A 224,930-nucleotide genomic window follows, 5' to 3' on the forward strand; every position below is an offset into this window, starting at 1 on the left:
ACTTTAATGCATCCTATGCAGTAAGGTGAAAGAACATGCGATGCTTAATGGCTCCCCAGCCCCCCCCTCCCCCGTTTACTTACCTGAGCCCTCGAAAGTCCTGGCTTCGAACGTGCCATTGGCTTGCGCTGCTGTCAATCACATCCAATGACGCATATGGTATTCTGAGCCTGAATCTGACAGCTGGTTGACTTCCTCTTCACTCTTATCTGTCATGCGCAGAAACCTGAAGGCCTCTTCACTAGTGTACCTTCAATTGGACATTGTAGCCTCTAATTTTACTGGTACAACTAGTGCAACTCACAGGCAAAAAGAGCACCTGATTTTCAGAGCCTGCTTCAGTTGCTACCAAAAAAAACCCCACTGTTAGCATTCGCAGGGATCAGGCCTTACTCTGCGAACGCTGCAGCTATGTTTTTGTGTTTTAGAAGTGACAGTGATCGATTTGATACTGCACTTGGCTGGGCAGAGGGGCTAAATGCAGGTGCTAGGAGATAGTTGGGCTGATCCCACTACCGCTGCATTTTCTTTATCGTACATCATGGGACACCGAGCCTTAAGTAATTACTAATGGGTTATGGGCCACCTTCAGGTGTTGACACTGGTATACCCAATCAAGGAAGTTCACTCCCTATATAACCCCTCCTCCTTCCAGGAGCACATCAGTTTTTTCGCCAGTGTCTAAGTTGGTCACGCGTGAAGATATGCTTTAAGGAGCTCCAGGAGGGATCCATGCTGGATTTAATAAAACCTCCACAACTGGATCCATCCATGCCACTGCGGCCACAGGATGGTACCCGGGCCTCCCATAGAAGAACAAGGTTTTGCCTGTAATGCTTCTTTGAGGGCTGGACCCTAGGAACCAAGACTCTTTTTGGTCTTGCTACATTGCCTAAAGTTGTCCTGAGGGGTGCTTTACAGGTCCAAAGGAGTGGAACCCATATTAAAAGGCACCCTGTCTTTGAATGTTTAACTAGACTGCCCACCGTGATGGGTGAAGTTTGGATCTGTCTGTTTTTCAGCAGCATCCTGCAACGAGGACAAGGTAAGGGGAGAAGCCTAGGGACTGTAAAAAGTCCACCTATGCTTTTTCTCCTATATGTGTATATCTATATGTGTGTATATATATATATATATATATATATATATATATATATATATATAATAAAAATAATATATAATATAATACTCTGCCTTTTAAAAATGTCTCCCCTAGAGGGAGTATATTACACTTACCTTGTATGATGCCTTTTTCAGTAGCTATGTGTTCGGCTATAGCAACGGGTGTAGTCCCAGCAGCCAGAGGGAGTTCTTAATTGAACAGATGGTGTTCTTCTTCTGAGGGATCTAAGGGGGGGGGGGCGGTACAGCGGTAGTTTATGAACATACAAAAACAGCCATTTGCTTTTTTTTTTTGTATAAAGAGTCTTCCTTTAAAACTGCCAGCCTAACAAACACTGCTGACATAAATCCCCCCCCCCCTCCAGAGGTGTGGTAACAGCTTCCACTATTTGTATTATTAGACTTGCCCTTGTTGAGCCTGAACAGTCATTCAGCCCCTGTATAGCATTGCGGACTCTAAAATTCTGGCCTCCATCACAGCCGATGCCACCTCCTCCCCTTCATCTGCAGACCCAAATGCCGTCCTCATGCGCGGACTAGTGTTATTGAAAAAAAAAAAGAGGGGGCGGGTATTGCAGAGGGGCATGGCTCACACACTAGGACAGAAGACGCCTAATCAGGTTCTCACCTGAGGCTTAACACACATGCTCAGTTCATATGCTGAAGACAGAGAAGTCTGTCAGACTAAGGGACACAGGAGTGCTGGGCATGTAAAGGTGTGTAAGCAGGCATTTCCAGCACAGGAAATATTATGGTTACTTAGCATCAAAGGCTGATCCTTATGGTGTCATTGTTTTTTGCTAAAACTATTGTTCAGCAAATACCATCATTTTTTTCTTAAAGTGCCTCTGCCTTTGCGCTTATATGGTCTGGTCATTATGACTTCCAGAGCTACCACAAAGGTACCAAGGATTCCACCCCTAGGCACTGGGAACTTCAGTCATGCCTCCACACTGTCATCCTCTCCAGAGATACCTGACATGACAAGCCAGGGTGAGTCATTGGAAGCAATTGGTGGTGCAACTGCTTCTCGCACTTCAGCCCCTGTATATGTGAATGAAGATGCATTTTCCTCTGCCCTGCAGGGCTTAAAAGGAAGATTAGCGGCTTTAATCGCATCCTCCATCCAAGAGGATAGGAAGCATGCTAGGTCCCCTCCCTCACCTCATATCCTTTTTTACAAGGGAACAATGAGCACAGGATGAGGTATTACCCTCAGGTGATCATGGGGAAAAACAAGCCAAATTTTCCTCTGTGGAGGAAACAACAGTTGATGAACCTTATGCAACCTTGCAATCTGACAGATTGATTGTACAAACTCTTACAGAGATGGTTCATTCCACTTTATATGCTACTCCTAACAGAGTGAGCTGAAGGTTCGGTCCCTTCCTTGGTCCCTTCCTTGGTTTCCTTGGAGTTGAACCTATTTTCAGCCTCGCAATCTAAGAAATTGATGTTACAAATCTCTTACAGAGATGATTCGTGCATCTTTCAAGCTACCTCTAGTAGAGTCAGCTGATAGTTCTGTTTTTTCTTAGGTTCCTTAAAACCTTCACTGCCTTTTTCATTTGTTTCCTGTACATGTACAGATCCATGCAGAAATTCAACAGATCCATTCTAGATCTAAAAGAATCTAAATCGGTTCCTGAAGATCTGCTCCATTCTATGGAGTCGATCAAGTCAGTAGTTTCTATCCTACAAGGAGGAAAACTTCTGGCACCTATCGGCATCAGGGATGTATATCTGCATGTCCATATATTTCCTGCTCACCAAAGGTTTCTGTGGTTTGAAGTAGAACAGCAGCATTTCAGTTTATAGCCTTGCCCTTCGGGCCAGCTCCAGCACCCCGAGTGTTCACAAAAGTGTTAGCCCCACCTCTAGCCAGGTCAAGAGCACAGGGCTTAAACAGTCTTGGCATACCTAGACGATCTATTGCTAATAGACCAATCGGTGTTCGGAGTAAGGTGTACACATTACAACCAGTTACCTGAAAAAGTCTGGGTTGCGTTCTCAACCTAGTGAAGTCTCCCTTAAAACCGCTAAAAAAGCTGGAGTAGTTTGGTCTGATCATAGATACAGCCCAGAAAAAGGGTGTTCTTGCCCAGGCAAAAAAACAACTTCTTAAGAGAGTTGGTGCGGATAGTCAGGTTATATTCACCTTTGCATGAGGTTGTTTAGAAAGGATGTTGGCTTCATTTCCCTATGCCCAGTTCAATTCAAGACTGTTGCAAAACAGTATTCTGCTAACAAGACGATCCAAGCTTTGAACTTGCCAATGTGGCTGTCCCCAAGGATGTCCCAAAGCCTCAATTGGTGGTTACTAACAAGAATCTGCTGAAAGGAAAATCCTTCAGACCTGTTATCTGGAAAGTGATAACAACAGATGCCAGCCTTTCAGGCTGGGGAGCAGTCCTAAGGAAAACAACTGTACAAGGACAGTGGTCAGGAACTGGAAGAGCCTTGCCCTTCAACATTCTAGAGATTCTGGCAATGCGTCTGGCTCTAAAGACCTGGACTTTAATGCCACGGTTGTAACCTGTATCAATCGCCAAGGGGGCACCAAGAGTCTTTCAGTGCAGAGAGTGGTGAACCATATTCTAACTTGGGCAGAAAGAAATATTCAGTCTTCATTCTGGGAATAGAGAATTGGCAGGTGAACTACTATGCTCGGCTGTTTGTCAAAGATGGGGACACCGGACGTAGATCTTCTAGCATCCAGTTCAACATAAAGTTACTCAACTGTGTCCACAACAAAGGATCAATTTGCATGCAGAACAGATGCATTGGTGATATCCTGGGATCAGCTTTCACTGATCTATGCATTTCCCCTATTCAATTGCTGCCTCAAATTCTTTGCGGGATCAAGCTGGAAAGAAAAAGAGTAATTCTGGCAGCACCAGCATGGCCCAGAAGGTCATGGTATGCAAAAATCGTAAACATGGCAGTGAAGGATCCATGGTCCCTTTCACTAAGACCATACCTGCTCTCAAAGGGGCCGATATTCCATCCTACTTTACGAATGCTTAATTTAATGGCCTGGCTATTGAAACCCACATTCTGGGGAAATGTGGGCTTTCCGGGTCAGTTATCTCTATTTTGATTAATACAAGGAAACCAACTTCCAGAACTATACATTATAGAGTCTGGAAAGCTTATGTTTCCTGGTGTGAATCCAAGGGTTGACACCCTCGGAGATATATCATAGGCAGAATTCTTGTCTTTCTACAATTAGGCGTAGAGATGACTTTGGCCTTGAGTACTATTAAGGGCCAAGTCTCGGCCTTATCGATTTTATTTCAAAAAACGCATTCTTAGTCCAGGGTTTTATACAAGGTGTGATGTGGATTTCTCCGCCAGTTATATCACCTTTAAGCCCTTGGGACTTGAATTTAGTTTTGTCAGTGTTACAAAAACAGCCATTTGAACCGATACAGCATATTCCCTTAGTCCTTCTGACAAGGAAGCTGGTATTTTTGGTTGCTATATCCTCAGCAAGGAGGTTTTCAGAATTGGCTGCTCTTTCTTGTAAAGAGCCATATTTGATTATTATTAGTGGTGTTACGCCCTCGTCTGGGTTTTTGCCAAAAGTAGTTTCGGGTTTTCACCTGAACTGAGATATTGTCTTAACATTGTTTTTTCCAAAACCATGTTCCAGGGAAGAAAAGTCACTACATTGTCTTGATGTGGTGAAAGCAGTGAGAATCTGTTTAAAGGCAACTGCTCAGATTCTTAAGACTGATGTCTTACGTATTCTGCCACAGCGTCCTAAGAAGGGACAGGCAACGTTGAAATCCAGCGTCGCTAAGAGGATTTGGCAAGTTATGATTCAAACTTAAAGAAAAAATGGTGGTGCTGCGCTTCCAAAAAAATGGGACCTTACACGAAAATGTTATAGAGCTAATTATTCAGATGGAGATACAGTGGTGTGAAAAAGTGTTTGCCCCCTTCCTCATTTCCTGTTCCTTTGCATGTTTGTCACACTTAAGTGTTTCGGAACATCAAACCAATTTAAACAATAGTCAAGGACAACACAAGTAAACACAAAATGCAATTTGTAAATGAAGGTGTTTATTATTAAAGGTGAAAAAAAATCCAAACCATCATGGCCCTGTGTGAAAAAGTGATTGCCCCCTAAACCTAATAACTGGTTGGGCCACTCTTAGCAGCATCAACTGCAACCAAGCGTTTGCGATAACATGCAATGAGGCTTTTACAGCGTCCTGGAGGAATTTTGGCCCACTCATCTTTGCAGAATTGTCCTAATTCAGTTACATTAGAGGGTTTTCGAGCATGAACGGCCTTTTTAAGGTCATACCACAACATCTCAATAGGATTCAGGTCAGGACTTTGGCTAGGCCACTCCAAAGTCTTCATTTTGTTTTTCTTCAGCCATTCGGTGGTGGACTTGCTGGTGTGTTTAGGATCATTGTCCTGCTGCAGAACCCAAGTTCGTTTCAGCTTGAGTACACGAACAGATGGTCGGACATTCTCCTTCAGGATCTCTTGGTAGACAGCAGAATTCATAGTTCCTTTTATCACGGCAAGTCTTCCAGGTCCTGAAGCAGCAAAACAGCCCCAGACCATCACACTACCACCACCATATTTTACTGTTGGTATAATGTTCTTTTTATGAAATGCAGTGTTCCTTCTACGCCAGATATACTTGGACACACACCTTCCAAAGAGTTCCACTTTTGTCTCATCGGTCCACAGAATGTTGTCCCAAAAGTCTTGGGGATCATCAAGATGTGTTGTGGAGAAGTTGAGATGAGCTTTGATGTTCTTTTTGCTCAGCAGTGGTTTTCTCCTTGGAACTCTGCCATGCAGGCCATTTTTGCCCAGTCTTTTCCTGATGGTGGAGGCATGAACGCTGACCTTAACTGAGGCAAGTGAGGCCTGCAGTTCCTTGGACGTTGTTGTGGGGTCTTTTGTGACCTCTTGGATGAGTCGTCGCTGCGCTCTTGGGGTAATTTTGGGCGGCCGGCCACTCCTGGGAAGGTTCACCACTGTTCCATGTCTTCGCCATTTGTGGATAATGGCTCTCACTGTGGTTCGCTGGATTCCCAAAGCTTTGGAAATGGCTTTATAACCCTTTCCAGACTGATAGATCTCAATTACTTTCTTTCTCAATTGTTCCTGAATTTCTTTGGGTCTCGGCATGATGTGTAGCTTTTAAGGATCTTCTGGTGGACCTTACTGTGTCAAGCAGCTCCTATTTAAGTGATGCCTTGATTGTGAACAGGTGTGGCAATAATCAGGCCTGGGTGTGGCTAGAGAAATTGAACTCAGGTGTGGACAACCACAGTTATAGTATGTTTTAACAAGGGGGGGCAATCACTTTTTCACACAGGGCCATGATGGTTTGGATTTTTTTTCACCTTTAATAATAAACACCTTCATTTACAAATTGCATTTTGTGTTTACTTGTGTTGTCCTTGACTATTGTTTAAATTGGTTTGATGTTCCGAAACACTTAAGTGTGACAAACATGCAAAGGAACAGGAAATGAGGAAGGGGGCAAACACTTTTTCACACCACTGTATGTCAGATGGTATATATTCAAACTAGTATGGTAAAGTAGTAAGGGAGAACTCTTATCCTAATGCAGAAATTCTTCTATCAATAGTGCCTGCAACAGTGTGTACACAATAATAACTGTCACAATCCCAAGTGCAACTTATATCTCTATGATATAAAAATAGTGCTAAGTGCAAAACCACATACAGTGGTCTAACTATAAATCAGACTTCTATGACAGAAAGTGCTGAGTGCATCATAGCAAAAACCAAAGTGAATGAAATATAAACAGTTACTGGCTACGTAAGCGCAAACTAGTAACAATAATAAAGTGCAAAAAATGCAAAACTACAGTGCAAAAAATGCAAGCAAGCAAAAAATAAAGTGCAAAAAATGCAAACAAAGTGCTTAGTGTAACACAAAATATTAATAAAAAACATATAATAATCGAACTATAGAACAAAACCATAAACAGAAAGTGCTGAGTGCAAAAAATTGGACTATATCCAGCTGTTATTGACGTGAACACAGTCCCGTGATGATGTCACATAAACATCTAAAGTGATTCTGTGCTGGGAAATATCTCAGAGGTTCTTCCTCCACATAAGTGATTCTACGCGTTACATCACTTCCAGTGACTTCAACTGGGATACCTATACCTATCCCAGTTGAAGTCACTGGAAGTGATGTAACGCGTAGGATACGGAGACCGGAAGTGACGCTCGTACCAGAGCGGTCGATCTGAACTGTTTTGCTGCTAATGCTGCCTATTTAGCCCATTTCGTTTGTGAGTAATTTTAACCTTTTAATAAAGTAGTGATTTTTAAAACATACTACACTATGGTTGCTCTTATACTTATTCTCTGAGCTATATTGGAACATCTTGCTGGAGTATACGGTGACGGAGATCTGAGAGTGACCCCCTGAGGCCCTCCCTTCCACCCCCTTTCCTGGGACTCCTGGTATATCCAAGAGGAGGCTGCTTATACGCTATATTTTATATAGCGGGAAGGTAATTACCCAGTGTGCACACTTATGCGTGGAATCACTTATGTGGAGGAAGAACCTCTGAGATATTTCCCAGCACAGAATCACTTTAGATGTTTATGTGACATCATCATGGGACTGTGTTCACGTCATTAACAGCTGGATATAGTCCAATTTTTTTCACTCAGCGCTTTCTGTTTATGGAGTTTTGTTCTATAGTTCGATTATTATGTTTTTTATTAATATTTTGTGTTACACTAAGCACTTTGTTTGCATTTTTTTCCACTTTATTTTTTGCTTGCTTGCATTTTTTGCACTGTAGTTTTGTCACTAGTTTGCGCTTACGTAGCCAGTAACTGTTTATATTTCAGTCACTTTGGTTTTGCTATGATGCCCTCAGCACTTTCTGTCATAGAAGTCTGATTTATAGTTAGACCACTGTATGTGGTTTTGCACTTAGCACTATTTTTTATCATAGAGATATAAATTGCACTTGGGATTGTGACAGTTATTATTGTGTACACACTGTTGCAGGCACTATTGATAGAAGAATTTCTACATTAGGATAAGAGTTCTCCCTTACTACTTTACCATACTAGTTTGAATATATACCATCTGACATATCTCCATCTGAATAATTAGCTCTATAACATTTTCGTGTAAGGTCCCATTTTTTTTGGAAGCGCAGCACCACCATTTTTTCTTTTAGTCTATATACATGAGCTGGTGTCTCATGAAAGTGCTTGCGGCATCCACTAAATAAGAGCATTCCTCACAAATCCCATTTAAGCGCAGGAGTCCATTGAATAGTTATGATTCAAACGTATAATTAAGGGGTAAGATCCCCCTTTTCAAGTCAAAGCACACTCTACCGGGGAGGTTAGTGCTTCTTGGGCAGTGCATCACCAGGCCTTCATGGCTCAGATCTGTAAGGCCACAACTTGGTCTTCAGTGCATACATTCACAAAGATTTTATCAGGTGGATGTAAGGAGGTAAAAGGATATCGCCTTCAGGCGCAGTATGCTGCAGGTAGCAGTATAAGTCCTCAAGTCTGGGGGTACCCTGCAGGCTGTCTCTCCCTCCCCTCAAGCAGCATTGCTATGGGACGTCCCATTAAGTAATTACTTAAGGCTCTGTGTCCCTGTCAGGAACCATGAAACAAACAGAGACAGAAGTACAATCAAAACACACTTGTTTATTAATAAAAATAAAAAGGTAAATATAAAAAAGCGTGGTCAAGCATAGCCAGAGTCCAGTAGCCAGATCGGGTAGTCAGCCAGTCCAAAGTTCATAAACCAGATCGGGTAATCAGCCAGTCCAGACGTCAGGGATCCAAGGAGAGCAATTGCAAGCAGGATAGAAGCCAGGAGGGATGTCAGCAAGCCAGTTTTGAAACAAACAGCAGGAGATGGTTCCTAGTGATGTGACCAACACGAAGGCAAAGGAAAGAGTGAGCTGGAAGGCTTTAAATAGGCAGTTCAGACGAGCATCATCGGGAACAGCTGGTAACTGTGGAAAGAGAAGAGAGCTGGCAATTAGCCGACAGCTGAGCGGCCAGCCCAGAGGAGGAAGGGCTAAGCCAGCCCTGACAGTCCCATAATGTACGATAAAGAAAATAGGATTTTTATTACAGCTTACCTGTAAAAGCCTTTTCTTGGAGTACATCATGGGACACAGAGGTCCCTCCCCTTTTTTGGGATTGAAGTATATTGCTTTGCTACAAAAACTGATGTGCTCCTGGAAGGAGGAGGGATTATATAGGGAGTAAACTTCCTTGATTGGGTATTCCAGTGTCAACACCTGAAAGTGGCCCATAACCCATTAAGTAATTACTTAAGGCTCTGTGTCCAGTGATGTACTCCAAGAAAAAGATTTTTCATGTAAGCTGTAATAAGTGATGTCACCCGCCGGGTGATCAGGAGGCTAAGCCTTTATTAGGTAATGTACGGCGGGTACCCTGACGCTATATAAAACACTGGTGACAGGGGATGATCAAGGGGTTAAACCTCTATTAGGAGGTAGCCTAAATCTACCTGGGCCGACTACTAAGTACCCTATCACTGAATAGTGTCACAAATGACACCGGTACAGTGAGTGAAAAAATCATAAAATTACACTTGGTAACGCTGTGACAGGGAGTGAAAGGTTTAACTGGGGAGGGCAATCAGAGGGTGACAAGTGTACCCACGTGTGTTAGTGTAGTGTTGGTGCAACTCAGTTAGATGTCCTCTCTGGAACCAAAGATATTTCCACAAGGGGAGATGACATCGCTTCCCCTGCCTGTGCTTACACTTACAGGCAGGGGAAGCATTTGTCAGAAACGATCAGCAGGTCCAGGCCAGAAATCATTGGCCTGGACATGAAGAGTGATCAATTCTGTAAGGAATCAGATTGTCACAGGTATGGCAATTCGCGCAGCGGTGCCATTGTGCTACCATATATCAGCGAGAGCTGGTCTGGAACTGGTTAAGGAACATGTTGCTTTCATGAGGCATCAACAATTGTTAGGCGCCTCCATTCATTGCAAATGAGACGTGCTGTACAACTATACAACTATAGCATGGATATTCTTTAACTTTTATTAAAGCTCCACAGTTTGTTTTTATCTACAGAAAACTTGACTTGATTGAACTCTTCACCCCAAGAGCTAAAATTAGATTAGATTAAATGTTTATGCTTCTACAAAAGCTCAGAGATGGGGGGGGGGGGGGGGGCAGTAGTTCCCCTTTAGGGTAGTGGGCCTTTAAACACTTTGTTGTGAATTCATGAAGAAATACATTTAATATTCACTGGCAGAGATGAGAGATTTCAGTAGGCCTAAAAAAAAGTGGATGAACTATAATGTTGATATTATTGAACTGTGACCCCCTTGGAGAACTTCAAAGCAAAATACAGGATCTCACATGTTTTTCCAAAGGTTCAGGGGATCAGTTATTCTTGTAAGTTCTACAAGCCTGTATTGAGGCAAGATGTTGCCTGAACAAAAGGGATGTTTTGTCACAAACACCAGAAAAACTCTTATCTATCTCCTTGAATGGACAAGGAAGGCTGTGCAAATATACAGTGGTGTGAAAAAGTGTTTGCCCCCTTCCTCATTTCCTGTTCCTTTGCATGTTTGTCACACTTAAGTGTTTCGGAACATCAAACCAATTTAAACAATAGTCAAGGACAACACAAGTAAACACAAAATGCAATTTGTAAATGAAGGTGTTTATTATTAAAGGTGAAAAAAAATCCAAACCATCATGGCCCTGTGTGAAAAAGTGATTGCCCCCTAAACCTAATAACTGGTTGGGCCACCCTTAGCAGCATCAACTGCAACCAAGCGTTTGCGATAACATGCAATGAGGCTTTTACAGCGTCCTGGAGGAATTTTGGCCCACTCATCTTTGCAGAATTGTCCTAATTCAGTTACATTAGAGGGTTTTCGAGCATGAACGGCCTTTTTAAGGTCATACCACAACATCTCAATAGGATTCAGGTCAGGACTTTGGCTAGGCCACTCCAAAGTCTTCATTTTGTTTTTCCTCAGCCATTCGGTGGTGGACTTGCTGGTGTGTTTAGGATCATTGTCCTGCTGCAGAACCCAAGTTCGTTTCAGCTTGAGTACACGAACAGATGGTCGGACATTCTCCTTCAGGATCTCTTGGTAGACAGCAGAATTCATAGTTCCTTTTATCACGGCAAGTCTTCCAGGTCCTGAAGCAGCAAAACAGCCCCAGACCATCACACTACCACCACCATATTTTACTGTTGGTATAATGTTCTTTTTATGAAATGCAGTGTTCCTTCTACGCCAGATATACTTGGACACACACCTTCCAAAGAGTTCCACTTTTGTCTCATCGGTCCACAGAATGTTGTCCCAAAAGTCTTGGGGATCATCAAGATGTGTTGTGGAGAAATTGAGACGAGCTTTGATGTTCTTTTTGCTCAGCAGTGGTTTTCTCCTTGGAACTCTGCCATGCAGGCCATTTTTGCCCAGTCTTTTCCTGATGGTGGAGGCATGAACGCTGACCTTAACTGAGGCAAGTGAGGCCTGCAGTTCCTTGGACGTTGTTGTGGGGTCTTTTGTGACCTCTTGGATGAGTCGTCGCTGCGCTCTTGGGGTAATTTTGGGCGGCCGGCCACTCCTGGGAAGGTTCACCACTGTTCCATGTCTTCGCCATTTGTGGATAATGGCTCTCACTGTGGTTCGCTGGATTCCCAAAGCTTTGGAAATGGCTTTATAACCCTTTCCAGACTGATAGATCTCAATTACTTTCTTTCTCAATTGTTCCTGAATTTCTTTGGGTCTCGGCATGATGTGTAGCTTTTAAGGATCTTCTGGTGGACCTTACTGTGTCAAGCAGCTCCTATTTAAGTGATGCCTTGATTGTGAACAGGTGTGGCAATAATCAGGCCTGGGTGTGGCTAGAGAAATTGAACTCAGGTGTGGACAACCACAGTTATAGTATGTTTTAACAAGGGGGGCAATCACTTTTTCACACAGGGCCATGATGGTTTGGATTTTTTTTCACCTTTAATAATAAACACCTTCATTTACAAATTGCATTTTGTGTTTACTTGTGTTGTCCTTGACTATTGTTTAAATTGGTTTGATGTTCCGAAACACTTAAGTGTGACAAACATGCAAAGGAACAGGAAATGAGGAAGGGGGCAAACACTTTTTCACACCACTGTATATGGCAAGGTTTGGGCCATACTTAGGACGTACCTGTGACTAACAGTCATTAAACCTGAATGACCATAACAAATATCCCATTGTCTCAGAAAGTGAGAGATCAACAAAATCGATTGTGTGAATTGTAGAAACTTGAAGGACACAGCCATCTAAACATTTATTGGAAGCTCAAAGTTCATCTCAAAACATGGTGTGAGAGGGATATACAAGTCAGACATATTTCAAAAGTACTTCAAGTAATTCAAACTATATGTGATATGTGTAGGTCACCAAAGAGATATTATAATTTTAGTATCTAATGATCTAAAGAACTTTGTCATAAAGAAATTATATATGAAAGTTTAATTATAAATAGAAGTGTTTTAGCAACGAATTAGCATTATGAAAAACATATAATCGTGATTATAACTGTATAAGAATTTAACCTATGTTTAGATAAACAAATATTGATTGGATACTCTAATTATACATGTATCCATATAGATAATAATTGTATGTGATATTGTTTGATATATATCTAACCCGTGTCCTTTCTAAATGGACTAAAGATTTAATAGATATACATTGATATACATATATAACCATTTTATACAATGGGGATTATTCAAAATTATGTTAAGCGTATTTTATATTATACTATCATTCCTGAACACTCGAGATATATTCGTTAGAACATATATAAAAAACGAACGCATATTATAGAAATAAAAATATTAACTTAAAGAGATAAAACACCAAACACATGTGAGACACCTGGTGGTTGAAGGTGCTATTACCTTAAAATCACGAGGCTCCTGGGAAAGCTAACCATTACATGTTGCCTGCCAATGAGGAGGGAACCCATACCCTCTGGTCAGAACTTAGTATAATTTTATGATCTTTTTGTTTAAGAGGATATTTAAGAAACTAGAAAGAGGTCATAAGAGAGAGAGAGCTCAGGGGGAAGCTTAGGGACCCCCCATGAGAAGGGACACTGGAAGACTCCCAGACAAACTGATACTCATGCACCATGCATGAATACACATTTTTACATTCATGAAGATCCCTGCTCCTTGGAACTCGGAGGTCACACAAAGTAATTCCTCTGTAAGAGAATCCATGTTGAATGCCCTGGCAGCCATCTTAGAAATCCTGGTAACCAACAATCCAAAATAATAGCCATATTGGAAATGGGTAAATATATTTTTATCATCTCTTCTATGTTCTCTTAAATATTGATTTTTTGAATATTCTATTATTAAAAATCTTTCTCCCGAATCAATAACCGCCTTTTAGATTTTTCTTTAAATTCTATTTTTCATTATAAATTTCTCTTTTTGCATAGAGGCCAATTTTATTGACAAACAAATGTCTAATTTATTCCACATTGTTAACCACTTACTTACCTGCAGTATAGTAACGGTTGGACGTGTGAAATACAGACATTTTGTTTAATTGTCAATTATCAATAGGCTATTGATTCTACCGAGAAGTGATAATGGTGATAATTGTGTCCAAGGTACTACTACGCCCAGTTTGAGGGTGTTTCCATTAATTGTCAAAATGATCAAGTAATGCAATCTGTATTTTAATTTCATGTGAATATTTGTCTTTTGTCAACCAATAAATGTAACTATTTTTTTATGATCACTTGTCTTTGTGAATACGTTTCACATGTATAGACTGTGTCATATAGATTGATTTTGTATCTTAAAAATATCTTCGTTACATGGGAATTGTGTGTGTCTAAATGACCCTACACTCTAGCCTTATCTAGTGGTGAAACCTTAATGACAAGTGTTTTGTCTGCATTGGTATAGATATGTTGCCGTTTGTTTTCCTGCAGTTGTACTGTTATCTATACTTCTGATTGTACTGATCCATGTATCCTGGTCTTCTTGTATTAAATAAAAAATTTGAAAAAAAAATAAATATCTTCGTTAAAAATTACTTAATAAATAATGTGCGGGAAACTGTCCTTAAAAAAGCACAACAACTTGAACTCAACATATAAAAATAGGTTGAACTGTTACACCCAGGATCTAAAGATAGATGGAACTCTTGACCCCAAGATCTAAAAATAGATGGAACTCTTGACCCCAGGATCTTAAAATTGAACCCTTGCCCCAGGAGCTAAAAATGTATTGATCCCTTGACCCCAGGAGCTAAAAATAGATTGATCCCTTGTCCCCAGGAGCTAAAAATAGATTGAACCCTTGCCCCCAGGAGCTAAAAATAGATCAGAGGGGGGCGTGGCCTGACGCATGGAGCAGGAAGACATGTAGTGCTTCAGCTCCCGGATCCCGTGGCTCTACAGGGCTTCTCCACACCATAAATCACAGCTGAAACTGACCGAATGGGAAAGGATAAGTACAAAGACCAGTAGGGAGCAGGGGGATCCTGTCTCGGAGGGGATTTAAGGAACTTTTGTACCCAATCATCAGCCTTGGCCCAGCGCCAGCCAACTTCCAAGATGGCGCCGGCGCTTCCAACCCCAGCCCGCTCTGAACCTGCCCTAGATTTACTAGCCGGTTCCCAGGCATCCCACTCCGCTACAGGGACACAGGACTGCCCCCCCAAGACGCTCCAGAAGCCACTCCACCGCATCCCTGGGCTCAGAGGAGGGATGGGACTTAAAATCTCAGATGAGATCCCTGCACAGCTACATGCTCTCCCTCCCCACAAAGGCTCACTTTGAGCAGTGTGTTAAACGCATAGAGAAAACTTACAAGCAAGAGATCTCTGAACTTAAAAGGGACATTGGGGTTAGTTTTGAGGACATAGAAACCACCACAGAAGGCCTCCAGTCCACAGTCCAGACACATGAGGAAATACTCAATTCCCACACGGTCATGCTGCAGCACCTAGCATACCAGCAAGACGACATTGAAAATAGAAACGGGCGTAACAACATCCGCATACGCCGAATTCCTGAAGCTGTGGAACCCAAAGACCTAAAAATGTCGGTGACAGCCATCTTCAGCCAGATTCTGCAACTTCCTAAAGATAACCCAATTGAGCTGGACAGAGTCCACAGGACCTCAGGCCCCAGAAAGCCTGACCCCTCATTTGTCCACGACACTCTATGCAGAGTGAATTTTTACAACATAATGGAAGGCATCATGCGTGCCGCCAGCACCCAGGACTCTATACTCTTCAACACTACCCCCGTCATGCTGCTGTCTGATCTCTCACGCCTAACTTTAACCATGCGGAAAGGCCTTCAACCTCTCATGCAGTTACTTCTATCACGTCAGATGAAATATCAATGGCTCTTCCCCTTCCAGCTGAGGGTGCACCATGACTGTAAAACTGCCACCTTCCGCACATTGGGTGACCTCATGTCTCTAACCTGGACTGGCCCTTCACTCCCACCACAACAGGCCTGCCATACTTGACTCAAAGGCAAAAACAGAGCTGCAAACGACGCCTTGGATCCTTACCCCATGCAGATCCTAACGATTGATGTCCTGCAGACCAGTTGGTCGTCCCTTCTCTTTTCTTCATAGCAGGAACATCTCCTGTGTCGACTCAGGATTTCTGAGAACACTCAATACGAAAATTACTTGTTGATCTCATGTTAACCAAACACTTTCCAACAAACTGCAACAGTTGTGCCTGGATGGGAAACTCTCTACTGCTCTCTCTTCCACAGGCAAGCTGATAGCAGAACCCGGATTCTCCAGTCCGCAGCCAGCATACCTGACACATGGAACCCAGGAATGAACTCAGTCTGTTCAATCAGTCCCGGGTCCCACAAAGTTTCCCTTCCTGCCATGCTCTGATGCCTGGCTCAAAACGCTTACTTTTCCTTGAAGCTTGCTGAGTCAACCATCGCACCCCACAGTCTGTTTTACGGGGACCTCATACCCCTATCTGAACTTCACAATTGCTCTTTGGCGTAAGACCCTTTCTACCATACCTAGTTACCCTATGTGGTGTTTGCATATTATGCCCTGTTTCCTGTAACCATTTTTTCTTCTCCCCATTACAGGTTATTCTGTTTGTACCTACCTCCTGTCCTGTGGAATCCGGGGCCCCTGGAAGCTCCTCCATGTCTACCACTACCCCCTCCCCCCAGGACCACTCGGTGCAAATGTTCTGCACCGTACATTAGTTTAAAGCTGTTACCTACAATATATTCTGATATGTATTGTTTTTATATGATTATGAATAACTGGCGCCACTTAGTGGTACATTTAAGTACATTGATTCTACCATTACTGTCCACTTGTGCTCTTATGCTACTACTTTTCTTTCTTACATGCTTCTAACTAACTGTCCCCCCCTCCCCCCCCCTCTGCTGACAAGGACCGGTCCCCGATGGACTATTATCGCTTTATCTTTACCACTCTTAACCCCCCCTTTTCACTATGGCAGTCACACCACCTCTTAACCTAGCATCCTAAAACTGTAGGGGCTTTAACGCCCCGGAGAAGTGCTGCCAGATCCTCTGCTACTTCCACAAACAAAGAGCCAGCATCCTGCTATTGCAGGAGACGCATTTTCGTACTGGGTCACTTCCCACGTTACGTAATCACCATTACCCTACCTGGTTCAATAGTACTAAGCCTCTAGCCAAATCTAAAGGGGTCTGCATTGCATTCCATAGATCTTTTCACCCTGAGGTACTTGACTCATACATTGATGACAATGGTCGTTTTTTGTTTCTCAAATTAAAACTTCATAATTTTCTCTTCGCAGTGGCCAACATATATGCTCCCAACGTGGACCAGGCACGATTCCTTTCCACCACTCTCACCAGACTGTCCTCCTTCGGGTGCCCCTGCATCATTATTGGAGGTGACTTCAATGTTGCGTTGTCCCCGTCGCGTTCGGGTAAGTCATCCATAGCTACGACTACACTCTCACATATCAAGTCCCTCTTACACTCCCATCACCTAGTAGATGTATGGCGCATACACCATCCCACTGACAGAGATTACACTTACTTCTCCACAGCCCACAACTCCTACAGCAGATTGGACTATTTCCTTATCTCAAAATCCCTCCTGGATACTCCATTACAGACCTCCCTGGGACATGCCCTTTGGTCGACCACTCCCTGGTATACCTATTCTTTGCCCGACCCCCACAGTCACATCGGGGAACATCCTGGCGCTTCAACGACAACTTATTGCGAGACACAGTGTGTATTGCTGAAGTTACTAAAGCGATCCAAAACTTTTATTCAGATCACTCCTCAGACACTACCACTCCTCTTAACCAATGGGTGGCCCTGAAGTGTGCGGTTAGAGGTGTCCTCATACAAAATGGCTCACGCTTAAAAAAAATTAGATCAGATGAAATATGACTCCTCCTTGCCACCATTTCAGATCTAGAATCTCTCCATAAGCGAACCTTAGACCAGTCTACCTTTATCACCCTCTCAAATGCCCGTCGTGACCTTCTCTAATTGTTAGACTCCCACTCCCTGATAGCCAGGGATCGTGCACGCAACTACTACTACTCTATAGCCAATAAATATGGTCAACGCCTAGCTCAGGCCATTCACGCTAGACCCCCCCGTCACCCCATCCGCTTCATCACCAAACCAGATCAGTCCAAGGTCTTTAACACCAAAGGCATCTCTGCCTCTTTCAAAGACTAATTCCCAATTGTACAATCTCCCACATGCATCCCCACACAGCTCTCCCATCTTCCCCCCAAGATCCAATGCAGGCCTATATCGCCGAAACGGCATTACCGACAATTGACTCACAGGAATCCTCTGAGCTGGATAGGCCCTTGACGGAGCTGGAATTTCTGGGTGCCATCAAGGGACTACAACTAGGTAAATGCCCGAGCCCTGATGGCTACACCCCAAGGTTTTACAAAACCTTTGCGCCCCTGCTCATACATCTCCTAACCATGACCCTTAACGCCATCGATGACACTACCCTCCCCTCCAAGGAACTCCTATCAGCCAATGTATCCATTCTCCTGAAACCCGATAAAGATCCCTCCCAATGCAACAGTTATCATCCCATATCCCTATTGAACATAGACCTCAAACTGTTCACGAAGGTCCTCGCCAACCGCCTTTCCCCCCTACTCCCAGGGATTATACATAGAGACCAGGTTGGTTTTGTCCCAGGCAGGGAAGCCCGAGACAACACCACTTAGACCATACACCTCATCTCATATATCCAACGTCATTGTCAACAGGCTTGCCTTTTATCCTTTGATGCCGAGAAGGCATTCGACCGGGTCAACTGGGGCTTCTTAACACTTTCTCTTGAGCAAATAGGTTGAAGATGAAGGCCCAACCTTCATCTCCAAAATTATGTCCCTCTACTCACACCCCTCTGTCTCATTCTTAGTGAATGGTACCCCCTCAGAAGCATTTGACATATCCAATGGGACCCGCCAGGGATGCCCTCTCTCCCCCCTTCTTTTTGTCATCGTAATGGAACACCTGGCATGTCCCATCCGCCAAAATGCTTTCATACATGGTATCCAAACACCATTCGAACACCACAAACTATCGATGTACGTGGATGATTTACTAATCTATGCACGTCAGCCTCACGTAACCCTCCCCTCCTTGTACTCAGAATTCAAACGGTTCGGAATGCTGCGTAATTTTAAGCTCAACATTTCCAAAACAGAGGCCCTAAACATTTCTCTATCTGCATCTACCATGTCCTCACTCCGCTCCAACTACTCCTTTCAATGGCAGATCAAGAGCATCTCTTACCTGGGTGTGACAATCCCCATCACTCTTCCCAACCTATTCACGCTAAACTACATCCCCCTCCTTTCACGTCTTAGAAAGGATCTGGTTGAAATAAGACCCTACCCTGGTTTGGTCGCATCAATACCCTCAAGATGGATACCTTGCCCAAACTATTATACCTGTACCAAACCATACCAATCATTATCCCCAGATCCTTATTTTCTGCCCTGCGCTCCCTTTCCATTCTCTTTATATGGAATAAAGGATTGTCTAGAATTAGATACAAATTACTCACCAGACTGAAATTACAGGGGGGCATAGGTCTACCGGACTATGAATTGTACCCCAAAGCCACACTCATGGTCCGCATACTAGAGTGGTTCCCACGACCACTCCAAAAAGCCTCGGCTATGGTCGAGCAGGACTTATCTCCAGTGGATCTGAGGGCCCTCCTCTGGGGTTACAGGGGTAACCTCCACAGAGCTCTTCACCTCTAAGCACAGCTGCCCTTACACTCTGGTATAGGAGGGGGTTGTGCAAGATCCTATCCTCCTACCCATCTCCCTTATCACCCCTATTTGATAACCCAGCCTTCCCACGAGGCATGGGGACCAAAGCCCTAGGCTAATTCCCAGGGCCGTCTTTAATATGGATTGGACCCTGGGCAAAAATTTTCTTGGCCCCCCCCCCCCCCCATGCAATTCCCCCCTCCACCTGCTCTGAGACATACAATAAATAGCAGCTAGACTTAAAATCAGTTTACTGTATCAGATCAGGCAGCGATTGTGATTGGCATATCATTACTGCTTACTGACTGGTTGCTAGAGGTTACAGCACACATTACGGCTCACTGATTAGTTGCCTGAGGTTACAGCAAATGATTTCTGCTTGTTAACTGGTTGCTAGAGATTACTGTACAGTAATACTGCTCACTGATTGGTTGCTAGAGGTTACAGCACATCATCTCCTCGCTGCAGGGGGAACGTCACCGGCCGCAGCTGTTTACTTATGAATGCTGCCGCTATTTACATACGAATGATCCCGTTATTTACATATGAATTCTGGGTTAACACAGGGTCTGCAGGTGAGTCATCCGTACACAACAATAGGGCAGAGCTGGGCAGCATTAGTGTCAGCAATTCACACTGAGATATCGGGACACAGCGCAGGACTAAAACTTCAAGGGACGAGGGAATTTAAACTGGGATAGTTGGCAAGTATGAGGCAGCTGCTTTGGGGCCCCACAACAATGACAGGGCCCAGGGCAGCTGCCCCTTTTGCCCTGCTTTAAAGACGGCCCAGCTCATTCCACCGCACCACCTGGCCTCAGGCACGCACCTTCATCCATTTGGGGGAACGGAACCCCGATCGTCCCGACTGGATCACTTTCCTACACCTAACAACTTTCACCAAGCACTTATTTAGCTCGTCCCAGATCCATCGCCCACTCACTGAATTCGAACACCTAAGCTCTCTCCAAGAACTGCCTAAACACTTACTTTCACATACTTACAGCCTGATTCAGGCTCTTACACAAACTGACCTACCCACTTACACCAGGATATGGTCGGCAGACCTGGGAAAGACCATCTCTAGAGCGGAAAGGCAGAAAGCATTCCATTTCGCACATAAGTCCTCCATCTACTCGCAAGAGAAGAACTTCAAGGTCATGTCGAGGTGGTACAGAGACCACGCCACACTACAAAGAATATTCCCATCTACCTGCTGGCGATGGAATGCAACCACAGGCACATATCTACATGTCTGGTGGGAGTGTGATCGGATTCGACCCTTTTGGAGACAGATATCCCAGGTATATGAAAAGGTATATGAGGAATCTCTGCAATTGACTACTGAAATAGCTCTCCTCTCCATCCTACCAGGCTCAATAAGCTCTCAAAAACGCTGCTTGCTACGCTTTTTTCTATCCCCAGCCCGCCAACTCACACCCCTTTTCTGGAAAACAACTACTATCCCCCATTATCTCTTTGACCATGAATGATATCATGTGGATGGAGGAGATGCTGGCGCTAGACTATAACACCTATGATAAATACACAGTACTGTGGTTGGTCTAGCGGCGCTTCTCCTCCTCAGACTCTCTGGCTGCATTGCTTCCTGCTCCCTCGAGCTCTATCCCTCTTCCCTCTTTCTTTCCTCTCCTCTCATACCTTCTTATCATTTCACATGAAATAATTATGTGACAATGTGTGTATTGTCAGACATCAGCATTGCCGTTGGTCGCGCTGGTTGTCTCTGCCTTGTAAACAATCTGTCAACCGTGCCTTTTCCTCTTGTTACTTTAACCACTTCAATACCGGGCACTTAAACACCTTCCTGCCCTGACCAATTTTGAGCTTTCAGCGCTGTCGCACTTTGAATGACAATTGCGCGGTCATGCTACACTGTACCCAAATGAAATTTGTATCATTTTTTTCCCACAAATAGAGCTTTCTTTTGGTGGTATTTGATCACCTCTACAGTTTTTATTTTTTGCTAAACAAATAAAAAAATACCGAAAATTTTGAAAAAAAAATGTTTTTTTTTGTTTCAGTTTCAAAACTTTGCAAATAAGTAAGTTTTCTCCTTCACTGATGGGCACTGATGGGGTTACACTGATGGGCAATGATAAGGCGGCACTGATGGGCACCGATGAGGTGGCACCAATGAAGTGGCACTGATGAGGTGGCATTGATGGACACCGATATGTGGCACTGATAGGCGGCACTGATGGGTGGCACTGATGGGCGACACGGATGGGCACTGATAGGTGGCACAAATTGGCATGGATTGGCATGGATGGGCATGGATAAGTGGCACAGGTGGGCATGGGTTAGGCGGCACAGGTGGGCATGGGTAGGCGGCACAGGTGGGCATGGGTAGGTGGCACAGGTGGGCATGGGTAGGCACTGATAGACGGCACAGATGGGAACTGATAGGCGGCATTGTATTATAATATATTGCACTAATGGATGCCAATCAGTGCCAATCAATAATGCATGCCAATCAGTGATGCCCATTGTGGGCACTGATTGGCATCCATTATGGGCACTGATTGGCATCCATTGTGGCACTGACTAGAATCCCTGGTGGTCTAGGGTGGCATACCTTGTCCTTGGCATCCCTGGTGGTCTGGTGGCATCCCTGGTGGTCCAGTGTGGGCATCCTCGGGGGGGCTGTGCTGATAATCGATCAGCACAGACCCCCCCTGTCAGAGGAGCAGCCGATCGGCTCTCCTCTACTCGCGTCTGACAGACGCGAGTGAGGGAAAGCCGATCACCGGCTTTTCCTATTTACACTGTGATCAGCCGTGATTGGACACGGCTGATCACGTGGTAAAGAGTCTCCGTCGGAGACTCTTTACCGAGATCGTAGTTGCCGGGTGTCAGACTGACACCCCGCAACAACGATCGCCGCGATGCGCGCCCCCGGGGGCGCGCAGCGGCTCATAATCCTGATCACGTCATATGACGTCCGGTCAGGATTATGAAACCACTTTGCTGCCGTCCCTTTGCTATAGGGCGGGCGGCAAGTGGTTAAAAAAAAAAACATTTTCAACCCTAAAATTAGATTAGATTAAATGTTTATGCATCTACAAAAGCTCAGCGATGAGGGGGAACAGTAGTTGTTCAATTTTTAGGGTAGTGCCCCATTTAAACATTTGAGCCCAACATATAAAAATGGATTGAACTGTTGCACCCAGGATCTAAACTTAAACTGAACAATGGATCTAAAGATGGATTAAACAGTTGAGCCCAGGATTTGAAAATAGAATAAATGTTCATGCATCTACAAAATGCTCAGAGATTGAGAAACCAATGGGGTCATTAGTTCCCAATAGGGATGCAACAATGCTTACAATGCAATAAGTCATGGAAAAGGGGGTCAAAGGCTATTTCAAGTTTTGGAAGCTACATCTCTGGTTTCATAAATGGCAGTTTCCCAGTTATTGTTTGGCTTTTTAAGCCTGGAATTAATTTATTTGAAATTCCTCTGGTCATTTCATGGTATAATTAAACCAGAAATTAGTTTGGTTACAATGGTCTTTCATCATTAAGCTGGGGAGACAGCAGTCCAATGTGGTATTTTCCCTTTCTCCTGGCATTTGTAAAAGGTTTGTTCTATACCTATGCACCAGTTTTATAGAGCATTGGCTTTAAAAGTAGCCCAAATAACTACTGATCTACATATTGTTTCTATAATCGTTTACTCAAAATGGGCAGACTATTGTAACTGTCTCTTGGCCTCCTGAGCAGAAAATTTATAAATTTTACACTTAGGGCTCATTCAGATGTTCATCAATACCCTTTGTATATAATGTCTTTAAGCATTGTTTTTAAAGCCTCAAAACTGCCCTTCAACACCTGCCATGAATCTTTCAACTGAAATTGTCAGGCAACTCCATTCATTGCCATTGAGATGCTCTGTAACTGATGGCTGCTTTTCCTGTTGAGGGGGAGTGACCTAAGCATGGCAGCGTGAGAGCGATGTAGAGCAGAGCTCAGCTACACCTTTCAGGAGACCGACAGTGTTGGAACGCACATCCCTATCTAACCCATGCCGAGGAGAGGGAAGAGCACAGGAGGGGCACACACTCCAACCCACTCATACATCACCCGATACCTGGCGGTAAAGCGGGAATCCAAACAGCCGGCAGACGCAGATACAAGCATGCTGCGGACACAGGAGCCTATTACGGAGGTATTGACACAGGCTCCGGCGGTTGATATGTTACAGCGTGAAGCGTCGGTGACCTCGCAGTCACGGTCACAGTCGGCTACACTCTCCGAGACGGCTAGTGCGGTACACACGGTGATGACCCCTATGGCCCCAAGAGGAGAGGAGCAGGTATGTACGCATGCCACATATAACACACAGGAGCAGGGGATCGAGCCTGATATTAGACAGCTTATCCAGGCTCTCCCAACGTAGGAGGATATACAAAAACTTTTGGCTGGTATAGTGGGATCACTGAGAGAAGAAATTGAGGAGGTACGGGACAATATTACAGCGGTTGATAGCAGAGTGTGCAGCCTAGAAAAGATAAACAACTTGACTGACACAAGACTGGTGGCTATGGAGGAGAAATTATGTAAACAACATCAGCAAATGGCTATGTTACAATTGCAATCTGAGGAAAAAGAAAATAGAAGTAGAAGGAATAATATCCGGATTAGAGGGGTCCCGGAGGGGAGCGAGGGGGACACCCTAAAAGATATAGTGATGAGTATCTTAAATTAAGTGCTGCAAAATCCCCCGAATACTCAGATTGGGTGCATAGGATTCCCAGGACTCTTGTTCCTGCACGGTTTAAGTCACGAGATGTTCTGTGTCGTGTACACTTTTACAGGGTAAAAGAGGACATTCTAAGAGCAGCATGGCAAGTGGGAACAGTAAAGTTTGAAGGAAGTGAAATACAAATATATCCGGATATATGTGGACAAACCAAAATGAGGAGAAGGATGTTAAAGCCCCTACTGGACTATCTGTTAAGCAAAGGTGCTACATATAAATGGGGTCACCCATTGGCAGTGGTAGTGAAAAAGGGGGGGGCAAAGTTTCAACCTAAGGGAACCGATCCAACTCCCAGACCTCTTCTCTTTTCTGGGCTCAGAGGCTATTGAAGTCCCAAATTGGACAGAATTGTTGGAACGACCCTCTCAACAAAGTTTATGGCAGCGGGAGAGATTAAGACCAAGCCCATCATAGGAACAAGAAATTAGCATGGACTAAATGAGACGAACGAGACAAGATAAAATGAATTTATAAAGAATTTTTTTTTTTTTTTCTTTCTCTTTTTTTTTTTTTTTTTTTTTTAGAATGAATTAATAGATCTAAAATACTACGATTTGTCAAAGTTTAAAAAAAAAATTATGCGTATGGTTATAAATTATATGTATAAGTATCAGGGAGGTTTAAGGAGGAATTACTTTGGACTTTAATATGAATTTTTATTAAGTCTGGGTATTGGATTATGCATTCTTTTTTCCTTTTTTTTTTTGTTTTTGTTTGTTTGGGAGGACCTCTGAGGGGGGAGAAGAAAATGGAAATATATCCCATGAATGGGAATAGTAGCTCGAAGACGGAGGGGGGGGGGATACCGGTATGGGGGAGGAGGGGAGGGAAGGAGGGGTAAAATACAGAGAGACACTAAGAGGTGATATAATTAAATACAGTTTAATAAAGATTAAGGGGTGGGGGGATATTAAAGGATTAAGAATAAATAATATATTGCACTGGGGATAGATTGATAACAATAATATATTATGGGTATATATATATATATAATTTTGCTTATTTATTTATCTATTTATTTTTCTTTGTCTCGGGGAGGTTTGTTTTTGACGATGTAAGATTGGACACTAGAAGAGTACACGAGTGGGTGCTTTTTTGTTTTGTTTTTTCCTCTTTTTTTTTTTTTTTGGTTGAGCTAATCCCTCTCAATCCGAAGGTCACGTAGGGGGAATAAAAGGTTAATAAATATGATATGTTATCACCAGGATAAGGGAATAACACAGAGATGAGGGAATCACTAATTGATATGGATCGAGGGAGTGGGGGAAGTGGGGATTAGGGGAAATAGGGATCTCCTCTGGCGCCCTGCTGGTGGGATTCGTCACCCTATCTGTCGGAGGAGTTGGACATGGATGCTATAGAGAGATATGTGAAAGGGAAGGAAAAAAAAAAGGGAAAAAAGAGAAGAAAAATAATAAAAAGCGGAAGAGAGAATATTAATATTTGAATAATATAATAATATAGGGACCCGCTTAGAGGTGTTGTTTTTTTTTTTAATTATTATTTATTTATTTTTATTTATTTATTTTTTTCTCCCCTTGGAATTTAATAAATGTAAAGCAATGGGTGTAGAAGGAGGAGAGGAAAGAGGAAAGAAGAAAAAGAGAAAAGAGGGGATGGGTTTGGGATAGATAGAGAAGTAAAGGGTGTATAAAAACGCAAAGATAGGATAGTTAAGAAATCCGATATATTAAAAAAAAGGGTTGATGGTGCGATAGGTTAAAAGGTGTATATGGTTTGCTAACAAAGCTCAGATCGCTGTCTTGCTCATTCACTTTCCATAAGTTAGACGCCTCTCCTTCTAGGGGAGGAAAGCTAGAGGCGTCTTCAATTTCTAATTCTTTCTACTAGGCCATTGGCAGGCAGATTCTTAGCTGTATAGAGCCTGCCAACGGCTAGATTTTACATTACCTAGGGCCTTTAGTCTGTCTGGTCCTGGGATACATCTATTGTTGTGTTTTTTTTTTTTTAATTTAATAATTTTTTTTTTTCTTGCTCCTCTCTTCTTCTCTTCTCCTCTTCCTCCCCCCGCCCCTCCTCCCTGCTATCTGGATTTTCGGCGTTGGGATCTGGTTGTAGTCAAGCGATAAAAGATGACTAGGATAAAATTGACTTCCTATAATGTAAAGGGGTTAAATAGCCCAGAGAAACGGACTAGATTGTTAACAGAACTAGGGAGATTGAAGACCCAAATTATTTTCCTACAAGAGACACATTTTAGAAAGGACAAAATCCCCAAATTAGGAAATAAGAGATTTACTACAGTATATCACAGTGCTGCTCAGACTACAAAGGCAAACGGAGTATCAATTATGATTTCAAATCAAATACCATGGAAAGAGTGTAAGATAATCACTGATGAGGCATGACGACTTCTGATTGTCAAAGGTATTTTACAAGAACAAAAAGTAACATTAGTTAATTTGTATTTACCGAACGAGGGTCAGGTCGCGGCGCTTGAGACATATTTGAATCTGATATACCAAAATAAAGAGGGGATTCTGATGATGGGAGGGGATTTGAATATAGCATTAGACCCTGCCCTGGATGTCTCAAAGGGAGTCTCTCATCTATCGGCAGTAAAATTATACAGAGCGAAGAAAATGTTACAGGACTTGCAGTTAATAGATACATGGAGAATTCTCCATGTACAGGAAAGAGTTTATACTTTTTTCTCAGCTAAACATAAGACATATACTAGAATAGACTACATTTTTATATCTCAAAGTGCATTGTCCTGCGTGAAAGAGGCGTCCATAGGCTCTTTTACGCTGTCGGACCATGCGCCAACTAATAGCGTTAAGGAATGGGGAGAGAAAACCCAACGAGAATGGAACTGGAAGATGAATGAGACACTCCTGAGAGAACCAGAATACGAGAATCAGATAGCCCAGGAATTAGAACTCTTCTTTATAGCAAATGAATCAGAGGAAGTAACCCCACTATGTAGATGGGAAGCACATAAATGCTATATTAGGGGAATTCTTATTTCTTTAGGAGCGCAAAGGAAATGGGCTCTGGGCGCTAAACTAGACACTCTGCTGGAAGAGATCCGGACACTTGAATTAGTACATAAGAAATCGCAGATGCAACAGACTGAAGAAAAATTAATGAGGTTACGGGAAGAATTGAATTTGCTATTGATGGATAAAGCGAAAGCAAAATTAACTCGGTGTAGACAAGTATACTATGAATATGGAAATAAACCCAGCAGAGTGCTGGCAAATGTGCTCAGAGAAACGAGAGCACGAAATTATATTGAGAAAATTAAAACTCTAGGAGATGTGTTAGTTAACTCACCACAGGCTATTGCTAAAGCATTTAGAGATTACTATACTACTCTTTATCAAATTGAAGATCGACGGCCCATGTTGGGGATACCTTCTAGAGGGGAAAGGGTAAAAGAATACATAATGGCATCGGGAATGCCTATGCTTCCTGAAGAAGAAGCAGAAAATATAGATGGACCAATTACAATAGAGGAATTGTCAGAAGCCCTCAAAGAAATGAAACCCGGAAAGGCCCCAGGCCCGGATGGGTATACATTACTTTATTACAAGACTTTTTTTGAAAAATTGGCACCAAAATTTATAGAGGCTTTTAACTCTATACGGGAGGGGCAAAGGATGCGACCAGAAACACTAATGGCTCATATAATGGTGATCCCAAAAGAAGGGAAAGACCCAACTCAATGTGCCAGTTACCGCCCAATTTCTTTACTAAATGTAGACCTCAAGATTTTAACAAAAATACTTGCAAATAGACTCTTGCCATTTATTCCAGCTCTAGTACACCCAGATCAAGTGGGATTTACCCCTGGTAGGGAGGGAAGAGAAAATACGCAGAGAGTTATTGATGCTCTATATATTGCACAATACCATCAAAAACCGCTAGTACTTATATCGGCGGACGCAGAGAAGGCATTTGATAGGGTCGACTGGACATTCCTGAGAGCTACGTTACAGCATATAGGATTAAAAAATGGGATGCAGAATTGGATTGATAGTTTATATTCCTGCCCAAAAGCTAGGGTAAAGATAAATGAGATAATGTCTGAACCATTCTGCATAAAGAATGGAACGCGTCAGGGATGTCCACTCTCCCCTATCATATTCATTCTCACATTAGAACCTTTTCTGAGAACAATTCGGGCTAATCCTGATATTCAGGGCATTTCAATAAAAAAAAATGATGAACATAAATTGGCCGCATATGCGGATGATCTGCTGTTTTTTATACCCTCCCCAGGGATCTCCTTACCTTCTTTGCTACTGGAGTTGCACATATATGGAGAGATATCGAACTTTAAAGTAAATTACAGTAAATCGGAAGCGATGGGGGTAGAAATTAATAATGTAATGAAATCCCAGCTAGCGGCGCATTTTGCGTTCAGATGGACGGATTCCCACATATGCTATTTAGGGACTAAAATATCAAATAAGTTGAACAGACTGTTTGAATTCAATTTTATCCCATTAATACGACAGATTAAGCTAGATTTTGAACGTTGGGATAAAACGGTTTTTACATGGTTTGGGAGAATCAATATAATCAAAATGAACGTAATGCCGAGGCTGCTATATTTGTTTCAGACCCTACCAATAAAGCTCCCTGTAAGATTTTTGAGAGATTTGAGATCTAGATTTACGAAATTTATATGGGCAGGTAAAAAAGCAAGAATACGCAGGGATATTTTGATATTGCCAAAAGAGAGAGGAGGGGTAGGATTCCCAGATCCAGAAGGCTATTATGAGGCATCACATTTAGCACGGGTAGTAGACTGGTGTAGACTTAAAAAAGAAAAACCTTGGATAGATATGAAACAAGCAATAATCCTGATACCACTGGAAGGAATAGTGTGGCTCTCAGAGGGAGAAATTCCACAAGAGGTACGTAGACATCCGACAGTGGGGGCAACAATACAGACAGTCCAAAAGTTATTTAAGAAAACCAAGATATCAGAACATCCAAGCCCTATGATACCAATTTTGGGCACTCCGAGTTTTCAGCCAGGTTTGACAGATCAGGGTTTTAGGGATCTAAGACGAAAGGGAATCAGTAGGATTATACATTTCACAATTGATAATCATATAATGTATAAGGAAGAGATCGAACAAGAATTTAGAGAGGACTTGGACCCATTCAGGCGAGCACAGTTAAATGCTTTTCTTAGATCAAGTAGGCAGAGAATACCGGTGATTAGGAAACTATCTGGGTTTGAACAGATATGCTTAAAAGGTGAACCACTGAAACACTCCCTCTCATCGATGTATGCATTGCGGATGGAACAAGAAGCCTCACAAGATCTGGCTTTTTTACGAGCATGGGAGAGTGACCTAGGAGTCACTTTCTCAGACTTACAGAAAAACAAGATCTTCATGTTCACGCATAAGGCGTCAATAGCAACTAGATACCAAGAAGGGGGCTATAAAATTTTGTCTAGATGGTATAGGACCCCAGAAGTATTGCACCGTATATACCCACAAGTATCAAATTTGTGCTGGCGGTGCCAGAGAGCCGAGGGTACTCTGTTACATATATTCTGGGACTGTCCCGGAGTAAAAGATTTTTGGAAGATGGTATCGGAAATAGTGAAGGAAATAACAGATGTGTCTCTTGGGGAAAATCCGGCAGCTTTCTTACTGCATGATGTTCCGCTATCCATAGAGAAATATAAAAAGTCTCTTTTAAGGCATTTGCTTACAGCAGCAAAAGCATGCATTCCAGTTTTATGGAAAACCACGATGGCTCCAACCAAATCACAATGGATGAGCAGGGTATCGGAGATCCAACAAATGGAAAATTTGACTATGATATTGAGAGAGCAAGAGGAGAGGTATCATGAAGTGTGGAAACCCTATATTATATATAGGGAACAAAACCATTAGGAGGGTTCCCTTCTATTTAATTTTTTTACTTTTTTTTTTTCCCTCTCTCCTGTCTGTTATGTCCACATTGTGGTCCGGGGTCATTCTGTCTCTGTAATATCCCTGTTTTACCATTCTGATCCTGGGCTAGAATGTGGACATGAAAATCCTTCCATGTTTTTTTTTCTGGACAGGGTTAAGGGGAGATATATACTAGTTGGGTTATAACACAGAGTTAAAACAAAGATTAATCTCAATGTTTTCTGGTATTTAAATATCTGTGGGAGGGTCGGCAATTTTTTGGGGGGGGGGGGTGGGGGAGGAGGGAGATGGGGGAGGAGGAGGAAGAAACTAAGAACATTTTTTTTTTATTTATTTATTTATTTTTTCCTTTTCCCTCTCTCTCTTTCTATTTTGGTATGTTTTTTTTTTTATTTATTTATTTTTTTTGTTTTTTCTCCTTAAAGACAAATAACCAGGGCTATCCCAGGTTAAGGAAAAAAAATATATATAATAGTGAATATAAGGAAATATAGTAATGTAATAGAAGAAATTGAGCACGATTAAATTATGAATGGCATGGTGTTAAACATAAGATGTAGGTGTGTAAGTGTATAGATATGGAAAACTGTATCACTATATTATGAAAATAAAGAATAAAAAACAAAAAGAGATGCTCTGTAACTGTACCTATAGCATTTATGGCATATTAATGAAGCATTTTTAAATGGCCTATAACTATAGCACGTACATTTGTTAACTTTTATTAACCGCTTGTCGACCAGCCGCCGCAGTTTTACTGCAGCAAAATGGCATGGCTGAGCGAAATTACATTGCCTTACGTCGCTTTGCCTTTTGGCCACTAGGGGCGCATGTGCCAGGTCATGTGTGTTCATTCAACCCGCTGGTTGAACAAGAAGAAACTAAATGTATACCCTGCATAAGGCCTGATTCCCACCCATGCAGGTTGCAGTTTGCATATTCCAGGTGCATTTTTTGCATTTTTCAATACCCATTTTTGATCCATTGAAGTCTATGGAACCAAAAACCAGAAAAAATGTCCCTGACCGTTTCCATAAAATGCACAGATGTGAACATTGAAAAAATGAAAAAGATGGATGTGACGTCAACTACAATATCATACACTATCAAACCTGATGCTGCTCCTAAAATTAGTCATAACTAATAAACAAAATGTGAAACAGTAAAGGGCACAGTAGTGCAATAACAAACAAGCTGAATAATATCAAGTGAATATAAATGAATATGAGTTAAATTAATGTAAAATAAAAGTCCATATTTATATCAAACCTTGCCATAAGCAATAGATTGTGAATCTTCTAAATTTGCTTCAATCACCATGTCATAAAAGTGCAAATGCTTCAAATAAAATACTTTCCCACAAGTGGTATATCAAAGTTTGTATCGGCCACCAAGTGACCTTCAGACATGTAATAAGCAGAAACACTTCTTTCATCCGATGTTTCCTTCATAGATTTTGCAGCATAGGTCTGCTGTCTGTTGATCAACCAGATCTCAATCCAAGCGGGAGTGGTTATTTATATATGTAATTCCTTATTAAAATTGGCTCACATCCAATCCTCCAACACATCTGCAAATGGTGGCTCGACATAAAAAGCCACAGAAAGGCAGGGATAGTGTAATAATAATAATGGCTTAAAAACACTTACAGATCCAGTCTGTTTAGTGTAAGGTACATCAAAAACAAGATACAGCTGAAGAGGGGAGAAGAAGCTGGTCTGGCACCATGGGAGTTTGTGTGATACTCAGCGTGCGTCTCAGCGCTGCGTCTCAACTGTGTATGGAAGCAGAGGACTGAGGTCCTCTGCTTCCATACACAGTCCTCTGCTATTTGAAGCATTTGCACTTTTATGACACGGTGACTGGAGCATATTTAGAAGATTCACAATTTATTGCTTGTGGCAATGTTTGATATAAATATGGACTTTTATTTTACCTTAATTTAATTCATATTAATTTATGAGATTAGAGATGGTTCAACATAACATAGCAAGCACCCACAAAAATAGGCACCAAAACCCAATAAGATTTTTCATGAATAATAAGAGAACAGGAGCGGAGGGATTTTAACGGTGCAACAAATTATTCATATTTTATCACATACTGTAATGGAAATTTGTAGGTTCTGTATATAATTGTATTCTATTTTATATGTATTGCACAATCCCCTCACTGTGCACACGGCACTAATAATGTTTCCAGTACATGTTTTGCATTCTTTTGAGTTCTGATTAGAATAAGCCTGCCTATGCAACGCCCCTTGTTACCATAAACGTACAATTGTAATATTAATGTGATACCTACGTATGTGTATAAAAACCTTCACATGCGTCATAATAAAGGAGAACGGTTATTTGGAAAGATGCTGAGCGTATCTTTTGTGTCTGTTCCCTACTGCAGTAGTTATTAATTTGGAACCACTAATCAATATGAGGATAGGAGTTGCCTATCATCAAAATATCCATTTCAGGTGGCGAGCCAGCCAGGAGGGGTTATCAGGTGACCCTGAGTATCCGAAACGAGGAGCTTGAGACGATCCGGGAATTTCTGATAATCAGCCGGCTGAGGTAAGGCTTTTGCTTACATTTGAGTTATCAGACTTCCTTGATCGGTAAGGCATTTTCGGGACAAAGGGTAACTATTTTACTCCCCTTAATCGAACTGTATTGATTGGTGGTTATATGTCATGTTGTCACTGTCTACTGTCCATCAGAGTGTTATAGAGAAAGGGAAGAATAGTGCTGTTCACAGGTATATGTAGTACATCTGCTAGATAAAGTAGTTTAGAGGCAAGAGGGTATAGGCACACGTAGAGAAGACTGGCCAGTCATTATGGGCATTAAATTAAGTTAGGGAATGACGGGTAAGAGACCCTCAAAAATGCCCAGTGCAAGAGGAGCGCTATATATGAACCGAAGGTGCGGTTCCGCCTATACTGAGCCCCTAGTTTAATGGCTAAGGTGGACAGGGATCCACAGTGGGTAACTGGGTTACCACCAAAGTCCACAGGGACAAAGAATCATGCAGAGTATACAGCTAGAGAAACGGCTATTTATGTGAGCAGGATGGATCAAGAGTGACATTAACACTAGACAGAAAGGGACTTTTTGATGTTAAGTTGTGGGATGAATTTGGGGTCAGGCATTACAACTAGTAAAGTCAAGAAACAGTAATGAGAGTTAAAACAGAATGCTTTATATGTTGTCAGAGAGGGAAGATGGGATGAGCACTATAGCTGCCCGTCTGATCATAGAAGGTACAGTATGTGAAGTATGGAATTACAATACATTGGATGCAAAGGATATCAGAACAAAATAAAGAAAGCAGAAGTTTAAGCAAGGAAGTATTAAAAAAGCGTTAAAAGAAAGTGAGAGAATGATATGCATGTGTTGTGTACAAATGGGAATAATGTAAGCAATTTTAGAGATATATTTGAGTATGTTTGTGAATGCTGGAACCTTTAGTTCGCTCGCTTGTGTCATGTACGCAGATGTGACCCCCTCCTTTGTGCTCTCCTCAAAGAATGTAGCTGGGATGAGAGTTGGTGATAAGCTGGGAGGACACCATGCCAATTTCAGTTTTTTAGACAAAACATTTATAACAAAATGTGCCGGGTTAACAAATCTAATGATAAACAATGTGATCACAATTATTTTTGAATCTGTTTTCCAAACATGGTAAAATCAAGGTTACATTTAATCATGTCTTACACTAATTGAATATCTTTTGATAGTGGAAACAGTGCATTTAAAAAAAAAAGAGAGATAAATTGAGTAAAATTAAGTAATATGTCCCCCTTTTAGGACATTTACCTGTGCATATATATTAGTGTGTGATATTGAAATTATCATATAATTATAATATGATAATTTTATTAATAAATATAGATATATTGAAACTGGTTTAGACAACCTTTGGTTGGAAATTAAATCCAGGTTAATGGGGAAATTGGTAAAAATGGAATTAGTTTAGATTAAGATAACAATTTTGTAATTTTACATGCACCTGCATAAAATAAAATTTAAATATAACAGACCCATCACATCAAGTCCACACACCCTGTTAGGATAGCTGCTGCCTGCAGCCAGTTGGTTTATAGTTTTTGATGGCCAAGTGCTTTCTGGTCCGTCATACATATTGTTGGTCCTTTTGTTTTTATGTATTTTTATTTTTGAAATCCAAAGCAGAATGCGTGGATTGTGAAATGATGTGCCCCTTCTCCTTGTAAGTGCAGTGGGTATAAGTAGAAGAATATTTTGGATTTATGGACATCTCTGCAGCACTGCAGGGTATTCTTATCATTTATTATAATATTGCCAGGAAAAAGTTGTCTTTTTGAAACATGAAACTGGAGTTCTTACACAAACAGCATGATAGAAAACAAGCCATTGTTATATTTATGCAAGCTGGACCCAGTAATGAAGGGTTCACCCCGATAGATCAGAGCTGTAGCTTTATGCAAAGTTGCTATTAGACAAAGTTACAGATATTATTTTGGTTGAATATTTAATTTTTAATAGTCCGACATTCTGCACAGCAAATATATAGCTAAGTGTTTGTCTAATGAAAGGTTCAAAATATGAATTTGTTTTGTGTGTTTATGTACAAATCTAACAATGAAAAATGCGTACATTTGAATCCAGCCACCTTATTACCTCTATTGGAGGAGACTGGAGACAAAGAAAAAGCATATGCGTTAAAATTGATGGCATGGGAATCAGGTGCTGTGAGCCCAGTGCAGAACACACTCCCTGAAGACCCGAGTATTTACTTTTTTGTAGTGTTATTCCTGGTTTTATACCGAGGATGAAGTTTATCACCCAGAAGGATTCCCTGTATTCAGAGTCATTGGATCCTTTTTCCCCAGCTCCAGAAGCAGAGCTCCATGTTTTAGAAAAGCCTGTGAGCTCTAAAAAGAGTATATATTTATATAGATAGTCGAGATATAGAGAGCTTTTGGTTCCATTTGAAGGGCCAGAAGTTTGTTTTTACTTCGGCAGGTAAACCATTCAAGCATGCCAAGTTAATTTGATCGGCTGTTTTCAGCCTTCCAGGTTCTTGCTGAGGTAGCCATACTAACAGTAAAACTCACATATGGAAGCAGACCAGGTGACTCTAAGGATGCTGCATTTACAGCCCCGGACACTTGCTGGGTCTGTGCAACTCACAGATTCCACAACTAGTTCTGGCCCAGTATAGCTGGGATTAATAATTCAACTTTAAGGACCCCAGAACGAGAAGCACAAGTGGTCCACAGAGGGCAACTTCTTACGAAACAAGACTTTGGAAAAGGTGATCATTTATGTTTGCAGACACTCTTTTCCCTCCACTCCCTCCAGCTTGACACATGGACCGTGTCATCAGTCACAAGTAGTTATGGCTGCCTTAGTAAATGAGCGTGGGATAGAGCCAGGGTTCTCCACAGTTGTTTTTATAACATACCACTTCTTGTTTTACCTGTTACCAAAGGTGTTACCAAAAGCTGAACATCCCTTCCAGAGATAACAAAAAGATATATCCAGATGCCCAAGTCAGGAATCTTACGAGTATGTATTTTGTTTGTATGGACATGTTTTATGGATGTCCAGTGGCAAATGCTACTGCAAAGGCCATAGTAAAAAAGTGTTATCAGAAGTAGTTTTTAAGTACAGAGTGCAGAATCTACAGAGAGTAACAGAGGAAATCATTTTTATAGGAGAGTCCTTACTAGAAGTTTTGAGGTTTTATTTTTACACCCACTACTGTCTACAATGTAGCGGACAAAGTAGAGTAAGAAACTAGAAAACTTTTGCCTGAATGTTTTATTATATTTTATCAAGCCCGTAGGGGGATGTTGGACTCTTTCCCTATGGGAATTGGTTTGGGAGTATGTTACTCACTTGCTTATATTTTGTCTCAGCAGCTGAAGTCCTCCATTCGGATCTCACAGAGAATGTTGCTGATCTTTTAAGGTTTTTGACAAACTTATTTATGTGTTTTCTCCCCAATTCCAGATCCTTAAAGTTTGGAAGGATCTAAAACTAAAGCCAGGTGACATGTGGATTGTTAAGAGACATTTATATATAAGGAAATGTTTGGAGACTCAATACAGCATCTATTTCATGTACAGTTTTGCAAAACTTGAAGGAAAAGTCACCCAAATCCACACCAGACACTGTAAAAATGACTAATCTAAGGCCGCATACACACGCGGGGACTGTTCGCCCAACTTTGTCCGTCAAACAGTTTCAGCAAACAGTCCGCTCAAAATTAGCATGGACGGACTTGCCCACACACGACGAACGAACAGTTTGCTGAAACGGCACGTACGACGGGACGGAAAATACAACGTCCTATACACTGCATTATAACTTTCGGCGTGTAAATCCTTTCTGAGCATGCGCGGAACTTAGTTTGACGAACAAGCCTACACACGAGGGGACTGTTCGCTGAAACAAAGTTTCAGCGGACAGTTTTACGGAATTTCCGAAAAACCTTGTTCAGCGGACTGTTCGCTGAAACTGTCCGCTGAAAGCCCACACACGAGCGGACTGTCCGCCGAAACACTGTTCAGCGGACAAAGTTGGGCGAACAGTCCCCGCGTGTGTACGCGGCCTAAAGAAATCTCTGTGTCTGATTTGTTTCCCTCTTGCGATAACAGTTTAATTTGATTCAATTACTTTAATTGTAAGGGATATATATATTTGAAAAGTAGTTTAGCCATGTTGAAGTCATATTTGTCTTTTGTACCTTTTCCATTTTATGTAGAATTGTCTGTGTTTACATATGCTGATAAGTCAGCATACCAACAATTAAGCTAGAAGGCCATTCTGGCCACAGGAGTGTACAGCCAGTACTCTGTAAATATGTCTTATCAATCATTTGTTTTTCACAGTGAAAAGTCATTTTGTAATGAAAAAAGCTGCTCAGCTATTATTTTCTCCACAATGGCCAGGACTACCTCCACCTAAGCGTGTGGAGGTTCCAGGTTAAAGGTGAGAGCAGGTATGGTTAGTGATCAAAATATTGATCAAAAGAGAGGAGACTGTAATGGAAATTTGTAGGTTCTGTATATAATTGTATTCTATTTTATATGTATTGCACAATCCCCTCACTGTGCACACGGCACTAACAATGTTTTCAGTACATGTTTTGCATTCTTTTGAGTTCTGATTAGAATAAGCCTGCCTATGCAACGCCCCTTGTTACCATAAACGTACAATTGTAATATTAATGTGATACCTACGTAATCATGTGTATAAAAACCTTCACATGCGTCATAATAAAGGAGAACGGTTATTTGGAAAGATGCTGAGCGTATCTTTTGTGTCTGTTCCCTACTGCAGTAGTTATTAATTTGGAACCACTAATCAATATGAGGATAGGAGTTGCCTATCATCAAAATATCCATCCAAAATATAAAAAATAGTTTTTATATTAAATATTTATTGAAATCGAAGTTAAAATTAATTTCCATGCATTCCATGAAATGTACAGACAATAAAAACTTTGGTCATAAACAATACTGGACAACGATATTTTTTACACACACTATCCCGACATGTTTCGCACAAATTTGCTTCCTCAGCGGATGTGCGAATATTCCAGCATAAGAAGTTCCCCAAACACTGTACAGAGGATTAAACAGTTATCTACCTGAGGATATGACGCTTAGTGTGTGTAGTCCCACATCATCTCTCTTCGGTATCTGCTCATGGTTTAATGATACGGATTGAGTTTATTGTATGCGATTTATATCCTCATGCAATCTATTTTTCTGATTTTATCTCTTACGTTGGACTTTTTGCCCTCTACTTTTACTATGGCAACAGTCAACTTGTGAGGTGGATCAAATAACTGTTTAATCATCTGTACATTGACAGCATGGCCACATAAACTCACTTTTGATTGAAAAAATTCACAAGAATTTCAGCAAACAAACAGCCCCTAGTTGGGCATTTGTCAATAGGCACAAAATCATTCCTTCATCCCCACAAATCACAGCAAAAAACCTGGCCTTCTCAGGCCAAACAACCCCCCCCCCCCCCCCCCAGTGCAGCCCTTTACATAAGATAGGTTGTATTGTTAACACACTGACACACGCCCTAGAGAAGTACACGCCCACCAGTATCTTTTGATCTATCTGTTCGTGTATGTCTAAAGTGATTGCACCTGATGGGCAGGAACAGACAGAATTTCTACCCACTTAGCCAGCAGGCAGCCTCACCACATGTTCTCTGCATCTCTGTGGTGTGAACCAGCCCTAAGGCTCAGTGTCACAAGCATTATACAATATATTGGCCTAAGTATTGGGACGCCTGCCTTTAAATGCACATGAACTGTAATGGCATCCCAATTTTTGTATGTAGGGTTCAAAATTAATTTGGCCCACCCTTTGCAACTATAACAGCTTCAACTCTTCTGGGAAAGCTGTCCACAAGGTTTAGGAGTCTGTCTATGCAACTGCATTTGTGAGGTTAGGCACTGACTGTTGGATGAGAAGGCATGGCTTACAGTCTCTACTCTAATTCATCCCCAAGGTGTTCTGTTGTGTTGAGGTCAGGACTCTGTCCAGGCCAGTCAAGTTCCACCGCCCCAAACTCACTCATCCATGTCTTTATGAACCTTGCTTTGTGCACTGGTCAAAATCATTTGGTGGAGGGGGGATTATGATGTGGGGTTGTTTTTCAGGGGTTGGGCCTGGCCTCTTAGTTCAAGTGAAGGGAACTCTTAAGGCATCAGCATACCAAGACTTTTTGGAAAATGTCTTGCTCCCAACTTTGTGGGAACAGTTTGGGGATAGCCCCTTCCTGTTCCAACATGACTGCACAAAGCAAGGTCCATAAAGACATGGTTGAGCGAGTTTGGGGTGGAGGAACTTGACTGGCTGCACAGAGTCCTGACCTCAACCAGATAGAACACGCTTTGGCTGAATTAGAGCAGAAACCGTGAGCCAGGCCTTCTCATCCAACATCAGTGCCTGGCCTCACAAATGCACTTCTGGAAGAATGGTCAAACATTTCCATAGACACACTAAACCTTATGGACAGCTTTTCTAGCCTTCCCAGAATCTGTTCTAGCTGCAAAAGGTGGGCCAAATCAATTTTTAAAAAAACAAACAAAAAAAAACGTCCAGCGAACTGAGCTTGTCACTTTGTCAGTACTTGCGATGCAGTTTGCCGTGTGATTTGTGCTCCCTTTCTGGAAGGTAAGTCGGCTCCGCCCACGAATCGCGCCACGCACACACGATGGCCAACCACAGCCATATGAAATCTACAGCCACTCCCCTCCCCCGCCTCTTTATCGGACAGAACCCCCCCCCCCTCCTCCCCCGAGGGATGTGAGATTTAAAACATGCACTTACAACATGTCAGGTTTGTGTGAGAGAGTGAAGATTTGATACAATGTATTTTTTCGTTTTTTTGTTTTGTTGTTTTTTAATTGTTATTTAATACTTTTTTGGGATTCATTAGTGATTCTATATGAATATATACAGATATGCTTCTATTTCTGTAAACGGAATATTTTGTACCAGACGTCACAAGAGAAGTCGCGTTATAAGGAGAAACCAATTTGCCAAAGACGTGTTTGGAGAGTGACTGCGTTTATTTCTTTGTTAATAATCTGTGAATAGAATGTGAACTGAAAAGATCTTTTATAAAGAGAGAAAAAAAAAAAAAATAATAAAAAAAAAACACTATTTAAAGAAAACAAATCAATTTTTAACCCTACGGACTAAGACTGGGGTGGCCATTAAAGTTGATGTGTGTGTAAAAGCAGCGGTCCCAATACTTTTGATTGGATAGTGTATCTGGCTAGAATTACAATGGTGGTGGAACTGTCCTACACATAAATACCCCCTTCCCGCCGAGCGTGCGCAGATGTGCGTACTCGGTTTTCAGGGGTTATACCGGGATGATGCCCGCAGCTGCAAGCATCATCCTGGTACCGTTGTTTAGAGCGGGAGATCGGCTTTCCGGGGATAACAACCGATGCGGCTAAAAGCCGCTTGATTGTTATCCCGGAGGATCGGGAGGGGACGTCCCCCCTCCCGCCACCTCCCGCCACCTCCCGCCACTCTTCTTGGGCCTCCTGGCCCATCGGTCAAAGATCCGCCAATTCCGGGGGCTAGTGACAGACTGAAATTAAGCCGGAAACAGATTTGTTCCAGTCTCCTGGATGTAAACACGGAAGCGACATCACTTCCTGTTTACTCGGCTGCCAATGGCGCCGTTTAAAAAAAAAAATACAGTATTGAGATACATCGTTTTCGGTGATGTGACATGGAGGTGGGCTCTTTATTCCATGTTGTGTGGTTTTGCCCATAGTTGCAGACCTTTTGGAAGGCGTAGTGGAGGCCATAAACTCCATAGGTAAACTGAGGGTCCCCTGTGACCCAATACCTTTATTGCTTGGTATCTGTGATACGTTAGAGGCCCCCCAAAATGATTTATAGTCTATGCAGCCTTTTATGTTAGGAAAGCAATTTTTCTACAGTGGAATAAGGCCCTTCCCCTGACGGTCCATCAATGGCAAACCCTGGTGGCCTTAGCACTGCCCCCTTTACAAGTTGGCATATATGGGATGAAACTGCCCAAAAAAGTTTGATAAGCTTTGGGCGGCCTGGGTGCGTGAACGGCGGCTGCCTCTGGAGTAGGGTTCAGAATGAGGTAATATTGATGCTTTGTGATCTATATGAAAACTGTGCATCTTTCTGGTCGAAGTCACGTCCAACACTGTGGAGGTGGGGCTTCCTCCCACTCCCCTTTCCACGTGTATAATGTGCTGCTCTCCCCTTATTTTCAGCACCCCTGGTCTCGGTTCAGTACATCTTTGACTTCAGGGTTCTTTCATATAACAGTATAATATATTGATATTGATTTGATATGTTCCTCATTGGTGCTCTGTGTATGACTGAAGAAATCGTACCACTGCTTTTACTCTGTAATGTAAACTTGAATAAATTTTATGTTAAAAAAAAAAAAAAAAAAAGATAGTCTTTAATTATTATCCCTATTAGAATGGAGGGTAAAAATGTCCAAGAGAATTGATGATGCCACTCAGTGCACATCCTGCTCCATGTATGCGTTCCTTGATGAACCAATCGAGGGTGAGTACTGCTGTGCGAGATGTCAGCTAGTTTCTCTGGAATCCCAGATCCTGTATCTAGAAAACAAGATGGCAGCACTGCACAGCATTAACAAACTGGAAAGGTGTTTAGACATTACCCAGCAGGTGCATAAACATGGCAAGTTGCATGATGCTGCGGGGGGTCAGTGGCGGCCTGTCCGTTAGGGGCGCACGGGGGGTGTTTTTAATTTTAAGCATGTGATTAGAGACAGAACTCTAATAGGCTTCAAAAAAGGGAGGGCTCTTAGCCCCCCCTGTTGTGTGACAATAGCAAACGAATATTCAATATCATCACACTGATTCTCCTTCCAGCCAATCAGGAAGCGGGTCATGAGACCCATTTCCCGATTGGCTGAAAGGAGAAGCCATCCTATTAGCGGCTGAGGAGACGCATCCCGGGACATGGAGGAGATGCATCCTGGGACGTAAGGGTGTAAGGATGGTAGAGAGGAGCGACATTGTGAATGGGACAAGGAGGGAGGTGAAATCCATGTGGGTAGAACTCCAAAGAGAAGAAGTAAGAGGTAAATTAAAACCTAAAGGAGGAGCTGGACCTCCTATGACAGTTAGAAATGGCAGTGAGGTAGGGAAATGTCATCATAATGGGGGACTTTAATGAATCCGATATCGACTGGGCAGAGAGAACAACTCACTCATTAACCCGTTGCCGACCGCCGGCCATGAAATGACGGCCAGGCGGCGCATCTCTTGTGGCGGGAGGGCGTCATATGACGTCCTCCTGTTTAAACAGGGAATGCATGCGAACGTGCGCGTGCATCCCTGTTCCTTTGGTGGCGGCGTGTCACGGAGACACCGCTTGCCACCGAGGGGAGTGAACAGCCATTGGGTATGGCTGTTTACCACGTGATCGGCCGTGATGAAGTAACGGCCGATCACAGATGGTTACACCCCCACTGTGCACGGCGCGTGCGATCATGAGTGCCCTGCATGTGCACGTCGGTGGCGGCGTGTTCCCGGGAACACTGCTCGTCACAGATGCTGGTAAACAGCCATTGGCCAGCTGTTTACCCACGTGACCGGCTGTGATAGTTTCACAGCCGATCACTAAATGTAAACAAACCGCGGTAACACCGATCGTGTGTGAGGAGGAGATTGCGGTAACATCTCATTACCGCTTACAGTGTACACCAATCGCACTGATTGCCCCCCCCAATAAAGAGGACTTGTACTAGTACCTGTCACTCACAGCCCATCAGAGTACCCGCTTACCTGTCACAGCCCATCAGAGTACCCGACTACCTGCCACAGCCCATCAGAGTACCCGAGTACCTGTCACAGCCCATCCAAGTACCCGCCACAGTCCATCAGAGTACCCGAGTACCTGTCACTGTCCATGAGAGCACCCGAGTACCTGTCACAGTCCATCTGAGTACCCGAGTATCTGTCACAGTCCATCAGAGTACCCGAGTACCTGTCACAGTCCATGAGAGCACCCGAGTACCCGTCACAGTCCATCTGAGTACCCGAGTACCCGCCACAGTCCATCTGAGTACCCGTCACAGCCCATCAGAGTACCCAGGTACCTGTCACAGCCCATCAAAGTACCCGAGTACCTGTCACAGCCCATCAAAGTACCTGAGTACCTGTCACAGCCCATCAGAGTACCCAAGTACCTGTTCCAGTCCATCTGAGTACCCGAGTACCTGTTCCAGTCCATCTGAGTACCCGAGTACCTGTCACAGTTCATCTGAGTACCTGAGTACCTGTCCCAGTCCATCTGAGTACCCGAGTACCTGTCACAGTTCATCTGAGAACCTGAATACCTGTCACAGTCCATCTGAGTACCTGTCACAGTCTATATGAGTACCTGAGTGCCTATTACTGCCCTTCAGAGTACCCAAATACCAGTCACCACGCCATTAGAGAACCTGTCACCAGGCCATCAGAGTACCCGAGTACCTGTCACCAGGCCACCAGAGTACCCGAGTACCTGTCACCAGGCCATCAGAGTTCTCAAGTACTTGTCACCAGGCCATCAGTGTACTCAAGTACCTGTCACCAGCCCATCAGAGTACCAGAGTACCTATCTGCAGCCCATCAGAGTACCCGAGTATCTATTTGCATCCCATGCCTCATAGAATATACGTTGGGGTGTTTGCTTTCCAAAATGGGGTAATTTTGTGGGTAATTCCATTGTCCTGGTGCTCCAGGACCTTCAAAAGTTTGATAGGTAGGAATGAAATGAAATGTGTCATTTATTCTCCTAGAACGCCTGAAGGTACTACTTGAATGTTCGGCCTCTCTATGTAACCAGGCTATGTAAAAGTCCTACACATGTGGCATCGCCATACTCGGGAGGAGTAGCAGAATGTGTTTTGGGGTGTAATTTTTGCTATATACATGCTATGTGTTAGAAATATCTTATAAATTGACAACTTTGTGTAAAAAAAATGCGTTTTAATTTTTTCCCACATTTTCCAAAAACTTCTGGAGAAAAATTAACCGTTCAAAAGACTCATTATGCCTCGCAGATTATGCGTTGGGGTGTTTGCTTTCCAAAATTGGGTAATTTTATGGGCAATTCCACTGTCCTGGTACTCCAGGGCCTTCAAAAGTGTAATAGGTGGCTGTGAAATGAGATGTGTCATTTTTGCTCATAGAACGCCTGAAGGTACTACTTCAATGTTGGTGCCTCTGTATGTGGCCAGGCTGTGTAAAAGTTTCACATGTGGTATCGCCATACTTGGGAAGAGTAGCAGAATGTATTTTGGGGTGTACAGTGATGGGGCAGATGAGAAAGGGGGAACATTGGTGGGGTAGATGAGCAGGGGGTTACAGTGGTGGGGCAGATGTACAGGAGGGTACAGTGGTTAGATTTCCAGGGGGGACAATGATCTGAGTTATGAAGGTGCAGGAATTGGGGCTGATCTGAGGCGTGAGTGCAGGATGTTAATTTCTCACTACTAAAGTAGTTTACAGCATTTGCTTTATTAAAAAAAAAAACATTTTCGGGATTGGGAGTGTGAAGCACACTCAATTTCTTTGAAAACATTTTTTGGCACACTGTGCTAAAAAGGTTGCCTACCCCTGATCTAGTGCAAACTCTAGAGCAGTGGTTATTTTCCGCACTATGGTAAACAGGTATGGCTGCTGCCTATCCCCAAAATTCCACTGGAACTGGTAAGAAGAGTATTTTAATTAATTTTCCCTGTATCTCTTATATACTCAGACACGCATTTTCATTTGTTTATTGATATATATTGAAAAAAAAAATAGGATTTTTAAAACAGCTTACCTGTAAAATCCCTTTCTTTGATGTACATCAGGGGACACAGAGCCGTAGTAATTACTACATGGGTTTTATCGGCATATCAGGTGCTAGACACTGGCACGCCCCTTAAGGCGTGAACTTCCCCCATATAACCTCTCCCACTACTGGGAGTCCTCAGTTTTGTAGCCAAGCAATATAAGTGTATAAGAAGAAGGAAGGGACCTCTGTGTCCCCTGATGTACATCAAAGAAAAGGATTTTACAGGTAAGCTGTTTTAAAAATCCTATTTTATTTTCTTACATCAGGGGACACAGAGCTGTAGTAATTACTACATGGGATGTCCCATAGCAATGGCAACTGAAGGGGGGGGGACACAACAAAAAAGAAAGGAAGTCAGAGGACTTATACTGCAGCCTGCAGTACGCTGCACCCGAAGGCAGAATCCTCCTGACCCTTAACATCTGGTAAATGTATGAACTGAAGACCATTTCGCGGCCTTACAGATCTGAGCCACAGATGTCTGATGATGCACCGCCTAGGAGGTACTAATTGCCCTGGCTGAGTGTGCCTTAATATGAAAAGGAGGAATCTTCCTCTAAACCATAAGCCTGAATAATGACTTGACGAATCCACTTGGAAATAGTGGATCTAGACGCTGCCTGTCCTCTCTTTGGACCATCCCCAGCCTAAAAGACTGGCATCCGTAGTTACTACCTTCCAGGTGGCAGGTGGAGACGACCTTCCTCTTTGAAGGCTGCTGGATATCAGCCACCAATTTAGGCTCTCACGTATGTCGGGAGCCAGCTGAATTGGAAAATCTAAGGGCTGAACCTTTTTGTTCCAGGCTGACAGGATTGCTCTTTGTAGCAATCTTGAATGAAACTGTGTGTAAGGGACGGCCTCAATGGAGGTCACCATCTTTCCCAACAGTCTCATGCACAACCGAATGGAAGGCTTTTTCTTTGCCTTGATGAGATGGATTAGTTCTACAATGGAACTGATTCTCTTTGGAGGTAAAAATACCTTTCCCTACCTGGCATCTATTAGTCCCAGGTACTGTACTCTCCTTGATGGCCTCAAGGAGGATTTTTCTAGGTTGAGAACCCAACCTAGAGATTTCAGGTAATTTACTGTTGTCACCAGACTGTGGTCTAACCCGGAAACCGAATGATCTACTAAGAGTAGATCGTCCAAGTAGGCTAGGACCATTATGCCCTGAGCCCTTAATCTGGCTAAAGCAGGAGCCAGGATCTTTGAGAACACCCGAGGAGCTGTGGCTAGACCGAATGGCAGAGCCACAAACTGAAAATTATGGCTTTCTACTTCGAAGCACAGAAACCTCTGGTGAGCGGGAAATATTGGCACATGAAGATAGGCACCCTTGATATCAATTGAAGCCAAAAATTCTCCTCCTTGGAGGATGGCTACAACCAACCGTATTGACTCCATGAGAAAGGATTGGATGTTCAAGTGCTGATTTAGATCTCTGAGATCTAAAATAGGTCTTACTTCCCCGTTTGGTTTTGGGACCGTGAAGAGGTTTGAATAAAAACCTGTGCCGTGTTCCTCTAAGGGAACTACTGATATGACTGCCTTGGATAGCAGATGACCCAGTGCTAGAAGGAGAGCCTTCTTTTCTGGATCTTTGGAAACACTTGACCTTACAAACCAGGGAGACGGCAAAACTTGGAACTCTAATTTGTAACCTAGAGAAACCGCAGAAGCCACCCACTTGTCCTGACATTGCTCCTGCCAGATCCTTGAAAATTGCAGGAGCCTTCCCCCCCACCCGAGTGAGCGGGGGTGCCCGTTCATAAGGAGGCTTTAGTACTCTGCTTTGTGGGCTTCTTTCCCCAAGATCTCTTTTGACCTTGGTGCTGTCCCTGGGGTTTTCCCCTTGAACCTGATTCCTGATGCCGTCAAGACTGCCTGGAGGCTGATGTCCCTGGTACAGGAGAAGAGGCCCGCTTAAATGAGAAATGTCTAAATTTCTTCTTTACTGGTAACAGAGAGCTTTTGCCATTGGAAATCCTCTAGGCATTTATCCAAATCTTCTCCAAATAGCCATTCACCATGAAAAGGGAAACTGGCTAGGAGCTTCTTGCACGGTGCTTTGGCTGACCAACTCTTAAGCCAAAGAATTCTGCAAGAATGCACCAGTTCCAACATCAGACGTGAGATCTCATTGGACGCATCTCTCATAGCATCTACTGTAAAACACAGTGCGTCTGCTAAATCAGCGTACTGCTGGACCTGTTCAATAGGTAAAAATTTAAGCATCTCCTCAAACTGTTCCCTAATGGCCTGGGATATACTCATTGTGGCAAGAACCGGCAGCACTGCTGAACCTGCTAAAGCCATCTGGTTCTTAGAAAGGTGCTCCATCTTCTTATCTGCTGGATCCCTTAACATGAGCGCATTATCAACCAGACATGTGAGGTTCTTATTTACTGAGGTAATTGCAGCATCAACCGCTGGAAGCCCCCATTTGTTATAGAAATCCTCTTCCATAGGATACAGTTTGGAGAATCTCTTACGGGGATAAAACTGTTGATCCAGATGTTCCCACACTGCATGCATAAGCTTTCTAAGCCACGCATGAATAGGAAAGGCATCCCCAGCCAGAGGAGGTTTTAATGATCCTAACTTAGAGATGGGATCATCAGAAGCCTGCGCTACAGGTAGCAAAAAAGTTGAACAAACCAACTTAGTGAGAGCATGCACAAGCAAGCTCTCTTGCGGTGATACTCCGTGTTGGGATCCTCAGAAGAGGATAAGCCAGTATCTTCCAAATCTCTAGGAAGATCTGCCTGATCCCTGGCATCCCGAACCTCCAGAGGAACATCTTGAGCACTTGATGGGGGATCTGCTGCGTTTATCCCCCCTCTGGAGGGAAGAATAAAGCCGGACTCCTGCGCTAGTAAAAGAGCTAGCAGAAGATAGCGGAGGAGTCCGGAGAGAAGACCCCCCAAGACGGAAGAAGACCCCCGGAGCTGTGCAATAAATTATTTTTAACCCTTGTGTGTTGTGTTTTATTTACACTTTTTTCACAGGTGAATGGGTAGGGGTACATTGTACCCCATACTCATTCACATAGGGTGGGGGGCCGATATCCGGGGGCCCCCTTATTAAAGGGGGCTCCCGGATTCCAATAAGCCCCCCGCCCGCAGACCCCGACAACCAACGGCCAGGGTTGTCGGGAAGAGGCCCTTGTCCTCATCAACATGGGGACAAGGTGCTTTGGGATGGGGGGGGCCGCAAGGCCCCCCCTTCCCCAAAGCACCCCCCCATGTTGAGGGCACGCGGCCTGGTACGCTCGCTTGTCCCCACCCTCTTTCCTGACCGGCTGGACTGCGTGCTCGGATAAGGGTCTTATATGGACCCAGGAGGGGACCCCTACGCCGTTTTTTCAGCGTAGTGCTTCCCCTTTAAGTCCATACCAGGTGACGGGTCCAGCGATGTGTCAATCTCGCCCCCAAAGGCGGCAACATTGACTTCCTTTGCTAGTCCCTGCTACCCGGAGCCGCGTTCAAAATGAACTTACTTTCCTCCGTGTGTGGGCAACTCCATTCATTTCAAAAGTACGGTGGATAGTCCGCCGGGCAGGTCCGCTCGTTCAGAAATTTGGCGGACTTTCCGGCGGTTTGTCCACCAGACTAAGTACGCCAGATAGTCTGATTGGGTGTACGTGGCATTAGAGGAGTTCCTGGCCCCTTTGCCACTCATAGCTTACAGTACAAAGCAGAGGCCCTACCAGCAAAAGAATGTATTACTTGCTAGGCTATAGTACAGTACAATAACTATTAATCCTAGCTATACAGTACAATGTTGTCAAAAGGGGAATGCCTATGTCACTAAACCTGACCAGCAACCACTCTGCTCTGTCCCTCCACCGCCAGGCAGCAGCTTCTCTTGCAGGGCTTTAAAATACTTCCTACACATGTGGCTGGCGTCTGACGCCATTTAGCCATGCCCTCCCACGCGGAATAGGGCCCCCCCTTCCTCTTTCAAACAAGGAAGCCGAGTCTCCCGCCCGAGCGCCGGCATCATGGCGGGGGGTAAATCCTCTGCTCCAGCGAGCAGCCGCATTTCTTTTTTTTCATAAATCTGGGGGCTCAGGAAGTGATCAGACCCCCGTTCTTACCTGAGGGTCTGAGCTGGCTTAGACAGAGAGGAGAGTGTAGCTTCTGCTGTTTCCAGTGTCAGAATGGTGAGTGCTCAATACAGCCCCCAGTGGTGACACATAGACATGACATGACAACACAACACAACACATGGAAGGAGAGATTCCTGAGAAAATCTCCCCTACCTTATCCTCGCAGCAGGGTTTTATTAGAGATAAAAACCCAATCTTCGCCCTTCATGTTAGGCTCCGAGACCTTAAAAGGAAACCTTCAGGAACCAGAGAACACTCAGGTTGACCCACAATCCTGGACCTGCGACAAGACCCTGCCAGTAAACTTTTATTGGCCTTACTACCAAAAAGTACTGGATCCCAGGGCCCAGCTCTCAAAGCATTCGCAAGCAAAACCTTGTGTCTACGGATTACGAGGCCCAGGTACCATTCATTTAGTCCATTACGGAGACATCAGAACGGATCCGGTCAGGATGGCTGGCTCTCATCAAAGGATTACTGCCCATGGAGCTCAGTACAACACATCCTTACTCGTGCCCAACACCTTAGACACTGGCGAAAAAACTGAGGACTCCCAGTAGTGGGAGGTGTTATATGGGGGAAGTTCATGCCTTAAGGGGCATGCCAGTGTCCAGCACCTGATACGCCGATATAACCCATGTAGTAATTACTACGGCTGTGTCCCCTGATGTAAGAAAAGAAAAAAAAAAAAGTCTTCATTTTTATATGATGATTAATCCATTCATTTACTTATTCAGAGCTAATAGTTTAATTAAGGGTGTGTATATCCTTTTTTTTTATTAATGGTGTAGAATTTTTGTTTTATTTGCGAGTTTTACCTTGTAATATCCAGATTGAATTACCCAATTAATTCCAGTCCACATTGCTTATGACTTGTTGTGCGAGTTGCCTGACCATGGACTTTTTTTGGCCACTGGGGGCTTAGTCATGTGAAATACATGCCCTGCTAGCGAGGTCCATATGAACCCCATGGCAATCAAATAAACATGGTCTCAATATGCCCAGTCACGCTTGACTAACAACATTTTTTGCTGATCAATGATGCAGGATATATGTCTGAGTGGTGGACCGCATATGATCCTTACAACAAACTTGACCGTCAGTGTGTCCTGTTGGCACGGCAACCGTACAATATAAAAGTCATGGGCTGCACTAAGATGGCGCCACTTCAGATGACACGCGTATGACGAAACACTTAAAGAGGAGCTCCGCCTATTTTTATTTTTCAAAAGTCAGCAGTTACAAATACTGCAGCTGCTGACTTTTAAAATAAGGACACTTACCTGTCCAGAGTCGCCTGCGATGTTGACACTCGAAGCCGATCTGTCCCTCGGCTGTCGGGTGCTGCTGCTACGATCCTCGGTAAGGGAATCAGGAAGTGATGCCTTGTGGTTTCACTTCCTGGTTCCCTACTGCACATGTAAGACTCGCTCTGCGCTATCCCACTGGTCCCTGCTGTTTTCTGGGATCTGTGTGTCTCCCCGAAAACAGCAGGGCGGATGGGAAGTGTAATAAATACCTGCTGGTGGCTCGAGTATCTATGCCCGGAAGTGGGAGCAAAATACCTGTATTAGACAGGTATCTACCCCCCCTCCCCCTTGAAAGGTGTCAAATGACACCGGAGGGGCGGAGGAACCGGAAAAGCGGAAGTTCCATTTTTGGGTGGAACTCCGCTTTAAGCCAGACCTTGGTAATGCCATCACTTCTGGTTTTGGAGTTTCCGGTCTGTGGAACACAAGGTGTCCCAGATTAATTGCTGCTGACACTTGTATTGATTCTGTAGCATTATTAAAAGTGTGTTTTTAAAGAGTTCTTTGATCTAATAAACTACTTACCTCATGGATTTACGCTATGAGAAGTATTTTTTCCCATCCATCTATATGTGAACGTACCCTGTGACCAGACCCACTTTGGAGGAGGGATCACCAGTTGAGAGGCCAGAGTTGCCGTTTGGATGCACTTTACCCCAGCAGGGGTACTCCTTTCTGGTGAGTGTGGAACCAAGAGAGGAGCACGTGTGGAACTCACTCAACTCTTCACCAAAATATATTGTTGATCCAAGCACAAGTCACTATATACCTCTTGAACTGTGAAATTTTTCACAAATTACTTTCGAAGTCACTATATATCTCGTGAACTGATTGTTTGCGCATACATATATTTTTTATTCTGGTTTATGGACTAATTTGATGGACAATTGTTTTGTACTATAAGCACACACAGCACTTTATCACAGGTTGACATATGTGTAATTCAGCATTTATGGGATTTTCAGTTTGCATATGATGATATTATTATTGTGTGCATGGCTTATCATTTAAAGAGACAGTGCATGTCACTAGATGGTTTACCTTTTAATTTTCCCAACATAATCACTGATTTAGTTATATTTTTCACTCTGGGCAGCGCCAATTTACCCACCTCCCCTATATACTCTTGAGCAGTGGTTGCCAAACTTTTGGACCTCATGAACCACTAAACCGTGGACAACTAATATGAAATTTACATGCCTTATATTCACAATGTTTCGGCTCTCTGCATCACGCTGCTGCCTTACACAGACTCATCATTGGATCTCACCTCCTTATCCAGCAATGTCCTCAAGCTCTGTGCTCCTTCTCACAGTCTGATCAGTGCTGCCATTGGAAGTCCCCTCCTTCACCTCCTGCTCTGAGTGCACATGAGCCGGAACTACAGATGAGGCATTGGATATAAATGCATGCATAGAGGACAACTCTGTAAACAACATTGAGTGGTATATATCCTCCACAAAACTGATTTGCAGCCCAACCCCTGGGGACCACTGGTTGGAGACGGCTGCTCCAGAGTATTGACTGTTAGCTAGAAATTATATGACCTAAGTGGTGTCTGGAGTATGGCTTTAGATGACAACTTCACTGACATCAATTATGATGGAATGGCACTTATTCTTGTAATTATAATTTTTTATTATTGTATAGCATTCACAAACTGAGTCCTTTATCTTTGGCTATAAGATGGACTATTTCTCAAGAGACCAAACAGTGTCAGGATAACATGTTATTTATTAGCATACAGGAGAAGATGTGTAGCGATAATTTCTCCAACCAGTGGAGTTACAAGCAAAGCACAAAACCCACCAAACTAAATTTATTCCAGAAACAATTTATCACTTTTATTAAGCTCCAGCTTAACATTCAATATTCTTCCACACACCAGATTTTTTTCTTGCTTTGGCTGTGGTCATTTATATTACAACAACCGTATAAAAGCTCATTTCAAAATGGAACATTTTAGCTCAGTCTGAAAGCAGTTACACAGCTCCGCTCCTCGCATCCCATAATTTTACTGCCCAGGACCAGACAGGGATTTGTTCATGAACTGCCTCTTCACAAAGCACATCCACCACTAAAACAAAAAGCAGAACAATTATAAGAATTGTCGGACGGAGATATTCAAGACTAGACATGCTGAATCATGTAGTGGATTATTATAACTGGCATATAACTAGAGGTCGACCGATATGGGGTTTTCTCTGGCCGATGCCGATATTTAGAAATCATGGCGGCCGATAGCCGATATATAATGCCGATTTTTTTGGGCCGATATGTTAGGCCGATTTTATTTTATTTCTTTATTTTTTTCCTTTTTTTATATATTATTATTATTTTTTTTAATCCCCCTTGATCTAACACACCTTTCCCACTGGGGCGTTTTTCAGGCGCTTTTGGGCTAAAAATAGCGCCTGCAAAGTGCCTGCAAAACGGCCCCCTGCAGTCTGTGTGAAAGACAGAGTGATTTCACACAGAGGCGATGCGCTGGCAGGATCTTAAAAAAAAAGTCCTGCAAGCAGCACGTTTGGAGTGGTGTATACCGCTCCTCCACCACTCCTGCCCATTGATATGAATGGGCACCACTGCCGAAGCGCATGCAATGCGATTTGGCAGCAGTGCTTCATGGGCGCATTTAACCTCTTCCTTGGCCGCTAGCTGGGTTATATGTGCCCCACTAGCAGCCAAATAGCACTGCTAAAATGATGGTAAAGAGCTGCTAAAACTTGCGTTTTACCATCAAAGCCTGCCCGCTCCAGTGTGAAAGCAGTCTTCATAAGTGATACAGAAAATTTCTTACATTTAAAAACATTTATTAAACAAAACAAACCTCCAATCAGTTTACTTGTATGTATGATTTAGATAAAAAAAAAAAAAAAAAAACCTATGTATTAAATAAAAAACAGGTAGTCAAAACTTTTGGACAAAAAAAAAAAAATAAATGGGCTAACTTTACTGTTTTTATTTTATTTTTATTTTTTAAATAGTGTATTTTTTCCCCCAAAAAATGCATTTGAAAGACCTCTGTGCAAATGCCGTGTGACATAAAATATTGCAACAACCGCTATTTTATTCCCTAGGATCTCTGCTAAAAAAATATATATAATTTTTGGGGGGTCCAAGTGATTTTCTGGCAGAAAATACAGGATTTTTACTTGTAAGCAACAAGTGTCAGAAAAGATTTAGTCTTTAAATGGTTAAACTGAGAACTTCTACACACAGAGATGACTTAATTCATTCATGTGTAAACATTGTATCATTTTGTTCTTTTCTTGGCAGCCTGCCCAGAGTGGAGGAAAGGGTTTCTATGGCAACTTACACTGACTTCTATACAGAAGTCATTTCAAAGTCCCGCAGCGGCTTTTTACCAGCACAATCGGCCGATGCCGATTAATTAAAAAACAGCAAATATCGGCCGGCCGATATATCGGTCGACCTCTACATATAACCCGTGTTAATAAACAAACTTATGGTTTAATGTAGAATCAACCCTAAAAATTTACTTCTGTGGGGGAACTCAGATTCACTAAAAGCAGAACTAAAGTAAAAATAAATAAAAAAATAATTGTGCACAGGCAGGGCCTTTTATAAAATACGCTTACCTGCCCGTTTGCAATCTTATTTAGAATGTAAACAGAACTGCACACGCACAGCTCAGTTTACATTCTAGCACACTGCCTGTGTGCTGAGATGACTACACTCCTGTGCATGCTTAGGAGTGTTGTCAGCCCACGCTGGCCAATCAAGACTGTTGAAGACTCAAACCCAGAAGAAGCCGGGGAGAAGATGCTGGCAAGGAATTTCACGGCCGCCAGACCGTTTGAACTAAGGCGGGTAATTTTACCTTTAGTTCTGCTTTTACAAACACCTGCATTGGTATAAAACTTCAAAATGATTGCAGAATGTAGAACTAGTTGGTTTACCTTGCTGGGCTTGTCTGTCTGAGGGTCAAACACTTTATCACAAAGCCTCAGTCCAGTTTCCTGCCTCAGCTGCTGCAAATAGGCCCGCATAATCTCTGGAGGAACAGCGAACAGAAAGAACACATTGAAATGAACAAGTAGGTATGTGTTGTAGGGACAATAAAAATACTGTAATCTTTTAATACTGTATAATTATATCAGATTTGTATACATGTCTTAATGTCTTAATACTGTGATCACTTCTGTGCAGGTTTAGATCAGTGTTAAATACAAAAATGCCATATGAATTTGTATTTTACAAGTTATTAAACACCCCAACCCTAGGATGTATATTAGGGATATAGCAAAGATCACATTTACATTGAAAACTACATGGACACTTTAATCCATACACGTTTGCAGTGGAACAAAATAAAGAACTAAAATGTTATTTGCGATTTGCACAGTATTTGTTAGCTGGAGCACATAAGAGCCCGGGCAGCAGAAGAAAAGTGGGAACCTGGACAGAAGGGGGTCATACACTGGGACTGATCCCCTGCATTTTCCTCCTGTAGCTGCTGAATGCCAGAGGGAGGAGGGGAGGAGGAGAAGGAGGCTTTTAACATCAGCAGGAGGAAAATACAGGGGATCAGTTAAAGTAAATGGCACCACTGCTCCTGTCCAGGTTCCATGGGTTGGCAAGGAAGGGATACTCTTCACCTACCTGCGATCGACAGCCCTGCATTAAAGCAATCAGCTTCATCTTCAAAGAATATTCACCTCATTGTCTTATTATACAGAGCATGAACATTCTTTTCATTGCACGTGGCCTCGTAGGGGCAGTGCAAATTAATGTTCAGGAGCACTTCCCCAAGCAGTACACATCTGTATGCAGGTACAACATAACTGAGAGATTTCAAACAAGAATAACCTGTCACACTTAAAGTGGAAGTAAACCGTTCTATCGTTTTCAGTCAAGGAAGCTGCCATCTTGGCCTCTAATGATTCTTCAACTGCCATAATGCTGCACATGTGATCAGTTATGAAACCAGCCATTGGATGGTTTGAAAGTTTGGTTGAGAGCACAACCAATGTGAAAGTTAGCATTTCCGGCATGCCGGGAATGTAAGTGTTTTTTTAAACTGGGTTTACTACCGCTTTAAAGTCAAACAAAATTCATTAAACCGCATAATATAGCGATTTTATTTAGGAACAAGCTTCGCCCATGACGTTAAAAAAAATCAAACAAGACTGGCCCATCAGCTGTCATAGCGCAAACCCTCTTTGAAATTGATAGCAGAATGCTACAATACAGATGTGCACCAAACATTCACTGTGAAAACCGTATAGCAAATCCTTTAAAGATTGACCTGATAAAAGATTTGGGGATTTTAGATATGATGATAAATTCCTTACTTATCAAAAATCTACAATAAGAACCGCCTGTGCTGCCCCACAGCAGCCACATTCTCTTATTATTCAGTTGGAGGATGATTTGTTTCAATGGGCATAACTTTTTCTGTGTTCCAACATGCCAATAAATAAGGATCATTCCTTCTAAATACTGATGCTGCCAGATAATCTGCATTGTAATAACTCTTGTTGTACTGCATAATCTGTGTGGCTCACACTGTCGCATTTAAATGCTGAAAAATTCACAAGTTGCCATTGCTGACAAATCTTTAAAAAAAATAAAAAAATAAAATAAAAAAAAGCTCCCTTCCTCTGGCTTGATGACCTCGTCAGTCACTGAACTACGGCAAGCATTGTGCACATGAAGTCAGCATTACTGATGTGCACATTTGTTCCAGATCAGTGGCTCAAAGTATTAAAGCCATTGAATCATAATGTCAGCCAGAAAATGATCATTTTCAGAATAATTGGTATATCCTTCCTTTAAAGCCCCACTTACCTTACTCCTCCCTCCAGACTGTGGGACTGGCCTCTTCTCTTCGGTGCTCCGCCCCCAGTCTGACATCATCAATTGCTTTGCTCATAAAGGACAGCAAGGTTCCCCCCCCCCCCCCCCCCCCCATATTGGAAAGTGTGGTAGAAATTTGGCTGTACACAGAGCACAGCCATATCTCCTGTGCTCATATAAGCACCCATTTCCGTCTTAATGATATAATGCTTCTTACCTAAAAACCCACTCATCCAAGTAATTAGACATTACCACATTCTTACGTCCTCATCTCAGCATGGCCGGTCAGCATCTCTGCCTACCTGTGCCGTGCATCTGCTTTTATTTACATATCAACAGGAAGTCCCAAACTTGAGGGTGTGCCTCCAACAGCCAAACGCCTCCTACAAAGCTTGGGACCTCACAGGAAATGAGCAACACAGGATGCGACTGACCAAATAAGGACATGACCATATGAGGATGTAACACAGGATTAATGATTAAATAACCAATGACTACAGTTCCTTGTGGATGGGAGATTATCTGCAGGTGTACGCCATGGAACCCCAAATATGTTGATCAGGCATACAGGGGTGACAAGAGCGCAAACCCACTAAAACCGATAATGTGTTTGCAGGGCAAACAAATCCCCCCCAGACGATCGTTCCATACATCGCACAGGGGCCCTTCGCTGGCGGAAAGGTCCTCACTCCGCAAACACCTCTCTCTCAACCAGCGTCAGTCTGCCCCAGTCAGCTCTTTAGAGTCGGCTGGGGGAGAACAAACACTGAGGGACTCTTTATGACAATACATATTAAAATACATCTAAAACATCTTCATAACATTTTCCACAATAAAAGTAGAGAAGAGTGCCAGAAGTCTGCCAGAGCTAGGAATAAGATAACTATTATATTTTATTTCTCCACTCCTAAACTTTATTCTTATACTTTATTACTCATCAGTCAGTTTCAGACTACAGGGTCTGATACTAAACATATCACCATCAGCACAGACTTACCATCCTCCTGCTTGTTGGAAGGCTTTATGTACATGGCATTAAGAGGAAACCCTGGTTCTCCTGGGATAGGGAAATTTGTAATTCCCAGGGTGTACATTTCCTTTTCTCCTTGGCCTTTAGAAGTGCACTGATTCCAAAAGAATAAAAAACAAATGGCTAATGAGTTGCAGCCTGTACTCGTTATCAAACTGAATCTTCGAATTAATGTCTTAGGACAGGGCTCAAATTTTCAAGTCCTGAGCTACTAGCCAGGCCTTAAGGGTTACTTGCCACCAGTTGCCCCACTCTACCCCTACCCTGCATGACCAGTGCCCACCAATGCAGCCTCGCTTGTGGCCATCATTGCAGCGTGACTTGTGCCCACCAATGCAGCCTCACCCGTGCCAAACAATGAAGCCTCACCTGTGCCATTCAGTGCAGTCTCACTTGTGCAGAGGAAGCGAGAGGGTGGCCAGATCATCACGGAGCGGGGATTGCCCGCCGTAACAGCTTGCATTAGAATTGCCTCCTGCTCGCAGTCACACACACAGCCTCCTCTCCTGACCCGGCGCCTGTGACAGACAGAAATGCTGGCCCAATACTGGGATGTGTTCTGTCTGTCACAAGCGGCGGATCAGGAGGCGGGGGTGTATGTGACCATGAGCGGACGGCAATTCTAATGAAAGCTGTTGCAGAGGGCAATCCTCGCTCTGTGATCCAGCCAGCTCACCTTTCCTTCACTCTCTCTTCCCCCCGGGGACGATTGCTGGGAGAACAGCTCCCATTCAACCCTGCCTATTAGCGCCCCCCACACCCACCCCACTCAGAGGCAGCCCATTCTTGCCAGAAACCATTTAATTTGCGAGTGGAAAATTTGAGGGCTGTCTTAGGATATATGAATGTATTAGGATGTATGCTAGTTAGTAAGGGTTTTGTGTCTGTATATACTCCTCACCTTTTGTAACTTTTTTAAGCATTCAGAAATGTACAGAGTGATATATATTAATGTTCGGTCGGCTTCATTCTGAAAAATAAAGTCATAACATGGATTTAGAAGACACATCAGTGACTTTGAGATAAACAGATGAGATATTTTGTGAGAACACTGAACACATCATACAAAGTGCTAGATCTGAGTAGACTGGTGTGTGCTGGCCAGTATAAGCAATGCTCTGCAGGCTGTATATGTCATCTGGCTCATACATAATATAACACTGAGAAGCCTAACTCTCAAAGTCCCTCCCATAAGTGAAGACAGAAGCAGGAACTAGTGTCCCAGTATTTTTATTAAAGGATCAGTCCACCAAAAATGTATAATTCGGTGTACTGAAGTGGAGAGCTGAGTCAACTCCCCTTAATCACCTGAGGACCAGCCACGCCAGTTATACTGCGGCACGTTGGCTCCTCTGGGCGAGCTGTCATATCTGTACGTCAGAGGCTTCAAGAGCACTTGGGGGGGGGGGGGGTTGTTTGCGATGCACGTGCCCGGCAGCCGAAATTGCTCCTGAGAGAGAGAGAATGGAGGTCTGTCAATGTAAAACAGACAGATCCCCATTCTATCAGGGGTGAGGAGACATATCTGTTGTTCCTAATGCTTAGAAACAATGATCAGTCTCCTCCCCCAGTCAGTCCCACCCCCCCACAGTTAGAATCCCACCCTAGGACACACATTTATCTCCTCGATTGCCCCCTAGTGTTAACCCCTTCCCTGCCAGTGACATTTATATCCCGTGATCAGTGGCTATTTTTAGCTATGATCGCTGTAGTCAATGGGAGTCAATGGTCCCAAAATAGTGTCAAAAGTGTCCAATCTGTCCGCTGCAATCCCGATAAAAAGCAGATCACTGCCAATACTACTAATAAAAAAAATCATAAATCTATTCCCTATTTTGTAGATGCTATAACTTTTGCGCAAACCAATCAATATATGATTATTGCGATTTTTTTTAACAAAAACATGTAGAAGAATACATATCGGCCTAAACTGAGCAAGTAATTATTTTTTTTTTTAATGCGAGGATATTTATTATAGCAAAAAAATTTTTAAATATTTTTTTTTTTTCTTAAATTGTCGTTCTTTTTTGTTTATAGCGCAAAAAATAAAAACCTGCAGAGGTGATTAAACACCACCAAAACAAAAGCTCTATTTGTGTGTGTGTGTGTGGGGGGGGGGGGGGGGGGGGGGGGGGTTGGGGGCGAGGATGTCAATTTTGTTTGGGTACAGGGTTGCATGACCGCACAATTGTCAGTTAAAGTGATGCAGTCCTGTATTGCAAAAAAATCGCCTGGTCATTAAGGGGGCAAATCTTTCGGTCCTTAATTGGTTAAAGTGATAATAAACCCTTGTTTTTAATCACTTTCAGCAGCTGATTTAATCTGCGTGTGTGCATGTATGAATATGAGTTAGGGAACTTTAGATTGTAGCTCTTTGAGGGAAGGGACTGATGTGAACATAAAGCACTGTATATAGATATGTAAAGTGCTGTGTAAATTGACAGTGCTATATAAAATACCGGTAATAAATAAAATAAATATGCAGCTTTTTTTTTTATCTTTATCCTTTGTCTATGATCCAGTTTTAGCTGATGTCATAACAGATTTCCTGTTTTCGGGTTAGCTTTTTTTTTTTTTTTTTTTTTTTTAAATAGCAGCATCCTATGGAGCCACCCTTGTATGCAGGGACTGGAGTTGTCTCCCTACACTGTGTGCATCAATAGAAACACAGCCCTGTAGCCTAGGATGACAAGGCACTCCACTACCCCTCCTTTCTGCAAACTAATAGGTTAGCTGGAGACTTCACTGTCCACTGTTAACGTTTCCCTGTGAAGACCAGAAGTCCAGGGAAGCAGCACGGAGTGAGCAGGAGCCAGTAGCATTAAAAGTTGTAAGCTGCAAGAGCTAGGGTAAGAATTTTGACAAATAGTTGACGGGGAACGTATACTCAATGTGTTAAGCTAAAAGGAAAAAATTAATAAAAATAAAAAAACGGAGGGTATTACTACTTTATCCCAAATTCTCACGTTTCCAGACCTGCACAAGAGCCATACAAGAACACGTGGATCCCACTGTCTCCTAATAATTATAGAGACTACAAAAGGATTAGAAGAAATAGAAGAGAGCACTCATTTTATAGTGGGAAAAGTGAGTAGCCAAAGAGCCAGGAAGTTAGGTGAACTGACCCTGAATATGTTTCTGCTCACCAAACTCCACAGATAATTAAAAGATAACCCAAGACATTTCTGAAAAGGTTATGTCAAACCTTCAAACACCTTACCTTAATTTCATAATTTTTGAAGAAAACATTTGCCTTGAAATAATAAATAGCTTCATCAATTATATCATTGTCCTTGGCTAAAAACAGAAACAGAGTATTAATAAAATGACCTAAATGTAATCTTTAATTAAAAAAATAAATAAATAAAAAAAAAAAAAAAACATCATGAGATCAAAAAACAGAAGAAAAATAATATATACCCATTTTCACTGATGGGTATTAAAAAAAAAAAAATACAGTTTACGTTGCTAAATCAAATGTTGATACATAGATAACATCCACTATCACAGTTCATACTTATGTGATATAGAACTTGTCATGTAGCTAACAGGGATATATTTATGTTATACAGAATTTTCTATGCCACTAGCAGGATTCAGAAATCTATTGTAAAAGCACTGTCTATAGAGCTAGCAGGAATCAGAGATACACAAAATTGTCAAAAATATTGGGACACCTGCCTTTAAAAGACCGTGTGTTTTAATGGCATCCCAGTCTTAGTCAGTAGGGTTCAATATTGAGTTGGTCCGGTCTTTGCCGCTATAACAGCTTCAACTCTTCTGGGAAAGCTGTCCACAAGGTTTAGGTGTGTGTCTATGGGAATGTTTGTCCATTCTTCCAGAAGCGCATTTGTGAGGTCAGGCACTGATGTGGACGAGAAGGCCTGGCTCGCAGTCTCCGCTTTAATTCATCCCAAAGGTGTTCTATCGGGTTGAGGTCAGGACTCTGTGTAGGCCAATCAAGCTCCTCCACCCGAAACTCGCTCATCTATGTCTTTATGGACCTTGCTTTGTGCACTGGTCCAAATCATTTGCTGGAGGGGGGGTTATGGTGGTGGGGTCGTTTCCAGGGGTTGGGCTTGGCCCCTTAGTTCCAGTGAAGGGAACTCTTAAGGCGTCAGCATAACAAAACATTTTGGACAATTTCATACTCCCAACTTTGTGGGAACGGTTTGGGAATGACCCCTTCGTGTTCCAACGTGACTGCACACCAGTGCACAAGCAAGGTCCATGGATGAGCGAGTTTGGGGTGGAGGGACTTGACTGGCCTGCACAGAGTCCTGACCTCAATCTGATAGAACAACTTTGGGACGAATTAGACCAAAAGCCACGCCTTCTTGTCCAACATCAGTGCCTGGCCCCACAAACGCGCTTATGGAAGAATGGTCAAACATTCCCATAGACACACTCCTAAACCTTGTGGACAGCCTTCCCAGAAGAGTTGAAGCTGTTATAGCTGCAAAGGATGGGGCACCTCAATATTGAACCCTACAGACTAAGACTGGGGTGCCTTAAAAGGGTTGTAAACCCTCACAGTTTTTCGCCTTAATGCATTCTATCCATTAAGGTGAAGAACCTTTTGTGATGCAGCAGGATTAAGCAAAATATTATACAGTATAATCTATATATCTAGTAGGATTCTGAGATATATCATACAGAACTTTCTATGTAGTTAATATCCACACCTTTCTGTGAAATATAATACTAATTATGATATACAAGATTCAATTCATAATGGAACAACATTCTTTATTTGCCATAAAGATCTTTATTTTCTGCAATAAGAGTCAACAGGAGCTGAAATAATAGTCCCACTGCTGATAACAACAATGGCAAGAGCAAACGCATGCATGGAAAGGAACCACCGGCTATTCCTCTTATTGAGAGAAAAAAGAATGTATGTAGTAAGCAAGCTGAGACTTGAAACAGTAGTGGAGCAGGAATGTGAAGGAAATCTCTGAAATGCTTTTGAATACAGTACTTACTTTCTCTAGGGGCAGGTCCTTTAAACTGGCTTCTAATGGGCAGTAATGCCATGTTTCCTGTTAGCTTGATATCAGATTCCATTAATGTGGAATGATAAGCCTGTAACAGAAATGATAAAATTGAAAAGAAGTTTTGCCTTTAGTTCTACTTCAAGCTCTAACAATTAAGTTGCCCGTTCCCCAAAGGCAAAGTATGCCCAACAGTTAATGTTTTCAAGATTCTCCAAAGTGAAAACGGCTGCAGTATTGTAGGTGGTGGCATAAACTAAACCCGGGAAAACATGACCTGTTGGGGGCAATTAGCTTTGTTATCGCAAGCTACAGTGCCGTGCAAAAGTATTCACCCCACATGGTGTTTTTCGGGTTTTGTTAGAACCTGGAATTAAAATGTATGTTTCGGGCTCTGTACCATGTGACTGTACTAAGGCTACTTTCGCACGGAAGCATTTTCAGGCATTTTAGCGCTAGAGATAGCACCTATAAATCGCTAAACACCTCCCCTACAGCCCTAGTGTGAGAGGCTGAGTGCTTTCACACAGGGGCGGCACACTTGCAGGACGTTAGAAAAAGTCCTTCAAGCAGCATCTTTGGGAGCGCTGTATACAGCGATCCTAAACCGCACCTGCCCATTTAAATGAATGGGCAGCACTACTGAAGTGCCTGCAAAGCGCTTCGGCAGAGTTGCAACATGGGTGCTTTTAACCCTTTCTTTGGCCACTAGCACCCAAAAAAAACGCCACATATAGCGGAGGTCCAGCTGAATTTTTTTTTTTTTAAAGTCAGCAGCTACAAACACTGTAGCTGCTGATTTTTTATAAGCACACTTACCTGTCCAGGGTGCCCATGATGTCGGGCGCCCAAGGCCGATCCATCCATCGGATCGGGTCCCGGCGCCGCCATTCAAACTAAGTGAAACCGGCAGTGGAGCCTTGCGGCTTCACTGCCCATTTCCTACTGCGCATGCACGAGACGCTCTGCGCTTTGTGAATGGCCGGCCCCAAACCCCATTCCCCAGAAGACAAGGTGAGGAGGAGAAGATTGAAGATCACCATGGAGTAGGAAATGGCAAATCTGCCTAGCATCAGCCATTTCTGGTCATTTTGTTTTTTCCAGATTTTTTATTTTTATGTAATTTTTTTTTTTTTTTTTTTATAGGGTGGACCTCCGCTTTAAACTAGCGGCATTTTACTTCTAACGCCTGGTGCTTTCATTTCATTTGAATGCCATTGTCAGGAGGCTGATGGCCTTTCTGGGTTTAGGTGAAGCCTCCCGGAGATCTGCTCTCCCCCCCCCCCCTTACCCACAATGTCAATAATTTGTAGAACCACCATTTGCTGCAAGTCTCTCGGGGTATGTCTCCACTAGCTTGGTACATCTAGCCACTGGGATTTTAGGCACTCTTCAAGTCAAAACTGCTCCAGCTCCTTCAATTTAGATGGGTTGTGCTGGTATACATCAGGGGAGTCTCCAAACTTTATAAACAAAGGGATAATTTATTGTCCTTCAGACTTTAGGGGGGCAGACTGTAGTTAGTGAGAGTGGAACTTTTCCTGGCATCAGTGCAACTAAACATCACCTCATTTGGGATCAAGGGGAGGAATAGTGCCCCCCCTCATTGGTATCATTTGTTGGTGTAAGTGTCAAAAATGGTGCCCCATTGTGGGTGTCAGTAGGCAGAATAGTGCCTCAAGGCCCAGATAAAGGCAAATAAGGGCCACTGTTTGGAGACCACTGGTTTACAGCATTCTTCCAAGTCATACCACAGACTGTCAATTGGACTGAGGTCTGAGTATTGACTAGGCCATTATAAGAAAATTAAAAGTTTCCCTTTAAACCCCTCTAGCATAGCTTTAGCAGTATGTTTAGGGTTATTGTCCTGCTGGAAGGTGAGTGTTCCAGTCAATTCCAATCTCAAAAATCTGACAGACTGACACAGGTTTTCTTCAAGAATTGCCATCCATCTTTCCTTCAATCCTGACCAGTCCCTGTTGCTAAAAAGTGTCCCCATAGCATGATACTCCCACCGCCATGCTTCACTGTGGTGCTCCAAGAACAAATGTATTGTATTTAGGCTTACAGCATGTAACAGATCATGTGAACTTTTGATAACGCGCAAGTGGACCTAATCATCTAAGACTTTTGACGTTAGTTTGACCACATCTTATTTGGAGTTTCATAGTAAAGGGGGGTGAAAACCTGTGCACGCTTAATTAAAATGTATGGGTTTTATTCTTTTTTTTGGTCTCAAATATTGTTTGTGTCATTATAAAAAAATAAAAATAAACTTTGTACATTCAAAGCCATAGGCATGTTGTATACGTCACATGGTACAAAGTGTATACTGACAAAGGTTCTGAGACTCCCATGTGAGAGCCGGTCTAATGGGTTCCAGTTGGAACCATCTGGAGGACAAAACAGATTAGTATCCGTGTAAGGCTGCATTCACACCTAAGCGTTTTGTTTTCAGGCAGAAAGTCGCACGTTTTTGCCGTGATTTTTACTACGTTTTTTTGCAGCGTTTTTGTACAGTTACCTGGCCAAAAAGAAGCTCATGTACTTTTTTCAGCTGCAGGCATTTTGCTTCAGGTGACAAAACGCACAGTTGTGAACAGGTACCATTGAAATGAAAGGGATTTTGCTTGATGGGTGTTTTTCGAGCTGAAAATGCTCAGGTGTGAATGCAGCCTTAAAAAGGTTTGCTGAGAAAGGAGTGAATACTATATTTGGAGAAGATGAAGACAAAGCAGAAGGCTGACAGTGAGAATCATTTCCTGCCTGACACATCAGGTTCCCCTTTCTGCCAGCTCTGTGTGAACACTAAAGCCGACCATATACACATTCAATTTTGACAGATTTTTGCTGAATTGGCAAAAAGTTGCTCCATGGGTGGCCCTGTTGGCACCACCCGGGTTCAACAAAAGTTGATTTTCCAATTGGCTTATGAAAGCAGCTGGGTGGAAAATTGTCAACTGAACAGCACCCGCAGCTTGGTAAGAATGAGCTCCGGCATCTTTGCAGAGCCCGCCAGGAAGTCGGCACTGCGCTAATCACAGGCAGTGAGACAATGTCCCAATGCACGGCTGCAGAGATCGGGAAATGTCTCATTGCCTGCGATTAGTGCTGTGCCGACTTCCTGGTGCAACTACTGTTGGGTTCCCGCCGGAGCTCATCCTTACTGTTTGAGTATTCTGACAGCAATACAAGATCCATCACTGCAGATCTCTCCAGCAATGCTGTTCAGTGTGGGTGTGCGATTCCACCGGAGGTTCTGCACCGAACCCTGAACCACCTGCCCCATTCCAAACACTAATATACAGCTGGTCGCGGCTGTACACACACTGCGCCAAAACTTAAGCAGCATCTCACTCTTGGCAGGTGGTGATGCCGCCGTCAAACTTCTATGGAGTCATGTAAGACTCCATAGAAGTCAAAGCGCACTATATAAATCCTGTATAACTCCCTGCCCTGGTATGTCAGATCAGCCCCTACCCTGTCCACCTTTATGAGATCCCTGAAAACTCATTTATTCAGAGAAGCCTATCCCACACCCACCTAACTGTCCCGAGCCACCCCCATCAAATCATTCTCTGCAGCGACTACCTTTTCTACCACCCCCTCCCTTTAGAATGTAAGCTGTATGAACAGGGCCCTCCTGTACCTTTTGTATTGAACTGTACTGTAATTGTGTTGTTCCCCCTATACATTGTAAAGTGCTGCGTAAACTGTTGGCGCGATATAAATCCTGTATAATAATAATGCAAGAACGTCACGGCAAAGCATGTGATTTGCGGAGCAGAATTACGGCAATTCCAGGGTTAAATCAGGTGGTAAGGAGGTGTCCTCACCGCCTATCAAACACCTTTAAAAAGCAATCCGAGTATGGATCGCATTTAAGAGGAGCGGCGGGGCCTGTTGCACTTGTGAATGAGCCCTGAGAGCATTGCAGTGCATCCCTATGGAACAGCGCCCTCTGTAGACAGACACAGGTATTAGTCGTTCTGTCACTGGCCTGAATGCTGCTGTATCTCTATGGGCAGTGATGGGAGTGATAGAAGTGACATGGGATGGAGATTTCATGACACTGCCAACCATCTGACACCAGCCTATGGCTGCTCTGGAAGCAGATCCTCAGAGATCACCTATAGAGGATCCATTAGAGACACATCTATTACATGAGAGAACATGGCCTGTCATATGACACGGAGGGGACTGTCATTGGGGGCCACACACTATCCGATCACACATGGGGTGTGCTTAGTAATACAGACGGGCCTCGCCCGGCACTTCCTGGTCGGACGATCCATCTCCGGGAGTACTGTGCTCCCTGCAGCCAACACTGACATAGGAGAGGGGGGCACCGATCATTGCTTCCCTCCGATCACTTACCGGCATGATGACGGTGTGTGGGTGAGGAGAGGCTCCCAGGTAGACGATGCTCTTCAGATACTTCCGCTGTCCCACCCTGAGCCTCACAAGCAGGAAGTGACCGGACACGTCACAATACCGCCGGCAACCACTAGAGGCAGCGATCGCCGACATGTAAAAGAGACGATGCTGTCCTGTGTCCACTGGGTGGCGCATGGATACACACTACAGTTGTACAGAACTGTGAGAAAGAAGGAAGCATAGGTCTGCTGCCTTCACCCCTGAGCAGAGTCTATTCTGCATGATTTTTGAAGCTTGCTAGCAAAAAAAGGGGGAGAATTTGGGGACTTTAACCGCTTCAGCCAGGGCCGTCTTTAATATTGATTGGACCATAGACAACATTTTTTTTGCCTCCCCTCCATGCAGTTTTGCACTTTAATATATATGCCATGCATTATAATTATTGATTTTTATTCAATATTATATTTATAGAATTACTAGAGAGGAGGTAGAGCTACATATTATTATTTATCATTAGACTCAAAATCAGTTTACTGAATCAGATCAGACAGCAATTGTGATTGGTTGCCAGAGGTTACAGTGCAACATTACAGCTCACTGACTGGTTTCTAGAGGTTGCAGCACATGATTTCTGCTTGTTGATTGGTTGCTAGAGATGACTGTACAGCAATGCTACGCACTGATTTTGGAAAAGGGTTTGGGAGTTTCTTGTAGCGCATACAGCAGCTCATTGAAATAAATAGGCTGCCCTAAACATGACCTACATTTTTATCCACCCTGTCAGCACACCTTTGCATCCTTAACCACCTCAATACCAGGCACTTTCACTCCCTTCCTGCCCAAGCCATTTTTCAATTTTCAGAGCTGTTGCACTTTAAATGACAATTGCGCAGTCATGCATTGCTGTACCCAAATTAAATTTTTATAATTTTTTTATAAGGAATTTTTTTCCTCATAATTTCCCCATCTTTTGGTGGTATTTGATCACTTCTGCAGTTTTTATTTCTTGCGCTATAAACAAAAGAAGAGGGACAAGTTTGAAAAAAACACAATATTTTTTCATTTTTGCTATAATAAATATCCAATTTTATTTATTTTTAAACAAATTTTTTCCTCCGTTTAGGCCGATACGTATTCTTCTGCATATTTTTGGTAAAAAAAAATCGCAATAAGCGCATATTGATTGGTTTGCGCAAAAGTTATAGCATCTACAAAATAGGGGATAGATTTATAGCATTTTTATTATTTTTTTTCTACTAGTAATGGTGGCAATCTGCAATTTTTATCGTGACTGCGATATTGCGGCGGACATATCGGACAATTCTGACAGGTATGCCCATTTGCCCACCGCTGCCATTGTGCCAACGTATATCAGTGTGCAGCAGTTGGCAAGTGGTTAAATAAGGTATGTGCAGCATCAGAAAAACAGTCAATGTGAAAACATAATGTTTATTCTCTTGTAAAAAAAAAAAAAATACATAACATATTTTAATTGTCCTAATATTTCTTTATTTTTCTTTACACTGTGGCCATGCTCCTTTGGATCGTCCTTTCCCCATATCTTTTGCTTCTTTTTGGTCTTGGGTTCTATTCACCCTAAAGCCTCGTACACGCGATCAAATTTTCGGATGACCGTCTGTTTTTTGTGGCATGCTAGTCACATGACGAAAGTGAAAATTTTCGTACAACAGAATACAATGTCAGAAGTGACGTCATGTGTTGAATAGTTTTGTATGTATTCTTTCGTTTCTGAGCATACGTAGTCTTGCTCTTACAATTTTTTCCAGACGAAAACCGTACTGATTAAACGATGATTGGACGTTGTGTTCAAATCCAACAAAAATTTTATAGCCTGCACATCCAGCTTTTGTCATACGAAAAATTGGAATCAGCTGTTGAAAGCACCGTACTAACAATTTGAAAATCGGCAGATCGTTCATCAGACAAAATTTTACTTACGATTTTCGTATCGTGTGTATGGGGCTTTATTCACAATATTGTTAAAGTTAGATACACATTATCTTATTACATTTTTTCAAATCATAGACTTGGAATCCACATGCCACAACCACACCATGTCATATTAAGTTTATATGTAAGTACTCAAAGGGGAGGCAGACTTTCCTCCCTTTGGTTACTATCCTTCTCTTTTGTGTCTGCCATTTCTGCTCGATTATTTTATTTTTATATCTGTGTTTTCCTATAGATATCCAATGCACCTGCCCCTGAAGAGCGAATTAATCCATGAAACGCGTAAGGATTATCCAATGTATTATATGTTAACTAAATGGCCCAAATTGCCTCATTTATACAGATTTTACATTCTGTCTTTGAAGTGGTCCATGTAATCGAGGATAGTTTTCATAATACACAATTACACAATGTAACATTGTTGTTGTTAGTTCTTATTCAGTGTTTTGTCACGTGTTATTAATATATTAATATAATATGAATACAAACACTACGCAGGTTGCAGTTTTCATATTCCAGGTGCATTTTGCGTTTTTCAGTACACATTTTTGATCCATTAGAGTCTATGGAACCAAAAACCAGAAAAAAGTCACTGGCCCTTTCCATAAAATGCACAGATGTGAACTGCATCCATAGAAACTATGTTAAATGGACTGTAGTGTGTTTCTGCAAAACTGAAAACGCACTTAAAAATGCATAGGTGTAAAACAGATCTAAAGGATGGAGCTATATTTACATACGTTTCATTTAACCACTTCAATACAGGGCACTTTCCTCCCTTCCTGCCCAAGCCAATTTTTAGCTTTCAGTGCTGTCGCTTTTTAAATGACAATTGTGTGGTCATACAACACTGTAACTAGGGATGGCCGAACGGTTCGCCCGGCGGTCATTTCGCGGCGAAATTCGGCTGTTCGCGGTCCGGCCGATCGGCGGACTATTGCCGCCATTCGCCCGGCGGACTTCCGTGTTTACTGTGTAAAAGAACTTTGACCTATGATGACACATCCATCATGGGGTACAGGACAGCCAATTGAGACATTACAGCACATGGACACTTGGACATTCCCCCTAACTTATAAATAGACCCGATCCGGCGGCCATTTTACATTCTTTCTTCTGTCACTATAGGGAGAGGTTGCTGTGTGGAGCAGGGAGAGATTGCAGTGACCCAAATCGCTAGCTATTTGGTACACAAAAGTTCTTTTCAGGACTGGTATAGGTGTTAGGTGTAGTTCAGGATATAGGTTTGAGGCAGTGCTGTGCTAGTGATTGTTGCAGCAGCCTGAGTGTCTTTTGTCAGTGTAGAGAAAGGGACAGGACGGTGTGTGCTGCAGGGACAGTCAGTTTAATCATTAGCTGTTACTATCAGGTCCACAAAAGTGCAATTCAAGTTATTGTTCCAGCAGCCTCTGTTTTGTCAGTTTATATAGGGACAGGCAGGAAGCTGTGTGTGAGGCAGTGAGGGTCAGTTTAATCAGTAGCTGTTACTACTATTAGGTCCACAAAGGTTCTTTTCAGGACTGGTATGGTTATAAGCTTGTACACGTATAATATTCTTTCTTCCAAATATAGAAAGAATATTATACTTGACTGCTGCCCTTCTGCTGCAGTCTGCTAATCAGTCACAACCTACTTGTTCCACAAAGGTCCTTATAAGGACTGGTAACTTGGTCTAGGGTGCTACAGTACATAGGGTTGAGTGAGGTACAGTCTGCTATTCTGTAAGGACTGGTATAGGTCCACAATACATAGGGTTGAGGGGCACTACTGCTGACCGCTGCCCTATACTGCAGCAGTCCTCCATCAGTATAGGGACTGACGTACAGTCTGCTAATCAGTCACAACCTACTTGTTCCACAAAGGTCCTTATAAGGACTGGTAACTTGGTCTAGGGTGCTACAGTACATAGGGTTGAGTGAGGTACAGTCTGCTATTCTGTATATATATAGGGGGGATCGTGACCGATAAGCGTACTCGCCTAGCTCACGACAGTGTTAACTACCTCACATTTCTAAAAATGAATGAGGCATGGATCTCGGAGGAATTCAACACATGTGACCAGTAGACCATGTATATGTCTATAAACAATTTTTTTAATCGAGCACACAGACCTTCTTTCTTCATTTGGCTCACTTCCTTGTCCAAAAAAAGCACACCGTACTATATGCCCGTACCCTCCTCTTTAAAGAGTTTGAGCGGTGTCATATTTCTACTGGGGCTGCTTATTATGAGGGGCTCCCACCATCCCTGTGCTGTGCTGACTTCCTCCTGGGGCTGCTTATTATGAGGGGCTCCCACCATCCCTGTGCTGTGCTGACTTCCTCCTGGGGCTGTACCTCTGCTGTGCATATTATGAGGGGCTCCCACCATCCATGTGCTATGCTTATTATGAGGGGCTCCCACCATCCTTGTGCTATGCTGACATCCTCCTGGGGCTGCTTATTATGAGGGGCTCCCACCATCCCTGTGCTATGCTGACATCCTCCTGGGGCTGCTTATTATGAGGGGCTCCCACCATCCCTGTGCTGTGCTGACTTCCTCCTGGGGCTGTACCTCTGCTGTGCATATTATGAGGGGCTCCCACCATCCCTGTGCTATGCTCATTATGAGGGGCTCCCACCATCCCTGTGCTATGCTCATTATGAGGGGCTCCCACCATCCCTGTGCTATGCTCATTATGAGGGGCTCCCACCATCCCTGTGCTATGCTCATTATGAGGGGCTCCCACCATCCCTGTGCTATGCTCATTATGAGGGGCTCCCACCATCCCTGTGCTGTGCTGACTTCCTCCTGGGGCTGCTTATTATGAGGGGCTCCCACCATCCCTGTGCTATGCTGACATCCTCCTGGGGCTGCTTATGGCACGGGCTCCCACCATCCCTGTGCTATGCTCATTATGAGGGGCTCCCACCATCCCTGTGCTATGCTCATTATGAGGGGCTCCCACCATCCCTGTGCTATGCTCATTATGAGGGGCTCCCACCATCCCTGTGCTATGCTGACTTCCTCCTGGGGCTGCTTACGGTGCAGGTGTCAGTACTCTCTATCACGGTGCTGCTGTCAGTGCTGTATATCACGGTGCTGGTGTTAGTGCTTTATGTCACGCTGCTGATGTCAGTGCTCTCTATCATGGTGCTGGTGTCAGATCACTCTATCACGGTGCAGGTGTCATTGCTGTATGTCACGCTGCTGATGTCAGTGCTCTCTGTCACGGTGCTGCTGTCAGTGCTGTATATCACAGTGCTGGTGTGAGTGCTTTATGTCCCGCTGCTGATGTCAGTGCTCTCTATCATGGTGCTGCTGTCAGTGCTGTATATCACGGTGCTGGTTTTAGTGCTTTATGTCACGCTGCTGATGTCAGTGCTCTCTATCACGGTGCTGGTGTCAGTGCTCTCTGTCATGGTGCAGGTCTCATTGCTGTATGTCACTCTGCTGATGTCAGTGCTCTCTATCACGGTGCTGGTGTCAGATGACTCTATCACGGTGCAGGTGTCATTGCTGTATCTCACGGTGCTGGTGATCATCTCCTGCACCCTCTTCTTTGCCTACCCTGACCTTCCCTCTCCTCCATTGCCTTCATGCGCTCCACAGTCCTGAATTGTCACAACAATTTCCCATATAAAAAAAGAATGCTTGTAGTTGTCGATCCCAGATTCACCTCATACATGTGTTATGTCATTGGCCATGTGGTGGGACTATGTTTGCACAGCTATTAATTATTTTGTGGCTGCAAATTTGACCTGTAGGTTTGCAAAGTTCGCCTCCCATTGAAGTCAATGGGGCCCGCCGCAAACGTTACGGTTCGCGAACTATCGGCCGCGTTCGCAGTCCGCGTTCGCGAAACGTCCCGTCGGAAGTTCGTCCATCACTAACTGTAACCAAATAACATTTTTATCATTTTGTTTCCACAAATAGAGCTTTCTTTTGGTGGTATTTGATCACCACTGGGTTTTTTCCTTCACTGATGGGCACTAACATGCAGCACTAATGGGTGGCACTGGCAGGCATTACTGATGGGCACTGATTGGTATCCTTGGTGGTTCTGCACTGACAATCAATCAGCGCAGCCCCCCCCCCTTGTCAGGAGAGAAGCCAATTGGCTCTCTTCTACTCGTGTTTGTCAGACGTGAGTAGAGGGAAAGCTGATACACGGCTTTTCCAGTTTACACTGTGATCAGCTGTGATTGGACACAGCTGACCACGTTGTAAAGAGCCTACGTCACAGGCTCTTTACCTAGATCGGAGTTACGGTGTGTCGGACTGACACACCACAACATGGATCGTGGCTTATCCTGCTGGACGTCATATGACGCCCAGTCAGGATAATGAAATTACTTCCCAGACATCATTTTGTTATATGGCGGGCAGGGAGTGGTTAAAGTCCCAAAAAATAGGATTTTTATAACCGCTTACCTGTAAAATCCTTTTCTTGGAGTACATCATTGGACACAGAGCCTTAACCACTTGCAGACCGGACCATTTTGCTGGTCAAAGACCAGACCACTTTTTGCGATTCGGCACTGCGTCGCTTTAACTGACAATTGTGCGGTCGTGCGACGTGGCTCCCAAACAAAATTGACGTCCTTTTTTTTCCCACAAATAGAGCTTTCTTTTGGTGGTATTTGATCACCTCTGCGGTTTTTATTTTTTGCGTTATAAACAAAAATAGAGCGACAATTTTGAAAAAAACGCATTATTTTTTACTTTTTGTTATAATAAATATCCCCCAAAAATATATAAAAAACCATTTTTTTCCCTCAGTTTAGGCCGATACGTATTCTTCTATATATTTTTGGTAAAAAAAATCGCAACAAGCGATTATTGATTGGTTTGCGCAAAAGTTATAGCGTTTACAAAATAGGGATAGTTTTATAGCATTTTTATTAATAATTTTTTATTATTTTTTTTTTTTTTACTAGTAATGGCGGCGATCAGCGATTTTTATTGTGACTGCGACATTGTGGGGGACCCATCGGACATTTTTGCCACATTTTTGGGACCATTGTCATTTATACAGTAATCACTGCTATATAAATGCAGTGATTCCTGTGTAAATGACACTGGCAGTGAAGGGGTTAACCAGGGGGTGGCAGTGTAGTGGTTAAGTGTTCCTAGGGGCGTGTTACTAACTGTTGGGGGGTTGGGCTTTCATTTAGTGAACACTGATCTCTGCTCCAATCACATTGAGCAGAGATCAGCGTCACTAGTTGCTAGGCAGAATGGAGAAATGCTGTTTACACGGCATTTCCTCCATTCAGCCGTCCCGTGAGACTAGCGCGGGGATGCCCGTGGCGATCGAGTCCGCGGGTCCCGCGACCGGACTCACGGGGGTCCCGACCAGCGCGGGAGCGCGCCGGCGGCGGCGCGCTCCCGATGGCAGGGCGGCATTGAATATTTGACGTACCTGTACGCCAATATGCCTGCCTGTGCCATTCTGTCGACGTACATCGTCGTGCGCTGGTCGGGAAGTGGTTAAGTAATTACTTAATGGGTTATAGGCCACCTTCAGGTGATGGACACTGGTATACCCAATCCAGGAAGTTCACTCCCTACATAACCCCTCCTCCTTCTAGGAGCACATCAGTTTTTGTAGCAAAGCAATATACTTAAATCCCAAAAAAGAGGGGGAGGAACTCTGTGTCCCATGATGTACTCCAAGAAAAGGCTTTTACAGGTAAGCTGTTATAAAAATCCTATTTTCTTTATTGTACATCATGGGACACAGAGCCTTAAGTAATTATTTAATGTGGCGTCCCATAGCAATGCTGCTTGAGGGGAGGGAGACACAATCCGGAGGGTACCCCCAGACTTGAGGACTTATACTGCTTCCTGCAGCACACTGCACCCAAAGGCGATATCCTCATACCTCCTTACATCCAGCTGATAAAACTTGGTGAATGTATGCACTGAAGACCAAGTTGTGGCCTTACAGATCTGAGCCATGGAGGCCTGATGACGCACTGCCCGAGAAGCACTAACCACCCTGGTAGAATGCGCCTTAATTTGAAAAGGCGGAATCTTATCTCTTAAATTCTAAGTTTGAATTATAACTTGCCGAATTCACTTAGCGACAGTGGATTTTGATGCTGCCTGTCCTTTCTTAGGACCCTCTGGCAGAATAAATAAGACATCAGTCTTACGAATCTGAGCAGTTGCCTTTAAATAAATTTTCACTGCTCTAACCACATAAAGACAATGTAGTGACTATTCTTCCTTCGAACATGGTTTTGGACAATACGATGGCAGGACAATATCTTGGTTCAGGTGAAAACCTGAAACCACTTTTGGCAAAAAGTCTGGACTAGGGCGTAACACCACTCTGTCCTCATGAAAAATCAAATATGGCTCTTTGCAAGAAAGAGCAGCCAATTCCGAAACCCTCTTTGCTGAGGATATAGTAACCAAAAATACCAACTTCCTTGTCAGGACTAGGGGAATATGTTGTATTGGTTCAAATGGCTGTTTTTGTAACACATACAAAACTAAGTTCAAGTCCCAAGGGAGGTTTGACGAGCAGATTAAAACTCAGCCCTTGCATAAAACTTCAGACTAAAGAATGTGTAGCAAGCGGCCTTTGAAATAAGACTGATAAAGCTGAGACTTGGCCTTTAATAGTACTCAAGGCCAATTTCATTTCTACCTCTAATTGTAGAAAGGCAATGCTGCCTATGATATATCTCTGAGGGTGCCAACCGTGCAATTCACACCAGGAAACATAAGCCCTCCAGACTGTATAATATATAGTTCTGGAAGCTGGCTTCCTTGCATTAATCAGGGTAGAGATATCTGACCCGGAAAGCCCACGTTTATTCAGGATGTGGGTTTCAATAGCCAAGCCTTTAAATTTAGAGACCGTAAGGTAGGATGGAAAATCGGTCCCTGTGAGAGCAGATGTGGCCATAGTGGGAGGGACCATGGGCCCTCCACTGCCATCTTTACAATTTCTGTATACCCCCGACCTTTTGGGTGGGTCATGCTGGTGCCACCAGAATTACCGGCTTTCTTTCCAGCTTGATCCTACAAAGAAGTCGAGGCAGCAACTGAATAGGGGGGAATGCATAGATCAGTGAGAACTGATCCCACGTGGTCACCAACAGATCCGTTACGCATGCGAGTAGATCCCCTGTTCTGGCCACAAAGTTGACTAACTTCATGCTGAACCTGGATGCTAAAAGATCTGCGTCCGGAGTCCCCCATCTTTGGCAAACAGCTCAAAATATGTCAGGGTGAAGAGACCATTCCCTAACTGCTGGCAACTCAAGTAGTCCGCCTGCCAATTCTCTGCTCCCGGAATGAAGACTGCCGATAGGCACAGAACATTCCTTTCTGCCCAAGTTAGAATATGGTTCACCTCTCTGCACTGAGAGACTCTTGGTGCCCCTTGGTGATTGATATAGGTCAGCTGTGGCATTGTCGGATTGAATCCTGACAGGACAATCCCGTAACCTGAAAGTACAGGCCTTTAGAGCCAGACGTACTGCCCGAATCTCTAAGATAGTGATGGGCAAGGTTCTTTCAGCTCTTAAACCATTGTCCCTGGACAATTGTCTTTTCTAGTACTGCTCCTCAGCCTGAAAGGCTGGCATCTGTCATTGCCACTTTCCAGATAACTGATCTGAAGGATTTTCCTTACAGCAGATTCTGAGTTAGTAACCACCAACTGAGGCTGTGCGACACCCTTGGGGACAGCCACATTGGCAAGTCTAAAGCTGAAATCATTTTGTTCCAAGTGGACAGGATACTGTTTTGCAACAGTCTTGAATGGAACTGGGCATAGGGAACATAGGGAGCCCCCATGGTTCCTAGTAACCTCATGCCAAGGCTAATGGAGGGATCGCTTTTTGACCTGACCATCCACACCAGCTCTCTTATGGAGTTGATCATTGCCTGAGGCAAGAACACCTTTTCCTGGGCTGTGTCTATGACCAGGCCCAAGTACTCCAGTCTTAAGGAAGATTTCTCTAGGTTCAGAATCCAACCCAAACTTTCCAGGTAACTGGTTGTAATGTGTACACATTGCTCCAAACGAGCCACCGACTGGTCTATTAGCAATAGATTGTCTAGGCACGCTATGACTGTTATGCCCTGTGTCCTTAACCTGGCTAGAGGTGGAGCCAGCACTTTTGTGAACACCCGGGGTGCTGTGGCTAGCCCGAAGGGCAGGGCTACAAACTGGAAATGCTACTGTTCTAACTCGAACCGCAGAAACTTTTGGTGAGCGGGAAATATAAGGACATGCAGATATGCATCCTTGATGTCGATTGATGCCAGAAGTTCTCCTAGAGGGATAGAAACTACTGACCTGATCGTCTCCATGCGAAAGGAGCGGATCTTGTTTTTTTTTTTAGGGAGTGAACTTCCTCGATTGGGTATACCAGTGTCCATCACCTGATAGTGGCCTATAACCCATTAAGTAATTACTTAAGGCTCTGTGTCCCATGATGTACGATAAAGAAATCCCTCTCCTTTTTTATATAAAGCCTGCTAGCACCAAGCTTAAAGTGAATGTAAACCCACTCTCATCCTTTATAAACTACTGTCATACTGGTTATCTATAAGGATATACATGTCTCATGCATGTTTACTTACCTGTCAAATGTCTCCTCTCTGTCTGTTATGAGACCCAAAAAAACCTGCAGATTCTGTGGGTGGGTCTGTTGTCCGGAGCTCGGTAGTTGGAGTCGTGATGTCAGTAGACTCCCTGTTCACCTCTACACTCCCCTTATCAACATGAATTTTCTCCTGTGTATTTTGCACATTGAACTTCTGCTATGATCACTAACATCCAGGCAAAACCCAGAAAAGTCACCACATGACTTCAGCATGCCCAATCATGCTGAGGTGTGGAGCAGCCAATCCTGGGAGAGCTGGAGAAGAAAGGAAGTACACAGAATGTCTTTCTCTGGCTTGTGCATGAGATATGTAAATCACCTGTTACTCACAGAAAGGGGAAGAAGGACTCCTATTTCTCTGTCTGGAAAAAAGATACCGTATATACTCGAGTATAAGCCGAGATTTTCAGCCTCTTTTTTGAGGCTGAAAGTGCCCCCCTCGGCTTATACTCGAGTCATCGCTGTCTGCCCGCTCGATCAGCGTGTCGAGCAGACAGACAGCGGCCATTCTATTCAAAAGCCGCGCCTCCGGCTCCGCCTTCGCCTGTGATAGGCGGAACACTGAATTTCCCAGCAGCCTGTGTTCCGCCTATCACGGACATCGTATCATCCTCGTACTACGGACGAGGATGATACGACGTCTGTGATAGGCGGAACACAGGCTGCTGGGAAATTCAGTGTTCCGCCTATCACAGGCGAAGGCGGCGGCGCAGCTTTTGAATTTTAAAATGGCCGCCGACGAAGAGGGCACGGGACGGAGGCAAGGCAAGGCACGGCACGGCACGGGACGGGACGGGGGCAAGGCAAGGCACGACACGGGACGGATGCAAGGAGGCAAGGCACGGCACGGGACGGAGGCAAGGAGGCAAGGCACGGGACGGAGGCTCGGGACAAAGGTAGGCTGGACACACACACACACACACACACACACACACACACATGGATGGAGACACACACAGGGATGGATGGATGGATGGATGGAGACACACACACACAGGGATGGATGGATGGATGGATGGAGACACACACACACAGGGATGGATGGATGGATGGATGGATGGAGACACACACACACAGGGATGGATGGATGGATGGACACACACACACACAGGGATGGATGGACGGACACACAGGGATGGACGGACACACAGGGATGGACGGACACACAGGGATGGACGGACACACAGGGATGGACGGACACACACACAGGGATGGACAGGCATGTCTCACCCTCGGCTTATACACGAGTCAATAAGTTTGCCAGTTTTTTTGGGGGTAAATTGGGGGCCTCGGCTTATATTCGGGTCGGCCTATACTCGAGTATATACGGTAAGAGGATTGCTCAGAGCTGGATTAACTCTTCGTAGCAAGACTGGGCACAGTTGATATGAAATCTTATACTGCAGTGGTCCCCAACCTTTTTGGCACTGGGGACCGGCTGCGTGGAAGAAAATTGTGCCAAGGCCCAGCGAGGGACTGGGGGTGATGTACGCACACGCGTGGGGGGGGTAAGCAAATTTTGCTGGCAATTTATCGGACAATAGCTGGTGTTCGGCTGTTGGTACTTCCATCATCATGGCACCATGGTTGGTATGGTGTCAGAATGATTGAAGCGCATTATTTCTTATATTACATTGTAATATGAATGAAATAGTTCAACTCACCATAATGCAGAATCAGTGGGAGACCTGAGTGTGTCACTTTCCATGTCGCCTGGCACCAGATGAGAAATGCCACTTGTCAGGCTGCCTGTCACCAGTTGAGGAATGCCACTTGCCACATCACCCGCCAGTGCCACCAGATGAGGATTGCCACTGCATTGGTGACACTGGTTCAGTGGTCTCTCTTAAATGAGGGCAGGAGAGCAGAGATGCGGGGTGGGCAGTGAGAGATGTCATCTCTCTGCTCCCCGCCGCACCTCCGACATTCTGTATGCTGCGAGGGCGGAAGAGTGGTGATGCTAGGCGGGCAGGGAGAGATGATGTCATCTCTCTGCTCCCCGCCGACATTCCGCACGTTGTGAGGGCGGAAGAGTGGGGATGCTAGGCGGGCGGAGAGAGATGTCATCTCTGCTCACCAGCCCGCTTCTCTTATTCGCCCGCCCGCTTTCCTCTCTGATCCACTGGTGCCTTACAGCCTGCCGCAGCCCGGCTGCAAAGACGCTACGGCCCGGTAGTGGGCCGCGGACTGGGGGTTGATGACCCCTGCTATACTGTACAAGCCTAAATGAAATTTTTTTTGGGGGTTTACATTCACTTTAAGGCTCCATTTATCTGTAAAGGCTCGTACACACTATGGGAAAAAATAAATAAAAAATAAAACGGCGAATATTTTTGTCTGGAGAAAAATCGTACGATTTCGCCCTTGTTCACATTGATGCGATTTGACATGTCAAATCATATGCCAAAATTGGTGGCTATTGCCTGCAATGGAATCGTCTGAATCTGTGCAACGGCGCGATTCCCAAAAGTAGTTTCTGTACTAATTTTGGCTATTTCAGGTACAATTTCAATAGAAATAGGACAATAGGAAACCGCACAGAGGTCTCTGAAATCATCAGACTGACATGCGGGAATGAAATCAGCGTAACAATTTCAATCCTGCATTAATGTGAACCTTGGCTGATAGTGTGTACTTTCGTCAGCCGATTCCAACCTTCCAAACAAAAATTTCCAAAAAAGGGACAAACCCTAAAAATTTTTGCCTTTAGCAACCAAACAAATGATTTTCGTACAGCAGGGTACTAGTTTAGTAACACTTCAAGCTTCGGCAATTAAAATATGGAAGCAGATTTGTTTCTATGTAGAAGTGAGCCTGATTTTACACTCTCCAGCTTTAGTAAATAAACCCTGTTTATGCCATATATGTGCATCAATACACCACGTTACAACACACTGCATAGAGTCAAATGAAGTGCAGGCATGCATTTTTAAATGTTGCACTGCAATGTATTTTTAACAGGTATTGGTGTGCATCTTTTTTTTTGCTTCTATGCTTTAACCATGCGCTGCACAGCAATGCAGTTTGTTTTTTCAAAGATAATTTGCCTTGTCCTTGCTATGGGCAATGCAGGTCAACAGTTGCCAGTATGAAAATGCACTAATGTCTATTTTAAAGTGGTTGTAAATGAAAGGCATTGTTTACCTTAATACATTCTCTGCATTAAAGTGGTTGTAAAGCTCAGATATGAAATATGAACAAAGCATGTCCCTCTATAGTGTGTACTTGTCTCTAAGAGCACCGAGTCATTTCTGTCTGCTGCTTTGTTCCTCTATCAGCACGAGTCACTTCTGACAATTTTTCCCGACACCAACAAAAAAAATGGGGATGGGGAGGGATTCTTCAGCAGATTGAGAGCCTCAGCTCCATTCCTGTGTGAAGGGGGTGTGTCCCTTCCCTCCAATAAGCTGTCAGAGCTCTCCTCACTGAGCAGCAGAGTGCAACTTCAGCTTTCCACCCCTTTTTCTGAACTCTCAGAAAGCTTAAAGCTGCATTCACACCTGAGTGTTTCAAAGTTGTGTGTTTTTACCCCGATTTTGTACAGGTCATCAATGTAAAAAGGCAGAAAAATGCCTGTAATCTCCCCTTTGTAGTCAGATACATAAATATTGGGACATCGACACAATTCTAATCTTTTTGGCTCTATACACAACAATGGATTTGAAATTAAACGAAGATGTGCTTTCTTCACCAGGGAAAGAATTCTTCGGTCATCCACCACAGTTGTTCTCCGTGGTCTTCCGGGTCTTTTGGTGTTGCTGAGCTCACCTGTACGTTCTTTCTTTTTAAGGATGTTCCAAACAGTTGATTTGGCCACACCTAATGTTTTTGCTATCTCTCTGATGGGTTTGTTTTGTTTTTCAGCCTAACGATGACTTGCTTCACTGATGGACAGCTCTTTAGAGCTCATATTGAGAGTTGACAGCAAAAGATTCCAGATGCAAATAGCACACTTGAAGTGAACTCTGGACCTTTCATCTGCTCCCTGTAAATGGGATAATGAGGGAATAACACACACCTGGCCATGGAACAGCTGAGCAGCCAATTGTCCCATTACTTTTGGTCCCTTAAAAAAGTGGGAGGCACATATACAAACTGTTGTAATTCCTACACCGTTCATCTGATTTGGATGTAAATACCCTCAAATTAAAGCTGAAAGTCTGCAGTTAAAGCACATCTTGTTTGTTTCATTTCAAATCCATTGTGGTGGTGTATAGAGCCAAAAATATTAGAACTGTGTCAATGTCCCAATATTTATGGACTTGACTGTATATTCATGGTCTCTCAGGGGGTCTTCTACCCAAAATTACTTTCTGTAAATTAGTGATTACTTAATTACATTATCATAATTACAAAATCAGAAACAAAAATCAATGAGATCAGTTTGGTAAAAAAATAAATTTATTGCAGATATGGAAGGACTTTAAGTGATCAGTTATATATCACAGCAACCCAGCACACAGCAGAGATGCCATTACACAGGCAATTTAAAAACCTTGGTGTCAACAGTTTCAACCCTCCATGTCCACATATTACCTATGTAAATTCTAAAGTCTCTTTGTCTAGAACAGATACAGATCTGGCTTTAATCACTTGCCGACCAGGCCATTAACAAATGATGTCCTGGTCGGCAAGTGGAATACCGGGGTTATGGCTGCAGCATAACCCCGTCATTTTTTTTTTTTTTAGTCGGCGATCCTCTACAAGATAAAAATGGCCCGAGTGGGGAACTTGCCACTGGATCACTTTGAGAAGCGGCTGGAGGAGTGCCACTTCCCCTCCCACCACTTTTCAGGCGATCGGTGAAGCATCCGGCGGCATGCAATAGAGATGAGTGAAGGCAGGATTGGCCTTCGTTTATCTCTATGGCCTTGGAGGACCGGAATGACGCAATGACGCCACTTTTGCTTCGTTTGGTGCAGTGTCATATTTTGTTTTCCATTGTAGAATGCTCTGGAAGTGACGTTGCGGCCAGAAATTTTGCATTGCGCGATGCGTTCCAAACACATGTGCCATGTGTTCCAGAGGATTTCCGACAATTTGGTTCAGTGAAACCATCAGATAATGTCACGGAAGTGAGGGGAGGTAATTGTGGCGTTAAGTTTAGACAGAGCGGAGAGAGAGCGGGTAACCGTGGCTCAGGGAGGGGATTACCTCCCCTCACTTTCGTGACATTATCTGACAGTTTCACTGGTCTGCATTGTTGCAAATCCTTTGGAACGCATCGCACATGCGCAGTGCACAATTTCTGACCGCAACGTCACTTCTGGAGCATTCTATGATGGGGAGCAAAATATGACACTACACCAGCATGTAAACTAGGCTCTTTTTTTTTTAGTTAAAGCAAAAGATAAAGTTTATTTTTAATATTTTGCTTTTAAAAAAGGTAGAAGAGGGATTCTTATAGACTCCAGCTCTCTCTATAAAGAGGACCTGTCATGCAGTAATTCTATCGCAAGAGATGTTTAAATTCCTTGAGATAGCAATAAAAGTGATAAAAAAAAAATATATATATAAAAAAAAAAAAAGAGAGACTGTAAGAATAAAAGCATTAGATTTTTTTTAAAGCACCCCCGTCCAGTAGTGAACGCATATGTAGGTTACGCCCACATATGTAAACAGTGTTCAAACCACACGTTAGGTAGTGCTGCAATCATCAGAGCGAGAGCAATAATCCTGTACTAGACCTCCTCTAACTCTAAACTGGTAACTTGTAGAAATTTTTCAAGCCTTGCCCATGGAGATTTTTTAAGTACCATAGTTTGGTGCTATTCCACGAGTGTCTACAATTTTAAAGCCCAACATGTTGGGTATCTATTTACTCAGCATAACATCATCTTTCATATTTTAAAATAGTTCCTAAATGGTGTGTTATATATTGTTTTTTTAACTTAGTAAAGTGTTTTCTTTACAAAAATACTGTTTTGAAAAATCGCTGCACAAAAACCGCGTGACATAAAAAAAAAATGCAATGACCGCTATTTTATTCTCCAATGCCTCTGTTTAAAAAAAAAACAAAAAACAAAAACAACAACATGTGTTTGTGGCAAAAAAATACAGCTTTTTACATATGAGAGAAGTGTTAGAATTGGCCCTGTAGGCAAGTGCCTAAAATACTAAAACACTTATTCATATCTGTTTAATATAAAAACAATCAAATCAGCATTTAAGCTGAACTCAGGACAAACAGCTAAATACAGATGAAATACATATTTGGGAGCTGCATTACTTTCCAAAGGATTGAAATTTCTGTCCATCCAGTTCTGAGATTTATAAACCTCAGCCACACATCATAGCCCTGTCTGGCATGGTTTTTCTCTTCTGCAGGTAAACATAGATTTTACCCCTCCCTGGCCTATGACTGGACAGTAAAATGTGAAGCAGCACACCGATGAGCTCTTCTTACTGCCATTCTGCTCCCTTTCCTGATAGCATGTTCCTTGTTAGCATATGAGCACTGCAGCACAACTTGAACACTCCTTGTGCTGCTTCTCCCTCTCTCGGTCTGAGCTCTGCTGTATAGCTCACAAGAGGCATGTACCTGGTAAAATACAGGTATGTACATTGCATATATTTATGATTACGGGACTGCCTTATTTAAGTATTTAAAGTAGAACTATGGGCAAAACTTCTCTTTTGCTTAGAGTAAGGGAGGATTATAACGTCATATTTTTTTTCGCCCCATTGCGGAGATCACCCTTAATTTTCTGTCCCATAACCAAACAGGAAGTGAAAGGACATCCCTGCAAATTAAGGGAATTACTTGGGGACCCCAAAGTCACCAGAACTAGTGTCCCCATTGGAAGATTTCCCTCCCATTACTTTTCTGGGGACAACCCAAATTTTCAACATTTGGGAAGTTCACTTTCAATGATATTGGTAAACAGGACAAATGGAGAGAGAGTGAATCTTCATAATGGGGGCGCAGACAGCAATAAAAACTATAAAAGTGTTGTTTTTAGTTATACTTTAAAATCTGCCTCGAGTTCAGCTTTAAAGTAAACGATGCAAGTAGAAGTCTTTATAGTCAACTTGTCATGCAAGAAATATGTACGCTGCCATTACGCACCTCCTTTTGACAAAGCTATGTTACACTCACTGGCTTAATACTTTTTGACCTGCAATGGATTTACTTTAACAGCCTGAGCATGTCACATGTGTCTCTAGTGAACACATAGCAGTGATGAAAAAACTTTGCTGGGGCCCAAAGGCGGCTTTGAAAAGCTAGTCTAGTTTATACAATCACATTTACTTTTTGACCAGAAGGGTCTGACAAAGGTGCATTAAGTTTGGATTGAGAACCTTCCCCACCCCAGAGCCCCACAATATCTGGTCCAGTAAATGCTATGAGATCACCTATTAAAAGCTGACAAGTCTGTTGAGGAAAGGGATGTTACTGGTGAAAGAGTCTAAAGGCTAGTATACATAGGTCGAATGTAGGGCGGCATCGGCCGGTTCAATAAAAACTGTATTGCAGCAGAGCAGAGCTTTTGTCGATGGGGCATGAATGAAAAATGGTTCCCGGGAGGGGGAGACTATCCCCCTGTCAGAACACAACAACACAACAGGGGAGATTGATGTACTAACATTTAGTGTTTAGTATAGCAGCTTTGACCTTGGCTGTCAGTTTTGTTTTCATTCATCCCTGCTGGCTGAACTGCCGCTATGATCATTCTTACAGTGCACAGAATCGTCAGTTGAAAAAGAGGATATCTGAATGATGCCTGTAGCTGCAGGCATCATTCAGATATTCCCACTGAAATTCAAGGACATCATTGGGCTGGAAGTGGTTAACATTGTTTTCTAAGAGACTCAATTGTTCTACAGAATAGAAGACAATCATAAAGAGTGTTTATGACACGCTTTAGAAATCCTTTGTCTCTGCATGACAAATGTCAGCGCTTGCCCTAAATTCATGTACCTGGTAGATTCATCCCAATGCCAAGTGCCTGACACACCGTCTTCAGTGCAGTTAAACTCCCTCTCCATCCCTGCAGCAGTCTCACAACTAATGCAGTGGCTGAGGATTTTTGTAGCTGGATGGGCAGAGTCTAAGTGGACTTCGATATAGTTTCCCATCAGGTCCACTCTTTTAGTGCTTGACAGCAGGCAGCTTGTATAGCCAATTGACAGCCTAATACTGGTTATGGAATCCACCCACACCTTGCTGTCAATCACAAGAAGAGAGCAGGCCCGATAAGGAACTAGTCACTCAGCTTCCCCATAAAGCTCCGCCCAGTGTCAACATCACTGGTTTCCGGGAGCCTATGAAGCCAACAACGTCCTTGACAACCAATGAGGGAGGGGAGGGGTAGCGTCAGCAAACATGCTGCTCTGCTACACAGTGTAGTCATTCCATTTATAGAATGTGAAAATAGGCAAAGCTTTAAATAAAAAATAAACTTACATTTATACAGAATAAAATTGACTTTGATTTTGTTTACTAAAAAATGTCTGAAAAAAATTGCTTATGCAATCAACTGAAACTTGGTTGTCAGTTACTTCAAAATAAAGTTTTTTCTTCTTCTGCACAGGATAGAAAAACCTATTCTGTATGCAGGCAAAAACATGCAGCGCAGACTCTGGTTATCTAGAACACCTTGCCAATGTATCCGCACACGTCTAGTAAAGTCCATCACATGCAAGTTTCGGCACTGCAGTCTCTGTATGTGTACTGAGAATCCCACTTCCACTATTCACCATAATATATTCCTTGGAAGTCATGAAAGCTGTATCCTTCCCAGCGCATCATTTTCCAGTATGTCATTGAAGCCGTTAATCCTCATCTACCTGGTCCTGGAAGAATTCATCAACGTTCTGTGATTTATCATCCTCAAGTTCCTAATAAATCAAAAAAAGATTATAAAATGTCAAGAACAGAACAAAGACAATGAAGTTAAAGAATTAAAATTGTGGTGTGAAAAGTGCAACATACAGACTGTTTGCTACTTCTTCTAAAAAGGCAGAAAAAAGGGGGGTGAGGGGGCAATACTTCCACTGGAATATATTTCACCCTAATGCAGGGAATGCAGTAAGGTAAAAAATGTTTGCCTTTACAACCTCTAACTCTGGATAGACTCACACCCTTAGCTATATTTAATTTTTATAATAAAAAAAAAAAAAATAAAAAAAAACAGGCTTCCTGCGCTTATCAGTATATATGTACCCCTTCCCCCAACAGTGGAACACATATCTCCCTAGATATTCAAATTGTTAACCAAACCGTGCAGTACTATACATAAAAAAGGGATAAAACATCCTACTACAATACATTTCAGCAAATATATATTTGGTGCTCAATAAAATATAAACAAAAAATTTTTTATTGCTCCATATTGTGCAATTCAACACCAGATTCATAGAATCCCTAAATCAATAAGTAGGACAATATTTGCTTTTTGATACATGTGATATCTTCCACAGCGCCTCTATTCTACTCCTCAGCTGCAAACTGATATCTTATACTGCTTATTAAAAATGTAAAAACTATGTAAAATTTGTGTGTACCCTCACATTAAAGAGTGTCTTTCTTGGCATCCTGAGTGATAGCACTAACAATGTTTCATTCAGTGGAAGTGAGGTATCAGCCCAGGCTCCTCCCAATGCATCTCAGCATCCAGGACATAGTCAAGACTGCCCCTGACAATGTCCTGGATGAAGAACCGTGTTGGGCAGAGCCTGGGCCAATAGGTCACCTTTGCTAATTGGGAGACACACTTGCATCCTGTATGCAGTAGCATGTGGGGGGCGCACTCCTACTGAATGTTAGTGCTAACACCCAGGATGCCAAGAAAAACATTTTAATATAAGGGCACACATAGATTTTATGTTTTTACAAACAGTATTATGCTCTATGGGTCTTCTTTGTCTCACTATAAAATATATTTCACAAAAGTGAGTACACCCCTTACATTTTTGTAAATATTTTATTATAACTTTTCATGTGACAACGCTGATGAAATGACACTTTGCTACAATGTAAAGTAGTGAGTGTACAGCTTGTATAACAGTGTAAATTTTCTGTCCCCTCAAAGTAACTCACAGCCAATAATGTCTAAACCACTGGCAACAAAAGTGAACATTTCCAAATTGGGCCAAAAGTGTCAATATTGGGTGGCCATTATTTTCCAGCACTGCCTTAAGTCCTCTTGGGTATGGAGTTCACCAGAGCCTCACAGGTTGCCACTGGAGTCCTCTTCCACTCCTCCATGACAACATCACAGAGCTGGTGGGTGTTAGAGACCTTGCACTCATCCAACTTCTGTTTGAGGATGCCCCACAGACGCTCAATAGGGTTTAGGTCTGGAGACATGCTTGGCCAGTCCATTACCTTTACCCTCAGCTTCCTTAGAACAGCAGTGGTCTAATTGGAGGTGTATTTGGGGTCATTATATTGGAATACTTCCCTGCAGCCGAGTCTCTGAAGGGAGGGGATCATGTTCTGCTTCAGTATGTCACAGTACATGTTGGCATTCATGGTTCCTTCAATGAACTGTAGCACTCATATGTCTATTTCCCAAAGAAAACCTGTGGCTATGACGTTGAGCATTCAACTTCTTTGGTCGACCATGCTGAGGCCTGTTCTGAGTGGAACCTGTCCTGTTAAACTGCTGTATGATCTTGGCCATCGTACTGCAGCTCAGTTTTAGGGTCTTGGCACTCTTCTTATAGCGTATGCCATCTTTATGTAGAGCAACAATTCTTTTTTTTTTTTCAGATCCTCAGAGAGTTCTTTGTTGAACTTCCAGTGACCAGTATGAGAGATTGAGAGCGATAACACCAAATTTTAGGGATGCACTGAATGGGTTTTTTGGTGCCGAAACCGATACCGAAAATGAAAAATACACTAGGCCGTAAAACGAAACCGATACCGAAACAGCACCGATACCGAAAATTACTGTTTTTAAAAAATATATTTTTATACAGGAGGTGGTCAGACTGGGGACACGGTACAGGAGATGGTCAGACTGGGGACACGGTACAGGAGATGGTCAGACTGGGGACACGGTACAGGAGATGGTCAGACTGGGGACACGGTACAGGAGATGGTCAGACTGGGGACACGGTACAGGAGATGGTCAGACTGGGGACACGGTACAGGAGATGGTCAGACTGGGGACACGGTACAGGAGATGGTCAGACTGGGGACACGGTACAGGAGATGGTCAGACTGGGGACACGGTACAGGAGATGGTCAGACTGGGGACACGGTACAGGAGATGGTCAGAGAACGTGGTACAGGAGGCGTCCCCCATTGCAGCCAGTGTGCCTGTGCCCCATTGCAGCCAGTGTGCCCCATTTTGCAGCCAGTGTGCCCCATTTTGCAGCCAGCCTGTGCAGGGAAGAGAGCCGCCTCCATCGCCTGTTTGATCACAGTGCCGGGAACATCACAGCTTTCATTTCAATAGCTGTGTGTTCCCGGCCGCGCGCCGTCACACACAGCCCCTCCCCCTTGTTCGGGCACTTTGATAGACAGATCATCCGTCCAATCCTGCGGATGATCTGTCTATCTAAGTGCCCGGACAAGGGGGATGGGCACACGCGCGGCCGGGAACACACAGCTATTGAAATGAAAGCTGTGATGTTCCCGGCGCTGTGATCAAACAGGCGGTGGAGGCGGCTCTCCTGCGTCACCAGGGGCGGAGCCCCGCCCCCACCCAGACCACGCCCCATTTTCGGCTCCATTATCGGCTGTTTTTCTCTTTTGGCAAAATGCCGAAAAGGGCATTCTCTGCCGATATGTTTCGGCAGCCGAAATTTTGGTGCATCACTACCAAATTTAACACACCTGCTCCCCATTCACACCTGGGACCTTGTAACACTAACGAGTCACATGACACAGAGGAGGGAAAATGGGCAATTGGGCCCAATTTGGCCATTTTCACTTGGTGTACTCACTTTTGTTGCCAGTGGTTTAGACATTAATGGCTGTGTGTTATTTTGAGGGGACAGAAAATTGACACTGTTATACAAGCTGTACACTCACTACTTTACATTTGTATCAAAGAGTAATTTCTTTAATGTTGTCACATGAAAAGATATAATAAAATATTTACAAAAATGTGAGGGGCGTACTCACTTTTGTGAGATACTGTGTGTGTATAGACAGACACACACACACACACACACACACACACACACACCTGACTGGATATAAATGAATTGGATAGATAAGACAGGACCTCACATTTCATAGTTCTGGTAAATCTAAAGTTGGTTGTAAAAAGGCTTGTATGGTCAGGCTGTTAGGTGTATGGTGACACCATATATGAAATTAATCAAAATACACCATTTTTAGTTTTCAATTAAATGTACTCACCCTTGGCTCTTTGAACTCCAGGTCTTCTCCATACTGGATGGAAAAGTCTATATGTTGGAGGACAATATTTATGCATTCTTCATCTGAGCGATCAAATGGTAAAAATCGAACCATGCTGTAATCATCGATCTAACAAACCAAACAGAGAGATGATTGATGTGCAATAAACAGCTTTCTACACTATCAATTCAGACAAACTTTCAGTTAATAAAAATGTTTCACCAGTCATGCCATTATTTAGTAATGTATGGCAATGGTTAGATTGTGAAACTGGAAGGTATACTACCCTCTCTGATTTCAGACATAACCACAGGATGCTTTCTTCTGTAAACCAAGGTTGCCACATTTTTTTTTTTAATTTTATATATAAATTGTGAAAATAAGTATAAAAGGAATATCATCTAAAAAGCAAACACCTCCTGTTAGAGGGTAGTTACATTTGTTCTCCATGGCATGTAGGTACATAGCCACCCTCTCTTGCATGCTCTCAAGATGAGTTAGGGATTATGGTCAATGGGATTTATAGTATGCATAGAGAGCAGGAGCCCACAGAGGATGTTACAAGGAGGCAAACACAGTAAGAAACATTTTAACGAAAAATAGGCTAATAAGGCCATAATGTAGTGGATGTGTATGGGTTATTTTATGGAGAATAAGGATATCGTTTTGTATCACTTAGGTAATGACAACCTTATTGCTGAATCGCACACCCATAGCTACATAGTAGACAAGGTTGAAAAAAAAAAAAAAAAAAGAAAAAAGACAGAAGTCCAACCTATGTGTGTGATTATACATCAGTAATACCGTGTGTGTGTTATATATAAATCTCCCCCTCTATATTGTGGTCATTCAGGTGCTTATCTAATCAAACTATTAATGCCCCCCCACTGAGACCACCACATGTGTAAGGGAATTCCACATCCTTGCCACTCTTGCAGTAAAGAGCCTTCTATGTAGTTTAAGGTTAAACCTCTTTTCTTCTAATTTTAATGAGTGGCCACGTGTCTTGTCAAACTCCCTTCCACGAAAAAGTTTATCCCTATTGTGGGGTCACCAGTACGGTATTTGTAAATTGAAATCATATCCCCTCTTAAGCGTCTCTTCTCCAGAGAGAATAAGTTCAGTGCTCACAACCTTTCCTCATAACCAATATCCTCCAGACCCTTTATTAGCTGTTGCCCTTTTTGCTAGTTACTCCATTTCCAGTACATCCTTCCTGAGGACTAGTGCCCACAACTGGACAGCATACTCCAGGTGCAGCTGGACCAGAGTCTTGTAGAGTGGGAGAATGAATCGATTTATCCCTGGAGTTAATCCCTTTAAACCATGCCACTTTGGTTATTGTGTTTAAGCTTTTCCTTTTCTGAAGTGTGTACTGTGACAAATCTGCATAGAATTGTAGGTTTTGGTATTGAGATGGGATTTGTTCTTGCTTTCTCATTATTGCCATTAAGTTTTTTTTTCACGTGGAAGAAATGTAAATGCATGAGTACATCTCTAGGAATGTGGTCAGGCAAATGCAATGGTTTTGGCAGGCGGTGGACCCTGTCTATAGTAACGTCTAAGTCAGCGAGACTCGGTACAAGATTTTTGAACATTGCTGTCACCTATAGGGATAGGTTGCTCTGCTGCACTGATTCGGGGATCCCCCTTATTTTTAGGTTGTTTCTTCTCGACCTATCCTCCAAGTCTGCTAATTTTGCCTTTATCCACTTTTTCCTCATGGCTCCCCTCCGGATCTAATCCGTTGCCATCCAGCCTTGGCTTATACTTAGCTGGGCTATTAGAAGATTGGGTAGGAGGATTGGAGCGTAGGCTTGAAGATGCCGTGTGTTTTGACAGTGGATTTCTCTTTTTAGTGGTGTATTTATGGTCTGTGGCTGCCGAAGCGATATAGGCTTTGGTGCCATTTTGCCTACCTACTCCGTCAGGAGGTGGGGCCATCTATCATTTCGCCGTTTGCTGGGCATGTTTCCAGAGATGTTCCAGCCTGATCCACCGTGGATTTGGGTGTGAAAGGCTCTGTGGATGGGCTGTTACATGCCGCTGTGTTTCCGTGACGGCGGAGCTACGCGTCCATTCGGCTCCTCTGCAGGCCATGCCCCCCTCCCCCTCCCAAGTCTAAATCTAATTCTGTCCTCTGTTAGCCATGAGGGTGCTTCCTGTGATGTGTCACAAGGATAAACACTGCAGTTATGGTTACTAAAATTCAATACCTTCGCCATCTCCCCATCCTTTGTAACCAGCTGTCCTTCCTCATTCTTTAGCTGGAGGGTAAACATTTTTAAGGGGTGTACAGGTGTCAAAGCTGAACACCCTGTCAGTGTTTGTGTGTAAGAGCATTAACTACTATTGTGGTGTGCCTTGTACAAAGATTCCTCTTAAAATGTTACTAAACCCAAGACCCTGCATTCACTATATCTGGTCTCCCACAGTACACAGAATGTGGAAATGCAATCATTTTAGTAAATATAACCTGCCAACTACTTTTTTTCATCAGCAGTATATAGCAGTCTTGTGAATTATCAGTGCCTGGTTAAAGCTTGTAGGAGGAGTTTACATATTGTCCTATCAGGATTCAAGACCCCTGACCCCTCTGTCTGGACAGTGCTGAGCGCATGTGTTCAGCACAGGGCCACTCTCCCAAGAAAAATACAATTGCAATACACAAACTGAGCACGTGCAATCTGACTCCAGTAACTGTCTTATCTTTAGATGTTTTGGAGTCAGTGGAAGAGTAGGGGATCTGTGCATATAGGATCAAACAGCCTTTTTTACACAGTGAAGAGGATTAATCCCTTCCATCGTGAGTATAACAAGCATTACTACATATACAGAATGATTTTACTGTTGTGGGTATAAACACTTTAAGCATGCAATATATTTGTATACATAATAAGAGAAAATGTCCCCCCTTCCCTATATAGAACTTTTTGGGCAATAACTCACCAATCCACAAATTGCCTCTGTCAGCTTCTTGAATTTTTCACTTCTTAGTCTGTTGGTTGAATCTTCAATCATAGAATACATATCAGGGTCTAAAAATCTTATGTGAATAAAAAGGAGAATATAATTAAAAATAAAATAGGATGTAACAACATTTTCCAAAAGGTAAGTGGTCAGAGAGGGAGAGCCCTTTCCAGAGACAATTTCACCTTACCCTGCATGGGCAAGATGACATTGTTTCTTTAAGGAGTGAAGCACAGATATTTTTTTTTTAGGGTCTCAGATCCTCGAAAGCGCATCAGCTGCTCCACTGCAAGGAAATTTAGACATTAATAATTCAGTTTTTAAAAATCCTGTTTTTCAATTCTATATTTGAACATGTGGTAAACTCACTTCTCAATCTCCTTTTTAGCTTTTTTGTTCAGTAAATCCATCTTAGTCATGAGGTTGCACTGTGGAATTTCCAAAGATATCATAGCACTTAAGGCAGCCATTACTCCAGAAATAAACTGAAAAATAAATAAAAATATAGAAGCGGACCTTAGCGGTTTACTGCAAAACCTCAACGCAAATTTTCATACCGATATACAGTTATATTGGGAAACGAAAGCGTATGCAGCAAGTATTAAATCTGAAAATAAATTCATGGGTAACGAAAACTGCAATGCAGACAGAAGATTGAGATGGCTTACTTGACAAATGGAAAGTTTTGCACTCTCTCATATTAAAAAGGTGACACGTGGACAATGTAACTCATTTACCTAAATTATCTTCTACCTGGGATTGATTGCATGAGTGTATTTATATGTACATAAGTAAAAAACAAAACAAACAAAAAAACAAAAAACATGCACAGTAATACAACATCACAGGAAATCCAGTATACTTAAAATGGATCTGACCTAGTCTAAAAAGTGCCTGTTATCAATAGTGTTGAATAGAGCTGCATCTTTAACCACTTCAATACAGGGCACTTTCGCCCCCTTCCTTCCCAGCCCAATTTTCAGCTTTCAGCGCTCTAGCGCTTTCAGTGACAATTGCGCGGTCATGCTACACTGTACCCAAATGAAATTTTTATCATTTTGTTCGCACAAATAGAGCTTTATTTTGGTGGTATTTATTCACGACTCCGTTTTTTATTTTTTGCGATATAAGCGCAAAAAAGCGGAAATTTGGAAAAAAAAAACAATATTTTCTTTTTTCTACTTCAATAAAAATCCAATAAAATCAAATTTTGTCATAAATTTAAGCCAAAATGTATTCTGCTACATGTTTTTGGTAAAAAAAAATCCGTTAAGTGTATAATAATTGGTTTGTGTGATCACGGACATATGTACGCAAATGATCATGTACATATGTGTGCAGGTGATCACGTACATATGTGTGCAGATAATCATTGGGACATGTGATTTTAGTGGGACATATGTGGGGGACATGTTTTTATTATTAGGGACATGTGTTTTTATTATTTGGGGACATGTATGTTTTGGGGACATGTGTGGGGACATTGTGTTTATACTGTGTGATGTGTTTACTGTGTGGTGTGTTTACTGTGTACACTAGACTGGTGATCAGTGAGTAAAAAGCTGCAAAAAGCAGCTCATACTCACTGATCAGCAGCCGGCTGCAGCGATCTGCTCTCCTCTCCACAGCGATGACTTCTGTGTGAGGAGAGGAGGAGCCGATTGCCTAGCAACCGGCTGTTTGTTTACATCACATGACGGCCGTGATTGGACACGGCCGTCATGTGATCAGGAGGGCCAATCACAGAGCCCTCCTGCCGATCTGAGATGCGCCGTGTCCGGGTGACACGGGCGCATCGGGATCGCGCCGCTGCGCGGGCGCGCGATCCCGCTACTCCTGAATGACGTTCCTGAACGTCATATCAGGAGTAGGCGGCTCCCACCCGGCCGTATATGTGCATTGGCCGGGTGGGAAGTGGTTAAAAAAAATTGTGATCTCGATTCGGGAAAAAATACACTTCAATGAATAATAAAAAAATAAAAATAAAACGAAACAGTAAAGCTAGTCCAATTTTTTTCTGTTTTAATGTAAAAGGTGATGTTACACCGCGAGAATCGTGAGGGAATCATGATCTATCTTCTAAGCAAAAAAATTGTGATTCTCATTTTAGCCAGAATCGTGCAGCTCTAGTGTTGAGGTTCAGGCACCGTGTACTGCTGCAGATCAGGTTCTCTTCTACCTGGGCTCTTTACGATGTATTTTAAAGTGGAATAGTTGAACACATGGACCCAATCACTAGGAGCCTTCTGGAGGAAAAGTTGTGAGACAGAGGAGGCCTGCATAAAAGCCACTCATACCTTTGAGTTACAGGGAACGTGTGCATAAACATACATTTCTGCACGCATTACCAAGAACATGCGGCTAGCAGAGAGGTGCTTTATAGCATGAGAAACACACATTACAAAATCACGCCAGGCTCACCTCACTGTCTTAAAAGAGGCAGAGGAGCTACTTTGCCATGTTTGCCACATGTAGAGCGGCCTAATCAAATGATCAGGCTGACCTATGTTGTCGAGCAACAAATACACAAAAAAGTCATGCAGCTGTCAAAGGGGCCTAAATGCAATAAGAAAAGATACTTAGTGGTCAATACCCTGTACAGAAATGCCTGCTCCCCCTCTCTAACCGCCCCCTCGTGACATCAGGTTGGGGGATCTTCTCCCCAAACCCACTGTCAGAATTCAAAAGAGTCCCACATCATTCATTCACAGAGTTCTCAATGAACTATCAGGGCGCTGAGGAATAGTTCATTAATCTTTCTGTCATTCAGTAACTTCCTGTCCGTATCAGAGGTACGGGCAGACAGCTACACAGACAATCTGCTGGAACCTGACATTACATCCATAATCTGCTGATCGCAAGTCCAATGCTTTACAGACAAAAAAAATAAATGCAAATTTTTTAACCTGCTAATTTAGTGTAGCTTGTACCTAGAACAAATGATAACATTTTACTATTTGGTCATGTTTACAAAGGACTGAGAAGGGGCTAAATTTAGGGGCTCTGCTCACTGCCTCCCTCATCTAAACCAATACGGCCAGACAAGTCAGAATGCATCTTCTCAAACACGGCTGAAACTTCTACTTGAGTGAACATGCTCAAATTCCATGAACAGTATCCGTATTTATTCTACTGGCTCCTATACTAGACAGTACAGTCCTAGAACCTTACATGATTTTTTTTCACTATTTACATATTGTATTTATCTCCAATTAGAAACCTTACCTTGAAAGATTCCACCATGAACTGAGAATCAACAAGGAAGACGCCACAGACTCTAAACTCCCACTGCTGGAGCTGTTCTACCAGGTACTTCATAACCGGCAAGTGCGTGTACAGTTCAATCTGACCTAGGAGAACAAAAGTCAACTGTGAAGCAACTTGAACTAACTATATTATATGGTAGTGGTAGAGAACGAAAAAGGTTATTTTATTATGATGGCATTTAATGCAATTCCAATAACAAGGAGCACAGAACGTCTCAAAAATATAACTATATAAATAGAGTAGCTAAAGCCAAAACCTTTTTCTTGTTTTGGATCAGGTGGTTAGGGGACAGAACCTCTGTCAGATTGTATTACTGTTTGTGTTCACTTTCCAAAGATGTAGCCTATTTGTCCTGGGAACTAATGTCATCGGGACTGAAATTGTGAAAAAAATCAATCATTTAGGGTTGTCACCAGAACAGCAATTTTCCAATGGCATATGTTCTGGTAAAAACGGTCTACGAGGGCAGCTCTCATTTTGGCAAGATTCCCTTTTTTGTCTGCAGGACAGAAGTTTTGGCTTTAGGTACACCTTCAATTCTGCAAAGCAATGTTATTTTAAAAACATAAAAAAAACTGTCATATGGCTTTGAAAAACGTTCAAAATTTTAGAACTCGAACTGCATTCACAAGTAGGTGTGACATGCCATTTCATTTATGTGCAATGATGACCTAAGGGCAGATTTGATGGACCACATCAGAAATGTATTTTTTATAAAGATGAAGTCAATCACAACTTTTGATCCTTACCTGGGCAATCAAAAAGTATATAGTCATCCTCAGTGTGCCCCAAACAACTCTCCAGCCAGTCAAAGTTATTGGCAAAATACTCCATACAATATACAAGTCCCCCATTAGGACCAAATCTGAGAGAGCTGTCTTCCATCACATCATCTACTTCTATTAGTTCCCGGATATCTGTAACAAACAAAGAACAAAGTCTAAAAACCAATACATTAGGGATTAAAAACATTTTTTCAGCCAAGCAACCAGTAGTTCATAGCATATTCATGAAGTGAATTCCCAGCCAAAATATTTTTATCTTTTAGTATGACTAAAGTAAGGAGGGAACTGACTTCACTCCCTGTTCCAATAACAGTTTTACCAAGACAGGAAGTGATAGTAATTCTCTAAAACAGGGACACAATGATAGGAACCAAGTAGAGTGGAGAAGAGTAAGAAACTGTCAGGCTTTTTGTTTTTTGTCAGCTCATCACAGCACAGGCTGTGACAGAAGTCACAGGAAGTAAGGGAAAATCTCCCCAAAGGGAACCAGATAGCAATAAAATCACTGGTCATACCTCCTCCTTACATGAATAAAAAAAAAAAAAAAAAGTTTTATTTTAAAAGCGTGTTTAGAAACATCAAGCCTTTTGGAAGGCAAGTAAAACACTTATCCAGTGCGGTTATGATACATGTAAATTTATAGGTACAGTATAAGCAAAGCAATAATAACCCCAAAGCAATAAGAAAACTATTCTGCATACTTTTGATAAACTAGTACTTAAAAGAAATGTTTATTTTCAACAGTCAACGCCAGTGTTTCCCAACCTTTATTCAGCCAAGGTACCCTTAAAATTGTGCACACCATACAAATTACACACACGTGGGCCACCCAACACTGACTGACTAGGATGAGCGTGATGTCCTCCTTATCAACCAACCAATTACATCACTTGTTTTCTAAGATGCCAGTGGCTGGTTAACATCGGGTCCAAGGTGGTTGTAATGCTGCTCAATGAAAACCTGTTGCTTTGTGTAAAAAAAAAAAAAAAAAAAAAAGGCAGGCTTGTTGACAATTTTTGGTCATTTGTAAACATTTTGCCAGGACACCCTGAAGTACCTAGAAGGCACCCTGGCTGAAAAAGGCTGGTCTAGACCAGGGATGAAAAATGACAAAAATGCAGACTTCAGAAGCTAGGGAATACAAGCTCCGGCTGCGTGAAGTGAAATCTGACAAAAAGAAAAGAAAGAGACCCTTTTTATTGACTAAACCCATGCCCAGATTTTCTAATCTAATGACACAGCTGTTCAGATCTTGATATATGATACCTTTGATAGTAGGAGGGCTGCTACAAATCAGCAGATCTTCTTAACTAGACTCTAGGGGTAATTTAGTGTTGACCTTATTTGAAAATGCTAGCCACCTGGATGTTGGGTTGATGCACTGGCTTTAGTGCCTTTTAAATCACTGACATGGAACAAATATGCAGGTTGGGAATTTTAGAAGAGACCGTTGTCTTGGATAGCGACTCAAAGTACTGAGGTGGATCAGCATGACAACCAGGAATCCAGTGTTTTAAACACACAGAAAAAAGTTGTAGTTGTAAAACTATAAAGTTCTTTAGAAGAAAAAAAATAATTTGAATATATAATATATATATATATATATATATATATATATATATATATATATATATATATATATATATATATACACATACATACATATACACATATACACACACACACTATCTCACAAAAGCGAGTACGCCTCACCACATTTTTAAAAATATTTTATCATATCTTTTCAAGTGACACTTTGCTGCTGTAAAGTAGTGCGTGTACAGCTTGTATAACTCTCTAAAATTTGCTTTCCGGCCATAATAATTCAACACACAGCCATTAACGACTAAACCGCTGGTAAAAAGTGAGTACACCCTAAGTGAAAATGTCTAAATTGGGCCCAAAGTGTCAATATTTTGTGTGGCTACCATTTTCCAGAACTGCCTTAACCCTCTTGGGCATGGGGTTCACCAGAGCTTCACAGATTGCCACTGGAGTCCTCTTCCACTCCTCCATGACGACATCACGGAGCTGGTGAATGTTAGAGACCTTGCGCTCCTCCACCTGTTTGAGGATGCCCCACAAACGCTCAATAGGGTTTAGGTCTGGTGACATGCATGGCCAGTCCATCATCTTTACCCTCAGCTTCTTTAGAACATCAGTGTCTTGGAGGTGTGTTTGGAGTCATTATCTTGGAACACTGCCCTGCGGCTCAGTCTCCGAAGGGAGAGGATCAGGCTCTGCTTCAGCATATCCCAGTTCACATTGGCATTCATGGTTCCCTCAATGAAATGTAGCTCCCCAGTACTGGCAGCACTCATGCAGCCCCAGACCATGACACTCCCACCACCATGCTTGACTGTAGGCAAGACACACTTGTCTTTGTACTCCTCACCTGGTTGCCACCACACATGCTTGACGCCATCTGAACCAAATAAGTTTATCTTGGTCTCAACAGACCACAGGACATTGTTCCAGTAATCTGTGTCTTTAGTCTGCTTGTCTTCAGCAAACTGTTTGCAGGCTTTCTTGTGCATCATCTTTAGAAGAGGCTTCCTTCTGGGACGACAGCCACGCAGACCAATTTGATGCAGCGTGCGGTGTATGGTCTGAGCAATGACAGGATGACCCCCCACCCCTTCAACCTCTGCAGCAATGCTGGCAGCATTCATACTTTGATTTTCCAAAGACAATCTATGGATATGACGCTGAGCACGTGCACTCAACTTCTTTGGTTGACCATGGCGAGGCCTGTTCTGAGTGGAACCTGTCCTGTTAAACCGTTGTATGGTCTTGGTCACCATGCTGCAGTTCAGTTTCAGGGTCTTGGCAATCTTTTTATAGCCTAGGACATCTTTACGTAGAGCAATTATTTTTTTCAGACTTTTTTGCCATGAGGTGCCATGTTGAACTTCCAGTGACCAGTATGAGAGATTGGGAGTGATAACACCAAATGTAGTACAGCTGCTCCCCATTCACACCTGAGACCCTGTAACACGAATGATTCACATGACACCGGGGAGGGAAAATGGCTAATTGGGTCCAATTTGGACATTCTCACTTTTGTTGCCAGCAGTTTAGACATTAATGGCTGTGTGTTGTTATGTTAAACTTGTAATCGGAATCTTCAAGTGGGAAATGTGATATTACTTAAGAAACAAGGCCTGAGGTGTGCCATGGCCTGGATGGTCAGTATGCCTGAAAAGAGGGCAAAAAGACACAAGTTTAGGTGGGAAAGGGAAGGTAAAGATCCCATCCATAAAATGACGTATGCCCAAACGCCAACCGTAAGTAACCGGTAAGTATCCGCTGGGAGAGTAGAACCCACCGACTCCTGACCTGGAGATGAGAAGGAACCCCCTTAGAGCCTGCAAGCTACGCAAACCCAATTGAACGTCCCGTGAAGGATAGGATGAGCCTGATGCCCACGGTAACCCAGACATGAGAATGAACTGCTTGTGAATGAGAGGATACGTGGGGAAAAGGGAGCAAGGGCTGACCCGAAGAACCCCTGCAAGAAGATGGCTGAGCAGCCTGAAAATACCTACAACGGACACCAGAAGAAGCATCGTGAAACACCCCCCCCCGGCCTACCCATACCTGGTAAGAGGAAGTGAGAGGGTGAGTGCCAAAAATACAAGTGATAGGAGAGGAAAAGCTGGCTGCCCGATGGATGTGAAGGAGTAGGTCCCATGGCAATGAGCATCATCAACATGGAGACACCAAGACAGACTGGTCCCACCGGATGCGAACAGGTCATGCTTCAGCCTGAGACCTATCAACCAAGACCGAATCCTTAACCGAGGAAGGAGAGTCAGACTCCAACCCAGGGAAATAAGTCCCATGGCATGTTACAGCCATGCCCAAGTGACTGAAGCCCCCACCTGGAACAGACCAGGGATCAGCAAAGATGACTGGACCGATGTCCCTGAGCAGTACTCCAGGCAACCTCCTAGACACAAGCTCGGAGCTGAGAGTGGAATCCAGAATCATGACAACGTCGCCCAAAAAAACCTACCACCTAAGGACCGTGGCTAGGACACACCCTGACTATACATCCCTGGGTGGTAACCAGGGCCTCAACACAACAGGACATCAACTGAAGAAAATAGAGGACTGCTACTGACCCAAGGGTGAACCCAGTGGCGAAACGATATCAGCACCAATCCGCTAGCCCCCCCAACAATGGCCGAACTGAAGGAAGTGAGTGCAAGCACGGTCAATATTGTTATGGATGCCCAACCTAAAACACAAACTAGACAAATGACAGACAATCAGACATGAGAACAACAACGCCCCTCTGCCTACCTAAGAATGAAACATGAGCATAAATGTCAAGACCACAGCGCATAAATGAACCTGATGACGAACCCCCCTCCCCCCCCGTGTGAGTAGTGAGTTAGCCCGAGTAACCTGCAGCTCAGACACAGGTAATTAACAGAAACTCAGGCCTAGAGTACCCACAGACCGTGGTGGGTAGACGTACAGGTGTGGTGAATGAACATGCATCGTATGACGTATGGTATACGGGCGAGAAGATTGTGGTCAACAATCATTAATAACGAAACCTCAGCCCGTATGGATCTGTAGACGTGACAGATCCTGACATGTGAGCCCTAGCTAACTGCCCTAGGTACAAACATGAACACAGGCACGATGAGACATGACAACCAACAAATATGAAAACAGGTACCGTAGTATGCCATGAGTGACAGAAACGCTGGGCCAGAAATGCAAGGACAGCAACCCTATGACAGAATGTTGCGACAGAAATGCTGAACTGAATGCTGAGGCAGAAACAAAAAAGACATAAATCCTGGTGCAGAAACGCTATGACAGAAGGCAACGCCATGACAGAAACGCTGAAACTGAATGCTGAGGCAGAAACGAACAGAAACCCAGGTGCAGAACGCAATGACAGAACGCTGAGGCAGCAATGACATGACAGAAAATCCTGGGGCAGAAAAACGCTGAGGCAGCAATGACATGACAGAAAACCCTGGGGCAGAAACGCTATGACAAAAAAGGCTGAGACAGAAATGTTAGACAGAACACTGACAGAAATACTGGGGTAGGAAATGCTATGACAGAAATGCAGAAACTGTATGCCGAGACAAAATCCAGGGGCGGAAACGCCACGACCGAAATCCAGGGGCGGAAACGCCACGACCGAAATCCAGGGGCGGAAACGCCACGACCGAAATCCAGGGGCGGAAACGCCAAGACAGACATCCGGGGCGGAAACGCCAAGACAGACATCCGGGGCGGAAACGCCAAGACAGACATCCGGGGCGGAAACGCCAAGACAGGACATCCGGGGCGGAAACGCCAAGACAGACATCCGGGGCGGAAACGCCAAGACAGACATCCAGGGGCGGAAACGCCGAACCGAACGGTGCGGCAGAAATGCCCGCCGAGCAGAATGGTGCGACAGAAATGCCGGACCAAAGGCAGTGACCGAACGCTGACAGAACGCTACCAAAGAATATAAGAACAAGTAAAACTGAGAAGGAAAAAAGGAACAACAGGCAGGTGACCACCCATCCCCCCTCAGTGAGCACCGGGACCCACCAGGCGTGCGGATGGTGAAGATGGATGCACATATGGAACACCGACCAATCCCCCCCCCCATATAAAACAAGGGGAGAGGGGATCTGGCGTGCGGCCGAACTAGACAGGCCCCCCCCCCCCCTTTGCAGATGTGTGGGGAGCAGAGCCGGTGGCCGGTCACCCCCCCCACACACAAACACACACGCACCAGAGACTTGCCGGAGTCACCTACGTGGAGTGCCAGGAGCCTGGGGACAGAGGAGGCGGTGGCCGGCTCCCTCGTGGAGCTAGACGCATGGGGAGTGGGCGAGCAGGGAGAGTGCAGCCATGCACCTGGAACAAAGGACGCACCCCGCTGCCCCCGGCATGAGCGCCGGGAGAAGCGGGCGGCATGCTAGCCAAAGGGAGCCATGGGTGGTGGAGGATGGATGGATGGCCCCTCTCTCCCCCCCGGCATGGACGCCAGGAGAGGCGGGCGGCATTCAAGCCAAAGGGAGCCGTGGGTGGTGGAGGATGGATGGATGGCCCCTCCCCCCACCATGGACGCCGGGAGAGGCGGGCGGAATGCTATCCAAAGGGAGTCGTAGGTAGTGGAGGATGAATGGACGGCCCCACGCCGGCATCCGGGAGAGACAGACAGGCGGGCGGCAACACCCTCCCCCCGCTGGAACCTGGGCCGCAAGGGTAGACGGCAGGGCGGCCTTCATTGCCGTGGCTGACCGTCACCTAGAAAACACCAACCCTGGCCCTGACAGAGGAGGAGGGTTAAATAGTCTCTCAGACTCCTCCCACAAGCTGTACACTCACTACTTTACATTGTAGCAAAGTGTAATTTCTTCAGTGTTATCGCATGAAAATATGTAACAAAATAGTTACAAAAATGTGAGCGGTGTACTCACTTTGAGATATTGTACATAGGCGACGCTTTAAATTGTATTTTTTTTTTTTTACGGTTACCAGGTTAGAGTTACAGAGGAGGTCTAGTGCTAGAATTATTGCTCTCGCTCTGACGATTGCGGCAATAACTCACGTGTGATTTGAACACCGATTACACATGCGGTTGTGACTTCCGTATGCGATTTCTTTGCTGTATGAGGTCACGGCGACGCTTTAAAAAAAATGTTCTTCTTATTTTAATATTAATAAATTGTTTTTTTAAAAAAAATAAAAACATTTTGATCACTTTTATTGCCGTCAAAAGGAATGTCATCCCTTGTAATAGGTGGTGTCCCTAGCCGCTGGAGGCATCGGATTGTTGATCGGGCCTCCTGGTGGAACGGGAGGCCCGGTAAGAGCGGCGGGTGTCCCCCTCCGCTCCTCCCGTATAACAGCCGAGTGGCTTTTAGCCGAATCGGTTGTTATCGCTGGAAAGCCGATTGCCGGCTCTAAAAAACATAACTGGAATAATGCCTGCAGCTGTGGGCATCATCCCGACATAACCCCGGAAAACTGAGTACACACATTTGCGTACGCTCGGTGCAAAGGGGTTCAACCCAAATCAAACATTATAATGTAGTTTACCAAGTTTTAGCTGTGATGGCTGCATTCATTTTCTTTTCTTATTGAAAACCTTTATCCCAAAAAGAAAACTGTTATTGTAACTGCTTATAAAGTGTTAGCTGGAGTTTGGCTTCAATTTGTCAGTACATCTTAACACTCTCCTCCCCGACAATGCTGCTATCCAAAGGTGCCCCCCATGCTCCTTCAGAGTGGGGGCACTCTAAAACAGGAGGTGTGTCACTGGCCAGATCACCAGGTGAAAACTGAGAGGAAAAAAAGAAAATGAATGCATCCGTCACCTCTAATGTAAGCTGCAATATATTACATTTTTTTGTTTTATTCCGCTTTAAGCTACCTAAAAAAAACAGCGAAGTATCCATTTACCTGCCATAACAGGATAGTCAAAGTGTTCTGCTGCAGGATCCAGATTAACCACTTGAACAGAGCGATTCATGGCCTCACAGTGCTGGACCATCGTAGAACAGTAGGTGCTCTAAAATGAAACATACATCACAGGCAGGTGATTACAAAAAAAAAAAAAGTAGAATATACAGTATATATATTGTGTATTATATGAGTAAAAACAAAGATTAAACTTTGCAAACAGATATTATTGCATATACGATTAGTATTTTATAATGTGTACTATGGCACAAGTGCAAGATAGTTACCATTATTGTATCCTTAACTAGATAAGCTGCTGAAAGCGGATTTCCACCCAGAAGTGGAACTTCCACTTAATTGCTTCCTCCCCCTTCCGGTGTCACATTTGGCACCTTTCAGGGGTGTGTGGGGGGGGGGGGGGGGGGACAGTCCCTACTTCTGGGAGAGCGGGCCACTGCCCCGTTCTCCTGGAAGTTCAGCCCCCTCCTCCTTCCTCCGCCTCTGGGCCAATCAAAGCGCAGCGAGCTTCGCACATGAGCAGTAGGGAACTGGTTGTGAAGCTGAAAGGCTTCCCTGCTGGGAAGGCAGCAACTGTACCAGACAGTCGATCCGAAGATCAGCTGGGGTGCTGACATCGCAGGCTCCCTGAACAGACAAGTGTCCATATAGTAAAAGTCTGCAGCTACAGTAGAGACATACAGGTTCGTGCAATAGAGCCACAAATGTACATTACGTGGTCTGCAAGTGGTTAAAAATAAATAAGGTTGGAACTCTGCTTTAAAAACATGGTGTTTTTAATGTATTTTCTGGATTCCTGTCTCCCAGCAAGCACCTGTGACAAGAGTCAAAAAACACACCTTTGCATTTCCTATGATAATTAATGGAAGGTAGGGTTGCCCCCTCATCCCTTTAAAACTGAACACATATTAATGTTCTGTGGCTGATTAAGGTGGTAATTAAACTCACTCTGTGCCTTATCTGCCTCAGAACCTGTGTATTTCATGTGTGTCCGGGTTTAAAGGGATGAGGTGGCAACCCTAATCAGCCGTGCGGTTTTGACAAGCGTGCCAAAAATGCAGCACGCAGGAATTTTTTAAAACGCAGCGTAGCAATGTGAACAGTTATATCACTTTTACAGGGCACTTACTCCCCCTTCCTGCCCAGGCCATTTTTCAGCTTTCAGCGCTGTCGAACTTTGAATGACAAATTCGGTCACGCTACACTGTACCCAAACAATTTTTTATCATTTTCTGCACACAAATAAGGCTTTCTTTTACAGGTATTTAATCACTGCTGTTTGTTTTTTTTTTGGATTTTTGTAAAAAAAAAAAAAAAAAACATTTTTTTTTTACTTAGATTCTATCAGTATATTTTGTAACTAAGTAATTTTTCTCCTTCACTGATGTGTACTGATAAGCCCCATACACACCATCAGATTTTCTGCTGATTTTTTCCTTCAGATTTACCAAACCATATAATATAAGGTTAAACCTTAGGAGTTTCAATGTGTATGCAATCAGGCAGGCCATTGCACTACATGGTTTTGGTAAATCTGAAGACAAAAATCAGCAGAAAATCTGATAGTGTGTATGGGGCTATAGGCTGACCTGGTGGGCACTGATGAGGCAGCACTTGCGGGCACTTAAGAGGTACCAATATGCCGCACTTATGGGCACCGATCGGCCACAGTGATAGGCGACACTTATAGCCAGCACTGACTGGCATCGCTAATGGGCACTGATTGGTGGCACTTGTGGGCAGTGGTGGGGGCACTGATAATCAGTGCCCTGATTACATGTGTAGATGCCACTGATCGGCTCTGCTCACCACACCCTCTGTCAGTGTGAGGCGAGGAGCGCTGATTACCGGCATCTCGGTGTTTACATGTGACCAGCCGTGATTGGACACAGCTGATCACATGGTTAAAGAGCCGTGGAAGTAGCTCCCTACAGAGATTGGGGTCACGCCTAGCAAGTCCACCCAAGAGCGGCCGTTCTGGGACGCCGTCATTTGACGTTGGGTGACAACTAGTTAAAATGGTTGTAAACCTTTTACAACCACTTTTTACTACAGGGAAGTCTATAATTAGGCTTACCTGTAGCTACTAAGGATGAGCTTTGGCGTGTTTGCACAGCCCACGTGCGGAGCCTGCACGCCGCTGATAGGCAGTGAGACATTTTCCCGATTCGCGGCTGCAGAGATCGGGAAATGTCTTACTGCCTGTGATTAACGCAGCGCCAACTTCCTGGCAGGCTCTACACGTGGAGCGCATGAACAAGCCGGAGCTCATCCCTAGTGCCTACACTGGATATCTCCTAAACCTGCACAGTTTAGGAGATATCCCTGTATTTGCATGTGCCGACGTCATCGCCACATGTGCACTGTGACGTCATCGCGGCTCCAGCCAATTACAGCGCCGGAGCCGCGATACCTGGAAGTAACCCCGGGAGCGTTTTTGGCCGCTGAATCGGTGTGCGAGGATGGCTACGGGGGCTTCGATCTCAGGTAATTCATAATGAGCTAGTATGCTATGCATACTAGCTCATTATGACTTTGTCTTGCAGAATTTTTTTTTTTTTAAGGTTTACAACCTCTTTAAAGAGGAATCATTTTCAGCAGGCTTCCCCGATCACTACACTGGATATGTAGGGCTCCTCTCCTAGGTAGTAAAGGCTGAGAAGATCTCCTCTCCATCATTTTATCTACTATCATAGATCCCTCTCACCTTCCCGCTGCCCGCCGGTCCCATCACCAGCTGCGCGTAGCGAGGCATGATCACCTTCCCGCTCCCCCACTACACCCGACGAGATCTACTTCCGGGATCCGGACGGTGGCTGCCATGGACCACGCTACGTCATCCCAGCCCGCCCATACCGGGTACCACATTTCGAATACACGTACAACAACGATATTCTTATAGTAGGTTAGGTCATGACTAATATTACTAACCTCTTATTAATATTATAACAGTACGGCTAATGTTAGCGCTAAGAAAACAGTTAGCAGGCGAATGATATAGTACGCATGCGCGGACGGTGTGAGGCTGCAGCTGTCTTGTCTCCAGTGTGCAGATAACCATGGAGACGTGTATTCCTGGAGAGCGGCCTGAGCTCTGAGGATGGAGGGACACAATTCCACATCTGCATCTCACTCTAATGTCAGGTCATGCCAGAGGAAGCCAGGAAGGTGAGGACACTTACTGTCATTGGTCCATGATCTTATCAGGCGATGGGATATTTCTGTTTGTATTTGGTTTCACAATGGACTAACAGACATATGTAGTATACTATAAATGTAAATAAAATAAAAACCCTGTGCGTAGGACTTGTTCATGTTCACAATAGAGCGCAGTACAGGAAACGCGCGTTGTGTCCGTGTTTCCCGCACTACGTTCAAAACGCACTGGGTGCGCGATCCGCTGTCATGGTATTCCTAATGACATGCGCCCCAAATGCAGATTGCAAACACAGTGCATTTGCTTGCATCGGATTGCATGGTACCGCAATATCATGCAATTAGGTGCAGCGTATTTTTGAAAAGTGAGATCCAGTGAGATTTCAGCCCATTCATCTAAGGACTGGTAACATATTACATTTTGTATTCATCGGTTAGATATGCTTTAACGCAATAAGTATTACGCAACACTCAGGTTAGTCTAAAGCCTCGGACACACGATCAGATTTTCGGACGGCCGTTTGTGTTTTTTGTGGCATGCTAGTCTCATGTCAAAAGTGAAGAGGTTACTCACCATACGAACAGAAAACAGCATCAGAAGTGACGTAATGTGTTGAATAGTTTTGTATGTATTCTTTTGTTTCTGAGAATTGCTCTTACGATTTTATTTGGACAAAAACCGTACTAATTTAAACAATAATCAGCCCTCACTTCTCTCCCCCTCCTCCCTGCAGCACTGGCATTGCAAGTGTAGGCGCAAGAGTCCTGGGTACAACTGTCCAATTTATTTTTAGTTCCTGGGCATAACAGTTCAATCTATCATTAGATCATGGTCTCAACTGTTTGATCTATTTTTAGATCCTGGGCTCAACAGTTTGATCTATTTTTAGATCTTGGGCTCCACAGTTTGATCTATTTTTAGATTCAAAACTGTTCAAAATATTTTTAGATCTTGAGCTCAGCCGTACAATCTATTTTTAGATATTTGGCTCAACAGTATGATCTATCTTTAGATCATAGTCTCAACTGTTCGATCTATTTTTAGATCCTGGGCTCAACAGTTTGATCTATTTTTAGATCTTGGGCTCAACAGTTTGAGCTATTTTTAGATTCTGGGTTCCACTGTTCATTTTTATTTTTAGATCCTGGGCTCAACAGTTTGATCTATTTTTAGATCTTGGGCTCAACAGTTTGAGCTATTTTTAGATCCTGGGCTCAACTGTTTGATCTTTTTTTAGACCCTGGGCTCAACTGTTCGAAATATTTTTAGATCTTGAGCTCAGCCGTACAATCTATTTTTAGATCTTTGGCTCAACAGTATGATCTATTTTTAGATCCTGGGCTGAACTGTTGGATCTGTTTGTAGATCCTGGGCTCAAACAGGTCAATCTATTTTTTGATCATGGGCTTAACAGTTTGATCTGTTTTTAGATTCTGAGCTCAACAGTTCAATCTATTGTTAGATCCTGGGCTCAACTGTTCGATGATGATGTACAAAAGTATTGCACAAATTAAATATATGAATAAACTACATAACAGACTCTCTCATCATGCCTCAATTGGGCACCAACATAGTAAGGCAACTTCTTATTTGCTAATACAGATGTACATCACCTAAATAAAGTAGCATAATTACTTAATATTACATTCATATTTTAAAGCTGAAGTTGAGAAAAAAAAAATGTTTTCTCTACAGTGGTATTGGAGGGAGGGTGGTTGAAGAAATGTGTTAAGCCAGCCATAGATGGAGCGATTTTCAATCCTGCACCCATGGGTTTCAGGAAAGAAAATCGATCGATTTCCCCATCAACACTGACTGTAAGGTAAGATACAAGGGAACGAAAGATAGGATACATATCAGGGGAGAAATCTTAATTTCATAATGGTGATAAAGAATTGGTGGTGTGAAGCAAATACTTTGTTGAACAGATGACAAGGAGCTTTTTGGTTCTAAAGCATGCCAGCAAAGGTATGGTGTGTTTGGGCTTGCTACATCCCCACCTCAAGATTTATGTGTGATCCAGTCATTGACTCAGTTAGTTTCTTTTGTTATCTAAAGTTGCCATGCCTTGTATAAATGTTTTTTGGGTTAATGGGTGTACAGTATATCTTCTTAGGCCTTCTGGTCATCTTGGCTTCTTGTTTTGACTTAAGCCCCATACATACTATCAGATTTTCTGCTCAGATTTTCCTTCAGATTTACCAAAACCATGTAATATGAGGTCAAACCTTTGGATTTTCAGTGTGTATGCAATCAAGCAGGCCCTATTACAACATGGTTTTGGGAAATCTGAAGGAAAAACTCAGCAGAAAATCTGATAGTGTGTATGGGGCTTCATGCCGGGTACACACGACCGGACTTATCGGCAGAAAAGGTCAGAGGGAATCATTTCATCGAATATTCCAATTGTGTGTGGGCTTCAGCTGACTTTTTTTTTTCAAAAAGTCTGACGGACCTAGAAATAGAACATGCTTTAAATCTTTCCGACGGAATTAATTCCTATGGGGAAAACCATTGGTCTGTATGCTAGTCCGATGGACCAAAATACGACACAAGGGCAGTTATTGGCTACTGGCTATTGAACTTCCTTTTCTAGTCCCGTCGTATGTCATCACGTTTGAAACTAACGGACTTTGGTGTGATCGTGTGTAGGCAAGTCCGTTCAGTCGGAACTCCATTGGAAACTCCGCCAGAAAGACCATCAGAGTTTATTCTAACGGAAAATGTACCTGGCATTAGGCTTCCTGCACACTGAAACTTTTTAGGCATACAGGTATTTTTTTACTGATGTAAATGCAGACCATTGTTTTCAATGTGCCTGTACACACGGGCGCACAAACATTCTATTTTTGCATGCCTGATTTTTGCATGTATGTGCGCAAGCATGCACATATGCCACATTACCTTTAATGCACACATATGCCTTGTGATATACAGCCCATACTCACATTTTTTCTGCCAGGAATGTCTAATGTTCATACATCAGTATAGTGTGCAAGAGGCCTGTCTTCTAGGTATTGTAATAATATAATATAATATTGTATTAATTTGTTAGCTCCAGGTTTCTATGTAAGTACAATTACTTACTGTGGCTCTGATTACTTACCATGCTTTTCTGTTTCTATAGGACTGTGGACGTCAGTCAGAAGAAACCTCCACAGAGTGGGTACCTACTAAAGGATTTTTTTTTTGAATTTTCAATCATATCCACGATAAGTATAACATTTCCGGTCTTTTCAGGGCTACATAATAATAGTGTTTGTGGACAAAAGACTTTGGGAAGAATTTGTGGAACATCAGAGACTGCTCCTGTCATTTCACAAGTCAGAACAATACAGATCCCCAAGTCTATGAAGGATGCAGCCTTTCTTAAGGTATATGTTTTTATATGTAAACCTAAAATTGTTATTTCTTTATACCTGCTCTGCAATGGTTTTGGAAAGAGCATCCCTGATCCTCCTCTTCTTGGGTTCTCCGCTGGCACTCCTGGCCCATTACCCCTTGCCAAGTCATCCCATGGCAAGCCGCTTGCTATGGGGACACTTGTGCAGGCTCAATCCTGAGCTACACTCTGTGTGTTTTTCCGCCTCCTTGTAACATCCTACTTGAGCTACAGGGAGCTACAGGCAGCGGAAAACAGTGTTTTCCTGCAGAAATTCCCTCTTACCCAGCTACAGCTCTGTCCCATGCCACCATGTTCTTTCTGACATCATTGAGAAGCCTGCCAGCTCTTCTTGGTTCAGCGGGTGGGCCTCCCAATGGTGCGCCGACAGGCTCGCCCTCTCTTCCTTTTCTGAATGGAGGGCTATGCCTCCTGGGATATGTGAAATGCATATCCTAGGAGGCACAGCAGACAGTGTGCGCATCAATTGCCAAGGCAAATGACGTGCATTGGGAGGCAGACCTGAACATTTTTGCTCAAAAAAGGTAAAAAAAAAATCACCACAATTCGTATAGAGCAGGGATGTCCAAACTTTTTACAAAGAGGGCCAGATTTGATGAAGTGAACATGCACGAGGGCCGACCATTTTGCCTGACATTCTTTGAACCATTAAAATTCGCTCTAAGTGTGTTCGTCTGAGCACTAATACACTTCCCCACAAGAATTCTCTTGCCTTTGTGGCTGTGTGTGGTGAATGTTTGAACGCAAGTGTATTATTTGGATACAGCGTATTTATTGGCGTATAACACGCACCATCACTTCAGGGAAGCTTCAGGAAAAAAAAACTTACAATTTTAAATAAAGAACTGTGAAGCAAAATAAGGGTCAGTGTCCATCTGCAGACCCACCATTGCTAGGAATGCAGTGCCCACCATTGCCAGGGTTGCACCCACCATTGCCAGGGATGCACTCACCATTGCCAGCAATTCACCCACCATTGCCAGGAATGCACCCACCATTGCCAGCAATGCTGCCACCATTGGCAGCAATGCACCCACCATTGCCAGCAATGCACCCACCATTGCCAGGAATTCCCTCACCATTGCCGGGAATGCTGCCACCATTGCCAGGATTGCTGCCAACATTGCCGGGAATGCTGCCAACATTGCCGGGAATGCTGCCAACATTGCTGGGAATGCTGCCAACATTGCCAGGGATTCACCCGCCATTGCCAGGAATGCAGCCACCATTGCCAGGAATTCACTTGCCATTGCCAGGATTGCAGCCACCATTGCTGGGAATGCACCCACCATTGCCAGGAATGCACCCACCATTGCCGGGAATTCACTCACCATTGCCGGGAATGCAGCCACCATTACCGGGAATGCAGCCACCATTACCGGGAATGCAGCCACCATTACCGGGAATGCTGCCACCATTACCGGGAATGCTGCCACCATTGCCGGGAATGCTGCCACCATTGCCGGGAATGCTGCCACCATTGCCAGGAATGCTGCCACCATTTCCAGGGATTCACCCACAATTGCCGGGAATTTCACCCACCATTGCCTGGAATTTCACCCACCATTGCCAGGAATGCAGCCACCATTGCCGGGAATTTCACCCACCATTGCCAGGAATTTCACCCACCATTGCCAGGAATGCAGCCACCATTGCTGGGAATTTCACCCACCATTGCCAGGAATTTCACCCACCATTGCCAGTAATGCAGCCACCATTGCTAGGAATTCACTCACCATTGCCAGGAATGCAGCTCCACAATTGCAATTGCCAGGAATGCAGCCACCATTACCATCAGTGCAGCCATGGAGGGCAGGACGAGCGCTAAAGACATCCTACAGGAGAATCTCCTGTTTACACAGCGGCCTCTTTAAGAGAAAGTCCCGCCTCCTTTGATGGACAGCACAGTCGTCCAATGGCAGAGACGGGACTTCCTATTACAGAGGCTGCCGTGTAAACAGGAAATTCTCCTCCTGTGTGCACGGCACTCGTCCCGCCTCCTCCCTCCGAGGCAGCCGGACTATATATCTTTTGTGGCCCCGGTGCTAGGAGATCGCCGGGGGCCACAAAAGATATATATGTTTAAATAATCAGGCGGGCCGTTCAAAACCGGACCGCGGGCCGCGATTGGCCCACGGGCTGGACTTTGGACATGCCTGATATAGAGGATGGAAGGAGGGTGGAGTGGAAGGGAAGTAGTGGGAGAGGGTGAAGGTCTGTCCCTACTTCCCTTATGGATCACAGAAGTGTAGTTCTTTCTGTACTCCTGTGACCCATTTTCATCTGACAGCCTGTTGGCTGACATCACTCAGCCTGTCCAAGCGGAAAAAGATCCTGACTTTACAGTTAGGATCCATTCAAATGCCTGGACCGGCAGCTGTCTCAGCCTCTCAGTTGTGCTGCTGGGAGACTGAGCCAGTTGCTTGCTCAGCAGCCCAGCACTCCAGTGAGCGCTGATGGGGCAGAGCAGATAGTCACCTCTCTCTTCTCAGAGTGAAGGGGAGAACTGAGCAATCAGCAGCATTTGATCATTCAGTCCTCATTGCAGAGACAGTGAGGGACAGATGCAGCATCCACCTAGGTGAGCATGTTTTTTTTGATTTTTGATTTTTTTTTTATACCCAAAACTTCTCTTTTAAAGTGGCATTAAATTCTGGTTTAAAAAAATCTATTGAAGTATGTATTTTTAATTCAAGAAACCTTATGTTACTGTAGTTTCTTCTGTATCTTATATAGTTAGTCTGGTTGAAAAAGACACAAGTCCATCTAGTGCAACCAATAAAAGGGAAACATGGTTTGTACAGGGGCAAAGTGATCTCTTCTCTCTCTCTCTTCTCTCTCTCTCTTCTCTCTCTCTCTTCTCTCTCTCTCTTCTCTCTCTCTCTCTCTCTCTCTCTCTCTCTCTCTCTCTCTCTCTCTCTCTCTCTCTCTCTCTCTCTCTCTCTCTCTCTCTCTCTCTCTCTCTCTCTCTCTCTCTCTCTCTCTCTCCTAATATTAAGCTTATGATCTACCAGAACACCCAGATCCTTCTCTGCCATTGATTCCCCCAGTATGCATATTCTTAGCCCCCAAGTGCATAATTTTACATGTATCAACATGAAACCTCATTTGCCACATAGTCACCCAATTACAGTAAACAGTGCATTTAGGTTGACTTGAAAAGTATCTGAAGGAAATAAAGTATTAAAAATTGTTCAGAGTAAAGTATGTCTGTGTACACATATCTTTATTTGAATTAACTTTTATAATTTTATTTTAGCACCCAGATCTGACTATGGGACAGAAGCGGTACTTATGCAGCATTGCCAAAATCTACAGCACCAGCAACATGAAAGCCATACTTGAAAATCAGCTGCAGTCACAGATAAGATGTGGTATGGAAGTTGTGTGTATATAACGGAAGCAGAAAAGAGGGAATGGGTAACAAGTAAATGGGCCAAAAATACCAAAAATATTTGATTAAAACTTATGAGATTTCTCACTACTAAAATGCTTATTTTTAAGTAAAAGTTTTAATGCCCATCTCGGGGGAGAATAAAGTTCTTTTCCGTAAAAAAAAAAAAAAAAATGCCTGAAAAGCTCAAGAAAATTGCTTCCCTTTAAAATCAATTAATGTTTTCTGCTTGTATCATGGAGCATGTTTGGGGAATTAAAAAAACGCTCCAAAAACGCACCTTCCCATTGAAAGCAATTGAAAACTCAGCAAAAACGCACTACAATGTGTTTTTGGTGCAGGTTTTAAGTCAAATGTCCTTTAAAAACCACACCGCAAACGCAGTAAAATTGCAATAAAATCGTGACAAAATTGCATGCGCAAAAAAACTAAATTGGGTTATTGCGGTGGATTAGTGTGAAAACACCCTTATGGGGCTGCCCCTGCACTGCTAAATGCTCATTTATGTATGTGTGGCTGCGAAAATACTTTTATTTACCCACTCAACCGGCCCCTTCTTCTCTCTACTCTTTGGCGGTTGACTATCCCTATTGGTCTTGATGACATTAAAGGGTATTCGACTGCTGAAACAAAGGGGTGAAGATGCTGTGGGGACTAGTCTTACAGCATTGAGGGAGCAGAAGATCAGGTAAGTAAAAGGCTTTTTGCACCCCCAGATCTAAACAAGCATTAACCTGTGAATTCACACTGTAATGCCCCATACGCACGGTGGGATTTTCCGATGGAAAATGTGCGATTGGATCAAATTGTCGGAAAATGCGATCGTGTGTGGGCTCCATCTGACTTTTTCCATCGTAATTTCCACCACACAAAGTTTGAGAGCAGGATCTAGCATTTTCTGACAACAAAATCCGATTGGTTAAATTCCGATCGTGTGTAGGCAATTCCGACAGACAAAGTGCCACGCATGCTCAGAATAAATTACGAGACAAAAGCTATTAGCTACTGGCCTGTTTATAGTCCCGTCGTACGCATTCTACGTCATCTTATTCAGAACGATTTTCTGACAACTTTGTGCGACCTTGTGTATGCTAGACAAGTTTGGGCTAAAATCTGTCAAAAAAATCAGACTGTCCGACTGTGTGTAGAGGGCATAAGAGAGGATTTTTGTTTTCCCTGAACCTCAGCTTAAGGCCACTTTTACACTGAGGCACTTTACAGGTGCTAAAAATAGCGCCTGAAAGTGCTTGTAAAGCGCCTCTCCTGTCAGTCGAGTGCCCAAGCCCCGAGTGCTTTCACTCTGGATCAGTGCGCTTTGTGGCAGCAGGCAGGTGAAGTCACCTGGTTGTATCCAGGATGGTAAATATGTGTGTCCTAGATTCAGGCTTTATGCAGACTTTTACAATTAGAGGGGAAGAGTTAATGAGCCCAGCTGAAGCAAGTGGGCTCATTAAGGCCTCTACAAAAAACCCCAGCATGCATAGGGAGATGCTCCATCCTGGAACCAGTTTTGTGTTGTATAGACTGGGGAGTGTGTCACCTGTACTGTGCGGTGAGTTAACGCCTGTGTGGCAAAACCTTTACAACAAAGGCAGGGACTGGTACAGCACAAGGCTGCACCCAGTTGTTAGACAGGGAGTCTATGTGTGTAGTTAGAGGTCAAGCTGACCAGGATTTATTTTCTTGTTTTATTTTGTTTGGCTGTTATATGTATCACTGCATGGAGCATAAATAAACCGGATCTTTTGTTTTTTGAACCTACACCGCTGTCTGCTGTGCCTGTCTGTGTGTTGTGAACCCATCCAGGGGGTCACACACACCCGCTGCCGAGCTAACCCCTCACAGTTGGTGGAGAATTTTGGCACTTTTTTTTTTTTTTGTTAAGGCCAGCATGGAGGAGATACTGAGACAGCTGGCTCTAGCAAATGCAAACCAGCAGCAAACAAATGCAGGTTTACAAAAGAGCCTTGCAGCTCAACAACAGAGCCTTGCAGCCCAGCAGCAGACAAATGCAACTTTGCAGCAGAGTTTGGAAAATCAGCAGAAGGCTCACCAGCAGAGTTTGGAAGCTCAGCAACAAGCCCAGCAGCGATCTGAAGCCCGCTTCATAGACCTGTTGCAGAAGCAAGAGCAGAATTTTCAACAGAAAATAGAGACATTGATACAGCAACGTCCGCAGACCAATGAAGCAAGTGGTTACAATAATACCGCATCCTTTGGTGTGAGCCGTTTATTGACAAAAATGACTGGAGAGGATGATCCGGAGGTGTTTTTGACCACATTTGAAAGGACTGCTGAAAGGGAAAAGTGGCCTAAGGAGCAATGGGCTGGACTGGTGGCCCCTCTGTTAACTGGGGAATCGCAGAAAGCTTATTATGACCTAGAGCCTGACCAAGCAAAAGACTATGTGGTGCTAAAAGCAGAAATATTGGCACGGCTGGGTGTCACCCTGGCCGTCCAGGCTAAGCGTGTGCATAACTGGACTTTTCAGGTTGGAAAACCTCCCAGGTCTCAAATGTATGATCTCATTCACCTGAGCAGGAAGTGGCTGCAGGCAGAGACTTTGACTGCACCAAACATTGTGGAACGTGTGGTTATGGATCGTTTCCTGAGAGCTCTTCCTACTGCCATCCAAAAATGGGTAAGCCATGGAGACCCAGAAAATGCAAATAAACTTGTGGATCTGGTTGAGAGGTACTTGGCTACAGAGAACTTGACCACCTCTTCCAGGGACTCACGGACTTTCCCCCCTAAGACCAGATCATCCCCAGTGGCGGGTAAGATGACTCCAAGGGGTGAGGGTGGAGAGAGTGAGAGGGTGGGAGTTCTACCTAAGGTCTGGCGGGAGCAGCCCAGGAAGCCCATGCTGCAAGAGGCAGCGAAAAAGATTATTTGCTACCGCTGCCGGCAAGAGGGACATATTGCAGCCAATTGCCCAGTTGTGGATGAGCCTATGCAATGTGACTTTATAAGGGAGAGACATCAGTCGCTGTTTGCGACAGTTGCATGCACTGCCATTCGGGGACCTGAGAAACATTTATGTAAAATGTGTATTAATGGTAGACATGTTGATGTGTTGCTAGATTCAGGTAGCCTGGTAACATTGATAAAAGCTGAATTAGTTACTACAGAGGTCTCTGGGAAGAACAGGGTGGCTGTTATTTGTGTGCATGGGGACACCCGAGAGTATCCTGTAACTTCAGTGTTTTTTGAGACCCCCAAAGGTAACCTCTCTCATCAGGTGGGGTTAGTGGCTCACTTACCACATGATGCTATTGTGGGAAGGGATTTTCCAAAATTCTGGGAACTCTGGGATTGTCCTGAGGCCCCCATTGGTGCCCCTATAAACCAGGAAGATGACCAGAATTCCTCTGGGAGTGGTGAGGACTCTCCTGAATTTCCCTTGTCGGTATTGGCGGGGGAAACTCGAGAAACTGGGGAGGAGCCAACATCCTCAGATGAAAACATGCCGTCTGTGGAGTTTTCGGATCTTGAGGTTCACAGGGAAAATTTTGCCACAGAATAGTTAAAAGATCCCACCCTAATAAAGGCACGGGAAAATGTGGTGAAAATAGATGGCGAGTTAGTGAACCCAGATAAGACTTGCCCTTATCCTTACTTCACTATGGAAAGGGACCTGCTGTATCGAGTGGCTCAAAGGGCAGAAGAAACCATTGAGCAACTTGTAGTGCCCAAACCTTACAGGAAGTTGGTGTTAGAATTGGCTCATGGACACATTCTGGGAGGTCATCTGGGGACAGAGAAAACCAGAGAGAGGGTACTGCAGAGATTCTATTGGCCTGGGGTCATGAAGGAAATAGAAAAGTATTGTTCCTCCTGCCCTGTGTGTCAGAAGTCGGCACCTATGCCACATTTCCGTAACCCACTGGTACCTCTTCCTATCATTGAGGTCCCCTTTGAGAGGATCGCAATGGATTTGGTAGGTCCGATAATGAAGTCTGCTAGGGGGCATCAGTACATTTTGGTTATATTGGACTATGCCACCCGTTATCCGGAAGCAATTCCTCTCCGAAATACCTCGGCCAAAACCATAGCCAAAGAGCTATCTCTTGTTTTTAGCCGCGTGGGTATTTGTAAGGAACTGCTTACGGACCAAGGTACACCCTTTATGTCCCGGGTTATGAAAGAATTATGCAAGTTGTACAAAGTGAAGCAATTGCGTACATCTGTGTATCACCCCCAAACAGATGGGTTGGTTGAAAGATTCAACAAAACCCTAAAACAAATGTTAAAGAAGGTGGTGGATAGAGATGGAAAGAATTGGGATTGTCTAATACCCTATCTGATGTTTGCCATTAGGGAGGTACCCCAATCCTCTACGGGTTTCTCACCCTTCGAGACACCCAAGAGGGCTGCTGGATATCGCCAAGGAAACTTGGGAAAATGAGAGTTCTCCTCACAGGAGTGTGATTGAGCATGTCGCCCTGATGCAAGATAGAATTGCACAGGTACTGCCAATTGTAAAGGAACATTTAACCCAAGCGCAGTTAGCACAGCAGAGAGTGTACAACCGTGGGGCCAAGACCCGTACTTTTTCCCCGGGGGATAGGGTCTTGGTGCTAGTCCCTACGGTTGAAAGCAAATTTCTGGCCAAATGGCAAGGTCCATATGAAGTAATTGAAAAAATGAGTGAGGTGAACTACAGGGTTAGACAGCCAGGAAGGCGAAAGCCGGAGCAGATCTATCACGTCAATCTGCTGAAAGCCTGGAGGGATAGGGAATCCCTAGTCGCAGAGACTTTGTCACAAGTACAGCCTGATTGCTTAGTTCCTGAGGTTGGAATAGCAGACACGTTATCGAAACCCCAACAACAGGAGGTTAAAGAGTTTGTACTTCGTACCAAAGAGATTTTCTCTGAGCTTCCGGGACAAACATCTGGCGTAGAGCATGACATTATCACCCCGCCAGGAGAAAGGGTAAAACTAAAACCTTATAGAATACCAGAGGCCCGACGGGAGGCAATACGTGGGGAGGTTCAAAGGATGCTGGAATTGGGTGTGATAGAGGAGTCCCAGAGTGACTGGTCCAGTCCTATCGTACTAGTGCCCAAACCTGATGGGAGCTGGCGGTTTTGTAACGATTTTAGACAATTAAATAAAGTTACAAAATTTGACACCTACCCCATGCCACGTATAGATGAGTTGATTGACCGGCTGGGAACAGCCCGATATATGACAACTCTTGATCTCACCAAAGGGTATTGGCAAATTCCCCTGGCCGAGTCGGCCAAGGAGAAAACTGCGTTTGTAACCCCAGATGGGGCATTCCAATATAAGAGAATGCCGTTTGGGTTACAGAATGCACCGGCAACATTCCAGCGGAAAATGGATAAGATTCTGAGGCCCCATCAGAAATATGCTGCAGCTTACCTGGATGATGTGATTATCCATAGCACAGACTGGGTCTCACATTTGCCAAAAGTACAAGCAGTCCTAGACTCTATCCGGGAAGCTGGGTTTACGGCCAATCCAAAGAAGTGTACCATTGGACAGGAGGAGGCCAAATATCTTGGGTACACTATTGGGAGGGGGGTGATAAAACCCCAAGTCAATAAAGTCGAGGCCATACAGAGTTGGCCACGTCCCAACAGCAAGAAACAGGTACGAGCCTTTCTGGGAATCGCTGGCTATTATCGACGATTCATTCCCCATTTTGCTTCTCAGGCTGTGCCCCTCACCAACCTGACAAAAGGGAAAGAGTCGGTCATGGTTAAATGGTCCCCAGAGGCTGAGGAAGCATTTCAGTCCTTAAAAAAAGCCTTATGTAGCCAGCCAGTGTTGTACTCACCAGACTTCTCTAAGGACTTCGTGGTACAAACTGATGCATCAGACGTTGGGTTAGGAGCAGTGTTATCCCAGGTCTGGAACGGGGAAGAGCACCCAGTCATTTACCTCAGCAGGAAGTTAAAGTCCCATGAGGTAAATTACTCCACGATTGAGAAGGAATGTTTAGCAGTGAAGTGGGCTCTAGATTCCCTTCGGTACTATCTGCTAGGTAGGCACTTTGACCTGGTGACTGATCACGCTCCTTTAAAGTGGATGGCTCAGAACAAGGAGACCAATAGAAGAGTAAATAGGTGGTTCCTAGCCCTACAGGAATTTAACTTTACAGTTAAGCATCGCCCTGGTGTTAAAATGGGGAATGTGGATGCTTTGTCTCGGATACATGCGTGTCTGACTGCTGGTGTTACAACCCCAAGGTTGAAACAAGAGGGGGGGTATGTGGCAGCAGGCAGGTGAAGTCACCTGGTTGTATCCAGGATGGTAAATATGTGTGTCCTAGATTCAGGCTTTATGCAGACTTTTACAATTAGAGGGGAAGAGTTAATGAGCCCAGCTGAAGCAAGTGGGCTCATTAAGGCCTCTACAAAAAACCCCAGCATGCATAGGGAGATGCTCCATCCTGGAACCAGTTTTGTGTTGTATAGACTGGGGAGTGTGTCACCTGTACTGTGCGGTGAGTTAACGCCTGTGTGGCAAAACCTTTACAACAAAGGCAGGGACTGGTACAGCACAAGGCTGCACCCAGTTGTTAGACAGGGAGTCTATGTGTGTAGTTAGAGGTCAAGCTGACCAGGATTTATTTTCTTGTTTTATTTTGTTTGGCTGTTATATGTATCACTGCATGGAGCATAAATAAACCGGATCTTTTGTTTTTTGAACCTACACCGCTGTCTGCTGTGCCTGTCTGTGTGTTGTGAACCCATCCAGGGGGTCACACACACCCGCTGCCGAGCTAACCCCTCACAGCTTGCAGCACGCTAGAAAAAGTCCTGCAAGCATCATCATACACCCCTCCTAAAGCACCCCTGCCCATTGAAATGAGTGGACAGCGCTGCCAAAGCGTTTGCAAAGCGAATGGGCAGTGGTGCTACAGGGGCGGTATTAACCCTTCTTCGGCCACTAGCAGGATTTAAAAACGCCCCCGCTAGCAGCCGAAAAGCTACGCTAAAATGACAGCAAAGCGTCGCTAAAACTAGTATGCTTTACCGTCAATGCTCTCACTGCCAAAGTGTGAAAGTAGCCTTAAGCAGTGAAATCTTTTAGGGCCCATTCACACCAGGTCTGTTGGGACTGCGCTGGACTCTCATTGTAAAAGAAGACCTTGGCAAATGGCAACCTGGCTGTGAGATATAAATTACTTCTTATGTGTTAAGCAACATATGTAAACAATTTACCTGTCTTATGATCTGGAATAGAGGATCTAGACCACGTTTACTAAATGCAGCTTTATGCAAAGCTCTATGTAGTTGGTTAACAAAGAGCAAGCATATCTGTTTCTTAGGTGTAAAAAAAATCAACAAAAAGCCAGGCACAAAATTAGATGGCCAAGGAAACCTTGAAAAAATGGGTAATACAAAGATGAGGCCGCTGCTCCCAAACTCAGAACACCAAGTGAAGGGGAACAAATAAAAACAACTAATAGGGGAGCTCTGTTTCAAAGGATGGTATGTAGTCAATGATGATAAAGTCCATATAATTCAGGTAAAGTTTATTGGCAAAGAAACAGATAGTGTGTATTGCTGCCAAAAAATACATAAAAATCCAAAACAAGATAAAATTCAGCAGATCAGATAAAGTGAAATGCCACAAGTGCACAAAAACTCACGATAGCCATAGTAGACACGGGGAGCGAAGACAGCCATCCACCCATCTCTCTTGGCTCCCCACGCATGTGAGGTATCACCGCGATTGTCAGAGCAAGAGCAAACATTCTAGCACCAGACTTTCTCTGTAAATCTAAACTGGTAACCTGCAAAGGCTTTTAAAACGTCACCCATGGATAATTAAAATTACCATAGTTTGGTGCCATTCTATGAGCATGCACAATTTTGAAGTGTGACATGGTATTTATTTACTCAGCATAACATCATCTTTCACATTATACAAAAAAATTGGGCTAATTTTATGTTTCTGTTTTTTTCAACTCATTAAAGCGGGAGTCCACCGGGACTCCGCGATTTTTATTTTTTTTTTAAAAGCCAGCAGCTACAAATACTGCAGCTGCTGACTTTTAAAATAGTGACACTTACCTGTCCAGCGCGCCCGCGATGTCGGAACCCGAAGCCGATCGCTCGGTCGTCTCTCGGGTCCTGCCGCCGCCATCTTGGGTATGGGAATCAGGAAATGGAGCCTTTCGGCTTCATTTCCCGGTTCCCTACTGCGCATGCGCGAATCGCGCGGCGCAATAAGGACGCTCCCCGCTGCCTCTGGGAGCTGTGTGTTTCCCAGCAGGCAGCGGGGCACTTGCGGAAAGGGGCGGGCAGTTGCGGAAAGGGGCGTACCGGAGGGGGGGAGGGTTCCGATGAGCGGAAGGTCCACTTTAGGGTGGACCTCCGCTTTAAAGTGTATTTTTTTTTTTTAAATACTGCGTTTGACAGACCGCTGCGCAAGTACCGTGTGACATTAAATATTGCAACGACTGTCATTATATTCTCTAGGGTCTCTGCTTAAAAAAAAAAAAAATATAATGTTTAGGAGTTCTGAGTCATTTTGCTATTTAAAAAAAGTAGATTTTTACATGTATATGAGAAGTGTCAGAATTGGTCGGTTATTGAAGTAGTTAAAGATAGTGTTGTTTTGTAATGAGATCATATAAATCAATAGGTCAGTGTTAAAGCAGTAGTAAACTGTGGGAAAAAAATAGCATAAATGCCTCTCATACTAGCACATTATGAAATACTTACCTTAGAACGAAACTCCCGCAGCTAGTCCGGGCACTGCTGAGGGAGCTGACATGTACCCTCAGCGTTTCTTCCAGGAGCGCTGGCTCTGGCGTTGTGAGTGGCCAGAGCCGCGATTACATCACTCCCCATTCCGGCATGGACCGCCGGCCGGACCTGCAGAGTGCATGCGCCGCTGACGTCAGCGGTTGCATGCAGGGTCAATATCTCCTAAACAGTTTTAGGAGATATTCTTTTTACCTACAGGTAAGCCTTATTATAGGCTTACCTGTAGATAAAAATCACCAAGCATACAATACAACCGCTTTAAGAATTTCTATCTTTGGTTGACTGTAGTATCCCAAGTTAGTGAAACTATACTGAAAGTATCTTTGGGTGGGGAAAACATTATTTTGATGTTTTACCAAATAATTTCTCTTAAGGCTCAAGAAAAGCACATTTGAACCATAAAACTTCAGGGACGTTAAAGGATGGAACAAAGGATCATTGCACAAGGTACAGTATGTTTACATAAATATATGAGGTTGAAATATCAAGTTTGAGTTAAAGTGGTTCTAAAGCCTATGCATGTTTTACCTTTTTGCATTTCCTGCATTAAAAGAGTAGTATGGGTTTCCTTTTTTTTAGATTTATACTTACCTAGGTGGATGCAGCATGGGTCTGATGCTGCATCTGTCTCCTGGCGCCTCTACACTGAAAACCGAGCGATAGAACATCGCGATCACACGGTTTTCACAGTTCCTCTGAGCTCATTGGAGCGCTGAGCTGTGAAGGAGTGGAATGGGCTGTCTCAGGCTCGTAGCGGCTCTCTGAGAGGCTGAGATGGTGGATCCAGACTTCCATTGTTGGGATGACACGGTGCTTGGACTGATTTCTGTGACATCTGCAGAGAGCGGACTTCAACCCGCTCTCTTCGGAAAACGGGTCACAGGAGTGCAAAATGAATTGCACTCCTGTAATCCATAGGAGAAGCTCAGCCAAACGAGCTTTGGCTGGACTTCTCCTTAAGGCTAGGTTCACACTATTGCGATGCGGGAACGCTGCGAATCCGCGGCGTTTTCCCGCATCGCATACCTCCCGCCGGCAGTTCACACTGCCCTATGCGGACGGCTGGGGGTGTCAATGTTATGTTAATGACACCCCCAGATCCGTCGGCATATCGCAGTGCGATCTGCCGACTCGCACAGGAATCGGATCGCATGGTGTGAACCCCCATGCGATCCGATTCCGTTGCGGACCCAAAAAAGGGTCCTGTGCGAGTTTGCTGCGGGACAGCTGCGAGTTCAGCCATACTATCTGTATGGCTGAACTCGCAGTGCTACGGAGATCGGATGTGATTTGCTGTGCGAATCACATCCGGATCTCCCCCCGCAGCAGTGTGAACCCAGCCTTAAGGTAAAAAACGTCTAGGTATTATTATCAACCCCATAACACCCACCCCTCCATTCTTTATACTTACCTGAGCCCTGGCTCTTGCTGCTATTCATCAAATCCCATGAAGGGGCAGCGAGGGTGGGGCTGAGCCGCGCTTGTCTAAGTGTATGAACCTAGGCAGAACAACTTGGGATTGAGCCCATAGGTTTGCCACAATAGGAAGCAGCTTCCTGTGGTGGCACACCTAAAAGAAGGGGAGCTAGGAGTGCCGTCGGGGTACCCCAGAATAGGATTAGGGCCACGCTGTGCAATTCTTTTTGCACAGATCAGGTAGCAGGTTTTATAATCACTTTAAATACACAGTTCATTTTAAATAATGTAACACCATGAATGAAAGATGTGACCATCACTGCAGTAGTGATACTGCAAGCTAAAGACATATTGGGCTGTAAATAATATATCAGCTTCGAGCACTGCAGCAGCCCTGAAGCTAATCAGTATGCAAACCCTGCTGGTCTGAAACAGTCAACAAATGGAAGCATTTACTATTTTCTTGCTGAAACCAAAAGATATGAGATATGAGTTCTGTATACTGTACTACAGTGTTATTGCTAGTGACTGCCTAATCTGAACACCATGTTTCTGGAGACCAGCAATGATGAAAAGCAAGCACCAAAACGCACCTGCAGAAAAACCCTATGTACATATATTTAGAATGATCTGTAGCACCCAGAGATCAGTGCATTGAGCTATGTATTATCTGCAACTGGTAGCCACAAAACACTAAAAAGGTTTTCTTGTACTAGACATTTTGCAGATCTTTTTCTTGCTTTGCCTAAGATTGGGCCCCGGGGGTAACTTTTCACAGCGGGTTATGTATATATGAAGGTAAGTGCATGTCCATTGGGCACTCAGTGCAGAAAAAAAAACAGTATCACATCTTTTGTTATCATTATTGGTAAGGATAACATGCCAGTCAAGTTTTTAGCTAATACTGTGTATTATGTGGTCACCCAAAATCACTGCATTGGATACACACACAATTTATTTTATTTGCATAAACTGTATATGTGCAAGTTCTATTTTTTCATTTCACATTAGGTCACAAATGAATCATTGGGAAACCAAAAGTAAATCATGCATTGTTGGAATAGAAGATAACATTTCTGGGATGGAAGAAACATTAGTCATGGAAGGTACTTTTCCTGTCTGTCCAATCTAAGTAAATACATAGTTTAATTCAGGGATGCCCAACCAGTGGCCCACAAAGCCCTCTAATGTGGCCTGCAATCTCCTGCTCTAGGATGGTGGGTTGGCAAGCCCAGATCGTGGGATACCATCCTACCATCCCAGAGCATCAGTGTTGTGAATGAAACCAGGGGTAGAGGAAGCAAGCTGCTGCGTAGCAGAGCCATATTAGCAGATGCTTCCTGTATAGCGCCAACTCCTTTCTCAGGCAGAGTGATACCAAATGCTCTCTGCTTCGGACAGCAACAGCCTGAATACCTGAATGGAAGACTGTTAACCCCCCTGGCGGTATTCCCGAGTCTGGCTCGGGGTGAAAATTCAGTACCATTAGCGGTAACCCCGAGCCAAGATGAGTATACTTACCTTATCTCCTGGATCCAGCGATGCCCCCCCGCTGTGCGAGCGGCTCGCCCTCCGCTCGATCTATCACGGAGCTGAGCTCCGTTCTCTGCGAGCCTTACGACGCACGGGACGGGGAATGGTGCCAAATTCAAAAAGTGAAACACACACATTACATACAGTATAATGTAATCTTACAGATTACATTGCTGTATGTAATTATTTCATATCCCCTTTGTCCCTAGTGGGCTGCCCAGTGTCCTGCATGCAGTTTTATATTATAAAAACTGTTCTTTCTGCCTGGAAACTGGAGATTGTCCATAACAACCAAAACCGTCCCTTTACACCAAAAGTGGTTTTAGACCAGCTAGAAAACAGCGATAATAAATTAGAATCATTCGCAGAATTGAGCGATAGTGATTTGTGGGTAAATTTGTCATCAAATACTGAAAAGTAATGAAAATGACAATTCTGCAACTGAGCAAATTTCAGTGTTTATGATTTGATTACATTATTGAATCATTTTTATTATTATATTATTATTTGGTATAATACTTTATAGTTATTTATTATATTTTAATTTATCATTTTGTTTTTCAAATCAAAATTTTCAAACCCGGGCTGTCTACTAGACTCTGGTTTGGACAGATTTAAGTTATTTATTCCTAAGAATTACAGACCTACAATATAAAATGCAAAATTCCCATGCAAAATAATTGTACACTCATACGTGTGTGTGTGTGTGTGTGTGTGCGTGTGTGTGTGTATGTGTATATATATATATATATATATATATATATATATATATATATATATATACTTTACATGTATTAATCGCCAGCTGAGCACTATAAGGACAATGCATAAACTCCTCAGTAACAAATATAACAAGATTTAGTGCAGCGCAAACAAAATTAATATAAAAAACTAACACTATAAGATGAGTCCATAAGAGTAGTTGATTGTGGAGCTAATACCACCCATGGTAGAAGTGTTTAGTATCAACTGTTAAAAACTGAGTCCAGCCCATCCACCACAGACAACAGCAGCCTCTCACCTTCATGCGACCAAAACAGTCAACATGCAATTTTCCCACACCATGGGGATATAGCCTTCGACAATCAATCCACGATGCAGGTAAAGATGGCTCACCCATTTGTGTATATGTAAAATGAGAAGAGCACAGCTAGTGCTTTCTGTAAACACAGCTTTTTTATTAAAACAATAAAATGTCACTTACAAACAAAGCACTTCCACCAAGTGCATGTGTGTGGGCATATCAGTATACAGACGGTAAATTCAAATATGGCCGCGGGTGACTTCAGACATAGCTCCTCCCCCATTACACTTTACATCCGTAAGCGAGACTTCATTGGTGGGGTCCTTTTTTTTACACGTTACGTCTGTAGGTGGGATTTCCTCAGCAGGGTCAGAGCTTCGTCATTAACCCGCTTTTAAATAGCTGGCACCATAGCAACCAGACGCTAATCAGTCTGTCTCACTTAGTGAGCGGCACAGCAACAACCCACATAATCACAACAAGACGAAGTCCCGCTTATGTACGTAATGCGTAATGAGGGGAGGAGCTACCTCTGAAGTCATTCACGGCCATGTTTGAATTTAGCGTCTGTATGCTGATATGCCCACACACACACCCTTGGGGGAAGTGCTTTGTTTATATGTAAGGTTTTTCATATTTTGTTATACAATTTTGCATACAGGTAATTTTTCTCCTTCATTGGTGTGCACTGATGAGGCAGTACTGGTGGGAACTGACCAGGAGGCATTAATGAGGCTGCACTGATAGGCAACACTGATTGGTGGCACTGGTGGGCACTGATTAGCGGTAGTGATGGGCATTGATAGATGGCACTGATTGGCACTAAGGGGACCAATGTTCCTCTAACAGAAGCCGGTTAACGACTTTCTTCTTTTCTTCATGCTGACAGTGTATAGGAGAAAAAAAGCTCATACCCGGCTTCTTTTTACTTCCGTGATCAGCTGTCATTGGCTAACAGCTGATCATGTGGTAAAGGGCTTGCTGTGATTGGCCCTTTAACCTGATCTGTGATCAGTTGAGTTCCAAGGATCACAGAGCACGCAGCGTGAGAATTGGAGGATGTCCATGGACGCCCTCCTGGGATTTTAAGCCTGTGCTGTAGCCATCTTTTGGTTCTTAGTGCGGGCACCAAGTGGTTATTTAATGCTGTGTTTTTTATTTTTTTTGCTAAACAAATGAAAAAAGACAGAAAATTAAAATGATGAGGCAGCACTGATAATCAGGGCACTGATGATTAGTACCCTAATTATCAGTGTGAACAATGTCCTGACAGCCTTGCTGGTTAATTGTTTTTAAAGTCTATTTACATGTGATCAGGTGTGATTGAATACAGCTGATGGCATGGTAAAGGGGCGCTGTGATTGGCCCTTTACCCCGATCTGTGATCAACTGTTTCTGAAGGACAGAGTGTGCCCAATATACAACACAGGAGACATGAAGGGGGTGGGGTTATGGGAGGATGTCTATTGACACCCTCCCAGAACTGGAAAATCACGCTGTAGTCACCATTCGGCTATAGCATGGACGGCAAGTGGTTAAAGGTATAAAGAAAAAACTTCTGTAGTAGTGGATAGGGTTTAGACCACCTGTCAGATTTTAATTGCTGTCTTTGCCCCCAATAGGGAGATTCACCTTCTCGCTTTGTCCTGTTAACCATTATCACCGAGAGTGAACTTGAAAGAAAATCCCAAATTTTAGGTTGTCAACAGAAAAGGAATAGAGGAGGGGTCACTTCTCAATTCCTGTTTTGGCTGTGGGACAGGAATCAAAGAAAATCTCCCCAAAGGGAAACACAAAAAAAAAAAACAGGGGTTACAACTCTCCATTACTTTACACAAAATGAAAAAAAAGTTTGGTCTTTGTAGTTTAATGCCGCATATACACGATCGGACTTTCTGGCGGACTTGGTCCGGCAGACTAGAGTCCGTTGGACAATTCGATCCTGTGTGGGCTCCAGCAGACTTTTTCTTCCCAAAAGTCCGGCGGACCTAGAAATAAGACTGGCTTCAAACTTGTCCGCCGGAATCGGCTTTTAGCGGACAATCCGTTCGTCTGTGTGCTAGTCCGACGGACTAAAACCGACGCTAGGGCAGCTACTGGTTATGAACTTCCTTATTCTACATCATCACGTTTGAATCCGTCTGACTTTTGGAGTAAAGAATATACAAAGCCGCGCCAACCCTCCCCTACATATATAATATAAATTCAAATTAAAAAATAAAGACTAATACAATTAAGCAATAGACTTCAAAAATTGTGGAGATGACCAAAAAAGCCAAAAATGGCATAAAATAAAAATAAAAATAAAAAGTCCAATTTAAGAAAAGTTCACAGGTGAATCCAAATAACGGACATAAGTGTTCTTAAATGACAGCACCACAGTGGTTCAACACTTTCCAAGGCGCGTGAGATACCCGTCACCATATGTTGAATGCGCTTACCAGAAAATATATGGAATGAAGCATATATAAATGATAAATGGATGACATCCAGGTTAACCTTCCTCAGCTGAGTCAGCACTCCATCTCTTAGCGGTGTTTCCAAGATAATAATCTGTTCAGTGGTCTCGATATGAAGCACTCAGAGGCCCACAGAAAAGAAAGGGACTGGCATAGCGTAATAACGTAGGAACAGTTTAATGAATAAAAGTAATGCACTTACAGGTTTGTAGATAAAATACAGCATATAGGAGCAAATGTAAAAAGCCGGCCGGCAAACAGGAGCCCGTCCTCCTCTCCTACAACGTGGTGGCTTCACTGCGTGCCTTCCCAGACGCGTTTCGTCATACCAGACGTTGTCAATGGGGAACGTTGGACTTTTGGAGTGATCGTGTGTGGCCAAGTCCGTTCATTTGAAAGTCTGGCAGACTTCAGCTGCAAAGTCCGTCGGATTGTCCACCCGACCAAGTCCGTCGAAAACTCCGGTCGTGTGTACGCGGCATTAGACTTGGACATGAGCAAACATGGAGATAAATAAGTCAGTTTGAACTCAGAACTCTCAATTTGCATAGTTGTTCCATATATTGGCTTAAAGTATTGAAGATTTTGGATCAGTACGATAGCCAGACATCAAACTTTTCAAAAAGCAGGGGGATATTAGAAACTCTTCTTAGAGGGATTTTTTATAAAGGAGTATTCTTTTTCTTGCAGACACACAGCAGGCCACTGGTATATCTGCAGATTCCGCACTAACCCTTGAAGAAACCACAAGTCAATGGATCGAGTCACTTTCAGTGAATGATGACAATTGTGATCAGTGAAACTGCCGAATACAAGACAAACATTAGAGCATAAGTATATGTTTTGTAAGAATATCATTGATGGATAAAAATTGTGATTGTGTGAAGCTGGGCACTTATAAAGTCTATTAGGTGCTTTTATTGATGGCTGTCAAGTAGCTGTAATAATATTTGCCTCACCAGCTTAGGCTGCCACTTGAGCACTAGGTGCTGCGTGCACCCAATATTTTGTGTAACCTTGCTTTATGCTGCGTTGATATTTTTCTATATGGGGAGCCATTCACAGGAAACAAGTGCTGGCTTTTTGAACACTTCCACATATGCAGCGGCTAACATCAGAATTTAGTTACTTGACTAAATCTTGCAGACTGATTGCTCCTTTTAGGCACTGATGTATAAGGCTTTATGGTGAAAGCCTCTATTTACTAATTGTTGATAATGACAATCTGAATGTTTGTATCAGCGTGCACAAATCAATTCTTTTTGACAATTTTATTTGGGTTGACATGTTGTATTTAAAAATGTCTTGGCAATAGAATTGTGCAATTTACTGGTTTTAGAATGTAATAGTATGCTTTCAGCCAGTTCCGTTCCTCCACCCCCAGCTCTGACTCTCCCTGCTCACCACTGTCACTTGTAAACATAAAAACCTGGCCTATGTGTTTACAAAGGACAGCTTACCTTTCCCAGTGGCTCCCACAGATATCTCTGTGCAGACAAGGGAGATGCAGGTGCCCCGCGGGTGCAGCATGGTCATGGGTGGGAGGGGGGACATTGCATGGTAGATCACACACTTTGTACTTCTCATCTATTTCCTGGTTCATGTTTGATCTCACTGTGAGAGATGCAGAGCTGCCTATGGCTACAGTGTGCATGGAGATACTAGACTAGAGCTGGCCAGGGTGTTTTTTTTGCAAAGTTAGGGCACATTGAAGATGGTGGAGCTTTTAATTGAAGGGAGTGTGTGCAGAGGTCGGAGCTGAGGAGGGCTGGAAGTGATATGTGGAAGGGGGATGCTGAGGTAAGGACCTGTGGAGGAGTGCTTTCTCACTACTAGCTATGCATGTTTCTGGAGGTTCTTGATGAATATGCATCCTTTAAAACTATGGACACCATAAAACAATTTGGTAAGAGGATACTTCTGACTGAGATTAGATCAATGCAGAACCTCCTGAACAGAATAGATCTGTTTAGAGGTTTTAAATTCAGAATCAGGGGGAAATTTCCTGAAGGCTTTCTTCCTAGAAAGATGGGTGACTAGAATCCCAGATCCGCCTCCTTCTGTGGCACTGAAACTACCACTCTCTGTTGCATTAGTTCTTGTCTAGGTCTTCAACCATAAGGCCCTGCAAACAGTTAAGGTCCCAAAGCAGATATATGAATGAATTCCACCAACATATCTGCAATATGCCCAACTGCCTTCATAAGAGTAGGAAAATAATCCAAAATGTCTTCTTTCGGAGTCCCAGCTTCAATGTGAGCTCTTACCTGCCCTAACCAATATCCCAGGTTCCTGGCTACACAAGTGGCCACTAGTGCTAGCTTGAGATTAGACATAGTTGATTCCCAATATCTTTTAGGCAAGGAATCTATCCACTTATCCATAGCATCTTTAAGTATGCCCATATCCTCAAAGGCTAAGTGCATGTTTTTGGGCACCTAAGAAAAGGCAGAATCTAACTTTTTAGCATTTTATTCCAAAAGGATGCTGGATCTTCATCAGAGGAAAACCTCCTTTTCCTCCTCTGTAGATCCTGACATTCTGTTTTGATAGAGTCCAAAAGAAGCTTGGAAAAACTCACACACGGTTCAACACCTAAATACATACAGTAACGCAGAGACAAATATTTTTTCTCTTCCTGAATATAAAGCATAAAAATAGAAAAGAAGCTCCTCTAGAGACATGTGCACAATCTGATATGGCTGGCAGATGGGTTTCATTATGCACCACATCCCAGTGATTATCCAAAGAAAATGCGAGTAGTACATGACTTTGAAAGTGCATGAATAACACTACTATATCCAAATGTTAATTTAAAGCATCAATTTATTCATACAAACTTCATCAAAATTGTAATGAAACCAATAATCATATCATGGTCTCATTAGACCAGCGATTCTCAACCAGGGTTCCACCAGAGGTTGCTAGGGGTTCCTTCAGCATTGGGCAATTTCTGCCTCTCAGATAAGTTCACACTGACACCACTGATCTTTTTAACTATCTGTAAGGCCCCTTTCACACTAACGTCCCGTTCAGGCCCGCCTGTCAGTTTTTCAGGCGGACCTGAACGGGTGCTCCATAGAGCTCTATGGAGCGTCGGATGTCAGCGGTGACATGTCCGCTGACATCCGACCCGCTCCGATCCGAAAAAGTGTGACGGAGGAAAAAGCTATTTTTCCATCCGTCTGCGGATCGGATCGGATGACGACGGGCACTGCGGTCCGTCGTCATCCGATCTCCCATAGGGGAGAGCGGCGCTGTGACAGGTCCGTCCCTGCACAGTGTGCGGAGACAGACCTGTCATCTCCCTGCTCAGCGGGGATCGGCGGAGTGATCCCCGCTGAGCAAACGGACATCCACGGGGCGGATCAGAACTGATCCGCCCCGTGTGAAAGGACCCTAAGGAGGTAATTCTTCCCAATGACCACAAGTGTAAGGACCATTCTTCCCACCAACCATCACATTAATGTATCATGAGTTGTAGATTTCTAATTTTTAGCAGGGGTTCCCTGAGACCGGAGAACTATTTCAAGAGTTCCTCTGTGTTGAAAAGGTTGAGAAAGGCTGCATTAGACAGTTATTATGGGTAAACATTTTCATGCTACCTAGATGTCACATTTTCAACATGTTCCTCCTCTAGAAAATGTATATTTTGAGGCAAAACAATCCTAGCCTCTCACTCTTCTTCCATTGACCCATCGAGGGAGCTGTATAACAGACCTGCCAGCTTAGTTAGAAACAGAAGGCTGAGGGACAGGCGATGACCCCTCCGAGGGGGTGGGGGCAGCAGGTACAATGGACAACATGGTGCAAAATGTTTAAAAAAATAAAATAAAAAATAAAATAAAAAACACCTAATCCCTAGCTGAAGATATAAGATCTTTGCATACAGCAGAGGATTCTTCTTTAACAAGACCAGTAATGCAGCTTTGACATAGGAGCTTTTTTGAACAATCGCCTAGCCTCACTTTACATGCAGCACAGGAGGCCTAAAAGATACTGCTTACTGGGCTCTCTCTCTCACCACTTCTATGATGCACTTGACGAGAACCAGAAGACACCAGTACCCTCCTCCCCCTGCGTTTTCAGCAGCTGAAACTGATGCCGCACACCTCACATTTAGCAGTGGTAGTAATTGCACTGATAAATATTTCAACTTTTAATACATTTGGTAAATAGCAACTGGATAGACCATGAGATATTTTAAAATAAAATAAATTATCACCCTATATTTACGGGTAGTGAAATGACACTTTACATATCATAAAATATCTAAATTTGATGAACATTAGTGACTTGACACCTAGATCTCATAATATGCTCTTGAATAATGGTTTTAGCAAATTTTAGTTTTCAAAGACGCATTGTGGCAGCTGTACAATGTTACTTTATCAATGTCTCCTTGGTGAAGTGCACAATAAGGCTGGGTTCACAGCACGGAGCGGCTCACAGCAAGGGTCTGATGAGTCCCTGTTCACCATTTCAGGTCCACAATTTTTGGCTGAATGTGGACCAGAAACAGACCAGAAGACACACAGGACTCCTGTGCAATTCACACTGGAGCCATTCCAGATAGAGAGCCGGTCACAATCTTCTGACATGCAAATTGGATGTAAGGAAAATCTGCATCCAATTCACAATAGTGTGGAACTGGCCTCAAGGAATTACAGCAACTGCCATTGCTAATTTGAACATTTTAAAAAGTTCCAATGCTTCATCCTACACCCTGGTTTAAACACCCGCCATGCAGAAATCTTTCTGCAACAAAATATTTTCTGCCAATGGACACCAACTCAGCCCCTGTTGGGACAACAGCACAACAAGGAGACTTTGAATAGTTAGTACAGAGACCTCCTTGTGAGAATTTTTTTTATATATATATATATAAGAATATGAATGAAAATATATATATTAGTTATAGTGTGTGTATATGATTTTTTTTTTTGTGTGCACACGCACACATGTGTGTGTTCCTACATGAGTACCTTCTATAACTCTCCCTAGCCTTCAAATTTCTTTTTTGCTGTTCTCACTTCGTTGGGTGGCTGCATTCATTTTCCATGATCTTACTGTGCATTGCCATGTAGTCACCCTCTCTTGCATGCTCGCTCCCAAGGTGGACTATGGGATTTGTAGTGCGAGAAAAAAAAAAAAACACTGTATATCTAATCAAACAGTAATTCTTTCACAAGAAACACTGCATTAAGAGACAACATGTGAATATAGCGAAAGACATAACAAGGTTTACCATTTTATTCTGTATATTTTTTTCATGGTAACATATCAGTGGATGGTAACATTAAATGTTATATTTACAAATGTTTTCCTTTTTACAATGAGTTTTTTTAATGTGGCACACTTATTTCATGACATGTAAACTAATCAATCAGAATATTGTTTACATTAAAAACTACAGCAGCAAAGAATGAAAAACAAAATGACAATGCAAGTAGGAATACAAGGCTTATAATAAACTGGTTAGAGGTGAAGACTGATTCAATAATAAATGGGAATAAAGAGTAAAGGCCATAAAAACAAATTAAGTTTCAGGACTTCTTGTACTCAATTCGCTCTACTTTCACATCATCCCCAATTAACTGGTACACGTAGGTGACCACTGTAGAAGCCTGGATATCCATGAGTACGAAGGAAGGAATAATGTTGCTGTAAGAAATCAAAAATTATAAAAATAAATTGTTTTGCATCTAGAATTAAAGAAATGTCCTTATTATAAGCAAACTATCATTACACCAACCATTCAACAATTTTTATATAGTGGCAGTATAAATATATGTACCATCATTTAAAATTTAAATTTCCCCAAATTGAACATGGTTAACAATTGAGTTTTAATTTCCAGAGAATGAGGCTGATTTAGTAAAGGAGTTGAGGATCTTCACTTCCATTATCCAATCATGTGGATAGCAAATTCCTTTTTACCTGTAATCTTCACATTTATTATATAAAAATTCTCGATTCCCTTACTAAATCTGCCCAATATGTCTATACTGACCCTCTGGATTCAATTCTTTGGACCAGGTGCAGGTAAGTGTTTATAGGGGGACTGGGCCTTGGGTGTTGCATCATCACAGCCATCTTACTACTAAGCCGAGAGTCGGCATATGTTTTTAATACGTGCACAGAGCTAGCACTGGTGGCAGTGCTCCATTTTGTAAATGCAATATTCTGCTTTTATTTATTAAACCTTTTCAATAAAGAATCTTGTGCGCTTCCCTTTTCTTACCATATACATTGGGTGTTCCTGAGGAACTATGTACCCTTCCTATGGGAAAAGAGGAGTGAGGATCTGACAAAAGCCTGTCAAAGCTCAAATTATCCCAGAGGGGAACACTGCTTACTTTGGACGTCTGTTAATGCAGTAGTCATGGCTTTGAGGCGAGCGGCCAATTTGTATGGTGATGGAACATAGAGAACTTCTATTATTTGGATCACATTGCATATACTGATTGAATTAAAATTTTACACTATTTGTGGACTACCATAATTTGTTGCACATTATAAAATTGTATTAGATGTTTATAGCACTTTAATATTTTGGGGTTAATATTTAGTACGAGACTTATTTTTTAGGGGAGTATTAGATGGACTAGCAGAACAAGATATTCAAGCCAAATTCCAGTCACACACAGCCCGCCCCCCTTGTCCGGGCACTTTGATAGACAGATCATCCGTCCAATCCCGCGGGTGATCTGTCTATCAAAGTGCCTGGACAAGGGGGAGGGGCTGTGTGTGACGGCGCGGCCGGGAACACACAGCTATTGAAATGAAAGCTGTGATGTTCTTGGCACTGTGATTAAACAGGTGGTGGAGGTGGCACTCCTGCGCTATAGGACACCCCCATGATGGGCGGCACCAGGGGGGGGGGGGGGGGGAGAAGTCCCGTCCCCACCCAGGCCACGCCCCATTTTCAGCTCCATTATCGGCCGTTTTTCTCATTTGGCAAATTGCCGAAAAGGGCATTTTCGGGCTGATATGTTTCGGCGGCCGAGATTTCGGTGCATCCCTACATCTAAGAATTGGCAAGCTGCAATTCAATAAAAAGTTTGCTTTTAATAGGACTTTAAGAAGCAAGCCATACCAGCAGAGATAAACAGAATATCAGACAAAAATCAAACCCCAAGTCCAACACCAGACTGAAGATTATCACACAAGTGCCGAAACCACTGCATATTATAATTATATATATATATATATCCAAAAATAATCAGCATCCCTGCATTTCTGTGAGATAATGCACCATTTCGCCCAGAAAAATGTTGCAGTTACAAATGTTTAGGCATTCTCGTGTTTATTTCTTTTGTTTGTATTGGCACCTTCTCAAAAATTGTATATTTACTTACACACACACACACACACACACACACACACACACACACACACGCTTTACCTACTCTTGTCTATGTCCTAGCAAGGAAAATCCAATGCCAAGCTGTATACTATATGCTCTAAGACTGAAAGGAAAGCTTTAAGTGGTAGTTACTGCAATAACAGCCATGTACTTGGTTTAAAATAAATCCACTGGCTTTTCTATACTTAGACAATGTGATTTAGGTGGCTGCAAAGGCTTCTATTTTCCAAGAAAATGTTACAGCCACTGCTGCTATCCAACACTTCCAGGTTTTTGGATATCTGGTCCCTCCCCTTGTGCTGCGGTTCCCTTCTCTGACCACAAACCACTGCAGGACACAGTAATAATGCAAGCATTTGTTGGAGGAACCACAGCGTGTTGAGAGGGACATGCTATCCAAACACATTCAGAAGTCTCAGGGATGGTTGCAATAGCCCTGAGACAGAGTGAAGGTTAGCGTTACCAACAAAGTTGCTTTAAAAGGTCAAAATTATTATATATATATATATATATATATATATATATATATATATATATATATATATATATATATATATACACATACATACATATACACACGTCCTGCGCTACTAGCCAGGTCTTAAGAGTTACATAACCCCACCCAGCCCTGCCCCTAAAGGCAAATTAAATTACAATATAATTATAACCCCCACCAGCATTGGCATCAGTGGATACTATAATAACCTCCAAAACAGGTATCCGAGTCTGTGGTAATAACCCCCAGAATTGATATCAGCAGATACATTAAAAGACACCCAGCGTTGGTGCCAGACACCATAATAACCCCCAACACAGGTATCAGAGGACGCATTAGTAAGACCCCTTTCACACTGGAGTTGCTTTACAGGCGCTACAACGCTAAAAATAGTTCCTGTAAAGAGCCTCTCCTGTCTCTCCAGTGTGAAAGCCTGGCAGGATGTTATAATAACTGCTAGCACAGGTGTCAGTATTAATATCCCCCTCTCCTGAAATGTAACTCCTCCCATGACCACCAATGTGGGGGGAGGGGATTAACTCACTGACATTACTACAAGTGCAGAAGGAGGCGATGGGTTAAAATTTCACTGCCATGAGGACCAATGCAAGGTGGGGTGGGGGATGAGGTTGACATTCACTGCCATAAAGACCAATGCATGGGAGGGTTTTAACTTTCACTACCACTGACCCCCCCCCCCCCCCCCCCACCTCAGTGTCACTCGTCTGCTCTCAGCGCCCCCCCTTCACTCGCAAAATGCAAGTGAAAATTTTGAGGGGTGTGTGTGTAAATAATTTTAATATATATATATATATCTCATGGTAAAACCTAAATAAAAAAGGTGTAATATGTACAATACAAGAAGGTGAAGTCTCAAAATAAAGGTAATAGAAATGCGGGTGTTTCCCTAGCCGTTTCTTTTATCAGCTTTTATACAGGTCCACTGTAAGAAAACACCATCTTGAAGGTACCTTCTAAACCAAAGCTGCCAAGATTTAACTCACCATTCTAAAGCACTGTAGGCTCCTGTTGCAGATCCAGGGTTAATATAAAACTTGTTTTCATGCTCAAAGGCTTCAAATTTCTGCGTATGTCCAGAAACCATTATGTCTACATCAAGCTGCCGCTGCAATAGTGCCAGGCTAGCCATGTCACCCCAAGGAATGACCTGGTGGCCATGGATTAAGCCAATTTTGAACTGCCCAACTGTCACCACTTTTTGTTCTGGGTAGTTTAGGTTCTATGGAGGAAAAATAAATAAATAAATAAAAGAAAGTAGTAGATTAATGAACTCCAGCTTGGAAAAAATCTCCTGCTAAATTTAAATATCAGGTTATATGTAGGGGGCCTTTCCTAAATCTGGGCAAGGGAAAAATTAAGTAAGGCAAATAATCGGTGGGTGGGGAATTAGGGCACCAAGGTTGCAGATCACTAAACAGTCCGTCTTTATGAGGTTGGAGAGGGGCTACTGCCTTTCTATGCATTTTTAGTTGTTGCTTGGTGGTGTACACACTACAGTCTCTTAAAGTAAAAGTAAAGGGAAAAATCAAAAAAACCTGACAGGCAGGGATTTTATGACAGAAGAGATCATAGGAGGTCCTTTCTGTCATAAATGTCCCCCCTACCTGTCAGTGGGTAATGTGATTTGAGCCACATATGCGCGGTGATGGGACTCCCATGCGCGGGAGTGACGCCACCTTAGCCTGGCCAATGATACGAAGCCCGGAAAGAAGACTGGGTGAAGATGGGAGCCGATGGGGACCAGGGAGAGCACTGTAAGCTCTGCGCTGGAGGGCACAGTTTGAAGGCAAGTCTGTCATAATGTACCAGTATACAGTGCATTATGACAAACCTACAGAGGGACTCATTTTTTTCCCCATTATTACATAGACTTTACTAACACTTTAAAAGCAGTAAAATCCCCAGTACAACAATCACAGGTCCCCCTATTGGGGGCATGTGTGGTGCCGGTGATATCAAACTGTCTATTGGGATCCTAAAGTTACCACCATCAATCTCAGCTTTATAGCCAAAGATGCAGAGAAAATCGGATGAGAATTATCCAACTGCATCAATCGAATACAATCTCCTCATGTGGAATGCAGAGATTTGTATAACAATTTTATCCCATGCATGGTCCTTAAATGTTACGTGTCAAACATACGCAAACAGAAGTGTCTATAAGAAATAATGAGAACCTCATCAAAGTCTCCTCTGACGATGTGAACATCCCCGGCCAGTGTCTTGAGGTAGTCATAGCTCTCCTTGGTACAGAGATTCCCAGTGCATAAAATATGCTGGATCTTGCCAGGCACAAGCAATTTTTTAAATTTTGCTGGCAAACTATTACATCGATGTGGGATATGTAGATCTCCTAACACCAAGACCAACTACAGAGGTTAAAAAGAAAAATCGCATTAATTACACACAATACATAAAAAAATGCAAGATATTTATATAAAATGACACTAAAAAGCAGACAGTGTTTATTTAAAGCTGCATCCATTCACGATGTTTATTGCAATTTACTGTAAACTCCAAGTTAAAGGGGAAAAAAAAAAAAAAAAAAAACACACACATTTGTTGAACATGGTCAGCATGCATGTTAAAGTTAACCTACATTTAAAAATCAGACACCCCCACTAATTCCTGTGCTGTATAGTAGGCACCCCAGTTTCCTTTACTTACGTCCCCTTCTATCTGCTTCCCATGGTCCCTTGCATTCTATTTGCCCCTTAAATGTGGACAAAACATTTTATAATATTGAGAAAAATCAAATCTGAATATCCCTACACAATCAACATTTACTACAAAGGACGGATCAATGCACCGCTTAAAATGTTAGACTTCTACAATTCTAAGGTGCATACTAGTCAATAGAAAAGCAATGAAAAAAAAGTGTCAAAATATATCTCTCATGGAGTGGATGCATCTTTATAATCCACAAATACACTTCAAAAATACAGTCACATATAAAACCATATAGATATAAAATACAGGGGCCATTTTATTATTTCAGTCATGTATTGATTTAAAATGTATTGTTTGTATAATTAGTCATTTTACAGCTCTTGTAGGTCAATGACTTCAAAGACCTCCATGGGAAAATTTGATACAGGTTACTTCCACCCTAGACATGCAAATTAGTCAAATGACAGGCACAAAAACAGCAATCAATGAGTTTTTCAAAGCAGTGAAAAAAAATAAAATAAAATAAAGGAAAATGCATCTATCCAAAATTCAATGATGTACTTACTATGGTTTGTCCTCCGTTACCGATGAACCATTTTGGTACATATACTCTAACAAGGATGAGGCATTAAAACTTAGAAGTGTATCCTTATGCTAGTTTTCTAGAAAAAAAAAATTAACTGGCTGCAAAGGGCTTTGGAAGCCGAATATAAGTCTTATTAGATGGCTAAGTCGTGATAGGAAAGGATAATGATTTCTAGTGTATAGAGGGAAAGATACATAGGAGTCCAATCACACCCCAGCAGTGTTAGTGCATGATTAGAGGTAAACTTACTCTGTGCCCAGGCTTATGGAGGAGTTGATTGCAGACAAGGGAGTATGAAAGGGTGAAACATGAGCGATGTTAAATAAAAAGAAAGCAAAAAGAAAATGGGTGACAAATTAGGAAAATGAATACAAAATAAATAATAAACGATTTGGGATGTTAAGAAAGAATATGATTTAAGAAGTTCCTTTGAAAAGCAGAAAAAAAAAAAAAAGCTTTGAAGAATACTGTGGATATACTGACAGCACTTGCCATAATATCTATAAAAAGTGTTCATGATGAATGAAGGCTTGTAAAAAAATATTCTCACTCATTTTGGTTGGAAAAATAAAAAACCCCAACACATTTAGCACATAATATATAAAAGGTATACTACAGTTAATGCATTTAATTCGAAGCAAAAGAAAGTGAAGCCATTTTTCTTTCTCTGGTTAAAAACAAAGGCAACATGAGTCTTATGAAATGTAAATTCATCTCTAATATATAGAATTTGTATTACTGTAAGTGTGAATAAACTGAATTTGTGTTTTCCAGATCTGGACAGCACAATCAGTCAAGGTATTTACATAGAGACTTGCTGCACTACTGCCAACAGCACTCTATATCCAAAGAAGTTGTAGCTGCTGAACAACTGTCCTGGGAAGGTCCCTGCCAGGACACAAATCGCAATTACAAACTGAAATGGGTTAAGGGGTTCAGAGTCTTCCCCATTCTATCCAAAAAACATGTGGACTACAGATACTTGAAAAGCACCAGTGACCCTAAAATGTTTTATTTTTTTCAACACAAAGTTGATTGAAGGTAGCCTTTGTAGGAAGACCCCCCCCCCCCCCCCCCCCCCCCCCCATCAGTCAGCCATAGCCCAAGAGTAGGGCTTCTCATAGAAATAGGACAGCTGCCAATATGGACCCTTACACAGGCATCATCCAGTCACTTTTTTTTAGCAAATATTTTTTTTTTTTAATAAAATTAATTAAGATTACATCAGTTAACATCAATTTGCACATCTGTCTTCAGTTGTGTTCACATCAGTTTTTCCTTCAGTTCTACATCAGTCTACATCCATTGTTGCAGAAACCAAATCAGAGGTGACAACTGTATAAAATAAATAGTTTCTTGCATAAAAAAAAACTAACAAATGGAATGGATGTAAACGGATGGCATCCGTTTACATCCATTCCGTTTTAACGGATCTGAACGCTGGCTGTTCAGTTTAACAGAAAAGAAAATAGATGTAATCAGATGATCACCCGTTTGTCCATAGAAATAAAATTCTGTCCATTTTTCATCCGTCGGGATAAAAAATAAAAAGACAGACAGACGGATTGGCCGTGTGAAAGGAGCCTAAAGCCCCATACACACTATCAGATTTTCTGCCAATTTTTGTCTTCAGATTTACCAAAACCATGTAGTGCAAGGGCCTGCCTGATTGACATTGAAACTTCTAAGGATTGACCTCATGGTTTTGGTAAATCTGAAGGAAAAGATCAGCAGAAAATCTGATAGCGTGTATGGGTCTCTATTGTGAAAACTCTAGGTTACCATTTCTTTTTCACAGCAAATATGCAGGAAAAAAAAAAAAAGGAGTCTTGACTTTAACTGCTTACCTTACAGTGAAGCAAGCATGAAGATGACACAGCTTGCACTTTTAAAAAAAAAAAAAAAAAAAAAAAAAAAAAAAAAAAAAAGGACAGCTCCCATATCTCTATTATGACTGGAAACTCTTTTCACCATTATTGTAATAAAGGAGCAGAAAACAATATCAAGGTCCACTTCATACATTACATTAAAGATCAGCACTGTACATTACCAGGTATAGGTTAGAGCCCAGCACTGTACATTACCAGGTATAGGTTAGAGCCCAGCACTGTACATTACCAGTTGTCAGGACTCCGCAATGTACATTACTGGGTACTGGATTAGAGATCAGCACTTTACATTACCGGGTATTGGTTAGTGATCAGTTCTGTACATTACCAGGTATTGTCAGAGCTCAGTGCTATACATTACCATTTATTAGGTTAGTGCACAAGGTCACACATTACAGGGTGTTGGGTAAAGATCAGCACCGTACATCCCTGGGTACTGGCTAAAGGTCAGCATTGTACATTACTGGGTACCAGTTCTGGCACAATTGCCCTGCTGACAGTTCTGAAGCACTCAGTGAAGCCCGCTCCCCCCCCCCCCCCCCCACCCTGTTGACAGCTGTAAGAAATCTTATTAAACCTCATACCAATTACAGGTTAAAGCAGAACTCTGAGATAACAAAATACCCTTGCGGTTCCCACCCATTTCCTGTACTGCAACGGATAGATGCTTGCCAAGTCCTAGGGGTAGAGGAACAGGCTGTAATATATCACCCCCACACCTTCTCTGAGCCATCAGTGTCCTTACACACATTGCAAGACTACTGGTCCTTTATTATCCTCAAAGTGAGCGCTGGCCAAGCATTCCATAATTGTGTGTGAAATTGCACGTTTTCACACATGTTCACAGGACGCACATAAAATCAAAAATAAAACTAAAAAGGACAAAACATTGTTCGTTGTTAATGGCAAACCAAACGCAGCCAGCAGACCAATGTTTCCACGCATGCCAAAATGCTCTGTAAAAAAATAAAAAAAAAAATTCAAAAAAAAATAGTGCAGGAGCTTCTTTGGCAAGTTAGTTGCACCTAGGGCAGCCCCTTCAATAAATTGGTTGCCCTGTGCATGTAGCACAAAACCATTTATTGTTAAAGAGTAACTCCTCTTTTGTTAAAAATAGGGATGCACCAATACTGAGTATTTTCTCGAGTACTCCTACTGATACTTTTGGCCAAACACTTGCCGATACCGAGAAAATGAATGGGTGCAAATTGCATTGCAGAATCGCATGCAATTTGGCCCTCTCCTCCTGTGTGTGCGCACCGCGGGACGTGTGAAGCTAAGCAGCTGAATTTGATCATTCAACTGCTGGGCTTCACACTTAAAAGCCGAGTTCCAGTCCCCCAAATCCTTAATACTCCACCATACTTGTCTACTCATACACATACACAGCAACATTCAGAGAATGTCATATATGTGGTCCTTGTAGTTTATGTTAAAATAGTGGAATGCTAGACCAGATCTCGGAAGCAGGCAGGTTTCACTTCAGCTGTGGGCATCTGAAGCCCTTCTGTTCATTTCTGGGAATTGGTGCAGCTGGCTAACCAGCATGCACCTACCGATCTCATGCCTGCGTGGTAATGCCACTATGCGGTGAGCTCTCTTCCTTTCCTCTTTTTCCTGTCTGGAAATAAAGCGAGATTTCGTCACTAGGCAATTCACATGGTCTCCTCAGATACATTAAGCCGATATCTCTGGAGTCCTTGTGAATCGCTTAGTGGCAAAATTGCCTAGGCGTCTGCAGTCAGAAGTGCTGCTGAAAATAGAAAATAAATAAATAAATTGCCTTTTGTAAGAGCATTTTCAATGGCCATGAGAAAGATTGCACATGTAGGAAATGGGTGGAACTCCACTGTAAACAGTGCCCACACTGGGGTGGGAAGCAGCGTTAATTTTGGAAGCCAATTTTCTATTTCGTTTTAGTCTTAGGACTAAAATGGCATTTTAGTTTTAGTCCCATTTTAGTCTTCTGCAATTGTTTTAGTTTTAGTCGACTAAGGCCTCTTTCACACGAACGATCCGCTCAGGTCCACCTGTCAGTTTAGGCGGACCTGAACGGACTCTCCATAGACCTCTACGGAGCGTCGGATGTCAGCGGTGACATGTCCGCTGACATCCAACCCGCTCCGATAAAGCGTGACAGAGGGAAAAGCTACTTTTCCATCCGTCTGTGGATCTGATGACGACGGACTCTACTGTCCGTCTTCATCCAATCCCCCATAGGTGAGAGCGGCACTCTGACAGGTCTGTCCCTGCACCGAGTGCAGAGACAGACCTGTCATCTTCCTGCTCAGCGGGAATCGATGGAGCGATCCCCCGCTGAGCAGAGCGGGCTCCGTACATCGTCCATGTGAAGGAGCCCTAAATCTCCAGTACATTTTAGTCTACTAAAACTCACGTTAGTTGTCTAAAATCTAATAGGTGTAATTAAATTGTAATGCATTAGTTAACATTTCTCTACAATTTCCAAACTCATTATATACCGCTAGAGTGAACAATCTAATATGTTATTTATTATGGCATTGAGGTACAAACATGCACTACAGACCAATGTTAATGTTGAAGTCAAATTTTAATTTCGTTTTAGGAAATTTTAGTTCTTTTGACTAAAATGGCATTTTAGTTTTAGTTGTGTTTTTGTCATCTCAGTTGTTTTAGTCAACTAAAATAATAATAATAATAATAATAATAATATTAATTTAGTCGACTAAAATGTTTTAGTCATTTTAGTTCCAATTAACACTGGTGGGAAGAGACGTGGCAGCTTGGCTCTCTCCTATCTCAGTTGTTTTAGTGGTATTTTAGTTGACTAAAATAATATTAAATTTAGTCATTTTAGTCGACTAAATTAACACTGGTTGGAAAAGACGTGGCAGATTGGCTCTCTCCTCTCCCACCTGTGCAAGGGAGAGGGAACAGTCAGTGCAGGCTCTGGGCTGTGTGAGAGACGCTGTCAGTTCAAACTCCTGCTGAGGAGGCACCAATGGGCGGCATGGATGGGCACCATGGATGGGCAGTACTGATAATAAGTGTAAACAACCTACTGACAATCTTGCCGGTTAATGGCTCTTTTCCTCATAGCTACAGCATGGGAGGAAAGGACTGCTGGTAACCGGCAAGTCTGTTGCCATTAAGGATGAGCTCAGGCGTGTTCGCATGGAACACGTGCATAGCCCACCAGGAAGTGGGCGCAGCACTGCGCTAATCACAGGCAGTGAGACATTTCCCTGATGTGCGGCTGCAGAGATCGGGGCAATGTCTCACTGCCTATGATTAGCGCAGCGCTGCGCCCACTTCCTGGCGGGCTCTGCACATGTTCCAATGCGAACACGCCTGAGCTCATCCCTAGTTGCCATGTGATCAGCTGATCACATGGTAAAGGGCCGCTGTGATTAGTCCTTTCCTGTGATCAGTGATGTCGAAGGGCTCAGCTGTCACAGAGCACTCCGGATGCACACCCCAGGCGGGAGGCAGGGTTCTGGGAGAATGTCCATGGACTCCCTACCACTAGGGACTCGGACGGAATGGTGGGGGGCCCTTGATGGTTTCTTTCACCGAGGTAATTACCCCTCTGGTGGTGGGAAGGGCACTTTTCCTACACAGAGGTCTTCGATCACAGAAAGGAAGCAGTAGTGGTTCCTATCTTGCTCAGCACCCTGTATTGTGATGTCAGTTCTTCCATGTCTCCCCCAGCACATGATCTCCCAGTGTTGGTGACCACAGATCAGCCTCGATCCAATGGCACATGAAAGGCATCAGAAGCGCTGACTTCCTGTGGGGACTTTTCATTGAGTGTGACTGAGATCATATGACAGAACCACCACCTATGTCTGCAGCCCAGGCCTAAGTCACTCCTTAGCCGCACAGCGAACCTTCCTTGCCGGACTATACATTGCACACCCTACAAAGCCCCGCCGTAATAAAAGAACGGAGCACCCGGACGTGTCCCCCTCACTTCCCCAGGTATCCGAGTTCTTACCATCCTGCAACCCGGAGCCGTGCAATCACACTGGATACCGCAAGAATAAACGCGATGACCAATGGGCAAAGAGAGGCCTCTGCCAATCACAAGATGGCGACAGAAGCAGCGAATGAGCAATCAGCTACCACAACCAATCAGCGAACAGGCCACTAAAGAATTTTCTACGGAGCGCCAGATAGGCCCAGATTAACGTCACATGAAAAAAAAAAAGGAAGCGTGAAGTCTACGGCTGTCACATGAGTGGACTGCGCCCTGGGCATAAGCTGTTCTGCGCGTGCGCAGTTGTCTTCTGAGGTGTTCCCGCTCTTTATTGAGATAAATGATGACACTATCATGTTAGTGGTCACAGGAAGAGCCCCTGGAAGTGTGAGGTTTTCTGTGTCAGCAGTCAACGAGCTCTGTGTGCAGTGTTTAGTCATGAAGTGTGTAATACCCGGCGGTCACTTAAAAGGTATTAACCACTTTCAGACCGGACCATTTTGCTGGTCAATGACCAGAGGTCTTTTTACAATTTGGCACTGCGCTGCTTTAAGGCTGCATTCACACCTGAGCGTAGCGTGTTTGAACGTTTTTACCGGCGTTTTGTCGCGCGACAACGAGCGTTTTGTCACACTACAACGTGCGACAACGAGCGTTTTGTCACACTACAACGCGCGACAACGAGCGTTTTGTCACACTACAACGCGCGACAACGAGCGTTTTTTAACTTCGGCGTTTTTTTTCAGCCAATAGGAAAAATATTTTTCATCTGCTTATTTTTTCTTGAGCAGATACAGCGTCAAAACGCCCGTAGAAACGCTCGTTGTCGCGCTAAACGCTCGAATCGAGCGTTTCCATTAGTTTCTATGGGAATGAAAACGCCCAAATCAGCCCAATTCGCGCGACAAAAAAGGGTCCGGAACTTGTTTGAGCTTCAGGCGTAGGGCTTCAGGCGACATGGAGTGGAGATGTGAACCATCTCCATTGAGAATAATGGATTTTTTCCCCTCCAGCGTTTTGTAGCTTCAGGCGTAGGGCTACAAAACGTTCAGGTGTGAACGGGCTGTAACTGGTAATTGTGCGGTCATGCAATGTTGTACCCAAACAAAATTTGCGTCCTTTTCTTCCCACAAATAGAGCTTTCTTTTGATGGCATTTGATTGCCTCTGCGATTTTTATTTTTTGCGATATAAACGTAAAAAGACCGCAAATTTTGAAAAAAAAATGATATTTTCTACTTTTTGTTATTAGAAAAATCCAATAAACTCAATTTTAGCCATACATTTAGGCCAAAATGTATTCAGACACATGTCTTTGGTAAAAAAAAAGTAAATAACTGTATATTTATTGGTTTGCGCAAAAGTTGTCACATCTACAAACTAAGGTACGTTTTCTGGAATTTACGCAGCTTTTAGTTTACGACTGCCTATCTCATTTCTTGAGGTGCTAAAATGGCAGGGCAGTACAAAACCCCCCCAAATAACCCCATTTTGGAAAGTAGACCCCCTAAGGAAATTGATAAGTGGCATGTTGAGCCCATTGAATATTTTATTTTTTTGCCTCAAGCGATTGAATAATGACAAAAAAATTTTTTTTTTTTTTTTTTTACACAAAGTTGTCACTAAATGATATATTGCTCACACATGCTATGGGCATATGTGAAATGACACCCCAAAATAAATTCTGCTGCTTCTCCTGAGTACGGGGATACCACATATGTGGGACTTTTTGGGAGCCTAGCCGCGTACGGGGCCCCGAAATCCAAGCACCGCCTTCAGGCTTTCTAAGGGCGTAAATTTTTGATTTCACTTCTCACTACCTATTACAGTTTTGAAGGCCATAAAATGCCAAGATGGCACAAAACCCCCACAAATGACCCCATTTTAGAAAGTAGACACCCCAAGCTATTTGCTGAGAGTCATGTTGAGTCCATGGAATATTTTATATTTTGCCACAAGTTACGGGAAAATTACAAACTTTAATTTTTTTTTATTTTTTTTTCACAAAGTTGTCACTAAATGATATATTGCTCACACATGCCATGGGCATATGTGAAATGACACCCCAAAATAAATTCTGCTGCTTCTCCTGAGTACGGGGATTTTTTGGGAGCCTAGCCGCGTACGGGGCCCCGAAAGCCAAGAACCGCCTTCAGGTTTTCTAAGGGCGTTACAGTTTTAAAGGCCATAAAATGCCAAGATGGCACAAACCCCCCAAATGACCCCATTTTGGAAAGTAGACACCCCTAAATTTAGGGGTACACTAGTGAGACTAGGTAATAAATGGCGGGTGCCCTGAAACTATAAAAAAATAACTAACCAACCAGCGTCACCTGTAACAGTTATATGGCGATCACTGGTGAAAGGGTTAACTAGGGGGCAATCAGGGGGCTTTATGCGGTAGTATATGGGGGTCCCTGGCGCTATAAAAAGCTGCGGCGAACCTAAATACCTACCTGCCTAACTAGCGTCACCTGTGACACTAATACAGCGATCAGAAAAACGATCGCTTATTAGGCTGGGTTCACACTGGAGCGATGCGGGAAACGCCACGAATTTGCGGCGGGTTCCCGCATCGCATGCCTCCCGGCGGCAGTTCACACTGCCCTATGCGAACTGCTGGGAGTGTCAGTGAAATGTTAATGACACCCCCAGATCAGTTCGCATATCGCAGTGCGATCTGCAAACTCGGATCGCATGGTGTGAACACCCATGCGATCCGATTCTGCTGCGGACCAAAAAAAGGGTCCCGTGCGAATTTGCGGCGGGTGCGGCGCGAATTCAGCCATACTATCTGTATGGCTGAACTCGAATCGCACAGAGATCGGATGTGATTTGCACTGCAGTGCGGTGCGAATCACATCCGTTCTCATAAACCGCTGCAATGTGAACCCAGCCTTAGTGACACTGGCGACGGGGGGTGATCACGGGGTTAAACCTTTATTGGGGGGGTTAGGGGGGTACCTTAGAACTAAAGGGGGCTAACCCTAACTGCCCTAACAGTTATTACAGTCACAAATGACACCCGCCGGGTGATCAGGGGGTTAAACCTTTATTAGGTAATAAATGGCGGGTGCCCTGAAACTATAAAAAAATAACGAACCAACCAGCGTCACCTGTAACAGTTATATGGTGATCACTGGTGAAAGGGTTATCTAGGGGGCAATCAGGGGGCTTTATGCGGTAGTATATGGGGGTCCCTGGCGCTATAAAAAGCTGCGGCGAACCTAAATACCTACCTGCCTAACTAGCGTCACCTGTGACACTAATACAGCGATCAGAAAAACGATCGCTTATTAGGCTGGGTTCACACTGGAGCGATGCAGGAACGCCACGAATCCGCGGCGGGTTCCCGCATCGCATGCCTCCCGGTGGCAGTTCACACTGCCCTATGCGAACTGCTGGGAGTGTCAGTGAAATGTTAATGACACCCCCAGATCAGTTCGCATATCGCAGTGCGATCTGCAAACTCGGATCGCATGGTGTGAACACCCATGCGATCCGATTCTGCTGCGGACCAAAAAAAGGGTCCCGTGCGAATTTGCGGCGGATGCGGCGCGAATTCAGCCATACTATCTGTATGGCTGAACTCGAATCGCACAGAGATCGGATGTGATTTGCACTGCAGTGCGGTGCGAATCACATCCGTTCTCATAAACCGCTGCAATGTGAACCCAGCCTTAGTGACACTGGCGACGGGGGGTGATCACGGGGTTAAACCTTTATTGGGGGGGTTAGGGGGGTACCCTAGAGCTAAAGGGGGCTAACCCTAACTGCCCTAACAGTTATTACAGTCACAAATGACACCAATGCAAAAAAAATAAATGCTATTGGTGTCACTGTGACTGGGGGGGCAGGGGTGATTGGGGGGGTGATCGGGGGGTGAAGGGGGGGTGTGAGTGTGCCTGGCATGTTCTACTGTGAAGTGTCGTGTTGGTGCAACTCACCGATCCTCTCTCCTCGGTGCCGGAACAAAAAATACCGACACGGAGGAGAGATTACATCACTTCCTCTCCTGTGTTTACATTACAGGAGAGGAAGTGATGTCACGCCTCACTTCCATTCGTCAGGAGCGATCGAGAGGGGGTGGCCATGAATGAATGGCCGCCCCCTCATCCCGGATCGCTTCTGAACGAAAACCGACCGCCGCTGGCACCGGGGGGGGGGGGGCCCGATCGGGCCCCCCACCCGCGGGAAGGCAGGGACGTACATGTAAGCCCATATGCCTGCCCGTGCCATTCTGTCGACGTACATCGTCGTGCGGCGGTCGGCAAGTGGTTAAAACATAATGATGAGCTTTATTCAGAAAGACGCCTTATAGAGCATATGACTAAATGCAGAACCCCTCACAGTTTTTAAGTTGGCAAACAAAGGCCTCCCTGAAAAGCGATTACAGTAGTATTAAACTTTCAACATTTTTATTTAAAGCTGAGTTCTACCCAAAATTGGAAATTCCCCTCATATGCTCCCCCCTTCCCCCCAGTGCCACATTTGGCACCTTTCATTGGGGAACCGGGACCCGCGGTCCAGTTTCCTCAAAGTTTGCCCCTCCTTCCCCTGCTGCCGGGCCAATTAGAGAGCGCTTTGCGCATGCGCAGTAGGCAAAAGGTTTCATTGCCTAGTTCCCTTACCAGGAATGGCAGCAGCAGCACCTGGGATGGGGTGCCGACATTGGGGGCTCCATGGACAGGTAAGTGCCCTAATATTAAAAGTCAGCAGCTACAGTATTTTTAGCTGATGACTTTTATTTTTTTTCACCTGAGCTGGACCTCCTCTATAATCACTTGACCTCTGGAAGATTTACCCCCCGTTCATGATCAGGCCATTTTTAGCGATACGCACGGCCTTACTTCAACTGACAATTGTATGAGAGTGTGATGCTGTACCCAAATAAAATGTATATCCATTTTCCCCACAAATAGAGCTTTCTTTTGGTGGTTTTTGATAACCTCTGTGGTTTTTATTTTTTGCGCTTTAAACAAAAAAAAGTGTCAATTTTGAGAAAAAAACAATACCTTTTATTTTCTACTATAAAACATACCCAATAAAAAAAAATTAAAAAAATCACATTTATTCATAAATGTAGACCAAAATGTATTCTGCTTCATAATTTGTGGTAAAAAAAATCCCAATAAGCGTATTTTGATACAGGAATATTTAATTATTTCATTTTATATACTAGTAATGGCAGGGATCAGCGACTTATAGCGGGACTGCAATATTGCAGTGGACAATCGGACACCTAACTGACACTTTTTGGGTACCAGTGACATTAATACAGTCATTAGTGCTAAAAATATGGACTGTCACTGTACTGACACTGGCTGGGAAGGGGTTAAAGAGGGATTTCACTGTGAAAAAAATTATTAAATGCCAGCAGCTACAAATCCTGCAGCTGCTGACTTTTAATAAATGGACACTCACCTGTCCCAGGATCCAGCGATGTTGGCAGCCAAGGCCGATTGATCGCTCAGCTCTCGGCTGCTGCCGCCGCCATTCTGGGTGAGGGAATCAAGAAGTGAAGCGTTACGGCTTCACTTCCCGGTTCCCTACTGGGCATGCGTGAGTCGTGCAGCGCAATAGGAATTGTCCGCGCTTGCAGGGGCGTACCTAGAGCATTTGGCACCCAGGGCCCATCCTATATCTGGCACCCCCCCCCCCCAACTGTAAAAACACCCACAAAAAAACATCCTCCTCTGCCAAGATCAGTGTTTTTTAATTCTGCTTTCTTTTTTAAATGGCGCTGTTGGCTACCGAGTAAACCAGAAGTGACACTGTGCTGTCGCTTCCAGTTTTCTACATCGGAGACCTGATCAAAGACAAATTCGGCTTTGTTCGGGTTTCTGGCCAGCTGGCTGGTGGCTCAGGTCTGCGGGTGGGATGGGAGACCTGAGCGGAGATGTGGGGGGATGGGGACGTCCCCTCCCGCTCCTTGTAATAACAGCCGATGCTGTTCATCCATGGCAGCCAGTGACAATAGATGGGAAATGACAGAGGTGTCAGTCACTCAGGTGTGAGCAGATGCCACATTTTTGGACAGATTGTGCCAAGGTCAGGAAAGTGGAGAGCTGGACTGGAGCTGCTATGAGGGAGACATCAGAGTGAGACGGGGAGACAGCTGACAATACAAAGTATGGCCCATGTCTACTGTCCTCAGGGACAGATCTGATCTAGAGATCCCACTGTATGGCAATCTCTGGATCGGATCTGTCCCTGGGGACAGTATTGGCATTGATGATTTGATTCAGATTTGGGAACCGACCTGCTGACAAGGCGTGTTGCTTGCTGGACCGTGGGTGGGATCTGATGGCCGCAGGGAAGATGGCAAGATGCCGCTGTGACCTGCTGCTTGCTGGATGGATCTGATGGCTGCAAGATGTGGGTGTAAGTCCCCCCCTTTATCAGATCAGCTCATCTACTCTATACCTGGTTTGTGAACACAGCAACACCACCCCCCCCCTTACCAGGTAAGATCACAGCTCAGCTACTATAGGTGGGTGGTAGTCACACAGCAATATACAGCACACACATGCATTCTGCAACCTGTACATAGCACACGCCTGCATTCTGCAACCTGTATATAGCACACGCCTGCATTCTGCAACCTGTACATAGCACACGCCTGGATTCTGCAACCTGTACATAGCACACGCCTGGATTCTGCAACATGTACATAGCACACGCCTGCATTCTGCAACCTGTACATAGCACACGCCTGCATTCTGCAACCTGTACATAGCACACGCCTGCATTCTGCAACCTGTACATAGCACACGCCTGGATTCTGCAACCTGTACACAGCACACGCCTGCATTCTGCAACCTGTACATAGCACAAATCTGGAGTCTACAACCTTTACACAGCACACGCCTGCATTCTGCAACCTGTACACAGCACACGCCTGCATTCTGCAACCTGTACATAGCACACGCCTGCATTCTGCAACCTGTACATAGCACACGCCTGGATTCTGCAACCTGTACATAGCACACGCCTGGATTCTGCAACCTGTATATAGCACACGCCTGGATTCTGCAACCTGTACATAGCACACGCCTGGATTCTGCAACCTGTATATAGCACAAATCTCGAGTCTACAACCTGTACATAGCACACGACTGTATTCTGCACCCCCCCCCCCATCAGGTCAGCTACACTATACCTACTACACAGCACCCCCCCCCCTTCTATGACAGACCAGCACAGTAAGGATGGCAGGACAGACACACTCCTCCAACATCTTCTCACAGCTCACACATCCCCTATCACCAGCTCACCTCGGCTCTCAGCTTCTGCTAGGGAGGTTTAGACTCTGGAAGATGGTGTGGACACAGAGTGTAACAGCAACCACCCCCGCGCTGAATGATGACACACTCAGCTCGGCTGCTCAGCAGTGGTGGGTGGAGCTAGCAGGTGAAAACAGAAACTAGACCATACTATTTCGGCCACAGTGCTGGGGGTGTTCCAGCTCACAAAAAACTCACAAAAAACAGAGCAGCCAGAGCCAGGGATTCCCTTCAGGATTCTGTCAGACAGTGTCTGAGTGCAGAGTGAACCCCATAGCAATGCCACCCAGCCACTTACACCCCCCTCAATATGTGGCACCTGGGGCGGAACGCCCGCCCCCTGCTTGGTACGCCCCTGCACGCGTGATGGATTTTATTCCCTGCTTTGCAGGGACACACACCTTATCCTTTCCCCCCTATCAGAACGAAGCTCTGCCTTGTTTACATACATAGGCAGATCTCCATTCTGTGTCTCTGCCTGACGCTCGTCAGGTGTCAGCCGATGTCCAGTAATCACAGCAGAAGCCAGACATCCAGTAATCACAGCGTGCGTGCGCCCCTTAGGCGGATGTGCAGAATCGCATATGTGTACAGGATTCTGCATAGGAGGGCCATCCTGTAGCAGTATATCTGCTATGGGCCGGTCCTTAATTGGTTAATACATTGAGCACAAGAAGATAAATATTCCTCAGCAAACCATTTGTTAAAATTCTTACCTCAGCCCCTGCAGTTTTCAAATTATAACACCGCCAGCTCCTGCTCTCTAAGTGCTGCTTCCCTGAACTTCTGGTATTCACACAAAAAATGTAAGTAGAATTGCTGCCTAACACTTACTATGTTTAAAATGTCCCCCTCCCCCACCTGTGCTGTCTAACATGTGTATACTTACCTATTTTCAGCTTGCTCTGGTCATGTTATCCACAGCCGGAGGTGAGGAGGATGTGCCAACAGCAGCTGGGACATGGGAGCCTATGGATGACATTACAGCTCCCTCCTCTCCTTTGCAGCCTCCGCTCACAAACACAGGGAAACACATAAAAACAACAAAAAGGGCACAAACACCTAATGCATTAGTGTGTTATATTCACTAGACATGTGCACTGACAAAAAATTTGTTCGTTTTCGTTTCATTCTTTTGTTTCTTTTTTGAAAATTTGGAATAGTGAAAATGCAGAATTATCGAACTTTTCAAATTTTCGATTTTCAAATTTTCGAATTTCCGAAATTTTTGCATTTTCGAATTACTGAATTTTTGAATTTCAAATTTCCGAAATTCGAAAATTCAAAAATTAGAAAATCTGACAATGTGAAAATCTGAAAAAAAGAAAAAATCTGTAAAATGTGAAATAATAACTATTAATTTATAGGTATTGGAATTTGTGAACATAACGAATACAAATTTATCTGAATTTCCGAATTATCCGAAATAACAAATGCTGCATCTAAACAAATGGAATAGAACAAATTAATAATAAGTAAATAATAATAAAAAGGCTTTTTTTTATTATTATTGTTATTTATTATTATTATTAGAGAGTTACATTCCATTCGTTTAGATACAGCATTCGTTATCTCAGATAATTCATAACTTCCAATACCTATAATTTAATAGTTATTATTAGGTATTATTTCAGATTTTCAGGTTTTCAACATTTCATTCTTATTTTCCAATTTTCACATTTCCAATTTTTTTAATTTTCAAATTTCCAAATTTTCACATTTCTGAATTTTCAAATTTCCTAATTTTGAATTTTTGAACTTCCGAAATTTCAAATTTCCGAATTCGAATTTTCTAATTTCGGAAATTTTCCAATTTCTGAAAATGTGAAATTCGGAAAGGCAAAATTTGCCGAAATTCGGAAAGGCGAGTTTGCTGGCCAATCAAGCACAGGGATACCATGATCAGTAAACCAGGGATTGGTACTTTTGGCAGTGTGGGCAGGTGCCAAGTCCTGCTGGAAAATGAAATCAGCATCTCCATAAAGCTGGTCAGCAGAGGGAAGCATTGCCTTGCCCTGCGATAGGATTGATCAATGTTCCCTTGTATCTCTTTTGTTGTTGTGCAAAGTATCCGCTATAAGTAAATAATTAAAATACATTTAATACATTAAAGTTTAGCATCAGTGCTGCTCTTTGCACAGTGAATGATGGGTGCTGTGGTGATGCCCCATCAGGAAGTAGGCCCATGACATTCTACATAAACTTCCAAAAGACTGGGGAGATCTTGTGGCGAAAAGAGAGTATCTTAACATGCAAATACAGCGGGAGAGGGAAAAATCAATTCATAATAAATACATATTAAAATAAATTAGTAAATCAAGAAAATGTAAAGGATATTTCAGGTACTTTGATAATGACAAGCAGCCTGATTTGCAGTAGACCCCTATCTAATTTTGTAGGTAATTTGCTTGATAAATGTTCCTCATGGTAATTACTGGTGCTTTTGAAGTGTGAGAAAGGGCACATTTTGCTTGTCACATTATGAGTGGTCTGGACTCACAATTTTTTTTTTTTTGTTAGGTTGTTTTATTGTGTTATACATTAACATCCCATCTTGTTTCTTTAATGTTAGTTTTTGGAAAAGCACTTCACTCACTTTCACGAGTTGGCGATGAACTGTGGTTTGACCCACTGGAGAATGGTGTAAGTTTTACTACAGCTTTCTTTTGCATTTTTTAATCAGATGTGTTTAGAATTAGGTTCAGATTCATGCATGTAGAGTTTAGACTAACCTTTTTCTGTTCATTGCCTGGTTACATTATGATGAATCAGCAGTAATACCCCATGTATAGTGTGATCAAATTGAATATGTTATCTTCTTTAATACTATTATCTGCTTTTGGGATCCTCAGGAATTTCTATGTAATTTACACAGATGATGATGTACGGAGCAGTGGCCATGAATGCCAATGCAGGAGAGCAAATTGCACACAATGGTGGGATACAGCAAAAGTTTGCACCACTTCTTCTAAACATGAAGCAGATGCTGTTAACAGGGTTAATTTGGTGTGATCAGTTCTCTGTTCTGACGTGTCTGTGACAGGCAACACAAAGAACATGAAATTTGGAGCTGCATGCTCGAATCTCTTAGCTCAGAGTGGATGGAGGAGGATTGTTACCCTGCATGCTCTGCTCATGTAGTGGAATCTCTGTACAAGCAAAGAGAGGGACGTAAGTTGTCTGCTGGCAGCCTACATTTGGTACGACAAGGTCATACCTGACAGGAATCCGCAGCAAATTTCTACATTCCCTCTGTTAATTACCACCCAAAATCGTCCTCATCCATTTTCTTATCCATTTTCACAATGTAACTATAAGTGGCGGCCCGTCCATTAGGGGCCCGACCCCCCTATCCATGCGTCCTGCCACCTAATCTACCATGCAGGGTGCCGGACACATGGATTCCAATGTGGGATTTTTAAGCACATGATTAGAACCAGAGGCTCTAACAGGCTTCAAAATAGGGTGGGCTCAGAGCGCAGAGCACCGTGTCCGAAGCCCACCCAGGTGTGGGACAATAGCGAATGAATATTCACTAGGGTAACACTGATTCTCCTCTCAGCCAATCAGGAAGTGGGTCGTGAGACCCATTTCCCAATTGACCAAAAGGAGAAGCGATCCCATTGGCCGAGGAGGGAGGAGATGCATGACCGAGGCTGACCCACCAGCCGCAAAGTTCGATCCTCGGGCCCCTCCATGCAGAGTGCTGTCAGCTCCTCCTGTGGCTGCAGGAGAGAGGAGCACATGCTAAAAGACACCCCTATGACACCTTGGACACCTCATCGCACATCGATCCCCACCTGCTGCCAACCTCATCTGGCACCCCTGGGTATGGAGCCTGCACAGAGCCCCCTATTATCTCAAACACAGGGTAGGAGAGCCAGGGTGGGGGAGGGAGGGTGGTGACCGGCAGGTGGTGGCGTACTGGAGCAGTGGGATGGTAAGGTCCGTAGAATGTATCACCATCCCGCCCTGAATCATCCATCCCTCTCCTGGAGAGGGATGTGGATAATTCAGGGTGGGTATGGGGATACATTGGGATAAGAGTGTTTTTGGAGTGGGTGGGTGCACCGAAGGACTCGGTGGGATTGTCAGTGGGCGGATTCAGTGGGACAAGCAGTGGGAGGGTCCTGGGGAATGGTAGTGGTCAGGCCCCGGGGGGACCAGGCCTAAAGCGTTGTAAGGGACCCCAAAATTTCTGATGGCTGCCCTGGTGCCACCTATCAGTGCAGCTTCATCAGTGCAGCCTCATCAGTGCCCATCCGTGAGGAACCCCTCATAATGGGCACAGCAGGTGTACAGACCCTGGAACTCAGCACGGGGATGGTGGGAACCCCTCACAATGGGCGTAGCTGGTGTATAGACCCCTGGAAAGGAGGGGGCAGCATTTACTAGAACTGATTGGCTGTATTTTGTTCCTGCAGCTGCTGACTGCTGGTGGAAGGGAGAGGAGAAGAAGACAGCTTTCTGGTGCTGCAAGTGGAGGAAAATACAGCCCAGTTCTAGTAAATGCTGCACCCCCGGGTTGCATTAGTATCAGCAGTAACCAGGAGAATACATAGGGACTAGTGGGCAGCAGCCTGATCTATAGGCAGTGTTTTCCATCGGTGGTTACCAGCAGAAAAAAGATACATAAAGAGAGCCGACACACTGACCGCCCTGCACAGCACTGATATTAGCTCCAGTAACAGCATGTGTAGCAGGACTCAGATCATTCCCCCACACCCTCTGTTTCCAACCTGCCACGCCGTGACTTGCGCAGCGTGACTGGGGGAGGGGGTGGAACATTCCAGGGAGCTCTGGGTTATCAGGAGGATAGCTGGTATCATCCTGTCCTAAAAGTAGCAGAAAGCCGAAGTAACTGTTTACAGTCATATAGTAAATGGGGGGGGGGGGGGCTGAGTGTTTGCAGAGTGCTGTGTTGGCACAGCAGTGAGCCGGTGTTCTGCCATATAGTGTCCGGCCATCATGTAGTGTCCGCGCTGTACTACGCAGGCGCAGTACGGAGCAGACGAAGCTTCGGAAAATCTCCGAAGCTGAACGGCGCCTGCGCCGTGAGTGGAGGTGGTAGCCCCACCATCCAAGTGGACATAGGGTTGTGAATATTAGAGGGCCCCTCGCGGGCGAGCTTCGCTCGCCACGCTTCGGGCTCGGCTCTTTTATATTCCTACTCTATGTCCACTTGGATAGTGGGGATAGAGCCTGGACTCACGGCGCAGGCGCCGTTCATCCTCTGCAATTTTCGGAATCTGTGTTGCTGTGTACTGCGCATGCGCAGTACGCAGCGGACACTATCAGATGGAGGACATTATATGATAAGACACCGGGTCCATGGGTTGAACTGTAAAGGCTTGGGGGACAATGGTGTGTATAGGGCAGCATTTACAAGCTCCACTATGCTGCATTTTCCTCCACTGATGTCTCCCTATACACGGTATCAGTGGCTACCCAGCTAGGACTTTATCAGTGTGTGCCAGTGCCCAGGACAAGTGTCGGGAGCTGGGCAGTAGACACTTCCAGGCTGCTCTGTGTATTGTTCATAGGAGGAGAGTGCAGATCTCTCCCATGCACATGTAGTGCGGAGCGGATCCACCAAAAATCTGCTGCTTAATAAAATGCCCCAGTGACTGAGCTGCACCGTCTCTGCACTCCTCCCCCTCCTCATGTCTGTCAGTCCTGTCAGACTGACACCTGGTGTTCTATCGAGAAGTGCCCGATATCGAGAAGTGCCTGGGATGAATGGCGCATGCGCCATACGGTACAGCACAACAGCTGATTTGCTATCAGCTGTTGTGATGGTGAGACGGCATCTGCGCGCAATAGCCGACGGAAGACATTTTTCAGTTAGATTGTGCCTTGTGCTCCCAAGGCGTGTTCATGTCAGTGAGGGGCATATTTTTTCATGTTGAGAGCGGATTTATAAATGATGGCCAGTGCTGCAAAGATGGGGGCAGAATTTTTAAAGATGACCAGTGCTGAAAAATAAAACTTTTTCTGCTATTCTTCCTGGACGATTGTGGGACGTGTTTAGTCAACTTCAGGGAGGGTTTTTCTATGTTGATGGGCGGGTTTTCAGGCTGTATTTAGCTAGCTAACGCAAGCTATTTGCCACAGTATCGGTGCCGATTTTGATGTTGTGTTGCAGCTTCGTTGAAGGACTCTAATTTGCACATAATTTCAAAAAGATTTTTTTTCAGCACTGGCCATCTTTAAAAATTGCGCCCCCATCTTTGCAGCACTGGTTATCATTTATAAATATGCCCCCAACATGTACAGATCCGCCCCTCACCGACATGAACATGCCTCAGGAGCACGAGGCACAATCTGACAGAAAGATTTCTTCTGTTTGCTTTTGTGCGCAAAATCGTAAAATCAGCTGTTGTGTTGTTTCGTACAGTACATGTGCAGTACAACCCGGGCAACTTCTCGATAGCGGGCACTATCCGACAGAACACCAGTTCTACACACAAGGCTGTGAGGCTAAGCTATAACATGTAAGCGGGTCTGAAACGTTTGGATTTTACCCTATGTCTTAATAAAGCCTCCATATGTTTATTAGATCCTGCCATGTGTCGAATTTTGCTGGACTTTCTAGTATTTTTGCCCCCTTTAAAAAAAACTAAGAACCCTGCTAGAGCAGTGGTGGCCTGCCCCCAAATGCATTTTGTCACTTGCCACGTCACCGGCCACCAGATGCAGATTGTCACTTGCCAGGTCGCCTGCCACCAGATGTGGATTTTCACTGCAGTGGTGGCAGCACAGGCTTGCGCATTAGTTCAGAGGCAAGCCTGGAGTAGTGGGTAGTGAGGGAGAACAGCTGTGAGAAGGGGGGCAGGTGGGTAAGAGATGAACTCATCTCTCTGCTCCTATTGATCACCTCCAGCAGTGTATCAGTGTTCTGCCACGCTGTGTGGGCGGAAGAGAGGTGATGAAGGTGGGTGGTAAGAGATGATATCATCTCTCTACTCGCTCGCCTCAGTATAGCGGCCCCGCTGTGAGCACAAAACAGCTGTGATGCGGGCGGGCGTGCGGTGAGAGATGATGTCATCTTGCTCTGCCGCCACACGTCATACAGTGCAGCCTTTGCGGCCCAGCTGCAAACAGACCATGGCCTGGGGGTTGATGACCCCTGTGCTAGAGTACACAGCACACCATATATAACTGACATGTTAAATTGTTGTGATAGATTACCTTTAATAACGTATGGCTGATCATTGTCATTTATAGGTTTCTGTTAAGATTAAATAAATAACCAATAATCCAAAATCATACTATGCTTTCTTAACAGTATGACATAGCTGTTCAACTTTCATAAAAACATTGTTTAACATTCTGTTCTTTCTATATATCTAGCTTGCCTTGAGAGTGCTCAATTCTTCCAGATCTGCATACGCCTACGTCTTCTTTTCTTCCTTCTTTTTCCAAAACTATCAAAGGCCATTTGTTCATGAACAAGGCCAAGGCGATGTCCCTTTAAAGCTAAATTGCAAATTTTCATTAAAGGTATCTAAAGCCTAAATTAGTTAAAGTGATATTGGTCAATGACATGTTTAAAGCAATCACTTGAATTTTCAATAAAGTTAAAATAATTGTAACATTTATAGAGCAGTGCAGGCTGAAAAATGGGGCAATGTGCTTGCCTTGTAAATGTAGCACTACACCCATGAGGGCCGCTTAAAGGATCTGTACCCCACTGGTTGCCCTGACCTTGCATGTCCTCCGGCACCTCTGACACTCTAGATTCTGACATTCTTGTGGTGACAAAAGTCTGGATGTAATGACAAAGGAAGAATCCAGGCTGGGCACTAGGAGGATACTGTCTAATTGAGGGTGGTAAAGTTGAATGTGAGGCTGCAAGGACATTTTTGAGATATGCTACTGACTGCTGAGCTGCACACAACAGAATAGAGGAGTTGTCTAATTATCCCTTGGTCTAAACAGTGTTGGACTGGAAGAAAAATGTGTATGTTTTAAAACTTTTCCAGTGTCCCTGTGGAGGCCACTTTAACCCTAGTGCACCAAGAGCATTCCCTAAAGCTGTCCATACATTATGCAAATTTTGTCCAGCTCCTGGGTTGTGTTTCATACTTCTACTGAAAATTGTTGGACAAACAGAACCTTTATCCAAATCAGATGTAGAAGCTGTTCAGGTATTTTGAAAGCTGGTGGGGCAAGCTGTCAAAATACAATTGCCAGAGAGATTTGTCTATGGATATCATGTAGCATGGATGGGGGGGGGGGGGGGTGTTGTTGTTTTATTGTGCGTTATAACTAATTCACAATTCACAAAAAGCACAGATGGGCTAATATATGAAATTGTGCTATAGGACAATGGTACTCAACCAGGCCAGCGGCAGATTCCCTAACCTCACACAGTTCATCCCAGCCCCCAAAGTGCCCCTCAACCTCCCACAGTTCCCCCAGGCTACCTAAGATCCAATCCTTCAGCCCTCACTGTACCCCCAACCTCTCTTAGTGCTATCCATCCTCACACAGTGTGTCCCAGTCCCTGCAGTGCCCCCTAGCTTTCCACAGAGTACCCAGTCCCCCAAAGTACTCAGAATAGTGTCCCACAGTGCACCCCCCCCAGCCACTGTACTGCCCTCCAGTCTCCTGCAGTGCCTTTGCAAATCCCCCCAGCCTCTTGGAGATACCATCATTCCCCTCCTGAGATCCCACCCTTCACAGCTGCCCCCAGCTCCCTGCAGAAACCTTATATCCTACAGGGCCACCAAATCTGCTGCAAATTCTCTTAACCTCATCCCTTTTATAGTGTGAGTATAAACTTTTTTTTGCTGTTGGAGCATGAAAGGCTTTTGAAGAATTTACTGGGCACTGGTCTCAGTAAAGTTGAAAAGCACTGCTATAGAAAAAATTTCAAACAGCTGCACTTGTCAAGAGTCTAAATTGATGTAGCCAGGAGTGGGCTAGCATTGCCTGCATATTCAGGAGACACTCTACAGTGTTGCCACAGTGAGACAGTATCCTCCTAGTGCCCAGCCTGGATTCTTCCTTTGTCATCACATCCAGACTTTTGTCACCACAAGAATGTCAGGTGTTTTGCACGCCGTAGGCTTTTACCACCCTCCCCAGCCCTCCTTTCAGCCTTTACAGGTGCCCCAACATCTAATGTTGGGTCCTGGCCCTTCCATTATACCTCTATGGGTATTGGCAGCTGTGGTTGAGCATGTTATTTATAATTGGCCCAATGCACCCATGTGTGACACATTTTCGTTTTATCAAGGAATGGGGCCCAAGTTATATGTTTAAATATACCGATCTGCCAAAAAAAAAACAACCTACTGCATTTTCTTTTACAGTCTCTACTGCATGTGTTTAGATGTCTCAACATATTGGACAAGAATGTGGAAAAATGCCAAATTTATTTAAATTTCAATTCATTTCATATGGTATTCCGTTTTTTCTGCAAACACGGTAAGCAGCTTTTAAATGGATCCTAAAGTACTTTGAGCATTGATCTCATCTCATCATCAAAGGTTGAAATATCCATATCAGAAGTGCCAGACAAATTGTGTTCACCCAGTATTAACATTAAGAGGCCAAAAAATGAAAGAGCCATGATAGCTTAAAATATTATTTTTGTGTTTGTATACATTTGTGTGTTTTTAATAATTAGTAACTGTGAAGTTACACATACACAGAGAAACTCAGTAGCACTAATTTGGTCATATTTACATTTTAACCCATTTGTAGCAGGCAGATAGAACACATTTATTTATCTGGTATTTCTTTATTACAAATAACAATCAGGGCTGCTGTTAGAAACCACAGGGCTCCCTACAGCCAACCTGACAGCCCCTCCCCAAATATACAAAGTTTACTATGCTTCAGGTATGAATGAGCACACTGAGTGGTCAGTACCAGTCACTCTTTGTGTTCATTCAAGAAAGAAAGGGGCTGGGAAATGTGAAATATTTACTGGACCCTTCCCCCACTCTCCATCCTGAAGGATCCTATTTTGTGCTTGCAGCTGCCGGCAAGGAGAGGAGGGAAGCTGGCATCACTGCAGGGGTGGTGATGGGGCACATAGGGGGGTCTGGGAAGCAGGGGAAAATGTATGGTGCACAGGGAGGGTGATCGGTGTGGCGGGTGGGAAATTACTGGAACCAATCCCCTGTATGGCTCTCTGCAGCAGCTGAAAGCCTGCAGGAGAGAGATGAGGAGAAACCAGCTTTCTGCTGCTGCAGAGAAAGCCATACAAGGGATTTGTTCCAGTAATTGCCTCCTCACCCCCATTGCCCACATTCACCCAGCTGTCTGTGCCCCCCTGTTGGCATGTGCCTTGTACAGGAGGACTGGTGGTACCACCTTATACACAGCTCTGCATACAATGAAACAGGTTTAGGAGGAAGCCCATTTGATCCGTAAAGACTGCAAATGAGCCAGGCTAGATACCACCCAGCACAGCTAAATTTACCCGTAGCCCTGTTTTAGGACAAGAGTGCTACATGTATTATAATAATATATAAATAAGCATTGCAGTTGTGGAATTATTCTGTGTCTAACATATTTTCAAGGTCTTACTAAAACTCATAACTTGGCCTATGAAGAGTGCGAGTCACAACAAGTTGTGTTTTCCAAAACATCATGTCCTAATGTACTGAAAATTCAATCCAGGTATATTTTTGCTTATTAATTATGAATACATTCTGTTTATAAATTAATTGGATTTTTTCTAAAGGTAACTATAGACCTGTTAAATGGTATAATATAGAATAACCTGGGCGCTGCTATGTGAATGAACCTATTACTGTGAATAATTACCTAGGAGCAGCTGCTACCATTCTAAAAGTGACCTTATATAAGAATATATAAAGCAAATAATGTTATTCAGTAATCAACCTGAAAATTGATTAAATGATACAAAGCAAATACAAAAATGTATATTGGGTGCAAATACTAAATAATTAACATGTGAATCCATAAAAGTGCATTTTATAAGTCCATGAATATGCAAAAAGCCCCTCTCACTGAAAAGTAAAATTCCAATACGCGCTTGAATATAAATTGTAGTCACCACAACCACCTTTAACTGAATGGGCCGCTCACCTCAGAATAAGATCCACCTGGGTCTGATCAAGCCTTGTTTTAAACATAGGAAGATCCTGTAATCAGGGATGTCAGTTCCAATATCACACACACTCTCTTTAGACAGAACAAGTTCTCCAATAATACTCAAAATATATAAGGAAAGATCATTGCGCAATATCATTTAAAACAATTTTTTGTATAAAAACATATGGATGGTGCACTCATACTTTACACATCTTGCAAAATAGCAAAATAGTAATCTAGTTTGTGAGCTCCTCGCCTCCTCACTGCAATCCCGATGCACGAGACACTGGAAATTATGTCACCAGCTCCACCCAACGCATTGCTTCACTTGTCACTTTGAAGGGATCCCTTTGAAGAAGTCACGTGACAAGTGACTCAACACGTCAAGTGGAACTGGTGATGTCATTTCTGGTGTCTCTGCATTAGGATTGCGGTGAAGAGCTTGCAATATGGATTACTATTTTGCTATTTTACAAGATGTGGAAAATGTGAGTGCACCATCCATATGTTTTTATACAATAAATAGTTTTAGATTATATTGTGCAATGATCTTTCCTTATATATTTTGAGTATTATTGGAGAAATCGTTTTGTCTAAAGAGAGCGTGTGTGATATTGGAGCTGGCGTTCCTGTTTACAGAGGAGCTTCCTATGTTTAAAACAAGGCTTGATTAGACCCAGGGGGATCTTATTCTGAGGTGAGCGGCCAATTCACTTAAAGGTGGTGGTGGTGACTACAATTTATATTCAAGCACATACTGGAATTTAACTTTTTCAGTGAGAGGGACTTTTTGCTTGCTTTTTTTGAACTATTTATTTTTGGATTTTTTCCGGAATTTTTTGCATATTCATGGACCTATAAAATGAACTTTTATGGATTCACATGTTAATTATTTAGTATTTGCACTTAATATTAGTTTCTGTGTTTGCTTTGTATAATTTAATCAATTTGCAGGTTGATTACTGAATAAGCAAACCATTATTTGTTTTATATATAGACCTTTTAACCCACACCAAAATTCTTCTTCCCCCCACCAAATTTCACATTGCTTCAGCAAGAATCAGAATAGCAATTTTGTCAACCATGTTATTTAGTACTGGTATAAAGCAGGGTATACACAGATCCCTGCATCCATACAGGTGATGCCACGCTATTGTATTCTGACAATGGGGGCTCCCCCCATCAGAATACAAAGTTCAGCGCTGCAGCCATTGGCTGGAAGCACTGATCAAATTCTGTTTTTCCAGCAGGACTGCTCGACAGAAGCCAGTCGGCTTCTGTTGAACAGACAGCAGTACACACAGAGCGAAATTTGGCCAGTTCCTGCTGAATCAGACAATTTTCAGTCCATGTATGCCAGTCAGATTAGATTAGATTGAATTTAGCAATAAGTTACCATTGTACTTTCTGCTGTAAACAATGGTGAAATTATAAGTGTTGCAGAGGAACTACAAATCATTGCATTGTACTACCTTATAAGCTTGTAAACAATGTTTTAATATTTTTTATTCAGGTACTTGCATTGTTCAAAATGATATGGCATCATGAAAATATTGTATTAGTCCCAACCTGCAGCCCATTGGTACTTGTTGTGTGGTCCCTGAACCCCAGTGGTCCTTAGTAGCCCTAAGAGGAAGCATTGAACTTTAAAGGGGCAATACTGGCTGTGATATTTAGCTATCTCATATAATGTGCCCCATGTCACATTAGTTGCATGTCCAAAGACTGTAATTATCTGATGTTGTGTGTCTGCAGTCTCTGACAGTCTTCAATAGCATTACATAAAATGAATATTATGCAGTATGTGGCTTTTTGGTAGTGTCAGGTGCCACAATTAGGACCCCCCAGTCTTTGGCCCATAAAGGTCATAAAGACATGGATGAGCAAGTTTGGGGTGGAGGAACTTGACTGGCCTGCACAAAGTCCTGACCTCAACCCAACAGAACGCCTTTGGGATGAATTAGAGAGGAGACTGCGAGCCAGGCCTTCTAGTCCACATCAGTGTCTGACCTCACAAATGTGCTTCTGGAAGAATGGTCAAACGTTAGACACACTCCTAAACCTTGTGGACAGCCTTCCCAGAACAGTTGAAGCTGTTATAGCTTCAAAGGGTGAGCTAACTTAATATTGACCCCTATGGACTAAGACTGGGATGCCATTAAAGGTTATGTGCGTGTAAAGGCAGGTGTCCCAATACTTTTGTTACTACAGTAAAACCTTGGATTACAAGCATAATTAGTTACGGAAACATGCTTGTAATCCAAAGCACTTGTATATCAAAGTGAATTTCCCCATAAGAAATAATGGAAACTCAGATGATTCGTTCTGCAACCATTTATTCATAGGTTCTTTAGTTTATAGTCCATATAAAAAGATTATAGTAATGCGATAGGCTGTGTAATTGTAAAATGTCCATCCACAAACAACAGTTTCAACAATGGGATTAGAAGCAAAACCCAGCAGGAACTACAGAGTAGGCTTGTGCAATTTGTTTCGTAACAAATCGAAATTCGGCCAAATTTTGCATCTTTTGGACATTTGGATGCATCCGAATGTCCGAATAAAAAAATAACGAATTACAATGAATACGAAAGAAATTATAGCGGATATAGCGAATGAATTGGACATGATTCGGTAATTCTTTAAAGATCTAATGAAACAAAAGGTCAGCTCAAAGTAAATCTTATAGTCCAATCAGCTGATTAATTTTGTGCCGGAGGATGGATTACTGGCAAAGTGCATTCCTGAGAACTGAGTTAGAAGGGTGTTGTACTGTATTTGAGTCGAGGAGAAGAGACGTTGTCATTGTGTGTGTGTGTGTGTGTGTGTGTATATACATACATAAATATCGAATTTCAACGAATACGAACAAAATGATAGCGCATATAATGAATGAATTCGACATGATTCGAGATTCAGTATAACGAATATTGACACACTACGAATAATAACGAATTATCCGAAAACTTATTAACGTAACATAACAAATATAACAGAACGAAATTATGTATTTTACGAATGACAATGAACCGAACCTAAACGAAATTTTCCATTGTGCACAAGTCTACTACAAAGCATAAAAAAGAAGAGAGGCACCTCTAAGTGTAGCAATGTGTTGCTAAATGTTATAACTTCATTAAATGTAACCATATTGCTACACTTAGAGGCGCCTCTCTTCTCTTCTATACTCAGTTGTACATGATGCTACTCTTATATCAAGACATCGTTTGTATATCAAGTCAAAATTGTTTTAAATAATTTGCTTGTCTTGCCAAATGCTCTCAAACCAAGTTACTCTCAAACCAAGGTTTTACTGTATAGTGTAGGTCCAGTTTCAGGCAGGAGGAAAAGCCTGAACTTGCACAAATGTCATGGAAGCTCTGCAGTAGCACAGATTCCTGTTCACAGATTCCTTACTGACCAATAAGGACGTGGCCGTGTGCAAGGGCCCTAAGGCCGGCCATACACAAAGCAAACTTCTTTCCTGCAACCATGGGTTGTAGGAAAGAAATTAGCTTGATTCCTCCATCAGCACAGACACTGTTACTGCGGGAATCTCTCCTGCTCGTCTATTGTCTTCTCCCAGCAGGGGGAAGCCATCTCTGTTGGGAGAAGACAGTGATTATCACTAGCAGCTAAAGCAGCCAATAGTGATAATCGCAAGAGAATCCAGCAGGCTGGTTGTACCCAAGTTGATTGATCGATTTACTTGATACATTCAGCCTGTCTGTTAATGTTTAGAATCTCGGCCAGTTCAGCAACATGTATGGCCGGCCTTAATCTTCTATCCTTCAGTCAGAAGGTACGTATTGTGAAAAAGAAGAAACCAAATTAATTATATGCTGGTGTGAAGATGGGTCAGTGGGGCAGGGGGTTATGGGAAAGGGAGGGAGGTCTCAGGTAAGAAAAAAAAAATTCACAGAGAAAGGGAGCAGAAAAGAAGGTTGAAGAGGGGAAGAGAGAGGCCTTCAAATATTTAAAATTATTTTACAGGGTTTTATCTGATGTGATAATTCACTTTCCATCTTGCCAAGAGGAAATTACTCTGACTGCAACCCCAATGAAAATTACATTAAAGAGCTACAATGAGGAAGATATCGGTAAGAATAAATACCTTACTTTTCTAAACAATGCAGTAAGTACAGTCTCCCTGAACTTGGTCTTTTCAATATGGACTGAAATGTATGAAGAATATGGCTATGGTATAAACATGGGAATGTTGTTTCCTCATAACCATTTTGGGTTTGTAGAAACAGGTTTTTGGTGGTAGAGATGTTTGTTAATATTTAGTGTAACTCACTACAACTCACTCGGTCCTGAAAGAAAGAGTAATTTGACTTCTTTAGTTCACACTATTGCGAATTTCATGCAGTTTTTCCCCGCATCCAATTCACATGTCAGGAGACTGTGATTGGCTTCAATGGAGCCGGTTTGCACAGCTCTGGGACTGCTGCGAAGTAAATTTACAGGAGTCCTGTGCATCTTCTGGTCCGTTCCAGGTCCAAATTAAGTAAAAATTTGGACAAAAATCTTAAACAGTGAACAGGGACGCACCAGGCCCCTGCTTCGAGCCACTCCGCACGGCAGTGTGAACCCAACTTTAGAGTTAATTTACACTCACTTGCAGGGCAGCCATCAGAAATATTGGGGCCCCTTACACAGATTTAGGCCTGAGCCCCCCGGGGCCTGACCACTAACATTCCCCAGGGCCTGCCCACTCTCTGTCCCACCGAGTCCCCATCCACGCCCAGCATCATTCATCCCTCTTCCACAATGTATCCCCATCCATGCCCAGAATCATCCATCCCTCTCTACAATGTATTCCCAGCATCATCCATCCCTCTTCACAATGTATCCCCATCCACACCAAGAATCCTGGAGAGAGATGGATGATTCTGGGCATGGATGGGGATGCATTGTGGAGAGGGATGGATGGTGCTGGGCGTGGATGGGGATGGATTGTGAAGAGGGATGGATGGTGCTGGGCGTGGGTGGGGATACATTGTGGAGAGGGATGAATGGTGCTGGGTGTGGGTGGGGATACATTGTGGAGACTGGAGGGATGGATGGTGATGGGCGGGGATGGGGATGCATTGTGGAGACTGGAGGGATGGATGGGGCTGAGCGGGGATGAGGATGATGGACTTGCATTGTGGAAAATGGATGAGGATGACTCCGGGTGGGGATGAGTTACAGTAAAAAGGCACTCATCCCCACCCAGAGTCATCCTCATCCATTTTCCCCAATGCAAATCCATCATGCCCCTGATGCCAGCTTGTCAGCCTCTGCCCTCAGGTGTCCCATCCAAGGAGAAGGATATTAAATAAATTCTAAATCTAAAGGCAGCATATCCAAAATGTTTGTGACTTACCTTCCAGGCTGCTCTCTGGTATCTATCTGCATGCACCTGATAGGGCTGAGTGCATGCAGATAGATGCTGACAAGCTGACCACTCCCATGTCCCAGCCAATCACATTGTAAACCAACCTAGCAGCAGCAAGCAGACTCCGCCTCAGCAGGGAAGGAAGAGGAGCGAGTGCTGGCCGTGATCACCTGCTGGGGTGGTTACTAGTCAGGAAGGCGGCGGCCGGCAGAGGCTCAGGCTTGGTGTAATGCTTCTCTCCACTTCTCTATGGGAAGGAGGAGACGACTGCTAGTGAAAGTGAAAGGAGGCTCTATAGCGACCAGGCACTGCACAGGCTAGCGGCGGCACAGGTGATAGATTAATTTCATGTACTGCTGTAGGTGGAGCGGCCGCTGGACAGCTGGGCCCCTTGGGACACTCGGGCCCCTTACTTGAGTACTGCCTTTACCTCCCTGATGGCAGCCCTGGGTTCCAGAAGGAAAACAGGACTTTGCCAGAGTAGATGACCACTCCGCAGGAAGAGTGCTGTTATGGAGTTAGTCAGGAAAATCCCACTAATGGCCAGTGCAATGCCAGTCAAAACAGTACATTAAGGTGCTGCTGGCAGCTATAGCGAATTCTGCTGGGGAATGAGAGTGATGTTACCTCAGAACAGCGTAGAGCACCTTGCAAAGGTTTGCTGAGGACTGCAGTATGTGGCATGTACAGCTCATAAGGTGGTTTAATATTTTAATAAAAGTTATTTTCCTGACTTTAATTCTGCTTTAAATCTTCTCAGCCAAACTTGATATTTCATAGGAAAGACATGCTTTCACATTTCTTTGTAGATATGTGCCATCATAATTATCTTGTTATTTCCTCTAGGTATTTCAAAAGTAATGCATACTGAAGTGCATTTAAATCCTGAAGAATTTATTAACTTCCATATTGGAACTGATTCTGAAGTAACATTTTGCTTAAAGGAACTTAGGGTAAGTACAAGGGGTTGTTTGTTCAATAAATATAAACGGAATTTTATATTGTAGCAATAAATACAACCGCATACTATAAAGGCTTGATTTTGAAGGTGATGTATTGCCATAGCCATAGCAATAGCTGCCAGATCTCATGTGCATGTAAAAAAAAAAAAATACATTTGACACTTGTCTGACACAAGCAACATAACTAGTTCTTAGAAATGTTATTCACCAGCTGCTGGCTACAGAATATGGTGCATAAAACAAATATTTGGGCATATATATAACTGGACATTATATTTATTGTGGGTATATTTAGTTACTTAAAGCATTCGTCAATCCAAAAAAATAAATAGGCTTCCTGGTTCCTTATAGCAGATTAAACAGCACAGTGCTTGTGTTGTATAATCTGCCCCCCTCTAAACTGTAACAAAAAAAAAAAACCCTGAACCTTCCACTTCTTGTATCCCCCTCTCTAAACAGACCACTAAAATCATGGCTGCTGAGCCATGACCACCGTGGTAAAAGTGTGTCCCTCTGTCATACACTGCCCTGCTCTCCTCTCTCTCCCCCCTCACCCCCTCCTTCCTGCCTGTCAGCTATTGTCTGTGTGTCTCCATCTCTGCCCTCTGCCCTCCGCCCACCGCCCTATTAGCAAAATTAAAAATTTGTAAATGCACACTGCCAGCCCCTGTATGATAACCTGCCACAGCACACTGCATTCACTTTTCATAAAAACGAGCGTTGTAAATAACGATTTAGCATTATCTTCAGGCCAGTCACGTGACTCTCGGCTGGTTTCCAGGGTTACTGCAGGGGAGGCTGAACGGCCAGCTGATGTCGGAGGGAGATCACAACTCCTCCTGCAGTATCCAGGTATAGGAGCGGCCGCAAGTCATGTGGCCGGCCTGAAGACAGCTCAAAATAGGTATTTACAACACCCCAAGGTATATCCCAAGGCCATCTGCACGGGCATCTCTCCCTTCAGAAGACTTCCTGCATACCAGTCACCTGCTGGCAACCCGTGCCCCTTCATGCCCTGTACGCGCTGTTCCACCCTCAGGGGTACTGTGCACCCAGTTGCAAGGGAAGCTGCTCTCAGCCCCTGGTGAATACCTGACAGTACAAACCAGCCATGTCAGAGGCCGACAGAGCTGGCTCATCTTTGGAGGCCCTCTGCCAGCAGGTTGCAGCCCTCACCCAGGCAGTGCAGCAACTCCAAGACGGCTACTTCCAGATTGAGGGCCGCCTTCAGCACTTGGCAATCTCTCCCAGTCCACCGGATTCTTCACTGTCCACAGCCAGCAGCTCTTCTGCTTCGCAAGCCCAAGGCGGTGCCACACCTGCAGTAGTCATGACCCTTCCAGAACCCAGGGTCCCTACTCCTGAGCGTTTTTCGTGCAGCCGAAGAAGTTTAGGGCATTTAAGAATGCATGCCTCCTGTTCTTGGCTCTGCAGCCCAGGACCTTCCACTCTGAATCAGTAAAGGTGGCTTTCATCATTTCTCTGCTATCCGATGAGCCACAGCCCTGGGCCCATAACCTCCTAGAACAGAAGAGCCCCCTTCTTGATTCTGTAGAGACTTTTTTTGAAGCTATGTCACAACTGTATGACGATCCCCAGCGCACCGCTACGGCCGAAGCCATCCAGCATTCCTTAACCCAGGGAAAAAGACCAGTAGAGGGCTACATTGTGGAGTTTCGGAAATGGTCTGGGGACACTAACTGGAATGAGGCTGCCCTTAAGTATCAGTTCCGTCTGGGCCTGTCTGAGACCTTAAAAGACGAACTAGCCTGAGTAGACACCCCTACATCCTTGGAAGATCTGGTCCAGTTGGCTACCAAACTTGATCGATGTCTACGGGAGCATCGCTCCGAACACCTCCAGTCACCTAGACCCATGTGGATGCTACCCCGGGTACCCCCGGTACCCACACCTGTTTCAGCTCCCACCTCCTCTACTGATGGCGAACCCATGCAGCTGAGCTTGGTCCGGGCTCCACTCACCCCTGATGAGAGACTCCGTCGGCGTCAAGCCAACCTTTGTCTATATTGTGGTGATGCGGGCCATTTCCTACGCAGCTGCCCTGTGAGACCCAGTAAGTGCCGACCTCATGTTGGTGTGAATTCTCAGATTGCGGTTTCCACCCAGTCTCACCTTGTCCTCTGAGTTTCATTACAGGTGGCAGAAGAGGAGGTTCGGCTGAGAGCCATCATTGACTCTGGGGCCTGCAGTTGCTTTATGGACATAACCCTAGCTTGGAGCCTGCACATCCCTCTCTGCTCTAAAAAACAACACCTTCAGATTCATCTGGCTGATGGCTCCCTACCCTGCTCCGGTCCTGTGACCCAGGAAACAGAACCAATCTTGACATCCACAGACTCTGGTCACTGTGAATTTCTTCGCTTTGACATTATCCATTCTCCTATGTTTCCAATCATTCTCGGTTTCCCTTGGTTACAAGCCCACGACCCATAGATCAACTGGAACAAGAAAGAAGTACTCTTTTCATCTGCCTACTGTTCACAGCACTGTCACCTGCCGCCCTCCCACAAGTCCACCTCCTGCCTAACCATACAGACTAATCCTGATAATCTGCAACATGTCCCTTCAGCCTATTATAATTTTTTGGACATCTTTGACAAGAAGAAGGCTGATACTCTGCCGCCCCATTGGTCCTATGATTGCCTGACAGACCTCGTACCCGGTTCCGAAATTCCATTTGGTCAGATCTTTCCATTATCAGAGACTGAACTAGAAGTTCTACGCTCTTACATAGATGAAAACCTGGAATAGGGATTCATCCCACCATCCTCTTCTCCAGCTGGTGCAGGCATCTTTTTTGTTGAAAAAAAGGACGGTTCTCTCAGGCCTTGCGTGGACTACAGGGAACTTAATAAAATTACCATTAAGAACAGGTACCCACTTCCTCTAATCCCTGAACCTTTTCAATGCCTAAGAACTGCCAAGATATTTACTAAACTAGATCTTCGGGGAGCATATCACAAAAGGGGGGGGGAGGAGGTGGGACTTTATATGAAGCACGTGGTAACTTAGTCCGAATGGGGATGAGTGGAAGACGGCTTTCAGGTCTAGATTCGGGCATTTTGAATATCTTGTGATGCCCTTTGGGCTCTGCAATGCCCCGGCCACATTCCAGCACCTGGTCAACTATATATTCTGTGAGTATCTAGACAACTTCATGATAGTATATCTTGATGATATTCAGATTTTTTCCAATTCATTAGAACTGCACCGTACCCACGTCAGGAAGGTCCTCCTCATCCTCAGAGAACATGGGCTCTACCTAAAAGAGACACCATCCAGTTCCTCGGATTTATCATCGCCACAGGAGGAATCGGCACCTTCAGACAAAAGGTCTGTCCAGCGATTTTTTTGGCTTCACCAATTTTTATCGCAGGTATATCCAAGGGTTCTCCACGATTATTTCCCCCATCACCCAACTGACCCGCCAGCAGGTCAAATTCCAATGGTCTCCACAAACACAGAAAGCCTTTGATGAATTAAAGAGACTCTTTATATCATCTCCCATCCTCCTACATCCAGATCCAAGCCTTCTCTATGTGTTGGAGGTGGACACCTCTGAATCCGCATTAGGTGCTATTCTCTCCCAAAGAAGTGGACCAAAGGCTCTCCTTCATCCAGTCACCTTTGCTTCCCGGAAACTCAGTCCTCTGGAGAGGAATTACGATGTTGGAGATCGACAACTTCTCGCTATAAAGTTTGCACTAAAAGAATGGAGGTACTTGCTGGAGGGTGCATCTCAACCCATCATGATCTTTACAGACCACAGGAACCTGGAGTACCTCAGAGCTGCTAAACGCCTTCGACCCCGATAAGCACGCTGGGCCCTCTTTTTCTCCAGGTTCAATTTCCATATCACCTTTTGCCCGGTTCCAAGAATGGGAAAGCAGACGCACTCTCCCGAATGTTTCCAGAAGCCGAAGAACCACCTGAACCCGCAACTACTCTGTCTCCACACAACTTCCTCCAAATCATCCAGCCCGATCTAGAAACTGCCATCAAACAAGCCACTAACCATCTCTTCGAAACTACAGCATCCTCCTTGGAAAGGAAATACGGTTTGCTATGGGAACACAGCAAGATATTCATTCCTCCATCATGAAGACTCCAGATTTTGCAGACCTTTCATGATCACAAGATGGCGGGACATTTTGGGATCCAGAAGACTGCCAATTTAATCAGTCGTTTTTTCTGGTGGCCAGGTTGGAGAAGTGACTGCAAGAACTATGTCCAGTCCTGTATCACTTGCCAATGTAACAAGGGGGCAAATACCAAGTCCTGGGGACTTTTGAGGACCTTACCTGTTCCCGAACGCCCTTGGAGAGAGATCTCTATGGATTTTATTGTTGACTTACCACCTTCTGACAAGTTTACTACAATCCTAGTAGTAGTAGATCGTCTCTCAAAGATGGCACATTTTCTACCTATGTGTGGCACTCCTGCTTCGGCTACAGCAAGCATCTTTATCAAGGAAGTCGTGAGGCTACAAGGCGTCCCTTCAAACATTGTGTCTGATAGGGGAATCCAATTCACCTCCAAATTCTGGAAGGACCTCTGCAAAGCACTGGAAATCAGCACTTCACTATCCTCCGCATGTCATCCGCAAAGCAACGGACAAACAGAAAGAACGAACCAGACACTAGAGCAATAGCTTTGTTGTTTCTGCTCCTGCTCTCAAGACAATTGGTCCTCTCTCCTGCCCTGTGCGGAATTTGCTTACAATAACTCAGTACACTCCACCACCAACCAAACACCCTTTTGGGCCAATTACGGCTATCACCCTTCCTTCCTGCCAGATTCCGTCCCCAAAGTCTCCACTCCTGCAGTACAAGAACGGGTAAAATCAATCCAAAACTATTTCCTACAAATCCAAGAAGCTATGAGAAAGGCTCAGAGGGACTATGAGGAATATTATAATAGGGGGAGGAAGAACTGTCCAAGTTTCAAGATCGGGAAAAAGTTTGGTTATCCTCTATTAACCTGAAATTACCATACCCATAACGAAAACTCGGCCCCAAGTTCATCGGTCCCTTCAAGATCAAGAGGGTGGTAAACCCAGTGGCCTTTGAATTATCGCTACCTAGTTCATACAAGATCCACCCGGTGTTTCATGCATCCCTATTGAAACCAGTGATCCCAAGCTCCATTCCCGGAAGAGAAGTGGCACCACCTACACCGGTCGAAGGCGAAGAAGAATTCGAGGTGGAGGCCATAGTGGATTGTCGAAAGATGGGGAGACAGACTCAATACCTGGTAAAGTGGAAAGGGTATCCCCCGAAGACAATTCTTGGGAACGCTCCAGTAATATTCACGCTCCTCGCTTAATACGGGATTTCCACCATAGACACCCTGAGTTACCAGCCAGATTGGCTCCTGTGTCAGGTAAGTGACACATAATGGGCTACTATGCGATGCATAGTAGTCCATTATGCTTTACCTTTGCAGGGAATGAAAGAGGAAGTAAACTCATCAGGGTTTACTTCCTCTTTAATCTAGCCATGTTGCAGACTGGCAAATTCCAGTGTACCCTCAAGTGCTCTGTCACATTTTTCCACTGGATCTTACTAATAAAAGAAGCTGTATATTATATAAAAGCAAAAGCTGTGTACACACTAATTTATGTTGTTTTTTTCTAGGGATTCTTATCCTTTGCAGAGGCAACCAGTGCTCTGATTATGGTTCACTTTAACAATCCGGGAAAGTATGTGTATAAATATTTACGATCAATGTATGTTAAATAAAGTTCTTAAGAATCCCTCAAAAACATTTGAGTCCATTTACAGAGACATTTATGTTATTTTACCATCATAAAACCTCTCATTAAAATGCTTCATTCACAGACATAACTCAAATTGGCATGGAATTGGTATTTTTTCACATAGAGGTAAAATTGATTTAAACCTTAAAATGATATGTCATCAATTAATGGCATATCTGTACATAATGATCTTATTTTTCCTTTCCTTTATTTTGACCTGGTGATCCTTCCAGTTTTATCCTACACTGGCACTTCCTGACCTAGAGTGACTAAACTGCCTGAATGGCTCCCAGGAGCAATATTGTCACACTAGAAATGCTTGCTTCTCCTGGGTATAGACGCTTTAGTGTGACAGTATGTTCACTCTGCAGTCATAAAATGAGGTGTGCCTATAGAGTGATTTTTACTTTCTACAAGGTTCCCCTTCAGTGAATGACAGCAGTTTCCTCCTAAAATCTGTTGCTGTCACTTTTAATAGTAGTGGCGCAAAGCAACTTGTGCCAGATGCCTACCACAATGCCTGTGTACACATGGCTCATCTGAACAAAGTAGGTATGAGGCTGTTCTGAAAGGTGTTATATATAGTTGGGTTCAGTTTTAAGCAGAGAGCTCGCAGAGAGGTAATCCAAGTGTCAAGTGGGTTTAAGGACTTTCTGCCCATGTTTATTGGTCAGTATTTCAACAAAACAGGACCCAAAACAAAAGCCAACAGAAAATACTAATTATACCCTAGGTTAGAAACAGGGTGTGGCCAGTGCTTAACCTCCTACATCCTGCTACAAAATTTTACTGCCATCCATTTATCTCATGAACCACAAAATCATACAGTGCCTTGAAAAAGTATTCATACCCCATTGAATTGTTCCACATTTTGTCATGTTACAACCAAAAACATCAATGTATTTTTATTGGGATTGTATGTGATAGACCAACACAAAGTGGCACGTAATTGTGAAGTGGAAGGAAAATGATAAATGGTTTTCAAATTTCTTTACAAATAAATATCTGAAAAGTGTAGTGGGCATTTGTATTTAGCCCCCCTGAGTCAATACTTTGTAGAACCACCTTTCAGTACAATTGCAGCTGCAGTCTTTTCAGGGATGTCTCTACCAGCTTTGCACATCTAGAGGGTGACATTTTTGCCCATTCTTCTTTGCAAAATAGCTCAAGCTGTCAGATTGGATGGAGAGCGTCTGTGAACAGCAATTTTCAAGTCTTGCCTTAGATTCTTGGATTTAGGTCTGGACTTTGACTGGGCCATTCTAACACATGAATATGCTTTGTTCTAAACCATACCATTGTAGTTCTGGCTGTATGTTTAGGGTCGTTTGTCCTGCTGGAAGGTGAACCTCCGCCCCAGACTCAAGTCTTTTGCAGACGTTAACAGGTTTTCTTCTGATGCCCCATACACACTATCAGATTTTCTGCAGATTTGTTCCTTCAGGTTTACCAAAACCATGTAGTGCAAGGGCCTGCCTGATTGCATACAAATTGAAACTCCTAAGGTTTGACCTCATATTATATGGTTTTGGTAAATCTGAAGGAAAAACTCAGCAGAAATACTGATAGTGTGTATGGGGGCTTAAGATTGCTCTGTATTTAGCTCCATCCATCTTCCCATCAACTCTGACCAGCTTCCCTGTCCCTGCTAAAGAAAAGCATCCCCCAACATGATGCTGTCACCACCATGTTTCACGGTGGGCATGGTGTGTTCAGTGTGATGTGCAGTGTTAGTTTTCCACTACACATAGCATTTTGCTTTTAGACCAAAAATTTCAATTTGGTCTCATCTACCAGTGCACCTTCTTCCACCTGTTTGCTATGTCCCCCACATGGCTTCTTGCAAAATGCAAACGGGACTTCTTATGGTTTTCTTTCAACAACAGCTTTCTTGCCACTCTTCCATAAAGGCCAGATATATGGAGTGCACGACTAATAGTTGTCCTGTGGACAGATTCTCCCACCTTAGCTGTGGATCTTTGCAGCTCCTCCAGTTACCATGGGCCTCTTGGCTGCTTCTCTGATTAATGCTCTCTTTGCCCAGCGTGTCAGTTTAGGTGGATGGCCATGTCTTGGTAGGTTTGCAGTTGTGCTATACTCTTTAAATTTTCAGATGATGGATTGAACAGTGCTCCATGAGATGCTCAAGGTTTGTGATATTTTTTTCTAACCTAACCCTGCTATAAATTTCTCCACAACTTTATGTCTGACCTGTCTGGTGTGTTCCTTGGCCTCCATGATGCTGTTTGTTCACTAAGGTTCTCAGAGGGCTTCACAGAACATCTGCATTTATATTGATATTAAATTGGACTGTATGTGGCAAATACATTCCATCCACAACTGACAACGGGGGATGTTTGTTACATCCCCCCCCCCCCCATTTGACCGAACTGTGGGTTATTCTCATTTTTTTATTACATCCTGCTGCTCCACTTTTTTTATCCCCTTCCTGCCCAGGCCAATTTTCAGCTTTCAATGCTGTCGCACTTTGAATGACAATTGTGCTGTCATGCAACACTGTACCCATATGAAATCTTTGTCATTTTTTCACACAAATAGAGCCAAACATTTTGGAATAAATAAATGTTTTTCTTAGTTTCTGTTATTTTGCAAACAGGTAATTAAAAAAAATGAAGAAAAACAATGAATGGCGCACTGTGAAATCAGTGAACAAACATAACTGGTCACCAAATGCTGTGGGAAAGGGGAGGCGCTAGTGATGTTCAGTGAATCAAAAATAGCAAGCTAAAAGTCCATATATGATGAATCCCAACACCAAATTGTGATGCTCAAAACTGCATTCCTAGTTCTTCACAAGTGCTCAAGAGATGGGTGGCCACTCACCAGAGAATTATGACCCCTTTTTACAGGAGGGTCAAAAAGCGCTTCTGGAATACCAATTGATTTCAGTGACTGTACAGTTCCACTCCACTGGCTCCTCGACATGAACCTAGGATGGGAAAAATGACTCCACAAGAGACATAGAGGGAGGTCTCATAGTGTAGTATTTTTAATAGATAAAAGCAAATGACAATAACAAATGGCAATTACACTCACATGTTACAGTGCCAATCCGGGCACCAGGCGTAATCAGCATGTGCAAGTCGGCTAGTCCTAATGGGATAGCGTGAAATACGCTTCTCTCCTAAGGCCAAGCCTAGATAGGATGTGGGATCAGAACCTGGAATGGTGGCTCCTCTGCTCCGACATATGTTTCGCCGTATTAGCGTCTCCAGGGAGTAAGGTCACACCACTCCTAGCTTGTTTAAAAGTGAATGGGAAGGGTGCTGTTGGTGGGGCTCCTTCAAAATAGAGGAGAAGACCAAAATGTAATGCAAAATCTCCCTCTAGGGATTGCCGACTTACACACACTGTTCCCACCATACAGCATAAACCACTAATGGTGAATCACATGTAAAACCTCGAAAGACACATTAAAAAAATCGCAAATTGATAAAATATCATAGCTAAGTAACATAAAGAAAATAGTGACATGATAAAAAATATAATAAACACAGAACCATGAAAACTGGCACCATCTAGTGGCCAGGCATTATAAATGTGGAACCTAGAAGTGTGCAACATAGCCTATAATGAAAAAACACCACAAAGCAGTGCCATCTGGTGGCCAATATCTAAAAAGGCTTGAAACAAAATGTATACATGGCCAAAACTGATATAAATTGGAAAAATAAAATTATATATGAAAAAATATTCTATAAAAAATATATATTTTATAAAACAATATAAATTCATGTATACAAGCTAGGAAGAAAACCCAGAAAGAGTCACCCCCATATAAATAGATAAAAAAATGCTACACTCCACCCACCAAAAATGTGATGGATGGCCCATAGTAGAACAGTCCTCAATAGTCAGTCAAAAAACACTTCAGATCAATATCAATGTTCAACCCCCGAGGCTGTAAAGATTGAAGTTTAAATAGCCATTGAGTCTCCATTTGGGGCACCTTCTTTGCTATGTCTGTACCTCTCCAATGCTGGCGAACCCTATCAATACTCCAAAATCTGAGTAGGGAGGGATATTTATTGTGTACCAACCTAAAGTGTTTGGACACACTATGGTACTTAAACCCTTTTTTTATGTTTTCTATATGCTCCCCCACCCTTATAGCCATGGTCCTGGTGGTTCTGCCCACATATTGGAAATTACAGGGGCACATCAAGAGGTAGGTGACATATCTTGTGTCACAGGTGATGAACTGATGAATATTATATTCAGCCCCCTGTGACCACCGATGGAAAACTGGTGGCCTTCCTAGTTTTATCACTAGTGATTCTGCATGCTTTACATCTCCTGCACTTAAAGAATCCTGTGCAATCTAAAAAGGTAGGAGGTCTCTTGGGGGGCCGGATAACATTTTTGGCCAACATATTGCACAACCCTGGAGCCCTCCTATATATAAACATTTAGTTTACTAGGAATCATTTTTTTAAGGTAAGGTCCTTACACAATAATGGCCAAGGTGTCTTGATAATTCTCTCAACTTCCTTATATTGAAGATTAAAGCCAGATACAAAAGCAAAATCAAACTTATCTTGTACTGGATTTTTTACTTTAGGCCCCAAAAGGGTTAAACGTTCAATTAATCAGACATGTTCCCTCATAGCTTCCAATTGCCTTTTATTATATCACTTTTCCAAACTTTTACAAACCTGCCAATGAGCATATCAGTCTGAACCACAAAGTCTCCTTCACTCGCATAGTTTATCTTGATTTGGGGAAACTGGTCTTTCGGAATCGCCCGCACCCAGTTTGGGTGGTGGTAACTCTCAGTGGAAATGTAGCCATTCCGATCGGTCTCTTTGAAGTGGGTTTGTGTCTCTACACTGGAACCCAGTGTAAAGATTTCAAGATCCAGGAACTGTATACTTGATTGATGCCAAGTGCTAGTGAACTTGATATGATAATCATTACAATTTATGTATGATAAGAACCTTTCCATTTCCTCTTGCTGACCCTCCCACATGATGAAAATATCATCTATGTATCGTCTGTACATTTGTTCTTTTTTTCTCAAACTAAAGGTTTTATTAAACAGAAGCATCATTAGCAGACAGTTGAGCATATTCAGTACATTTCAGTACATTTAAAGTGGTTGTAAACCCTTACAAACCACTTTGACCTACAGGTAAGCCTAGATTAAGGCTTACCTGTAGGTCCAAGAAATATCTCCTAAACCTATACGGTTTAGGAGATATTTGCCCGAAGACAGGCACCGTTGTCTATGGCGCATGCGCCGTAGACAGCGGCGCGCAGGCGCACTGAGCGCGGCATTTCCAACAACGGAGCTGCCGCGCGTGTCGGCTCCCGTGCGCATGCGCGGGAGTGACGTCATCGCGGCTCCGCCGAATGACAGCGGCGGAGCTGCGAGACCCCACCGAAAAGATGGATAAGCCGGACTACAGGGGACAGCGGTGACATCGCTGGCTCCTGTGTCAGGTAAGTGACACATAATGGGCTACTATGCGATGCATAGTAGTCCATTATGCTTTGCCTTTGCAGGGAATGAAAGAGGAAGTAAACCCATCAGGGTTTACTTCCTCTTTAAGCTGCAGGGTACAGCATATAGACAAACAAAAGGGAAGAGGAGGTGTGTTCCTCCTTTTCATAGAATGCCGCCCTTTGAAAGAACCTTTTTCTCTCCTCCGCAGAGGATGTGGTTCGGTAGAGCACATCCTGCGCCGAGAGCCACGCCTCCCTATTGATCTCCGTTGGGTCCGCAATGAATGTATTCTCCAAGTTCTCTGCTAGCCGTTCCATTCCCTCCCTCTGAGCATTTGTCTTTCACTTAATAGCCTGGATTTCATTAATAAAGAGGCCCCTCAGAACAGCCTTGAAGACTTCCCAAGTCATGGCTACAGCCTCGTCTGCGGCGTGGATGCGCCAAGTCTAGAATATGAGATTCTATCTGCTCATGAGAAGGGAAGAGATTCAGCCAGAACGCATTCATTTTCCACGGAGCCTTGGCCACCATGGAAGAAGGGTGCACCTCCAAGTTTGTAATCAATGGGAAGTGATCCGATACACTTCTGGGAGCATAGGCCACCTCCGAGATGAATCGTTAAGCCGCATACGAACATAGACATAATTCTATCCTTGACAGTGAAGAATAACTCTTGGAGAAGCAGGAAAATTGTTTCACACCTGAGTTTTTTGCCCTCCATGGGTCCTTCCACCCCACCTCCTCTATAAATTTCCGGAGAGCTGTATGGTTCCTCCCCCTCCCACCCACCACTGGGGGATGTTTGTCTAAGAACTGATCCGTGTAACAATTGAAATCCCCGAAGGCATACAACGGCACCTCCGGGTACTTCACTTGTTATTCCACTAAAGCTCTTAATACCTGATTGTTATACGGAGGGGGGTACATACACAAAAGCGAGAATGCATTTAAGAGAAAACAACCTGCATAAAAGAAAAACATATCTCCCATCTTTATCAATCTCTGAGCCTAGCTCCTCGTAGTCTATGGAGCTATGTATCAGCATGCTCACACCCCTTGAATACGAGGTGTGAGTTGAATGATAGGCTCTGCCCACCCACCCACCGATAATTCAGACATGTCACAGAGTCAGCCGTAAGGCGAGTCTCCTGTAGGGCACAAATGGCTGGCAGACATTTCCTCATCAAGGATGACACCATGGTATGCTTCAGAGGGTCCTGCAATCCCCTAATGTTCCAAGATAGAACTGTCACTGTCATCATCGGGGAGAGTCAAGTGGATGTCTTACAGGGAGAAAACACTTCTTGCCCAGCATACCCCCAAATGGACAGGGGGGGGCGAACCCTTCTGTTGTACTTGTAAAGCAATGACAATTGCTCTGGCGGCACAGTGGTGTAGTGGTTAGCACTCTCACCTAGCAGTAAGAAGGGTTGCTGGTTCAAATCCCAACCACAACACTACCTGCCTGGAGTTTGCATGTTCTCCCTGTGCCTGCGTGGGTTTCCTCCGGGTACTCCGGTTTCCTCCCACACTCCAAAGACATGCAGGTAGGTTAATTGGCTTCTATACAAAATTGGCCCTAGTATATGAATGGGGACCTTGGATTGTGGGATCCTTGACAGGGATAGGGACAATTGTAGACACTCACTCAGGTTGAGCTGGATGGACTGGTGTCTTTATTCAACCTTACTAACTATGTAATTGTTGACCTAGCCTGGCAGTGAAAAAAGTTGTGACTCTACAGTCCTGGTGGTATAGTCTGTCTTCTCTGGAACAAATTTGTGTAAGGGAACAACATAGAACGCACAACGGTGTGGTAAACAAATGTAGATGTCTCTTCTGCTGCAGGCCAACCACCTGTTTGGGCCCGACACATAGGAGAGCACAATCTCCTTGCAATTCTGGACACTGCTGTGTCAGTGGAAACTTTAAAATTTCCTGGGACAATGGGTCTCGTAGGTCATCAGAAGGGCTGCTAACAGCGGCAACAAATTCACAGGTAATCCTTGATGGGTGCTTTGCCAGGAGCAAACTCAATTCCGATCTCGCATTGTATGAAAGAAATCATTGTATGTTTCTGGCAGTGCCCTCAGCCGAGGGGAAGATAAGGCAGAACGCCTAGCATGCGTTAGGTATGTCAGTCTTCATCCACCGCAGGTCTCTGAGCTTGACGGAGCGCGTTTTTGTTGGCATCCAAGCAATCTGAGGTCTCAGCTGGGTGCTCAAAAAAGTTGGCCTGGCCCCGCAAAGTGACTTTTTTGCGTCCCTGCCATGCCAGATTTCTCAGTCATCTTTTGGGCATAGTATCTCGTCTTTGGGGTGGTCTCTGGTACCATCTCTAGTGTATTTCAGCTGTTTACTCACCCCCTCCTTTCCTTTTTCCCCGCCACACCTTCTGTGTGGATGACGGAGCGGCGCCATTTTGGTGATCCAGCCAGGGACCATCTCTTCGCTGTCCACGGGTCATCATAACCTCTGGGAGAGCAGGGATGGCAGCAGGGCATGGAGATGTCCCCAGGGTGAGACAGTGAAAGCCGAGCGCTTTATGGTGCCGGTTTCCGGATCGGATCAGAATAAAGCTGGGAGATCTGTGAAGCAGCTTCTATTCACATACCGTGTTGGCCACGCCCCCAACATCAGTACATTTGTAGTTGTGGCCACTGGTTAGTAAATATATATTCCTCCTCCCACTTGTTTAGAAATATATTTGCAATGCTCGGAGCATACCTAGCCCCCATAGCCACCCCCTTGATTTGGCTGTAGAAATCCAGCAACGTATGGTCTCCCACCACAGTTGTCTTAGTCATGTTGATAAGAGACCTGCTATCCTTGACGTATGCTTTACCCTTGACAGTTATAGGTTGCAAAAAAATATCAATATATTTGCCTAGCCTCGAGAATAAGGAATCTATCCCACTAACAATGGGTATGCCTGGAGGAGTTTGTCCGTTCTTATGTATCTTCAGAATATAATAAATAACCGTAATTTTAGGGACTTTAGGTAATAGGTATTTGGCTTTCTTTTTGTTAAGTATATCCAATATCAAACCTTTATCAATCAATTTGGACAAGGCGATCCCCCCCATCCGCCAGTCTTATGACTATGTCTCTATTTTGTTACAGTTTAGAAATGGCTTCTCTGGTTTGTTTGACTTTTCTTTTTTTATTGAAAGGAATGTCTTTAATATTTTCCTGTACTGAATGTTTGAAAACCTCTCTGAACCTATGGGAAGCATTTTTGGGATTGAAAGCAGACTTGTTCCGCAGCTCCGTGTGAACATGGGTCTACGGAACAACTGCCCGATTGGAACTGGAGTGTTCTTCAAGAAATGTCTTAATGTTCAGTTTCCTGGGAAATTTTTCCAGGTCTATGAATGTTTCAAATTTGCACAATTTTGAATGGTACCTTCTACTCCTTTTTTTGACATTTTTTTTCCTTTTCTGATGTGTGTTGATGATGCTGCACTGATGAGATGGCACTGATAGGCAGCACTGATGAGGCAGCAATTGTGGGCACTGATAGGTGGCACTGATTGACACTGATAGACAGCAGTGCTCTGGTTGTCAGTGCAGATGTCCCCTTTCACACTACCCGGTTACCAACTGTCTCCTCTCCTCACGCTGTAACAGCATGAGGAAAGGAATGCTGATAAACGGCAAGTATGTTTACATTGTGGACACAGCCAATCACGTGGTAAAGAGCCACTGTCATTGGCTCTTTACTCCAATCGGTGATGCAGTGTGTGTCCTAGGGACACAGCTCACCACTGATCGCCGCACCAAGGGCGCACATGCATGGCAAGAATGGGAGGGTGTCATGTGACGCTCCTCCCAGAACTAGAGCGGTCCTGCCTGGCCATCATTTGACTATACAGTGGGCAAGAACTGGTTAAAAGAAAAATCTTGGATGGTCTGGAACCAGCAGGTAACCCTTGAATTGTGGTCCTTAGGCTGGGCCATTAACCACTTGACCTCTGGAAGGTTGTACCCCTTCATGACCAGAGCATTTTTTGTTATTCATCACTGTGCTACTTTATCAGGTTGATTAAATGGTCATGCAACAATGTACACAAATTCAATTTATATATATTTTTTCACACAAATAGTTCTTTCTTTTGATGGTATTTGATCACCACTGGGTTGTTTCATTTTTTATTTTATAAACTAAGACAGAACATTTTGCAAAATACAATATTCTCTACTTTCTGTTATAAAACATATCCAACTAAAAACAAATCAAATCAGAAGTCAAAAGGATGGAGGGCACGGTACAAGGGGATCAGGAGGGCTGGGGTCTCAAGAAGGCATGGCATTGGGGAGACAGGAGGGTATGGTATTGGGGGGGATCAGGAGGACTGGGGTGTCAGGAGGGTATGGAGAGTATGGTATTGGAAGATCAGGAGGGCTGTGGTGTCAGGGGGGCTGGAGTGTACAGAAGTTTTTAATGCAGAGTGGCACAGGGAGGGTGCAGTGGCATTAACCCCTACCAAGAAATCCTCTCTCATCTTCCCACATAGTATCCTTGGATCTGGGAGGAGGGTCGGTGGTGATGGGCACGGAATATCGATACAAAGCAATCAGGCTTGTTCGGAGAAGAGCCTGAACCCAGGGGCGTTATTCCGGAGGCTTTCCCCACCCTGCAGCCACGCATATGCAAGGGGCGGGGACTGCCTCTGCAGCCTGGGATTACATGAGCATGCACATGCATCGCTCTGGAGTAAGGACTGGATCGGCAATGGCGGGACGTCTTTGTGGTCTACCTGCCACCTGCCGGCGGTCATCAGGTAGCCCGCGATTGATGGGTTGCCGACTCTGCTTTAAGGCCCACTTAATGGCCAAACACTCTCTCTCTACAGTACTATACTTCCTTTCCGCAGGGATCAGCTTTCAACTCAAATAGACCACCGGGTGTTCTTCTCCACCTACCACGTGGGACAATACAGCCCACAGTCCTATACTGAAGGCATTGGTCTGGACCACAAATTCTTTCTTGAAGTTTGGGCTACCAGCAGTGGCTGCTTACACAGAACTTGCTTCAGACTTTGGTAAAGCTTCTTAGCTTTGCAGCCTCTGGATTTCACCTAATTGCTACAGAGGATCTCTTCTTGCCCTTGGTAAGACCAGTTAAGGATGCTGTTATTGTAGCAAAATTTAGGATGAACCTATGATATTATTTGTGCTGTCAATATCATGAGAGCCAAGTTTCTCACTTGTTTCTTGATGGCAGGAGCAGGCCCATCTCTTATGGCTTCGACCTTATGGATTTAGGATTTGATTAGGTCCAGCTCCATGGTGTATCACAGATAGTGCCCTGTCCTCCAATCCCCTGTTGTGATAGTGGGATAGGGATCTTTTAAAAAAAAATGTGGCCCTGTGGGGCTCCTTCCACCCAGCCGTAGCGCTCACGTACAGTGTTCTGTGAATGGGAGAACTTCAAATACTGTAATCCTTTGCGGCTGATGGCCTGTATTCTCAACGAACTACCAGGGCGCTGATGAGCGCTTTAGGTAGTTCATTGAATCTTCAAGTTATTCTGAGGTACAAGCATATAGCCACACTGACAGTGTGTAGGAGTCTGAGATTGTACAGATCACGGGTGCAATGCTTTACAGGCTCCTAACAAATAAATAAATAAATGCACTTTTTTTACCTGTAAAAAGAGGTACATTTATTATTTTTCATAAAAAGGTGTACTTATCCCTAAGACCCCTTTCACACTGAGCCGCCACTGGCGTCAGCTGCGCTATTGGGCTGCTAGCGGGGGTCTTAAGCCCCCGCTAGCGGCTGAAAAGGGGTTAAATCCACCCGCAAAACGCCGGGGAGTTCACCGCTCCTTCACCGCTCCAAAGAAGCTGCTGCCAGGACTTTTTCTGACGCCCTGCCAGCGTACCGCTCCAGTGTGAAAGCCCTCAGGCTTTCACACTGGAGTGAATGGAGTAGCTGTTTTAGGGCATTTTGCAGTCGCTATTTTTAACGCTATAGCACCTGCAAAACGCTCCAGTGTAAAAGGGGTCTTAAGACAACATTTCCAGAATTTCATCCGTCATCCGTTGGAATGTAGCAGGAGCCCCATTCAGCCCAAAGAGCATCCAGACATACTGCCATAAATTCTCTGGGGGCTGTCTTTTCTTTTGCTTCATCTGTCAGGGGACCTGCCAATATCCTCTAGTGAGATCAAGGGTGGTTATATAATGGGCAGGGCCCAACCATTCAATTAGTTTATTAACCTTTGCATACCAATTCAGGGTAACAAGTGTTAAAGTGTCCAATATTTTGGAACAAGACTGCAAGTGCCAATTCAAATCTACTTGTTGTAGTTAATGTGAAAGAAAATTTGCATTTTCCTGTGTGGTACCACAATATACATTGCTGCATAAACCACAGTGCCTTGCAGTGCTATAAATCTTGAATGACACCCAATGCACAGTTACAGTAGTGGACCCATACCATATCTTACGCATTGTAGTGTGTTGAGTTTTAACACAGCAGGTCTATGTGCACAATAATACACTGCATTGACACAGGTGCAGGTATTAACACAACACAATGGAATCTATTTTTTTTTAAAAGCTATATGAATTCAAAAAAATAAAAAAGGACTTCACCTAGTGGGCATAATGCAGTATTTTCCAAATGTTTCAGTATTTCAGAAAAATATTGCATTATGGCCACTAGGCAAAATATGGGGCTTACTTGTGACAGCTGGGAAAATGCTTGAGACATTTGTACAGCGACATTTTTTATTGAATAGTGTATGTAAATGGGCCTAAGACAGGGGTCTCCAAACTTTTCAAAGGGCCAATTTAATGTGCTTCAGACTTTAGGGGGGCTGGACTGTGGCCAGTGAGGATAGAAAATGTCCCAGGCCCAGCATGAGTGAGAATAAACATTGCCTCAGGGTTAGTGGACAGTTACATAGCGCCTGTGGTCAGTGAGAGGAATAGTGCCCTATCATTGGTATTACTGTGAAGAATAGTTCCCCATTATTGGTATTACAGGAAATAATAGTTCCCCGTCATTGGTATTAGTGGAAGGAATAGTTCCCCATCATTGGTATTAGTGGGAGGAATAGTGCCCTGTCATTGGTATTACTGGGAGGAATAGTGCCCTGTCATTGATATTACTGGGAGGAATAGCGCCCCATCATTGGTATTACTGGGAGGAATAGTGTTACGTGATTGTTATTACTGGGAGGAATAGTTCCCATCATTGGTATTAGTGGGAGGAATAGCGCCCCATCATTGGTATTACTGGGAGGAATAGTGCCCTGCGATTGGTAATACTGGGAGGAATAGTGACCCGTCATTGGTATTACTGGGAAGAATAGTGCCCCGCCATTAGTGTCAGTGGCAGAAAATATGCACTGCTATTGGTGTCAGTGAAAGGAATAGTGCCCCATATCAGCGGCCCAAGGTCCAGATGATGATTAGAAAAGGTTCCCAGCCATCCTGCCCTCGAGTCCCAGTTTGGAGACCCCTGGACTAAGAGATACTGCATATGCTGTTTACATTGATACTATGGGGTAATGACTTCTGTAAATAAGCCAATGTATAAATGCCTAAATATGTTTTTTACACAGGTGATAAAATAATGCATAGTAAAACAAAATGTGTGCTGTAAAGATTTTGTGATTTGGCCGCATAGGGGTTTACTTTTTCAGTTTCCATAGGTCAGTAAATTGGTCACTGTCTTTATTCCATTCCATATACAGACCAATTGTCTTCAGCTTGGATGACATAGTCTTTGAAGCAAATTTTATTCTGGCAACATTAGCAGAAGTAAATTATAATACTTCTCCAAAATCACCTGGCAACTCCCCAAAGTAAGTGCAGCTATTTTGTATTTCTACTGTGGTAATATGTTATTAGCTCATTGGTCTATAAAATATGTTAAAAGAGAAATTTTGTAGAAGCTGAAGAGGTTTTTGGATTAATTCAGAAGCACTCTCTATAGTACAACTATTTATAATTTCTAGAATTTACAATGACCAAAGGTCACGCAATTACTGCATCTGATCAATATTACTGATCATTTATGCTTACACAATTTTCCTCAAATTATTTGGTACCACTGTGCAGCATCATACAAGTATTGGAAGAAGAATCAGCTTCCTCAAATCTCACACAGTAACAGCACTTTGAAAGGTGACCAGATTATCCCACGATCATGTGACAAGAGCATAGATATCAATGATGTAGTGTTGCTTTTCTTTTTGATGAAGCTTTTTCTCTTTCTTCAATTTAGGTCATCTTCAATATTAAAAGAATGTAGCGAAAGCTCTACTGTGGATAAGAACAATGAACAAAGTGTCCCTGCAGGCTATAATAGGAGCCAGCAGCCATCTATTACCTGCAGCTCTAAATTACACACAGATGGGCTTCACGTACCAGAGAAGCCACATTACACATCATCTTATCAAAAGGTATTCCCTAGCTTAAATAAAAAGGGGTTACTGATTATTTATTGGTATTGATACAATATTTTTCCATGCTGGAAGTGTGAAAATTACATTCATGATCTTGTTTCTTACAAGAGAAGGCTTCACAGATCACAGAACTTGCATAGTACTCTACCCAGTGGCAGAAAGTAGAAAAAAAAACTTAAAAAACTTGGTGTTACTAAACCCAGTAATATGAAAATAGTTCATCTGCACAGTTTCTCCAGAGCTGAGAGTTCAGGTGGAAGATTTACAATTCAGTCTGAATACATGCCCACATGTGTGATGCAAATATCATGTGACCTGGCTATCTCTGCGAACAAGTAATTATTCTCTCCAGCATAAAAGACACAACTGTGTGAGCCTGTGCAGGTTGGCTACTCTGCCTGTGTTAGCTGGCTTTCCCCAGATAGATAGTGCAGGAGGGAAGGATCTGTGCATACAGGATAAGGCCTCATGCACACGAGACGCAGTTAAACGCGCGTTCAGATGCAGTTGGACAGTTTTTTCAACTGCCCCTGAACTCATTCAATGTTATCCTATGTGTCCATGCACACAGTCTCGTTTTTTTCCGTTTTTATGCAGTTGCGTTTAATCTCGTTTTTCCAGAAGCAAAAAAATGCGTTCAGAAGCAAAAATTTCCACGTTTCAGACGCAAAACGCGGCAAAACGCGGTAAAACGCGGCAAAACGCCGCTACCGCGTTTAGCCGCGTTTGCGTTTATATGCGTTTTTAAAGGTGACCTTTTTTTTTACATTAAAAATCTCAAAAATGATTGCAAATGATGAAAAACCATTAGAAAAAATATTTTAAACAATTGGAATTGCAAGTGGACAATCCACAACTTGTGGCAAGTGACATGGCAGGTGGCAAGTGACGTGGCAAGTGGACAATCCACAACTTGTGGCAAGTGACATGGCAGGTGGCAAGTGATGTGGCAAGTGGACAATCCACAACTTGTGGCAAGTGACGTGGCAGGTGAAGTGGCAAGTGACGTGGAAAGTGGACAATCCACAACTTGTTGCAGGTGACGTGGCAAGTGACCTGGCAGGTGACGCGGCAAGTGACCTGGCAGGTGACGCGGCAAGTGACCTGGCAGGTGACGTGGCAAGTGGAAAATCAACAACTTGTGGCAGGTGACTGGCATGTGACGTGGCAAGTGGACAATCCATAACTTGTGGCAGGTGACGTGGCAAGTGACGTGGCAAGTGGACAATCCACTTGTGGCAGGGGATGTGGCAAGTGACGTGGTGAGTGGACAATCCACAACTTGTGTCAGGTGACGTGGCAAGTGGACAATCCACAACTTGTGGCAGGTGATGTGGCAAGTGATGTGGCAAGTGGACAATCCACTGTGGCAGGTGACGTGGCAGGGGACGTGGTCCACAACTTGTGGCAGGTGACGTGGCAGGTGACGTGGAAAGTGATGTGGCAAGTGGACAATCCACAACTTGTGGCAGGTGATGTGGCCGGTGACGTGGCAAGTGGACAATCCACATCTTGTGGCAGGTGACGTGGAAAGTGGTGTGGCAAGTGGACAATCCACAACTTGTGGCAGGTGATGTGGCTGGTGACGTGGCAAGTGGACAATCCACAACTTGTGGCAGGTGACGTGGCAGGTGATGTGGCAAGTGATGTGGCAGGTGATGTGACAAGTGGACAATCCACATCTTGTGGCAAGTGACGTGGCAGCTGACATGGCAAGTGACGTGGCAAGTGGACAATCCAAAACTTGTGGCAGGTGACGTGGCAAGTGACGTGGCAGGTGACGTGGCAAGTGGACAATCCACATCTCGTGGCAAGTGACGTGGCAGGTGATGTGGCAAGTGACGTGGCAAGTGGACAATCCACAACTTGTGGCAGGTGACGTGGCAGGTGATGTGGCAAGTGATGTGGCAGGTGATGTGACAAGTGGACAATCCACATCTTGTGGCAAGTGACATGGCAGGTGACGTGGCAAGTGACGTGGCAAGTGGACAATCCAAAACTTGTGGCAGGTGACGTGGCAAGTGATGTGGCAGGTGACGTGGCAAGTGACGTGGCAAGTGGACAATCCACATCTCGTGGCAAGTGACGTGGCAGGTGATGTGGCAAGTGACGTGGCAAGTGGACAATCCACAACTTGTGGCAGGTGACGTGGCAGGTGATGTGGCAAGTGATGTGGCAGGTGATGTGACAAGTGGGCAATCCACATCTTGTGGCAAGTGACGTGGCAGCTGATGTGGCAAGTGACGTGGCAAGTGGACAATCCAAAACTTGTGGCAGGTGACGTGGCAAGTGACGTGGCAGGTGACGTGGCAAGTGACGTGGCAAGTGGACAATCCACAGCTTGTGGCAAGTGACATGGCAGGTGGCAAGTGATGTGGCAAGTGGACAATCCACAACTTGTGACAGGTGACGTGGCAGGTGATGTGGCAAGTGGACAATCCCCAACTTGTGGCAAGTGACGTGGCAGGTGATGTGACAAGTGGACAATCCACATCTCGTGGCAAGTGACGTGGCAGGTGATGTGGCAAGTGACATGGCAAGTGGACAATCCACAACTTGTGGCAGGTGACGTGGCAGGTGATGTGGCAAGTGATGTGGCAGGTGATGTGACAAGTGGACAATCCACATCTTGTGGCAAGTGACGTGGCAGCTGACGTGGCAAGTGGACAATCCAAAACTTGTGGCAGGTGACGTGGCAAGTGACGTGGCAGGTGACGTGACAAGTGACGTGGCAAGTGGACAATCCACATCTCGTGGCAAGTGACGTGGCAGGTGATGTGGCAAGTGACGTGGCAAGTGGACAATCCACAACTTGTGGCAGGTGACGTGGCAGGTGATGTGGCAAGTGATGTGGCAGGCGATGTGACAAGTGGACAATCCACATCTTGTGGCAAGTGACGTGGCAGCTGATGTGGCAAGTGACGTGGCAAGTGGACAATCCAAAACTTGTGGCAGGTGACGTGGCAAGTGATGTGGCAGGTGACGTGGCAAGTGACGTGGCAAGTGGACAATCCACAGCTTGTGGCAAGTGACATGGCAGGTGGCAAGTGATGTGGCAAGTGGACAATCCACAACTTGTGACAGGTGACGTGGCAGGTGATGTGACAAGTGGACAATCCCCAACTTGTGGCAAGTGACGTGGCAAGTGACGTGGCAAGTGGACAATCCAAAACTTGTGGCAGGTGACGTGGCAAGTGACGTGGCAGGTGACGTGGCAAGTGACGTGGCAAGTGGACAATCCACATCTCGTGGCAAGTGACGTGACAGGTGATGTGGCAAGTGACGTGGCAAGTGGACAATCCACAACTTGTGGCAGGTGACGTGGCAGGTGATGTGGCAAGTGATGTGGCAGGCGATGTGACAAGTGGACAATCCACATCTTGTGGCAAGTGACGTGGCAGCTGATGTGGCAAGTGACGTGGCAAGTGGACAATCCAAAACTTGTGGCAGGTGACGTGGCAAGTGATGTGGCAGGTGACGTGGCAAGTGACGTGGCAAGTGGACAATCCACAGCTTGTGGCAAGTGACATGGCAGGTGGCAAGTGATGTGGCAAGTGGACAATCCACAACTTGTGACAGGTGACGTGGCAGGTGATGTGACAAGTGGACAATCCCCAACTTGTGGCAAGTGACGTGGCAAGTGACGTGGCAAGTGGACAATCCAAAACTTGTGGCAGGTGACGTGGCAAGTGACGTGGCAGGTGACGTGGCAAGTGACGTGGCAAGTGGACAATCCACATCTCGTGGCAAGTGACGTGGCAGGTGATGTGGCAAGTGACATGGCAAGTGGACAATCCACAACTTGTGGCAGGTGACGTGGCAGGTGATGTGGCAAGTGATGTGGTAGGTGATGTGACAAGTGGACAATCCACATCTTGTGGCAAGTGACGTGGCAGCTGACGTGGCAAGTGACATGGCAAGTGGACAATCCACAACTTGTGGCAGGTGACGTGGCAGGTGATGTGGCAAGTGATGTGGCAGGTGATGTGACAAGTGGACAATCCACATCTTGTGGCAAGTGACGTGGCAGCTGACGTGGCAAGTGACGTGGCAAGTGGACAATCCAAAACTTGTGGCAGGTGACGTGGCAGGTGATGTGGCAAGTGATGTGGCAGGTGATGTGACAAGTGGACAATCCACATCTTGTGGCAAGTGACGTGGCAGCTGACGTGGCAAGTGGACAATCCAAAACTTGTGGCAAGTGACGTGGCAGGTGACGTGGCAAGTGACGTGGCAAGTGGACAATCCACAGCTTGTGGCAAGTGACATGGCAGGTGGCAAGTGATGTGGCAAGTGGACAATCCACAACTTGTGACAGGTGACGTGGCAGGTGATGTGGCAAGTGGACAATCCCCAACTTGTGGCAAGTGACGTGGCAAGTGACGTGGCAAGTGGACAATCCAAAACTTGTGGCAGGTGACGTGGCAAGTGACGTGGCAGGTGACGTGGCAAGTGACGTGGCAAGTGGACAATCCACATCTCGTGGCAAGTGACGTGGAAGGTGATGTGGCAAGTGACATGGCAAGTGGACAATCCACAACTTGTGGCAGGTGACGTGGCAGGTGATGTGGCAAGTGATGTGGCAGGTGATGTGACAAGTGGACAATCCACATCTTGTGGCAAGTGACGTGGCAGCTGACGTGGCAAGTGACATGGCAAGTGGACAATCCACAACTTGTGGCAGGTGACGTGGCAGGTGATGTGGCAAGTGATGTGGCAGGTGATGTGACAAGTGGACAATCCACATCTTGTGGCAAGTGACGTGGCAGCTGACGTGGCAAGTGGACAATCCAAAACTTGTGGCAGGTGACGTGGCAAGTGACGTGGCAGGTGACGTGACAAGTGACGTGGCAAGTGGACAATCCACATCTCGTGGCAAGTGACGTGGCAGGTGATGTGGCAAGTGACGTGGCAAGTGGACAATCCACAACTTGTGGCAGGTGACGTGGCAGGTGATGTGGCAAGTGATGTGGCAGGCGATGTGACAAGTGGACAATCCACATCTTGTGGCAAGTGACGTGGCAGCTGATGTGGCAAGTGACGTGGCAAGTGGACAATCCAAAACTTGTGGCAGGTGACGTGGCAAGTGATGTGGCAGGTGACGTGGCAAGTGACGTGGCAAGTGGACAATCCACAGCTTGTGGCAAGTGACATGGCAGGTGGCAAGTGATGTGGCAAGTGGACAATCCACAACTTGTGACAGGTGACGTGGCAGGTGATGTGACAAGTGGACAATCCCCAACTTGTGGCAAGTGACGTTGCAAGTGACGTGGCAAGTGGACAATCCAAAACTTGTGGCAGGTGACGTGGCAAGTGACGTGGCAGGTGATGTGGCAAGTCACGTGGCAAGTGGACAATCCACATCTCGTGGCAAGTGACGTGGCAGGTGATGTGGCAAGTGACATGGCAAGTGGACAATCCACAACTTGTGGCAGGTGACGTGGCAGGTGATGTGGCAAGTGATGTGGCAGGTGATGTGACAAGTGGACAATCCACATCTTGTGGCAAGTGACGTGGCAGCTGACGTGGCAAGTGACATGGCAAGTGGACAATCCACAACTTGTGGCAGGTGACGTGGCAGGTGATGTGGCAAGTGATGTGGCAGGTGATGTGACAAGTGGACAATCCACATCTTGTGGCAAGTGACGTGGCAGCTGACGTGGCAAGTGACGTGGCAAGTGGACAATCCAAAACTTGTGGCAGGTGACGTGGCAGGTGATGTGGCAAGTGATGTGGCAGGTGATGTGACAAGTGGACAATCCACATCTTGTGGCAAGTGACGTGGCAGCTGACGTGGCAAGTGACGTGGCAAGTGGACAATCCAAAACTTGTGGCAGGTGACGTGGCAAGTGACGTGGCAGGTGACGTGGCAAGTGACGTGGCAAGTGGACAATCCACAGCTTGTGGCAAGTGACATGGTAGGTGGCAAGTGATGTGGCAAGTGGACAATCCACAACTTGTGACAGGTGACGTGGCAGGTGATGTGGCAAGTGGACAATCCCCAACTTGTGGCAAGTGACGTGGCAAGTGACGTGGCAAGTGGACAATCCAAAACTTGTGGCAGGTGACGTGGCAAGTGACGTGGCAGGTGACGTGGCAAGTGACGTGGCAAGTGGACAATCCACATCTCGTGGCAAGTGACGTGGCAGGTGATGTGGCAAGTGACATGGCAAGTGGACAATCCACAACTTGTGGCAGGTGACGTGGCAGGTGATGTGGCAAGTGATGTGGCAGGTGATGTGACAAGTGGACAATCCACATCTTGTGGCAAGTGACGTGGCAGCTGACGTGGCAAGTGACATGGCAAGTGGACAATCCACAACTTGTGGCAGGTGACGTGGCAGGTGATGTGGCAAGTGATGTGGCAGGTGATGTGACAAGTGGACAATCCACATCTTGTGGCAAGTGACGTGGCAGCTGACGTGGCAAGTGACGTGGCAAGTGGACAATCCAAAACTTGTGGCAGGTGACGGGGCAAGTGATGTGGCAGATGACGTGGCAAGTGACGTGGCAAGTGGACAATCCACATCTTGTGGCAAGTGACGTGGCAGGTGATGTGGCAAGTGACGTGGCAAGTGGACAATCCACAACTTGTGGCAGGTGACGTGGCAGGTGATGTGGCAAGTGATGTGGCAGGCGATGTGACAAGTGGACAATCCACATCTTGTGGCAAGTGACGTGGCAGCTGACGTGGCAAGTGGACAATCCAAAACTTGTGGCAGGTGACGTGGCAAGTGACGTGGCAGGTGACGTGGCAAGTGGACAATCCACATCTCGTGGCAAGTGACGTGGCAGGTGATGTGGCAAGTGACGTGGCAGGTGATGTGGCAAGTGACGTGGCAAGTGGACAATCCACAACTTGTGGCAGGTGACGTGGCAGGTGATGTGGCAAGTGATGTGGCAGGTGATGTGACAAGTGGACAATCCACATCTTGTGGCAAGTGACGTGGCAGCTGACGTGGCAAGTGACGTGGCAAGTGGACAATCCAAAACTTGTGGCAGGTGACGTGGCAAGTGACGTGGCAGGTGACGTGGCAAGTGACGTGGCAAGTGGACAATCCACATCTCGTGGCAAGTGACATGGCAGGTGATGTGGCAAGTGACGTGGCAAGTGGACAGTCCACAACTTGTGGCAGGTGACGTGGCAGGTGATGTGGCAAGTGATGTAGCAGGTGATGTGACAAGTGGACAATCCACATCTTGTGGCAAGTGACGTGGCAGCTGACGTGGCAAGTGACGTGGCAAGTGGACAATCCAGAACTTGTGGCAGGTGACGTGGCAAGTGACGTGGCAGGTGACGTGGCAAGTGACGTGGCAAGTGGACAATCCACAGCTTGTGGCAAGTGACATGGCAGGTGGCAAGTGATGTGGCAAGTGGACAATCCACAACTTGTGACAGGTGACGTGGCAGGTGATGTGGCAAGTGGACAATCCCCAACTTGTGGCAAGTGACGTGGCAAGTCACGTGGCAAGTGGACAATCCACAACTTGTGGCAGATGACATGGCAAGTGACGTGGCAGGTGATGTGGCAAGTCACGTGGCAAGTGGACAATCCACAACTTGTGGCAGGTGCCGTGGCAAGTGACACGCTAAATACAAGTACACTGCAGCTCTCACAGCTGCTGCTACTCACTCTGGTCTCACAAATATTCTGAAATAGTTAATTTTTGAGCTGGGGAGGGTCTATGATGTTAGCTTAACTAAACGCTTCTAGACGCAAACGCGGTAAAACGTGGTAAAACGCCGCTAAATCGCGGTAAAAATTGCGGCAAAACGCGCGTTTCTAAACGCCGGTTTTAACATGTGTCCAGCAGCGTTTGCATCTGCGTCTCGTGTGCATGAAGCCTTTTTACACAATGCAGAAGATTAACCCCTTAAATTCCACATGAGAATAATAAGCATGCTATGCTGCATATACAGACAGATTCTACTGTTGTGGGTTTAGTAAAACTTTAAGATTGCATTTACTGTATTTTGGTACTGAATACAATAAGGAAAGAATGAAAAATCTTTTGCAAACACAATATATTCCCTTTAAAGAAACAGCTACAACCATTATCCAATAACTGTAATTACAAAGATTTGATACATGCTATCTCTTGTCATTCTCATTTAATGTACATGTAAAAACAGACTCAGATAAAACTATTAAAACATCTCGCTGTATACGGTAAAACAGCATTTTTCTCCTAGAAGATGGTGGGTGGTACAGCCATGTACATGCACACTCCATCATATAAATTATTAGGATTTTTTGGTTTGTACTTACTGTAAAATCATTTTTTTGCATTCATTGGACACAGCTCTGCTTTACATCAATACCATTAGGGTACAGGCCACCTATAGGAGGCTAGGTTAAAAAAAAAAAAAGACTTTCCAGGAATGGGACTTGCAGTTAAGCAAAACCCCCCACACTTTAAAACGATCTGTTAATAACACAACAGTGCAAGATACTTAATATTTAAACTCACAGACAGCAGCAAAAGAATGAGTGGGTGCTGTATCCTTCTTCAGTGATTTCAGAGAAAAGGCATTTACATTGTGAACAAAAATTAAATTTTCTCTTTAATTTATTGGAGAATACAGTGCTACTTTATTTCATTACCACTGGGATGTCCCAAACTAGAGGCACAAACAGGACAGGCAAACAAAAAAAAAAAGATCAAAACCTAGTATACGGGGATGTTGAAAAAAAAATTGACAGCTCCGGTCAGAGCTGCTGTACTAACAATCCGATCTTAGTATGGCGATCTCCCCTGCTGTTCTGTTGTGTTCTGACAGGGGGACGAACCCCCCACCAGAACACTCCTGTCAGCTGTTGGTTTTCCAGCTTGCTCGTCCAACAGAAGCCGGCTTCTGTCGGACTGGCTCCCATACACACAGGACGAATGTCAGATGTTTTTTTACTAGGCTTTAGCATTAAAAAAGGAAATGATACAGGCCAGACTCTTGTCTGCAAAACCTTATCGCCTCAACTTAGCATACAGTATGAAAAGACAAGAGCATTACAAATCTGGGAAACTAAACCTTGGTGGTGGAAAACCCAGAAAGAAGTTACTGTTCCCGTAGAATACACTGTAACCAGAAAATGTGACTCTCAAAGTTTGATAGCATAGGCTCAGAAAATAGTTTTCCGGATTATGCATGAATTAGTAAGAGTTGATGCTGCAGGGCCCTTATGTGGGCCCTCTACAACCACAAACATAGAATCTGACCTGCAAAACCCAGACATGGCATTCAAATACAGCAGAACTTCCCTGACTACATCCAAGGAATGCAAATACATTTTCTTAGGGTGGACTGGTTTGGAACAAAGCAAATGGAACACAATGTCTTCATTAAAGTAAAAAGGCAATCCCGACGTATAAAAAAAAGGAGAGTCTCAGGTTAATCGGTTGACATGCCAAGTAGCAGCCAAATGAGACCTGCATACCTTGACCCTTGGGGCCAATCTGTAAGCACCAGAATCACTGAAGTACCCCCCAACCTACATCTGACGCACTACCTGTGGCAAAAGCTTTATCCATGGGTAAGATAACAAAGTGTAGTGAACCAACACTTTGACACCAGGTTGGTTGCTCAATCATACGACCGGTGTGGAGGCACAACCTGCTTTGTCAAAGACATTGCTAAAATCGCGGTACTCCTCCAGCAGGGAGGAGAGTGAACATGTGCACAGAACCTTGGCTACCTTTTGGAAGAATGTCTTACTGCATTGTGGCGACCAGAATAGAACCTCAGCACGGAGCCAATCAAAAGAGGGGTTGTGCCTCTGTAATCAAGGATAACCAATAACCAGTGGAAACAGGTGGAGAAATAACTTTGAATTGGATTATCTCATGGTAAAGCGCCCCTATTGCCATGGACAATGGAACAGTCTCATGAGTCACATGGTCAGGCTGTAGAGGTCTCCTGTCAAGAGTTTCAATGGCAAGTATAGTGTCACGCAGCTGCAGCAGAATCAAGTGCTTCGATACAAAGGCAGCATTAATGAACAGGCCTGCAGCCACGGAGTCGATTAGAACCTGTATCTCGACGGACAGGAAAGGGTAATCGAAACCAGGGGCTTATCCTTCTGGATAACTGGGGATGAAACAACGCCACCTAACGTCTGTCCGTGACAGGACCTCAAGGTTTGGGCGTTCTCTGGACGGGTAGGACAAGACTTCAAAAAGTGACCTGCCTGGCCACAATAAAGGCACAATCTTTCCCTCTTCCTAAGGGTTCTCTAATCTGCAGAGAGATGCGTGAAGCTCAAGTTCATGGGTTCATCTTCTCATGGGAGGTGAGGGAGGAAAGGGTGGGACTGCAAAATTTAGAGAAAAATGTACAGCAAGCGCTCCTTAAAAGGAAGTCTTTCTCTGAGTCCGGAGTCAATGAGGATGGCAAACGTGATCAACTTCTCCAGCTCAGTGGTTATATTTTGGGCTGCTATCTCATCCTTGAGGGCCTCATTGTTCCAAGCAACCTCTGCTGCCAGAGTAGGGAATTCAATGGTGTAATCGACCACAGTTCTCGCACTCCGTTTGATACTTGAGGCACTTGGCAGCAGAAGCGGAGCATGCAGGGATGTCAAATACCCTTTTAAAAGAAGCCACAAACTCAGGGTAACTCAAGACAACAGGCTTTTGCATCTCCCATAGAGGGTTTGCCCAGGCCAAGGCTCTCTCAGAAAGCAAAGATATCACAAATCCTACTTTGCTTCTGTCCCTGGGAAACGCCTGGGGCAGCATCTCAAAGTATATCTTAACCTGGTTGAGAAACCCTCTGCATTGGACTGGATCGCCTCCAAATAGCTGGGGAAGTGGAGCGGAACCAGACATACCTCCTATTGAGGTAATACTCAAGGCGGGTGCATGCACAGAGACTGGAGCAGCAGCAAAGATGGCCTGCAACACAGGTTGTACCGGAGCAGCCACAGTGGGAGATTCCAGGTGAGCCGTGCAACTCAGGAGCATTTGTAATGCCATGGCAAACTGATTCTTGTGGTGATCCTGCTCATCCAATCTGGAAAAAATATTACCAACATGTGGATTGACCGCATCTTCTGAATTCATGGCCTTTGCCTACTGTCAGAAACCATGAATCAGACTGAGACAGAAGTACAGTTAAATCACACTTGTTTAATAATAATAAAAAAAAGGTAAACAGGGTAAATGTAGTCAAAACATAGCCAGAGTTTAGGAACCGGAACAGATAGTCAGACAAGCCAAAATGTCAAAGAGCCAGAGATGAGCGTAGTAGAACAGCAAGCAGGATCTGGAGCCAGAAGGAATGTCAGGCAAGCAAGTCTTTAACAGGAAGGTGAAGGCAGAGATCATCTGGGCTGGACGGATTAAGTAGGCAGGATGGATGAGCAGGATATCATCAACAGGTGAGTCACTATGGAGAGGTAGGAGCTGGCAATTAGCCGACAGCTGAGCGGCCAGCTTAGAGAAGGAAGGCTGAGACCAGCCCTGACAATGATGCACAAGAAAGCCCGCAAACAGTTTGTTAAAGACAAGCAGACTAAGGACATGGATTTCTGGAACCATGTCCTGTGGTCTAATGAGACCAAGATAAACTTATTTGGTTCAGATGGTGTCAAGCGTGTGGCAGCAACTAGGTGAGGAGTACAAAGACAAGTGTGTCTTACCTACAGCCAAGCATAGTTGAGCTGAGCCCAGTCCTGACAATGATGCACAAGAAAGCCCGCAAACAGTTTATTGAAGACAAGCAGACTAAGGACATGGATTTCTGGATCCATGTCCTGTGGTCTGATGAGACCAAGATAAACTTATTTGGTTCAGATGGTGTCACGCGTGTGTGGCAGCAACTAGGTGAGGAGTACAAAGACAAGTATTACTTGCCTACAGCCAAGCATAGTAGTGGGAGTGTCATGGTCTGGCGCTGCATAAGTGCTGCCGGCACTACAGGGGTGCTACAGTTCACTGAGGGAACCATGAAGGCCAGCATGTACTGGGACATACTTAAGCAGGGCATGATCCTCTCCCTTCCAAGATTGGGCCGCAGGGCAATATTCCAACATGATAATGACCCCAAACACAGCTCCAAGACTACCACTGCCTTGCTAAAGAAGGTTAAAAGTGATGGACTGGCCAAGCATGTCTCCAGTGGGAGATTCCAGGTGAGCCATGCGACTCAGGGGCGTTTGTTATGCCATGGCAAACTGATCCCTGCGGTGATCCTGCTCATCCAATTTGGAAAAAATATTACCAACATGTGGATTGACTGGATCTTCTGAATTCATGGCCTTTGCCTACTGTCAGAAACCATGAATCAGACTGAGACAGACATACAATTAAATCACACTTGTTTAACCACTTGCTTACAGGGCACTTAAACACCTTCCTGCCCAGACCAATGTTCAGCTTTCGGTGCTCTCACAATTTGAATGACAATTACTCAGTCATGCAACACTGTACCCAAATGAATTTTTTGTCCTTTTTTTCCCACAAATAGAGCTTTCTTTTGGTGGTATTTGATCACCTCTGGGGTTTTTATTTTTTGCGCTATAAATGAAAAAAGACCGAAAATTTTGAAAAAAAACGCATATTTCTTTGTTTCTGTGACAGAATTATGCAAATTATTAATTTTTCTTCATAAATTTTGGTCACAATTTATACTGCTACATGTCTTTGGTAAAAATAACCCAAATTAGTGGATATTATTTGGTCTTTGTGAAAGTTAGAGAGTCTACAAGCTGTGGTGCGAATCGCACAAAATTGATCACATCTGATGTACTGGTGGCCTATCTCGCTTCTTGTGACCCGAACAAGTCAGGAAAGTACAAATACCCCCCAAATGACCCCTTTTTGGAAAGTAGACATTCCAAGGTATTTAGTAAGAGGTATAGTGAGCTTTTTGATGTTGTCATTTTTTTCCCACAATTCTTTGCAAAATTAAGATTTTTCATTTTTTTTTTTTTCTCCACAAAATTGTCATTGTAATAGGTTATTTCTCTCACGTGGCATGTGTATACCACAAATGACACCCCCCAAAAAATTCTGCTACTCCTCCTGAGTATTACAATACCACATGTGTGGGACTTTTTCACAGCCTGGCCACATAGAGAGGCCCAACATGCAGGTAGCGCCATCATGTGTTCTAGGAACATAAGTTACACATCTAACTTGTTGACTATTTATTACACTTTTGAAGCACCAGGACAATGACACGTGACACTGATGACAGATGGCACTGATACGTGGCAATGATGACAGGTGGCACTGATGACAGATGGCACTAATATGTGGCACTGATGACAGATGGCACTAATATGTGGCACTGATGACGCGTGGCACTTATACGTGGCACTGATGACACGTGGCACTAATACGTGGCACTGATGACACGTGGCACTGAAACGTGGCACCGATGACAGATGGCACTAATACGTGGCACTAATATGTGCCACCGATGACAGATGGCACTAATACATGGCACCGATGACGCGTGACACTGATGACAGATGGCACTGATAAGTGGCATTGATGACACGTGACACTGACAACAGATGGCACGTGACACTGACAGGTGGCACTGATGACAAATGGCACTGATACGTGGCACTGATGACAGATGGCACTATGTGGCACTGACGGCAGGTGGCACTGACGGCAGGTGGCACTGACGGCAGGTGGCACTGGGGGCAGGTGGCACTGGGGGCAGGTGGCACTGACGGCAGGTGGCACTGGGGTGGATGGCACTGGGGGCAGGTAGCACTGGGGTGGATGGCACTGGGGGCAGGTAGCACTGGGGTGGATGGCACTAGGGGCAGGTAGCACTGGGGTGGATGGCACTAGGGGCAGGTAGCACTGGGGTGGATGGCACTGGGGGCAGGTAGCACTGGGGTGGATGGCACTGGGGGCAGGTAGCACTGGGGTGGATGGCACTGGGGCAGATGGCACTGCTGGGGGCGGATGGCACTGCTGGGGGCGGATGGCACTGCTGGGGGCGGATGGCACTTTTTATTTCATTTTTTTAATTTATTTTTTTTCCACAATCAGAACGGCTGCCGCTGCAGCCGTTCATCTCTCCCCTCTCGCACTGTCTGTGCGAGGAAGGAGAGCGGCGCTGCGAGATGATCTCATATGTTTACATATGAGATCATCTCCCATTGGACACGCCGATCACGCTGTAAACGGCCGCTGTGATTGGCCGTTTACAGCGATCTGTGTTTGCCTGTCCCCGGGGGACACGGCGAACACAGAACTTCCGCGATGCGCGCCCGCGGCGGCGCGCATTGCGGAAGTAAACATCAGGCCGTCCAGGGACGACCGCCCGAACGAACGCGCCTGCTCTACGGCCGTCATTCGGCTATAGGGCGGGCGCGAGGAGGTTAATAATAATAAAAAAAAGGTAAACAGAGTAAATGTAGTCAAAACATAGCCAGAGTTTATGAACCGGAACGGATAGTCAGTAATGCCGCGTACACACAATGCGAAGTAAGAGTAATGCCGCGTACACACAATCAGACTATCCGGCGGACTTGGTCTGCCCGTGTGTGGGCTCCGGCTGACTTTTTTTTCCAAAAGTCCGGCGGACTTAGAAAGTAGTTTTGACTCAAAAATTGTCCAGCGGACAATACGGCCGCCTGTGTCTGCCGGACTTTTGAAATGAACGGATTTTCCCGCACATGGAGAAAAGTCTGTTCATTTTGAACGTGGCTCCAGGTAGACGGGACTAGCGAGGGATGTCAATCTCGCCGCCTCCATGGGCGAGATTGACACGTCGCTGGCCCCGTCACCTGGTATGGACTTAAAGGGGAAAAAACAGCGTGGGGTCCCCCCCAAGGTCCATATCAGACCCTTATCCGAACGCGCAGCCCGGCTGGTCAGGAAAGGTGGTGGGGACAAGTGAGCGCCCCCCCCCCCCGAGCCGTACCAGGCCTTTTGCCCTCAATATGGGGGGGTGCTTTGGGGAAGGGGGGCCGTGCGCTCACCCAAAGCACCCTGTCCCCATGTTGTTGAGGACAAGGGCCTCTTCCCGACAACCCTGGCAGTTGGTTGTCAAAGTGTGTGGGCAGGGGGCTTATCGGAATCCGGGAGCCCCCTTTAATAAGGGGGCCCCCAGGTACCGGTCCCCCACCCTATGTGAATGAGTATTGGGGTACCCATTCACCTGGTGAAAGAAATGTAAATAAAACACAACACAAGGTTTAAAAATAATTTATTGCACATCTTCGGGGGTCTTCTTCCGTCTAGGGGGGGTCTTCCTGCCGGATTCCTCCGCTATCTTCTGCTAGCTCTTTTACTAGCGGAGGAGCCCGGCTTCCCCTTATTAAAGGGGGCTCCCAGATTCCGATAAGCCCCCCACCCGCAGACCCCAACAACCAACGGCCAGGGTTGTCGGGAAGAGGCCCTTGTCCTCATCAACGTGGGTACAAGGTGCTTTGGGGTGGGGGGCCGCACGACCCCCCCTTCCCCAAAGCACCCCCCATGTTGAGGGCACGCGGCCTGGTACGGCTCAGGAGGAGGGGGCGCTCGCTCGTCCCCACCCCCTTTCCTGACCGGCCGGGCTGCGTGCTCGGATAAGGGTCTGAGATGGACCTCGGGGGGGACCCCCACAACGTTTTTTCGGCGTAAGGCTTCCCCTTTAAGTCCATACCAGGTGACAGGGCCAGCGACGTGTCAGTCTTGCCCATGGAGGCGGCGACAATGACCTCCCTCGCTAGTCCCGTCTACCTGGAGCCAAGTTCAAAATTAAAGGACTTTCCTCCGTGTGTGGGCAAGTCCATTCATTTCAGAAGTCCAGTGGACTCCCACCATAGTCCTGCGGACCTAGTCCACCAGAAAAGTCCGGTTGTGTGTGGGCAGGTCCGCTCGTTCGGAAAGTCCGGCGGACTTTCTGGTGGTTTGTCCGCCAGACTAAGTCCGCCGGATAGTCTGATAGCACTTGTACACACGGCTGGACATTCCGACAACCAAATACGTTGGATTTTGTCAGAAACTGTTGCATACACACAGTCGGACAAAGTTGTCAGAAAATCCGATCGTACTTAACGCGATGACGTTATTTCGTTAGGACAGGACTACGTTCAGGCTAGTAGCCAATAGCTTTGGCCTAGGAATTTGATCTGAGCCTGCGTGGCACTTTGTCCGATCGGAATTCTCTACACATGATCGGACAAAGTCCGATCGGATCATGTTGTCGGAAAATGTTATAGCCCAGCTGGAAAACTTGGTCCGTCGGATACTCCGACGGAAACAGTCCGATGGAGCCCACACACTGTCGGATTATCCGACAACACGGTCCTATCGGACATTGTCGAATGTCTGACTGTGTGTACAAGGGCTTAGTGTGTACGCGGCATAAGAATCATTAACCCCTACTCTCTGAATTCTGTCTTTTAGCCAGTTTTCTATCCATTTACAAATTGATCTTTCCAAGCCTGTAGACTTTACCTTACACATGAGCCAGAACTGTGTCAAACGCTTTTGCAAATTCCAGGTATACCACGTCCACAGCCACCCCTCTGTCCAAGGTTTTACTTACCGCCTCATAAAAAGAAATCAGTTTTTTTTTACAACTTCTGTCTTTCAGGAATCCATGCTATCTGTTGCTTAAAATATTTTTTTTACAACAAGAACTCATCTATGTGGTCTCTTTTATTAAATTCTCCAGTATCTTCCCGACTATAGAAGTTAAACAGGTCTAAAGATTATTTGATGAAAAAAACGATAAGGCTGGGTTCACATATATGTGAATTGGATGTGGATTTAACTGCATCCAATTTTCATGACAGGTGAGTGTGACTGTCTTTCAATGGAGCTGGTTCACACAGGTCCAGGGCAGCCGCGGAACAGATTGCAAAGGGTCCTGTGCAAGTTTGGGTCCAGCTCATGTGCGAATTTAGGTAAGAATTTGGACCTGATCGCACCTGAACTGGTGAACAGATCCCAAGCACAAACCCACGGCCACACATACAGTAAAAAAAAATTACATACCCCTTGAAATTTTCCATGTTTTGTCATGTTACAACCAAAAACATAAATGTATTTAATGTGATAGACCAACACAAAATGGCACATAATTGTGAAGTGGAAGGAAAATGATAAATAGTTTTCAAACTTTTTTACAAATAAATATGTGAAAAGTGTGGCATGCATTTGTATTCAGCCCCCTCTGAGTCAATACTTTGTAAACCCACCTTTCACTGCAATTACACCTGCAAGTGTTTTTGGGTATGTCTCTGCTAGCTTTGCACATCCAGAGAGTGACATTCTTGCCCATTCTTCTTTGCAAAATAGCTCAAGCTCTGTCAGATTGGATGGAGAGTCTCTGTGAACAGCAATTTTTAACTCTTGCCACAAATTCTCATTTGGATTTAGGTCTGGACTTTGGCCAGGCCATTCGGACATATAAATATGCTTTGATCAAACCATTCCATTGTAGCTCTGGCTGAATGTTTAGGGTCATTGTCCTGCTGGAAGGTGAACTTCCGCCCCAGTCTCAAATCTTTTGCAGACTCTAACAGGTTTTCTTCTAAGATTGCCCTGTATTTGGCTCCATCCATCTTCCTATCAACTCTGACCAGCTTCCCTGTCCTTGCTAAAGAAAAGCATCCCCGCAACATGATGCTGCCACCACCAATTAGTTGACTTGTGAAGACAATTGATTCCACTAGATTTTAGGTGTATCAGAGTAAAGGGGGCTCAATACAAATGCACGCCACACTTTATTTGTAAAATAAAATTTAAAACCATTTATCATTTTCCTTCCACTTCACAATTATGTGAAACTTTGTGTTGGTCTATCACATAAAATCCCAATAAAATACATTTACGTTTTTGGTTGTAAGATGACAAAATGTGGAAAATGTCAAGGGGTATGAATACTATTTCAAGGCACTGTATGTGAACCCTGCCTAAATAAACCAATTTCTGTGTCTTTTGGACTTCCAATCAGCTATTGTTTTTCCTATTTGCAGCAGCTAGTAGTACTTCCACAAATACAGTTCAGGCATTTCCTGCATCTGCCATTAAGTGGATAACTCTTGTCTATCTGTAATTCAGTACCTGCTCTGCAATCATTATGTTGGTTTCTTTTGTTTTAGTTTTGTACACTATTCTTTGGAGCAATTTCATCAGAGAAGCAAGATAACATGTCTAATAGGCTATTATACAGTCTGGCAACATCCAGTGAAGAAGATGAGGCTGAAATTTACAGAAAGGAACTCTCTCAGAAGTTTTAATGAGTTTGAATAGTATTCAGATATTTTCTGTAATGTATATTCTTTTGCCGTTTACAGTGTTAGATTGTATGATGGCAGTATTGTTGTTTCTGTGCCAATGTTAGTATGTTGAATAACCACACTGGTAGGTACTATCTTTATTTTGCTCTTGCCCACAAAAGATAATTAAAGGGGTTGTAAAGGTTTGTTTATTTTCTAACTAGGTTCCTTTAAGCTAGTACATTGTTGGTTCATTTACCGTTTCCTTCGATTTCTCTTCCAAATGTTTTTCTTCTGTTTTCTTTGTCTGAATTTCTCACTTCCTGTTCCTCCTCAGTAAGCTGTTCAGTAATCTGTTCTGGCTGACTAAACACCGCTCGGATGATGGTGTGAAGTTTACTGAGGAGAAACAGGAAGTGAGAAATTCAGACAAAGAAAAAAAACATTTAGAAGGAAAATGTAAGTGAACTATGCACTAGCTTAAAGGAACCTATTTAGAAAATTAAAAAAAGGAAACTTTACAACCCCTTTAAGTGGTCGCTACACTAATCATCAAAAGTTCAACGTATATGTATAGGACTAAGATCCCTTTCACACTGCCAAAGTTTTTCAGGCACTAAAGCGCTAAAAATAGCGCGTGTATAGTGCCTGAAAAAAGCAGCTCCTTTCACTCCAGTGTGAAAGACCTTGGGCTTTCACACTGGAGCGGTGCGATGGCAGGGCATCACAAAAAGTCCTGCCAGCAGCTTCTTTGGAGCGGTGAACTCACTGCTCCTCCACCGCTGCTCCCCATTGAAATCAATGGGGCAGTGCTGCGATACCGCCGGCAAAACTCTGCTCCAGTAGCATTTTGCGGGCAGATTTAACCCCTAAAGCGACGGTAAAGCGGCGCTAAAAATATCGCCGCTTTACCGCCGACGCCACCCGCGGCTCTGTGTGAAAGGGCTCTAAAATTCCTGTATATTTGGTTTACATTATGCAGTTATTAGTTTCAACTTAGCTGTTAAATACAATTTCCCTTATTACATTTACATTTCAACTCATGCTCATATTCTAATAGATTTCATATGTATATAGACTTTCTGTTAAGATGTATATGCTTAAATAGCCTACCTTTTAGGATTATAACCTCTGTTCACTTAATATATGCTATTAAGAAGCTTAGAAGTAAAATAAAAATAAAAAATCAATTTTTTTTTTTTCAAAGGTTCCTTTCCTTTAAATTGGGCATGCAGCAAGGGTATATATAGTAAGATGCTGTATGTGTGTGTGTCAAATATTTATGCAAAACGACTGCCTTGCTGAAAAGAACCATATAAGGAAGAGCTAGCTAACAAGTGCTCACAATTCTCTATAGGCAGCATTCAAAACAAGGCAGCCTGTGGACCCATATTCCAAAGAAGACAGGGGATTAGCAAATGCAGATTTCAAAAAAGAAAAACATTTTCACTTCTAATACACAATATTTCAAATAGCATATATATTAATATGAGCAACGTGGAGAAAGGCTATTACTCATTAGGAACATATGGGAAAAAAAGAGTGACTACAAAAAGACTAGTCCATGCACAAAAAGGGAAGATTACAAATCTACATACTGCATGTATAACCCAGACATCGGGTTTGATTTACTAAAGGCAAATTTGTGCTCCTGAGATTACTAAAAGAGGTAAGATTTCACTTTGCAAAAAATATTCAATCACATGCAAGGAAATGAAAAAAAACAAAACAGCATTTTTGTGTGTACATGATTGGAAGATAGAAACCAATAGAGCTTCCCCTCAGATCTAGAGCAAGTGCACTTTTACAGTGCAGTTCTAAGTGCAGTTGCAGTGCTCAGTATATTTGCCTTTAGTAAATCAACCTCATTGTCATTACTACATAATAAGATATATGTCACATAAAATACAAAGAGGTAGACAGCAGAGGGTAACTATAATATCTTGCAAGAGCATCTGAAGAAAATAAATTCTTGGCTATCTAATCTTAGTAACGTGTTGATAGTAACTAACAGTGACCAAACAAAAAGCACAAGCAGGCCAATGGGAGGTGTATGTTGGGGGACGGGAGAAGGATTGCTGTGAATAGATCTGATTCTGTCTGAAGACAAAAGTATTCTATGAAAACCACTCCTGAATGTATAAACCACAAAAAAAAACAAGCTACCCTCTTTTGGCTTGAAAGGAAAATACTGAGACACATTATATCTACTAATATACCCTTTCTTCAGTAATTTTCCTTATGAGAACAGAAATATAAAATCTTGCAATAGTGCTGTGGTTAATTGTCACAATACTTAAATGCATGGTTAATGCAACTTGCATGAATATTACCATTTTCCGTGACTTTTTTATATTTTAAAACCTAGTATTTAAACAGATTTAATTGGGATCGTTACCATATGATTTGCACATCACAAAATGTACAAAAAGTACACTATATTCTATAATGTGAAAGCATGCATTTGATGGCAGCTTAAAGTTCAAGGTTTACTTTGACTTTAAATAGTTAATTTTTGCCAAGCTGGTCCACAAACTATTTCCATTACTAACCGCTGCAGCCGCTGTGTGTGCTGTATAGTACTGTAGCCCAAACAAACTATTTAAAGTCAGAGAAAACCTGGAATTCAGCCTTAAAGTGGAATTCCATGATGAACCTAAGAAATTTTAAAAGCACTCCTTCCCCCTTGCTAGCCTGTGTAAGAAAGATGTATATACTTACCTATCTTCAGGCCTCTCCGGTCCTGTCATGTGACCTTCCCTTTGTCAGGCAGCAGGACAAAGAGCACTTCACAATAGCTAGTGTAGCCTGGAGTGGTGGCACCACCCATAGGCTTTCTACGGTCCATCCTTTGTTGGCACTCCCTCCTCTCCCCTGCAGCCACCACTGGCTGACATAGGGGAGCTGGATCACCAGACATGGTCTCAAAATATGTATATGTAAAAGTATGTACATCTTTCTTACACAGGTTAGGTGTTGGGAACATTTTTAAGTTTAGTTTATCCCAAAATTCCACTTTAAGAATGCATGCACCTTCACCCTGAGCCAAAACATTGGTTGCAGTTACATCAGTGAGGCTTTTAGGGTAAAGCTATCAGTTTTGCTCCTCTGGATTCTGCAAATTTTTTACCCGTTCTTGTAAGTAAATTCTTTAGCTCTGACAGGCTGGAACTGGACTGTTTTTCTTTTTAAATCTCACCATAGATCAGGGGTTCTAAACTAGGAGTATTCATATGCCTAAGCATATGGAAGCCAAATGAAGGGCTTATGTTATGGGACTGGATTTATGAATACATTTACAAAAAAACAAAATAAAAACAGATTCTCTGCATTATTGAACCTGAAATTTTTGATGATGCTTTTGTGGATTTGTGATTTGCTGTTTTTATATGAATATGATCAAACCTTATGATTTTGTAAGCCGTTATGTTCTGAACTGTCCATATGTAATAAGAAAAACCATACCAGCACGTAATAGGATTGGCAACGGTGAATATTTTGACGTTTGGAAAAGGCTGTATGAGATCATATTAGGCAATACATTGGGGGTCTGTAACTGGAAAACATAAGAAACTGTAACATCGATACTTCATTGGCTTGTAGTCTAACTTTGCCATAATACAATAAAGTTCTTGGTTGGAAGCTACTCGACTGTAGCTTTAGCTCCAGGGCATTTCTTCTTTGGTCACTGTAAAGTAGGTCAGAAATATGACATTTTTCTTTTGTTAAATCAATGACCACTTATCCAGAGGTACTGTGTAACAAAGTCAGTATATCTACAAAATTGGGTCTATGAGTTCCTGCCCCCCACCACAGAGGATTTTAGATAAGGCTCCTCTCAGCAGGTAGTATAAAAGGTATTGTACTCTGGACCAGAATAGAACCAGACACCTCTGCACTGACAATTTTGGGCTGAGATCTCAGCTGAATTTGAATTACCAGATAACATCCCTTTGCTGAGAAGAGAGGGCCAGACTATTCAGATCTTCCCAAGTTATTAACACAGGGGAACCCATGTCTGGAAGTTCTACTGGAAGGAGACTAGAAGGTGTTTAGGCCTACTGCTCGCATAGACTGCATTCTGGACACTGGGACTTGCAGTTTCATATTGGCTGTGCTTACTGTCCTGTGAACACTTCCTCTTACGGTTACACAATGCTACTCCATGGACTTACTTTTTGCTGTGTCTCTTCTCCTCTCACAAGGAGAAGCTGTAGCCAGGACACACAGTTCTCTAAAGGAACCATGATTAGTCTGTTTAAGAGGGATTCCACCAAAAAAAAAAAATATTAAAAGCCAGCAGCTATAAATACTACAGCTGCTGACTTTTAATAAATGGACACTCACCTGTCCCAGGTTCCAGCGATTCCGGCAGCCGAGGCCGATCGATCGATCGGCTCTCGGCTGCTGTCGCCACCATTCTAGGTGAGGGAATCAGGAAGTGAAGCGAATCGGCTTCACTTCCCGGTTCCCTACTGCGCATGCACGAGCCGCGCAATAGGAAATCTCCGCGCTGTCACTGGGACCCGTGTGTGTCCCAGCAGACAGCGCGGCAGGGCAGGAAATGGCGTAGACTCCCACGGGAGTCTATGCCCGGAAGTGGGTTAAAAAAAACCTGTCTTTGACAGGTATCTCCACCCCCCTCCCCCCTGAAAGGTGTCAATTGTGACACCGGAAGGGGGGAGGGATCCGATCAGCGGAGGTTCCACTTTAGGGTGGAATCCCGCTTTAAGGTCCTCTACACCTGCTCTCCCAGCCACCCCCCACCATCTGGATTCCCTGGCTGAGGTTATTGTCAGCTGGTGAGTCACCTGATCCTTGCTGTGCCACATTGCTGCCTATCCTGCTGTGCCTGGATTATTGCCCTGTGTGCTGGTCTTAACCCTTGCTGTGCCCAGATTACTGCCCTGTGACGCTGGACCAAACCTTTGTTGTGCCAGATTGCCCTGATTTTCTGTCTGTGCCTGTACGGCCCTTCTGAACGTATCCTTGCCCAACTCTCTGTTAGCCCAATCTCTTAAAGAACCTTGTGATCTCTCCTGTCATCTTCGTGTGTTCTATTCCACCTGCACTTCTGTCACAGGCACTTTTTTTATAATGTCCAGTTCTGTGGAGTTTACAGTTTAGATGTGCCTGATGACTGTCTTCTCCCATCTGAACCAGGGATCTTTTTAGCTCATTTGGAGTTATCACTTAGCTTCATGATTCCTTCTTGGTCGTCCTCATCCAATTCCTGATTTTTGTTGGACTAACTTGCATAGGAACTGTCACAGTTGTGTCATACTTTTCTTTTTCCTTAAAAAGTTTAATGGTGCTTTTTTTTTTCCTTTAAAAAATATGGCATTATTTTTTCCTTTAATAACCCAACTATGGTTGATAAATATATGATATGATCTGCAAAACTTTCCAGACTTGTTTTGGCAGCTACTTGGTCTTCATGCTGCCATTGTCTAGAGCAGGGGTGCCCAACGTTTTGAAGAGCGAGGGCTACTTTATGCATGTGCCTCCACTGTGGGGACACTTATAAGTTAGTGTTAGGTACCACAGATACTGGGGTGCCTTGGCGGGGCTCTGTGGCTTACGCATGCATTTGCAAATGTGTGCAGACTAAACCCCTGTTTTTAACGCATACTGTTAGACAGGTTATTTGGTTGTCTGTGGGCTGGTGGTAAGTAAAGCTTGTTTTTTTCCGCAGTTTATCCTTGGGTTTGTTTGTATTGAGGGTCACTTTAGCAACTTGGTAACGAACAGAGAAGGGGCGGATGATAGGTCCGTGTTCACTCTGCATATGCAGAGCAGACACAGCCCACTCTACTCTATGGGCCTATCCACTCAGACGGATCCCCTTCTGTTTTTTTACGTGGATCGGATTGGAGATAGGCGGGTGTAAAAGTACACAAGTCTGTTTACATCTGCCACTTTATAGAGGTGAATGGAGGGTCCAATTGGGTCCGCCTAAAAAATAGCAGGCGTACCCGATCGGATCGATCATGTGAAAGGGGCCTGTGGCTGCTTCCACATTGATGCGCTGCAGTTTACCTGCACCATGGGTGCAGCACAGTGGACCTGTTGCTTTCCTGTGGGTTACTTGCACTTTGCCATATAATTCTATTAGATCTTGCAGGTGTGGTACACTTTCTGAAAATGCACCAAAACCCCTGCATTCAAGGGTTTTGGTGTGCTTTTAGAAAGCACACCAAGCGTGCAGGAAGTAGGCTGTTCCCATTTTGGCACCTGATCCTTTGTTGTGTATAGGTAATAACAGATGTCTATGCCTCAGTGCAGGTAACCTGGAGGTGCACTGCACTGCACCTGCGGATCATTTTGAAAGTTGCCCAATGTAACTAGTGTACCAGTGTAGAGAACAGATATGCCCATTGCTGTTTGATTCCAATTAAAAATTAACCTCAATCTTCACTTCTTCCTCAGGATTGCAGGTATTGCTGACTGCTGCTGTCCTGCAGGCGGATATGGCTGGGTAGCTGCTGCTGGCTGTCCCCCAGGGTGGGTATGGCTGGTGGTTGCTACTTGCTGTTCCCCCAGGGCAGGTATGGCTGGTGGCTGCTGCAGGCTGTCCTCCAGGGTGGGTATGGCTGACAGGTACTGCTGGCTGTCCCCCAGGGTGGGTATGGCTGGCGGCTGCTACTGGCTGTTCTTTAGGGCCGGTATGGCTGATGGCTGCTGCTTGCTGTCCCCTAGGGGGAGATATGGCTGGTGGCTGCTGCTGGCTGTCCCCTAGGGCAGATTTGGCTGACGGCTGCTACTGGCTGTTCCCCAGGTTGGGTGTGGCTGGCAGGTAATGCTGGCTGTCTCCCAGGGTGGGTATGGCTGGGTGCCGCTACTGGCTGTTCCCCAGGGCGGGTAGGACTGGCAGTTTCTACTGGCTGTCCCTTAGGACAGGTATGGCTGGTGGCTGCCCCCAGGACATATATGGCTGGAAGGTAACAGTAAAAATCAGTCTGTATATGCAGTAAAGCATGCTTGTTATACTCACTGTGGAATCTAAGGGGATAATCCTGTGCATTGTGTAAAAAAGATCCTGTCTTCTCTTATCCTCCCCTTCCCCAATCTATCTCCTGATAAGACAGAGCCTTTGGATACACTCTGCACACTTGGCTTGGTGTGTATTCCTAGTTTTTTTTTTCTTGGAATGGTGCATGTGATCAGCACAGGTTCAATCAGCACTGTCCAGACAGAGGGTCAGGGGTCCTGCAGCCTCATCAGACAATCAGAGAAAAATAAAAATTGCTCCTACAAGTTTTAACCAGACACTGATAGAAGTCACAAGACTGCTCTAACTGCTGATGAGAAAAGGTATGCTCCGATACCTGGGCAGTCAGGGGTGATCTGTAGGGGAGTTTACAAGCACCATTCTCCCTGTGTAGATTTCAATAAAGCAGCTGAGAGCCGCTTCCCCTCATCTCCCTCCTGCAGCTTTCAGCTGCTTCATTAAAAATCTATACGGGGGGATTGGTGCTTGTAACTCCCCCCCACCGCCACACGATTAACCCTGACTGTCCGCATATCCTCCAGTCCTCCTCTAGGCTCCTCCAGTATCCCTCCGTGCTTCACTCCAGTCCCCCTTTGTCCTCGATCTGGCAGGACATCAAAGTCGCATTACAAGTCATACCCCATGTTTTCCAATGATAAACCATTCATAAATGTACGACTTAAAGTCGCAACAACTTCAAAGTAGTTCATGAACTACTTTAGTCCAACTTTCATGCAACCCGAGGGCCACAGACGTCAATGTTAATCCTTAAAGGTTGCATGAAAGTCATACCTAATGTTTTACATGCAGCAGTGAGTCAGACTTTGCAGAGGGACATAAAAGTTACACTCCAAAGTCGTGCGACTTTGGAGTGGCATAAATGTGAATAGAGCCTTAACATCACTGATATTAGTAATGTAGCCGAGTAATAAAACTTCATTTGTTTTGTAATATTTTTTTTTATAACAGTTAGAGGGCAAAATAAAACTAGTGTGATATGAGACACTGTTTTTGATCAACAAAAATCACCTGGTTGGATGGATGTAGTAACAATTCTCAATGAATTCTCAAGGTGCTCATCGGATATTTTGGTTCTAATTTTGCCCCACATGTGCTTCATCCTTGAAAATAGTTGCTCACATATAGGTGCTGCTGAAAACTGATCACACGAATAAGGAGTGATTGTGAAGAGTGGGATATTTTTAATTGGGAAGATAAAACATATAAATGTCCTGTAAAGAGACACTATCAAATTTTTCTTCTGCTGCATGAGTTTGCCAAGTGTAAACGCATTTTTACAAAACAATCCCCCCCCCCCCCCCCCCAAAAAAAACCCCATTATGTTTATGATTTTGTGTTGGGCCACAGGTTGGACACCCCTGATTTACAGTACTTAATATCAAAATATTCCGAGATTCCGGAGAAATCTCTTTCCCCAAGGAACAAGGCTGAAACGCAATATCGCATATGCCCATGATCTTCTGGCCCACAGACGGCGATGTATTAACAACAGGCATGATTCTGTGATAGACATCACTGCATAAGTTAAGGCACACTTCCAAATATTACAGTCTGTGAACACAGTTCGCCGTGCCTTCAAATAATGCAAAGTAAAGCTCGATCATTCAAAAAAGAAGCCTTATCTGAACATGATCCAGAAACTCTGCCATCTTCTCTGGGCCAAAGCTCATTTAAAATGGTTTGTAGCAAAGTAGAACACTTGTGTGTGTGCAACGTGTCCTCTGGACTAGAGGAAATGGCCCTTCCAGCTTGTTAGCAGCACTTTGTTCAAAAGCCTGCATCTCTGATGGTACGGGTGTGCATTTGTGTGTATGGAATGGGCAGCTTGCACCGCTGGAAAAACAGCATCAGTGCTTAAAGATATATCCAGATTTTGAAGCAGCATATTCTCCCTTCCAGACATCTTTTTAGCAAGACAATACTAAACTACATACTGCACCTATGACTGCAGCATGGCTTCGTGGAAGAGTCTAGGTCAGTGATGGCGAACCTTGGCACCCCAGATGTTTTGGAACTACATTTCCCATGATGCCCTGGCACTCTGCAGTGTAGTGGCGCATCATGGGAAATGTAGTTCCAAAACATCTGGGGTGCCAAGGTTCGCCATCACTGGTCTAGGTGTTTATTTGGCCTGAGCAGTCCAGGCCTTTCACCAACTACAAATATTCAGGACATCTTGAAAAAAATACAACAGACAACCCAGGATTTTTGAGCAATTAGGATCCTATATCAAACAAGAATGGGACAACATTTCTCTCCCAAAACTCCAGCAACTTGTCTTCTAAGTTCCCAGATGGTAAAAGGAGAGGGGATGCTAAACCATGGTAAACATGGCCCTATCCTAACTTTTTTTTGAGATGTGTTGCTGCCTTCAATTTCAAAATTACCATATTTTTTTCTTAACCACTTCCTTAGGTTGAAGTGGTGATATCTGGATGATACCTTCAGCTACAGGCATCATTCAGATATATTTGTTTTCAGTCAGCAATGCCCTGAAATGTAAAAGATACCCCAATGGCTATTTAGACGCTGGATTGCTTGTACAGGCAGCAGGAGGGGACACATCCTCTCCCGCCGTCCTCCATCTGGGCTCTCCCGTGCGATCAGGAAGCTGGATTAACATACATCTGGCCGGGGACCTAATGGTCCCTGGCCATCTCTATGGCCCTGGAAGTGTCACTTCCGTCACTGGCAGATGTAAATACTGCCGTTTTTTTTTTCCTGGAAGGCAGAGATTGATTTTTTTTTTTGACCTTATGCTTTCAGGGTAGAGGAGAGATCTGGGGTCTCATTGAGCCCAGATATGTCCATAAGGAGAACCTGTTATGCCTTATTCCTGTTACAAGGGATGTTTACATTTCTTGTAATAGGAATAGAAGCGATAAAAAAAAAAAAAACCCTGTTACAACCAGGAGGACTATTGGATGGATGTAACGCGTATGGAAGGTTGAAGGCATCCTATGAAGTCACCCACTGCTGTCCTGTATTCACACAGAGCAGCAGATTTGTTTGCTACAAGCATTTAACTTTACTGGCTAAATGTAAATATTATACCTCATCTTGCACAATGAACCAAGTTATTTTAGACGGAAAGCACCAGGAATATACTTTTATCTTATATGTGACTCTGGATCTATTGTCAAACTTATTGCATTGGAGCTGGACGCCGTGGATTCTGCTATAATACTAAAGCGCTTATGACAGTGATGGCAAACCTTGGCACCCCAGATGTTTTGGAACTACATTTCCCATGATGCTCCACTACACTGCAGAGTGTCAGGGCATCATGGGAAATGTAGTTCCAAAACATCTGGGGTGCCAAGGTTCGCCATCACTGGCTTATGACAATCCTGTTAAGTCAGGGGTCCACTAGTTAAAGTGGTTGTTAAGCCACTCAATGACACTGCTACAATCCCCGCTGCTATATTAAATAATGTCCCCAGTGCAAGTGTTTTTTTTTTTTTTTTATTGCCGCTGTGTACCTCATTGCATAGTGCCGATCGGTCGACTCTCTCAATCCGATAGCTAAAGTGGATGGGGCTGAGAAACTCCTGCTGACGTCAGCAAGGAGGAGAGAGGTGGCTGGTCACCTGAGCGCCAATTGGCGCTATGAAAAGGAGGTACACAGCAGCATTTAAAAAAAACAACAACACATGCACTGGGGTCATTTAATATAACAGAGGGGATCGTAGCAATGTCATTGCATTATGATAGCAGCAGGAGGGGAGGGCTGGTGAGTGTACAGAGCCGACAGGCAGGGAGGGGGGGAGAGCAGAGAGGAGACCTGCAGATGACGGAGGCGCGTAAACTGACCATGGTGTCAGGGCTCAGCAGTCATGATAAACCGTGGTCAGTTTACAGTGAGGAGGGCATAGCCAGGCAGGATCAGCCAGATTAGGTTATACAGGGGGCCAAATGACACAGCACAAGCACTGTGCTTTAAAGGAATGAGATCAATTTTTATTGTAGGGCTACAAACACTTTAAGGCGAGAGGCTTGTATAACTGTTTGTGGTGGAGCCCTCACTTGCAGTGTTTTATTTTTCCCAACGGTTTCACTATTTGGTAGGACCTTTCTAATTGATGAACTTTCAGCTGGTGATTGGACTCTCTTTCTTACATGTTGCATTGCACGGTTTGTGTATTGATTTTTATTTCAGTAATTAAATTCAGAAAGTGTAACTCCTATATTATATGAGATTACATGGGGGGTTGTGACCTGTCCTAGCCTAAATACCACAATGACATGCCTTCATCCCTGCTTTGTATGGAAAAAAAGAGGAATAGAATTTTGGACGGGACTTTAAATGAGGCATATCATGGAGTTGAAAGTAATTTTTTATTAGGACATAAATTTGATTTATTTAATATAGAATAAACATGTCAAAGCAGTGATCCATAGTATTAAAAATATCAATATGCAATAATATAGACTGAATAGTGTAATCACAAAGGATTTACATAATATTTATATAAAAATATTTAATATGATTAAACACTGGACATGATACAGTTGGTACAAAAGAAAATCAGATAATAAACATGATTGGTACAGTTGGTACAAAGGTCAATACATAGACAAATTAATGAATGTACAGATTTGGCTTTCAAACAATTATCAGGAGTCAGATGCATATATAACTAAAAAATATGATAATAGAACATCTATTAAGATATGAGGCCCTCTGTATAGGTAAGTAAACAAGAAACACCTGTTAAAATACTACTCAGCTCGATCACCACTCTCGGGGAGGGTTATATCGGTGGACTGGGTTACACAGTCTCACCCGGGCTTGAGGCAGAGAACATCCCCAAAGAAGATAGACTTCAAACTTGAGGAAAGTAGCAGCCAAAGATGCTGGAACACTCCAAAACACCGCTACGTGGGGGTGGGCAAGCATGTTGCAAAGCGCACCCAGTTCTAAAAAAAAGGGGGTACCAACTAATGGATGCCCCAACAAATCTGTATATTAATTTGTCTATGTATTGACCTTTGTACCAACTGTACCAATCATGTTTATTATCTGATTTTTTTTTTGTACCAACTGTATCATGTCCAGTGTTTAATCATATAAAATTTTTATATGAATAGTATTATGTAAATCCTTTGTTTGTGATTACACTATTCAGTCTATATTATTGCATATTTATATTTTTAATACTATGGACCACTGATGACATTTTTATTCTATATTAAAAGAAATCCAATTTATGTCTAATAAAAAAATTACTATCAACGCCATCATATGCCTCATTTAAAGTCATGTCCAAAAATTCTATTCCCATATTATATAAATTCATTACACACAGAGTATATATTACAAGCATTTCTTTTGACGATTATGGCTTACAGGTAGTGAAAACCCAAAATTCTGTATCTCAGAAAATTAGAACATTTTGCAAAAAAGTTCAATATTGTAGACTCAGTGTCATTCTATTAAGCGAATCAACTCAAAACACCTGTAAAGGTTTATTTTTCTTTTCTTTTTTTTTTTTAACAGAAGGAAGGTCTATTGAAGTTTTAAAACATTATACATGAGCGCCGTTTGTCAGCATATTTATTCTTCTCTACTTCTCTAGGTTGCTACCTCAAATAGGACTGTAGACCCCTGTCTGTAATGGGCTATTAGGAAAACGTTAGGACTTATTCAGAGTGAGGCCTAGCCATGTGCCAATAGACACAGCAACCTAGATTTGGACAGTGAAGTGAAACAAGTGATCTCAAGTAATGTGCTGGACGAGATGTGCAGAGGAAGAGACTGTCAAATATAGACTCAATCAACATTGATTTAATTAAGAAGTATTCATTATCTGGGCATCCCATGACCCTTTTCCCCATGCAAGTTTAATTCTCTAATAAAAAAATAAATAAAAACAAGCAAGAGACTGTTTATTGTTTGAGAAAGCATGCCAAAATGGATATGTGACCAGCAGGGTGAAATGTGTGGATGCTGATACACGCAGCGATCCCACGGGGGCACCGCTACATTTGGAGGTCCCACCGTGATACACCTTCACGGTTAACCTGCTGGCTCTTACCCTTAGCAACACAGAAGAGGGGAGACTTTGCTTGTCCCATTGCATAGAGGATACAAACAGGAAAAAAGACTGTTCATTTGCCTGCAATTCAGCTTTTACAAGTGCTGTTGTCAATAGCAACTTTTCCAGGATCATCGGTACCCAGTTAACCCAATCTGTCACTTATACCTATCCTGCAATTCAGTGACTATAAAATATGTGCTGTCACCCATGGCAACCACATCGGGCGATTGCGCCCATGGATTACAAATATGTCCAGTGCTGTGCATGGCGTGGACATTTACCACTGGATTACAGAAAACTAACTTTACTCCAAACTCCTGCTTTACAATAGTAAAGAGTGGGTGAGAATGTCTATTTTACCCCAGATGATAGGAAGCAGCTTGGGGAAGCCTGTGGGTGGGACTATTTTAAGTCAGTCCTTTACACAGAGGGATTGGTAGTGGACTTTATTGTTGCCATAGGCAACCACTGGACAATACACCTGCTACCAGTCTCTAGTTACTGTGGCATAGTTCGCGCTCAGCAAGATGTCTGGGCCAAATCTGCTAGCATCAGCATGCCTGCTAACTCCAGCATGTTCCATAAGGGGTTAATACACGTGCATAATGGCACCAAGCAGACGGGGAGCTGGAGGGTGGAGCCATGCCCTGGAAGAAGCGAACAAGTTCCAACTAGCAGCAGATACCACGAGGCAGCTGAAAATGGCAATTGGATGATGCCCACGTTGCAGTGGTTACCTGACATGCAGAAGCAGTAGCTAGTAGACACTGGCGTTCAGCTGGAGATTCGTGGAGGGCTCGTCTTGGGGGTGATTGAAGGAGTGGAGCGGCTGTGTCTACTCCCAAGTGCCAGATCCCAATGGCGGGAGTGACCGTTTCGGCCTGGTGCGGCCATTGTGGGGGAGCCACTAACCAGGCTGGGACCTGTTCAGCAAGAGTCAAGGTACTACAGTGTCAACCTGATTTCGGGACTTTGTACGCTGCAGCGGGCCAAAAATCACCAGTCAAAAGGCAAAGAGGTGTTGCGGCCTGTCGACTACTCCACGAAGCTACTGGACATATGTGATGAAGATGATGCTGCTGTGACCTGTAGCCTGGCCAGGGGCAGGAGCCAGATAACATCCCTGAAGAGCTGGCCTGCTCCAAGTCCCTTGATGTGCTTCTCCAGAAGCAGCCCATGCTAGCGGAAGATGCACCTTCAGGTGAGCTGGATGGGGTAAGCGAGGGCCGGTTCATAGATTGGAATTCCCCCAGAATACTGGAAAAATTTGGGTCTCTGGAGTTTGCATGATCATCCCGAGGAGGAGTGGGAGACAGAAGGTTCCCATCTCAGAGACCCAGTCAGTGGCAGGAGAAGATACTCAGCCCACAGTATGGACCCCAGTCCCTTGTAGCAGACTTTTTGAAAGCCGACCCTCCACTACCCAGACCAGAGCTTCCATCTACGGGCAGTGGGTGGTAAAATCCCAGGAGGCTTGTGTCTTGCCAGGAAAGCCAAGAGAGAGAGATACAGAGAAGGGTTGCTCTGGAGTGGGGTCTGGACTATCCATATGTCCCCTCCCAGATAATGGACATCATGGAAAACTCTGGGGTAGAGTAGGATGACCTTGGCTGGGATTTTCTGCACGTCCCAAGGCCTTTGCAGGTGCCAGAAAGTGATGTCTGGGCCCGGTTCATGGCCATTAGGGAGGAATGGAAGCTGGGACGTGCCAACTATCAAGATTGAGTCCTGGTTGTAAAGGTGAGTCGGCCTACCAGGAGCCACTCGGTCTCTGTCAGAGAGGGGGATAGCAGGAGGAGGGTGCCAGATCCCCGCTTCTATGTGTGAGGAGGATTGCTGTGCCATGCAGCCATCAGGACTGCAGGAAGTGGCAGAGTTGCGAGTTGTTTTCTTCCTTGACATTTCTTTTTGCAGGGACAGCCTTTGCCTGCCACCCAGCATGCCTGACATAAGGACTGTTGATCACAGACGCATCAGATGTACTGTCACTGCCCACCTCTTAGCATCCTGTTGTCCGAGGATGGGGTCCCTTCTATCAGGAGCAAAAGGAGGACTGTTTACAAATTGTTCAAATACTGTATGTTTGTTATTGTTCTGCTTTAGGGTTAAGTAGTTCCCTTCTGACAGAATAATAGCAAGCGGGAAATATATGTGGTGCTGTTGATTTGAGTTCTCTGCTGGAACGATCACAATCCCCTTCCAGTAGTGATCTATAGTGTACAGTTAGTATGCAAGTGTAGGATGTGATGCATTAGGTCTTCTTTAAGAACCTTCAGCGATTGGGTGGCTGTCCATTTCTATCACTCCAGTGGACAAGAAGTTTGTGAGTCAGTGTTCTTCCTGCGGGAGCAATGCTCTGGCTCAAAAATGTTTAAGCGTCTAGCTGCAGGGACCTGTAGGAAGGGTTGTTTAGTGATTATATACAGTGTATATGTGACAAAATTTTACATATTTTTGTACGCAATTTATTTGTACTATAGCCCTGTCCAAGTTATTTCCCTTCCTTCCCCCATACAACTAATGGGATGTCTTTGCTCCTGGGCCCAGGAGTCATTTTTCTATTTTTCACAGCTGGGGACCAGCTGTGTTCTGGTGGGGGGTGAGTGTAGCACCCTCAACCTCAGGTAAGTGCTAGAGTAGTGGATTTGTTTTGTACTGTCAGCACAGATACATTTAGGCAGGCCTATGTTGTGAGCTAGGCCTGTTTATTTGAGCTGGGGGCAGGGAGTGTATTAGGGTAGCAGCAGGCAACTGGCATGTGCTTCAACTCTTGGGCGCCTCCTCTGGTTTTCAGAAGGTTCTGGAAAAGAGGCAGGGCCAAGAGCTGGAGTGACATGGGGTGGATGTGGGGGCCCTGACCAATCCCAAACTAGGAGTGGCAGGCGTGTGTGCGTGTGTGTGTGTGTGTGTGTGTGGGCTGTTACTGATTAAAATTTTCATGTTCGATTAATCTATTTATTTTTTTTAAACAATTAATCGACTAATTTCAATAACGCACATACAGATCCAACTACTTTTAGCTGATCTCCTTGTATTGCAACTCTGCATTAGTCAGTGGTAAATGTGGCATGCACTATATACAATCACCCAGCCCAAGTTAGTTCAACAAATCCATGACTTAACTTCACACAAATATGTTTTAAATTCAAACTGTAGCACTGACATAAGTAATTGTTTTTTCCACAGTAGCGTGACAATCCCGCCACCTCCGGTCTAACTAATCACTCTCACCTTATGCCATTGACCCCTGTGCAAACAGGTGTTCATGCAAGCGGGTATCAAAAGGGTTAACAGGGACCATAAACTTCTCTCACGTCTCCTTAGATTTCAGCAAGGGCGCCAGGTCATGGGTAGACAGAAAAAATCTAAGTGCTCACCGCTTAAAGTGGTTGTAAACCCTTACAGACCACTTTGACCCACAGGGAAGCCTAGATTAAGGCTTACCTGTAAGTCCAAGAAATATCTCCTAAACCTACATGGTTTAGGAGATATTTGCAAAAAGACAGGCACTGCTGTCTTCGGCACGCAGGTGCACTGAGCATGCCACTGCTAACGGCAATATGCCGTTAGTGGTGGCTCCCATGCGCGGGAGTGACATCGTGGCTCCGGCCAATCAC

The 224,930-nt window shown here is 44.0% G+C and overlaps 5 protein-coding genes across 6 annotated transcripts; 2 read left to right on the forward strand and 3 right to left on the reverse strand.

The window, feature by feature from the left end:
* Positions 1-51,696: 51,696 nt before the first annotated feature.
* Positions 51,697-66,345, reverse strand: ARPC3 (actin related protein 2/3 complex subunit 3). Its single transcript, XM_077461996.1, has 7 exons — positions 66,205-66,345; positions 61,819-61,918; positions 60,054-60,130; positions 57,735-57,803; positions 56,801-56,927; positions 53,904-53,998; positions 51,697-52,057 (listed from the first exon to the last, which is right to left on the reverse strand). The coding sequence occupies exons 1-7, from the start codon at positions 66,208-66,210 to the stop codon at positions 51,995-51,997; spliced, it is 537 nt and encodes a 178-aa protein (XP_077318122.1). The 5' UTR covers positions 66,211-66,345; the 3' UTR covers positions 51,697-51,994.
* A 14,825-nt stretch (positions 66,346-81,170) lies between these two features.
* GPN3 (GPN-loop GTPase 3) lies at positions 81,171-106,400 on the reverse strand. Its single transcript, XM_077461997.1, has 8 exons — positions 106,288-106,400; positions 103,563-103,671; positions 96,093-96,260; positions 95,302-95,426; positions 92,446-92,561; positions 92,056-92,152; positions 89,107-89,235; positions 81,171-85,628 (listed from the first exon to the last, which is right to left on the reverse strand). The coding sequence occupies exons 1-8, from the start codon at positions 106,333-106,335 to the stop codon at positions 85,563-85,565; spliced, it is 858 nt and encodes a 285-aa protein (XP_077318123.1). The 5' UTR covers positions 106,336-106,400; the 3' UTR covers positions 81,171-85,562.
* A 2-nt stretch (positions 106,401-106,402) lies between these two features.
* On the forward strand, positions 106,403-134,938 carry FAM216A (family with sequence similarity 216 member A). Of its 2 annotated transcripts, XM_077461998.1 has the most exons (8): positions 106,406-106,748; positions 109,865-109,899; positions 109,978-110,111; positions 113,400-113,514; positions 122,661-122,733; positions 124,714-124,808; positions 129,409-131,726; positions 132,123-134,938. In XM_077461998.1, the coding sequence occupies exons 1-7, from the start codon at positions 106,681-106,683 to the stop codon at positions 129,516-129,518; spliced, it is 630 nt and encodes a 209-aa protein (XP_077318124.1). In that variant the 5' UTR covers positions 106,406-106,680; the 3' UTR covers positions 129,519-131,726; positions 132,123-134,938. The 2 variants fall into 2 exon arrangements, with proteins under 2 accessions (XP_077318125.1, XP_077318124.1); XM_077461999.1 differs by lacking the exon at positions 124,714-124,808 and having other exon boundaries at positions 106,403-106,748.
* VPS29 (VPS29 retromer complex component) lies at positions 133,957-145,860 on the reverse strand. The gene is made up of 4 exons (XM_077462000.1): positions 145,726-145,860; positions 138,782-138,973; positions 137,588-137,823; positions 133,957-134,382 (listed from the first exon to the last, which is right to left on the reverse strand). Exons 1-4 carry the CDS (start codon positions 145,726-145,728, stop codon positions 134,265-134,267), a joined length of 549 nt encoding a protein of 182 aa, XP_077318126.1. The 5' UTR covers positions 145,729-145,860; the 3' UTR covers positions 133,957-134,264.
* An 82-nt stretch (positions 145,861-145,942) lies between these two features.
* RAD9B (RAD9 checkpoint clamp component B) lies at positions 145,943-208,736 on the forward strand. The gene is made up of 11 exons (XM_077462002.1): positions 145,943-146,179; positions 155,565-155,635; positions 160,346-160,495; positions 162,313-162,427; positions 163,531-163,630; positions 168,062-168,168; positions 170,298-170,404; positions 176,071-176,135; positions 189,371-189,481; positions 189,904-190,081; positions 208,144-208,736. The coding sequence occupies exons 1-11, from the start codon at positions 146,062-146,064 to the stop codon at positions 208,279-208,281; spliced, it is 1,260 nt and encodes a 419-aa protein (XP_077318128.1). The 5' UTR covers positions 145,943-146,061; the 3' UTR covers positions 208,282-208,736.
* The last annotated feature ends 16,194 nt before the right edge of the window (positions 208,737-224,930 follow it).

Source organism: Lithobates pipiens, unplaced genomic scaffold, assembly GCF_037356315.1.
Source record: "Lithobates pipiens isolate NorthernLeopardFrog02 unplaced genomic scaffold, aLitPip1_a1.2 Scaffold_3, whole genome shotgun sequence".
NCBI classification, from domain to species: Eukaryota; Metazoa; Chordata; class Amphibia; order Anura; family Ranidae; genus Lithobates; species Lithobates pipiens.

Coding starts and splice junctions, on each gene's coding strand:
- ARPC3 (XM_077461996.1), bottom strand. Junction 60,131..61,818: donor AGGACCTGCCCCTAGAGAAA/GTAAGTACTGTA, acceptor TTCTGTTTTTAG/CCAAGGACAATGATATAATT. Junction 56,928..57,734: donor GCTTAAAAAAGTTACAAAAG/GTGAGGAGTATA, acceptor TTTTGGAATCAG/TGCACTTCTAAAGGCCAAGG.
- GPN3 (XM_077461997.1), bottom strand. CDS start 106,335: ATGCCTCGCTACGCGCAGCTGGTGATGGGACCGGCGGGCAGCGGGAAG. Junction 89,236..92,055: donor CAGAGGCAATTTGTGGATTG/GTGAGTTATTGC, acceptor TTGGTTTGTTAG/ATCGATGATTACAGCATGGT. Junction 85,629..89,106: donor TGGAGTTCAAAGAGCCAAGG/GTGAGTACATTT, acceptor TTGATTTATTAG/GAACTTGAGGATGATAAATC.
- FAM216A (XM_077461998.1), top strand. CDS start 106,681: ATGGAGGGACACAATTCCACATCTGCATCTCACTCTAATGTCAGGTCA. Junction 106,749..109,864: donor TGCCAGAGGAAGCCAGGAAG/GTGAGGACACTT, acceptor CTGTTTCTATAG/GACTGTGGACGTCAGTCAGA. Junction 109,900..109,977: donor TCAGAAGAAACCTCCACAGA/GTGGGTACCTAC, acceptor CGGTCTTTTCAG/GGCTACATAATAATAGTGTT.
- VPS29 (XM_077462000.1), bottom strand. Junction 137,824..138,781: donor TCAGAGGAGACTTTGATGAG/GTTCTCATTATT, acceptor TTTCCTCCATAG/AACCTAAACTACCCAGAACA. Junction 134,383..137,587: donor GCCTACAGTGCTTTAGAATG/GTGAGTTAAATC, acceptor GATTTCTTACAG/CAACATTATTCCTTCCTTCG.
- RAD9B (XM_077462002.1), top strand. CDS start 146,062: ATGTTAGTGGTCACAGGAAGAGCCCCTGGAAGTGTGAGGTTTTCTGTG. Junction 155,636..160,345: donor TTGACCCACTGGAGAATGGT/GTAAGTTTTACT, acceptor CTATATATCTAG/CTTGCCTTGAGAGTGCTCAA. Junction 162,428..163,530: donor CCGTTTTTTCTGCAAACACG/GTAAGCAGCTTT, acceptor CATATTTTCAAG/GTCTTACTAAAACTCATAAC.